General features: G+C 36.0%; 31 protein-coding genes across 98 annotated transcripts; 14 read left to right on the plus strand and 17 right to left on the minus strand.

Annotated features, from left to right (window-relative positions):
* Positions 1-2,614: 2,614 nt before the first annotated feature.
* LOC114877562 (repressed by EFG1 protein 1-like) lies at positions 2,615-10,280 on the minus strand. 6 transcript variants are annotated; one of them, XM_046288331.1, is made up of 9 exons: positions 10,184-10,280; positions 7,774-8,004; positions 7,486-7,635; positions 7,095-7,314; positions 3,971-6,983; positions 3,547-3,645; positions 3,298-3,388; positions 2,723-2,808; positions 2,615-2,645 (listed from the first exon to the last, which is right to left on the minus strand). In XM_046288331.1, the coding sequence occupies exons 1-5, from the start codon at positions 10,187-10,189 to the stop codon at positions 6,664-6,666; spliced, it is 927 nt and encodes a 308-aa protein (XP_046144287.1). In that variant the 5' UTR covers positions 10,190-10,280; the 3' UTR covers positions 2,615-2,645; positions 2,723-2,808; positions 3,298-3,388; positions 3,547-3,645; positions 3,971-6,663. The 6 variants fall into 6 exon arrangements, with proteins under 6 accessions (XP_046144287.1, XP_046144285.1, XP_046144283.1 ...); XM_046288329.1 differs by lacking the exon at positions 10,184-10,280 and adding an exon at positions 9,204-9,840; XM_046288327.1 differs by lacking the exon at positions 10,184-10,280 and adding an exon at positions 8,404-9,157 and having other exon boundaries at positions 5,442-6,983.
* A 353-nt stretch (positions 10,281-10,633) lies between these two features.
* LOC114877561 (myotubularin-related protein 2) lies at positions 10,634-14,434 on the plus strand. Of its 6 annotated transcripts, none has more exons than XM_046288325.1 (10): positions 10,634-10,956; positions 11,347-11,514; positions 11,595-11,702; positions 11,959-12,411; positions 12,501-12,948; positions 13,046-13,221; positions 13,308-13,415; positions 13,524-13,708; positions 13,791-13,995; positions 14,076-14,230. In XM_046288325.1, the coding sequence occupies exons 2-10, from the start codon at positions 11,389-11,391 to the stop codon at positions 14,127-14,129; spliced, it is 1,863 nt and encodes a 620-aa protein (XP_046144281.1). In that variant the 5' UTR covers positions 10,634-10,956; positions 11,347-11,388; the 3' UTR covers positions 14,130-14,230. The 6 variants fall into 6 exon arrangements, with proteins under 6 accessions (XP_046144281.1, XP_029046107.1, XP_029046113.1 ...); XM_029190274.2 differs by having other exon boundaries at positions 10,641-10,956; positions 14,096-14,434; XM_029190275.2 differs by lacking the exon at positions 10,634-10,956 and adding an exon at positions 10,992-11,090 and having other exon boundaries at positions 14,096-14,434.
* On the minus strand, positions 14,367-22,720 carry LOC114877565. Its single transcript, XM_029190288.2, has 27 exons — positions 22,480-22,720; positions 22,188-22,407; positions 21,855-22,099; positions 21,589-21,782; positions 21,356-21,510; positions 21,012-21,260; positions 20,722-20,929; positions 20,470-20,635; positions 20,308-20,390; positions 20,128-20,223; positions 19,941-20,070; positions 19,658-19,832; positions 19,381-19,523; positions 19,172-19,291; positions 17,851-18,139; positions 17,543-17,787; positions 17,289-17,482; positions 17,060-17,163; positions 16,714-16,962; positions 16,426-16,633; positions 16,177-16,342; positions 16,006-16,085; positions 15,820-15,915; positions 15,602-15,731; positions 15,343-15,517; positions 15,052-15,194; positions 14,367-14,962 (listed from the first exon to the last, which is right to left on the minus strand). The coding sequence occupies exons 2-27, from the start codon at positions 22,396-22,398 to the stop codon at positions 14,831-14,833; spliced, it is 4,386 nt and encodes a 1,461-aa protein (XP_029046121.2). The 5' UTR covers positions 22,399-22,407; positions 22,480-22,720; the 3' UTR covers positions 14,367-14,830.
* A 933-nt stretch (positions 22,721-23,653) lies between these two features.
* LOC114877602 (nose resistant to fluoxetine protein 6-like) lies at positions 23,654-28,770 on the minus strand. 2 transcript variants are annotated; one of them, XM_029190387.2, is made up of 15 exons: positions 28,350-28,770; positions 27,901-28,213; positions 27,229-27,473; positions 26,869-27,062; positions 26,638-26,759; positions 26,126-26,368; positions 25,837-26,047; positions 25,585-25,750; positions 25,430-25,509; positions 25,268-25,363; positions 25,069-25,198; positions 24,804-24,978; positions 24,587-24,729; positions 24,376-24,508; positions 23,654-24,234 (listed from the first exon to the last, which is right to left on the minus strand). In XM_029190387.2, exons 2-14 carry the CDS (start codon positions 28,106-28,108, stop codon positions 24,383-24,385), a joined length of 2,139 nt encoding a protein of 712 aa, XP_029046220.1. In that variant the 5' UTR covers positions 28,109-28,213; positions 28,350-28,770; the 3' UTR covers positions 23,654-24,234; positions 24,376-24,382. The 2 variants fall into 2 exon arrangements, with proteins under 2 accessions (XP_029046220.1, XP_029046219.1); XM_029190386.2 differs by having other exon boundaries at positions 27,901-28,770.
* Positions 28,771-34,195: 5,425 nt separating this feature from the next.
* Positions 34,196-62,659, minus strand: LOC114877601 (serine-rich adhesin for platelets). 4 transcript variants are annotated; one of them, XM_046288271.1, is made up of 10 exons: positions 62,420-62,658; positions 59,636-60,330; positions 46,723-46,843; positions 46,451-46,641; positions 46,182-46,387; positions 45,863-46,082; positions 43,415-44,206; positions 41,593-41,745; positions 39,526-39,731; positions 34,196-39,433 (listed from the first exon to the last, which is right to left on the minus strand). In XM_046288271.1, exons 2-10 carry the CDS (start codon positions 59,779-59,781, stop codon positions 39,312-39,314), a joined length of 2,157 nt encoding a protein of 718 aa, XP_046144227.1. In that variant the 5' UTR covers positions 59,782-60,330; positions 62,420-62,658; the 3' UTR covers positions 34,196-39,311. The 4 variants fall into 4 exon arrangements, with proteins under 4 accessions (XP_046144227.1, XP_046144228.1, XP_046144230.1 ...); XM_046288272.1 differs by lacking the exon at positions 62,420-62,658 and adding an exon at positions 61,595-61,820; XM_046288274.1 differs by lacking the exon at positions 59,636-60,330 and having other exon boundaries at positions 62,420-62,659.
* A 1,264-nt stretch (positions 62,660-63,923) lies between these two features.
* LOC114877614 lies at positions 63,924-78,670 on the minus strand. Of its 7 annotated transcripts, XR_003789602.2 has the most exons (8): positions 78,228-78,670; positions 77,765-78,012; positions 77,485-77,667; positions 74,664-77,383; positions 74,318-74,597; positions 64,553-64,770; positions 64,174-64,335; positions 63,924-64,115 (listed from the first exon to the last, which is right to left on the minus strand). XR_003789602.2 is itself a non-coding variant. In XM_029190412.2 (5 exons), the coding sequence occupies exons 1-5, from the start codon at positions 78,498-78,500 to the stop codon at positions 74,410-74,412; spliced, it is 3,612 nt and encodes a 1,203-aa protein (XP_029046245.2). In that variant the 5' UTR covers positions 78,501-78,670; the 3' UTR covers positions 74,311-74,409. The 7 variants fall into 7 exon arrangements, 1 of the variants encoding a protein (XP_029046245.2); XR_003789600.2 differs by having other exon boundaries at positions 63,924-64,335; positions 64,635-64,770; XR_003789599.2 differs by having other exon boundaries at positions 63,924-64,335.
* LOC114877615 (rab GTPase-activating protein 1-like) lies at positions 64,006-74,214 on the plus strand. Of its 9 annotated transcripts, XR_003789605.2 has the most exons (19): positions 64,329-64,498; positions 65,181-65,359; positions 65,470-65,644; positions 65,724-65,922; positions 66,007-66,190; positions 66,275-66,640; positions 66,741-67,016; positions 67,092-67,260; positions 67,342-67,583; positions 67,680-67,868; positions 67,981-68,106; positions 68,174-68,359; positions 68,451-68,625; positions 70,800-70,990; positions 71,060-71,119; positions 71,244-71,435; positions 71,513-71,750; positions 73,806-73,864; positions 73,939-74,214. XR_003789605.2 is itself a non-coding variant. In XM_029190414.2 (18 exons), exons 1-17 carry the CDS (start codon positions 64,489-64,491, stop codon positions 71,744-71,746), a joined length of 3,153 nt encoding a protein of 1,050 aa, XP_029046247.1. In that variant the 5' UTR covers positions 64,329-64,488; the 3' UTR covers positions 71,747-71,750; positions 73,806-74,214. The 9 variants fall into 9 exon arrangements, 8 of the variants coding, with proteins under 8 accessions (XP_029046250.1, XP_029046247.1, XP_029046246.1 ...); XM_029190414.2 differs by having other exon boundaries at positions 73,806-74,214; XM_029190413.2 differs by lacking the exons at positions 73,806-73,864; positions 73,939-74,214 and adding an exon at positions 71,916-73,556.
* An 83-nt stretch (positions 78,671-78,753) lies between the features above and the next one.
* On the plus strand, positions 78,754-84,527 carry LOC114877611 (nuclear pore complex protein Nup214). 2 transcript variants are annotated; one of them, XM_029190405.2, is made up of 6 exons: positions 78,754-78,953; positions 79,171-79,464; positions 79,554-82,652; positions 83,034-83,829; positions 83,911-84,118; positions 84,217-84,527. In XM_029190405.2, the coding sequence occupies exons 1-6, from the start codon at positions 78,921-78,923 to the stop codon at positions 84,242-84,244; spliced, it is 4,458 nt and encodes a 1,485-aa protein (XP_029046238.2). In that variant the 5' UTR covers positions 78,754-78,920; the 3' UTR covers positions 84,245-84,527. The 2 variants fall into 2 exon arrangements, with proteins under 2 accessions (XP_029046238.2, XP_029046237.2); XM_029190404.2 differs by having other exon boundaries at positions 79,554-83,829.
* Positions 84,279-88,171, minus strand: LOC114877617 (integrator complex subunit 4). Of its 3 annotated transcripts, XM_029190420.2 has the most exons (8): positions 88,080-88,171; positions 87,810-87,975; positions 87,311-87,732; positions 86,882-87,208; positions 86,533-86,797; positions 86,000-86,462; positions 85,395-85,881; positions 84,279-85,323 (listed from the first exon to the last, which is right to left on the minus strand). In XM_029190420.2, exons 2-8 carry the CDS (start codon positions 87,858-87,860, stop codon positions 84,579-84,581), a joined length of 2,760 nt encoding a protein of 919 aa, XP_029046253.1. In that variant the 5' UTR covers positions 87,861-87,975; positions 88,080-88,171; the 3' UTR covers positions 84,279-84,578. The 3 variants fall into 3 exon arrangements, with proteins under 3 accessions (XP_029046253.1, XP_029046254.1, XP_029046255.1); XM_029190421.2 differs by lacking the exon at positions 88,080-88,171 and having other exon boundaries at positions 85,422-85,881; positions 87,810-88,048; XM_029190422.2 differs by lacking the exons at positions 87,810-87,975; positions 88,080-88,171 and having other exon boundaries at positions 87,311-87,449; positions 87,529-87,621.
* Positions 88,172-88,201: 30 nt separating this feature from the next.
* On the plus strand, positions 88,202-90,994 carry LOC114877620 (protein will die slowly). The gene is made up of 8 exons (XM_029190428.2): positions 88,202-88,655; positions 88,746-88,842; positions 88,931-89,094; positions 89,189-89,278; positions 89,640-89,779; positions 89,879-90,110; positions 90,193-90,280; positions 90,352-90,994. The coding sequence occupies exons 1-8, from the start codon at positions 88,563-88,565 to the stop codon at positions 90,450-90,452; spliced, it is 1,005 nt and encodes a 334-aa protein (XP_029046261.1). The 5' UTR covers positions 88,202-88,562; the 3' UTR covers positions 90,453-90,994.
* Positions 90,995-91,413: 419 nt separating this feature from the next.
* LOC114877610 (protein purity of essence) lies at positions 91,414-113,056 on the minus strand. Of its 2 annotated transcripts, XM_029190402.2 has the most exons (41): positions 112,700-113,056; positions 112,435-112,532; positions 111,913-112,358; positions 111,320-111,844; positions 111,059-111,222; positions 110,718-110,952; positions 110,509-110,626; positions 110,167-110,321; positions 109,908-110,076; positions 109,605-109,834; positions 109,393-109,516; positions 109,104-109,330; positions 108,428-108,637; positions 108,153-108,340; positions 107,901-108,042; positions 107,544-107,821; positions 107,054-107,462; positions 106,822-106,979; positions 106,434-106,667; positions 106,142-106,353; positions 105,875-106,052; positions 102,744-105,747; positions 102,495-102,652; positions 102,245-102,391; positions 102,094-102,126; positions 101,755-101,956; positions 101,114-101,693; positions 100,429-101,018; positions 100,204-100,320; positions 99,864-100,076; positions 99,391-99,567; positions 99,123-99,297; positions 98,896-99,046; positions 98,453-98,831; positions 98,075-98,377; positions 97,774-98,003; positions 93,188-97,691; positions 92,620-93,074; positions 92,227-92,551; positions 91,989-92,148; positions 91,414-91,903 (listed from the first exon to the last, which is right to left on the minus strand). In XM_029190402.2, the coding sequence occupies exons 1-41, from the start codon at positions 112,819-112,821 to the stop codon at positions 91,839-91,841; spliced, it is 16,590 nt and encodes a 5,529-aa protein (XP_029046235.2). In that variant the 5' UTR covers positions 112,822-113,056; the 3' UTR covers positions 91,414-91,838. The 2 variants fall into 2 exon arrangements, with proteins under 2 accessions (XP_029046235.2, XP_029046236.2); XM_029190403.2 differs by lacking the exon at positions 102,094-102,126.
* A 210-nt stretch (positions 113,057-113,266) lies between these two features.
* Positions 113,267-115,880, plus strand: LOC114877619 (folylpolyglutamate synthase, mitochondrial-like). 3 transcript variants are annotated; one of them, XM_029190427.2, is made up of 4 exons: positions 113,267-113,497; positions 113,586-113,874; positions 113,993-114,108; positions 114,189-115,880. In XM_029190427.2, the coding sequence occupies exons 2-4, from the start codon at positions 113,827-113,829 to the stop codon at positions 115,537-115,539; spliced, it is 1,515 nt and encodes a 504-aa protein (XP_029046260.1). In that variant the 5' UTR covers positions 113,267-113,497; positions 113,586-113,826; the 3' UTR covers positions 115,540-115,880. The 3 variants fall into 3 exon arrangements, with proteins under 3 accessions (XP_029046260.1, XP_029046258.1, XP_046144000.1); XM_029190425.2 differs by having other exon boundaries at positions 113,586-113,737; XM_046288044.1 differs by having other exon boundaries at positions 113,267-113,493; positions 113,586-113,737.
* A 1-nt stretch (position 115,881) lies between these two features.
* Positions 115,882-122,500, minus strand: LOC114877612 (neuropathy target esterase sws). 6 transcript variants are annotated; one of them, XM_029190407.2, is made up of 16 exons: positions 122,284-122,499; positions 121,723-122,124; positions 121,217-121,636; positions 120,818-121,146; positions 120,332-120,683; positions 119,935-120,228; positions 119,454-119,833; positions 119,196-119,364; positions 118,731-119,108; positions 118,350-118,625; positions 118,070-118,256; positions 117,426-117,542; positions 116,962-117,078; positions 116,543-116,863; positions 116,155-116,450; positions 115,882-115,997 (listed from the first exon to the last, which is right to left on the minus strand). In XM_029190407.2, exons 1-16 carry the CDS (start codon positions 122,287-122,289, stop codon positions 115,896-115,898), a joined length of 4,146 nt encoding a protein of 1,381 aa, XP_029046240.2. In that variant the 5' UTR covers positions 122,290-122,499; the 3' UTR covers positions 115,882-115,895. The 6 variants fall into 6 exon arrangements, with proteins under 6 accessions (XP_029046240.2, XP_029046239.2, XP_029046242.2 ...); XM_029190406.2 differs by having other exon boundaries at positions 120,332-120,722; XM_029190409.2 differs by lacking the exon at positions 117,426-117,542 and having other exon boundaries at positions 120,332-120,722.
* A 63-nt stretch (positions 122,501-122,563) lies between these two features.
* Positions 122,564-125,888, plus strand: LOC114877618 (WD repeat-containing protein 46). Of its 2 annotated transcripts, XM_046288043.1 has the most exons (7): positions 122,564-122,741; positions 122,830-123,518; positions 123,594-123,910; positions 124,021-124,345; positions 124,421-124,534; positions 124,600-124,729; positions 125,841-125,888. In XM_046288043.1, the coding sequence occupies exons 1-6, from the start codon at positions 122,729-122,731 to the stop codon at positions 124,723-124,725; spliced, it is 1,584 nt and encodes a 527-aa protein (XP_046143999.1). In that variant the 5' UTR covers positions 122,564-122,728; the 3' UTR covers positions 124,726-124,729; positions 125,841-125,888. The 2 variants fall into 2 exon arrangements, with proteins under 2 accessions (XP_046143999.1, XP_029046257.2); XM_029190424.2 differs by lacking the exon at positions 125,841-125,888 and having other exon boundaries at positions 122,566-122,741; positions 124,600-124,999.
* On the minus strand, positions 124,776-133,184 carry LOC114877566 (spectrin alpha chain). The gene is made up of 8 exons (XM_029190289.2): positions 133,077-133,184; positions 132,689-132,924; positions 132,372-132,603; positions 128,696-132,312; positions 126,011-128,538; positions 125,879-125,933; positions 125,247-125,792; positions 124,776-125,142 (listed from the first exon to the last, which is right to left on the minus strand). Exons 2-8 carry the CDS (start codon positions 132,836-132,838, stop codon positions 125,014-125,016), a joined length of 7,257 nt encoding a protein of 2,418 aa, XP_029046122.1. The 5' UTR covers positions 132,839-132,924; positions 133,077-133,184; the 3' UTR covers positions 124,776-125,013.
* A 395-nt stretch (positions 133,185-133,579) lies between these two features.
* On the plus strand, positions 133,580-137,026 carry LOC114877573 (uridine-cytidine kinase). Of its 3 annotated transcripts, none has more exons than XM_029190309.2 (5): positions 133,580-133,928; positions 134,119-134,375; positions 134,461-134,606; positions 134,700-134,846; positions 136,371-137,026. In XM_029190309.2, exons 1-5 carry the CDS (start codon positions 133,629-133,631, stop codon positions 136,487-136,489), a joined length of 969 nt encoding a protein of 322 aa, XP_029046142.2. In that variant the 5' UTR covers positions 133,580-133,628; the 3' UTR covers positions 136,490-137,026. The 3 variants fall into 3 exon arrangements, with proteins under 3 accessions (XP_029046142.2, XP_029046143.2, XP_029046141.2); XM_029190310.2 differs by lacking the exon at positions 136,371-137,026 and adding an exon at positions 135,952-136,320 and having other exon boundaries at positions 133,582-133,928; XM_029190308.2 differs by lacking the exon at positions 136,371-137,026 and adding an exon at positions 135,337-136,320 and having other exon boundaries at positions 133,583-133,928.
* Positions 136,912-138,420, minus strand: LOC114877578 (ubiquitin-like protein 5). 4 transcript variants are annotated; one of them, XM_029190328.1, is made up of 4 exons: positions 138,328-138,420; positions 138,045-138,162; positions 137,196-137,380; positions 136,912-137,117 (listed from the first exon to the last, which is right to left on the minus strand). In XM_029190328.1, exons 3-4 carry the CDS (start codon positions 137,371-137,373, stop codon positions 137,074-137,076), a joined length of 222 nt encoding a protein of 73 aa, XP_029046161.1. In that variant the 5' UTR covers positions 137,374-137,380; positions 138,045-138,162; positions 138,328-138,420; the 3' UTR covers positions 136,912-137,073. The 4 variants fall into 4 exon arrangements, with proteins under 4 accessions (XP_029046161.1, XP_029046159.1, XP_029046160.1 ...); XM_029190326.1 differs by lacking the exons at positions 138,045-138,162; positions 138,328-138,420 and adding an exon at positions 137,886-137,976; XM_029190327.1 differs by lacking the exons at positions 138,045-138,162; positions 138,328-138,420 and adding an exon at positions 137,845-137,930.
* LOC114877570 (nucleolar complex protein 4 homolog B) lies at positions 138,058-140,632 on the plus strand. 3 transcript variants are annotated; one of them, XM_029190296.2, is made up of 6 exons: positions 138,058-138,209; positions 138,302-138,404; positions 138,631-139,044; positions 139,128-139,175; positions 139,292-139,655; positions 139,735-140,632. In XM_029190296.2, exons 1-6 carry the CDS (start codon positions 138,072-138,074, stop codon positions 140,237-140,239), a joined length of 1,572 nt encoding a protein of 523 aa, XP_029046129.1. In that variant the 5' UTR covers positions 138,058-138,071; the 3' UTR covers positions 140,240-140,632. The 3 variants fall into 3 exon arrangements, with proteins under 3 accessions (XP_029046129.1, XP_029046130.1, XP_029046131.1); XM_029190297.2 differs by having other exon boundaries at positions 139,319-139,655; XM_029190298.1 differs by having other exon boundaries at positions 138,117-138,209; positions 138,264-138,404.
* A 61-nt stretch (positions 140,633-140,693) lies between these two features.
* LOC114877567 (serine/threonine-protein kinase mph1) lies at positions 140,694-144,460 on the minus strand. Its single transcript, XM_029190292.2, has 6 exons — positions 142,869-144,460; positions 142,079-142,813; positions 141,838-141,998; positions 141,542-141,753; positions 141,078-141,461; positions 140,694-140,881 (listed from the first exon to the last, which is right to left on the minus strand). The coding sequence occupies exons 1-6, from the start codon at positions 143,624-143,626 to the stop codon at positions 140,873-140,875; spliced, it is 2,259 nt and encodes a 752-aa protein (XP_029046125.1). The 5' UTR covers positions 143,627-144,460; the 3' UTR covers positions 140,694-140,872.
* A 106-nt stretch (positions 144,461-144,566) lies between these two features.
* Positions 144,567-147,249, minus strand: LOC114877575 (casein kinase II subunit beta). Of its 7 annotated transcripts, none has more exons than XM_029190314.2 (5): positions 147,163-147,249; positions 146,614-146,689; positions 146,197-146,299; positions 145,751-146,147; positions 144,567-145,630 (listed from the first exon to the last, which is right to left on the minus strand). In XM_029190314.2, exons 2-5 carry the CDS (start codon positions 146,683-146,685, stop codon positions 145,522-145,524), a joined length of 681 nt encoding a protein of 226 aa, XP_029046147.1. In that variant the 5' UTR covers positions 146,686-146,689; positions 147,163-147,249; the 3' UTR covers positions 144,567-145,521. The 7 variants fall into 7 exon arrangements, with proteins under 7 accessions (XP_029046147.1, XP_029046151.1, XP_046144003.1 ...); XM_029190318.2 differs by having other exon boundaries at positions 145,751-146,132; positions 147,163-147,185; XM_046288047.1 differs by lacking the exon at positions 147,163-147,249 and adding an exon at positions 147,004-147,156 and having other exon boundaries at positions 145,751-146,132.
* A 96-nt stretch (positions 147,250-147,345) lies between these two features.
* On the plus strand, positions 147,346-149,374 carry LOC114877576 (probable low affinity copper uptake protein 2). 4 transcript variants are annotated; one of them, XM_029190321.2, is made up of 5 exons: positions 147,724-148,157; positions 148,269-148,302; positions 148,366-148,534; positions 148,622-148,848; positions 148,916-149,374. In XM_029190321.2, exons 1-5 carry the CDS (start codon positions 148,155-148,157, stop codon positions 149,017-149,019), a joined length of 537 nt encoding a protein of 178 aa, XP_029046154.1. In that variant the 5' UTR covers positions 147,724-148,154; the 3' UTR covers positions 149,020-149,374. The 4 variants fall into 4 exon arrangements, with proteins under 4 accessions (XP_029046153.2, XP_029046155.1, XP_029046154.1 ...); XM_029190320.2 differs by lacking the exons at positions 147,724-148,157; positions 148,269-148,302 and adding an exon at positions 147,346-147,632; XM_029190322.2 differs by lacking the exons at positions 147,724-148,157; positions 148,269-148,302 and adding an exon at positions 147,668-147,716.
* On the minus strand, positions 149,033-151,428 carry LOC114877571 (E3 ubiquitin-protein ligase RNF14-like). Of its 4 annotated transcripts, none has more exons than XM_029190299.2 (4): positions 151,215-151,428; positions 150,127-151,138; positions 149,889-150,056; positions 149,033-149,814 (listed from the first exon to the last, which is right to left on the minus strand). In XM_029190299.2, exons 2-4 carry the CDS (start codon positions 151,081-151,083, stop codon positions 149,605-149,607), a joined length of 1,335 nt encoding a protein of 444 aa, XP_029046132.2. In that variant the 5' UTR covers positions 151,084-151,138; positions 151,215-151,428; the 3' UTR covers positions 149,033-149,604. The 4 variants fall into 4 exon arrangements, with proteins under 4 accessions (XP_029046132.2, XP_046144001.1, XP_029046134.2 ...); XM_046288045.1 differs by having other exon boundaries at positions 150,127-151,128; positions 151,215-151,263; XM_029190301.2 differs by having other exon boundaries at positions 151,200-151,215.
* A 367-nt stretch (positions 151,429-151,795) lies between these two features.
* Positions 151,796-157,882, plus strand: LOC114877568 (endoplasmic reticulum chaperone BiP). 2 transcript variants are annotated; one of them, XM_046288042.1, is made up of 10 exons: positions 151,796-152,120; positions 152,370-152,517; positions 152,582-152,801; positions 152,879-153,111; positions 153,191-153,416; positions 154,890-154,983; positions 155,061-155,481; positions 155,556-155,921; positions 156,136-156,539; positions 156,642-157,882. In XM_046288042.1, exons 1-10 carry the CDS (start codon positions 151,999-152,001, stop codon positions 157,294-157,296), a joined length of 2,889 nt encoding a protein of 962 aa, XP_046143998.1. In that variant the 5' UTR covers positions 151,796-151,998; the 3' UTR covers positions 157,297-157,882. The 2 variants fall into 2 exon arrangements, with proteins under 2 accessions (XP_046143998.1, XP_029046126.1); XM_029190293.2 differs by lacking the exons at positions 151,796-152,120; positions 152,370-152,517; positions 152,582-152,801; positions 152,879-153,111; positions 153,191-153,416 and adding an exon at positions 154,193-154,320 and having other exon boundaries at positions 154,837-154,983.
* An 81-nt stretch (positions 157,883-157,963) lies between these two features.
* On the minus strand, positions 157,964-164,682 carry LOC114877569 (60 kDa SS-A/Ro ribonucleoprotein-like). 2 transcript variants are annotated; one of them, XM_029190295.2, is made up of 8 exons: positions 164,329-164,682; positions 163,668-163,880; positions 163,210-163,576; positions 162,924-163,135; positions 162,636-162,841; positions 162,443-162,563; positions 161,969-162,375; positions 157,964-161,892 (listed from the first exon to the last, which is right to left on the minus strand). In XM_029190295.2, exons 2-8 carry the CDS (start codon positions 163,860-163,862, stop codon positions 161,760-161,762), a joined length of 1,641 nt encoding a protein of 546 aa, XP_029046128.2. In that variant the 5' UTR covers positions 163,863-163,880; positions 164,329-164,682; the 3' UTR covers positions 157,964-161,759. The 2 variants fall into 2 exon arrangements, with proteins under 2 accessions (XP_029046128.2, XP_029046127.2); XM_029190294.2 differs by having other exon boundaries at positions 164,240-164,331.
* Positions 164,683-165,564: 882 nt separating this feature from the next.
* LOC114877596 (26S proteasome non-ATPase regulatory subunit 5) lies at positions 165,565-167,766 on the plus strand. The gene is made up of 2 exons (XM_029190371.2): positions 165,565-165,806; positions 166,012-167,766. The coding sequence occupies exons 1-2, from the start codon at positions 165,595-165,597 to the stop codon at positions 167,342-167,344; spliced, it is 1,545 nt and encodes a 514-aa protein (XP_029046204.1). The 5' UTR covers positions 165,565-165,594; the 3' UTR covers positions 167,345-167,766.
* Positions 167,547-175,145, minus strand: LOC114877592 (O-acyltransferase like protein). 2 transcript variants are annotated; one of them, XM_046288190.1, is made up of 10 exons: positions 174,765-175,145; positions 170,464-170,711; positions 170,226-170,401; positions 169,967-170,127; positions 169,642-169,746; positions 168,912-169,471; positions 168,514-168,819; positions 168,255-168,429; positions 168,011-168,153; positions 167,547-167,917 (listed from the first exon to the last, which is right to left on the minus strand). In XM_046288190.1, exons 1-10 carry the CDS (start codon positions 175,075-175,077, stop codon positions 167,789-167,791), a joined length of 2,316 nt encoding a protein of 771 aa, XP_046144146.1. In that variant the 5' UTR covers positions 175,078-175,145; the 3' UTR covers positions 167,547-167,788. The 2 variants fall into 2 exon arrangements, with proteins under 2 accessions (XP_046144146.1, XP_029046197.1); XM_029190364.2 differs by having other exon boundaries at positions 169,642-169,779.
* A 1,201-nt stretch (positions 175,146-176,346) lies between these two features.
* LOC114877594 (nose resistant to fluoxetine protein 6-like) lies at positions 176,347-183,676 on the minus strand. The gene is made up of 13 exons (XM_029190366.2): positions 182,727-183,676; positions 181,845-182,056; positions 181,243-181,427; positions 180,955-181,166; positions 180,654-180,848; positions 180,495-180,588; positions 180,120-180,414; positions 179,976-180,055; positions 179,702-179,797; positions 179,498-179,627; positions 179,259-179,433; positions 179,042-179,184; positions 176,347-178,733 (listed from the first exon to the last, which is right to left on the minus strand). The coding sequence occupies exons 1-13, from the start codon at positions 183,049-183,051 to the stop codon at positions 178,602-178,604; spliced, it is 2,274 nt and encodes a 757-aa protein (XP_029046199.1). The 5' UTR covers positions 183,052-183,676; the 3' UTR covers positions 176,347-178,601.
* A 167-nt stretch (positions 183,677-183,843) lies between these two features.
* Positions 183,844-185,172, plus strand: LOC114877598 (deoxynucleotidyltransferase terminal-interacting protein 2). The gene is made up of 3 exons (XM_029190377.2): positions 183,844-184,185; positions 184,290-184,977; positions 185,080-185,172. Exons 1-2 carry the CDS (start codon positions 184,089-184,091, stop codon positions 184,970-184,972), a joined length of 780 nt encoding a protein of 259 aa, XP_029046210.1. The 5' UTR covers positions 183,844-184,088; the 3' UTR covers positions 184,973-184,977; positions 185,080-185,172.
* Positions 184,982-186,078, minus strand: LOC114877599 (estradiol 17-beta-dehydrogenase 8). Of its 2 annotated transcripts, none has more exons than XM_029190378.2 (4): positions 186,013-186,078; positions 185,823-185,939; positions 185,368-185,743; positions 184,982-185,292 (listed from the first exon to the last, which is right to left on the minus strand). In XM_029190378.2, exons 1-4 carry the CDS (start codon positions 186,041-186,043, stop codon positions 185,076-185,078), a joined length of 741 nt encoding a protein of 246 aa, XP_029046211.1. In that variant the 5' UTR covers positions 186,044-186,078; the 3' UTR covers positions 184,982-185,075. The 2 variants fall into 2 exon arrangements, with proteins under 2 accessions (XP_029046211.1, XP_029046213.1); XM_029190380.1 differs by having other exon boundaries at positions 186,034-186,058.
* Positions 186,079-187,619: 1,541 nt separating this feature from the next.
* Positions 187,620-191,404, plus strand: LOC114877595 (raf homolog serine/threonine-protein kinase Raf). 2 transcript variants are annotated; one of them, XM_029190368.2, is made up of 2 exons: positions 187,620-187,712; positions 187,822-191,404. In XM_029190368.2, exon 2 carries the CDS (start codon positions 187,972-187,974, stop codon positions 190,117-190,119), a length of 2,148 nt encoding a protein of 715 aa, XP_029046201.2. In that variant the 5' UTR covers positions 187,620-187,712; positions 187,822-187,971; the 3' UTR covers positions 190,120-191,404. The 2 variants fall into 2 exon arrangements, with proteins under 2 accessions (XP_029046201.2, XP_029046202.2); XM_029190369.2 differs by lacking the exon at positions 187,620-187,712 and having other exon boundaries at positions 187,962-188,054; positions 188,201-191,404.
* A 3,701-nt stretch (positions 191,405-195,105) lies between these two features.
* On the plus strand, positions 195,106-211,010 carry LOC114877597 (GATA zinc finger domain-containing protein 3-like). Of its 4 annotated transcripts, XM_046288191.1 has the most exons (7): positions 195,106-195,376; positions 196,129-196,294; positions 196,389-196,478; positions 196,670-197,841; positions 207,613-207,784; positions 207,871-207,928; positions 208,753-211,010. In XM_046288191.1, the coding sequence occupies exons 4-7, from the start codon at positions 197,751-197,753 to the stop codon at positions 209,452-209,454; spliced, it is 1,023 nt and encodes a 340-aa protein (XP_046144147.1). In that variant the 5' UTR covers positions 195,106-195,376; positions 196,129-196,294; positions 196,389-196,478; positions 196,670-197,750; the 3' UTR covers positions 209,455-211,010. The 4 variants fall into 4 exon arrangements, with proteins under 4 accessions (XP_046144147.1, XP_029046207.1, XP_029046205.1 ...); XM_029190374.2 differs by lacking the exon at positions 196,389-196,478; XM_029190372.2 differs by lacking the exons at positions 196,129-196,294; positions 196,389-196,478.
* Positions 211,011-215,268: the final 4,258 nt, after the last annotated feature.

Below are 215,268 nucleotides of genomic sequence, written 5' to 3' on the forward strand. Positions count from 1 at the left end.
CTAACCTAACCTAACCTAACCTAACCTAACCTAACCTAACCTAACCTAACCTAACCTAACCTAACCTAACCTAACCTAACCTAACCTAACCTAACCTAACCTAACCTAACCTAACCTAACCTAACCTAACCTAACCTAACCTAACCTAACCTAACCTAACCTAACCTAACCTAACCTAACCTAACCTAACCTAACCTAACCTAACCTAACCTAACCTAACCTAACCTAACCTAACCTAACCTAACCTAACCTAACCTAACCTAACCTAACCTAACCTAACCTAACCTAACCTAACCTAACCTAACCTAACCTAACCTAACCTAACCTAACCTAACCTAACCTAACCTAACCTAACCTAACCTAACCTAACCTAACCTAACCTAACCTAACCTAACCTAACCTAACCTAACCTAACCTAACCTAACCTAACCTAACCTAACCTAACCTAACCTAACCTAACCTAACCTAACCTAACCTAACCTAACCTAACCTAACCTAACCTAACCTAACCTAACCTAACCTAACCTAACCTAACCTAACCTAACCTAACCTAACCTAACCTAACCTAACCTAACCTAACCTAACCTAACCTAACCTAACCTAACCTAACCTAACCTAACCTAACCTAACCTAACCTAACCTAACCTAACCTAACCCCCCACTCTCGGGCCTTCATCCTAACATCCCAGGGACATCCCCTGTATGCTAGGATGCCGCCCTAACCTAGCATCTCGGGGTATCTTCTCCTAACATTCCCCCACTCCTCCCGCTGGCCTGGCCTCCGGTCCTCAATCTTCTAAGTTCCATCCCGGTCCTTGGCGGTTTCCAACGCATCTTCTCCATAGTCTTCCTCCAGCTCTGCGCCGCTTCCTGCTTCGCCTCCTATGTTAATCCATTGAAACGGGTCTGTTCTTAGGTGGTTTGACTCCGGATGCTCGATGATCTTGGAAGCCCATTGCCTTGCCTTTCCGCCGATGTTGGGACTTAGAAATTTTTCTTCTGCCGCACCAGGAACCAATGTTAGGAAACAAATTGCATTCAACCTAGCATGGTTAGGATTAATCCTTTACCATGTTAGAAGGAATTCTTCTGTCCCCTACCACCGTTGCGATTATGTGCGTGAGCTACATAGCCAAGTGCCAGCATCGTAACGTGTTAAAATCCAGTATAAAATTTTTCACCTCTCCGGGAATCGAACCCTGCATCGACACGTTACGAGCACAGCGCTCAGCCATCTAGACCACTCACTCGCCATACAAAACTATGTACAAAACCGCTTCTTATATTACCATTGCCTACTACTAACTTAACGTTATGTCCTGCCATTTCAATAAATACATTTTTCATTTAATAACTATTGCATCGGAATATTATACACATACATAACAGATGTACAATTCATGGAAACGACATATAAACTGCGTGTTCCTAAAATATTAAATAGATATTTCTAAAATATTACACGAATACTTCAACAATATAAATTCAACATTTTTATAATATTAAATACATATTTCTAAAATATTACACGAATACTTCAACAATATAAATTCAACATTTTAATAATATTAAATACATATTTCTAAAATATTACACGGATACTTGAACAATATAAATTCAACATTTTAATAATATTAAATACATATTTCGAAAATATTACACGAATACTTCGACAATATAAATTCAACATTTTAATAATATTAAATACATATTTATAAAATATTACACGAATACTTCAACAATATAAATTCAACATTTTTATAATATTAAATACATATTTATAAAATATTACACGAATACTTCGAGAATATAAATTCAACATTTTAATAATATTAAATACATATTTCTAAAATATTACACGAATACTTCAACAATATAAATTCAACATTTTAATAATATTAAATACATATTTCTAAAATATTACACGAATACTTCAACAATATAAATTCAACATTTTAATAATATTAAATACATATTTCTAAAATATTACACGAATACTTCAACAATATAAATTCAACATTTTAATAATATTAAATACATATTTCAAATGCAAATAAACAGATGTTAAAATAAAATTAAAACGTTTTAAACTGCACACAGAACAGTGTCATCTCAGACAACGCGTGTGCAATTTCCAACGTTTCAATTTTATTTTCAATTTCTTCTTTATTTACATTCAACATATCTATTTCATATTATTTCAATATTGAATTTACATTTTTCAAATATCTATTTTATATCCTAGCGATATTTGCTTTATATTTTAGAAACATTTATTTTACATTACTAATCTATCTCAAACAATTATTCTACCTCACACATTTTTATTAGTATTCACCGGACTATAAATAAACCAACAGTTAACATAACTCTCACGTATTTGGACCTCACACTTATATACAATTCATATACATTAGTTGTTCTGAAAATTACTTTCTAAGCTTGTAAAGTATTCAAATCGTATCAAACATGATATCATTCCTTTCAACAGATACAATTTTATTACAAACATTATATTTTAACTGTAAATGAAAATCCTTTTTTCTAATCAACCATAGAAAAGCACATTACATTTTATTGTATACATTGGAAACATTTTTTGTATACATTATTCTTATCTTCAGCTTGCCTTCTTCTTCTTGCCACTACAAAGTAACAAATTAAATCACTTATATATTATATATATATATTATAACCAAACGTAATAATAATAAGTACTTACCAGTTACACCTTTCACTCGCAGAATCGGAATCGGACAAAATTGCACCTTGCTCTTGTATAATGCGATATGCTCTTTTCAATAACATCTAAAAAAAAAATTTTACAATTAATCCTATACCAATAACAGTCTTTTAGAACAGAACAAGTGTATATATGTGTATGTGTACTTAACGTTCCACAATAAAAAGTAATCAATAATAATCACTGATAAATCAATCAATAATAATAAAATACTAACTAATTACTTACATAAATGGAGCAATTCATATGCTACAAATTACCAATGATATTTCCCTATACATGCTTTCTACAAGTTATTTATTAATATATATATATGTATATACATTTATAATAAATATATCAATTATTATTTATTTCTATCATTTTATATATTATTCAATCCTTGTAAGTACATTTATAAATAATTAGAATTTAACAATGAATAACACCACCCACAACCGATAAAGGAACCCAATAACAAATTGTGCGACAACAAGGGGTGGTTGAAACACGATGGTACTTACAAGCGTACAAGTAAATGATACAAATAAACTAAATAATGTAAACATGCTTACCCTTGGGGAGCGTAACTAGATGATTTATCCCATGGTCCGGTGCAAATTTACAGTTAATAGTATACCGTCGTCCATATTAGATGATAGCATGCTACAAACGAAACACAATAAATTAATAAATGAAAACCATTCAAAAATACAACACATACCTGTTACGTACAAGGAAGTCTGCCTCATTTCTGGACGAGCGCTTAATAAGCCTACAGCATGCAAAGGGAAAAAATCATGTATACAAACTAATTAGCTTACCTTAGGAAAATAGCTATTTATAATGTAACGGGCGAGATACATTTCTTCTCTCATCGGGAGTGTGATCGTTCAACCAAATAAAATCCAAATATACTTTACCTGAAATGAATACAAAATTAGTACATAGTACAAGGTGACGGACCGTTCAATAAATGTTAAACAATGCAATCACTAATATTAAAAATCTATAATGTAAACAACAAGAATAGACAACTTAAATATCGAAGCACAAATAGAATTAAGTAAACGACAGGTCAACTACAACATGGGAAGACGCCATGACACCTAACTGAACATAGACTGCACGGCGTATAGAGGGGCACACGCAAGTAACCAATGGCTACAACGAACAAGCCATAGGTGAAAAGATACGAGATGGTCAAATATACTAATTAATGTAACATGTACATCACTGATTACTAACGGCCAAAATTGATTTAATAAAGCGATCCTTTTATTGTTTTGATGCTGGTTCATGTCGCGGAAGTTTTCAAAATCAGAATGTGTCCGAACACTAGCATTATGGTTTTCATAGATAATTCGTTTTTTATAACATGTACCCGCTTCTGTACATCTTTCACAGCTATTGCGACCCTTATGTCCCTTCAGATTTTTTCAACATGCTCTTGCAGGTGCATCACACGTAACGCATATTACATCTACTTTAAAATAAGTATTATTGTAAAATAATCCCTCATCTAAAATATCATTTGATTCACGTATAAAATCATTCAAGTTCGGTTTTGCATTACCATAATATATTGCTATCGGAAAAGGAGACACCGTACAATTGTTTCATACTAATTTCCATAAAATGGGCCAAAACTGTTTGTTCCAACTTTTTGAAATCGGAATGCCATCGATATTCTAAATTCGTCGAAATATTAGTGTTTCTTTTGGGTTCCCAGCATCTTAGGATAATTTTCTACCATGTAACGGTTAGGGTTACGGTTGGGTTCCTAGCATGTTACGATAATTTTCTACCTTGTAACGGTTAGGGTTAAGGTTGGGTTCTTACCATGTTACGGTTAGGGTTAAGGTTGGATTCTTACCATGTTAGGGTTAGGGTTAACGTCGGGTTCTTACCATGTTAGGGTTAGGGTTAGGGTTAAGGTTGGGTTCCTACCATGTTAGGATCATTTCCTACCATGTAACGGTTAGGGTTACGATTGGGTTCCTACCATGTTAGGATAATTTTCTACGATGTAACGGTTAGGGTTACAATTGGGTTCCTAGCATGTTAGGATTATTTCCTAACGTCTTACGACTAATTCCTAACATGTTAGGATATAATCCTGTCATGCTATGACATAATCCTATCATGCTAGGATATAATGCTGTCATGCTAGGATATAATCCTGTTATCCACATAAAAAGTGAAGAAACGTTTCAGACAAATGCCATAATTAGTGGTAAATCTCAAACTTCCGTGTAATGATTGATCTTTAACAGAATTCTTCTTCCGTTTACAAAGAATAAATTAGGCGATTCAACTTTTTCTATGCTATCGAGTCCCTTATTAGTAGCAAAATCACAAACATGTCTATAATAATTGTAGGTATTTTCTTTAAGCCGTGTGACATCGATATTATTATTCTCTTATTTTTCGCTATTATTTTTAACAATAAATTATAATTCTCTTCTTTGATGAATGGAAAAGACTGGATCGAAAAGTGATCCTATGTCGTAGGAAAATGTCAGTTAGGCAAATTCTTTCCTTCATCCATTCTGTTAGTTACCTAACGAGCGTATCGTAATTGTGTCAAAAGTAAAAATATCGTTTAACATTTCTTATCGAAACAACAACGCGCGTGTATCAAATACGCACAACCGAAGCAATGTAACGCGTAACCTTACAAGTTACTTCTTATCGTATAGAGAAGATAAATACATACAGTAGGCGTTGTTAACGGGTTGCAATTTCAAGAACGTCGCTTCAACGACGATAACGTAAAACTACAAGCACAAAGGTGCTAAGAATTGACGCATACGTACATGTATCTATATGTGTATACGTACTAACGCACTAAGGTATTAATGTACAAACGTAGGTAAGTACTATAGTATGTATAGTATAGAATATCATCTATACTTGAGGATACTTCAGATTTTTAACAATACTAACTTTACGAGAACAGTAATATAATAGAAGGATGGCTGAACTACTTTCAGTAATTCGTCTATTCGATAGACAACCATTCAAACGTAACTTGATTGTTTCGAACGGTATGGTACATCATAATACATACATAACGTATATGGAATAGTTAACGATCGCATCCAGTTCGTAATACGCTATATGTATGTATATTTAAGTATGTATATATACGTATAACAAATAGGCTTCTCGCAATCTATCACACAATTTGCAAAAGCTCTCAGATTATTCAAAGTTTGTAAAGCACTTGTAAAATTGAAACGCAACTGTATAGTAGCACCTAACGTTTTTAAGAGTCAACATTATCGACGTGACAATCGCCGATTTAAAATATAATAATATCATTGATCGTTAATCATTTCTATTTTTGTTGTATGCCTGTTCTACGAAGTATGCACGCGATTATTTAAACCAATAATAATTCTTCTTCTCTTCTCTTCTCTTCTCTTCTCTTCTCTTCTCTCTTCTCCCCTATCTGTAATCTATCTTATTTTGTTCTTTCAACGCGCGAATAGAGGCTCGATCGAACGTCAATTCAATACCACCGTACATTAATTTCATTTATTTTATCTACACTTGCATACATATATTGTATAGTATGTTGCATGAATTTATTTTTAATTTAGATTTTAGATGCACCGTGTAAGCGTATTTCGTCCTTTCGGTGTTATTATATTTTACAATCCGTATTAAAACAGTTGGCAGACACATCGTGTGCGTTCGTATTGATAATACTAGCCTAGATAATAAAAAAAATAAAAGTCTAGACAATATATGTATTATTGAAACTTACGTATAATAAAAAGGTGAGAAAGAATAAATGAAGAAAACGAGAGATGATCGAGTGTACATAATAAATGAGCAAGAGAGAAAGAGAGCGAGAGCGGGGAAGTGAAAATCGATCAACGTCTGTCCCATCGACGCGTGCAAACGCAGAAAAGGCAATTCGGTCGTCTGTATTATTGCGTGGAACTGACGGAAGAGCGATCGCTATCGGTCGATGCTGTGTCCGAGAACGGTACGGAAGACGAAACGGGTGGCGGTGAATCCGATGTTACGTAATCTTCGCGAAATATTTTCGCAGACGGTTGCGGAGGTAGCGAAGACAAAGCGACATTAACGTTATCTGGTAAAGGAGGTAGTACGTTGTTTTGAAATTGTCCTGATATATTACCAACGGGCTGATAGTTGGCTACCACGATGACTTTACCGCTTCTGCTACGAGCTTTCCCAACACCAAAATAACGACTACTCGCCCAAATCAATTGGGTGAAATGACCTTTAACAAAGAACAGGATTCGTTTTATATACCTATTTTAATGGACGCGATTCGATTCAATATAAAAACTTACATTTCATCGTATTACAATACAGCACACTACGGAAATACCTGCGTTTACGTTGGCATGAAGAACATCCGGTTCTTTTAAAAAATCGTACTGTTTCACCGCCGAGTACCAATACGACGCAACGTCTTGTCCAGTTACATCGGTAGGAACAGCACCTCCGGGCCGACAATAAAGATTCTGTCCCACTTCTCGATCGTTTCTATAGTAAAATGTGTTTGTATGCGCCAAGTGATTTGCCCAGGTTTGAGCGTATTCGCATAACTGAAAAGAAAACAAACGTGATATCTTCTTTTATATAATATAATAATTATCATTATTCTTCTCACTCATCTCGATCAGTCTAATTAAAACAACATACGCATACTACTCTATACACCTGGTACGTATGTATACACTCTTAGAGTGCAATGTAGAGTTACCATTGTTCCTTACCTGCGGCGACATAGTTAGGGGAGACGCGTTGTGTCTTTGTCGATAAACATTGTGCCAGCATAAACATTCGGTAATAAATTCGCTATCCCGCCAGTCGGTCTCCAGATCGTTAGCATCTTGTGCGATACTCATTGGCCTGTTACTCAGGATCTACATAGTGGTATCGAGAGAAAAATTTCGCGTTTCGATAAGCTAATCATCAGCTAGGCTTGATTCGTCGTCGTTCGATCTCGATCAGTGTCCTACCTAGATGAGCGACCTAGATCGTCGAACGTTTCTTACTCTCACCTTTTTTAACAGTTTCGGTCGATTATCGAGCTGCCGTACGTGATCGTTACTCGTCAAAGAAGCGGAAGTTGACTCGCAAGTGTCTGTGATTCGATTCGCTTTATATAATTTCGATTGTTCTACTCGTTTCCTAAGATTCTCCAATGCTTTTGCCTCTTCTCTTTTTCTTGAAGGAGGCCAGTTTGCGTTCGACGTGTGAATCATACTGATGCCAACGCATGATGGTGTGTCCTAGAGAACAAACGAAATAAATAAATAAATAAATTAATTAATCAATTAATTGATATCCTTCCCGTTCTCCTCTGTCCTCTTCGTATCATCTAATTTCCTATGCGTGCACGTTTTTTTCTCTCTTGTAAATAGGAATGCGCACTAATTCTATAATATTATATGTATGTAATAGATGAAGAATCATTCAACAAAGTACATATTCGGTCAGCCGACCTACAGGTAGAAATTTCAACGAAACGAAATATGTATCTTTATAGTATATACATAAGTACATACATATATGTATGTAACATCGTATTTACAACGTCCTTGACGCGTTCGTCAATTGATTGGTAACACGTATCTATCTATACAGAATTTCGATTGAAAGGAATCTAAAGAATGAGTGAGATACATCACCTTTTGATGATTACCATTGGCAAGATTAAAGTCTGCCAAATGAGCAGTCTGACTGAGCAAACGACGACTAGCGGTACATCGATTGCGATTTATCATTTCTTTTTGAATAGCGTATTGAATAAAATAACTCTCGATTTCCACGTTATCTCGATGAGACGGTGACAAAAGTTCGGTCGTTTCTTCCACGCCATCGAACATTTCATTCACTTCGCGCAGCTCCATTATAAAAACTAGTTCTCGTCTAGATTTTCTACGTACGATTGCTTACGATTACACTTTATTTATTCGACATAACATTATACCCTGTGACGTCGCTATCGCGATTACCACCGGCTAACAACCGACTACTTGCTGTTAACCCACCACCTTTGATCGCTTCGATTCACCCTTCACCATTCACCCCCTACCACTTTTAACGTCTCCCCTTCTGCGTCGACGCGTTTCCCTGTTCATCTGATCGTGCGCATCTCGAATACACCTACGCTTGCATCGCTTTTACATTCATTTCTACCTACATATCCATATTGGTATATATCAATATGTATATTGCATATAATTGCATAGAAAAGTCAAAGCGTTAATTCAGTAATTATTTTACCAGTCAATCTTTGCAAAAGTATCCATTATCGTATCTCAATTATTATAATTAGTACAAAGAAAAATATACCCGAACAAATGAATAAAATGAAAATAATTACAATCGAATGATTACTAAACTTCAGATTTTTACTACATATAATAACACATGCATCTAATAAGTATTTACAACGTAGTTCCATTGTGTGCATCTACTTACATACTTTGTTAGTATATGTATGGCCGCGCGCGCTGCAGCACCAAACACTGCAGTTTACTGCATCCGAGATTAGCTTACGCATCAAATTGACTACTCGCTATAACTGTATTCGCATGTTTTATCATTTACAACGTGTTTTCTTCCCTTTCCGGCATTCGCGATCAGTTGGAAAAACAATTGAATAAACGAAAATAAATATATCAAAAGAATAACGAATTTTTCACTGACGATTTGTTTATAGATTTTTTTACTTTTTCTCACTTTTCTATATTTACATTTACCTATTTAACGAGACGATCATTTTAAATTTTCAGATGCGTACGCATGCGCGGATGTAGTACATATTATATATATGTATAAAAAACCTACATGTATGCCATATTTTTCTATACCTATTTGTCAAAAAAAATCTCGTATACCTTTAGTTATACCTTTGCTATGACATTGTATCAAAACTCCCTTATTATCACAGATACACACATATATTATCTACATCTGTATAGAGTCGAAGCCTTGTGGAAAACGAAAATGAGATAAGAGAGGAAAAATCATTTCATTTCTTTTATACTTCTTATTGTTAGTAAAAGTATCTAACAGATTCGTGTCGTATGATTAGACAAAGGTTAGATAGAGCGAGGTCAAAGGATATAATATATCTGTGTTACATGCATTTATGTATGTATGTATGAGTGTAAGTAAGTACATACCTTTATAAAAATCGATAGTTTAGGGAGGACTTGGACAGAGTGTCGATGTAAGTAAGTACTTACTTACTTCTGGCGGCAAGTGCAGGCAAGTGCAGTCTATGTAAGTAAGTACATAACTAACAATAAGTAAGTACATATATAAGTAAGTACATCTGGTAGAAGAAAGCGCAACTATACATACAAAGATGAAAACAGAATGCACAGTAGATAATACTTGAATAAAATACATAGAATAAAAGTAGTAGAAATTATTGTTTAGTAATTACATAGTACTTACATACATATGTATAAGTTAGATAGTACGTATACTCCATTTTAAAACTTGAGAAATTATGAAAACAATAATTGTACAAAACATTTTAATTGTAATAATAATTAAAAAAAGAAATTTCCAACATATCCACCTGCAGCAGTGGCTACAGATGCCTCTGTTTTCAAAGGGTTTTGAATTTGTGCCTTGAAAACCAACGCCATCTGCTCTATCATGTATGTATGGAGAGTACATACACAAAATATATATCACATTTGTAACAATTTTATACTACCACATCACTTCTACTTGCCATAGTTGCAACGTTTATGTATTGTTTATACATCATTTATACAAAATAGTGTATATTGATACTACAGCTTTTAATTAAATAAGACGTTAATTACAATACCGAGCACAGGACTCTGTTTTTGAAAATAGGACTCCCGATTGTCACGTGAGCGGTGTTGCCACGTTGTTCAGCATGGCTAGTACTACAGTCGGCTGTATCTATAGTCACTGTAGCAGATTGCTTCGATATCATAGATTACGTATGCATATATGCATATATATATGTATATATGTATGAATGCATATACACCCATATGCATTGCTTCTTTAGTATTCCTATTCGAATTTTCAAACCTAAACGATATCTGTCAACCGCAATTTTCATTGACAGGATCGAATGCAATAGAAAATGAGATGTTTGTGAATATTTTGGTATAAAAAAAAAATTATATATACCTGTAATGGTTCTGGGCGTGGCTTGAAACATTATATGAGAACTTTGTTTATTAGTACGTATTGCTAGTATACAACTTTTACTTATTGTTTCCAATATAAACCTTTTGTATTTTTATGATACTTTTCCAATTTAATAATGAAACTTGCAGTGGTTTGATTGGGTGTGTAACGTTAGGACAGCTTTGAGGTTAAACGCTTTCAATTTTCTTTTTCTTTTTCTTTTCAATTTATCGTCATAGTACAATTTACTCATACATATGTGATAAGAGAATTCTTTCAATTCAGCTTGTTATAATTATTCTGTATAATGTTGATAACCTGTCACAGTATGTCGATGAATATAAACAATGTTAATAAACGTGAAAATTAATATGTTACACACATGTATAAATAATTATCTGGTTATTTAATACTTTGTTATTCTGAAAAAACTTTAATTATAGGTATGAAATATAAAAGTTGAAGAAAATATTGGAGATATCAGGATGGAGAAAAAGAGCAGCGCTGAACTTTTGAATATAGAGCAAAATAATTCTAAAAATGCCAGTTCAGATTCTCTCAACTCTGACAGCAAGAGCAGTTCTCTTAATTCCAAGATGGGTCAAGAATCGGTAACGTAATTTAATTGATTTTGTTTAATTTAGATTCATTTATATCTAACTGTATGCAAGCAAGCGTTGGACTTCTTTAGGAAAGCTGGGATAAAGCTTCGCGTTCAAAAAGTTTTTCCTCAAGCTCTACTTCTACGGATAATAACGTTGTCTCTGCTTTAGAAGCTAAAAAAGACAATCAAGTAAAAGTGAGTTCTATTTAGAAGGTTAATCGATGTAGTTTCTTATCGTTTGAAACATTTTTGGATCGTTGGAATTTTCATTTTATTAATTTCATATATTTTCTTTGTTTTCTCAAAGATTCTGTATGGTATCACTTTTACTTTCTTCGAATTTGGTTTTAAGTGAACACACGCATGTATTACATATGTAAATATATACGAGTATACGGACACACGCATATATGTATCTATATATGTATAAATATATTCTTTTTCTTTACAGAACTTATCCAGCGGAGAAACAGGTCCACCTCTTTTAAATGGTGAACGTGTGCAAGGCATTGCTCACGAAGTAACATACGTTTGTCCTTACTCGGGACCAGTTCGAGGAATTCTTAGCGTTACAAATTACAAACTTCATTTTCGGAGCGTAGATCGTGATACGCCTTACGTAGTCCAAGTACCTTTAGGTGTAGTTAGCAGAATCGAAAAAGTGGGCGGTGCGTCCAGCAGGGGAGAGAATTCTTATGGGATCGAAGTGTTCTGTAAGGACATGAGGAATCTCAGATTTGCTCATAAACAGGAAAATCATTCGAGGAGGGACGTTTTCGAAAAATTGCAACAATATTCGTTTCCGTTGTCCCATAAATTACCTCTTTTTGCGTTCGAATACTCCGATACGTTTCCTGAAAATGGCTGGAACGTTTATGAACCTATAGCCGAATTAAAACGAATGGTAACGAATAAATTATTATAGATCAGATACGCGTTAATCGATTAAACGAGATGCAATGTAAAGAATATTGGTTTTGCCATTTGTTTTAGGGAGTAAACAATGATATGTGGAAGATATCAAAAATCAATGACACATACTCTATATGCGATAGTTATCCAGCGGTATGGGCAGTGCCTGCTGCAGCAACCGACGAAGATTTACAAGCGTCCGCAGCTTTCCGGAGTAGAGGAAGACTTCCGGTACTATCGTGGATCCATCCAGAGAGTCAAGCAACGATAACTCGTTGTGCTCAACCACTGGTCGGAGTTGGTGGTAAACGTAGTCGCGAAGACGAGAGATATGTTCAGCTTATTATGGATGCTAATGCGCAAAGTCACAAATTATTTATTATGGATGCTCGACCAATGACAAACGCGGTAGCAAACAAAGCGAAGGGTGGCGGCTATGAAAGCGAGGATGCTTATCAGAACGCAGAGCTCGTGTTTCTTGATATTCATAACATACACGTTATGAGGGAGAGCCTTAGAAAATTAAAGGGTAAGGTTTCTTTTTTCTCCGTTTGCTGAAGAATGAGACTGGTTTTACCTGAATGAAAAAGAAAATCAAATTGATATTATGAAAATTTATTTTTCAGAATTGTGTTTTCCAACAATTGACGAGGTCAGATGGCTGTCGGGAATAGAATCTACCGTCTGGTTGAAACATATTAAATACGTGCTCGCTGGAGCGGTACGAATTGTTGATAAAGTAGAAAACCATAAAACTTCGGTTTTAGTACATTGTTCCGATGGTTGGGATAGAACGGCCCAGGTACATACATATATGTATTATCAAATAATACTGAAATATTTTGTTACGAGATATGCTTTTAATTTTTTGAAATTACCTTATCGCAGCTGACAGCACTTGCCATGTTGATGCTAGATCCCTATTATAGAACAATCAAAGGTTTTCAAGTACTTGTAGAGAAAGAATGGCTTAGTTTTGGTCACAAATTTCAGCAGGTGTGTAAAACATCTGATGAACAGACAGACAGATTGGATGTATTGATTAATAATAACAAAATAGGTACATAATAATACATATATAATTTCGTTCTTAATTTCTACTAGAGGATTGGACATGGTGATGAACATCACAGTGATGCAGACAGGTCGCCAGTATTTTTGCAGTTCATGGATTGCGTGTGGCAAATAGGTCGTCAGTTTCCAAATGCGTTCGAATTTAACGAACACTTCCTAATCACTATTCTCGACCATCTGTATTCGTGTAGATTTGGCACATTTCTATTCAGCAGGTATTTATAATATCTTACACCGGTCATTGGGCGCGCGATCGATGTCATCGATCATTATTTACAAATAATCACACTTTTGCAGCGAACGCGAAAGAGTTCAAGAACAAGTTAAACAAAAAACTGTTTCACTTTGGTCATATACGAACAGCCAGTTGTCGCTTTATCAGAATCCGTTATACTGGGCCGCTCCGAATTATCAGATAGTTTTAATTCCGATCGCCAGTATGAGATACATTAAGCCATGGAAAAGTTTGTATTGCAGATGGAATCCAAGTATGCGGCAGCAGGTTTGTGAAGCTAGTAGACTATTTAATGATTTGATTTTTTTTTTTTTTTTTTTAATAAGATGATTAATTTTTTAATTAAGGTTATCAATTACTTGTGTAGGATCCCGTTTACCAACGAACAAGAGAGCTTCTAGTATTAAAGGAACAACTTGAGAAACAGCTCGAGGAAGGCCGCCGTGAACAGGCTAGTCGAGCAAACCGATCAGTGACCTCGACAGCACCGCCTCGAATACATTCCCCGGTTCATTCATAGCGCGCGGCAACGATTCATTCTCATCTTTTAATGATCATCTCTAGTTAGTTGTAAATGATATTTTTCTTTGCTTGTTTTCATGTGATATGTGTGAGAATGAAATCAGAAAGAAGCCAAGTTTTGCGTACTACAAAATGTATTCACATTACCGTTATAATATTCTAATAAATAACTACTTTAAGTACACATACGTACAAGAAGTGCATTATTACCTAAGTGACAACCTAAATATAAGAGGAAAATCTAAATATACTCATTTTATACTTTTTTTTGGGATAATGATTGACCGAAAGTGTAAAAACGGTAATTCAACGGTCACCGTGGGTAAACTACGTCTCAGGGGCCCAAACTACAGATGGTAGTTCCCCTCGTAAGTAGGGGTCAAAGAGGTCACTACTAACTTTTCAGACTCGAGAGTACACGACGATCCACTGCATCACGGTATTCCTCCATTTCCTTTCGGCATCGGGTAGAATTTAGTAGTTGTATACCGGTGGAAATCGCATAACCAGGCAACTTTCCCATCAACGCTTCCGGCTCTGGTTTGAATGCATACATAAGTACATATGTATATGTATATGTTTATATTCGTTGAATCTTCCTGTTAGAAGTACTGACTGTTCGTAAGAATATTATCGTAGGTACTTCAATGATCGCCGACAATCCAAATGACGCAAGGTAGGTAACTATACATATTCCGACACTACAAATACTCTGAAATGAAATAAATAGTATTTTTATCAAGAATTCACATGTCTGTGAATTCAGAGGATATGAATAATAAATTAATATTAAAAACTTACGGTCGTTAAAAAGTCAACGTTTAATGGGTAATTGCTAAACATACCCATAAATTGTATCAAGAATGGATTTAGAAGGTAAGCGCAGAACGTTACTCTACTGAAGGGAATCCAGTACTTTAATGACAAAAATTGATTTATGATATCTGCAATTGCAAGAAAAACAAAGAAAACACTTTTATCAGCATTCGTATTGTACTTATTAGGTATGTTCTATTAAAAAAAAAAAAAAAAAAAAAAAAGAAAAAAAAATGTAAAATAGTGATAAATTTGTAAGATATTGTTAGGTTTTACCGGCATTGTTTGTGGCACAGGCAATTACGAGCCACGCTATTCCAAGGCTCCAAGCTAATCTGCTAAACGTCTCGTAAAGTACTGATACAGTAAGCGACACGTTTCTATTTGAGATACCAAACAGAATCGTGCAATTACAAAAAACGCTGAGGAACCAGCCGGCAGCTAACTGTTTCTGAAATAATTGAAAGCTTTAAAGGTATTGTAATATTGATAAGAAAAAAAGAAAAAAAGAAAAAGGATCAGTAATTAGTGGTACCCTTGACAGATGTAATTTATAATTGATTTTTTCAAGAAACGCCGATGTGCCCATCCCTACTATGTACGGTTGTATTCTCATCCATGGATGCACGTACATGGAAGCAATCATTTCAAATTGCATATCGAATCTATTATACAAAGTGTACCACCTCTAGATTCTCCATATTCAACTAATATAGGTACAGAATAAATAAAGAAATATTTTTTCTTACTCACGTAGGAATGTATCCTGCGTTGTATGTTAAATAAGCGTGCACCAACGTGGATAAAAATATAGTAGCAATGGTTAAGCTTAGGGCAATGTAGTAGTAGCTGAAGGTAATTAAATTATGTACAATGAAAAGAGTTTCTACGAATTACTAGATTGACGGGAAAGCAAAAGGGGTTGGTTGACACAGTTACCTTCTGGATAATATCAATATAAAGATACCGAAAATAAAGAACTGCATGTTAACGGCGATATACCAGCTCCATGTCAGGCACTAAAAAAAAAAAACAATTAGTATTTTTGCTGAAAAGTGTACATTTACTAATAATAATATTATATTGGCAATAAATTTAGATTTACCATACCATATCATCCCATTCGAGGAAATTATTGATGTAGAGTATATTTCTCCACCAGTATTTTGAGCATACTTGGTGCACCGGTTCATGGAAATACATCAATGAAAATTTTTCAAGCCAAGCGAAGTTTATGATGACGAGCAATATTATAATCAAGTACGTCGGTGTAATCCTTTTTAATTTTAGTTCGAATTTTTTATACAATTTTTGAAACAAGTCGAGATGATAACATAAAGAAAGCCTGAGAGAGTGTACCTGACGTATTTTTTGATGATTGCACTAATGAATATCATTACATTCCTGCTAAATGAAACGTTATTATTTTCGTTCCTTTGTAATTTCAGATATCCAAACACCACGAGGAAACCACTCATAAAGAAAAACGTATCCACGGCCAGTGTACCATTGGCTAAGATTTGCGATTCAATATTACTGGTTATTATATAGATCTCTGCCTTGTTACCTAAACTTAGCGGAACAGCTGAAGATTAGAGATTGTATGATTAAATGAATTATTTCAAGCAACTTGAAGATTTACTTTACCTGTAACGTTCAGTGTGTATAATAAAACGTGGATAAACATGATCCATATCATTCCAAACACCCTGATGCCATGAAACGCACTCAAATCTTTTGAACTATTGTCTAATTTGAATATTTCTTTCATGTTCGAATAAACTGAGAAACATATAAGGATTTTTACAATTCGATTCTCTGTTTTCAGTTCTGATGGTACAGCATCGTCCTCTTCATTATATTCCGATTTCTCCTCCACCGTGTGGTTCTTCAATTCTATTATTGAACAACAACAATTTTCTATTGTTAAACAAGACCAGGATCGCAAAACTATCGCAAAACTATTGTAATTCTAACGATAAGTATCGTTTACCGATAATGCCGTCGTCTGTTTTTTTCTGTAGACGTTTCTGGTAGATGAGAATATCGTATAACGTGGCTACTATCGTTGCACCGAATAATACTATCAAAATAAATCTACAAACAGGGAAAATTTAATATTGGAATTACATTCTCGATCGGATTTTTTTCTATTCTACACGTATTTAACCATTTAAATTTCGGAATCGTTCGATCTGCTGTACACGATCCCGTTTACGTACAAAATCGTAATAATGTTTCCACTGAGAAGCCATTTATGGTCATTTTTCAGATTCGACACTCTGATCAACTTAAAGTCTGTCGAATAGAGTTGTCCAAATAGAAGAAGCCTATCCTCGAATACCTTCTTTAGCATTGTGCCCACTTCGTTTTCGCTGCAAGATGCTGGTAGACAAAGTCCGAGCACTATTGTCTCCTAAAAAGATGTCATTTTAGTCTATTCTCTGAGCTTGAGAAAAACAGGAATCATTCGTACTTCGATAGGAACCCTCATATGATACTGCACAGTGCCATTCTGACTGAGATGAGCACCAAAGAAGTTGAGCTCGAAAGGTGGAAACTCTTCAGCTGGATTCCGATAGATTGAATTATTTCGAATCTTCTTCTCTGACAATGGAAATTGTCTCTTCTGGCTAAGGAACTCGCATTCTCGTTTGTTTCCCATCCAATAGTTGTTTCCTGAAATGTATCCTGATGTTGGTTGTCCGCTCGCGTCCAACACTAGAAAATCGTCCATTTGCAGTGAAGATTTACAGAAGAAAACGAGGAAAACACACTACTGACTTCTGATACTCCAAAGTACACCATGGTTTACCGCGTCCTGGAATACCTGCATTTCTCTTCGGCATCTGGTCGAATTTAATTGGTGGATACCGCTGGTGACCGCATAACCAGGCAAATTTTCCATCAACGCTGCTGGATTTCTTACGATCCCTTCGGTTAACGTACATATACAGAGGAGAAAAACGATTCTGTTCCTCTTCTTTTCCATCGTCACCTCGTTTTTTATGTCTTCTCGCTTCCTAAAACCTGAGACAGGGAAGACTCTGGATTCCAAGACGACGGTATATGTCTTTTAAACGAGGATCGTTTACAGGATGGCAAGATTTCGATGAACAAGTACAGAATATATATCTTGATACGCACCGACCACCAGGTAATAACTACCGTATGGAAGGAGTGATTACAGAATCACTGAAAATGAAAAGGACCGTTATCTTCAAAGTCATACCGACAATATCCCACCACCACCATCACCAGGTATAGTTCAAGAGGATTACCATTAAAATATATATTTATGTTTTACGTAATATATCATGGTTAATCTGATCGTGAACCGATTTAAATATGGTTTTTTTATCCTCTTTTTCTTTCACCCGAGTTCTTTTAGATGAATTTACCTATACGACGAAATCTGAAAAATCAAAACAGCTTATGATGCCAACCAAAGTTGTTGTATCATTTCACATTATGTTTAGGATATTGGAAGAACGTTCGATGATAGATTTTTCAATCTGTCGATTGATGAAGATCTAGATTTTGCTACAATTCTCTCGTTTCATTTTATTTGTAATTCTGCTTATAAAATTATATAAATAAATAAATAAATAAATAAATAAATAAATAAATAAATAAATAAAACAAATATGTAGATAAATAAAATTGTTAGAATTCAGAGTTCCCTGAGTCAAGCTTTTTTTCTTTTCTTTTCTTTTCTTTTCTTTTCTTTTCTTTTCTTTTCTTTTCTTTTCTTTTCTTTTCTTTTCTTACTGGTCGTAGAAGGAAAAAAAAAGCTTTCGTCACGAAAACGAAAAAAAAAGAACAAAGTAAAAAGAAGAATATAAATATTTTTTTTTGTCGCCTTACATAACGTATTCAAATGAAACGCTATTTTCTTAATTTTGGTAACATGACTTAGAAAATATTGCACAAGGAATCAATCCAATCAATTTTTGAACGAAATACGTTCGTATTTTGGAAATAGCAGTAGAAAGTTTAAAAAACGGAAATAAATGGATAAATTTTCACAGATGCAGTAGTCAACAGTCTCTGTTAGTTAAAGATCATGCTGCTCCTCTGTATGGTATGTATTCTATACTCATTCCTTTCTTCTAGACGAAGAACTGACTGTTCGTAAGAATATTATCGTAGGTACTTCAATGATCGCCGACAATCCAAAAGACGCAACGTAAGTAACCGTACATATTCCGATGGTAAAAACAGCCTGGAATGAAAGAAATGGTTATTTTCACAACTGACATGACTATAATACGCTGTAGGTATACAGGACATCGATATCATTAGAAAACTTACACTGGTTAAATATTCAACGTTAAATGGATTATTGCTGAACGTACAAATAGTTATTATGATAAATGGATTGAGAAGATAAGCAGTGTATGTTACTCGACTGGGAGGAATCCAGTATGGTAAACGCAAAAATTCATTTACGATTCCTGAAAGTATAAGAAAAATATTTCGGCACTGCATACCATATATGTATATGTATATTGTAATATGCACATAATATGTAAGTAATTATAACGCATTGTTCTGCGAAAGGAAGATGGTGCTGAAAAAATTGATTTACCGCCATTGTTTGTCAGACACGCAATTATGAGCCACGCTATTCCAAGGCTCCAAACTATTCTGCTAAAAGTTTCGTAGACGACCGATAAGCCAAGCGTCATATTTGGATTCGCGCAACCAAACATAATAGCTAAAGTAGAAAATATGCTGAGAATCCAACATGTAGCTGATGCTTTCTGAAACACGAATAATATAATATAATATGAATTAATAAAAATGAAATAAAAAAAAGAAAGAAAGAAAGAAAGAGAAAAAAAATAATATGTAATAATCTTATTAGGTACTTTTGACAAATCCAACTTATAATTCCATTTATTAAGAAGCAAAGCCGTTCCCATCCCTATCATGTACGGCTGAATCCTCATCCACGGTTTTATGTACATGGAAGTCAATGTGTCAAGTCTTGTGTCCACCCTACGGACCATACCGCGTTTAGATATTTCTTATTTAATTAATAGCTCAAATACTCACGTAGGAATGTATCCTGTATCGTACGTTATGTAAGCGTGCACCAACGTGGTTACAAGTAATATTGCAATGCCTAAGCTGAGGACAGTATAGCGATAACTGAAATTATTAACTATATGATACAATCAGAAATTAGAAATTGATCGTAAATAAAAAAGAATAAGAGATCGTGGTGGGACTTACGTGGTGGTCGATACAATTAACAAAAGGAGACCAACAATGTAGAATTGCATATCAGTAGAAACGTACCAACTCCAGCTCATGCACTGAAACAATTATTATTACACATTTGTATAGGTATGTAACCTACAACTTAATATTTTTTTCGAATAAAGTTACGCATACTATATCTTTCCATTCCGAGAAGTTATTGATGTAGAATAAATTTTTCCACCAATATTTCGAGCAAAGTTCGTGCATCGGCTCGCTGAAGAATGATACTGAATAGTTTTCCAGCCAAGAGAACGTTACAATTACGAGCAATATCGTAAAGACGTATACAGATGTAAGCCTTTCAAGTTTTAATCAAAAAGTTTTATATAAAATTAAGTAAATAAAGCAAATAGGTATGCAAATAGGTATATCAAGGCAGACTACCTGATATATCTGTTGATGATTCCATTGAAAAAATCAATCATTTTTTTGCGAACCGGTTGACGTTTCTTTTCTTCCGTTTGCACTCTCAGGAATCCGTGGACTTGCAGGAAAGCGCTTATAAATAAAAAAGTATCCACGGACAGTGTCGTATTTGAGAAGATTTGGTTTTGAATAAGGCTGGCCATCACATACGTTTCCATCTTATTACCTACATATTACAACGCTTTAGTTAGATTAAAAATTAGGTACATATTATAGAATAAGAAAATAAGAAAACTTGACTGACTCACCTGTGTTATTTATTGCATATAAGATGCCGTGACCGCAAATGATCAATATCATTGCAAAAAATTTGATGCCATGAATTACTGCTATATCTGCTGAATTGTTGCCCATTTGAAATATCTGTTTGATATTTGAATAAACTGAGAAACATATAAGGATCTTTTCGATTCGATCGCGTCGATCGCGTCGCTTCACCTCTGATGGAATATCCTTTTGCTCGCCTTCAGCTTTCGCCTCCGCATCCTTGCTGAATTCTAATGTTTTAATTAATCCAGCGCAATGATAATGAATTTATTGGATAAATGAAACATGAATAAATTAAAATGCAAGAATCGAAAAATGTTATTACCGGTAGTGTTCTTTAGACTTCCGTTAATAGAAAATTCTTCTTTCGTCTTCTTCTTCTTCTTCTTCTTCTTCTTCTTCTGTAGACGTTTTTGAAATATAAGAAAATCATATAACGTGGCCACTGTCACGATACCAAAGTATGCCACCAAAATAAGGCTATGAACAGAAAATTAAGTTGAAGAAACTTGCGACAACGACGACGGCGACGACGAATATCTTGTCTTTACTACGTACAGGATTACGATGATCTTTCCATTATGAAGCCACATAAAATCATCTTTTAAACTAGAGACCTTGATCAAAGTGAAATCCATCGAATAGAGCTGTCCAAGTAGAAGAAGTCTATCATCGAATACCTTCTTCATCATTGTAGCTACTTCCTGTTCGGTGCAGGACGCTGGTAGGCAAAGGCCAAGCGCTATAACGTCCTAAAAATGTGTTTAACGGTTAGCTAATTGTTGTTAGTGAAACGTCAACTTCTCATATCGTGAATTACATACATCCTTAGGTATCGGAATATGATACTGCACAGTGCTGTTATGATGAGCTTGAACACTGAAAAAGTTTAGCTGGAAAGGCGGAAATTCTTTGTTCGGGTTACGATAGACTGAATTGTTCTTAATTTTCTTCTCCGACAACGCGTAGGGCATCTTTTCGCTAAGATACTTGCACTGTTGTCTGCTGCCCATCCAAAAGTTGTTCCCCGAGATGAATCCCGATGTTGGTTGTCCGCTCGCGTCCAACACTGGAAAATAACAACGTTCATCATAACAACGTCTGAGATGAAGGGATATTAATTGATATTGACCGAATTTATAAAATACGCTACTAACTTCTCAAACTCCATAGTACGCGATCGTCCACCGCAACACGGTACTCATCCATCTCTTTTCGACATTTCGTCAAATTTAACTGCTCAATACCATTGGTGATCGTATAACCGGGAAAGTTTTCTACCAGTCCCGTTGAGTTTCGTACCTTCGCTTCGGTAGACACGCACACACATGCCACCAGTACGATACTTATCATCATCTTGTACTTCATCGTATTTACCTAATAAATAATAAATAATAAATAATAAATATCTATAGCACAATCTAGACGAGTAGTACAATATGTACTTACAAGGTACAGGATCAGAGTTTAAATGAGAAGCAAGCACCGTCTTCGAGGACTACATCCCCATCCTCGTTTTCATTAATGTCACTGCTGCGGGCATGAATCGACGTCATTATTTCATAAGCAATCATGTTTTCATGAATGTAATATAAGGAGTAAGCATTTAACTAACGATAAGCGAGTACGTAAAGAACATTTCTTCGAGTGACGATATCATAGCCGAACAAAGGGCTGAACGAGTCCATTTGCCGAGTCCAAACAGTACTGTTATGGTACTGTATTAGACTTTTACCCATAGACAATTTCAAATGACGAAAAAATTTCCTGTAATTCAAACTTGGGTATGCATAATTACGCTATACCTGTTTCTACTATTTCTTACACCTACCTACGAACGTCACGTTTTCTCTATTGCAAAACAAAACTCTTGATGAACGTCATTATCGAACATTTTTTGCCCGTTTTATTGACATTCGCTCGAAAACATCATTTGCTCGAAGCAACTTTGTAGCATTTACGTATTCAGATTTTAAGAAACACCCTCAAGGTTAATACTTTTTCGCTTCCTTTTTTGCGACAAATGCATTTTCTTCCATCATTGGACAAAAACATTAACTCGTTAAATCCAGACGCAAGATGACTAGAATAGAATTAATAAGAGTATCATTTGAAAATTATGAAAAATTATCAAGAGCTGCTTTTGCGGCATTGAAAGATACCATTTTCTTCAAAAGTGCTGAAAGCTAATTTTACTTGATAGTCGATAACGTGTATGTAACTATTCGAAATAAATTATACAAATGTCGATGTCGTTATTAAAAATATGTTATCGGTGTAAAAAATAAGTATTTATGTATCTTACGAGGTTTAACAAGATGAAAAATTGCTTAAATTGCTAAAATATTTGTTACATTTTTTTCGCTTATCGTCAGATACAGACGCTTACAGCATCAATAATTTTAAAGCCGAGTAATAATTTTATTTCTTTTATAAATGGCGAAATTACTACTGGCGCGATGGCGCGATGGGGCAAAGGCTACGAATGAATTATAGGTACCTAATACTGTAATAAAATTTTACACCTGAAATCTACACTATCTACAGGGATATCTACACTAACAGGATCAATGATAACGAATTATTATTTTACTTTTAAACACGTGTATTTTTGTAGATTTGGCACATTTTCATTTAACAGGTTAGATATCGGGGTCGCACTGGACGGACGCATCCTATCATTATTTACAGAATCATTACCTTTACAGAATATGGGAAAAAATTTAACAACTTTTCTTCTGATCTTTATATCAGATTTTAATCTTAAATTAATTTAATTTAATTTATATCTTAATTTTCAAAGAAAAAATTCGTATTGGACAAAATAAGTGGAATCCAATACGCAATACGCAATACGCAATATGCAACGGTATTGCGTTTGTGATTTCAACAAATTCTTTAATAATTCTTATCAATTAATTAATTAATTTCTAGTTTTAAAGGAACCATCACCTAGAATATGTGCATTATACATACTTCCAGGTTTATTCATTGCACGCGGATAACGATTCTTTCCCATCTTTTAATAATCTGTAGTTATTTATATGTGAATTTCTATTTTTTCTTTCGGATTAACATGCCATTTACAATTAAATTTACATCGCTATGTACAAAACGCTAGTTGCATTGTTAAAAAAAAAAAAAAAATATCTTCACAAGGTTGTTTCTCTTTTTACGTATTAAGTTATACAAAAATGTGCAATCCTAAAACAAAAAATTAATCACGTTAATTATTACAAATCAGTTTCTCGTGTTCGATAATAAAAAAAAGAAAAAAAAGAAAAAAAAGAAAAAAAAGAAAAAAAAATAGAAAAATAAAAAAATAATTAACGTTTATATGTATACATTAAATTCATTTAATTCTCCTGCTGGAAGTACTGATTGATCGTAAAAATAATATCGCCGGTACTTCAGCCATTATCGACAATGCGAAAGCACAAACGAAAGTTATTATCGATATTCCGAGGGCTATAACACCCTGAAATAAAACCAAGTGATTATTTTTACAGGCAACGACGTGACTATCTATGAGATCCGAATACCATTAGAAACTTACAGTGGTTAAGAAATCAATGTTGTATGAATAATTGCTAAACATACTAATCGACAGTATTAAAAATGGATTTATTAGATAAGCGCAGTACGTTACTCTACTGAAGGGAATCCAATACCTTAACGACAAAAATTTACCTACGATACCTGTAAGTAGAAACAGAAAAGCGTATTTATTTTCATAAAGAAAGCTGTAACGGATATGAAAAGAATCGTTTTACCGGCATTGTTCGTTACACAGGCGATCACGAGCCACCCTATTCCAACGCTCCAACCTAGTCTGCTAAACATCTGATAAAGCATTGATAAACCAAGCGAGATGTTTCCATCCACGACGGTAAACAGAATCGTGCAGTTACACGAAATACTGAAGCACCAGCAGGCAGCTAATGCTTTCTGAAATACAGATTAAAAAATATAGATTTTTTTTTTCTTCTTTTTTTTCTGACGCAGTAACGGCGTTAACAAATGAAAAGAATTAATTACTTTGGATAGATTCAATTGATAGTTGAATTTTCTAAGAAGCAGAGCCGTGCCCATCCCAACTATGTACGGTTGAATTCTCATCCATGGTCGTATATACATGTAAGTCATCGTGTCAAGTTGTGCGTCCAGCCTACGAAATGTACCGCGTTTTAAGATATTTCATAATTAATGATGGATAATAAATATTTCTGATACTCACGTAGGAATGTATCCAGTAGCGTATGTTACATATGCGCGCATGAACGTGGAGAAAAGTAACGTAGCCAGGCTTATACCGAGAGCAGCATAGTAGTAACTGTGAAAAATAGGATACATAAATAAATGAAATGAACAGAAAGGAAAAGATTGTAGATCGCCTTACCTAGTCGATAATATCAATACAAAAATGCCATAGATATAAAATTGCATATCATTGGAGAGGTACCAACTCCAGGAGAGGCACTGAAACAATTGTTGTTTCTTTTAGTTGTTTCTCTATGATAATACATATATGTATGTCAGTAAAATTACACATACTAAATCTTCCCATTCGAAGAAATTATTAATGTAGAGTATATTTCTCCACCAGTATTTCGAGCATAGTTGGGGCATCGGCTCGTTCAAGTACCACAACGTAAACTGTTCGTGCCAGGAGAAGTTAACAATCGCAAGCAATATCGTAGTCAGATATGCAGGTGTAAGCCTTTTCAATTTGATTTCATATAAATTTCATATAAATTAAGTATAATGATACATACTTGAAAGGATTTAAAATTTCACAAGACATACCTGATGTATCTTTTCACGATTGCGCTGATAAAATTCGTCGCATTTCTGCGCAACGATACGACTTTTTTCTCTTTTTTTACTTGCATCCTTAGATAGGCGAATGTCAGTAAAAAACCGCTAATGAAAAGAAAGGTATCGACAGATAAAGTGGCGTTTGACAAGATTTGATTCTCCACATTAATGCTCATCATATAGCCTTCCGCTTTGTTACCTTTTAAGTGTAAACATGAAACGTTTAGAAAATTGAAGGGGAAATAATTTATTTTGCTCAACCACTCATTTCTCTCACCTATAATATGCAACGTATAAAAAATCGTATGCGCCATAATAATCCATATCATTCCAAAAAACTTGAATCCATGAAATACTGCTATATCTTCTACACCATTATCTATTCTAAATATCTGTTTAATGTTCGAATAGGCTGAGAAACTTATAAGGATTTGCACGATCCGATTGTCTGGTTTTATTTCGGACGGTATATCATCCTCCTGATCGTGTTCCCGTTTCTCTTCCATATCGTTTTTCAATTCTGTTTTTCAAATTTATTTTATTATTGTCTGGTTTCGCTATTCCTAATTATCTCACTATTAGGTAATTTCTGATGGTGAAAATTTTGAAATTCCAAGGAGTAGAAGAATTTTTATAAACTAATCTAACTATAATAAATTAGAAATTATGTAATTTCTTTCATTTTCCAAAGTAAAATAGTATTATGAAAGCATTAATTCGAGATAAGATGAATCGATTATACACGTAAAATAAGTGAATGATAAAAATGTGAATTATTTGAAGCTTTACCAGAGGTATTGTTGTTCTCGTAAGCAACAGATTCTTTCTTCTTCCGTAAACATTTCTGGTATACAAGGCTATCGTATAACGTGCCGATTATCACTATACCAAATAATGCAGTCAAAATAAAGCTGCGAGCAGAAAATTGACCATCCCATCAGTAATTGATAAAAATTGAATAATTTCATTAATTATATTATACATAGATTATAGAATATTACTCGTTTACGGTTTACGTACAAGATTGTAATTATCTTTCCACTGAGAAGCCATTTATAGTCATTTTTCAGATTCGACACTCTGATCAACTTAAAGTCTGTCGAATAGAGTTGTCCAATTAAAAGAAGTCTATCGTCGAACACCTTGGTCAGCATTGTAGCCACTTCGTGTTCGCTACAAGACGCTGGTAGGCAAAGTCCCAACACTATCACCTCCTAAAAAAAAAGGTGTTAAATATTTGAATATGATACATGTTACAAAAAAAAAAAAAGAAAAGATCTAATTTTCTAAATTCTTCATTTTCCCTTGGTCGTTTCTAAAAAAGCAAGAAAAAACACATAAATGTTATGTAGAAAAGAAATTCAACATCCACGTGCTTACTTCCATGGGTACCGAGATGTGATACTGCACAGTGCCATTTTGACTGAGATGAGCGCTAAAGAAGTTGAGCTGAAACGGTGGAAACTCTTCAACGGGGTTACGATAAATGGAATTGTTCCGAATCCTCTTCTCTGACAAGGGCAACGGTCGTTTCTGGCTAAGGAACTCGCACTGCTGTCTACTTCCCATCCAATAATTGTTCCCCGAGACGAAACCAGAGGTTGGCTCTCCGCTAGCGTCTAACACTTGAACAAACAGAATGGATGCGATTTGATAATCGTGCATAGAGAGAGGTGAAACTCGCCGGAGCGCGCACAGCTGATTGAGAGAAAAAAAAAAGAAAAAACAAAAAAAAAGGAATCAATCTCGGCCAGTATTATTACGACCATAGCCGCTTTTCCGCGCACCAAAGAAACTAGTTTCTTGTGTAACGCAAAGAAAGTCGATGGCCTGGGGTGGCACGACGAAAAATCTCCACGCAATCAGGACACAATATATATGGTCTCTGCTCGCGTAATATCAACGCGATATGTAAGTACGTTCGTAGAATTCGTGTTGCACAAGGTTTTGTACTAAACCGACAGGACGCGAAGAACGAATTAATCCGATTCGACGCCAACGAGAACCGGGAAACAGGAAGGGATTACGAAACCATTTACGTTCTGTACTAACTTCTCAGACTCCACAGTACGCCACGATCCACCGAGTCACGAAATTCCTTTACTTCCGTTCGACATCTGGTTGAATTCAATTGATCGATGTTGGCGGTGATCGCATAGCCTGGTAACGCTTCCCTCAACGTCTCTGGATCTCGTACGTTCCCATGGATCGATGCGCATATACACGCCAACAGTATGATCCTCGTCAACGTGTATTTCATCGTGTTTAATTAATAATTTCTCGGTTAACTAACTATTTTGATTCACTACTGATGATTTTGGTATCACAACCGTTTATTTATAAATACGTTTGTTTTAGCTCCTAACTGAAAGTGAAAAGTAAATGCTGATAGGGTTGAAGGAGAGAGTGGTAAAAAAAGGAGAAGATATGTGGCCCGATCTCGGTGTGATAAACGTTGTATCGATGAAGGAACAGAAAATTTATTTGCATCAGCACCGCACCGAAGAGATACGACGACGACGACGACGACGACGACGACGACCGGGAAAGGACTGCCGTGCAGGAAAAGTAATCACAGAATCCAAATGGAAAGCAAGCCCCGTCGCGTCGTCCTCGTGGCCTGCGTCATCATCGTTGTTATCTTTCAAATGACACCGCGACACCCCACCACGTACGCGCGCTCCAACACGATTATTATTCCTACGGTTCTGCGATCGACTATTATTTCAAGAAGCTTTACAAGAAGCTGACAAGAACTGTATTAACCCTTTTGCTACCATCTGCTTTCTGTGAGAATTGCTGAAAATTTTCAACTTATTAATTAATTTAATCATTTTAATCCAGAACAACTAGTACATTGTGTCTTTTCGTTTGTGTCAAAAGAGTTGAAGAAAACAGTTGCAATAGTATATGAAATTCTATAAATCTTTTTGATTGCTTCAACAATATACCATAGAATAAAAGGACATCGCGTTGAGTAACGTTCATTCTCTCTTTTTTCTTCCCTGGTGCATCTTAAAGTACCTAGAACAAAAGTTGAAAACTTGGAATGACCATGTCACGAGATACGACCGATAAACCTTTAGACGAGTAGGAGTCAAGGTCTAAAATTTGACTGGTTTTCTAACGCCACGTGTCGTGTCGTCTCAAGTGTTGTGGAAGTAAACGATTACAAAATATGTAACCGTTCTTCTTTTCACTCTTCCTGAGCATCCTCAGCGTCCTCAGCATCCTCAGCGTCCTCAGCATCCTCAGCATCCTCAGCACTTTTGGAGCAGGCGGATTAATATAATATATCTAAAGTCTAATACAATAGTATACAGTGAAGGTACATTATTATCGATCATTTCTGCAAAAAAAAGAAGCTTAACTTACCTATTTGTCTTTGACATTCTTCGTTTTCTTGAAAAACTTTCACCTCTATTTAATAGAGTCTTTCGAGGCAACTTTACGTTCGCGTCCAATTAACATTCTTATTTTATTAGTGCGATTAGGTAATCGAATTTCGCCAACGTATAATATTTCGATATAATATCGACGATAATAAACGAGTGATCGCCGCTTGTTTGTCCAAATTTCTTCGTCCAAGATCAAGTTTTTATAATGGTCGAATTGCTTTGTTAGAAAAAGCTTGTCTCCTCCTTGCGGACCGGCTCTCTCGCGATTTACATTTCTTGGGCCTGGATGTTGAAATTAGTCATGCTTTTAAAAACTGACCAGCTACTCTGACGAACCTTCTAGCGCGCCTTCACGATCCTGTACAGTTGATATTCTCTTCCACGTTTCTTGTCTAATTGCTAAAGGAAACGAACTCGATAATCAAACGACTTCCTTCCAATTTCAGAAACAATATTTTCGTTTCAACTTTACTAAGTGAGAGTAGAGTTTATTGTCGCCAAGGCACCACTGGGCGCCAGTATATTTCCCTTTTACAAGAACGTACCTGATGAGAACGACAAGATGACTACTTACACGATGACTTTTGTGATGTCACAATAATCAGCATATCAGCTTAACCCCTCGTTATTCTTCATTCCAGTTCCGATGCCAGTCGAATGTGAATAATTTCAACGAAGGATTAAATATAGTAGAACAGGTGAAAATTATCGCGAGGAATGAAAAACGATCGATGGTGTCCTTGCGACAGGCAAAGGTTTCTTCGTAACTCATCATTATCATTGACGTTAATGGTACGCTGTTTTTATACCCGATATACTCGATAAACCCGATTTGTGTCGTCAAATTTATATAATTCCCACAGTGATTTTGCATGTTTCTATACAATAAGTACTGTGCTACAGGGTATATTGTCAACAGGGTACATACACGGACGAACGATCTTAGATCATTAGGTATGTAAGATCGTTGTGACCTTTTTAGGCAAATGAGAAACAGGGTTCAAACTTTATACCTTATTTCTAACATTTCGATTCGGTTTTCGATTCTTTTAGTGGGGAATACAAGAAATGGAAAAATTGTAGGAAAAAATAACTCTTGTAATAAGTCGTTGCGAATGATCCTAGATTCACTTTTTCTATATGGTAACACTGTATGCATACACCTGATCATATTCATATCCATATCCTGAGCATACTTGAAACGAATATATGAAAACTTAGCACTGATTAGTTTTCTTTTACTACCTGTAACTTTTGGTAGAAGCGAAACGAGCCGGATATGAATTCTTTTTTTACATCCCCCTCCCTCTTTTTCTTCACTTTTTTCTTGACACCTGTGGAGTGTGCCGCACATTTGCGAATTTTAACGATTCGCAATAAACAAAATAGTTTTATAAATAGTTGGTTCGATCGTGTAGCGGTTATAGGAGTACCACATTTTTTTCTACAACTACCTCCGTCGGCCTCTGGAATATACAGTGAATAAAAAAAGTATTAGCGCATCTAATTTCATTCTGATAATTAATGCAACGTATCTGTATATGTAGCATTTCGATATAATCAATAAATAGAATGCGCTAGTCAGAAATGTAATGCAATATAATAAACTCCAAGAAAGCAAGGTGTGCCAACTTGCTGCCATCTTTTCTTTATCTCCAGTGTACTTATGTATTTAATTATTCGATGTGCTTTTGTTAAATTTTACAGTTAGTCTCTAATCTCTAGTCTGTAGTAAAACGTAATACATATACATATTTGTGTATATTCCTTTTTCTTTGAAACAAAACAAGAAGAAGAAGAAGAAGAAGAAGAAGAAGAAGAAGAAAAAAGTTTGGTCGCTGTTTAGTCATTGTAGAAATATGTTTACAAAAACTACACCTGCAGTGCACAATGATTTTCGAGGAAACGTAAACAACAAGCGAATTGCGTAAAGCTTTTTTACCGAATGATATCTTGTATCTAATTAATTAGTATACAATTCGTGTTGGTAATTGTGACAAAGTGTCAAGTAGACAGGGTGACGGATAAAAAATATGCAAATTTTCAGAACTTTTACACACGTTTACGTTAGTATTGTAGAATCAGACAGGAAAATCATTGCAAGATCAAAGACGATAATATACAATACGTTTCCACGTGTCATCGAGTCATCAATACAGGTATCGAATTGTTTCATCATGTAATTATCAGTTTCAGTAATAAATAATTACTATATTATTATATATAGCAAATTATAGTTGCGACTGTATAGTCGCCCAACTGAAGTATTCATGAAGATCAGTTATTACTATGATTAATTTTCAATCGAATTATTGGAATATATGGATTTTTCGCAATCGCGAAGACTTGGTAAGATAAACGCATCAACATGTTATAAATGATTGATGAGTATCCAAAGATGAGAAAAAGATTTAAAAATGAACACATCTAGGAAAGTATTTATATTGAAGCAAAGCAAAAAGGAAGATAAAGGAAATTGTTACAACCGCAATATGTAGACTTTCATGAGAGTAACAACCCGTTTTCTCGTGAAGCCCCACGTTACTATACTACATATACACGTATGTACGTTCTATTACGTTCGAGGGCAGGATTATCGTTCGTTTCCATTCACGATCAGACGTAACAACACATAAGCGAATTTTTCGCGTTGTGAAAGCGTTTCGCGTAATATCGCATAACTACCCAAGTATCTACGGTATGTAGAGGTACACAGGTGGAGGTATAAACGTATGTTAAGTCAGCGTGAATCCGTTTCAAGCAGAGAAAGCGAATCATTTTTTCTTCCTGGTTCATGGATATTTTTCAATCAACTTCTTCCTCGATACAACACCGTTCGATACATTACCTTCGTGAAACGAATCAATCTTTTATTTCAGATCAACTGTTTTCGTTCTTCTTATTAAATGTAAACCCTCCAAGTTAAACGTTACCGTCCAAGTCCTCCTAAAGATTTTAGTGTCTGATCTCTGGTCTCTTGCTATTTACATACATAGATACATATACATATACACACCCACACACCTCACCTTGAACAACGTTCACGAAACTGACGAGGAAGGTTTTTTATTTTTTAGGTATCTGCCTCTGATTGTTTTCATTTTTCGATATGTTTTTAATGACCGAAACATAAATAAGTTATACGTGTCTTTTTATTTTCACCCGTTTTCATATTTTCGGGGTGAAAAGGGGATGAGCCCCTACATTTTTGGGCTGGCCATAAATTTTGTAGAAAATAATTTCTTTATAACATTATTTTAAAAGTAATCACAATTTAAATATGTAATAACAAAAAAGAACATAAATTTTTTTCTCAATCCATAGGTATATTATGGTATATATGTACTATGTTTTTGCATATTATAATATCATACATATGCTTTGCACTAAATTAGGTTAATATTGTTTTTATCACACTAGAATCTACAATATGTATCAGATGACCAAGGAAGTTCTGTCAGTCAAGCATGAGTCATATCATATGACTTACAATTAAAGTTTTCTGTAGTCAATTAATCATTCATTTTGCACTTTCTTAAAAGTGAAAAATTCTGCCACTCATACACGCACGAGTCACTTGATATTTTTGTACGCTTAACAATAGCAGTTTATCAACTCATGCGTTATATTTTGCGAAGCTTTGCTATATTAATAATTTATAATACAATACCTCGACAGTTGGTTAATCACAGCTTTGATTTTGTAAAACAGTGATTAAAAAATTATTATCAATCCGATGAACGTGTAAGAAAGCATTTTGTTTCAAACATTTTTTTCATAAATATCACTTTTGCGACAAATATGAATATTAAGTGAATCATTTTGTAAACTGCATGCATCTTATAAAAGATTCTAAATGCAGATTATAAATTTATACCACATACACATACCTAACATACAGTTGAAATATATAATTGCACAAATCATGTTACTAATACCGGGAATTAATTGATATTTATTATATTCCTTATCATCTTTATCGCATATTAATACGTAATTACTAAAGTAACCTTTATTAATATTCTAAGCTATAAATAACTTTACTAATGGTAATGGTATACATGGTAAACGCTAGATATCGTAATGTCGTAATGGATATTAACCGTGCATCCATATCTGGTATGACCGCGACCCGGTCTCGTATGTATACATGTACCTATAATATTAAAACATGCAAACATAGTATATGTATAATACACCAATGAATTCAGAAAAAAATCTATGTTCTTTTTTGTTATTACATATTTAAATTGTGATTACTTTTAAAATAATGTTATAAACAAATTATTTTTTACAAAATTTATGGCCAGCTCTATCTATGATCATTTTCGAGATAGCCTATTGTAGCTGAAAATTTAGGGGGTCGTTTCACCCCGTAAATATGAAAACGGTCCAAAATAAAAAAACACGTATATCTTATTCCTTTCGGTTCCGTTAAAACATATCCAAAGATCAAAACAATCGGAGGTGGACACTTAAAAAACCTTAGTTGTGAGTAAGGCCCAATTCATTCTCTCGATGCGTTGTGCCGAATAACTTATTTTATAATTTCGTGACACGAAGAAAAATGTACTAAGAGGTGCATCAAATATAAACAAGACCTTTTCTTTTCGTGTCTAGCAGGATCATACACGTATACCACCAACACTCTTCCAATATGGAGAACAATTAACTTTCTACCTATCCTACAAGATGAAAATCAACTTGAAGTAAATCATGTTAATTTATCAATTTATATGAAAAGCCTAGTTTATATTTAATACGGATTATTGTAATTTGAAAAAACGTACAGCAGAGTTTTCTGATTTTTAGAAGTGTTATTATCAGCACATGATAGTATTCCTTCGCATCCATTTCACAAACGTAGGGATCAGAATCAGAATCAGAATCAGAATCAGAATCAGAATCAGAATCAGAATCAGAATCAGAAAGGAAAAAAATAACACAAATCATCTTACACGCCGTTATAAATAAAGTAAGAATCATTCGTTAGACAAATCGTTACATTATTGTAAAATATCACAACATGTTAATATCTACCGGTTAGGGTCGAGGACCATGCGGTAGAGCCGTGCAGAGAGAACACCTATTACACTCATCGCATAAGGCTTATTGTGTCTAACAATAAGAAACAGAATATCATAGAAATGGGCTTAATTTTCAAGATTTCTCAACAAATCATACGTTTATTTCTTTCAGCCGTGCGTACACGTATGTATATTGTAACATTTGTATCGTATCTACGCGGACGATAATTTATACAAAGAAAGAAGAGGAAAATTTCAACACTGTTTCATCTTAACTCTGTCCTCAGTCTTAACGAATCGAATATATATATATATGTGAAATCGGAATAACCATGGAAAAAAAAGAATCGATCACGCGCAAGGTTCGAACGTCTCACCTTGAAGACTGGCTATTCCAAAATCTGTCAAAAGTTATTTAAAATGTTTTAGAAATTCATAACGAACACGTGAAATTACAAAATCCGAATCGACTTAATGAAAAATATCATCTTGGACACAAATTTGTTTCAATTTTGCAAAGGACCTAAACAACACACTCGGTATAGGACATAAAAATTGACGACAAGCAAAATCAGTCAATATCTCGAGGCTATTCTGTTCTATTCCATCTCTGTATTTCTCTCTCACGACTCGGTTAGACCTCGGCACAGAAACGTACGCTATACACGTGCACCTTGGCCAACGAAACGCGTCGTTGCACGAGAAAGCGAAACAGACACGACGCACCAAAGGTTCAACGAAGCTTCTGATCGAGGTGAGCGACATCGGTTCACCGAATAAATTAACCCTTTGACTTACAACATGCGTTAATCCTGTGAACTCGACGATGTCGGTGTAAGTTTATTATAAAAAACTCAAATGTATTTCTTTTTTCCTTTTTTCCTTTTATCCACTGTAACCAAGTGAACCAAAAAATTGATAATATCTTGAGAATAATAACAATTTTTCTATAATCTATATAAAAACGTTCACTGTTTTAGTAAGTAATAAGTACATGTTAACCCTAGGAAGATTGAAGGAAGTTTGTCGAGCAGCAGCAACGAAAAAATATTGAAATCCTATTATTATTTTAACGTCGAATACCGAACAAGTGAAGATACTAGGTAGGATAATAAGTTCCATCTTTCTAAGGTTAATAGACATATACTGTTCGCAGTCAAAGGGTTAACGTTATCATTTTCTAAATGCTCATTTATTGAACAATCTCGTTTTTCTTTTCTAGGCTAACGGTTTCAAATGTTTTCATTTGGTAACATTGAAAAGATATCAAATAAGATGCAGGCTGATCGACAGCTTCTGTAAATCTAAGAAGAAGAAGAAGAAGAAGAAGAAGAAGAAAATGAAAATTAGAGTAAGAATGGAGAAATTCGTGTGCGAGCTGCTCGATGCTCGATGCTCGATGCTCGATGCTCGATGCTGGATGCAATAATTGTATGAAAGTCGGACAAGAGTAGAAAAATACTGTATACGTAACACGAAAAATAGATAGAAAAAGAAGAAACGGGTGGTAAAGGAGGGCGAACGGAGAGTAACGAAGGAGTTCCAACCTCTCGGTTGCAAATTCCATCCGGTGATGTTTAAACGGCGACATTTTACTGGTGTTGCGTAACTTGTTTCTTACCACTAATACTGTTCGAGACTATTCAACAGTGAATTCCTTATTAAAACTTTCAGTGCCACCGTAATCTTCAAAGATATTCCAGATATCTATTCTAGAAATTCTAGAAATTTGCATTTAAATAACGTTGTTTGAATTTTCAAATTGCCTCGACGAACCTGAGCATCTGACAAGTACAGTGCAAATGAAATCTAATTATGTACAAAGAGAATTTAGGGAAAGATCAATAGTTTCAAACTTTTCACCTATCAACTTGTTCCTCTCCAAACAATTTGTAAAACTGTAACAGGATAAGAATAACTAATTAAAAAAAAGTCGCCATTTAAACGGGTATCTTAATTATCTTTCCTGAAGGAAAAGAATCGTCTGATCCAATTACCTGATAGAAATCGATTCAACGTCAAGCTGTGTCGATCAAAAATTTCTAGGCCAATGACAGATTTCTTTTCTCTCATGCTTAAAATTCATCAAGTAATTGCTTAATCCAAGATAGTTGGAAATCTCTTCGAAAAGAATTAAACAAGAATCAGTCATTCAAACTCCCAGATCTGGAAGGCTCGTGGAATCGTAAAGGTAAAGTTACATAGCACTTTCTTGGAACAAAAGCGAATATATTTGTACACACGATCACTAGTTTCACACTTTTCTTATCTTTCTTTCAATTTTTTTGGTTTTTCTGTTTTCGTTAATCTACGTGGAATCGAGGACCTAAGGATCAAGAGTAAGGCCACGAGGAATGTTAAAATTATTTCTAACAAATGCACTTCTGTTAGCAAATTAATTCTAGTTTATACAAACAGATATACGTCTGAGATAAAAAAATCGTGATAATAGTAATAATTTTTTTCAGTGTACAGTCGCAAGCGATAACGACTTTTCTTGACAAGGGGAAAATGATCACCAACCTTTTAGTTTGACTAGCCTCTTTCACGAGGTTCTAAATAGGCGAGAAACTTGAGTAAGATAAATTTTCTCCTTACCAAAGTAAAGCATCTCTGCACGCAGCCGTACACGCGAAAATTATTCCCCAATATACATGCTTCGTGACCTAACGCATTATCCTCTTTTTCTTTACTGATTCATTATTGCGCCGTTGAAAGTAATCGTCGTTCTCACGAAAATTACCACTCACACCTATACTATATACATATACATATACATATACATATATACACACGCAACAATGAATCACTACTGCAGTCGCCTGATTGCACCAGAAACTGAATAATCAAAGACGAATTTTTATTCCTATCTTTCTCTCTGTTGTTTAGATTCAATGGGATATTGTAAAAGGAGAGTAGGTACACAGATGCGAGATCAGCCTCGAGAATTAAATGAAATATTGTGGCACTTGTTGATGGATCTTGGTTACACCGTCTCCAAGTGTTTAACAATAAGTGAAACGGATTATCATTCGAACAACGGTTTCGATCCTTTGCTCTTCTTCCGAACGAAAACTGGATAAATGGATAAAAATAGAAATTATCACGAAACTTGTGATCGCGATCGATATACAAAGATGTACCAGAATATATTGGCCACGCGGTGTGCCACTATATTCTACGAAAGATCAAAAATATTTACAGAGATGAAAACATTAACGTTAATAACAGTTTCAAAGCATCCTACTCTCGTAGAATATATTGCCACAGGGTAACCAGAAATTCCCGAGACATCATGTATATGATATGTGTACAATATATGTGTATGTGTATATATAATATATACACGGAATACTATAAAATGGAGTGAATCTGAGAATAAAAATAAATACGTCATCGAAACACCGACGAAAACATCGACGATATCCGCTTAATTCGGGAGCGGACAGAAGAACCGAATTATAATAATGATTCTATTAACACGCTGACTACTATGAAGGTGTGACCACCAACAACAAATTTAATTCACTACCTTACGATTTGAACCTTACCTTAATTGAACCATTTCATTCTGCTTGTGTTAGAAGAGGAAAATTTCAATTTGATACTCAATATTTCGAAACGTATTACTTTCTAATATACATATAAAAACTTTAATATCTGATTTAATATTTTTGTCAATATAAATATTATTAATACCATCAGAGGCAATAATCTTTATAAATAATTAGGTTTCATTACTTGAACGATGAGATAATTGCTTCTTTCCCTGTTAACAACTACTGTGCTGCTATTATATACTGTTTTTTCACCGCGTCAGTCAACGTGTTAATGAACATTGTACCTTAAAACGATAATAATAATAAGACACGACGAAAGGAAATCCGGTTATGTATGTAACACGCGAAGCGATTCCTTGCTAGAAACACACTCGTTTATCTTGATCGTTCTCCGAGGATCGAAACGAAAAGAAAGAAAGAAAGAAAGAAAGAAAGAAAGAAAGAAAGAAAAGAAAAGAAAAGAAAAGAAAAGAAAAGAAAAGTTGTTTTGAAACGATCACTAGCGATGGGCATTTTTGTAAATTCCTGAATTTTTACCTGTTCAGTCTTGAAAGTATTCAATCAGAATTGATTCTTGAACCAAAAGGAACACAAACATAATCGTATTCGGAATTCAAATTCGAATCAACAATATCTTATGTATAATTTCATCGTATTTCAACCTATTACAACTTATTACCATTTTCATTTTATTTCACTTCATTCCTTTTTTCAATCAAATGTTTCTTATTGAAACAAGAATTACAATCGTATCGATTACTCTTACTCTATACTCTATATGTAACAATGGAATCGAATTGATTTGTAGCCCATCGCTAGCTGTTATCATAGATCCTCAGGAATATCTGAAAATAAATTCAATCATCCTTTACTTAACGCAATGATCAATGTTTTAATTTTCAGTCTTTTCAGGACACGTTCAAACCTAGAGTCTTGTTCTACAAACAACCGATGAAAAATAAAGAAAAAAAAAAAAAAAACGTGTCTGCCATACATTTGAATTCCAATGAGAGTAATCAATTTTCAATGTTAACATTCGTTTCCATGTTGACATCAAGAAATCTGTTATGTTTCAGGATTAGTAAATGTGATAACAAGATTTCGATCAACAATTTGGTTGAGGGTTTAAGAAGGAATGAACGTCGGAAAGACGGATGCTCAAAACGATAATTTTGGATAATTTTGAATAATTTTGAATAATTTTGAATAAATCTGGAATAATTTTCAACAATTTTGAATAAGATGGTTGAGAAGTTTTCCGCGTTTTGTTTCGTTTTGTTTCGTTTCGTTTCGTTTCGTTTCGTTTCGTTTCGTCGTTCACCTTTATTTTATCAACGGTATGCTCCCTTTCTTTTTCTAGTCTCGTTCAACTACCGTGGCTCGTAGGCCTCGTAGACGAGTTCTGGCACCAGAGCCAATGAAAACGTGGCGGCACTGGCCTGCCTTGCGTACTGCCTTCTCGTCCCGATAGCTTCGTGTTACCTATTATTCTCCTCCATAACCACCTGCTTGAACACTCCAGCGGGCATCTGACTTTTCACCTCGTGGCTACCGAGTGCTGTTGTTCCGTCTTTCGCGATGAACAACTGCAATCCAGTCGCTAGAAGAACAAGAGAATTTCCACGATTGATACCTAACTTGCTTACTATGTTGCAACTATTTTACTTAAGAATGTAATAGTAATAAACCTACTCTCGGAACTTTCGAGATCCGTTTGCTCTAAATTCGTTGCTTTCAGCAACTCATCAATCAGAGAATCCGGATTCGGCCTGGTCACCTCGACCCTGCACAAAATTGAATTTCCCGTCCCATCCTCAGCCTTTCTCCTTCGTTCCAAAGCGGCCTTTGCTCGGTCCAAAGATCCTGTTTCGCTCAGCCCAGAACCGCCAGAAGGATTTCTGTAAAACAAACGTACGAACAATGAAATTCCTTTCCCCTCCTTCTTTTTTCCTACTTTGCTAAATAATCTTTATATGTATGTGTATAACGTCTATTTATACAGAACACCAGCATGGAAACAAAGACACATATTACACATCTACGTAAATACATATATGTATATTCTTCGCTTGAACATCACTCGAGTATAGAGTATTACGCGTGATGGTTAATACCTGTCCCAATTCATCCCCAATTTATCCAGCCGACAAAATAATTACTACGACCCTCCTGATTTTCAAACAAAAAAAGCCAACAATTCCATTCTGGTGCTCGTATTATTATAGTTTGAACGCAGAACAATGAAAAATTAAAAGATCAATCAATTCTGATACACGACACGACACGACACGACACGACACGACACACCGCGTGCAATAAACAGCTACGCTCGATACAAAACAAAGGAACACGAGGATCGTTGTTGTTGTTGTTCTTATTGTTATTGTTGTTGTTGCATTTTGTTCGTTGCAATATAAATGAAAAAGGTGGATGAAAGCGGTGAGACTGATAACGATCATGGGTAGCAATGAAGGCTCTAAAAATGCTTTAAAAAACTGACCCCAACTAATTATTCAGGAAGCTCATGATGCATGATTGAGAATAAATAAATAAATGCAAAAAAAAAAGGGGAAAAAGACAAGACGCTACAATTGTTATAATTACAATGAGTGTTGAATTAAAAAGGGATCAATCTTCATAAATGTCATAGCAATTAAACGGAAAATCTTTGATCAAAGCGAAGCAAACAGACGAAGCAGTTGAGAAAGACTCATTTGTTGTATTTAATATTTAATTAGATTAATTTATAATGTTTTCCTGTTACCTCGAACTAAAATTGAACTTACTTACAATTAGTATTATATCGTTATATCATAATTTCTTTTCTCATACCCATACATTTCATCTTGGGTGAAGATGACAAAGGAAAACACTCGATAATACATCAGTTAAGTTTTTTCAAACTTCTCTAACGAACGAGTCTTTATACAATAAGAAGAGGCAGGAAAGACATTGAAAGAGAATGATAAATAGCTTATAATTAGCCATGAATTAGTAGTTTTCTTCATATCATTTTTTCATGCTGTAAATTAGTACCGGCTGTGAAAATTTATTAGTTAACACTTTACATGTTATCCTTAGGTAAAACCAATCTTTTTTTTTCTTTTCTTTTTTCTTTTTAATCACGCATATATTTTCTGCTGACGTACATGGTATGTTGTGTACATCAATGAAACTGTAAACGTTTATTCTTCAACATTTATAACGTCAGAGACACTATGTAGTATATTTCGAATAAATTGAATTATTCATATCAGCGCAGCGTTTTATTTAATGGTGTAATCGTGATTATCTCGAGCCAATTTGTATATTATAATCAAAAATATGAATTTATAGAATCTATCATAAAATTGACCAACTGACGAATTACAATTAGTAAGCTAACGATAAATACAATAGCTAAGAAGGCTCCTTTGCTCTTCAACACAGTGATCTCCTTGCTGTTTTTCTTAATCGATGAAACCAGTTTTGAAAGAAACAAGCAATTCTGGAAATCAATTATTCAGAATCATATTCAATGAAAGAACCATTAAAGTTCTTTGGATCTGTAAGGTGTTAACTGTAAGGTAAGTAGGTGTACATACATACATACATACGTACATACATTGTATGCATAAGGTCAGGATGTAGAATGATAAAGCAAAAGAAAAGAGAGAGGGGAATGGTGGGAATGGGAGGGGAGAAGACGAGACGAGTAGTGAAATATTGAAAAAGAACACAATATTGAAAAGATTTAAAGACGAAAGCATGGGGACTGACGGTGGGGTTATGCTGTTTCGGTGTTGGGAGCTCGGTGGAACGACTTCCGGTACCCCTAAAGAGGACTCCTCAGAGTCCGCTGGGCTGGTGGCGACCGTAGCCAGCTTGCCACCCGCCCCGTCCAGCAACTTCCGATGACCTCCGCCGATACCCCTGCAAGGATACACAAAGCCATCGAAACTGGAAGCAAAGCTACATCTCATTTCTTTTTTTCTCTTTCTCTAACATTCACCCGTTTTCTTCTCGGATGTGTTTCGTTAACGTCTTAAACTTTTCTACCCGCGATTTAATTATACAACATTTGCACGCGTCGACAAGTTGATTGAAATTTATAGATTCTTTCAATCTATAATGTATCTAATGTCTGTATACGCCGTGGAAATTGCAAATTTTTCGTGATAATTTTTTTTTTCTTCTTTTTAACGAGAGTAGAGAATGCACAGACTCTCTTTTAAAAATCCATTCGTTCTTTAATACCTTCTGACGTACAGCTATTTGCATCTTGCTTTGACTTTTCTAAATATTACATTTAACTGGCTTTGCAAGAAATACCTGAAAAGCTGTTTTAAAATTCCAGAAAAATGGACATGTATACCCATTCGTCGAGTTCCAAGTTATTCAACGTTACATAATTTCTAGACGAAAGACGATGAAGAATAAAATAAACTGTATTTACATTCTTTTACATAATTAAACTGAATAGAAAGAGGTATAAACTAGTATAAACTGATCCTTTTGTCACTGCTGAATTGAATAGCATTTAAAATAACAAATTTACACGTTCAGAAAATGAATACGTACCCAGTATCCAGATTGTACTTATCATCCGGTTAGCTAGTACCTATGTAGTACCTAAATACAATACATGTACGATCTAGGCACCTAAACAGGGGGATATCTTCATTTTGAACACATATAACGAAACACATCCTCTTTCAGCACCTTTGTTACGTGTTAAATACAGTTGCCCTGTATTGGATTTATATACGTTATTTTACACATTATTTTGTAGTTTTTACAAAATTAGCCAACATTTATGATTGACGCGACTTTCATCGTTGCAAAAAACAAAGCGTTAAGAGGCAGAGCATTTAGGAATTGTTTTATCTGTAAATTATGCTTTCTCGTCAACGATTCTAATAAGAGATTTATTAGCATTAACACGTTCGGTGCCATTTAGAATAACTAAATGGTGCCATTTAGGTAACTGGACACGTGGCACAGAACGTGTTAATAAAGCAAAGCGGAAGCTCGTCTCGCTATGAATGTGTACGTGTATGCGTGTGTCTATCGTGTTTGTTAAGCATTGGACTATATATATTATATCGACGCGTATCAAGTTGTCCGTGATAGTTAATTGTCTCGTTTCAAGCATCAAGGGAAATGCATACCTGACCTAGTAAGTATAGAATATAAGCGAGAAAAAAAAAAGTCAACGCATTGATTGTTGTTGCTGATTTCATGATTCATCAAAAGAACTTGTCAAAGAAACAGCAGTTAACAGATCAAGGAATGAACAAAGGGGGTAGTTGAACGCAGAAAAATATCTAGACCAGAGAAACCGAAAGTTCAACCCCTCCCTTGCGCTCAATGGTGTCTAATCGTAAGATGATTTCACGATAGAAAACTAGCGTGAAATAGCATTTTTCTTCCACTTCAACATCAACTTCAAGACTACGCGTTTAAATACCGAATTGTCCTGATTTCATTGTTAAAGAATGAAATAAAGAAACACGGACGACAAGAACGCAAGGGAGCCAAGTGAAAAAATGAAAATGACAAAAGGCAAAAAAGAGAAAACTCGTCGATGAATGAAACCTACCTGAGGTTCTGAGCGGTCGTCGCGGAACGTAGCGAGGCTCTGGGGTTATCGGGCCTATGAAGAGGATCTGGGGAGGATACGGCTCTGGCTTGGTCAGCCAATCGCAAAACAGGGCTTGTTTTACCCTTCTCGATACAATCACAGGTTTTCGATATGCTTCTCCAACCTGGTTGACCGATTCTTGGTTTTGCGACCGGTACAACCGAGTTGCTGCTGCTGCTACTGCTGCGGCTGCGGCTGCGGCTGTTGTTGCTGTTGCTGTTGCTGTTGTTGTTGCTGCTGCTGCTGCTGCTGCTGCTGCTGCTGCTGCTGCTGCTGCTACTGCTGCTGCTATTCTCTTGTTCGCTTCGATCTTTCGCCATCGACGTATTCGAGGCATTATAATTATTTCGCAAATCAAAGCTATTCCCTTCGTAATTCTTTCGCGAGTGTCGTGGCACGTTTTGCGATCTAGGCACCCTGAACACGCCAATCTGTTGCTCCTTGTTGTTGCTTTCGTTCGAAATCGTTGCTACACCGTTTTTTATCAATCTACCAGTCTGGTTTCGTTCGTTCGCAGAAACTGCCGTGACACTCGTCCTGCTGCTACCCTGCTGTCTGTTCACCTTTCCATCGCGAGAAGAAAGAGGACTGGATATCGACCAGAACCGATTTCGTGGGTCCAATAGCATCAAGGAAGACGAGGATTGAGAATCCGAGTCGAGAGACGACTCGGGTCTGGTGGGTAGTTGGCTCGAAGGGTTTTGGGAGACATGTGGGATACGTGGAGCCCATACCGGCCAGGAGGGTGACCTATAAAGATCACAACACAAATATTGAAGCATGCAAAAATAATAATCAACTGAATAATACATAAAGGAATAGTGCCGGTTCAAAGGTTGTCTGTCATCGATGTTACGTATCAAATTGACGATTTCGATGCAAAGAAAGTCTGACACGATTTCATCGCATCAAGGTACATGATTAGCCCTCAAATTACATAAACCTTAATCATTATAGAAAATTAATATAAAACGACTATTTAAATCGATGTACGATTTAATCATTTTTGTCATAATTAATCAGTGCTGTTTCGCGATATTTTTACGTCATCAAATCACGTCAAATTTTCCATGCTCCACAATCGACTGTCTAATATACAGCAACAACAATAACAACAACGACGACGACGACGACAACGACAACAACAACAACAACAACCCAATAGATAAAAACAGAAACGTGAGTATGAAATAAATCCAGAGTCTCTAATTAACAAAAAAGAAAAAAGAAAAAAGAAAAAAGAAAAAAGAAAAAAGAAAATGGAGAAAAAGATGGATGTTTTCGTCGGTACATCTTTCTTGATAGCACTTTGTCGATTTCAACAGTCATTCAAGTTCAAGTTCAAGTTCAATAGCACAGAGAAGAAAGTTAGTGTGCATGGTTCGTGTAAGTACTTTTGTTAAATGACAAGCGTCAAGAAGATTGTCCCGAGAATAAACCGACAACAAAGATCGGAGAACGTATTGTAGGTAAAAGATTGATCGAAATAAAGAGAAGCATACAGTTCGAAAAGCGAAATCAAATAAGCGCGAACGCGTTCAAAATTGCTATATAATCGCGTGGTTCGAAAAAGATTGTCTTAGCGAGTGTGTTACAACGATTATTTGCCGCGTTTTTTTTTTTTTTTTTTTTTTTTTTACTGAACGATTTTACAAGCAACTGTATTCCTGTCACAGTATTTTCCTTAATCCCATATCCACCTAACCATTCTAGCTTACAATCTATGTAAAAGAGTTGAAAATATTAGAGAGAGAGAGAGAGAGAGAGAGAGAGAGAGAGAGAGAGAGAGAAGAAAAGATCTTCAGCTGCTATCGTTCTCAGAAATGCTCTGGAAACGGTAAAATAAATAACAAAGCGATTAATGAAACGCGAAAGTAGTCGAACCGTGGTTCTTGTTATCGTACAAAAAGAATCGAGAAGAGAACTCTGGATCGGTTTTAAAACTGTAATTGACCGTAATTCATTCAGTCCTTCGATCGATCTGGATTAATTTTGAGCCCCTTGATAGCATTTCAAGTAAACAATTAACGCGATGCTACATTTCGAAAATATCTTGAATTAATTTCATTACGATACATGCGGTCGACTCCGAGTCAGGTTCAACTTAGCTTTTCCATAGTAAAGAGGTAACGTAGGGAAAGGAACGTTCCACCATTTCCTTAAATGTAAGTACTATGTGGGAAAGAAGTGAACCAACCTAACGTCAGTAGTAATGTCAGAATTAAGCCAGATCCATTGGACGCTAAGTGATCGAACCTTCTAGCAAAAGATAAACGATTCTCTGCTCTATTTAATTCGACTAAAGGTAGTTTTCAATCCGTCCAACAACTTTCTCGCTCATTCGCCAAGGAAAGAGTTTCGCTTGTTTCTTTCCGTTTTGTCTGCCAATTGGCCAAATGGCCTTACCTAATGTGGCCACTATCACCACTACTGCTCTGTCTACTGTGTTGACTGTGCGAATTCAAAGATCCGTAGCCTGAGCCTTTGCTCAGCTGGCTGGTGTTACTGCTATTACGGGAATGGCCCGATTCTGTGTGCGCTTCAGCTAAAGTTTCCACTGGAAGAGCCGATGGTACGATTTCACTGACGGTTATCGGATCGTACGACTCTGCCCCGCTAAGGAGCTCTGAAAAGTAAATATCACAATGTTATCATTACAGGAAGATGTAGAAATTCGGAGACATAGGAGACATAGGAAATAAAAAGAGAAACATGGGAGTAGTACCCGAGGAAAAGAGGGCAGGCCTCTTTTTAGGAAGACTGCCGAAACCGCTGCTGGCACTTGCTACACTTCCGGCTAACGAACCACTAGAAACATAGTCTTCACGATTGGTACATCTTTCGGATGCACTTGCCTCGTCCGCAGTTACACCGGAAACACCTGGGACACCAGGTACAGCGAGTTGAGTTTGCTTCAACGACGGAGAAGGTCTAAAAGATGATAAATTCGAATCAATTGAAGAAAAATTACACTGGTTACTAGTATAAGCTTACACTTTGAATAGAATATCTCCGGAGAGCATGTTCATTTTAATGGCAACTCGCAACATGGAGTTGTCTTGCCGATGCCTCGCGTCGTAACCTTCCAGAAGGCACCTCGTTCTGCAGAGACCAGCTCCTGCGAATTCGGCGAGGTTCAGGTCGGTGAAGCCGAGCTTCTGAAAGGACCTGCCTCCCTTTAATTCCTGCAAAAGCCACCAACAAGAAAATTCATTCAACGGAAGTTGGCTAGTTAAAATTTGAAGAAACAGAATTCAAGAAATTACCTTTCTGACGGATATCCTCAAAATGCAAGGATCGAGGACACCGGTGGACGCGTTGGCACTCATTTTGCATAAAAACTCAAATTTAGCGTTCCACCTGACTGTGTGCTCCTGGACTTCCTCCCTGAAACCAAGATGAACAATACAAGTATCAAGTAAAAAGAAATAGATAAGAAAAATCTGCATTCACGCAGTCAGTTTTTGAATTTTTTTCAAATGGCTCGATTATCAAAAACATATTACATATAAATCGGTCGGAACAAATCGTTGACGGATGAAAAGAAGAAATCGATGAAAAATATTCTCCTTCCGGTAAGAGAAAGCTTATCGCGTCGCCAACCAAATGTATCGAAATGTAAGAAGGGATTGAATTAGCTACTCGTTCTGTCATTCTTCTCTATATCTAGCAAACTGAATTACTTGCAAAAGTTTAACAACCCTTATTGTTAAGTGAAGGATATTGTTAAGCAAACTACATGTATGTTGCAAATGGTTGCTTGTGTTCCGAAGAAAATGATCATTGTATTTACCGAAACGGAACAGGTAGAAACGTTTTTATATCTTGCGATCAGTTAGTTGCGGAAGAAACTGGGACATCAGAGGGATAGAAGGGACAAAAAGAAGAAACAGAGAAAAAACTGGATTCTTGATTTTTCATTTATGATTCAACTTTCTCTCTCTCTTTTTTTTTTCATCCATCGCCATCCATCGTCTCCATTTCCGGTCGTTGGATAAAAAAAAGAAGACTTTAACGAGGATGAAACGTGATGAGGCATCGAGTCGTTGAATTATATCCAACACGAAACGGAAGTATGTACCCGCTAGACTCTGAATATCGATATAACAAGAGCAATCTTCTACGTCCAAACGTCCTTCTTACGACATTTAAGAATCGTTTGTTTGGCTGGAGGATAACGCGAATATCTGAGCACCGTTACACCGGCAAATTATTATCTAGCCAACGAATTTGATTATCCGAAGGTAACACGGGGATACTGTGGCAGCTCGTCGCGAAAACAGGGCGGAGGCGTTTCATGAAAAACCACGGTCAACAGTTTCCCTGTCAGACATTCGACGATCCAAAAGAATCGAGTGGGATACGAGTGGCTACAAGGGCAAACTGTTGTCCAATCAACGGGACGAGCCAATTACCGTGGAAATTGGGCCAACAACCTATGATCCAACGTGTCGAAAAATTTTGATCTCTGCGGTCGTGAGAAACCAGTCAATTTTCTCAAGTATTGACACTTGAGTGCTCGGAATATGTGAATTTCGATTAATTGATTAGTTGAAATTTCGAGCTCTACAAACACGAACAATCGGAATCTAATTGTTCGAGTCTGGACTTGTCTCGTGTCTGGTGGCAACGGTTTCACAACAGAAAGGTACTACTCGCCGCTACAAAATTTATTGATTACCTACTCAATAAAAGTAGATACACACTGACACGCGTGTGTATTCAGGGAATCGAAACAATCCGGAAACACGATTAACGTGTTTGGCTCGCGTGCCAGACGATGATAGTCTGCCGTGTGTAGTGTATACGTATACAGCCTCTTGCAATGATACCACCGCACATGCTACGTATTATAAAATATTATTTTTCAACTTTACAACAATGGTTCTTGGTTTCATTTTTCATTTTTTTTCGACTTGGTCGAATTGTCCATGGAGCCAGGATTGCAGTGGCTATCTTTCACTGCTGCCCCGGGTACCGTTTCGTCCCCCAGTCCAGGCTCTCCAGGCTTTTCTTCTTTTCTCCGTCACGTTGTTCTCGTTATCGATCCAATGTCGTTCTGGGACGACAGCCGAATAGAATGATTGAAGTAGTGAAAAAATCAAGTTTCGTTATTTTAATAAAGACAGAGTTGGAAAGTTGTGTAGAATAGAGTTATCCGAGTTTCAGCTGCATCAGCCGGTATAATTCACGGATCCACACGAACGATTGCGAGAGTTGCATTAGCCGTGGGCAAGGCTGCTCCAAGGCTGTCCAGATTGTGTGTCATTCGCGGTTTCGTAATCGAGCTCGGTCTCGTGCTTGCACCTTCCTTTTCGTAATGAAATCGGTGCACGCTTCTTCTCGACGTACCTATTATGTATCTATTATGTTATATTGTACTAGTACTTTCACGCTTAGCTTGGCTAGATCGCTACTGAATTACCGATAATAATCAGATTACAGATCTCGCTCGTAACTGTACGAATTCGGTCACAAACAAGTTGCATAGCCTTGAAATACATATTAGAATACTTATTAACCGTAGATAGGATAACGCGTCTTGCTCCGTCTTCTGTGTATGTAGTGGGGAAAAAGCAACCTCCTATAATCGAAATCGAACTATGTACATAAGTACATATGTACATAGGTATTCTGATTCACCTTGCGACCGAACAATGTCTTCACCGTCACGATACGTATTTCAAATTATCTCGCCCCTAATCTCTTCTAATAAATTAACCCACCTTCCAACGACCGTTTTATCGAACGATAAATCTAATTCCACTCGAGCTCCGTGGAAATTAAAAATCATTTTTCCCTGTCAAACCCATCCTCGACATAGTAAATTGAATTTTTTCATTTTCTCATCCTCGAGAAAACTTTCATCACTTTGGTTAGGAAACTTTGGCGAAAGAACTCTTATATCTTCTCATCCACGTAATTACCAATCACCAGTAGCAAGCAGATTTAAGCCAGTTTCGATCTAAGCAGATTTAGCTAATCTCGATAGCCCACATGATGCAAAAGCGTGTTGCGTCAAGTTCACTTTTCCACTGATTGCACAGACTAGACGATCCAAGTTTGTTGTTCGATAAAAAATGACGGGAAGATCGAGAACGTCGAAGAAATACAAAGATTTAGGTACGCTGCGCTTCTAGGTACATACATAGCTTGTACGAGTATATTGAGAAAGAAAGAAATAAATACATATTTGTCTCTTCTTTGTAGAAGAAGCCCGATTTCAACTTTCCAAGGAAGTTGGACGAACCATCAAGATTCGGAAATAACCACCGCCTACAATTGCATTGACGTAACAAACGACCAGGCAAAATTCGATCTTCAATTCCATGTCTCGCTTTTCCGTTAATTCAATTGTTCGATTCATTGACACGTTTGTACACCTCTCGGAATAGATTGTTAAAATTTTCTTTCTTACACGTTTCATTTTTCATTTTCGGAAGAAGAGTGTCGTAAGCTGATTGTCAGAGGAATTCGAAATCGAACGATTAAAGGGTAAATATCGACGACGAAGGGTAAGTGGTGCACGCGATTCCGGGTCGACCAGTTTCAACAAGCGGACTCGATCTTGGTATGAATTTTGAGCGGTTCGAGCCCACTTGGGCAGAAAGAAGGAAAATGAATAATGAATAATTCGATGAAAATTCAAAAGTCTACAACTCCGTGTTCGTAATAGATTAGAACAAGTTACTTGAGAGAGAAAAATATTTTTTTCATGAAAATTTAATCATGTCGAGCAAGTTGCATGAATATGCAAATAAACTTAACTTATTCGAAATCGAACATTTTTTTTCTTTTGTCGGTTACATGCAAAACTTGGTACGGTCGTGTTTTTAAATTAAATTACTGAACTGTTAACAGTTACAATTTCATATGATACTTGTTAAACTCAGAAGAAAAGAAGAAAAAGATAATTTTGCTTCCTCGAAGATGAATCGCGATACCGAGATCGACACGAGCCGGAAGAATTCGAGTCGGCTCGTCGAGGGGGACGATTATCGAATTGACTTGAATCGAAATGCACGCGTCTGAATTGTCCAAGGGAAATGGATAGTGGAAGAGAGCCGTTACGTAGGCGTAGGCTATATGTACAAGAAGCGGAACAGAGCAGGAAAAGAAACGCGGCTTTGGAGTTCGTTTCCGGCGCGGAGAACACGTGTACAAAATACTAATAATAAGACCAGGCTAATTATAAGCTGACAATTAACCGAGACCTTCCGTTCGAGAAATCAACACGATGGCCTCTCAAACATGATTTCGTTCTGACCAAAGAAATGATACAATTTTGAAAGCTAAATCGAAATATTAGATTTAATTAGACGATAATTGACGCGGTTTCAAGCGGCGCGTTATCAATCGTTATCAAGCATTTTATCAGCCGTTATCGCGAGTACCACGAGCCACGTTAATTAGCGATAAAGGTAATTAGCGACGGTGTCGCGTACCGTATTGTTCGATCATCACCTACCAGCTACATACTAGGAAACATCTAACAAGTAATCACAATAAGTAACCAACAATAATTATCATTTAAGGTGTTGAACAGAGTTTTCTGCCAAGCCACGCGTCTATCCGTTATTAACGCAACAATTGATTGTGTGAGACATTGTTGTTCCCTAGGTTCGCACGATCGCGATCGATACAATTCCGAGGATCTTTCTCACGACACTTACGCTAAACGCCCCATCCTCCCTTAAAGTTTAAACGACGCAACGCGGCCTACTGCGAACACATTATCGCCAACGGATCAATTATGGTAATCGTAGAAGTAGAAAGCGAAAGTAAAACTTTTATTTCCCTAAAATCGATACGGTAATCAACAAACTTTGGTGAATCGAGAAACTCGCAAGATGTGTCTTTTTCTAGTTTCTTCTATAAACGCTCTTCCTTAACATCATCTTCACTTTGCATTGTTATTACGATATTTAGATACATAATCGAGATTATCTAATCGTAAGTCGAGAGAATTTCGCTCCTGATGCAACATTCGGATACGTAAAACCCCAACAATTTAACATTTTACCCAACGAAAACTGGGAAAACTGGGAAAACTGGGAAAACTGTATGAATAATTTTTTAATAAAATGGCTTACTATGTAGAAAATTTGCTTCCGATTGTTGACAATGATTCATCGTGCCTTTTGATCAAACTACATATGTAGGTACATATCTACATTATCACTAATGAAAACTGATACGCTCGTAATCGATTCACGATTTAATATCTATCAAACATTGCTTCTCGGAAAAGTTATTTTGCAATAGGAACATACTAGGAGGAGGAGGAGGAGAGGAAGGGAAGGGAAGGGAAGGGAAGGTTTGGCAGCTAAAGAATCGATCAGGAGCGTACATATGTATAAATTAAGAGGGGAACGGCTGCAATGTGAAAGCAATACAAATCACAGCCTGACTTTGGGACCAATGCCAAAGCGCCTCCTAAACATTCTAATCAAGGCTAAAAAAGAGCGGTTCACGCGCGATCCGTTTCTATCTACGCGACCCGATTTCGTTCAACACAATCGACTAGGCTCCTTCCATTCTACAATATCAAAAGCGTTTCGCATTATTTGGATTTTTTGGATTTTTTGGATTTTTCAAATTTACAATTAGTGCTACAATTTACATTAGTGCACAACGACATTAGACGACAACAGCAGTCAGCAATAACAATGAGAAAAACGTTGGCGAGGTACGAAACTTTGAATTATTATCGGTGGCCTCTGGAATGCGATATTGGAGACGACCCTGTCTGCGGAAAGGTTTCCACGCGAGTTCATTTACGATAACGTTCGCCCACGTGACCGGGGCATGAACATAATTAGACTCGAATCAATAACTTTTTCTGAATCAGAAACAACCACCACCTCAACCGATGCGATTCGCCTAGAACCACTCCGATACCATCACTGTATATCTATGTATAAGAACAAGAAAAGAAAAATAATGCCAAAACTTAGCATTCAACATTCTTTGTCCTCGTTACATCAAGAATTGCACCAATTTAGTTTTATTCAGGTAAATACTAGACGTACAACAATTAACGTACGCGTCCGGCAGAGACGTAACTTAAATATAAAAAGATCAGAGATATACGAAATAATAATAGAATCGATTTAAAAGCGGACACGCAGCTTTCTTCTATCTATCAAAGATATCAATGATAAAATCTAACGAGTATCTAAAATAGAGCATCTAACCGATGATAGCAATAGCACGTAGGAGGTAATCGTTTCTCTATCGATCGATGGATTTAAGGTCACGAAATAACCCCAGCTTCGTTCCAAAGCCATATGCATAGAAAGAATTCGAGAAGAGAAGAGAAGAGAAGAGAAGAGAAGAGAAGAGAAGAGAAGAAAAGAGAAACGAGAAAATTCGATGACGCAATTGAGAATAATGCGGTAATCGTCGCGTCGCGTGGTAGAATTGAAATTATTTATCGGCTTAGCAACCTTGCAAAGATGGAGATTATTTTACCAATCGATACAGAGAAATAGCTCTTGCGGATTCAATGGCAATTGTCGCACGATAAATGAACCAAGCCGTGATTTAATCATTCGAATTAGCTCGTCTCTCTTTTTTACCTAGCAACCGGATTTATTGTCGCAATCGGTGTAAAATGATCCAAAACTGTACGTAAACATTATTTCTTCTTCAAACATCCTTCTTTACCACCGAATTCTATCGAATGAAATTAATTATAATTTCGAAGCCCAAGTAACTTTGGTATATCTATACGAAAACATAGTATTCATTATTTCAAAATGAATTATTTGAAAAACTATTATTTCACTAGAATAGGTATGTATGTATCAACGATACAAGATCTAAAGGGTTCAAATCGACCGTTTTACCTTACCTGCTTGTAACTAGAACACGACATTGACCTTAAGAACCTCAAGAGGATGCACGCGCAGCACTTGCTGCACGCCACGCATAAAATTATACACGCGTCGGAGTAACATTTAGGTATCAGGCTAGTCATTAGATGAAGTTGTAAAACGATCGAAAGACTCGATATTCTAATCGTAAGAGTGTAGATATCTTACCAAATTCGTGTGTATATTTCATTATATTATACGTATACATACCTATATGATATTTCAATCTATTAAACATCTTTCGTACAGGTTTTTACATATGTGGGGAAGAGGGGGACGACGACGACACCCTATAGAAAATTGCCTAAAGAGTTTTCAATTTCAAGCATTGCTTGAACACGCTAGCCCGATTTAACCGGAGTTGACCACGATGAGCATAATTAATGAGAGCCAGCTTGAGCAAAGCAATCGACTGAAACTCGTTGATTCGAGTAAAATGTCCCCTAATGATCAAGGTTTCATTATATTGTTATACACAGGCGAAAGAGAGCTTTCGTTACGTTTATTCGCTTTGAATCGGGGCTGCTTTAATCGGGACAAAATGGTTAAAGATGAACACCATCAACGTTTAATCGACCTACTTTCCATTTGCTAATTAACTCTCGAAAACTAGCTGAACTAGCTGAACTAGCTGAACTAGCTGAACTAGCTGCCTTACAACATTCTTTTTTATTCATCGATGGCGTCTCCAAGTTGGTAGCTTAAATTAAAAGGTTTATTATTCGTATTCCTGATATAATTAGAGTTTTCACCAACGAAAGAGATATGAATCCAATCCGGTCATGCATGCGTTACACCAAAGAGCTTTTGCGTCGCATACGAACTTACGAACACTTGTTCAGAGAAAATTCCAACACGATTGTGTCAAGTCCGCAAACAAAAGCGCGCATCAGTCGGACAGTAGGAGAGCCCGGCCTACGCGTAAAGTCCGTCCACGTTTCTCGTCATCCCGGTGATGAACCAACCGCTATATGTACCTCCTTAAACGCGATTCAAAGCCGAATTGACAGCTTCACCTGGGATTTCTCGAGCTACTTCCTTCAATTAATAACGTTTCTCAATTCGAACAAGGATTAGAAACGAACCTGTCGTCTCCTTTAAAAGCCCAAAGCCCGAAGCCCGAACAGTTCATTTCTTTCACCCGCGTCTTGGAAAGAATCAACCCTCTCTGGCTGAGCCATCGATTAATAAAAAAGAAAAAGGAGATGATAAACCGTTCCAGTTTCGTTTGCCGAGTCACCGAAACGAATGTTGGAAAACTCCTTTCCGCGGAAGGAAACTCGTTACATATCCAGCGTTCTCTGCTACAGCGGCACAGACATGACAATTCTGGTTCGACAGAAATACAATTCTGGGGCGTCGAGTGCGTGTTCGTGTTCAAGTTCGACTAATCGATAAGTTTCTTCACTGTAAACTGTAGGCTAAACAATGTCTGGCACGTGGCTTACCGTGCCTCTTAACGGTCGAAAAGGGATTTTTGAGACGAGTAGACTTTGCAAGGGTATCTTCTAACTTGCGATCAATTTGAAATTTCAACGAAAAGAAAAAATGAAAAATGAAAAGGTACATACATCTTTGGAATTTCATTGAATATCGAAAACTCGAATTGGTCAAGCTGACGAAGCTGAATGGTCGAAAAACTGACCAATTGAGCGATAATCGATAAAGAGAGGAAACGGAGCGATCGACAGACTCGCTTTTTCTTCTTCGTTAACTGTTCGAACATTTTAAACAATAGGTAAATAAAGGTTTGATGGAGACCCAGATGGCCTATATGTATCATAATTTTCACGTTTTTCCATTGATTTATTCTTTCAAAGAATACCAAGCAAACAAACTACACCGTTTGACCTTTCTGACAGGATGCTTTTTATCTGGTCTCGAATTTTCAATATCGAAGGTCGACCATGGATGCAAGTACTGGTCAAGGTTAAGCAATCAATGCTGGGGAAAACTGTGGCTTGGCATCGGGCCCTAGCTATCTACATCCCTGCTACGAAGACACTGAGAAAAAAACAAACTACCCTTTTTATACTTGCTCGTTTTAACGACACTGATACTCGCCTCAATTCGCCACAAAAAGCAAATTAGAATTGCTTTTGATGGAAATTTCAGGCTGGCAAGGAGAAAATACGCCTCGTGGATGAGACACGAGGGAGCTCGCGAATATATGTATGTATCCAGGAACAAAGGCAAAACGCAGCCTTGGCCAAGGTCGACATTGCACTATGCCACTATGCCACTATGCCACTACCGATAGTGTTCAAGCACATTAAAAATAGGTTCGAACAAAGGTTTCCTATAAAAGGAACTTGAGATATAAACGTGTCCATTTTCTGAGTACATATTACGTTACGGAAGCATCGTAAATACATGATATTCCATTCTGTGCAGTTGCGCAAAGTACAGTTGGATTTGACGGGCTGGTTCCGAAGCACAGAACGAGTAACTGTTGGATTATGTATAGGTATACGTACTTGAAATATATTTAATTATTTTCAAATTACTTTTATCTCATTCTGACTCGATACCGAGTATCCAGATGGAGGGATTTTCAAAAGAAAAGAGACGCGAGCTCTCCGTTGGTAAAGTCGTTATTCAGGGTGAAGGGGGATCATATATCGGACTGAGAACTTGGCTAATATGTACAAAGTTCTTACAAAGTTACTATGTACATACCAGGAAATTCGAGTGATTCTCGTGTTTCGTGGAACAGCAGGAAATCTAGGCTAACGCATTGTCCCACCCACTCACCCAACCACCCTCTTCTGACCTGAGGATGGATACTCCTCGATAGAAAAGCTGAATGAAGACGAACCATGGAGAGAGATACATAGATATCTGTTGGCGCAGCCGCGAAACGATCGAACAACGGTCCACCCACGCGACACGAGCAACCTCTTCTTCTACCGATTCTAGATTCCAGATTCCAGATTCCAGATTCCAGCTTGTAGATTGTAGATTGTAGATTAGCAACGTTCCTAAATACTTTGTACGCGACCAAACACGTCATTTCCTTCTTAGGACACTAGTTTCATCGATTAGTTACCACCGTGTTGATCGTTACGACCATCATGATTAATGTTTCTGCCCTCGTGTCGCGGACGTTATGAATAATTTCAAGATGGAACATAACCAGATTCGGTAAATAAAGGGTTATCAATGCGAGAACCATTGCAGCTACCGGCAATGCCAATTTTTCCAGATTCAAATTTGAAAAATCTGCAGAAGAAAGAAGAGAGAAGCAAAAACAGTGTTAAAATATGGTATTACATAGGTATAAACAACATCTCGAACGTGAACACGGTTAAAACATGACCCTTCGTGTCCCTACGAAGTTCTCCCTACGAGACTTCAATCCTCTATATGTACTCTATTCTGCAAATACATATGATATATGTATGCACGGTTATAACCAACCGTCTCAACACATAGTAGGTATCCATACATAATCGTTCCTGTGGATACACGCAGAAATATTCAGCGCTTTGCTTCGGGCCGAGCGTTATAATCGGGTGTTTCCTCATCACTGCATATTGAAGCAGTGTCAGGTCCTCCACGATGGCCATTCGCTTCCACACAGCACACACGAAACACGAAACACGAAACACGAAACACGGGACATCGGACGACAGGACATTGTCCATTATCATTCTCCTCTCTTCTCGTCTACTCCTAATGTAGACGGTGTCCCTAAAGGTTGCGGGCAAATTGATACGATCCGTTAATAAGCGATTATTAACAAGATTTCTCCAAATTTCCTAGTAAATTTATGCGTGAAATAATACATTATTAATCTTCTAATTAATCTTCTTCGTTAACAAAACAAGTTTTTTCTAAACGATTCACTCCGATTTCTTCTCTACTCTTGTCTAATAGTATTTTCACTAAACGAGTATGTAGTTGAAACTTTCCTCTTTCAATTTTCGCGGCTTATAAATCAGAACAAGAACGAATCACCGTACACTACACTTTCTATAGCGGTATCGAAGCTGAGAGAATCGCGCCCCGGTTTCTCTTTCCTCCGTTTCCCACCGTTTCCCACCGTTTCCCGCCGTCTCCCACTGTCGCTTTTCTTTTCATCGATGCTGACTTTCGAAACCTAACGATAAGTACAGGATTCTTCACTGTAAAATCACTATTGTTACTGATTTCTAACGATCAGCAGAACGTAATTTGGTAAGAATCATTAATCTTTCTCGCGTTGAAAAGACCGTGTACATATGACAATATACATATTGTAGGTACCTACATTCTAAATGATATACAACCGGGGACTACATACATATGTATACATAGCTAATCCAATTCATTTTCCAACGACTTTCCTCCCGTAATTTCCATACCAATCTTTTTTACCATCTTCGCGAATCTGCTTCTTCAAACTTTTCGTCACGAGACACGGTCTATTTCCAGCCCCTACCCTAGTTGATCCGATTCCACGGAAGGTCATGGTTCAAGGTAAAGGACTACATACATACCTGACGACTAACGATCAATCCAACTTTTTCTCCATCCCTGTAAGCCTTTCCACCACTCGTCGTCTATTTCTAATTATTCAATTTTAATCATTCATCTATCACAACTTATTATTAGAGAAGCGCGCGTGAACGAGAGAAAACTCGGTCGAAACTTGCATCGTTCTCGCTGACATAGATTCTTTCTGCTGCTTTCTTATGCTATTTTCAAAGAGCTAATCGGAACAAAGAGAAGACGGATTGAATTTCTTAATTCAATCACAAACTACCAATTCTGTGAAAATCCTGTGAAAATTCTTGACTGTAATAAAATTTCAGGAGAGATCAAGAGGTGCTTATTTCGGAAAACTCGTTTGAAAGATGCAAGAAGGGAAACTTTGACGATTGCAGTTATTCGAGAAAAAAATCTATCTACAATTCTACCAAAACTCTCTTAACTCTTAACAACAATAGCTAATAATCATTCCTTCTTTTCCTGGCAATGAGTTTTTTCGGTTTACTCGCGGCAAAACGTGTTCGGTAAACTCTATGCGAGGCCTCGATCGATTCGATTCGATTCGATTCGATTCCGACCTTCCTCCGTTCGATCTCTCCCGTTGAATCCGCTTCGAGGAAAAGCTGTGTTGTATCCTTGACTCGAGAAGATCTTGGACTCGGGAAATCGAGGGAATACGAAAAATTTCCATCTCCATTCAACGATTACAAGCTAACGGACTTGATAATTTCGATAATCGAAAGAACTGCTAACGATAACAGATAGAATTCGTAGAAAATTCTGTAGAATGTATCTTTCTCTCTCTCTCTGTCAAATGATTATGAACAAACCGAGACTGTGCTAAATTTTCCTTATACAGTCAATCGCGATTAACGAGTCAAAGTGTCCGTCGAGATAAACTTTAAGAAATCTTTTCCTCTGTTTAGATAGATAGCTTTAAAGTAGACCAAATCGCCCGTTTGGTGTCACGGTGAGCAAAAATAAAAAATCGATCCTATCATTTCCTTTCTTCCTTGCTATCCACTTTAATCGGACCACCTCCACTCGGCTATTTTTTTACCCATCAAATACTACATTCTATGTATACTTAACGCTTACTAAACCTTTTTTATTCGCCCTGATATTTCAACCTTCCCCCTCTGAATATCCAGAAGTAAAAAAATATATATACATACACACATCGAATTGAGTATCCTCCTCCTTTTCGAAGTCGGAAAAATGAATTCTCCTACTATCTTGTACTATCTTGTAAACCGGAACATAAAATCGAAAAGAATCGAAAGTTAGAAGATGGAAACCTTGTTACCGAGTTGACGATGCAACGATTAATTAGCGTCGAGAGCACATGTTTCATTCACAATTCACAGCCAATACACGGCGAAACGCGCTTCCGGAGCTGTACTTTCAACAGGAACTTAATCATATCCTACTAAAAAAAGAGACTATGTAGTCTAATTCGAGCAGTCGTAAAACGTTGTTCACCAAACAGAAGCAACGCGTGTTTAGGAAATTCTAATTGCTGAAAAATCTGACAAGTTTATCTTGTCTTTAAACATAACGAGATGCCAAAAAAGCTTACACATACGTAGGTAATTTTACAAACTTTCGACTTTATTCCTAAATATAACTTTTTCTTTTTCTTTTTTATTCTCAGCGATACTCGATACACCTTCACCTAGAGTCTATGAACAACCTGAATAAATCAACGCGTATCGTCGGTATTCTACTTTCTTCGTCGGAAAAAAAAAAAAAAACAATATCTATATAGATACAAATTTCCAAATGAAAAAGAAAAGATTAAACAAGATAATAAATCAGTTAAGCTTACCTTGTCGAATGATCGACGAAAGAACCACCGTCTAAAAGTCGAAGTTTGGCGAACAGTACTGCGTTCACGAACGGTACCGCGGTCAACTCTTCCAGGTCCACCTCAACCGAGAATTTATACTTCTTCTTCTTCATCATGAAGGCCATATCTCAGAGCGGAGCCAATATATATACACACACACACACACAATTCTCTTTTAATCAGAATCGAGCCAGTGGACTCGCGACGATGATTTTCCACTAAATACAAGCATCAACGCGAAAATATTTCGATTCGAAATTTTTATTCTCACAGAGAACGATCGTCCCCACTAACTCGTCTTATATTTAATAGAAAAAGAAAAAAAAATATATATATATATATACACACACGTGTGTGTGAGGGGTATGTATATATAGGTATCTCTTGGCGTGTTTCTGTTTTGATAATAAGGCAGTTCCAACTTCCCTTTCCGTCTTTTTCCCTTTTCGAATGCACAAAAGTTGCCTTGCTTTCTTCTTTTATTACAAGTAGATTGGTTATTTGATTTATAACAATCTCCAGCGACGAAATTGAACGTTTGAAATCGACCGAATAGATCTCGTTCGAAGCCTCTTCAACGACATGTTGGATTATTATTATTATTATTATTTTTCTTGACGCTCCCGATGCTCAGAAACAGCGATCGTTCTTGTACGCCATCCTCGTTGTCGAGCCTGAAAAATTCAGGGAATCATGTCAGTAAAAAAAAAAGTATCATCTCCTAACAACGTCATCTGACAAAAGGTTAGATAAAAATAAAAAAATAAAAGAAGGAAAGAAGGAAAGAAAAAGGAAAAAAAGGACCATTCAGTTCTGAAAAGAATCGTTGGTAAATAAACAGTGCGGTGTCGTTGTTCGTGGGTGAACGTTCTCGCAGGCGAATGTCAGTGAACCTTTATCGACATTTCCAATAGGCATGTTCGCACGACTTCGTATGCTACTACGCTACTACTCTACTACTCTACATGTATGTACATACATACATACATATGTATAATAGCTAGTTACTACCCTTCCGCTCGGCAAAGATGTATCCTCGACGGGTACGATGCGACAGACAACTCGAAAGCAATCGTCTTTTGAAAATGTTAATTACTCGAGTAGAAACGTGCGAGTAAGCGAAAATGAACGTGCACTTCCTCGACTCGGCTTTCAAGCCGCAAACTAAATGACCAACAGTTGTTGTCTACTACAAACTAATTACAAGATACCCTTTTCTTATGGACCACGTGCATAACCTATCAAACATCACAGATCACGTGGAATAAAACAAACACGAGATAAACAAATTCGCAAGTATATTGTTATCTCGAACAAAGTTTCAATTGTTACAATCAACGGTACATACCAAGTAATTTTCAACATATCAACTTATCAAATTATATATCGATTAGATGGAAGAAGAATTGATACTTATATATGTATGTAGATATAAGGAAACTTTTCACCTACATATTATTATTGTATATTATCGTGTCGGATATGGGGGGAGAAAGCATCCCCTTCTAACGGACATTCTCGAACGAACCGAGTACATAATACAAAAGTAAAAATTGTACAGCGTTTTATCGTGATGGCAAAAGTAGTACGTAATCGTCGTGTGCGGTTTGCAATTACGATAATGCAATGCGATAAAAAAAATAAATAAATAAATAAAAATAATTTTCAATTACGCACACACATTCGCGTTGCTGTTCGTCAAAAACTCAAGGCGAGAATATTATGATTTGTATAAAGAAAAGAAATAAAAAACACTACTTATTCGTCGCATTTCCGTCACTGTAGTTTACATATTTAAACAAACCAACTAAGTATCTGTCACGTGTTCACAAAGTACGCTCCGTTTATATGTATGTATAACATACGAAATTTACTTATACAAACGACGAGAGAGCATCCTAAGGAAATAACCTAAAAACGGATTTTAAAATTACGTACCTTTAAAAGTACATAATTCGACTATTTTCAGCTTAATGGATGGTAGAAACGACGCCCGAATACAAATCCCGATGACATTTTCCAACTGACATTGGGCTTTTCTAAAGATAACATTATACACGAGAATAAACAAGCGACAGATACATGTGTATGTATATGTATATCGTTGTCATTCGGCTCGTCCATTGCAATGACAGACCCGTGGATATTAATTTCCCAACAATTCCGAGAGGAATTCTGCACCGATATTTTATTCCTCCCTCTGTCAAACGACCTTATTATCACTGACAAATGAAACGTTAACGATCGTGTATCGCGTCGTTACAATATACATATGTATGTAGGTACTTATGTATGTATGTATGTATGTATGTATACCTCGTTTTTTTCTTCTTCTTTTACTTTTTGTATCTTCTTTTCCAAATCGAATGCAAACAATACTCGATGAGAGACAATCTACCGTATTGTCTCAACGTATTGTGCAATTCGAAAACAGCAATTGCAATGAGATAAGGAATCGTTCAGCGCGGCGGATTCGATGCTTCACAGAAATACAAAAAACCATCATCTCATGATGGCAGGTGCAGGACAATATCCGTCTTAACTTTATAACCTCTGCTTTTCGTTCCTGTCTTACGTTAACGTAACGAAAAGTTATACGCCTTTTAACTCGCGTATCTGTCAAATCATACGCAAACGGAAATAATATCGGTATCTCTAGATGCCAATGAAATTTTCATAAAACATCAATTGCAAACGATATGCGACGCCCGTTTCGAAAAAGAAGCAAATCCTATTCTCAACCTCTGAATTCTGTATACTCACTCGTTTTCGACTGCTTCCTCCTTCCTCCGATGCTAGCCAATCTCGCACAATCTCACACTTTTCATGATTACAAACTTATTCCACGGAAACCACGATATTATAACGAGCCTCGGTGCGGAAACCCGACGACAATTTTACGTCGAAAATACTTTATTTCACTTTATTCACACAACACACGAATCGGAGATCGGCTATCAACTACTATAAACTGACGCGTCGCGACTCTGGCTGCTGGCTAGCTCTTCAACGACACTGCGCCACCTATCGACAACCCTTCGTACCTTATCCACAAGCGAGAATCCTACTGGCTAGAAGACAGCCGCGCGACAAACAAGACGCGCTTTCTGATTGGTCCTCGTGGAAACGCACGCTACATCTTCTGACCTGTAACGTTCCTCCTTTAATGTTTAAGGTGATACAAGCATCGAGGCTGAACTTGGAATTCCGCATCGGTAAAACAGACCATGATTGATCGAAAACTCAGCTGAACAGAAACTGATTTAAGCGCCACCTGAATTATTGCATCCAACTAACGGCATGCTATACTACGTTACCTTTCGCAAATACGTCAAATAAATGCAAAAAAGTAAAAAATTTAATAACAATCGCGAATTCATTGATTACACACAGATCGTCACACATATTCACATATACGAGCTGCGAATGAGCACAGATAACGAACAAACTGCGCCCTACAGAAAAAACGAGCAACTAAATTTGTGGTCTGTTTTACCTTATTGACGTCTTTCACGAGTAAAAAATCAACCTATATCGTAGTTCTCACTATTTTTCTATACGAAAGCTTGTATATCATCCCCTGAGTCTCTATTTGGACATACGATTCGCAAAAATGTTTATATTACGAATAAATTAATGCAAGTGAGTCTGATCCGCCATTTTCTTGATCGTTGACAGACATAAATTTCAATATTTTATAACTTTTTGACGATTTCGATAATATAAGAACCATTCTTTAGGGCCTCCTGAACACGTTTCTCAAAATTTTTTTCAATTCTGTTTAGTAATGACGACGTAATTTGAAAACTCGTTTCTAGGGATTTTTCTATAGACTGTCGGTAAAGTTTTCAACGCTAGCTAGCATCGAACAACTTCCGTTTGTTCGATAACAACGAAAGGTAACTGCTGAAATCGAATACATAGAATATTGCGATAACTAAAATAAAATCAATTCCAATGTTACATATATCTTATTAGACTTGCGTATACAGATTTATACTTTCATCAAAAAATAAAAGTAAAAAAAAAAAGATAGAAAATGTATCTTCTATACATATTTTAAAACTCTCAACCGATATGTATAGGTATATATGTATATTATTTAATGTTTAAATATTGCTTAAAAAAGCTGCTACCATTTATTTCTAATTTGTAGGAAGTAGGAAACGTAGATGTAAAACCTTATACTCTTTATATTAGATATAACTACATGTATGTACTATTTAGAAACACAGATGAGAAGATCTGAAATAGATGAAAACAGATATACCTTTCTACAATTTTTTACTTTAAAAACAATTACAGTATTATCTGTTAAGATTGAAACGATGAAAATTACTCGAATCAATTCAAAGTTGTTGCGCGCTCTCAGCCAGTTGTTCGGTAATTCGTCGTAGTCGTAACAAACAAGACTTCCGGTACCTTAGTGCTCGAATGGCTGACTCCAAGGTTGTCCTTTCTGTCAAACCAACTTGATATTACCGATGCGAATAAAATCATGTAAAACGTTTACAGACCGTTTAAAAAGATGTTGTAAACGCGGGTAGATCGATGCGTGAATCGAGAAATCAGGGTGTGTCCGTGGCTTTAATGAACGCCAATGCATCCAGAGACACCGGTGTCCTCTCGAGTTTACGAGTAAACCAGAGGGTAATCCCTATTCTTTGCTGGGGGTGCAACTGCAAATAACAAGCGAGCAAATAAAGCATACCGCCGCGCCGCGCGCCGAGTCGATCAAATTCAGACTGATTCAGACTGATTCAGACTCGATCAGACTCGTTTGACAGATGCGTTTCAGATGATCCGAAACATTCAACAACCAAATCGACATAATGAATTCGAGTTAGTGTGTTTTTAGTGATGTCGCATGTCGTGTCGAACTTTGTATGTACATACACACATACGCCCAATGCTTCTTTTCCTTTACACTTGGAACCGAGTGAATTATTTTCTTTCTATTCAGATCTAACATACATACTGATAAACTATCAGGTTGATGCTCGTCAGTTAGAAACAGTTAGAAAATATCTCGTCACAGAGTGAAAATAATTCCTCTTCGCTTCAATTGTTTTCATCGAATTCATTACTCGTTGTGAAATGGTATTCCTAGACCACTGAAAATAAACATTATATTGTATTTGAAAGATATAGTGAGTAAAATATAATCAATTACGTGAGAAGCGTATTCCGCTTATGATTCATTATTATTCCATAAATAGAACATGAATGTTATGTATCTTTTCTTGCGTACAGTGAGCATGCAATTCAATTTATCTATCGATTTAATATGTGTAATTTAATATTTAATATTTAATATTAATTAAACACTTGTATCATTTTTATTTACCTTTTAATGTTATTCTTTCTTTTATTCCAAATTATACATAAATTTTTTCATCTACAAGTATTCCACTGTTAAAAACTAAATTAAAATCATATGTCGTTTGTGTCATACGTATGTATGTTGTTGAGAGAAATTGTGTATTAAATAAAAAATAGAAGATTTTTCTATGCTATGTTGTAGACATAGTTATGGAGGATAGTATGAGCGTTAAGTCAATGGAATCAGTGGCAACAAGCGATGAATATGAATTTGTAAACGATAGAGGCAACGGGAAACAGCAGCAAACATTGATTGAACTACCAATGTTAAAAATTGCCAACAACGGCAATTTGGAAGATCTTCAGAATAATCTCCGCGAGGTTTGTACATGTACATTTTTCTGATATTTTCACGATAAATGCTTTAATCTATGTTATCTTAATTATTGTATTGCAACAATATTTATCCGAATCACTGATAAAACTCATAGGTGTTAACAGAAGACTCAAAAATGGAAAGTAACGAGTACAAAATTGTAAGCAGCGGACAGCAAAATCAAGCAAAAGCGAAAAAAGTAGGGCATAGTAAATTTTACGATGTAACTTGTTGCATTGTTACTTCAGAGAAACAAGATATCATGAAACCAGAAGATTTTCATGACCAAGGTATAAATTTATTACTTTTTTTAAAATTTTATAAATATTATGTACTAATGTATATTGTACAATCATTATTATATTGCAGAAGTAAATTCTCTGGCCCATGTACAACAAGAATGTACTATTTTCAATGGTGTAACTTATTTGGGCTCGACAGCAATAAACGTACCAAAATCTGAATCTGAAATACAACGCAATATGAATATCTTAAATGCAGAGCAGACCCTTAATTTAGGAATAAAGGTTTCTGTTTCTGTGCCTAGTAGTTCTCAAGGTTCTGTTGTGTATGTATGATTTATACTATAGTTGAAGAAAATCTTATTTTTTTGTACATAATTATATGTATGTCATTTTCATTAATACGATAGTTTATACGATGCTGCTACACAACATCCAATTGCACATTACGAGGTACAACGAATTTTGTTTTACGCACGTGGTGAAAGCACCGGTCCATGTGCAGCATGTTTTGCTTTTACGTGGTCTCACGGGGATACATTGGAATCTGCTATATACCAGTGCCATGTTTTTCGATGCGATATACCCGAAGCGGTATGTTTAAATTTCATAAAATCATGAATTGAAATCAACATTGAAATAATAATAATAAAAATATATTGTATTATTTGGTTACAGGTAGGACAAGTGTCTGCTTGTTTCTCTAAAGCTTTTCATAGAATACCGCGATCAATGACCAGTTCTTTAACAGGAAGCGATTTCAATGGTTTCAATATTGGAAGTGAGAAAACCAATTCACGAGTATTTATTTTTGAAGTGATAATGGAGATAAAAGAAGAGGATGGAAAGGGTGGTTTTAGTACAGTTCCTAAAGATAGAAATTGCTTCAAGCTGAGGAGTAATGTAGCTAAACAAGTATGTTTAAGCATTCAGCAAGTATCGAGCAAAGAAGGAGGAATTACGCTTGAAGTTGAAAGGTGCTTTGGAGTTCTTGTTAGCCCTGGTCGTAACGTAAAGCACAGTGACATGCGATTACTTGAAATGGTAATAGAAAATTCTTTAAAATCTTTATCGCCAACTTCAGAAGCATTAATATTTTTTTTTCTTTGATTTTCTTTTTCATTAATAAACTACTGTTTTCTAGCAAGTGAATGCTGGTCCAATAGTCCAGGATAAACAATGTTATAACATATGCGGCCACTGGGATCCTGCAGATCCAGCTCTAGAAGCTCTTAATGTAGAAATTCCTAGAGAAGGGAAAATTTACATGACAGTTGCCGTTGACTTAGTGATACGCGGTATTCGAGAACCTGTTAGATTTATAATAGAAACTTCGGTCAAAGTATTTCCACAGAACGAAAGATTTTGGTATTTTAATAAACGAAATCTTGTACAACAGTTTTATCTTAATTCAAAAGAGGTACGATCGATATCATTATGAATGCAATAATTATTTATTTGACGTTATTTTTATTATGTTATATATTATTCCCAGGTAATATCCGGGGATGGAACGGAAGTTCACTATGAAGTACAAAGTATTGAAACTTCAGGGGAATTAGACAGGAACAGATTAAACCTTGCTCTTAATTTAGCTTCGATGATTCGGTCACCATCTTTGACTAGCATTGACACACTAACGCCAAAGGAAGAAATCGATTCAGGTATACATGTTTCAGATTACTACTTGGTTCGTTATGAAATATTGACAAGCATAGTAACGATATGTTTGTATCATTGTACAGATGGTGACGAACCAATGTTAAGTGGTACAGGCGAGGTATCAAAAGATTGTTCCAGAGCTGAACTAGACAGTTGGGCGGAAGTTTTGGAAAGCTGGCAAGTTAACGAACAACGCCCAAAACTTCTCATAAAACTTACGAAACAGGGTATTCCCGAAGCTCTGCGTGGGGAAGTATGGCAACGTTTGAGTAATTGTGATAATTCACAAGAAATGATGGACAAATATAGAACTTTAATTACCAAGGTACGGAAAATCGGAACGATTTATGATATACGAGATATATATGTATGTATATCTTTCCGTTATCATTACAATATGTATATCATATTAAATTTACAGGAGAGCAGTTGTGAAAGTGTTATCTTAAGAGATATTAATAGAACATTTCCTGCCCATGACTATTTTAAAGAAACAGGTGGTTTGGGACAAGATTCTTTGTATAGAATAAGCAAAGCATACGCAGTCTATGACGAAGAAGTTGGATATTGTCAAGGACTTAGTTTTCTAGTTGCTAGTTTATTACTTCACGTAAGTAATAGTCAGACCGTGTTTATACTTTGGGAAATTTTTATTCCTGCATCTGTAATGGTCGTTCATTAGGGTATTTAATGAAAAGAAAAATATTAGGTATTTCTTATAGATGCCGGAGGAACAGGCTTTCTGTGTTCTGGTTAAATTGATGTACGACTACGGTTTGAGAGATTTGTACAAGGATAGATTCGACAATCTCCATATGCGATTTTATCAGCTGAATAGATTGATCGAGGTTAGTCACACGTACATTTTACTTTTTATTACACAATAACGGCAGATACATTATATATGTATTTTAGGATCAGTTGCCAGAACTTTATAAACATTTCTGTGATCGTGGCGTAGAAACACACATGTTTGCTGCACAATGGTTTTTAACGTTATTTACCGCCAGGTTTCCACTTTATCTCGTTTTCCATATACTCGACGTGTTCCTTTTGCAAGGGCTCGACACATTATTTCAGGTCGCTCTTGCATTATTAATGGTAAGATATCAAATGTGTATATACAATACATATTTAATTATCGATCATTGTTAAGTCACGAAACAACAATATGTATAATGTGTTCCCTTAGTTATGTAAAAAGGAACTGCTCCAATTGGACTTTGAAAGTATATTAAAATACTTCCGGGTACACTTGCCTAAACGTTGCCGAAACGAAGAAGTATCACGCTACGTAATGAAGTTAGCTTGCTCGGTTACTTTAAAGAAGTTGAAGAAGTACGAAGCAGAGTTTATGACGCTAAAAGGTAATTTCATATTTTATGTTTGAATACACACACACACACACACACAAACTCCTACAGTACCATTGTGTATATTTGACAAATCACCTAATTGTTATATGACGAGAATATGACGGTATTTTTTGTGCATGCGGAATCAGCATAAAATTGAGAAAAACATTGATGAAAGGTTGTAAATTTACAACAATCGTTTCATTGTATCAGACCTTTTCACGTGCGTGTTTTATCGCGATATTTTGTAGTAGTAGTAGTAGTAGTAGTAGTAGTAGTAGTAGTATTAGTATTAGTATTAGTAGTAGTTGTTGTTGTTGTTGTTGTTGTTGTAGTTTGGCTAATTCGATTGTAACTTGGATTTTCAACTAGTCTTGTTTGCTAAGAAAATTGGCAACCATCTACCGACTATCAAATGACAATGGTACATATCACAGTGATGTTAGTCACATTAATATGGAGTTATAATAACTTTTTAATGGGATTGTTTAAGTTTGCATAAAGCACAAAATGTGTTCATCTAGTCTTGCAAAATGTTTATTTAATAATGTTTCTTTGTAAGTTGCTCTCTGTTATTCGAAATTAACTTATTGTACAAAACGTGAGGGTGTTGGTCGAAATGCTATAACATTCTTAACGTTGTGCAAAGGGTAAGAATTTTATAATAAAATACCGATCGTACGTCTAAGTACACTCGCGGTAATATTTCATATGAATGAAACACTCTATTAAATTCAGCGGGACAGCAAGCTGTATAAATGTGCTGATAAAACATGAATTCAATGATAATTAAGCGTAAGCGTGAGATTTCAACCAGTTGATGAATCAGAAAATATATGTACATACATATGTAATATTATTGTTATTGCCATCTAGGTTTACCGTTTACCGCTATTTAATATCGTATCGCTTCAAATAAGAAGCATTATCAAAAATATTGTACTTGAATTTTTCTTTAAATTCAGTAAACTTGCAGGAATCTCATAGCTGTTGTATGTGATTGATTGTGTTACGCTTAACTCAGGTATCTTTTTTTTTTTTTTTCACAACTGCTAATGAAGCAAAAAATTATTAGCATCTTTTTTTATCACGATCAACACGCATTTCCTACACTTATATTCAGATTTTCTTTGGTTTTTTCTTTCTTTCTTTCTTTCTTTCTTTCTTTCTTTCTTTCTAATCAAATTATTTATGTTGTAACATTTGTACATTTCTACAATTGTGTTGTTTATAATAAAAATATTTTCATGCTTATTCAGTCATGTTGCTTTGTATACTGTCTTATATTTATTTTTATACGAAAATTATTTATTAATTCTTATTGAAAATAAATCGTCCATTTAGAATATTGTTTTTAGTTTTGTCAATTTACCTATATACATCCTCCTGTTCCTGAAACATTCTTGGTTTGATTTCTCTGCTTCGGTTGGAATTGCATGTATATCGTGGTGGTACTTGGAGAATACAAACGCTTTCAGCTTTTATTTGACCACTAACTGTTAAATAGAATAAACTGTCTTGATGAACAATCTTAAAATTATTCTCAAAGTCAATACTGTATAAAATACATAACAATGATCTGTATACAAAGTTGTCCAGGCACTGATAAATCTTAAAAGTGATCATAAAAAAATATTCTAAACCACATGTCACGAGATACATTACCCCTTAACAAATAGATATTGAATTGGTATACGGTGTTACACAAACAGCTAAAGTATAATAATTATATGCAAATTGTGTTTGATTACGTTTTTAAACGCGTTGAAATTTCATTTACCAATATAATTATCTACACATTTATAATTTATAGTAGGTAATGTATCTAGTTAACAGCTGCTGTGCCAGCAGTTTAAAATTGGTCATGGTATGCTCAGCAGCAAACAACGAGTAGCGGGACATTGGTATCTGTTTTTGCAAGATATCGCGTGTCCGTCAGTAACATTGAAGCCATCTGGTTTCAATGTTTCACCGTCAGAATCATGAGCTATAAAGTAAAGTCATTGATAAAACGTAAGATTGTTTTTAATAAGCTTTTTGCATAACGACAAACTTGGAACATTGTTAAGTATTCCTCTAGATAATACATCGTATATAGAAATGTTTCTACATCTCACTTTTGATATACCTATTGTGTTATTTGAGACAAGATTCACACTGACGCGTAACGTTTGTTCGTTATATAGAAGCACAAGAAAATGCGGATGAATACAGTAACGAGGTAGAACAGCTACGTGGTACAGTGGCGAGGAACGAGGAAGAGAAACAAAGATTAGAAGCTGAATTGATTCAGATTAAAGAGATGTTGCAACGGGAAGTGGCTAGAGCAGATTCGGAAAGTCGACGAAGTAATATTATCATTGCTGAATACAAACAGGTAGACGTATATAATTTTCCTTCTTAGGTAAATTCAAAAATATACTAATGAATGTAATATTTTTTTTAGATTTGCCAACGTTTAGAGGATGATTATAATGCTGCCAAAACAACACTGAGCGAGTTACGGGTAAGTATTCTACTCTGTTTCATGTTTTTTTTTTTTTTTTCCTAATGGAGAGGGATAATGCGAGGTAGAGAGAAAAAGAGAAAGAGAGAGTGAAACAGAGAAAAATAACACCTGTATTTTATAGTCTAAAGTTTCCAAGTGCGAAAAATGTAGGAGTTGCATAATGGATTCGTCCAACATATTGGCAGACATTGCACATCCTTTGGAAAACAGGATAGATCCTATGTTGCACAGAGTGCAGGAAAGGGTACGAGAATTGGAATTGGAATTGGCCCAAACTAAGCTCGCTCACGTTGAGGCCGAATGTAGAAATCAGGTAAAACGAGGATACCATATATTATTCGCGTGTTTTGTCTAGAGTTTGAAGGATCACAAGGCTAGTTTGCTTCATAGGACTTGACGCATCAGTTGCACGCCACTGCCTCTGAACTTCAAGCGGCAAGAAATAGCTGGCCATGGCTTAGCAAAACGCTATCGAGTATAAAAGAAGCGGCTAATAAGAGGGAAGTAATCGGTCCATCCTTGATGAAAGATTTGAGACGAGACAGCGCACCTGGAGGTGAAATGCATCACCTGATACATTCCCGTAATCGCGATACTCGCGATAATCTCAAAGAAATTGTGTGATGCAGTAAGTATTTTGATTCGAGTGCACACGTGCGTTCAAAGCAGAATGGCTATGTTAAATCAGAAACACATACTTAATCATTGATATGTATAATTACGCGTATACGTATATATATATATATATATATATATATATACTTGAATATTAAAATACAGTTACTTTAACTAGGGAAAGCGTTGGAAGAAGAACTTGTACGTTACAAGAAAGAGACTTATGTCAGACACAATTTTGAATACACAATGTACGTCCATGATTACATGTAGTATTCTATTCATTGTCAGTCTGTACTATTCGTCGCGTGCTTTTAGCGAGGGCAGCTTTATCCTACGACACTGATATTGATCTTGAGATATTACTTGTTCAAGTTTGTTATTTTTTTTTTTACTATACTCATTTTCTCCTCTCTATTTTTTTAAACTCAAATTCGGTACGTATCTTATTGTTAGTGATATTATTTGACAGCTAAGTTTCGTGCTTTACACAGTGGTTCTATTTCAAACGATTGATTCAGAGATAATGCGTATAGAAAAAAGAAATCGAAAAAACGTTTGCGATAACAATTAGCGATAAGTTCACTACGTTTTGTATGAAACTAGTCTAAGATGTGGAAAACTAGAAGTGCTATAAGATCTACTGTACATAAATGGTACTCTCAGGCAACTAACAAACGTAACATACTGCAGATATTGAAAATTTCATGTTCAGCGAACCGTGACAAGTGTGGATCGTGTGTATCCGCAATTTCATTTTACTTTTTCTACCAATTTATTACAACGACATTCCAAAAGCACACGAGCGCGTACCTTTTTTTATTCGAATAACGTGTTATTTTAATTAAAGATATCGAGGATTTATCAAGCTAAATGACGTACACGTTTTCATAACTAATTTTATCACCGCGATTAACGCTAAATTAGTGAAGAAAATTAGTAAAGAAAAAGAAACATCACATTGTACAACTTTTATGTTCGACTATTTCGTAATGATCTTAATAATCATTTGAAATGTTTTTTATAAAGCATAACAGCTTTAATGATATAACGATATAGGTAGTGTAATATAAGACTAGTTGTAATCTTTTCCCGATAGTTTGATTTTCTATGTTTGAAAATTCATAAATGACACGTACAAAACGTCCGGCTCAAAAAGCATATTTAATTGCCGTTTGTGTTGTGTTTTGATCAAATCTATATACATACAAGTGTGTATGTAGGAAGTTAGACGTAAAGCCATAAATTATGTTAAGGCACACCACCACTTAAGGTCAGAATTGAATCAGACGTTTCATAAACAATTCACTCGCGCGAACAATGAAATGAACGCTTTGAAAGTATATTTTAGATAGCTAAACGTAGCTTCGTAATTAGTGCCATTCATTCGACAAAACAAAAAAACCGATACCGTAGAGTTATCAACGATTAATAAATATCGTGCCATTATTTTGCATCTTTCCTCTTTTCTATCATTTCTTCTCTGAAGATGATAATTATTTAATTTAGAATCGGTTTTATAATTAACACAGACACACATACACACGTGTGCGCGCGCGATGAAAGGCAAAGTTTCACCTTAGAGACTCGTACAGTAGTTAATAATAAAGAATAATAATAATAATTATATGAAATAAAGAATAATATACTTTTTTCTGTAAATACTAAAGAAACCAATATCTTATCAGAGGCAAACTTACTAACAAGTCATGTAAAGATTTAGAATTATTACATATGTATCACTGTACACCTTGTAATGTCATTCCACTATTAATGAAATAAAGAAGGATATCATATCTGTCTATTTCATAAGGGTTTAGTAATGTTAAAACAGTATACGAGAGCCTACCAATCCTTTGAAGCGAGTAAGTCAAGGAAAATTATTTACTGAGAAGATATACATTCATTTTATTTGTCCAAAATTGACATCATGATGAAAACGGAATGATATGCTATTTCAGTCTTTGATTTTAACGCGTAATGGAAAACGTTATTATAAATTAATGAAACATTTTATTAAATAGATGCAAGTAAACAAAAAACTTAACGTATTAATAAATTTTTGCAGACCATACATAAATGAAATAGCCCATCAGAAATTCTGCTTAAAAAACAACACCAAGAGGAGTAAGTCTTGAAAATTGTAAGAAAATATATATATTTTTTATTACTGCCCCCTCTCTCTTTCTCTCTTTGTTTAGTTTAAATTCGACGTCTTAATACTTGAAGGGACAACAAGTAAATCTTATCAATAGCATAGAATCACATACAGATACCGAAACACTGTTCTCTACGTTTGCTAATGATACTAATTTGTCGTTACAAAAAAGGAGATGCAAAGACAAATTATAAAATTGTTTTTGCGCGATTATACAGTGTCAACTAAAAAATTATTTACTCTTTGTATAAAATAAAAATCCGTCTTTTTCCCAACAAATCTATTGATTGTTTCTTTCTTTTTTCTTTTAAGAATTTTATATTTCAAAATATATTTATGATATTAATGGAAAAACTAATTACACAAGTTATTCAAGAAATATAGGGAACGCGAAAGAAAATATGTACAAAGTAAGTAATTACCTTTGAATTTGTCTTTAAATTTTGCAAACGTAGCAAAGAATGATATATATGTGACACCATTGGTAGAATGATCAAGTATCGTTTCAATAGCATCACGAATTACTTGCAGCGATCCACTCTTCACTTCCACTATCACTATTTTCGTTATCATTTTCAATATTATCACTGGCATCACTGTTGTTGTCATTTCTCATCTCATTGTTTTCCAAGTTGCTATTCTCTTCAGAACTACTGTTGAAACCCTCGTCGTGTTCCATATTTATATATCTTGCATCGTCACCTATTTTTCAAATAAAAAGAAAAATCATAATCGTTATTTCAACTTTCACTAAAAATAGACAATTACCTGCTGCTGCATTTGGGAATCTTACTTCTCCATGATCTCTCAAATGTATTTCAACATCAATAGGATTGGCCATGTTAAGTATTCTCAACAGCCAGAAGGGAAAACCATTCTCCAAGACGTAAATATCATTCTCATTTTCCATATCATTTTCAAGTACATTAATCAATGGTTGCAAATCTTCAAGATCATTTAATTCTGCAGCTATCATATTATTACCCTCGTTATCTCTATTGTTGTTTACAAGATCACCGTTTACAACTTCAATTACCTCAGGAAGTTCAAGCCTCGGTGCTTCCGCTATACTTGGTGGCTCTGAATCTGATATATGATCTTGTGCTATACTTGATAAGTCGTACTCCGGTGTCATGTCTTGAGCCGAGGTTGAATTTCGATAACCAGAATCCATTATTTCAGGTGACCAACTGTTTGGAGGAGTTTCCACAGTTTCTGAAGGAGAGTTGTTCGATATTTCGATATTTTCTACTGTTTCTAGACCATTTGATGAATTTACAGCTTTACACGTGGATTCGTTAAATTCAGCTCGTTTTTCATCATTTTTTAATACTGATGTGGATTGAACATTCTGTGTGTTTTCTACGTAAACACTAGATACAAGAGGTACGCATTCTATACTACTAATTTCTTTGGCATAATAATTATACGTCGACTTACTAGTATCTATATCTGTATTGCTTCTCAAGTTAGAAATATCGCGTGATTCAGATTTTCTTTCAGTCTTTTTTTCATCATTTTTCACAAAATGAACAAAATCCATACAAGATGCTGACTTAACGATTAACTGTTGATCAGTTAATGGAACTTTTTTATCATAATTTGTTGATTCTATAGTACTTGAATGCACTGCTGTTGCTGTTGCTTGAGCAATGTAACCATTTGGCTGTTCTCCTTCTTCGATCTCAATGAAATTATTAGCACGATCTAGGGGTAGCAGTTTGTGTTTCTTTAAATTATCATCGTTGCTTAAAGTACTTGTTAACGACAAATCATCTGTAACTTGTTCAAGATGAACATCATTTAACGTTAAAGCAGCAACTGTGGATACATCGGTACTTGTAGTAAACGTATCGTCTTTTCCATCTGTTGATATTTCAATTTCACTCTCACACAATTTTTCACTTTCTTTTTCATTACAACTAATCTTGCTATCGCTTTCTAATGATACTTTATTCGTACTTTCTAACGAATTGTTGCCATTGTGACTCGTTAAGCAGAATGGCTGTAGTCTTTTTAACGAACTGTTACTATATTTTTGCTTGGTAGGATCTAAAGATCTTCTTTGTTTATCTGTAGTATTTATCTTTCCAGCAACTTTTGGTGAACTTGTAAACTGTGGTTGATTTTCGGTCAAAACAGAACTGGTCAAAGATGATACGCTACTGTTTGAATGTAATTGATCATGCGATTGAGAATTATCTTTCGAGTCGTCAGGATGTTGCTCAACACTTTGCATTTGTTTTAAACTAAAATAGTTTGAACTAATGCTTTCGCTATTGGTTGAAAGTTCGAAATTAGAATGTTCATTTTCTATGTACGAGGTATTTACATGTATATTACGTAGACAACTATCGTTAATATTACTCTGTGGCGATAACTTCTTGTCTTCGATATCACTTGCGTTTCCGCTAACATTTAGAGAATTATCCAACATCCAATGATTACTCATACTACTATCGTGCGTGAAATGCTGCTCGATTCGAACAGTTTGCAAGAGATATGGTTCAGGTGAAGTTGACGCACGTGAAGCAGACAAGTATGGGAAAAAATCTAACGTTTCATTGAGTTTCGGTCCGGTATCTGATAATAATGTACATTGCGATACATCCGGTGGTGGTAAATTAAGAAACGGATCATCATCCTTTAAGTTTTTTACTTCAGTATTTAAAGAAGCATCTACGAAAAGCGTCGTAGATTGTTGTAAATCTAATGATAAATTATACTGAAAAGCATGATCAGTATCGGTTGTTTCGGGGTGTAAATTTCCTTCGCTTAGAGCAGTTTCGCTATCCTTTATCGCCTCTGATATGTTATTTGATAAAACATTTTCTTCGTCAAAAAGATAGGTATTGTCTTCGATGATGGAATTATTTTCTGGGATGATAATACTTGGCTCCTCGTTCCAATTCTCCTCGTCCCAAGCGTCTGAAGTGTTGTTTTGCTGTAAAAATCTCGAAGAATTGATAGGTGGTCCAGGATCTCTGTTCCAATCATCCTCATCCGTAGAATAGTCATTGGACCAGAAAGCTTCTCCGACGGTACTGTAGTCAGAAAATGTTGAACGCGGGGGAACTTGTACAACCGGACCGAATTCACCGTTCGTAACTGTCCAACCGGCTTCTTCTAAAATCGACTGCAATATGTCTATAGAAATTTGAAAGGATTTTAACATTTCCAATAGTTTTTTCAATGGTACTTCCTCTTCCATAGCGATATCTTGGAAGGATAAGTGTCTAATGTAATACTCGGCCTCGTCGAGAATCTTTTGCTCGTCGGAACGATTGTCTACCCGAAATGGGTATTCGTGTCTAGCTACAGTTATAAATAAACCCTCTGTACCGGTATTAAAAGCGTCTTTTTCGCAAAGTCGATGAAATATTGCCATCTGCGTACAACATCCTAAATGTTCCGAACCTTCGGGTCCTTTACAAATACCATCAAAAGTTACTATATAATCTGGGTATCTTAAAATTATATTTTCGGCCCTATTAATAATAAAAATCATATACATACATACATACATACATACATACATATTAGTACTAATACAGGATGTGTTAATTTAAAAAAAATCTAGCTTATTTACCAATCTTGGAACTGTTGTCTAGTCCATTCAAATTTATGATCAGCGTGTCTAAATCCAGAAAAATTTGGGAAGAGCACATTGAAATCTGCGTTTGGTGTCGTTATCACTGCTAATTTTGGTTTAACGAATCCAAAAATATTATAAGGAAGATTCATCAGAGTATCTGGATACAAATGCTCGATCCTGAGGGCATCAAAATATTTATTCTTTAATTTACTGATTAAAAGTAAAAAGTTAAAAAAATTATTTTCTATCTTATCATTGGACGATGATGACCCACAATTCAATGCAAATCACAGCATCCGTCTTTTCTAGTTTCTTGTCGTTATGGGTAACACTACCCTCGAATATTTCAACCACAAGAGGTGTTGTCCTTCTGTGTAAATACTCAGAAATCAAAGGAGCACCCTTCTCTTTATAACTTTCTAATAGTACTCGATCGATATCGACGCATAATATTTCTTCAACACCAGTTGTGTGTTTTAGATAAACTAAAAAATCAAGTTCTGCGCATCCAAAATCAACAACCTATGGAAAAGAAGCCATTTTTATTATATGTTAACAAGGACAATAATAGATAACGTGAAATCGAATGATTCGATCAGCATGTTCTATAAATCAATTGCTGAAAACGTATAATTTTATTATTTAAACGGTAAGTAAAACATATGCAATATCGTAAAACGTGTTATCGAGAACAAAGAAATATCTATATATGTATATATATAACACATATTAAATACCTTGCGTAACTTTCCTTGATACTTGAAACTATTAAGAACCTCGCTAACAGCAACGTATCTTTGTACGTATGCCGGTGGAAAGAATCTTAAAGATTTTTCTTTGAAATCCTGAGCTGCTTCAGGATCTATCATTCTATAATCCTTTTCGGAAATCTCTAATGGTTTCTGCGTGTTGGTCACCTCATTGTCTATGGCTTTTTCTTTCCTAATTCGGTAATTCTGGTATACAAACTTTCCAAAGAGGTAAAGCACGTGAAACAGTACAATGATCATGACAATGACGAAAATCAGTTACCACTTTTGTAAGAATGAAATTTTAACAACGCATCCCGATTCAGTTCCCGTTGTGCGTAGGATACATACTAGCGACCATATTGTTTTGTTTTGACGGCGGTCATAGAATCAAATTTCATTGGTCGAAGCAGTTTAAAATGGACCAATTAACAAAATGACGTTTTACATACAGTCTTTGGCAATAGTATGTGACATTGCTTCCCTAGGGAAAACTGGGGAAAACGGCGTTACTTAGTTAGAGTTAGTTAGAGGAGAATCCATCGTCAGTTTCAAGTTATACATACATACATATATTCAAAGGTTATGCGGTTATGCAACTCGGCGGTGACACGAATCCGGCTAATTTATGTTCCGTATTAATTGTTTATTTATATGAGGATTAACGTAAAATAATTAAACATGAAAACTGCGCCTGATCCAAAAGACGTTCAGGTATTACATTACGGTTACTCTTTAAAAAATGATTCTCTAACCTTTTATTTCATTTTTAAAGTCATTTACGACGCTAATGCAGAACATAACGAATCTTTTACTACGATTATATGTATATATATACACACACACACACACACACAAGTGTTTTTCTGATTCGTATGGATTTATTGTTTAATATTTGTACGTTTATCGTAATGGAAAACCTCTGTTTCAGGAATTTTTATTCAAACAATCGCATACTTCCCAAATTTTAGATGCATTTACATCTGTACCAATTGCTTGCAGTTTATTGACTGCAGATAAAAAGAGAGGATTATTATACGTAGGTCAAAGCAATAAGATAATCGTTTTAAAACCCGGCGAAGATAATGAACCGGAATGGAAGCTGGAGTTGAATATAGCGGTAGCTGTGTCCAAATTAATGGTTAATTGTGATTGCTCTTATTTAGCAGTGGCACCGCACGGACCATTAATTTTAATTTACGATGTACAGGCGCTTGTTGCAAATGTATGAACATTGAAATTTAAACCTTAAGTTAGTTGGATTTCGTACAGTCACGTTAAACGATTAAAGAAACTGTAAATTTCCTTTTCCAGAGCATACAATTATTATACGAAATTAGGATTTCTACGTCAAACACCGACGTCTTTGTGAACGATCTACGATGGAATCCCGCTATACCAGGAATGCTGTGTACAGTAGCTAGCGATTACACAGTTGGTAGTTTTAAAATAAAAGAAAAGAAGGAAAAAAGTATAGAGTTGAAAGCTTTAGAAAAATTTAACGACTTGGATGTTTTGTGCGCAGCATGGAGTCCTAAAGGAAAGCAAATAGTAGTAGGTTGCAAAAATGGAAGTATCGTGCAATTTAAACCCGATCTGAAAGTTGCAAGAACAATTCCTGGTCCTGATCCGTACATCGGAGAGGTTATTGGTATTTTATGGATCAGCAATTATCAGTTTTGCGCTGCTTATTTAGGTAGCGAACAGAAACTTAATGTTTTAATAATCGATGCTCCTAAAGGTGAAACAAATGCAATTTTTACCAGCTACGAAGATATCACTTATGGAATAACAGATACAACGGAGGAAGGAATAATCCCACGTTATTATTTTGATCATGTACCAGAATGGGGTTTAATCATTGCTGCTAGTAGTAACAGTAGCGAAGTGGCGGTTTTGGGATCTACAGACGGAGGAGTTAGTTGGAATCAGTGGCAATTGGTTGACAGTGGCAGGGCTGAATTACCATTGATCCGTACTACGGAAAGTTATCCAGTTGGTTTAGCTATCGACAAATCTTCTGTTCGAAAATTACCATGGGGCGCAGAGTCCACCTTACCTTATCCAGTTCCTATGCTTCATATCCTTTCAACATCCGGACAATTATGTACCTTCCATATGGTAAATCTGATTCCTAATTGTCCTGAGATTAATTCCCCGCCTACAGAAATAGTTGCACCTCCCTTGCATTTACTACAGTCGAATGTTAATTTATCCGAAACGTCTATCGTTATGAATGGTTTAATAACTAGTACCCCACGCCCTAAACAAGGAGATAATATTACTGAACGTCCGAAACCAATTCCTACGAGAAATATTTTTGACAAATCTATCCAAGGGAATAGTTTTTTTCCACAATCCGCAGCTGAGAAGCCTAAACAATTGGAAGAGAAATCCGAAAGTGCTAGCAGAGAAATGATGAAAATGGAGCCGGTGAATGAAACTCGGGTAAAGTCAGATATGAAATTGGCGGTGGTACCGATGAAAGAAGGAGTTTCGCAAGAATCCGTGAAACGGAAAGCGTCCGCAGACGAGGATGGTAGAGATATTCGTGCTTATATAGAGGAGCATAATTTATTTGAAAAAGAATTGCGTAACAAATTGGAACGACAGACATGGGAATGTGGTACCGAAGAAGAACGTCGAAAACTAGTCGAGACTAGTGTTGTAATAGATCAGTTTCTTCGAGAATTGCGAGAAACAACAAACAGTTTATCCAGTGACATTTCATATTTAAAGGCATTACTGTTACAGTCATTTGCTTGGGTCGAAGAAACCAAGTCAAAAAATGCAGCTACTAACGAGGTTACAACTCGAAATTGTGGAGATACTAATAAGATATCTGATTTACAAAAACTTTATTATTATACTCGCACACAAGTTAGTCAAGCTAGTAAAATTTTGGATTTAGAATGGTCGAATCATAAGTCTGAAGAGATGTCGCGAATGAAAATTCCACATCTCGAGTTTGTTTATCAAAATCTGATATTGCATAATAAGATAATACAAGAAGAGAAGAGCAAATTGGAACATCTTAAGAAACGATGGAAATTAATAACTCGTAACAATAACATATTTGGATTAAATCGTTCGTTATCTAATTTAAGCATCACGTCGTCTAAATCATCGACTTCGCTTCCAAGAAATGCAGGAGTAATAGAGGCGCGTTGCAAGGCTATCGCTTCCAAGACTTTAACTTTTACTCAAGAGAAAGAAATTAAATTAAGGGAACATTTGTCTGTTTCTTCTCCAAGGATTATAAAACCCGTCAATCCTTCGCCAATTCAACACCGTTTGGAAGCAACTTTATCCTCTTTAGCTTCTCTTGATACGACAGTTGCCGATACCAAGAATAAAACGGAACATTCTGTTTTAAAGCAGATCACGCCTACTAAACTAGTAGCAGCTGCCGAGAAACCGAAACAACAAAGTCCGTTAGCTTCTTTAAATAGCATCGTAGCAAGAATTGGTACAAGTGAAACTTGTAATAATGTATCAACGCAAAGCAAGCAACTTAACTTTAGTATTAATTTTCCGACACCATCTGGAAATAAACATTCACAGGTAGAGAAAAAATCAACTGTTCCACCAATAACATCATCTACGGTGTCTCAAAATGCTAAGCCAAAGCAAGATACTGTACTACCATTCGGTCAAGTTAGTTCTTCTGCTCAGCAGTATTTACCTAATTTGACGAAATCTTTCGCCAAAGTGAACACAATTACGTTTGGTACACCGGCGAAAAAATCTGAAGATAATACTGCAGAAAAATCATCTGCACTCGAAGAGTCTGGTACAAAATCTGGAAAAGAAAATGTACCAAGCGATTCCTTTAAGGTGGAAAACAATTTATTCGGCACTGGCAAATTAAAAGATGTATTATCAGAAACCACATCGGATCGGGTACAGGGAATTTATGCAAGTAATTCGGTAAAATTTAAAACGGCAGTATTTACAACGACAACAACAACAACAGCAGCAACAGCAACATCGATGATACCGACCACGACAAAGATTGAAGCAGCTACCACATTTAGTTTTGCTACTGCAAATACTACTGCTTCTGCTGTTGTCAAAAGTATGTCGCAAAATGCACTTACTACGCCACAAACAAGTGCACAGACATTTTCTTTTGCTTTAAAACCTTCAAACGTTACTACTGCGTTCAATTTAAAGATGCCACCGGCAGCGGCAGTAAAAACAACAACGGCATCTCAAACGCAAGACTCATTAAACGTAACAAATTTAATTGTAGGACTTGAAACATCTAATCAAACAGCTACTACTGTGTCTACCAGTAACGTTAGTGCCGAAGGAAAATATAACTATAAACCTACGTTTGGAGCACATAGTTTTCAAATGTTATTGGGACAAAATAATACATCTAGCAACAATCAGATTTCAATAAGTCTTGTAAGTGGAACTACTTCAAAAGAAACTATTACTACTACCACTACTACTACTACTGCATCATCGGTTACAATTGAGAATATACTCTCTACGAAATCAAAAGCACTCAGCCTTGCAACAAGTTCTGTACAAGCTTCACTTGCATCTTCTACTAGATCCTTTTTTAACAGTCAGATTAATACTCCTAATATTTCTGTATTTGGAGGAATGCCAAGTTCGACACCAAGTACATCTACATTCGCTGTTGCTACTACTTTGCCTGGCATTCAGATTACAACCACTTCATCTATTCCAATATTTGGTGGTTTTACAACCGCATCGTCAATAACAAGCACAGCAACTGCAGTGGTAACAACTTCCAACACAGTATCATCTCCATTTCAGAGTTCTTTAACGAAACCTACTTTTGGCGAAACTGCAACGAATTTATCAACAGTATCAGCCCCTGCTACTACTATTACTACTACTACTACTACTACTGCTACTTCTGTTACTACCGCTACTACTGCTACTACCACCGCCACCACCACGTCTACACTTAATTTTGGTAGTATTACAACTGCTTCAGTTGCTTCGGTTTTTGGTAAACCCGCTTCGACAATGAATACACAATTTTCTACCACTTCAGTCGTTTCATCGACTGCCAGTACTTTTGGAAAGTCAATTATTAGTCCTACTTCAATGCCATTTGGAAGTTCTACAAATGCATCCATATTCGGTCAGATTCCAACAACTTCAACGAATGCTTCAGTCTTTAGCGGAACCGGTGCTACCTCGATCTTTGGTGGAAATACTCAGGCATCGCCATCTGCTTCGATCTTTGGAGGGGATTCGTCGTCAGTAAATACATTTGGAACATCCCAGAAATCGATTTTTGATAATAATGCTCAAAATTCAATATTCGGCTCAGCGTCAAACAGTGGATCTACATCTTTCTTTGGCGGAACCATGAATAATACGACTCCAGGGCCATCATCGCCTGGCTCACCATCTGTATTTGGCGGTGGTACAGCTAATAATGCATCACAAATGGGTTTAGAACAACCTGCTTTCGGGCAAGCTCCTGCATTTGGTGCTAAACCAGTTTTTGGATCACCGCCTACGTTTGGAGCATCAAAACTGGCTGGTTTTAGCAGTGGATTCGGAGCAACAGCATTTGGAGCTAGTGCATCGCCTCCAGGTAACATATTTCACTATAAATTTCTTATCTGCTACAATAAAATCGATTATACATATATGAAAAAGAAATTCTATAAAATAGCGTTTGGAAGTTTACCTGCAATGGGTGGGACAACGACGACGACGACGACGACTCCTGCACCAGTTGATAGCAGCACCATGCCGAAAGTTTTTGGAAACGTTGATGGTAGCAACACGTTTGAATCCTTAGCGAGTCAATCGGGTGGTCTTAGTTTTAGTAGTCTAGCGCAAAAAAATGTAGAAGCACCAAAATCTCCAGTATTTACCAGGTATGTAGACGATTTTTAAAACGTGGTGTTCTCTTCGTACCTAAACAAGTCGAATCATATGAAAAAAGATTCTAATAATTAATTGTTCTTTATTACAGTGGAAGTTCGTTTTCCACCTGGCGGTAGTGTACGAATGTTCGTTTAAATCAAATCGACTAAATCATCTCATTATTTTTATATACCTATAGATAATGTAAAAAAGAAGAAAATGTAATACACACTTTCACTATCCCTTCTTACACCACTTACAGAGCTTTGATCATGTATTTATAATTGCTTTTTATCGGAGACATTACAAAACATCGTTCATTTTAAAAGAATTCTTGTTATCCGTACTACTGTAGAAAAATCAAAGCGATTTAGTATGTTTTGAATTTTTATTTACAATAAAGACATTTTATGAAATTAATGGTTGTATTTAATTGAATAATCTAATAAAAATTATCTACTACTATAATATTTAGATGCCCCTTTTGATTGGTTTTGGTGCAATTGATACTTTAGTCGGCTTACAAAGATCAATGACACACGGATCCTCGAGGGGAGAATGTGTGCAGACGGCCGACGAAGATGGGACAAAAAGTGCAAGAGAAATTTCTACGTTGCAAGCTTCCATCCATACTTGATGCGAAAGTAATACGGTCGTTTTCAATCTATAATCGTTCTGTTCTGTATTTTGTAGTCGTAAATCTGACTGACGCGGTAGCAATAATTGTACTTGTTGGTCGGGATGTCTCAGTTTTATACGTAATATACTAGGATCTCGCAAGTTGTATATTTTTGCCGTTAACGGGATCCCTAATAAAAGACCTCCTGTAAATTTCAATGCTGCGTCCGCATCGCCTCTAGGTTCTTCAATGATTGCTCTAGAAAATCTAGTGGACACCGATGGTCTTGGGAGTCGTTCTTCTCCCTGCGATGCCGGTGTCAAAAGTAACGGTAACAACAGCCTCGTTAAAGATCCCGGCTTGACGTCGGCTAACGTAGGAATCTGAAGTACAAGAGCTCTAGAAAATGATGGCAATTTCGACGTATCTTGGGGCAAGGTGTCAGCTTCGGAGAGAAAATGACGCGCTAGTGGAAGAGCGCTTCTTCCTGTTACGCTTCTCGTTACCCGAATTAATTCTATCGCCAATGCTTTTAACCAGACGTCGTTGGCTAGTATGATTTCATTTTCACTTAATCCACTAAAAAGTCGCTGTAACCTAGAAATTTATTTAAATTTATTTAAAATTATTTATTTGACGCGTAGAAAGGAAAAGATAAAAATTTATACTTTTGTGTATTTTGTAACAAAACTGACACGTTGGTGGTTGTGTTCGGTAAAGGACTCGTCGATACCGAATTTGTCGATGATATTGAAAATTCTTTCAATACAGACTTTAAAAGTAACAAACATCGTATGTAGAGGACAGTGAAACGTGCGGCACCCTCCATTCGATGATCCATTTCTGCTAAACGATCGAGATCAATCGCTGCAGCTTCTAAAAGTTGGGTATGAACTCTGCCACCGGGTCTACCATTTTCAACACCTGTCACTACTTTTTCCAAAAATTCTTTTCCGCGTTCGGCTTCGTCGTCGATTTTATCTTCATTTCCAAAGCCTGGTCCGCTAGTTGTTACGGTTGGTCGTAATCGAGGAACGAAATGCGGCATAGTGTCGCGTAAGTAATGATAATGTTTCGATGCGTGCTCTGTAAACAAAGCGTGCATACTTGGACAATGCAATGCGGCATTAAATATCAAAACCAGAACGCTTGCATCTATCATTTATAGTTAAGAATATAATTAAGGAAAGTGGTTACGAGTTTTACTAGTATTTGCTTATTACGAAGCAAAATTAATTTAAAAAAGAAAAAAGAAAAAAGAAAAAAAGGATACAAGACGGTTCGTCAACGTCTGGTTCGGGTGTATCGAAAAAGGGATGTCGTCCAAGAAGTTGCGGTACCAATGGTAACGTTAAATATGGGTGCGAAGCTCCTAGTGCCGCTAAACAGCATCTAATACTTTCTTTGTCTTGTGGATAACGACTCAAATTATCAAGAAGACGATTTACACACATATGGAGACAATTTCTAGTAGCAAGCCGGCTAGCAGCCAAAGTAGCGTGTAACCCTTCTCGTACTTCGCCTGAGAAATCCTCTAGCGCGCCCAATATTGTTTCTAATTGATCTTCCCGAAGCGTTACGCTTGCCGACATTTTTCTCAACGATTCGATAGCACGCAATCGTACATCTTGAATTTCATCGTTGAACATATCAACCATAAAATCTAAGGAAATTCTAGCTATATTTGGTTGCTCCAAAGATAACGTGCATAGAGCCTCAACTGCTGCTGTCCTTACCTGAATATATAATATGTAATTTAGCTGAAAACTTATTTAGCTACATGCATGTAAATAAATATATTATTACCTCTAAAAATTCGTCCTCTAAACCATGAATAAACGCACCGCAAGATCCACTTTTTTCTTCCACTTCTTGTCTATCTGTTTCTACAATTTTTTGTTTTTTATCTAACGCTTGTTCTATATATCGTTGCGATACACCTTTCATTGTTCCAAGAAGAGACATTGCCGAAGCTCTAACTCTTGCTGATAAATCACCCATCAGACCGCATATTTGAGAAAATGCACAATCCACCATACGTATATCTTCTCCGTCTGCTCCCATGATAATGCTATTATAAAATAGGAGGTAAAGTGGTAGAGATAGCCGAAAATGTTAATTTCTGGTTGGTTTAAATAAAAAAAAAAATTAATACTTTTCAGGATATTCTCTTCCTAAAAGCCATATCAATTTGAGAACATTTCGACGAACTATTTCATAATCATCGCGAAGCGCAGCACAAGCTTCTGCAAAGAAACTTGCGGGCAATCTGCAACCTCTATGAGAATGAAGTTCAGCCATTGTTTCAAATGCCTGAGCACGTACTCTTGGATCTTGAGAACGTGCGTAATTACCAACAAAAGTTAATGTATCATCCGCGGTATTCGCAGTCAAATATCTACCGATAATAGAAAGACAACGCGTTTGTACGCCGTGCCAAGTATCTGGCAAATGCTCACGGGCAATTTTCAATACAAGCATCCTAGAAAAATTCATTCGTTTAGTTTTCATTCGTAATGATCGTATCATTAAAGTAAATAAATTTCCAAAGAACGTGCTATGTACAGAAGAAAATGATAATCACCTATGATAATCTCCTAATTTTAATAACGTTGCTAAACCCTGACTTTTCACTCTATGCGATTCTTCGTTTCTTAAAAGTTCTGAAGTTTCGGTAACAATTCGTGTCTTTTCGGTTGCATCGTTTGTAACTTGTCCCAGTTCTGCAAAGATCCAAAGTATTTTCGCACGAACCGCAGCTTCGGTTTCTATAGTAAATCTTTCTGATAATTTTTTTACTACCGATGGAACATCTTCCGGAGAGATGTAGGCAATAGTATCAGATATGCGAACAAGAAGCTGTAAAGCATCATTGCCACATTTACTTTTCTCAAGACATTCGATATAAGCCAATGCTGAACTTCCTTCTGTTCCATTTTTACTACTACCTGGAGTAGCTGCTAGGCGTAATGTTTTTAGCCTCTTTAACGGTGGTTCATTTATAACCTGTATATGTAATATAAAAACACAATTGGATATAGAAAATCAAATAAAAATGTTTCAAAGTCGAAGAGTATTTTTACCTGGCTCTGGTTAAATTCTGCTAAAACTCTCTTCTTCATTAAAGCTGCCATACTCTAATATATTAGTACTGTCTTACTTGGTCTTACTACTATATATACATATATGCAGTATACATATAGTATTTGATGTATCATATGAAAGTTGAAGCTATACCTTCAGGTGTTACTGGTTCAGCATGATAAATACGAATAATAATATAATAGAATAATGTTTATATTTTTCGCATTACCTATAAACTTGGAATTATTAACATAGATATTTATACATACACACATATAATATGTATAAATATGTAGCCACTGTTGCTGGCTTTCTTCTAGTATTTCCTTGGCTTATCAGAAGATGGCGGTAATTGTTGGATATCGAATGTTAGGGTTAGGAAGGTAGCGGTTTTATTGTTTTCCGTTTTTGTCGCGTGCATATTTAGGTGCTTAAATAAATACTTGACTTGTATGTAACGAATATGAGCATATGTAATGAGAATATGTAAGAGCACCTGCGAATATACGAATTGATAAATATAACACACATGTTTAAGAAATAAAACCGAAACTGTTATTCAAAGTGATTAACACAAAGAACTGTATATATAACATACATACATACATACATATATATATATAAGAGAAGAAATGTGCTAAAAATTGTTGTTGTTTGTTCCTTGTGATTGATCGTAACCTTTGTTTATATATGCGCTTTTAGTTTCTATTTCGTAAGTTTCTATTGTTACATTCCTCGGAATTCGTTTAAAAATGGTACCACTTGGACCGTCACCGGGGCATCAAACGTCTGTTAATAATACTGCAAGTACTCCAACGTCTGGAACGAAGAGCAGTTCAACATTGGTCGGCAAAACATGTTCTTTTTTCTTTTTTAATTAAACACATATTTCCACTTTGTTCTTAAAATCTCTAATTCTTTTTCTGTTTTTACAGAAACCAAATTACACTTTGAAATACACTTTGGCAGGTCACACCAAAGCAGTTTCTTCAGTGAAATTTAGCCCTAACGGAGAATGGCTTGCTAGTTCCTGTAAATAGAAATTTCACGTTATTTGCGTTAACGTTAACTTATTTTGCGTAAAAGTTAACCAAATTCATAATTACTTTTATGCCCGCAGCTGCGGATAAGTTAATCAAAATATGGGGATCGTACGATGGAAAATTTGAAAAAACCATATCCGGTCACAAGCTTGGTATTTCAGATGTGGCATGGTCTAGCGATAGCAGATTGTTGGTGTCTGCCTCTGATGATAAAACCTTGAAAATATGGGAATTAAGTTCTGTAAGTTTAAATTTGGGCAGAGAAACGCGATAGAAGAAAATGAATAGAAAGAACCTTCTTTTACCTTCTTTTACCTTCTTTTGTCTGTTTCTAGGGGAAATGCTTAAAGACATTAAAGGGTCATAGCAATTATGTGTTTTGTTGCAACTTTAACCCACAGTCGAACCTTATAGTTTCTGGTTCTGTAAGTATTATTTTAACATTTCTATTTGTTTGCACTTAGGATAGGATTTATCGTATACGCTATGGTGTGCAAGCTTCTAAATTATTGTACACATAATTGTACTTTATACGGTAACAGTCGGTAATATTAAACATGCTAGAATGTAAGAAGAATGTAAAAACAGAAAAGGAAAAAAAAAATGAGAAAAGATGAACTTCAGTTTAATCATCCATCGGTGAGAGATGTTAATGGTATATTTTTAAAGATACTTTTAAACTTTTTCAACGTTATTACGTGCTTTCATAAAAGGGTTTGCACACACGAATCACATAATTATTCCATACGTACATGTGTCTGTTGATTTAATAAATATTGCTACCAGTTCGACGAAAGTGTTCGAATATGGGATGTTAGAACTGGAAAATGCCTGAAAACGTTACCCGCTCACTCCGACCCCGTAAGTGCTGTTCATTTTAACAGGGATGGATCGTTGATCGTGTCTAGTAGTTACGACGGGTTATGGTAAGCTAGCATGTTTAGTTTAGTTCATGTACATACGTGTGCGTGCTTAAATGCGAATAAATAAATGAGAATTATAGTAAAAGATACATGATTGTATAGTCGGATCTGGGACACAGCATCCGGTCAGTGTTTGAAGACTTTAATAGACGACGACAATCCACCGGTATCTTTCGTTAAGTTTTCGCCAAATGGAAAATATATTTTAGCAGCGACGTTAGACAACACGTTGAAACTATGGGATTATAGCAAAGGAAAATGCTTAAAAACTTACACAGGTCATAAGAACGAAAAATATTGCATATTTGCAAATTTTTCAGTTACAGGCGGGAAGGTATGTTATACATATGTAATCAGTAATGAATCGAAATAATCGAAATAATAAATTAACTAAACATTGTTCTGCTATTCAACAGTGGATCGTTTCGGGTTCAGAAGACAATATGGTATATATTTGGAATTTACAGACTAAAGAAATTGTACAGAAACTACAAGGACACACAGGTATAGCTAAAGAAAAAGTTATTAACATTATTGTACTGATAATGTACTGATGACAGTTTATCGATTCGTAGATGTTGTCCTTTGTACGACGTGTCATCCCACGGATAACATTATAGCATCAGCTGCACTTGAAAATGATAAAACGATTAAACTATGGAAGAGTGATACATAGAATGGGCACAGGTTCTTTACGATATTTCATCGTAGGTACTATAAAAAAAAAAAAAGAAAAAAAAAGAAAGAAAACAGAAAAAAAAGAGGTGTTCGCACCTGTTGTAGACGGCCGTCTTCACTCTTTTTCTCTCATTCTCTGTAATTTTTCAGTTTTCCATCTTTGCATAAAAATATGTAGCAATTTTAGCAATTTTTATTAGCAAACAATTGTATAGAGAGACAGTAGAATACGCGCACTCGAATGTTTAGATTTTATCGAATATAATTAGTACCAGATAGGCAGGGAAGAAGAAAAAACTTTTAACGCAGCATTGATCTATGCAAACTCAAAATTAAGAATTCAGTAAGAGTCGAATATAGGTGTGTAAGTTATTAACAGTTACGGTTGTAGTAAAGAGTAATAAGAGAAAAAAAAACTGAAGGATACAAATACGAGAATGTAATTTTTAAAATTATACTTAGGCGAGTGATTGTTTTTTTTATCGTTTTGATATTTATTGTATAGTTGATTGATTATAATTACGTCAAATGTTAAACTAATATACCGTTTTTTATCTATAACTAAAAATAAAATAACTGTATGTGTGTAGTCCGTCCAACGAAACGAGTCGGTAAATAGTATTATTAGAGAACAACTGTGCAGCGACCCTGCGCTATGCACGTGAATTTCTATACATTTAATGACTCGTCTCGTTGGACGGACTATCAAAGGACATATTTTGTATATATCTACACACAGCCACACACACACACACACACGCACACATGCACACAAAATGTATATGTAACAAATGAAGAAATGAAGATGAAGTAAACGAATAAAAATGAATTCTTGTAAACTTAAAAATTTATGTAAACAAAGCGAAAAGAAATATATTTTCGTACCTGAGATATGTGAAGTGTTTTGTTAATTTTATTCTCTTCCGTTATCAGGCTGAAATATGTAGAAAAACTATAAATCAAAGTTTCGTATTTTTATTAAAGCACATATTTGTTTTCATTTTTTAAACGTACAATCATAGAATCGAGTAATAACACCACGCGATATACTGAACGTTTTTTTTTTTTTTTTTATCCTACCGAAAGCAAAAAGGATCACCCGCAATGTACACAGCGGTGCGAGTATATTAATCGGAACAATTGAGGTCAAAGCAATCGGTGATTTAGCAAAAGACCTAAGAAGATATACACGAGCGACATTTTTTTCTTTTCTTTTCTTTTCTTTTTTCTTTAATATTATTTTATATACTGATGAAAAGCAACGAAAGTAAAAGAAACGTGGAATTCGGAAGTTTAACGCATTAAATCGTGATATTTCTGTTAAAAGTTAAAAGAGAAATGGAGGAGGAGGGAGGACTCATTTTAATAGGATTCGTATTATTGCTTAACCAAGTCTTCGCAAAAGGTCGCTTATGTACGTAGAAGGATTTGTTATATCTTCCAACAAGCCTGAAACAAAAGTGTGAAAAGTAATGAAAAATTAGAAAAGCCCCGTCGTCGTCGTCGGCGTCGTCGTCGGCGTCGTCATTCTTACCGAGAACATCAGAAAATTCTTCGAAAGATGTACAAGGTAAGAGTTCGTCGCGATAAGTAGCAAGTACGCGTTCCGATGCCTTTAGCATGGCTTCATCGTTATGTCTGATGTATTCGGCCAAAACCGATGGCCATTGATCGTCTGTCGATACGTTGACTTTCTGAAATAGAAATATGTAAGAAAGGAAATGATGGTATCTTGTATTGTAGAGATAGATGGTTTGAACGTTTTAACGTACCTTGAAGAAATTGGCATAAATAGAATCGATTAGCCCAAAAAAGATGAAAGCGCTTTTGTATACCGCGTAATGCTTCACGGTTACATCGGTAATGGTCTTGGTCGCAGCTGACGGTGAAATGTATCGTTGATGAGCAAGAACAATCAATCTATTGAAATGAGCAAGTCTATGGGTATTCCAGCGGGCTGGTGTAAGAAGCAAAAGTGACATGGTGCATTGGTAAAATGGTCCTTCGGCTTCGTAACAACTCTCGAGCCAGCTGGGTCCAGGAGGTGTTTCCAAGTATCCCATTAATGTTTTGTCTGCTCGAGCTGCTGCTCTTGTGCTGCAACCAAGATTTCAATAGAAAGTGTACAATATATCTATGTATAATTATAGGTACAATTTACGTACGTGTTAATCACGTAAAGAGCCGTGTGAACGAGATACGGAAGCAAATGCATATTCGACTGAGGTCCTCCTCCTCCGCTATCCTCGTGGAAGCTTTTCTCTTGAGCGAATCGTAGCAATAGCAATTTCAGGTCATGAACGGTGGATGGGTAGGATATGTCTCGATGGCTGGTACACTCCTGTAGATAGGTATTGTGTCTGGCTAAGCAACCAGCGAAAGCTGATTCCAAAACTTGAGGTCCCCATAACGGCAACAGTCCGTTACACTTGGTGTTGGCATTTTGTAAAGCCGCGCTTTCCCATTCGTCTCTGGCGCGCGCTAATCTTACCGCCGACATATGGCAGTCAACGTGAACGACGTTAAAGTGGGTAACAGTTGTGTAGCCTACCGTCTTTCTCTGTTTCGTTTCAAACTCTTCCACGTTGCAACGTTTCGAGAAGGTGTATATGCCCAAAACCTGTAAGAGAATCAGAGGAATACACGATTGATGGATGGATGAATGAATGGATCGATGGATGGAATGAGTTGTAAAGAAAGTTGTAAAGCAAGGAAAAAAAGTAGCAAACGTACCATGTTCGGTTTAAATTTGTACCCTTCCCGGCAGATAACGCAAACTAACCCTGTTTCGTCTCCTAGATCTTCCATTTGTTGTAGAATCGTTCCGCTGGCCATTACTTGACCCTTATCGTTTGTTTGCATTCCCAACGCGCCCAACTGTCTCTCTCGCATGGCCATTGCCAAGCGTTTCTTCTCGCTACGAGTATGTTGTCGAGCTTCCTCGATCAATTCAGCGACGCGTTTGTTGGTGCACAATGCTTCCAATAGATTCTCCGCCAACGAGCCAACGTGCTCGTCCGAGGATACCTGTTCGAGTCGGTGAATGATGCTGATCGTCACCTGGGAGACAGCGAGTTGCGTCGGCTCGTGATCGGTTGCTAGGCCGGTAAGAAAGCGTAGAATGTATTTTAAGGCCGGCTTCGATATGAAATCCTTCAGCTCGTCGCTGTCCGTTCTCAAGAGTGTCGGTTTTACGCAAGGCGCGTGTACGGTTATATATTCGAACGCGTGTTCCACGATTCCCATCCCGATCATGTAATCCTTCAGTGTATTACCGATAGCGTTGCGCTCGATAGCTTGGGTTAGAATACAGAAGAGTTCGAGCTTTTGCTCGTCTTCCGGCGTGTGTTCAAAGTCGAATTTATAAAAGTTTAGGACAGGCTTGAAGTAATCGTAAAGCAGGGCCATTTTCTCGGTATTCCCGTAAGTAAGCGCTGCCAATACGCGGGCAACGTGCGCCAATACGTTGCTACTTTGTCTGACAGCGGTCGACTGGGTGCAAGAGAGTAGGGCCTTTACGTGTTCCGGTCCGCCCAATGTACGGGAGAATATCTCAAACGTTGAGAGCGGTTGCGAAGCGGCGTGCGTTAAAATCGTTTCCATTATGTCCAACAGCTGTTCTGTAACCTTTGCCTGGGAATTGTCTGATTCGGCGGAGGTGCTGGCAAGGCAACGTTGCAGCACGTCGAGCAACACCGTAACCGCTCCGAGTTCTGGCTTACTCAGCACCTCTTGGTTCCTCTTCACCTTCACCGAAAGACGAAACAGCTTGAGGAGTACTTGAAGTAGCGGACGGGCTCGATTCACATCCTGGATGGCCGCTAAACGATTCAGCATCACCTCGAGGCCACCGCAGTCGGCAAGAACGTTCGCCATTTTATAAACTTCCTCGTTGTTCACTTCCTGTTCGCTACTAGCGTTCAGGCTCTCAACGAACTCCTCGGTAGCGTCACCGAGCAATCCTCGCATTCGATAGACGACACGCATCGCGTCGCATTCGCCACCCTCCATTACCCAAATCTTTTTGTACACTTCCTTCACCGGTAAATCGAGACTGACGATCTTGTTGTTGACCAACAGTTCCATTCCATTGTCGTCCTCCAACAGAGCGACTAGCTCGCAATCCTGACAGATTTTATTCTTCACGTCCCTCATCAACGGCCCTAATCCAGGTTCGAGGCTGCTGTAAGGATTTCCCAACATTCTGCCTTGAAGAAAGTCTTCTTGTTGCGAATCCTTCTCGAGGGTTAAGAAGAATTCACCGACGTCGTTCTCCTCTGGATAAATGATCGAGCATAGCCGTTCGAAGATAAACACCGGTGTACGTACATCCTCGACGCTGTACTTTTGCACCGTTTCCACGCAGATCGCCATGAACGCTTTCGTTTCCTCCTCGGTACCGGTAGTCATCTCCTCGAGAAGCTCGAGCAGTTTCTCTTGCGTGTCGTCGATCAGTCTCGTTCGCTGAACGACCAGCCTCCTCAGGGATAAATAACCATTGAGAACAGCGGCTACCAGCCGACCCTTGTACTGTTGTTTTATGTTCTCCTGTTCGAGGAACGTAGCCATCAATTCTGTAAGCATCTTTAGGGAATAACCTTGAGCCAGATCACTGGTCAGAGTCGTTTCTTCCAACCGGTGGAGTTCCTCGATTTCCCTGGTCAAAAGATCCGCTAGCAACGTCATCACCCCTCGTACTGCCAGGAACTGTTTCCACGGTGGTTGCCGTATCAAACTTTGGTACAACGCGAGAAATTCGGTACTGCTTTCGCCGGCTGTACGCAACTCTTCCAAGTAACAGGTCAACAGTACCAACACCTCCTTCTTCCGTTCTGTTCCTTGACAGAGACTCTCGATCATGTTGCAGGCGACTTGTCGAGCGAGTCGAGAACTCGGATTGAATAGGACTTCCTTCAGCCAAGCGCCATCGGCCAATTTCAATGGCTGAACTCCTTGCTGTTGTTGCCTTCTATTGCATCTATTACGCCATCTGTGTCCATATTTTTCCATTAAATAGAGTACTCGTGTTTCCTCCTTCTTCAACGGCTTCGTCGTCGTCGTCGTCGTCGCCGTCGCCGTCGTCGTCGTCGTCGTCGTCGTCGTCGTCGTCGTCGTCGTCGTCGATTCCGTCGGCTTCTTGCTTGGCATCCGACGAATCCATTCGGAATAGGAATGCTTTGGGTCCCCGTTTAACCATTTCCCTACATCGATGGTCACGCATTCGGGTACCTGTACGGTTGCCAATGATTCTATACTCTTGTCTTTGTTCTTTTTCGAGACCGGTTGCTCCGGTTTCACCAGACCCTGGAGTATCTTTAAGCAGGGTAAAATGATACTCTCCATAACAACGGGGCTCTTTGATTCCTTGCAAGCCATTAGGAACAATTGCATGATGCAGCGAAGTTTCTGCTCCCAGCATGCATCTTCCTTTTGAATAAGGGCAGCCAATAAAGCCATTTCGTGACGTACCGCCAGTGCCAGGTCCGAAGTAGAGACTCGGCCACGAAGCATCAACGTGATACGACCGGTCAACAGAGAGCACAGTTCTTTAGTGGATTGAGCGTTATCCGTAGTTACCAGACAAAGCAACTGTCTCACCTCTTCCTGCATCTGAACCGTACCCTTGCGTAAATTATGTTCGACCAGTTCTTGAATCAAGCCCTGTTTGCACAACACGTCTTTAGCGACTTGATTGGTAGCCAGAGCCCGTAACAAGGTGAGACAGTGTTCCGTGGCTGCAGTAGCGCAGCCGTAACAACGACCTATACTCTGAGGATTATTCACAGTTGCGATCGCGGCTGGTGTACTCGCTGAGCTACTGCTTATCGACGTTGTGGTTGTATTTGTTGTTGTCACCGTCGTTGACGTCGCTGCCGCTGTCGAAGTTGACGTCGATGTCGATGTCGATGTCGATGTTCTCAAACATTCTTCCTTGGGATTTGATGAATCGCCGATGATGATGGTGGTGGTGGTGGTAGTGGTGGTGGTGATGGTGTTAGAGGAACTACCACCACTGCCAGTTACCATCTGACCTCGTTGCTGTCGGTCGTATGCTACCAATTCTCGTCGGCAAGCCAACACCCTTTGTATGATTTTGCTTAATTCTTCAAACGAAGTTTTGCATTCGCCACAATATCTTTGAGCGAGCAGTTGTATAGCTCTGTTTACTTGTGTACTTCCGCTAGACACCTGAATAGCGCTGCTACTGCCACCATCTTCGAGGGTGCGATCCAACCGATGTTCCGATATTTTAACCAACAACATTTCCAAAGTCGGTTTATTCGATATTAAATTCTTGTACACCCTGTCAGCTTTCTCGAGCAAAGCATTGATCGTTGCTACAGTTTTCTTCCGATCGTCGTCGCTTTCGATCGGATCGACGGCGCAACAGGGTCTTCCGGTTAGCGTGTAGTCAAATTTCGCGTATTTACAGAAACCACAGGCGTGACACAAGAACGGATCCTTCTCATCGTAGTTGATTGCACGACACTTGTGGCATTGAAACACGTTCTCTCCGCAATTTGCGCAGACACCTGGATTTGCTGGTACGTTCGCTGAACAACGTGGACACTGAAGCGTTTCGGAAGAAGCTTGAATGTCCTCGTAAAAATCCGCGTATTCGATCATTAGATTACAAGCAACGATCGGTAAAGGGAACTCCATTTTGATCTCTGTTTGTCCTTGAGCTAACGTTATCTTCTTCGCTTTGTGCCACATGGCAGGTTTATTTTTCAACTCGACCACAGCTTGAACCGAGCGATTATTGTAATATATATTGATCGTGCGCACCATCTTTGTTCTCTTTAAATCACCGATACGAAGAGTGATTCGACTGATTGTGTGACTACCAATTAATTTCACAATCTGCGTCGTTGTCGTGAATTTCGAATCGACTTTGATCGAAGAAAGTTTGATCGTCGTCATTGGAACTTCGGGATTGTTGCACACCAAACAGGGCTCGCTCTCCAAATAATAGCCATCCAATTCGACGAACTGAGCCAAATTTGCATAGAGATTCGCATTCGGGTGACGCGCAAGCAATTGATTTTGTGCTCTTAAAACCGCAACCGCTTGCTCCATGTAACAGTGCATCTTCTTGTTCGCCTGAGGTGTCTTTAGAGAAAAGTATCCCAACAAGTCCACGAACTGAGCTGCTTTTCTGCCGTATGCAGGCAACAGGGGCCACAGACGCCACAACAAATCTAGCAGAATCTCTTGATCAGCTGGATTGCAATTTCTATAGAGGAAAAAAGATTATTTCTTTTTCACTTTGTTCATTTTTTCGCGAATCCCCTCCAGACAAATGAAATAAGACTTACTTGTAAATAGCCAGTATCAGAGAATGAGCCTGCCAGCGTACATTGGTATTGTTCGTTTCGAGTAAAAAAGTCTGAATGAATCTAGTTAGCAGGCTCGGAGATACTTGCTTCTGAATCTGTTCAACTAAAGCTAAGCACTGAGTTTCCTCGAATTTAGCTTCCGTATCAGAATCTTCAGACTTTTCGCGCTCTCGTCTCTCTTTGCTTCCTGCATTTGCTGCTTTCGACTCCTGTGTACATTATTAAATAATTAACTAAATATATATGGTATACACGTGAATTTGTATGTACATATTGTTACCTTCGTTTTACTATCCTTCGTCTCCTTCGACTTGTTACTCGAACATATAGCGCACTGCAATAGCTGCAACACCGTAGGGCTGACACCCTCGTCTAACAGCGTTGATATAGTAAACAGATAAGACAGCACTGTGTTCTGTTTCAAACAGAATCGTTGCCAATTTCCGGTACGGCTTGTAGCAATCTCGACGCAGCACTTGAGGTGTTCGATTAATTCCACCAAAGAATCGTATGGCAAATTGATGGAATGTGGACGCGTTTGAAGAGGGTCAAATCCGCCGGCGGTACAACACTGCTGTACCGACTACACTCGACAGATGGACAATTTTATTTTCTCACTACAGTTAATTATATGTAATTGATTTGAAAATAGACTTACCTGAACGTGGGAAATTAGAGCGTGCAAATCCCGTAACTGTCTGTACTTTTCTTTGTTACCACAGATGAAAAGAAGTAACTTGCGTACTTGACGTCTAACCAGAGGCGTTTGATACGACATCATGTATTCGCAGAGATAAAAGTACCATGGCTGTTCAAACGCTGCTTGTGACGAATTATTTTCTGCATATTTGTGCACTTGATAAGGTAATCTCAATACTATTTCAGTTAATAACTGAGGGTACGGTTCGAATATGTCACCGGCATGACCTTTCACGTGTTGCCGCAAAAAGAATGGTGACATATCTGGTAGCGAAGTCGTAAGATGTTCTTTAAGTAATTGGCCACCGAGTATAGTTCCTGTTTCCTCGGTCGATGTCCTGTACAAGAACAATAAATAATACGTATAATAATACATGACACGAGTCAGTATGTTCTACTTACGTTTTCCAATATTCCAACAATGCTTTCAATAACGTCAAACAATAGTCAATTACTCCTGCTTTGCTGAGTATTCCAGCTGCCATTTGAGAAACGAAATTTGAATTTTCGCTCTGTGTTTTAGCAGTATACTTTGAACGAGACATTAAAACACCTGAAAGAGTAAAGAATTATACATATAAGAATATAAGAAATTGAAAGCAACGATTAAATTTTTTTTTTATACTCACTTAACAGTCGCATAATAACCAAATGAACTTCTCTTTTATTACTGCGCTGACATATATTTGTTGTATCCGGTTTATCCATTTCTAATTCTTTCACTAATATTCGAAGCAGTCGTTCGACGCAACCTCTGTCTTTTTCGTCTTGTCCATCCAAGTCGGCCGTTAACATTAATAAAACCTAAAGCAGATATTTCGTTAACTCGATTAAAAGAAAGAAACCAATTGGAGGAAGTGAATCGAATCGAATCGAATCGAATCGAATCAAACAAACCTGCATAAATGGGATTGCCAAGACACCGGGTACGTTTGTCAAATTTGGTATAAATTGCATAAGTTTGTCGAGTAACAGTAAGCGAACGGTATGGAGTTTTGCTGTATTTTCGCAACTAGTATCATTTTCCTGTTCGGTAACGTGCTCCTGTTCCGTACCTTCTTCTTGTTCGATAACCTAATAAAATGATTTGCGACCCTTATGATATGTCGAAACATTTTCGCTTATTGTTATACGATAGGACGAGAGGAAAGAAGAAGAAAAAGGGAGAATGCGCGTTGGAAGTATGTACATATGTAAGTACACAGGGTACTCGTAAACCGGTTGATACGAGATGAGATGCGATGCGATGCGCGAGCATAAAGGTATGAGAATATCGATAGAGTAAGAAGAACGTGAACGAATGAATGCACGAAGAATGAAATAAATGATCGGCAGAGAGTGAAACGCGGCGGAATGACGGAAGCACTTACGGTGAAAGCCGTGGGAACACCCACGGAATTAATTTCAGTACGTGGTGCTTGGTTGACTGTAATTCCTCCGATCGGAGGTATAGAGTCGGGACCATTGTCTCCGTAAGCGGAACTCCTTCCCGATACATTATGTTCCCCCGTCATACTGTCTACAGCACTTGCTCCGCTTTCGCTTCCACCGCTCTCGCTACCCTTGCTACCACCACTACCGCCCTGACATAAAATATATTCCAAACGTTACTATCCTTCTCCCTCTTCCCCCTTCTACTACAATATTTTGCTCTCATTTCAATTACGCGCAATTAAGAGGAAAACAGAGACAGCCGAACGGCCAACTCACTTGTTCTGCGGGAGATGTCCTTAACGTGCTACCATCGGTAGCGGCAGTTGATCCCTCGTCGTCAGAACCACCAGCAGATGCTGTCGTATCTGAATAATGTCCTCCACCTTCCTGACTCTGGATATGGATATGAATATGGATAAGGATACGGATATGGATATAGACAAAATAATGATCAAAGATAAAAAAGTTTGATAATAACTCAATATGTATACGTGTACTTACTTGACTGGTGGTTTGAACTTGAACCAAACCCTGTGCTGCTAACGTTTGTAGACTCTGCAATGCTGGTCCACTCAAGTTCTGAAGGTTCTCCAGGCCTTGTAAGTTGGATATGTTTTGTTGAAATCCTTGTCGTAGTACTTGCAAATCGGCACTTCCTCCCTCATCTTGTAAGCTAAGCGCGATCGCTAGTTCCATCATTGCCTCGTCATCGGTGTCTGGTGGTACGTCTAATATTTGTGAAAAACTTCCGGAGCTTAGTAACGTTTCAAAAGAATTTACAGCCCCTCTTGTAGTCGCTGATCCGCTGCTGCTGCTAGCAGCAGCGCTACTGCTACCAGTCGCGTTTCTAATCGTAGCAGTGGATGTCGTCGCAGCACCGCTTGCAGATGAACTAGATCCTTGATTGCTCTCCGCAGCTAGCACCACCGCTAGAGGATCCACCGATCCTACAGAATCAACCTCCAAATGTTGTTCAGTATCAGCCGATGATGTTGTCGGTGCCGGAATAGGGGCTGACATTACTGCTATCGCCTCTCGATGCGATTGTCCGGAGGAGGATGATGGCTTTTCTTCAGCATCTACCGCTGTTCCTGTTTAGTTTGCACAAATGTATGTATGTATGTATGTAATGTATGGAGATACAATCACGAAACGAATAAAGAAAATACATGGCAATATTGTATACCTGGAGTACTAGAATTGGGTGGACTTGGTATGTAAACTCTTCTTTTCTTATATCTTGGTCTTAGAACGCGAATTATCGCCTGTTTAGCAGTAAAACTGATCGTGGTATCGGATGAGAGTAACAACTGGAGATATAATTTAGCAGCCAATGGAACATTTTTCTCAACGTCACACGTGGTAAATGCATGGATTATTTCAACTATCGCGTGAATCGTTCCTTCGGCATGAGTCAGTCCTGGGACTACAACAGGCGCCAGAGCCATATTCTTTGGATACGCCATATGCAAAGCCCACAAAATCTCCATAAGCTGAACGATCAAGTGCTGTTGGTTTCCATCGACGGTTTTGCAGGATTGGCTAACATTTTGTCGATCCTTTTCAAAAATTGCTATGTTTGTCTCATCTATCGACTTATTTGTATACTGATCAGTAAATTTAGCAAGGTTTTGTGGTCGTGAAACGGAAATACTTCGAACAATCAATACAAGCCTGTAATAATTTTCCGCGTCAATGTCCCGCGCGTCATTCAGTTCTCGCATCGATTTTAACGAATCTAGTACATGAGAGAGTAGCACATGATCCTGAAAAAGAAAAAAAAAATTTCATCTTTAAAATAACTTGTTCGTTAACAGCTCTATTTACCTTATGGAGATGATATGCCTGTTTGGATGAATGCAATGCCGCAAGAAGAGCAGTTGTATGAATTTGCACCAAAGGCGGAGTTGGCAATATTAACAACTTTGACGCCACGTCGACAGCCGTAGACTTTAACGATAATTTGTTCTCATCGTTGGTAGGAATATTGAAGGACAATTCGAGTACTTCCAACATGCCCGCAACCATTCTACAACAAGACAATTATTAACCCAAGTTTGATCATAAGATTCTTTTATTTATTGTCAACATAATACGGGATACATAATTAGACATATTTTATACTATTAACTAATAAAATTCGTTACATTTCAATCAACTTCTTACCTTTCGATATTAAGGGAATTGGCCTTCCTCGAGCTAACGCATTATGCAACGATAAAAAAAAAGATTTCGTTGTAACACGGTTAAGAAAGATTTACTATATTTCAAATGACAAGACGCAACTTGTATGTACTTGATATTATTTTTCACCTACCTATCAACAGACGATAAAGGAGCAGGTGCAACCAGAGCACTGTCCGTATCATTGTTTATAGCGGTTACTGGTGCAGATGTAGACTGACCAGATGGAACATCCTCTATCTCTTCCGGCCAACCGAACGCGTCTTTCGTTTTACCGTATCTAAAAATGTAACATAGACAGATAATAAATGCAATTGCAACTATTTGAGAAGAAGAAGAAGAAGAAGAAGAAGAAGAAGAAGAAGAAGAAGAATACCACTTACATTTTAATGGAATCCACCATAATAACACCTTCAGGATCTTGAGACGGTCCAAACGTGATGGTTAACTTTTTATCAGCTTGAAGACTCTCTTCTCGCATTAAGGGAATATCAAACCATCGGCTTCTATTCAGGGTTGTGTATATGCTTCTACCAAATACCTTAAGAGACACACAGAAACAACAGTATTATCACAACGTGTACAGTGTACGTACACACGTGAAACGTTAACGTTCAAGACTTTATATAAACCTCTATATAAACTGGGGCCCTCTGAATATCTTGATTTCCAAGGAGTATCCTAATTCCAGTCATTACCAAAACAGGATCGTTATTGGTAACTTCAACGTTGAATCCCATTGCTTTTGTAGAAACAACGTACATGCCGGTGGTGTTTAATCTATGCTTGATTTGCGCTACATTGTAAATTTGCAGCAAGTCGTTGCCGCCAAATTCAACGTCGTTCATCACTTGACAATGTTCGAAGAAATCAATGGGAAAACTGATGGAATTCGAAGGTTTTCCAGCCTTGGTTGTTTTCTTTTTTCTCGCTGGTTTTACGTTTGATAACGTACCGATTGGTTGAACCATGGATGACATCCAGTATCCGGTTTGTTCCATTCCGGCCATATGGATCTTTAGACTTCCATCTTCGCATAATAATATCAAGGTTGTACGGTGTTCACCGTTCGAACTCGGATGTCTTATAGCAACCATATCCATTATTTTAGCCTTTGCTGGGATCACTTTAATCTCTTGAATCATTATCGTGTCCGGTTTGATCATCAATATAACAGGATTGTTTGTTGTTTGTATAACAGAGCAAATCAGTCCAGGATGATTTGCTACCTCGCTCCATTGACATAGTGGTTGTGGTTGATTGATATTCGATTTGTTACCGTTCGAACTTTTATTACCAGCGAGATTGATTTGGAAAACGGTCGTTAGTTCGGTATCCATGTACTTGAGAGGCGCGATGAAACTTTTACCACCCGTGTAACTGAAGAAAAGCAATTGCAAAGCATGGGAATAATAAATTGATACACCACCACCGCCAACTTGACCAGTATCCTTTATTTCCGGATGATAGATATCAAGGGTATTGGTCACGTAGAACGGGCCATGTTTCGCTAAACTTTCTTCGTCCATTACTTGACTGTAAATGTATCCAGCCGACGACATTATTAACAAGTAAAATACACCGTCTTCGGAGTACATGAACGTACAGTCCCGTATTTTTCCAGTGGGTACTAAAAAGTAATACTGAGGGCAAAGCGCGTCCTTAGCAAGATCATAAATTTTGACAAAGTCCGCGGTGACCAATGCCAGCTGAGTTTGTGAGCCAGGCAGCCAAATCGCTTTTATAATGAAATTACCAGTTTCCAATTGAGGATGCAAAACTAAATGATCAGAAACCGTTCCAGATGTATTGAAGGTTAATACATGACAGTCTTTGAAACCGCAAACGGCCAGGAAATCTTCGTTCCATTGATTACCAGTTATCGAGAGTACGGTAAAAGGTACAGGCGCCGAAGCGAGCCTAGTTAAGGTCAGTTTTCTTTTCGAAGAATCAGGTTGTTTTAACAGAGCGCTCAACTGTAACACCGTTATCTTCCCTTTTTCATGCGAGACCGCTAGATGCTGCCTTTTACCGTTTGGCGACGACAGACAACACATTGCGACTCGACGTATCATATGCGCGGACAATAATTGTCTGATAGTTTGTCCCTGATCTCCAGAATAATTCATTCGAACATTTTCAAATGCACCCTCTTGGGATCCCAATGTCGGAAGCGTCAATTGATCGGTGTATTCAAACTTTTTATCCATCGTATGTAATTGTTTCAGTGCCGTTTGAGCACGCGCGTGACAACCAACAGCCGAGTTCTTTTTGCATGACGCATCCACGACTGGTAGCAACGTACCGGTCAAATCTACCAACGATGAAACTAAACCAGCCTTCCAGAGATGAGTTTGTATCCACTCTTTCGATGATTCCAGCTGCCTCGCTAAATACGCGTGCCTTTGTTTATCGCGCCCTTGTTTTTCCTGTTTTTCAGAGAAGTAAAAAGGGCTAGAAGTTCTTCGTCGTAAACTGTTATTCGTGAGGAACAGATCGCCGCGATTATCTTGGGAGGAATGTTTGTGCGCATTGCTATAACTGCTGGGGCCGGCGGTGACACCCCCGCCGGTTGAACCACTGGTGGAAACAGCTGTACTACTTCCACTGCCAACAGCAACCGCGGCGTTACCACCACCACCACAACCACCACCTTGATGCTCGGACGTTTGAGGACTTCTTTTCGTCAAAGCTTGGCAGAAACCGTCGTCTTTCGCTCCGCAATCGCAAAAGAAATTTCCATATTTCGCGTAAGTTACATCGTGCCCACGATGACAGACGCGAGCACAGACTGTGCAAACACCGACCCCGTCTACCATGTTGCAAGTATGGCAATGATACCAATGTTGATTCATAAATTCCTTTTGCGTGATCGTGAATGTACAGAGTTTGTTACAAAGGCTATCCTCGTCGGAATCCTCGGCAGCGCTATCCTCGTCTTCGTGTGGAATTTCATCCACCCAGTCGCTGTCATTTACGTCGTTTACCGGCGTACCACCCTCCCAGGGTGGACTTGTTGCTCGATCTTGAGAATATATCGATTGAGGAGAAATCGCGCTTACTATATCTGCTATATAATTCAATATACAGCAACCAGCCTCGACGAACGGCAATGGTTTATCCAAACTCTCAAGATCTTTATTCATCAATTGTTCTTTGCATAATTCGATCCACTCGATCGCAGCTTTAAACAATAAAGTATGACCCTTTTCGGAACCGGCATCTGCTAACGTCGACATGACGTTCATCAGTTCTGAAAAGCCATTGCCCTCGATCGTTGGGGAAAGAATATGATAAGCCAATGGTATAAGAGCTCGAAGAATTGTCACTGGTACACCTTCGTCCACGCTACTTTTTTCTTTTACTATGTAATTCGTAAGTGCTCGCAGAAGTCGACTGTTTTCATGCATCGAATGTTGTTGCTGTTGTTGTTGTAATTGCTGTTGTTGCTGTTGCTGTTGCTGCTGCTGTTGCTGTTGCTGTTGATCATCAGTGATGCTTGCCGATTGATTATTACTTACAGAATCATCTGGCAACAAGATCAACCACTGATCCTGTTCGTTATTCGGCGCGTTACTGACTTCGTCCGCTTTTTCTGCATCATCTGTTGTTCCTGTTCCACTAACGGCAACCAACCTATGTGATTTTCAATAATAACAATAATAATAATAATAATAATTATTATTATTATTATTATCGTTGATAAACATCATGCTGATTAATGAAATCAATGATTATTCATTCGTTGTAAAGTAATACTCACGCATTTGAGGTTACTACCGTAGGTGTTTGGACATTGGTCGATGATGCGCTTGGGGAAATACTTGTTGCTCCTAAGATGACTTGTTTTAACCATGTTTGTAATTTCTCTGTTTCTACGTGAGCTAGGTTCGATACAGATCCGCAAAGACGTTCCAATGATCCGTAATTTCCTTTTTCAGCTATCGACATATATGTATACAATATACGCGTAGAAAATTTCAAGTAATAATAATAAAAACGCATAGAAATTCTTTATCACCATAGTTACCTGTTCTGAATAGCGTGTTGAAGAAACGTAAAACGTATGTAGCGAATTGCTGAGACGACTGTGAAGACGTTATACAGAGTAATACAGAAACAAGAGACCGATTGGTATTGGGAGCAAAGAATAAATCCAAAGCTTTACATCCAACTGGCTTTTCCAACAACTGTTCCCAATATTTGATACACCGTTTCAAAATTTTCTCATCTATCGTGATACTGAAATGAAAGAATCGAGCAATCGTTAAATCAAGTACTCATCCACGATAATATCAAACGCTGAAGCAGATACTACATACTTTACAGGATCCTGGGAATCATTGGTATATTCGATTATCAAATTATACGTGTCACGCAATATAAACAAATGTTCCCGTAGCTGTCGCGCTTCGTTGTCGGTATCGCCTAACATTTTTGTCAAAGCCTTGTTGGTCATATCTTGAAGGTAATCCGTACGAGCGTCCATAGATAATGCGACAAGAATATTCAGCGCCTGAGAACGTATCTCCGAGTTTTCCGGTGCAGTACTAGGACTACAGCAACAAAAAACAAGTTTCATAACCCAAATTAAAGAGAAGAGAAGAGAAGAGAAGAGAAGAGAAGAGAAGAGAAGAGAAGAGAAGAGAAGAGAAGAGAAGAGAAGAGAAGAGAAGAGAAGAGAAGAAAAGAAAAGGTATGAAAACTTACGTAATATATTCTACTATAAAAGCAACCAAGCTATGCAACAAATTCTTCAGAGACGGATTAATAGAAAATGTTGGATATTCGGAAAGCGAGCTCACATGATGATTCACAGTTATCAGAATGTAACTTTCAGCCGGTATAATATCATTCGCGTAGGTATTCTGTAATTAATGTAATGTAATGTAATGTAAACAAAAGTGCATAGTATGTATGTTTAAACGCGTATACCGCTTACCCATGGTATGTAAGTAACGTTGATGGCTTTCCATTTATCGAGAATTAATTTTACAGAGTTTGGTAGAAAAGTGATCAAGGATGCTTCGGTAGCCCAATTTGCACCCGCCATCGCAATTATATCATCGAGTACCAAATAGTCTCGTTGACCATATTTACCATCTTCTTCTAACGACTCGATCATTTGATGAAGTATACTTGATCGACACGAGGCCAAAATAGCCTCGGTTAGAGAAAGAACGTGAGGAAGAATACTAACCATCATTTTGTTTGTATTTGTATTTATATTTGTATTTATATTCGTATTTGTATTCGTATTTGTATTTGTATTTGTATTCGGATTCGGATTCGGATTCGTATTCGTATTCGTATTCGTATTTGTACTTGCAGGTTCCGAACTTTGTGTATTTCTGTATATAAAAGAATAATTAGAATTTAAATTTAAATTTTAAACACGTATCGAAAGATGATACAAGATACGAATAACTTACTTTGAACTTTCCACATTCTCGTTTTGATTTTTTGATATACTTTCGTCGAAAAGAACTTGTAATTTACCGATGACGGCAGCCAAAATACATAACGAGCTAAGCTTCGGTAATGCGCTTTTTGGCATTATCTGATCATTGAAATTAGTTTCTGGTTTCAGCGCCGTGATACAATTCTTTGCCACCGTAATATCGTACTTGAGAGCGTTGACAGTAGACGATACAGTTTTTAAAAGATTCTCCGCGTACTGAGTATACATTCCTTGCCTAACCAGGTAATCCTACAGAGGGAGAGACAACGATAACGCGTTGTTTTTTTAATATGGCACCTTTTTAGGCTAAAGAGAATCGGCGATTTACCTTCATCCAACTGGTAAAAGTTTTATAAGCAGCTCTGGGCCCCCAAATCAAAGAGTAAAGCAGCATAGGTCCAGCAGGAATTTCCTCGCCGAGAGCCAGTTTATCCATGTACGGAGTAGAGGGTGGTAACATCAGTAACAAACTATCGATGATTTAAAAGATTCAATAAGATTCGAACAAGTACTATACATATACGTATATATACATATGTATGTGTAACACAGTAGCGTGTAATAAAGAAGCATTATTTACCGCCAACATATGGAAAAGCAATAACGAATAGCGCATAGACCTAAAAATGTTGACATTTTTTCTTTATCGTCGTTATTAATTTTCTTCTGCATATCTGTCTGATTCAGAACATTCAGGATATCTATTAACGCATCGACTAAAAGTGGATACTTCATTTTATCCGGTGCGCCCAAAATGAAGTTGCATGCCTGTAAAATTCAATTAATTTCTTGTAATTATATATAGAATTTTTAAAAAATTATATCAACTTTAACAATTATCCATTTAATAGTAACCAATCCATCCAACTTTGGCGTGTCTTGATTATTGAAATCCGTAGTAGAAAGGTTGTAAAATCGTGGCTTCATTGAGAATTCGTCTTGGGTACCGTATTTACGATAATTATCTTCAATTTCGGTCCACGAGGTAAAAATTCGGGCCGTTTGTTTATTACCATCTTTTGCATCAGAAACCAGACTTGTCGCCGAAAACAGATTCCACTGAACCTATAATACACAATTGTTTAATCGTTCAGGACGTTGCTTTTATAATAAACACGCTCAAGAAAGAATTTATATTACAACATAAGTGTACAAGATTCTTACTACCACTCAAACGTATCTTTCGATTTGGTGGCCCTGGTATCTTATTGCCTTTCGTTCACAATATGAACAGAGCACATTATTACTTTCGCATTTGATATTAATTAACGTTATTCAAGCTAGGATCGATAACGTGTAAGGTTACATCCCCGTAAAAAAAAGAAAAATTGAAATGAAGAACAGAGAAAAAGGAAGAAAAAAAGATTGAATGGTATCTGAAAATTTTATGCGAGAATATAGTGTCGAGGAAATGAATGAGATTTTTAACGAAGGGGAACTAACGTCAAATGCTTTTCCGAGATGATCCCAATCTCAATAAATAAATAAATAAATAAATAAATAAATAAATAAATAAATATCGTCTACTTACTTGTTCGAGTAACGCAGGAGGCGCGTCATAAAGGTGTTTCATCATGTATTCGAGTAATAATAATAATCGTGACAAATGTAGTAACTGAGAATCTTTCATAGGAGTTTTAACTGCTTCGCTGCAACGTACAGCGCCGCTGCCAGTTACAAGCAATACAGATTTCTTTTGCATTAAATTAAGGGAATGAAATAGAATTAAAACCAGCTGAGCGTGTTCCACGTTTAAATCTGAAATAAATATATATTAAGCAAGCTGTGCGATTCTCACGGATAAAGAAATCTTAGATTACCTTCATTTTCCGCTTCGAATGTAGAAGGTGGATTGCACACGTTCTCCACCATTGTTGTCACCAATCGATGCCATATACTTATGCATGCCGCTTCTTTTTCTGACTGAGGTTTCAGCAAAAGAACCTGTTCGATTTTGTTGTTAATATTTAGAATTAGTCAAAGTTTAAAGATATATAAAACGGATCTGTTCCGAAAAAGGGATACAACACACCTGTGCTAGTACGCTTAACGTTCTCGGATAAACTTGAAGTGGCCAGGTGTACGGAGTTGTACTTTCCGTTCCAGCCCAAGGATTTACGCCTAAATGTTGCAGAAGAGTGCTTTGTAAACTCTCGCTCAATGTATTGCGAGCAAGTAAATTGTGGGTGTAGCGGCTCAAAGCTTGAGAGAATTCAGAGTACATGGTGCCTAAAGTTGCACCATAGAATACCGAGATTGTACCTAAGAACAATACACATAAGTAAATTATTAGAGGTAGGAAAGAAATGGAAAAGAAAAAGTAATGGATAATCACCTGTTTCCGTTCTAGCAGTTTCATGATCCAAATCTCTGATTATTGCTGCTAATATAACCATCTGTTGTTCAACCAAGCCGTTTACTACGTATTCACGCACGTAACAGCTTCTACTACCGATTAAATGTTGATTCATAAATTGAAAAATTTTAGTGGCCAGGGATATGTACTGCAATAAAAAATGTAATTGGTTATCAAGTACCCGTTATTATTGAAAAAAAGAAAGAAAGGAAAATGGATAAAAATGAAATTTACTTACACCGTGAGGTTCACGATTGTCAGGAACAATAGTGGTTACTGTTCGTTCGGCGCTTGTTTCGTTACTGGGTTCCTTTGTACCAGTCGCAGGTGATTCGTCGGACGGTGCGATGGTTTCCTCAAACCATAAACCCAAAATCGGTTCGCTGTCCTCCTCTACCGAAATAACAGTATTTTCTGTATAGCGAGAAAACGCATTCACTCTTATGGAATTGATAAAATAATAAAATAATCTCATGAATTTTACAAAGGGAACTATGCATTTGCAGACAGACAAATTTTACACATACAGACATTTTTTTTTTTTTTTCCATTTATTTCTGAATCTCTCCTTCCTTCTTACCTTCATCGGTAGAATTATCTGAACAACTTAACAGATCCTCGTAATAAGTCGTCGAATCGGACTGACTTAAGGCATCGCCTTCGAAAGGATGCTTCTGTACCCTTTTCAAGGTACAAGCCTGTAAACGATACACATTTATATAGAAAACGTTGTTAGTATGTTTCATCAGGAATTGAATATGAATAACGATGAAAGCAGCAACTACTAACCTTTCTGTAACTAATAGTGGCTAAATAAAACAATAAATGATTAAGCGGTACTGCTTGAAGGAAAGTGACTGCTCTCTGAAGCGCAGTTGCGGTGGACAAAATATCTAACGGTGCTGGCTCAGGTGGAACCGAAGAATCGGCAATCGCTTCGACCGATACATCTTCCAATAGAGCGCTCATTAAGGTGAGCGCATGAGAAGCCAAGGCTACTGAAAGCACTCCAAAACCTTGCTGGCTGAAATCCAATAGTTTTTACGATTCTTTATTAATTTTGATCTGTTGCCGAAACAGCAAAAGATATGTCTATATATCTATATGTATGTATACGTATAATATCTTACACTTTCATCAGATTGACACGAGCAGTTCCATCGCGTGCTTTACTAGGTGATTTTCCCTTTTCTTCCTTACCCTTGTCTGCCGCGCTAAAACTGCTTACTGAAAGTTGAGCTTGCAAACCAGTCACCAACAGCCACACACCAATTAATAAATGATTCTGTAATATCTGTAACGGAAACGAGAAAAAAGAATTTCTTAGAACGTTTGATCGGAATAATTAAGAGTTAAGAATAAATGAATAATTTAAGAAAATAATCCCTTACATGGCCACCTGCTCGCGTACTGTTTTTTATCACATTCGAGACTAGTCCAAATATTTCGAGACTCTTTTCGACAACCGTAATTGCCAAACTATCGTATTCCTCTTCCATATTTTTCCCACTTTGATTCATTTGTGTTCCAGCAGAGGTATTTGTACTACATTTTGGCGATACCGCATTCGTTATTCCAACGATGCTGGACGCGGTCGCGTTCGCGATCGAACAATACAGACAAGACATGGTCAGGACCGATAGCTTTTCTAGCTTGACCGTAGTCAGCGGTTCCAATAATGGCAAAGATATTACATTATGCACGATATTAATGTCATTTGCTACGGAATGCAGACTATGGCGTATAGCGTGTGCTTCCGAAGCATTAGCAGGTAAACTGAAACCTTTTTTGTTTAAATACGCTTGATATTTACGAATGTACCGCGACAAGTGTGGAAGATTCAGACACATGTCCAGAAGGATGTCACCTGCACCCATACTTTGGAGAATATTTATATTATTTACAACAAATGTTGTCTGTAAGCAAAGAAAAGAAAAGAAAATTACATTCTTTAAGCAGCTTAAAATCCTACGCGATACCGTACCTTTGTGTCGGAGTGAGGTTCGTTTGCTGTATTGTCATTGGTAATTTTATTGCTGCCATCGCTGGAGCTTTCGATAACACGAGGCACAGACAGCGTAAAGTCTTGTAGAGGCATAGTCAATTGTTCTAGAATGCTATTGGAGAGATCGCATCGTACTCTCGCAGAGTCTTTCGAGGACTGAGAAGAATCTTTTTCAACTCCAGGTGATTGGGACTTGACGCAGGGAGGTATCTTGGAATTTTTTATAGCAGCTATTAAAGCTACTTCATCAGCGGATGAAAGCAACGACTGTCCCATACAAAGAGCACGAATTGGAAGCAACAACTGCTTTGTGCTCAAAATAGTAGGAGTTCCATCTCCCAGTTGAATTTCAGACAATTTGTCTACCAAGCGGCCAAGTAATATTCTACACGCTTGACAAACTATCGATATTTGACTTTTGGAAACTGTAAAATAAAATAAAAAAAAGAGAAAATAATAAAATGAGGTAAATAATAAAATGAGGAAGAATCATAAACTTACATGTACTGGCGCAACCGCTGAGATGATCAGCCGTAAGGGCTGCGACAGACGTGTAGAAGGTGTCATATTGTTCTTCGTGAAAGACAAATTTATTTTCGCTAAAAATCATGAAAAAAATAATAATAAGAATCGATCTCTTATAGAAACGGTACGAAGTGATATCAATTCGTTTCTGAATTGTCATTCCGAATAGGAAAGAATCCTGAACGATTGATAGATATATTCTTTACACAAGGAGCGCTTTTATTTCTAAGAGGATCCTTACCATTTAACGATACTCTTTGCCAATTCAATGACATCGTTTTTATCAAACGATCCATGCGATACTGCTAGTATTGGTTTCATTACTGATGACCACTCATCACTGCCACCGCTCTTGGCCGCCATTTTCGCAACTGTTCGACTTTGTTCGAACTTATCCTCTTCTCTCGACTCTCGAGTCTCGACGGCAGCTTTTTACATACACAGTTTCACAAAAAGTGCCCGTAAACGTATCTTTTACGTGTCGCGTATCTTCTTCTGTCTCAGCTGCTTGCTCTTCCTTCTCGAAATATCAAACACTTTATTTAACACGTAAACGTCGTCTACAAAGGTACAACTTACGCCATCTGTCTCGATCTATACATCGCAATAGAATAACGGCGCGCGTAAGAAAGCGTGATGCAAGCGTCGAGGCTGAACTCCGAATTCCGCATCGGTAAAACAGACCATGTTTGATCGAAAACTGATTTAAGCACCACCTAAATTATTGCATCCAACTAACGGTATGCTACACTACGTTACCTTTCGCAAATACCTAAATGACACATGTATGCGATATGTATAAGCACCGACGAGGTACTGGGTATATCTCCCAGAGATGGTGTTCACGGTTGCATTTGCAACAAAGAATTAAGCACGCGCATTTGATGCGCATTGTGTCCACGTGCGTATTATAAATGTTAACAATAATAAAAAAATGATGATTAATTTATTATATTAATTAGAAAACGAAAGTAAAATGTAGAATAAAAATACGTGTATATACTTAATTAATATGAGAAAATGTTTATTATTATCGTATGTATGTACAGAAAAATCTATATATAAATATATATTTATAAGTGTCGGAAAAAAATACAAATTAAATAACCTATTTTCGTATTTTGCAGTTGAATGTTTGTTATGACGATTTTTACTCTTTTCCTTGTCATCTTGTAAATGATTACATAATAAATGATACCAGATGTTTAACTTATTACATAAAGTAATGCAAATGTATACATTTAATAGTCACTATGTTTGTACGCTAGCAAATTATGAGGTAACTTTTGTATGTATAACATTTACTTTAGTTATCTAAAATTATTGGAAAGTTAGCTTAGTAAGTAGCATATATACATACATATAATCATGGAACACAAATTCAATAATATCCTTCACGATGATAATTCATACAAGGTATATTATTCTCACCTGATTTGTTTTAATCAAGAAACAATATCTAAGAATTTGTTATCATTCATGTACCGATTATTGTAAGAAGTTGTTATCATTCATGTACCGATTATATTTGCAGGCTGCTTTGAAAGCATTATGTAATTTACAAAGCAATGCTCACTATTTAAAATCAGCAGTAAAAAACAATCCGAATGATTCTAATAAATTATCTGAAATGGAAAAATATTTACTCCGGTAATGATTCTTTCTTTTTGTTATCTTAGATAATAATCTAATACATTTACAATACTTTCATTAAAATATAATTTTTATAGATGCGATATTACATCTGAAAAGTTGGATACTTTATCTGTTATACACGTAACAGGTACAAAAGGAAAGGGTTCCACTTGTGCATATACCGAAGCTATCTTGCGCGAACAAGGCTTTAGCACAGGATTCTTCAGTTCTCCACATTTGGTTACCATAAGGGAACGTATAAGAATAAATGGAGAACCAATAAGTCAAACGCATTTCAGCCGACAATTTTGGAAAGTTTATAAGAAACTAGAAGATATGAAAGAACATGAATTTGATATGCCTATGTATTTTAAATTTTTAACAGTTTTAATGTTTAACATATTTTTAGATGCTAACGTGGATGTTGCTATAATTGAAGTTGGAATTGGGGGGGAACAGGATTGTACAAATATTGTAAGAAATCCAGTCTGTGTGGGTATAACTAGTTTAGCATTAGAGCATACATCTTTGTTAGGTGATACTATTGAGGAGATAGCTTATCAAAAGTCTGGAATTTTTAAGCCAAAAACCTCTGCTTTCACCGTTCCACAGCTACCTCGAGCAATGCGCGTATTAGAAAATAGAGCTGTAGAAAAGAATTGTACGTTACATCTTGTTCCTCCCTTTGAAGTATATAGATGGGAAAATCTTTCACCTATTCTGGAGATATCAAGTAATATCCAACAACAGAATGCATCCTTGGCTATACAAATGGCTACTACATGGATGACTAAAACAGATAAATATTCAGATATTCTGTATAATGCTGAAAATGGTAATAAATTTTACAACAAGTATAAAGAAAATACTCGGCTAAATGCAGTCATAAAGCCAAACATAACATTCATGGATAAAATTGCAGTAGGTATATCTTGTTGTAAATGGCCAGGTAGAATGCAAATTTTAGAAAGTAGTATTGCTAATTTTTTCTTAGACGGTGCACACACGATTGAAAGTATCGAATGTTGTGTTTCTTGGTTTAACGATGAAACTAGTAAAAGTAGGGGAAAAAGGTTTCTAATTTTTAATACATCTGGGACTCGGGATTCGGAAAAATTATTAACACCGTTAAAATCTTTACATTTTTGCAAAGCATATTTTGTACCAAATTTTGCGGGGATCCAAAGTATAGACGATGAAACGAACTGTTCGTCGATGGATGAACAAAGACACAAGTGTGAAATTAATGCCAATATATGGGGAACGGATTCATTAGTTAAAAATAGCGTTAATGAAGTTTTGCAGGATATAAAAAAGAACTTTGAAAAAGAAGTTAATCGCAATAACGACGAAAAATATCAAATACTTATTACGGGATCGTTACATTTAGTAGGTGCAGCTCTTACTATTTTAGATCGAAATTTAACGATGAGTTCGCAGTTTTAACGGAATGTACATAATAGTAATATTTTTCTTCTTTCTTTGTTTTTTTACAAACAGTAGAATTATATATTAAATAACTATAATAACAGTTGTATGAATTCATGATTTAGTAATGAGATATTGTATCATTACTTCGATGACAATCATTAAGTACTCGTTGATATTTTTTCTTAACAATTTTTATCTTTTTTTTTTTTGTACTTTCGTATAAATATGTTTTTCATAAAACTACGTAAACGTAATGTAATAATAATAATAATAATAATAATAATAATTTGTACATGTGAGAAGCAAGTGTTATATACGTTCACGTATGACATACAAAATACGTGATGTTAAAATAAGAATTGAGAAAGTGTTTAAAACATTTTTGTATGGTAATCTAATTCTGATTCTGCTTCTGTGTCAGATAAACTTAAAGAAACACCAGCTCTTCCTCGCATACGGCTATCGTCAGGACTCTGAAATATATATATATATATAAAATATTATACAATGTTTCAAGAGCATACAAAGATATTTTTTATACTGCGTGTTGTTTTTCAATCAGTTTTTAGTTGAATATTAAAGATTATTTGAAAAAGATTGTAGACTAATTGTAAGAATAGAGATGAATACCTGGTCTAAAATACCGGCAGTGGGTTCAGAGGCATAACCTACTTCTTGTGCATCTTCCTCTAAATCCGCCTCATATTCTTCTAATTCATCTGTATCAGTATCAATATCCAAATCAACGTATCGATTCCCTCTGGAGACTTTGCAAACCATTTGAGCCAAATCTGTAAAAGTATACGAAGACAGGGACTGCTGATTCGCCGCTTGATGTTTTGCACGTAAAGCCCGTGCATTTTCTCTATCGGCATTAAATCTAGGAAGAACTCCAGCTTTCGATTGTCCCTCGAAATATGTTTTCCCTGTAAATATATTAATAAGAAGCTTCACAGATATTGCGCCTCACATTAATCTTCATTTGTACAGATGGACGACACAAGTAATTAATATTTACCGTGTTGATACCCGACATCTTTAATTTCATCAAAATTAGTAAACTGAAGAGTTTTATATTTGTCAATTGGAGGCCTGATATATTCACAATAATCGGAGTTTTTAACTTCTTCTAGTTGTCGTACACAACTCACGTATGCCAATCTGGACTGTATATCAGGTAAATTTGGAACTTTAACAGGCGTGGCGAAGGGATTCCATCGTTTCCATAATAACCACCAACCGGATAAAGAGTCTCCGTAATTTGTTAAGTCTGTATCGTCTTGTGAGCCAACATCAATCGCCAGAATGTGATGCGCTCCCTGCCTCAACATTTCGTCAGCTTGAACAAACAGATTATAAAACTGTACGTTGAAAATTGATTGCGCTACCGATACCATTAATATCTACGATAAAATAAACAATACACGTTTAAGATACCTGGCACGTTATTAACATAACACCCATCGACCAAAAGATGCCCGTCAAGAGGGTCGCAAATAGGAGGAAAAACCCCCGCAATCGTCATACTGGCTCGAATGTATCTCCATAGTAAACCTGAGTTGACTTAGCTATTCAGAATTTGACAAATGCATCTTTTATCAACGGGAGTGAGCTTTTTTTATTATTTTCAAATTTACATTATTCTTTTATCGAATCGTTATAAATTAAAGAAAAAGAAAACTGGGTAACAAATACACCGTTATCTATTCGTTGATGTATAACTACTTATAATGTCCAGGTAATTGTATGGAATGAAAAGAAAAAAGAAAAGAAAAGAAAAGAAAAGAAAAGAAAAGAAAAGAAAAAGGAGGATAATGATAAATTTAAACATAACATGACATGATATAATATGTATGTATAACAAACTTAGACACGCTTTGTTAACGTATCGTTGAAATTACCTGGAAGGTTATTGACGTACCCGCCGTCGAGCAGGAGATGGCCATCAACTGGGTCACACATGGGGGGCATGTAACCAGACAAAGACATCGAAGCCCGAATATACCGCCACAGCGATCCTAAACACGACGAATTAAGTTCTTTAATTTATGATGTTCGCGTATTTCATTTCGATACTTCCTACGCTCGTTTACGCTACAATAAGTATCGGTAGCTTCAAGCTCTTTGTTACCATAATTCAATTAAGCATATACAGGAAAATTGTTCTTTATACATTTATGTTTCGATACTTTTTTCTTTGTTTTTTTTTTCCTGTTCTTTTTAACAAACGATACAGAACGGAGAGTACGTCAACAACGATTTATTCAGAAAGCTCACTCCCGCTGTTCAAGCTTATTTCTATGCGATGCTCTCTACAGTAGCACATATTTAAAGATAACAAATTTTTTTGGGTTTAAAAATAAAAACTTTGGATTAGCATAACTGCGAGCGCTACAAATTGCACGAAAACAGCGAGAGAGTTTCCAGTTGTTTAAAGTGCAAGGAACTTAAGTTTCGTGTGTTAAATATATACTTAATCAAAGAGAACTGGAAACTATCAATGCTTTTTAAAATAATGCGTTGAACATTTTGTTTCTATACAGACCGTGCGTGTGCGTACGCATACAGGAATCAGTGATGTCAGTGGTTATTATAAAGTACGGTAACCAGAGATCTTCTATATACGTATCTCCGAATGTTGTTTGAATCGTTTTATTAAAATCCTTTCCTGAAAACATGGATGTTACTGGATATGTCAGATCCATTATTTGTCTCCACCACTGTGTCATTTTCTGTAAGAAACAATGGTAAGAACTGGATCTATGTACGAATCACATATTTAAATGTGTATGTTTATGTTTATTTAAAATTTGAAATTTGAATACCTTGGACCATTCACGTGCTTTCTGAGTGGTTGTTGTAATATTCTTTTCCATGCACCACAGTGCACCCATAAATGCTCCAATACTAACTCCACCAACCATATCAATAGGTATACCAGCTTCGAGAACTGCTTTGAGCATTCCTACGTGCGCCGCACCTCTAGCACCACCACCACCGAGCACAAGCCCTACCGAAGTTCCGGTTAACCAACGAGCAAGTCTACTAAAATCGCTATGCACGTTTGGTTCAGACATAAGAACTTTCGAATACAGCTCGTTCTAAAAGAAAAATAATATTAATAATAATAATAATAATAATAATAATAATAATAATAAGAAGAAGAAGTTAAATTATTTTATAAACCGCGATGCGTTATATCTTACAATTCTATACTGAGATCTTCTTGTAAACATTCGTTTGGGACACTGAATATGATGATGACTAGAAACCCAAGATCTCATATTTAACCATTGTACTGTATTTGAAGGCCGTTGCCCACCTTCTCTGTGCAAAAGTACCAATTCTTTCTGCGTTCTCATCACTAAACGTTCAACTTCTCGTTCAGTTCTACCTATAGATGGAGGTCGGTCCCCTAGTCCTACGATAAGGATGCAATCAGCTTGTCGGACACACCGTTGAGTCCACAGTGTATATGTCGAATCACATTGGTATAACGAAATTCTGTGCTGATCTTCTTGCTGTGCAAGCCACGAAGTTAATCGATATTCATTTACAGGTTCCATGATAGTACTACCTAATGTCTATCGATAAGAAGAGGAAAAAGAATAACTCATCATCTCTATCTGTGTAGGAATCGAAGAAATTTCTGATCGATATTAATTACTTACTTTGCGAACGACTTCTGAGGTGAGACGTAAACACGGCCCAATAGCGCATAATGAATGATAAAGTTCATATGTAAATGCAGTTAATGGTACATCATCGGATACTGGAACTATCGCGACAGTTGAAAAATTCACTTGGGCTGGTCTTGCATCGACTGTCGCAGCAGCACGTCTATCGATCAATGTAAATATATTTAGGTGATTTTTGACGAAAACAAGAAATATGTACGATCATAAGAAAAGTAGCATTCAGGTACGTACTGTGTATCACTACTACCGTTCTTTGCGTGTGCTTGTTGCCAAGTGCCAAGAATACGATGTCCAAGTAAATTTATCAGTCGTGTAACTACTATCGGGAAACGTAGTTTAATAACATTAAATAATCCTTCAGGGAGTTTTGCTAGCTCAGAGTCTCGTACTGCCATTACTGTTGTTGATCGTGGAGTCTGAGTGACCATTTCTACGATACCAACTAGATCTCCTTTACCATACTCGGCAACAAGTTCTTTTTTCCCGTTTGTATACGTGATTACTGATCGTAATCGACCACTTAGAACGATGAAAGTCGAATCAGATTCATCTCCTTGTCTATATACTGCTCTACCACTTTCTAGGAACAGCCAATCGAGAGCAAAATCGACCTTTGAAAGAATAATAAAAATAAAAATAAAACTAAAAATTAAAATTAAAATTAAAATTAAAATTAAAATTAAAAGAATAAATAAAGTGTATTTTTTTTTACCTGCCGTACGAAGGGACTAAGTCTTCGAACAACCGAGTGAGCTACATGTAATACAACAGTAGGTTGTTCTCGCATAATAGCGAAAAATGTTGGTTTACTAAGAAGAGCTATGCGACTAGGATGTTTCGCTCTAATAGTATAAAAAGAAGGTTCTCCAGTCAATACAGCTAGTCCTCCGACTATTTCACCTTGATGAGCACTAAACATGTGGACTTCTTGACCTATGTCTCTTCCCTCTGAAACGCGTTGACTAACTAATAACGCACCAGATACAACATAGACAAGTGCAACATCCTAAAGAGAAGATAAGAAAACAATACAATACGACATGAGAAATATCATCATTAATACATACGTATTTACGTAGTATAAACTTTCACAAGTATGGAATTACAACCTTATGAGATTCTTCCTTCATTAAGTAAGTTCCAGCTGGTACTTCTCTGATTTGAACCTTGCCATCTTTCAGTATAGAGTCATCTTCTAAGCCAAGTTCTCTAACAAATGCTTCTGTAGCTATCTGCACAAGATGTGCATCATCGAGTTGTTGCTGAATTGGTTCGATCGTAGTAGACCGTTTTTTGTTCTGATGAGAATTTCCACTGTGTACAACGTCCGGTTGTGATCCATGTTGCGATTGTTGCGATTGTTGCGATTGTTGCGATTGTTGCGGTGTCATGGTCGAAGAATTCGGCCAGTGAGAATCGCATTCTGGCACCATGTCTGCTGTGTTCTGACCTGATTGTGCACTTAAATTTTCATTTTTCCAATCAAGATTAGTTTTCGACCTTTTATGGAAGAAATGTTAAATACAAATGTAATACTTTCTTTTTTACTTTTCTCTTCTTCTTTCGATTACTACTGTAAATTTCGTTCAACTTACCGTCGACTTATAACAATAGGTACAGATTGATGACTATTTAACGAACAAGTTTCACGATGAGGTATTTCACTCGAAGCATGTTGTTCCGATGAAGTGGTTGCAGGCGCGCTGAACTGATTTTCTGCACTTTGGCTAGTAAAACTTTCTTTTGTTCTCGATCTAACCGGAGATCCAGAAAACGGACTCTGTTTCTTTTTATGCGTTCCTTGATTAACTAATTCCGCAGATAGTCCAAGATACTGATGTAAAGCAGTAAAAGTGACTCTCTGAAGGCGAACCATAATGACCTGGATAACTCGAACAAATGCATCAGGATGATCTTGAAAAACCTAGAACAGAGAACTCGGAACGTATAAAAGATGAATTATTAATTGTAATATGTATACAAATGGTTTCTACCTCTTGAAATGCACTCATTGGTAACTTAACTACGATAGAATCCTCGACAGCTCTAGCGGATACTGTTTTATAGGTACTTGTATGCCCAGTAAGTACGTCGGTGAAACTAAGGAGGCTAGTGACCGATTCTCCTGTTTTTACCAGCTTTAACGATATCTGAGAACCATCAGGTCCTGTGATATATACATTAACCAAGCCTTGCTGTACAATAAATAAATTTTCATCAGGATCTCCAATTTTAAATAAAGTACTTCCAGCTGGTAAATTCATAATTTCCGTATGTTTGCATAATTTTAAGAAAACAGGTTTTTCAAAATGACCAAATACTCTAATACTTTGTAACATATACAAAGCATCGGGTGGTACTCTATCACCAGGGCCTAAGTCTTCTTCTAAATATTCAGCAGGCGGTTCCAGTACCTATTTAAATAAACAAAGGTAACAGAAAATATAAATAGAATAGATTAAAAATGAAGAGAAAAATGAAGGGAATGAAATGGAAATACTTTTAGTTGCAGGGGCACCGTATCTTTCTTGAGCTGTAAAAGTCTTCGCGCGAATCGCATTACAGCCTTTCTTTTTTTCCCTTGTCCAGTTGCGTGTACTTGTCCACTGATCGATTTTGCTTTGCGTAACATCTTTCTTCCATAGAAAAGTAATTTGTCTCTTTTTCTGAATCTCGGTTTGCCTGTACCTACTCCGACAAATTCTTTTACTTCCGGTAGAAATTCTTTGTTTTTCCATTTTCGAAGAATGATTATCGATATAATTAATACAATTAACAGAACAGATATTATGATTATAAATAAGGTCTTTGATGTTTGATATTCTGTGATTAATTTGCCAATCCATCTTGATAAAATAAAAGATCCTAGTTTCTCGTTGTATTTATTAAATAATTCCACCACCTGAAAGATTAATAATAATTAAGTAAATTGGTAACGATCAACTTGTTGGTGAAAAGAGCAAAACGTTTTGTATACGCTTAGCGTTTTTTAACTGAATAACAGACAAAAGATAAAAGAAACATTATAAAGGTAATATGTAGGTATATACATATATACAACCTCCATAGTGGGTATTCATTTCTTCCGTCAAACTGTAGTAGAATTTTCGAGGAAAAACACGTCACGAACTCATAAGTAAAGAGACAGAAGCAAATGTAAAATAGACGAATGAAACAATGTTTATTGCTTCTATGCAAGAGATCACTTGTCTAAATAATCTGAATTAATGACCTTCGATACTTTGCTCGAGTCATCCAGCGCCATTTTAGTCTTTTTTACGTTCAGACGATGCTCGAGCGCCCTCAAGAAGCAATAATTTTGAAACTGCAATCTGCAACCTATTTCATCTCATTTCATCTATGGATATTGCTTTCGATAAACATGGCGTTGTGCTCGTTCTATTTAATACATACACGTGTTTGATCAGAATTGTGACAAGTATATTTAATCTTTAGCGAAACGTTAGTTTGATCGTTGATATCAGAATAATTTTATTGAACGCAAAATGAGTTCAAAAGGTATAGTTTTTTATTTTTTCATTGTACAAGTATATATATATATATGTATAGTTTAAAATTGATTTACTAAAGATGCAATTACTTACAGAAAGCAGATACCATGGTCAAGCACCTATTAGTAAAGAAAAATTAGAGAAATATGGTAAAGGTACAGGAGTTGACGTACAACGAAGAACATTTACAATAAAGAACAAAATCTTAAGACAAAAATTAAGAAGAAAAGAAAGGATTATTGACGATACGATTAAGGACACTGCTTGTACTGAATTACTTTTAACAGAAGAGTATGGTTGTTTAGAGGCTGATTCGGGAGAAACAACGTTACAATATAAACAAAGAGAAATTGCAAACAACGTAGATATAACCAGTGCATCCAAACAATTTACACTGGACTTGGAATTTGGGCCATATTATATTAAATATACAAGAAACGGCAGACATTTAGTTTTAGCTGGAAGAAAAGGACACGTAGCTGCTTTTGATTGGGTGACAAAAAAATTGGCGTGCGAAATAAATGTTATGGAATCTGTGCACGACGCGTCATGGTTACACGTAGAAACAATGTTTGCGGTAGCACAGAAGGATTGGGTGTATATATACGACAATGTCGGAATCGAACTTCATTGTCTGAAAGCGATGCATAGAGTTAATAAATTGGAATTTTTACCTTATCATTTTTTACTCGCTAGTGCGTCTAAAGAAGGTTTCCTCGTATGGTTAGACGTTTCTATAGGCAAATTTATATCCAGTTTCAATTCTAAAGTGGGAAACGTAGCAGTAAGTATAAATATACATATGTAATGATATTTATGTACGTAGAACGTTTAAAAAGGTAACGACATCGTTTTATAGGTAATGACACAAAATCCGAGTAACGCGGTACTTTGCGTGGGTGACACGAAAGGAATAGTTTCTATGTGGTCCCCGAATAGTTCGAAACCGTTAGCAAAAATGTTATGTCACACTCAAGCGGTAAATAGTTGTACCGTTCATCCATATGGAACTTATATGGCGACCAGTTGTGCAGCTGGATACGTGAAGGTGTGGGATATCAGACAGTTGGCTGGTCCAGTAAATAATTATCGTGCACGTACCGCCGTTAATCATTTATCTTACAGCCAACGAGGTCACTTGGCAATGGCAATGGGAAATGTAGTGGAAGTTTATCGGTGAATTTTCAATGATAATCTAAATCTAAATCTAAATTTAAATTTATGTAATATTAAAAATTGTATGTACAGTACATGTATAAAGTGATAAATTTTTTTTTCTTTTCTAGACCTTTTGCAGAAGAAACAAAACCGTATTTGCGTCATAGAGATAAGCGAGGTGTAACTAGTATGCAGTTTTGTCCATACGAAGATATCTTGGGTATCGGTACAACCGGAGGAATTTCTTCCCTCTTGATACCCGGAAGCGGAGAAGCAAACTTTGATGCTCTTGAGAACAATCCTTTCCAGACTAAGAGTCAGAGACGCGAAACCGAAGTGAAGGCATTACTGGATAAAATTCAACCAGAGTTAATTTCCTTAGATCCGATCACAATAACAGAAGTAGATGTGCCTAGTTTGAAAGATAAGATAGAGGCAAAGAAGAAACTTTTGGTAAATTAGAAAAATTAAAATTAAGTTACTGTTACTGTTACTGTTATTAAGAAGTTTGTTTAAATCTCTTTGTAGCATCTTAAACCGAAAAATATAGACTTTAAGCCTCGCAGAACAAAAGCTAAGGGAAAAGGAGGAACGGCTAAAGTAATCAAAACTAAGAAAATTTTGAAGGATTTAAGCAAACGGGTAAGTAACGTGTATTTATTAGACGGTAAGCAATAATAAAATACTAAGAAAAAGAATCGTTTCAGGAAAGCATTGATAGACTTGGTCGTGCAGATGTTGTTCGATCAGAAACGAATAAGATTGAAGAACCTAAGAAGGATTATGGAGTACTGAATAGGTTTTTATCAAAATCTAGTAAGAACCAGAACTGATAATGTAAGTCGGTATACGTATTTCTTTATATTGTCGTACAGAAAGTATGTATATTTATTATATATTTTATTATATTATATTTCTCACTATTTTCATTTTCATAAACAGTTTATAATATGTTAATAGAAAACAAATTAATGGTATGTATTATTGATGAAAATTTTACGTATGTATGTACCGCGTTAAAGTAACAAAGGTAATTTAATAAAGGTAAGCATTTTATATTTGACTTGCTATAATTTAATAACTGTTACGTTCGGGGGGGGGGGGGGGAATAAATTATTTGATTAATTCTGGAAAAGGGTGCGAGTAAATTCAATGTAATCCAATGCCCCTGTAATTGGTCGTTCTGTTTTTGGATCAACGTAAGGTTTCATGCGAGCTACGCAGTAATCGGCCATTTCCTTGGTAAGATTCTAAAAAATATATATAATGCATCGTTAATAAACGTAAGATAGATAAATAAATAACTACTACTGATACACAATATGTACTAGAAAATTGTAGATTTTCTACTTACAGCATATAATTCCTCTTTCGTAACGTATGGTCGATCTGCAGCGGTAATCGCACGGAATGCATTTTCTATTTCTTCAGAACTCTGTACGTTTTCTGTTTCCTTACTAATCATGAAAGCCATGTATTCTTGCAACGATACGTAACCGTCTCTATTAGGATCGACGATATCAAGAATATTTTCAAATTCCGGATCAGGCTGACCTTCTTCCACCATTGGTAAATCGTAGCCCAACGCTCTCAAGCATGACTTGAATTCTTGATGATTAAGACGACCACTCTTGTCTTTGTCGAAATGTTTAAACATCATAGAAAATTCTTTCAGAGCATCTTCGGAAACACCCGACTGATTACGCGCTTGTATCTGCTGCTCCAAGTTGTGTTGCATACGCATTCCCAATTGATCTAATTGATCCCATTGTTGCGCCAATCCTACGGTACTGTGTTCCGTGTAACGATTGTCCAAAATTAAATGTTCCTCCAAAATTGCACCTAGGTCTTCAATCTTTTTTAGATCTTGTCGACGCGCACGAACTTCTTGAGTCTTTCTCTGTGATGAATATAATAAATGAATGTATAAAATTTGATTATTTTACAGGAATCAATGAAACTAGAACGTGAGACGAACGTGCGTACCTTTGTTGCTTCCAATTGTTGTTCCAGTGATCCTGAGCCTTCCATCATGGATGTTCTGTCGAAATGAAATAAGATTAGTTTAACCAAAATAAAAATATGGATAGGATTGTAGTATAAAAATAAATGAAATACCTTGTCTCTGCTAGCCATTGATGGAACGCGTTAGCGTGTTTAGCAAATTCTTTACGTAATTTGTCGTTTTCTTCTTGCCGTTGAGCTTCTTTCGCAAGCTCGACGTCGCGTTCTTTGATGATCTTTTGCAAGTTGCGCCATGTGTCTTCCAACGCTTCCATGGTGAACCAGGTGTACGGATTGGGACCAACGTTGAAATTTTTAATTTGTCTGTCAAGCCCTGCGAGCGCCTCGAAATCAGCTTCAGCGGAAGATAAGCTTGCCTGGAACTGTGCGTGCGCTTCTCGAAGAGCGCGAATCTCCTCGATGCTATTGCACCGGACAGGATCGGTTAGATCTTCTTCAGCATTTTCGAACCATGAATTGAAAGCGGACGCTTTTTTCGCGAACGTAAGATACAACTCTTCGATTTGTCTGAATTGATCCTGCATTCTTAGCAAACGTTGCTTGCGTGCATCAGAATCAGCCAAAAGTTTCTGCCAGCGTGCAATCACGTCTGCGTGACGTTTCTGAATACTCGGTGTCTGATCGTGTCCAGAATCTACCAACATCTCCTTCAAGGAAGTGATGTTTTGTATTCCTTCGTGTTCAAAGGCATGGAGTCCCGCGTCGAAGGTCTCCTGCTTGGTTAATAAGGTTTGAACGGTGGACAAGTCTCGGCCAAATTCTTCGGAACGAACATGGGTCTCTTTGTCTGCTATCCAAGACTCGACAACGTCAGCCTTCCACATAAACTGTAGATAAGCTGAATTATCGTTAAGTCGGGCTTTTCTTCTGGCTGCAAGGGCACCAAGCTGTTCCAGTTTATTCCGAAGCTGGCCGCATCTTTGACCTATCGCATCTGCACGGTGATTTCCGGCTTGGATCAACGCTTCGCCAGCTTTACAAATATCCTTGCACCGTTCACCGTGAGCGGCAAAATCGGTTTCAAAGGCATCGTGTTTCTTGAGCAAACCCTGAACAGCAGCCATCGTGTCGCCGTAATCCTCGACCGAAAGCAACTGTTGTTTCTCAGTGATCCAAGCTTCTTCCTCTTCGACTTTGGCGAGAAACTGTTGGTACGTCAGCGATTCGTCTAATTTTTGTCCTCTGTTAGCAGCCAACTGCTTTAATTCGGCCCATGCCTGGTTCAACAGCTTGAGACGTTGCTCGATCTCTGGTACACCCAAGTTGGAAACGTCCATCAATTTCTCTCCCGCTTCTTGAACAGCTTGTATAGCAGGTTCGTGACTTCCTAATTCCGCCTCTAATCTCTTGTGTTTCTTTTTAAGGTTCTGCACGCCGGTAAGATCACGACCATAATCGTCGGAGCCAACCAGAAGCTTCTTCTCTTTGATCCAAGACTCTTCGTCGGCGATGTCTCTGAAGAATTGATGCAACGTATTTGCTTCGTTAAGCCTGGCTTGTCTGTGAGCCGCAAGGTTACGAATCCTTTCGTAACGTTCGTTTATACTTTGTCGTTTCTCCTGAATACCCGCCGCATCGAATTGTCCGCTCTCGATCAGAGAATCAGCCTGACCGTTCATGTCTTTGATCCTTTCTTCGTGCGCTTGAATATCAGCCTCGACCAACTGGTGTTTCTTCATCAAATTCTGCACAGAGGCTAGATCTTTGCCCGCGTCCTCGGACGTGAGCAAACTTTCAACTTCTCCGAGCCAAAAATCAAGATCCTTAACCGCAGCTATGTAGGTGCGTTGTTTGTTAGCCTCTTTAAGTTTCATCGATTTTTCGGTCGTCTTTTGAGTCAGATATTCCCATTGATCGGCAATGGAGGCTAATCTTTTCTGTACCGCGTCCTCCGAACCGGCACACTGATGTTTATCGATCAAGTTACCACCCATAGCGAGGACCGATTGAATTCTGTCCGCGTTCGCTGCCAGCTCGGCCTCGAACGCTTGGTGTTTCTGATGTTTCGACTGAATGTTTGCCGGATCTTTGTAGTTCTCCTCGGTAGCCAATTGCAGCTTCTCGGCGATCCAATTTTCCATTTCATCAGCGTCCCGCGAGAATTGCTGGAGAGTTTGAGATTCTCCAAGCTTGGATCGTTTCTCGATAAGAGCATCCTTAAGATGTTTCCAACGATCGAGAACTTGACAACGCCTTTCATCGATCGGTTTCGCCGCATAATGTTCCGCAGCGATCAATTGGTCCGCCAGGGTCTGTAAAGTACCAATCTTCTCCTCGTGCGCGTTGATCGCTTTATCAAAATCCTCGTGTTTCTTGATCAAAGCCTCCACGTTGTCGGTACTGTCCACGGTGTCCGCGCTGCTCAAGAACGCTTCTCTCGCGCTCATCCAGTTTTCAGCTTGTTCGCAGTCTCTACAAAACAATTGCAACTCGAGATTCTGATCGAGCTGCATGCGTCGTTGTATCCAAGCTTTCTCCAGTTCTTGACGCGCCTCGGCCATTGATTCTAGTTTCTCTTGAATCTCGACGCTGGCATAATGACTGGACTGTAATAATTGTTGGCCAAACAGCTCGAACGCTTGGAACGTGCCTGCTCTGGCATCGATTTCCGTTCGATGTTCCTACAAATTTTAACTGATATAAACGTTTTATATCGACAATTATATTAACCGAATAAGGCAGCGAACTAACACAATGGCATTATTACGTAGTAAGTAGTTAGTTAGTTAGTTAGTTAGTTAGTTAGTTAGTTAGTTAATTATTTTATCAGTAACTCACCTGATGACGTTCCAAAAGAGCTTCCGCTCCGGTTACATCGGAGGCCAATTCTTCGGAAGCGACCAGACCCATCATCGAATTTATCCAAGCCATTAGATCTCGATAATCGCTGAGGAATCGCTGCAAGTCGTAAGAATCCAACAATTTCTCTTTTCTGCTGTTAGCCTTTGCCGTTAATTGGGTCCATTCCTCGTTGATCTCTTTCTGTTTCGCGTACGTTTGTTCGGCTGTTTCAGGATGCGATTGCATCAAACGATTTGCCGTTTCGTCCAGTTGCTTTATTTTGTCTCCCAACGCGGCCAAGTCTCTCTCGAGACCCTCGTGTTTACGTTGCAGGGCCTGCACGCTACGGAGATCCTTTCCAAGATCGTCGTTGTTCAACGCGGCATCCTTTTCACGGATCCAATCCTTCGTCTCGTCAACGTCGCGATGGAAACGCTGGACCTCGTGAGCCGAACCCAGCTGATTGGCGCGTTCAGCGGTGAGAGTTTGCAAGCTGGTCCATTTCTCGTTCAAGTCCTGTATCTGGGTCTGAATCTTGAGCGCTGCTTCCGTCTGGCCAAGACTCATCAATTGTACGGCAATCTCGTTCATTTCTGCCAGTCGCACTTCGTTCGCCTTCAGATCGGCTTGGAAATCGTCGAATTTTTTCTGCATCACCTCCACCTGCTCCAGGTCCTCGCCAACGTCCTGAACTTGCGCGTGGTTCTCCTTGTCCTTGATCCAAGTGGCCAATTCCGCGGCTTCTCTCACCAATACGTAAGCCTTGGCGGTTTCGTTAAGCTTGTTCTGTCGTTCGCGTGCCAATCGGAGAAGATCGTCGTACTGGGCCTCGATCTGGGACTGTCTGGCAGCGATCGAGCTCTGTTCTCGTGCCAGATTCTGTTGCGACGCGGTCAAACCGGCCTCGGGTTCGACCCGTTTCACGTAAGCGGCCGGAACGAATCCTTGACGGTCGTTCACCTCGACCTTCCACCAATCCTTGTTGTTAGAGTTCAACAGAGTCAAGGTATCCCCTTTCTTCATCGACACCTCGCGCGGCGACTTTTCCGTGTAATCGTAGAGAGCGACGACGCATTCCTTACCGGTAATGTCGATGGTCGGTGTTTCCTGTTGACGACAGGACGCTGCCTGTTCCCTCAACGCTGCTATGGTGCTAGCGAACGCTTCCAAATCGCTGACCAGCGCCTCGTGTTTCTTCAAAAGAGCCTCCGAACTATCCTCGTCCTTTCCGTAGTCAGCGTTCATCACGATCGGTCGTTTCTCCTTCATCCATGACTCGGCCTCGTTCGCGTCGGCAAAATACTGATGAGCTTGAAGAGAATCGTCCAGATCGTTCTTCCTCTGCCTCGCTTTCTCTTTCAACTGACCCCAATGTTCGTCCAACGCGGCCAATCGTTGGCTAATCTCTTCCGCGGCAAAGTGGCTCTCTTGCAGCATCGATGCACCTGCTTGACAGACAGCAGCGACCCGTGGCTCGTGATTGTTTATTTCCGCCAGTACGGCCTGATGTTTCTTCTGTAGATTCTGCACGCCGATCAGATCACGGCCACGGTTGGTGGACGCGGCGACCGGTTCCTTCTCCCGTATCCAGGCCTCCTCGTCCTCGATGTCTCGAAACAATTGCTGCACCTGCAGGGAGTCGAGTAATCGCTGTTTACGGATACTCATCGGCCGTTGCAAAGCACCGTAACGTCCTTGCAACTGTTCCTGTTTCGCTCTGATGTTGTCCGCGTCAAAGTGACCGGAATTTACAAACTGTTCCGCGGCTTGAGCGATGCTCTCGATCCTATCCGAATGAGACGCGACGTCCGCTTCGAGGAGGGCATGCTTCTTCTGAAGATTTTGCACGCTGGTCAAGTCTTTCCCGTAGTCTTCCGACATCAGTTGCCCCTCCACTTCGGACAGCCACAATTCGATGTCCTCTACTGTACGATTGAATTGTTGTTGCTGAGAGGCTTCTTGCAGTTTCGCGCCTTTCTTCTCGGTAGCGTGGGTAAGACTTTCCCATAGGGACATAATCTCGTCGGTACGAGTCCGAATTCGATCGCTCGCATAATGACCGCTCTTTATCAATTCCTGTCCGGTTGCTACCATCTCTTCCATACGGGTCTTGTTCGCGTTTAATTCTTGCTCAAAGTTCTGATGCTTCTGCACCTTGCCGTTCAAATTCGTAGGATCCAGGTAGCTGTCGTCGGTGGCAAATTTTAATTTCTCGTTAACCCATCCCTTCGTCTCGTCGCAGTCGCGTTCGAATTGTTGCAACTTGTACGCGTCCTCGAGTAGACGCCTTCTTTCGGCCGATTTCTCTAATAGAACACCCCGTCTCTCCAACAGAAGCTGACGTCTCTGTGCAACGTCGTCGGCCGCGTAATGCTCTCCCTCTATTAATTTACCGGCGAAATCGTCCAACACCTTGATCTTCTCTTCTTGGGCTGCCAGAGACTTGTCAAAGTCTTCGTGTTTCTTTATCAGAGCCTCGACGCTATCCAAAGAGTCTCCTAGATCCTCGTTGGCCAAGAACGCTTCTTGTTTTGCCATCCATGCATCGGCTTGTTCCGTGTCTCTGTAGAACAGCTGCAAGTCCATACATTGCTCGTACAAAATCTTTCTATTCTCCCAGAGACTCAACAGGCTCTGTTTATCCTCCGCGAGAGAATTTAACTTTCTAGCTACTTCCTCGGCGGCGTAATGTTTCTTCTCTAGAAGTTTGTTACCAGCCAAGGTGGTCGCGTCGAAACTGTCAGCCCTCGCGTCGATTTCTCCCTTGTGTTCTTGATGTCTCTCTACCAGAGCTTCCGCGCCGGCTACGTCTTTCGCTAGCTCGTCCGCCGATATAATTGCACGCATGTTGTTCATCCAAGAGACGAGATCTCTATAGTCGGCTAAAAATCTGTGCAAATAGTATGACTCGTCGAGCTTCAAACGTCGCTCTTTCGCTTTTCCGGTTAGACTTTCCCACGATTGCAAGATCTCCGCGCGTTTACCTTGAATCTGCTTCGAATGATCCGCTTGATGAATAGCCGCCAGCCGATCCGCTTCGGCTCCCAGTGTATAAACTTTATCCTCTAAAGCTGCCAAATCGCGTTCTATGCCTTCGTGTTTTCTTTGCAGAGTTTGTACGCTCGCTAGATCTCGTCCAAAGTCATCCGAAGACAGTACAACGTCTTTCTCCGCGATCCAAGCCATCGTTTCGTCCGCGTCACGATTGAATCGTTGAATCTCGTGGGCGCCGAAAAGCTTCTCTTGTCTCAATACGGCAAGTTGTTTCAATCTTTGCCAAGATTCGTTCAACTCCTCTTTTCTCCGTAGAATGGTGTCTCGTTCGGGATGTCCATCCAACAAAAGTTTATCCGCCAGCTCGTTTACCTCTGTCACTCTATATTCCTGGCTAGCCATATCCTTTTGGAATTCGTCGAATTTCCTTTGCAACACTTCCACGTGTTCCAAGTCGTGTCCAAACTCGTCGGTCGTTACAAATGCTTCTTTATCGTGGATCCAGAACATTACCTCGTCACAGTGGCGAATAAATTGTACAAGAACCAAGGCCTGTTGTAACTTCAGACCCTTGTCCGCCAATCTAGAGAGCAATAACTCCCATAAACGATGAAGATCCTCTGGAACGTAAATTTACTTATAAATTAAATCGACTCGATTTCTACTCGAATCTATTTACCTAATCTTTTACGAATCACGTCGCTCGCAAAGTGATGTTGAAGTATCATTTCGGAACCGGTATTGTCCAACGAAACTATCGCATTCGAATGGGCTGCAACTTCAGCCTCGAACGCTTGATGTTTCTGTATCTTTGCCTGAAGATTAGTTGGATCTTTGTAACTCTCGTCCGAAGCAGCTTGCAGCTTTTCGTAAATCCATCCTTCGAGTTCGTCCGCATCTCGCTTAAAATACTACGGATTTCAAAGAAAACGGATCGTGTCAAAAAGAGAACAATAGCACAGTGACAGAAAAACAAAAACAATCGATTTTCGGTACCTGAAAGCGACGGGAGTCCTCGAGCTTGTCTCTCTTGTTACGAGCTTCCGCTTTGAAATTTGCATATCTACCGAGGACTTGTTCGCGTCTTTCTTGAATGTCCTCAGGATTCTCCAAGATTTTTACTTCCTTCGGCGTAATCTGATCCATTTTCTACACCACTTATCTCACGCGCTGTACGTCCAAACGGAACAACGTCCAAAATGGCCACAGGGTGTGGCTACACACACAGTCCACTGTCGCAGTAAAAATCAATAATTAAACCTTGACGATGCGTTTCTTTCTTCACGTTTCTCAATGTTAATCAGAGATTTTTCGAATCGTTTTTTTTTTTTTTCTTTTTTTCTCAAATTATTTTAATGCTAAACGATGCAAAAACGTCACGTACCTCGCACAATTTCTTCACCTTTGATCGCTCACTAGAACGGACAGCGCTCTTCTTATATCGTCTAACGACGAATGCAATTCGTTCCTGCCCACTACTTGGAGCGCTAGTGTCGCATACGCATAACCTAATCTAACCCAACCTAACCTAACCTAGTTATCGACTTATCGATCGGCTCTTCGACAGTCGGTAAGTTGTCGCGTAGCTTCTGCTACTTGTCGATAGGTGGCGCCGGTGGTCCTTAGTTTCAGAAAACCGATCGGTAAGTTGTCGAGTAGTTTGCGCCACTTTTGTATAGATGGCGTCACGGTCGATAAAAATCCAGCGCTTTGTGTTCAAATTTGCTGAAATAAAATTATGTGTATACCAAATTCAAGACACTAGAAATTTATAACGATACGTAATTTTGTATTTATATGTATATACACACACACACACACACACACACAGAAATGTTCTCGTTAATTGTTAAAATTTAAAATTAACAACAATTTATTTGGTATGGATGTAACAGTACATACTAACATATGTAACGTATAAGTCATCAAATACCGCATGCGGATGCGCGCGCGTATGAGCTTAATGATTTACACCAGATTGTTTGCCTGCATTGACATTCTTGCCGTCCGAAAAAGTTGTATCTCAGATAAAACTGCTTTTTCGGTATTGTCTTTAAAAGCGATTCGTTATTCAGTTTTAAAAGATCTAATATATAAATTTTCAACGATGGCAGACATGTCCATGAATATTGTTACCCCGCGAAAAATGTCCTTTGGTATTAATGGAAAATTAAATGGGTTGGAAAGTAAAACACCATTTTTAATCGGAGTTTCAGGTGGTACTGCCAGTGGAAAAGTAAGTATGATATCTTTCCCATTTTAGTCAGTCTTAATTTTACTTATCATTCTGTAAATAATATATTTTCGAAAGAACTTAACCTTTGTTCAGAAACGTGGTGCCTGAAGTTATAAATCTTTTTAATCAAGTACTTTACTATGTAGCTAGTATTTATTAATGTTTTTTTTTTCTTTTTTTATCATTTCAGTCAACTGTATGTAAACGTATAATGGAAAAACTAGGGCAAGTAGATATGGATCACATGCAGCGACAAGTAGTTTGTATTTCACAAGATAGCTTTTATCGAGATTTATCACCTACCGAAAAACTTAAAGCTGAAAAAGGTCAATATAATTTCGATCATCCCGATGCATTTGATAATGATTTGATACTTCAAACTTTACAAGATATACTGGCTGGGGTGAAATGTGAAATACCAGCTTATGATTACAGAACAAACAGTCTGTATGTATTAATAGAATCTAACTACGTTTAAAGTTATGCCAAATACTTTGATATAATATTGTTAATGATTTTTCGGGGAATTTAGAATGAAGGATCAGATTACAACAATCTATCCTGCGGATGTAGTGTTATTTGAAGGAATTTTAATATTCTATTTTCCTAAAATACGAGAATTATTTCACATGAAACTGTTTGTTGATACCGATTCAGATACCAGATTGGCTAGGAGAGGTAATAATATAACATAAACGCTACTTTTAATTATTAATACCATTTGTTATTAATATATTATTATTAAATGAATATTTTTTATTATTTTTGCAGTGCCAAGAGATATAAAAGAGAGAGGACGAGATTTAGATTATGTATTAAATCAATATATGAATTTTGTGAAGCCTGCGTTCGAAGAGTTCTGTCTTCCTACCAAAAAATTTGCCGATGTCATTATACCAAGAGGTGCAGACAATACAGGTAAATTATATAATATTGTTATTACATTGTGTTACAAAATTACATGTAATACTCTAACATAAAAATTGGATTACTTAATTTTAGAAATTTTTCTTGCCTTTATTTAATACTAAATGTATGTATATTGAATGTTATTAAGTTTATCATAAAAATAAATTTACCTTATATTATAATCTTGATTCATTTTTAACAAGTCTGCAGCTAATCAAGCACATATATGTATAATTCAATGGTAACTTGTTTTTTCTTTTAATTTGAAAACTTATCATTTATTTGTATTATTGATAGATCATACTATTTGAGAATATTTAGGTGCAGACTTGAGATAGTAAGACAGCTTAAATTTTTATTGTTTGTATTTGTATACATATCTATAGCATTCATGGGTGCTGCCTGGTATATAAGGGCTAACAAAACAAGCTGTCTTAAGTTAGTGCAGAAATAAAGGTCATATAAAAACGTACATGGTTTGGTTGTTGTATGTTTCCAGTGGCAATAGACCTTATAGTGCACCACATCTGGGACATTTTGCGTTTGAAAAAGGCTGAAAACTCATCCGGGCAGCATCCATACTTCTACCAACATAAGCGTTCCTCGACTTCATCCGATACACTCACCAGATGATTTAAGCATAATATGCTCACTTATAAAAACTATGTCTTTATATATCATACATTTATGTAGAATCAAATTTTCAATAATCTTTTAATTTTTTTCTTTTCCTCTCTTTCTCTCTCTTTTTTCTTTCTTTCTTTCTTTCTTTCTTTCTTTCTTTCATTTTTTATTTTAACAACTTAATACAATCCCCCTTCTATACTCTCATACAAATGTATTACATTTACACTGAGCAACCAAAAATATTGCTTCTAGTGTGTATGCATTCATCCAACTCTGTGGATGAAATTAATTTTACGCTGTTCCTAAAGCATGAACAAAATACATAATTATATGAAGTACCTTGTTCAACCATTGTAATTCTAGTGTTGCATAATTATTCAAATTTATACATAAGGTTAAAAGGATTTTAGTATTATTTACACATATAAGAATCTTTATAAATATGTATGTGCAGTTTTACATTTTCAAAAGTTTGAATTTTTTATAGAATATTATCCTTCAATCGCCGCAGTGATATAAACCAAAATGTTTTATACAAAACAATTTAAGTGAGCATAAAATACATTAGCATAATAATTCTTTGTAATGTGATATTTTGAATTTAAGCTAATTCATTATTCTCATACTGCCATATTCAAAAAAGATTAATTATACAATTCAGGGTGATACTAATCTCCTTGTTTGGTACTATTTTTTTTTTTTCTTCCTTTTTTAAAAGCTCAAATCATTTTAATCCTAATAATAGGATACGACGTTATTATACAACATAATAACCATTTTGATTATGTAATTGAATATATTGTTTGTTTAGACTGTAAAATGAAATAATAATAAAGAAATCGAATTTTCATCGTCATAACTTAACTAATTTTTAACCATTCATTTATATTTTATATTTTGTTGCAGTGGCAATAGATTTGATAGTGCAACATATAAGAGACTTCTTAAGCAACAGGGGTAGGGTTACAACCCAACCAGAAAGTTCAGTGTACAAAATTGAAAAATTATCCAAGAGGCCACATTAACGTTTTAAAGATTAAAAAAAGAAAAGAAAAAAAAATGGATAAATATAAGTTAAATTATTATATATTTGTTATTTTTAATACTCATATTTTTTAATGTAGAAATTCTACATTAAATTAGTGATATATTTAAAGCAATGAGCATTAAAAGAATAAATTAAAAAACATACACTGTAAACTATATGTATTTTGTTTTAATTACTTACAAATGTATAAATTTTAAACTACTTAAAAACCATTTTCAAGTGATCTAAAACGTTGAATATGAAGTATTTATGAAAAACGTTATAACGTGAAGATTATATTTGTGAAAAGTGAATTTGTAAAAATAATGTAGCAATACTTAGATGATAGGCAATAATATTGAACGCAAAGCTTTTATGATGCAAATGTTGATTAATAGTAATGTTATAACATAAGACCACTTTGTGGTTACTACTTATGTTTATTGTATAGTTATTATGTACACTGTACGCTTAAACATTATGTAAGATAGAAAATCATGAATTCATTTAAATATACAAATTACTATTGTTGTTATATTATTGTTTACGTCTAACGTTAATTTATATAACATTATTAATAAATTATTGGTAATAAAGTTCCAAATTCATACCATCATGAATTTCATCTAAATCGTTAAATTAAGGAAAAAATGATTGAAACCTACCTCGTATTGTATAATAATATAATTAATTTAAAAGGATACAATCTTGAAGTTTTATGTGATCTTTAAAGATAGTATACCATTTTTTCAAGACAATCTTTTCCCAATGAGTACCAGTTTGAGCTGCTATTAATTTTTTCAAGTCACCTATTGTATCATCTGGATTACACTTCACTCTAACTTTTTTCCCAAGACGATCGTTACATGTTATTTCTAGCATCTTTTGCCTTGTTTAAATGTGAAAAAAGAATAATTATATTAAAACGTACTATATTTAAATAATGCCCGTATGTGTGTGTACACATAGAATAAATTAATAATACATCATTTTAATGGACAATGTTGTTGAGATATACAAAGTATTATTGACTTTGCAGGTTATGACAATAAATGCTGAACAATTTATTAGTTTGTGTCTTGCACCTACACTACTGTATCATGTAATAATGTAATAATTTACTTAAATAAGTGCTTTTGAATAAGCATGATGTATTTATATAAAAATAACATGTAATATTTACTTACAAGATAAATATATCAATATTGTTCAAGAATTAATATTCGTTTAAAAAACACTTTGATTTTATTTATTCATAAAAGAACATCAAAACTGTTTGTTTAAACGTTTCAATGATCAGTGTTATAAAATTAAAAACGTTAATCGAACGAAAAGGAAGTTCATACCACATACCAGTGATGCTACCTGACAGTGTATTATATATATGTAGATACCTTATGAAATTCTCTTCTATTTAGAACCGATATAGTAGAAACATGAATTTTACTCTTATTATTATAATATATCGTAGATATAAAGAACGCGGTGATTATAAAATAGAATAAAAGTAGAAAAGAATACGTTCACGTATTTTTAATATCTTCTGCCATTACCGAATCCTGCCGAATCTGTACACGACGATGGCGGACGCAGCAGATCTTCCCGGCGCTTCATCCAGTCAAAAGATGTCGTCGAAACTTTTAAGACAAAAAGCACAGGAATTTCTGACTTCTAGAAAATATGCAAACAATTTAGTAGACGTAATTGCTCAATGGGATGTAAGTACGAATTTTAAAATCATTTCAAATTGACGAATATATAAACTTTTTAAGGTTATGTCATTTACTAAAATTCCTGATCACTCCATCAGGAATCCACCTCGTCCTGTCTACTTACCATAGAAACAATATTTGTTGAAGTTTTGAAGAGAGGCGACATGTATTTGGAGCGTACGATAACGCTTACAATTTCAGGTATACTTAAAGATTTTAACATCTTTTACAATGTTACTTGACAGTGTTTGACTCTGTATAGTTTTTAATCTTATGATCAAAATATTACGTTAAAAACATTGTACGAGTTTATATTTTGTGAAAATATGTTTTTGGACACAAAGTGTAAACGTGAAGATAAAATGCTTTAATTTACTAAATATACTTAGAAACATGAAATAGCTTTTCCATAAGATTTATGCAACAGAGCCAAGTCCTGAAGCAAGATACATCAACTGGTTGAGAAACTGTTACGAAGAAGTATGGGAGAAAATACTTGTATCAATAGAAAAATACCGGCCTGCCATTCAGTTACAAGCTCTCACAACTGCTATAAAACTTATGGCAGAAGAGGGTAAAAATCCATTGGAACCAATTGGTAATTTAGGATATTATTTTCCGCTTCATCGATTAAAACCCATCTTGATGAGCTTACTTTCACCGGAGAAGGACAATGCTAGCTTAATATCTAGATTCCAAGAGATCATAGAATACCCAGATGCTCTTTACTACACATGGAAATGTCTTCCCTCTCTTACTCCAAAAAGACAACCGCATGAAATCTACATAAAAAATTTGCTCGAGCTTATACACAAATTACCACTGCCAAAAGAAACAGAAGGTACAAGTTTAAAGATATTTAAGTACATACTATAGTTTCCTTTGCATTTCGATTTAATAACCATAAATTGTAAATTTTTTTAGAAAACGAAATATCTGAAAATAAGAGTCTATTGTGTAGACCTCAACAAGGTAAAGAACAGTCTGTTTTCTTTCTTTTTTTTTTTCTCATTATCTCTTGATATTTGTCGTGTCAATTATAATTTGTAATTTGTATATACATATGTATATTGTATAATTTTGAACAGCCATTAAAAATTTTACATGGGATCAAGCTGGAGCCAGACGCGCCCTTAATAAAGTCTGGGCCTGTGTCATGCATTGGGTGTTGACGCCACAGTTACACAAACAGTTATTAGTAGTTCTTCTAGAAAGAGTCATGCCACATTTGGAAAAGCCTGTTCTATTAACGGATTTTCTAATGGATTCCTTAGATGCAGATGGGCCTATCGGCTTACTTGCATTACAGGGTGTATTTTTACTGGTCACTAAACATAACTTAGAATATCCAAATATTTTTACCAAACTCTATTCCATGTTTGAACCAGAAATTTTTCATACCAAGTATAAAGCTCGGTTGTTTTACTTATCAGATCTTTTCCTTAGTTCAACGTAAGTGTATTTGCAATATCTTATTTCATAATAAATAAAAAACTGCTAACTAACTACAATGGTATTTTGTTGTTCTCAGACACTTACCAGAAGCACTGGTTGCTGCTTTTGCAAAAAGACTCGCACGTTTAACCCTGGTAGCGCCGCCCGAAGATATTCTAATTATTTTACTTTTTGTTGGAAATCTTTTACTGAGGCATCCTGGTTTAAAACGTCTCATCGATCATCCGCAAGGAGGAGAAATATCATCGGAAGAAAATAATGGTGCTGGTGATCCGTTCTTAATGGAAGAACGAGATCCGTTGTTAAGTAACGCCCTTCTTAGTAGTCTCTGGGAAATTAAAGCATTACAATGGCATATTGTACCAAGCATTGCTAGCGCTGCACGTTTTATTCGTGAACCACTCCCTTCTGTTGAATACGACATGGCATCGGCTTTAGAACGTACCGGCGGACATTTGTTTGATAGTGAATTAAAAAATAAGATCAAAGATATTATGTTAACGTTTGAAAGACCAAATTCTATGGCTTTACCAAAAGGTGAAAGATTATTGCAATTTTGGCAATTGACAACAATGCACTGATCGATCGGCGGTAACATCGAAGTTATGCATTACATACGCATATTGTGCAATATGCATTGTTATATAAAAGAAAATGAACTGTTTTTTTCAATGAAAAACGCAAACGAAATGATCAAGGACTTTCTGCGTTTCTTTTTTTATACAGTAAAACAGTAATAGGAAAAATACTGCAACTTTTTTTATTATTTAAAATCTAAAACAATTGCAAAGGAATTGATTCAGAGTATATTGTTTCACGAGCAACATGTAGATATGTATTTTTAGATCTTTAATCATGCAGCTATATAGCATATTAACAATTACTCGTGAATGCTACCAATTCTGTTAAATAAAGTCATTTGTATGCATGAATGTGTGATAATAATAAAATGAAAGATATTTTAATTTAATAAATCACCCGTGTTTCATTTGCATTTTGTAATGCATTGATCGACGAATAAAAATATCATACAGGTAAGCATAAATGGATTTATGGATTGAATATCATAATACAATTTTATATTTTAAATTAGTATTCAAATAATCCCATACGTTGCTATAATACATTTATATAAGCGCCTCACATATGTATAAAAATTTTATGTACATAACTGGAAGTACTTAATCTGAATAGTATTATGTATACCGTTTATTCTACAAAATCTGTAACAAAAAAAAAATAATGTTGATTATTATTTTGAATAATGTTAATTGTATATATTACGAAAGGTAAACGAAACTTGTACAAAAAGCCATTGTTTTATAATGATACAATTTATTGTAAAAAATAATAAAGAAAAAAAAAAGAAAAAAGAAAAAACCATTGGAGAGACTTGAAATTTAATTGAAAGTTACAAACCGATATTAATTGTCGCCATTCGTCTTCGCTCAATGCATGCTTTATTTTCACTAAAATATTTGTTGGAATTTCAGGAACCGCTGTCAATGTACGTTCTTGTTTAGTAGGCACATATTCTATTTGTAAAAGCTCGGCTACCGTTGGCCGTGCTTTAGGGTCATGCCGAAGACATTTACGCATAACTTCGATTAAAATTGGTGGCGACGGTATAACTTTATTACCTTCCCCTGACGACAAAGTTGCAGGAAAAGGAATGTTCAGTTTCGGATTAGTTATAGCGTTTACTTTGGCCCATTGTGAACGAATATGATGAAAAGGTGTATGACCATAAACTAAACTATACAAAATACATCCTAACGACCATACGTCCGACTTAAAACTGATCTGTAACATAAATATAATTGTAGTATGATTTTATAACTCTTAACGGTTATCACGTGATTACAGACAGAATCCACGTTTACTTTATATTTAACATTCTGGCTAGGAGAATCTGAATTTCCACCAGTGTCCATCAAAGCTTCTGGGCTGATGTAATTTAAAGTACCAATCGGACAGTTTTTTACAACCGATGTCATATCTGCATTCATACTAGAAGCAATTCCAAAATCTATAAGTTTCAATCTTCCCCGCACCAGTAAAAAATTTGCTGGTTTCAAGTCCGAATGAATCACTCCTAATGGAAATTTATGCACATAAGAAAATCTTGGTGGCAATAAATGATTCTTTTTTTTTCCTTATTTTGCATTAAAATCTTTACCATTATCGTGTATATGTTTAACGGCTGTTAACATTTCTGTCCAATAGTACAGAATCATTGTAAGAGGAATCTGTTTTTCTTGCAACATTGATTTTATAAGACGACTGAGATCAGTATCACCCATTTCCATCACCACGTAAACCATGGGATACTTAATTTCACTGAAGCAGAAAACAATTTGAATGTAAACGTCACTGGTACGTGTGCGCATAAAATACATATCTGTAAAATAAATTCTTACTAATCAAACATCTTAACGACACATGGTGCCTGTAACTTATGCAACATTGAAATTTCTTCTAAACAACCCTGTGCCGAGTCCTTGTCCATACAAGTAAGATTAACACATTTAATGGCACATAATTCAAGCGAAGATAAATCTTGTGCTCTCAAAACTTTTCCACTCATACCATGACCAAGTGTACCCAAAATTAAATATTCTTTTCCTTTTATTAAAAGCGCTCTACCTTGTTTCGATTTAGGTATATTAGATGGAATTGAAAATTGTACGTTTGACGCATTATCTACAAATTTTTTTAACTCTTGCTGCCGATTTTGATTATTACACGTTAAATTCTTATTTTGAAAATCATCGCATACCGATTTCAAGTTTTCTTCACTACTATCTTTGATACAATGAGTGTATCCATTATTTTGTGTTACCGACATCTTATTCAGTGTTCCTGTTCCTTTAACTGCTACATTTTTTGCATTTGGATATTCATTTTCTTTTGATTCTTCGTTAAAATCTGATTTCAAATGTACAACTTCTTTCGATGTTTCAAATATCGATTTTTGCATACTTAGTTTATCGCACAAAGTTTTGTTACATAATTTATTTTGAACCCTGGGTGTTATTTCATTTACTTTTAGCGGTTGAGATTCTTGCAGCAAGCGTCTACTTGAAGTATCATTTTGTGTGAAACCTCCTGTATCTGCTACAGGTTCTCTTACTTTACTTCCTGTATTAAAATACCTACAATGAAAAATAAATTAATAGTAGATATAGAGATAACACGCACTTTGCATACCTTGGAGTATCGTGATTGGCCATATTTGGTGTAAAATAAACAGAATTTTTTGGAGTATGCATTAAGTCTCTCAAATTGTTACTTTTATTTTGTAACGGTGTTTGTTTTACATTATTATGAGAGCGATGACATGAAATTGTAGCTGGAGTTAATCCCTGATTGTTAGATGGTTTGGATAATTTATTTTGCGGTGTTTGAGTAATATTTCGTCTGGAAAAACATGGTTCTGGATGTACAGCACCAATTAGTGCATGTTTCAAAGGAGTTTGTAATGCCCAATGATCAACAGAACCTACTAACGTTCCTGTATCTAAGCACTTTGATTTATCATTAGAACATACATTCTCATGATGTACATTTTCTTCGTTTATCAATGCCTTTGATTCTAATCTTTCCACTTTAATGTTTGTATTGTGTAAATTATGAGATCCAGATTGTGGTACATTTTCAATAGTATTAATTAACATAAGTTCTTCAGGCTTTGAAGAAATAATTGTATGCAAAACTCCACTAATTTTTAAGTCATTCTTCTCTTCTATATTATGTAAAGGTAACGATTTATCCGATTCATTTTCAGGGCAATCATCTTGCGGTAAAGGCTGTGGCTCATCAGAATCTGAATCGGTATTAGAATCCTGCGTCTTATCCTCACTTTCATCGTCATCACTCTCACAAAAATGTTCTAATTCTTTCACACGTATCGGTTGAAACTTTGGACGTGAATTTGAATGATTTTGAAAATCCATGTTATTCAACATGAACCTATCATCTGTTGAAAAATCTAAGAAATTCTTTGAAGAATACTATAATTAATTCACATTAATTACAAAAGTAAAGAGAACTTAATCAATGTAAACATATGCAATGAGACATCAATTGAGGATATGAAACTATGTTGTGTGTACAAAAACTGTTGAACTTCCAAACAATTCGGTATATTCAGAAATTATTAATTACTCTCAAGAGATACACAAAATAGATTGATTCCAACTATTTCGTATCTGTTGATTTGTAAGCATTGTTACTACTATTGTATATGTAAGTTTGGTTTCCGTTTATGTCATCAAATTCAAATACTAAGGATGTGCAATGATTGGTTAAGGTTAACAGTGTTGCACTATGTACATAATTCATAAAACTAGGGATATTTCATGAAATTTTATTAAGTTTGTAGCAGATCGATCAATTCATCTCAAACATCATTTTTATTGAATTACTTGCTATTGTAAAGTTAACATAAAATACTTTTAATATTTTACATAAAAACATATTATACAATATGTTATGTACATTATAATGACATATCTCACAGTATATTTATGTATGTATATATTATATAGAACAAATGATTGAAAAATTAATACTATGTATTTCTATTATATGAAACACAGCTTACACTTGCATTGCACTACAAATTTTTGCTAAAACAATAAATACAATCTGTACAATTAAATTTCATTCCGTACAAATTGTGAAAAGGTTTTTCTTTCTTTTCTTTTTTGTTAAAGATTTTATTTTATAACTTTCAATTGATTTTAAATGTTTATGTAAGTAGTCGTTCAAAAATGAATGAGAATACTATATTTAAAAAGTACGAAAACTTTACATATATGTATCATGTAGCTATGAAATTTAATATTGAATAATTTGAAGCTTAATTTTGTTTTAATGCGATACTTGTAAGAAAAAGCTGACGAGTTCAAAGCATGTAAATTATATTTAATACAGTTTTAAATAATTATAATGATGATAATACAAACACAATTGTATCACTAATTTTTTCTGTATGAGCTGTTTATTCACATGTATGTACCTATATTAGATTAAAAAAAAGAAAATGCATGGAATTTTGTATCTGATTATTAAACATTGCACATTTGTCTCCTACGAATGGCAATAGAAAACAAGAATGTAAAATAGCAACAGTCTTTACTTTGAAATTTATTCCATACTTAGTTTATCTGAACTTGGTAATTTATTAAGATAAATCATGTATAAATAAATTGCAGTTTTTCGCAACTTAATTCGTATTTTGTTGGTACATTAAATTATATTTAACAAATTATCAAATTATATATATTGTTTTTCATATTCGAAAAACCAGAAACCAATGCTACCTACTCCTCTATCTCACGGTCGGTCTTCACTTATGATTTTTCTTACCCGTAGGAACTAGTTGGTAGCAATCATGGAAACGTAAAACATCTAAACAAGTATATTCTATTAATAATCTTCATCTGCATCCTTATACCCTAGCAATTATCTTAAGTATGCATTTCATTTATTTATTTATTTTTTGTTAATCGTCCAGATTTGATGCAACAATACAAACACGATTTGCAACATAAAAGAACATTGTTACTAAAACTGAAATAAAAACGAGCTCGGCGCTTAACGAATATTAAAAATTTGCTATATTACTCTTCAATCTTTTCGGTATGCTACAAATACCGTGGAAATGTACGAAAAGTATCGAGTGTCACGTTCAATCTTGTAGTCGATGAATGATTAATTAAAGTGATTGGTTTTTTAGCGCCTTGCTAAAATGTGTAAAGAGCAATATAAAAAATAATATTTTATTTAATCTTTAGGGACGAAATTAGGAATTATTATGAGTAATGAAAAAAATGTTCTAGACTATGCTGCAATATTCTTAACGTTTTCCATTGTTATAATTAACCGCTCGCAATGGTGTTTTAAATGTTGATGCAGATTGTTGTTGAAACTGATATGCTAAAGGGTGAATTTTAAAGCCATATAACCTGCAAAAATATTATTTTTCTATTTATATAATTTTATCAAAAATGTAAATTTGTGTTTACATTATCATTCAACAAGGTCTTTATAGGAACAGTAAGAAAATGGTTTCTCTTTCATCTTACCTAGGTACAAATTGATTTGTTGGACGTTTAGGTCGATACTCTGGATGAACCATAAAAAGCATATGTGGGAATCCTGTTCCAAAAAATGCTCCATCTGTGTGATGGTACCGAGAGCTTTTTGGTGTATAAACATCCATACATTTGGGGCAGTAACTTTTTACCATCGCTTCTCCAGGGACATCGCTGAGACCCAAAGGTAACATTGGCTGGGATTCACAATAAACACGTGGACAGTGGCCAAAATCACCAGCTTGATACTTTTCAATCATCTGAGCGATACCTCGATTGGTAAGAATGTAACGTGCATGAATAAGTCCATAGAGTAATTCTGCTGCTTGTTCAATTAATTCAGACTGATTCGGATGCCCATCCAATTCATCATCTGCATACAAACGCGCTTAAAAGTACTTTTATATTTTCTAATAGAATGTTAATATTATATTTACCAGGTTCGAGATCAAGAATCATATCTAATGCTTGCCTATAATGTGGTACTTGCTCGTTTAGTCCAGTCAAATTAAACTTATCTTGAATGTAATCCTCGTCAACCTGATGTAAATAACGATACATTAATATCGGTAAATATATACATATATATACATAATATATCAAATACAATATTTTTATTCTAGGTTCTGGATTGTATCAATTTATAATATATAGATCTCTTATTATAAAATCAACATAATTTTGAAGCTGCATTACATTGTAAGAATAAAATTTCAAATAAAAATCTAACATCGATACTGATATTATTCACTATAATCAACAGCAAAATTTTTAACCTCAAAAAATGATATAGGTTAAGAAAGTAAAATATCCAAAATGTAATACATGATATCACAATCTCAAACCGTGCTCACCTCACAAAAGAATTCATTACCCCTGAGGTTGCAAAACCATGAAATCCAGGATACCTCCTCAGAACTGCTCATCTTCCTGTGAATAAGAAAATGGTAGAAGTATTCTTTTGACACTATGTAGTGCAGAAAGATGGATCACCGCGTCAAAGGCGCGCAGGATTTGTGTGGAATGCGTAAAGATACGTGCGCAAAAAAAATTCTCGAATCTTCGGATATTATGCACACGTACATACGCGACGTCGATGCTTAGTGTGTACGCCTAGCAATTGGTTAGAAAGGCGCCAACGAAAAGCTAGATATGGGGAATTCAGAAGTGAGGGGCGCAAATGGAGTTTTCACTTTACTAGGCAAGATGCTCGACGTTACAGCCTGTCCTGCCAGTTCACCTACGTTTTGGTAGTCATTGCTGCTTCCTCAACACAACATTTTCAACATTTTCAACATTTTTAAACACAATATACAATTCGACACGGTCGGGAAGCACATTATTTAAGAAAAAATCTTGTAGAACGAATGAAAACCCAAAAATAAACAGCCCTTACGGCTTACCTTTTGGTGCTTTGATTAGCCACGCTTGCTCTTCCCAACAATGTAGATAGCGCTGTCGTGCTTTATTCAGTTCGCCACCTTCCGGACCTTTTTTTCATAAATTATTATTATTATTATTATTATTATTATTTATTTATTTTTTTTTTTTAATTGAAATATTCCTATAATCCAATATTTTTCTTCTATGCGAAATGACAAATTTGAAAACTTATTCAATGTAGCTAAACCTAATAATGGTTACGATCAAAACCCATCAAACAAAATTTTGATAGCCTTCACTTTGAGATTTCTGTCATTTTTATCATTGACCAATGAACGGTCAATGAATTTTCGATAACTATTTCAGTTATAAATTTTCTTATTAAAAATATAATTGAACGTCGAACGTTCTCTTTCTTCAAACCTGATGTTTGTAAAAGCTCATTCAGTACTGGATAGCAATGAACAGAATTTAAATTATATATATATATGTGTGTATATACTATACCTTACACGATATGATATAACGTGCCTTTGTATTCTAATGCTGCAATGCAACTTGAAAAACACTATATGTATTTATATTGTATAGAAATAATTTTTCTTATGCGTGTATGTGCAAATGGACATTTAATGCTTGATTTGTGATTATTGGCAATTTATACATATGGTTTAATATTAAAGTTTAGTGGAAACCTATTGTATATTCTATTTACGCCTATTACTTCTGAAGAAATGTCTAATTTTACTTGACCTTATTACTATGCATAATAAACTCTCAAAGCAAAATGGAGCATACAGTAGTAATCTGATAAAAGTGTAAACTTTTATAAATATTACATTGTTTTTTGGTATGCTATCAATAAACTCTAAATAATGTGCAGTTGAGTCATTAATAAACAATTGGGTAAAGCTAGGTAGAGTTCAGAATGTGAGACAATCATATCCATAATCCTTATCAGTTTGAGTAATTAGCTTAAATTTCAGTTAATTAAAAAAGATTAAAATTGATTATGGTACGTACAATTTTGTGCAATTGTATAATTTTTTTTTCTTCTTTTTAAATACCAGATTAAATAGCAAATTTATGTATTTATTTATTTATTTATTTATTTATTTATTTATAGATGCATATGTGGTTTTGGTTTGGAAGCAATTTAGGTGATTTTCTTTTACCAGGATACAATGTTGTCACAACTTCAAGTTTCTTTTGCACTTGTTTAGGTTTAATTGCACTTGCAATATTATATGAAGGTATGAAAATCTTACAAATTAAACTACTGCAAAATGCTACGATGCTTATACGAAAACAAACACCCAGAACATCAGAGAATTCTTCCTTACTGTCTAAAATGTCTTCAAAGTCTATTGGGACACAACTTTCTTTGCACTGGTACAATGCCTTACAAATTACTTTTATGTAAAGAACAAATGAGTGTATAATAATGGATTAATATTATTGTTAATAATCCTCTGTCAGCATATATTGGTCTACATGGAGTTTTCAAGTGTTACATTGGTCTGTACATACATTTCTTGGCTATCTTTTAATGTTGGCAGTTATGACATACAACGTGTATATTAATATTGCTCTTGTGTTGGGAGGATGTCTTGGATATTGGATATTTGGCCCTAAGCTTATAGAACTCAATTTGAAAGAATTTTATAAAAGGCAAAATATATTAGACTGTGATAAAGAATGTGCAGGTATGAATTTAAATAAACTCTATAATTTGCTTTATAGAAACTTGATAGTACCTGTAATAATTTATAGATAATGCAATAAACTATGAGGGACAAGGATCAACAGTTTCTGTTGTTACAGAACAATTAATAACAGAGGCTACTATTGAGGTCCACATGCCAGTTGATGTTTAAATTAAACAAAAAATTATTAAAATAACATTTTATTGGTTTATATACATATCTATAAACTATTTTATACAATATATATGTATATTGTATATAACTAAATTAATACCTCTCACAAAAAACAAGGCAACTATACTCTATCAAAGATAATATATATATATATATATATATATATATATATATATATATATATATATATTATTTAAAAACATAATACAGTTTTACAAATTAGAATCACAAAAACAAAATGTACCAGTTCATAGTATCTGTTAACGAATTTTTAGCTATGTATAAAGAATGTAATGTCACAGTCTTCTTGTATTCTCCAGATCTCCAGGAATAAAAATCATCTTAAAGCTTATCATTTTCACACGAATGAACGAAAAGAATAGGAAATGTGTCTCATTGGTGTATCACTCGGCAAGAAACTATTTTGAAGATCACTGTAATTCTTAAAAGTGTAATACAAAGGAGCTTTCATAATTATTGGGTTGTAACATAAATTCTTTCGATCGCCGCAAGTATATGTATTAAGAAGTTCAACCGAATGAATTTATGTTACAACCCAATATAATCTCGCTATTGTGTATATTACATATCTTCGTGAAAATTATAATCAAACAACTTATGGAAACATGGTGAAGTGAAGTCAGTCGTAAAATGGAAATATGGTTGTTTTCCAGTAAGATGTTGTCCACAAAGCCAGCAAAAATGAGCTTTGCAGTAAGTACATGTTATTTTATTACATCCATCTATTTTTGAAATTGGAGTCTGACAGTTTGGACATGATTTTGTATTTTCCTAAAAGTTTTATTATTACATTGTGGAATTATTAATACAAACCATTTTATTGCCAAGTTTATTAATTAAAATACCTTTATATACTTTTTGGATAAATGTTTTTCAACTTCTTGTATTTGTCTTTGACCATACTTTTTTAGTAATAATTGTTTTTGACGTATGTTACCTTTCTCATAATTTTCCATAAGGTTTACCAATTCACTTGATGATATAGTAGTGCATGGTATATTTCCATGGTATGCCTGACATATATTTCATTAAAAAAAGTCAATGGGAACTTGTTAAAACATGAAACATAAAGTTAAAATATACCTTACGACAGTCTCTACAAAAGGCATGATCACATTTGCTACAAGTAATCCAGATGTTATCATTATCATTTACAACTGGACATTGGCATGAAATTCGTGGACAATAAACTATGTCTTTCATAGAATTTAATGTTATTTGTAATAATAAATTTTCGTATTTTGAAAATAGATTTGGACAAAGCTTTTTGATTTCATTATGCGTAATATTAAACTTGCAATTTGAATCAGGGCACATTATATCTTTTACCATATTCTCATTAATCTTTGCACCGAGGTATTTTTGCATGCAATTTCTACAGAATGTATGACCACAACTTTGAAGTTGTATACATTTCTTTCCAGAATATACTTCAAAGCATACTACACACGAGTAGTAACTGCGTTCAAAGTTAAATTGCATTTGATATTCGTTGTAATCCATAAAAAGTTTTATTGGATTCAAAACTAGCACGTTGCATATAGCTCTAACATCATATGAAAACGTAACATTTAATTTAAAGTAATCTGTTAGATTATAATATCTCAGAAATAGAAGTGAAATATCTAACGTCTCATTGATTTGAAGAAAATTAAGAAGATCGTGCCTTAAAAATTCAAACCATAAAAATAATACTTCTTGTTCCTGGTGACTTGACCATATTTCATCTAACTGTTGACAAATAAAAGATATTTGCCAAGGAGTAAGCCATGAGGAAGTTATATAAAAATTTGGTGAATTGTTTGTAGGATAATCCATTGGAAGTTGCACATATATTCGAACAGGTGGTAGATATTTGATTAAACATTTTAAATACATTTTACGAAGATTTTTGAGCATTAATACCTTATTATTGGTAGCAGGATAAACATTGAAATAGATTTGTATCATATCATCATCCTTAATGCAAGAAAATTCATTCTGATTATAAATACATGAAAGTGCTAAGATTTCGTTTTCCTGTCGGTCTCGATTATTCATTGTTTTTTTAGAATAATTTCTCTTCTTGTTATGTATGTATTGTATCTACGACACGCTACTTTTTCTTTATATAATATTAACACTAATAATATACTTTTAAAATATATAATATTTACTTATTTAATACCAACCAGTAGCTGCATTTAATAAATAGCCGATTTCAAGGCGTTAAATACGCGCACTTTTCTAGGAACGATCACTTATCTGTACTGTATAGTGTGTTTATACCATTATACACAATGGCGCGTAATTAGAAAATGATACCTAATACTTATACGACTTATTTATATACAAATTCTATAAGTAGGAATATTATGCGAAACAAATTTATATAAAATCAAACAGGTAAGTATCATAAGAGAATTCCTTTTTAAAGCTATTTATCATTATTTAGTATAGAAAATAACAATTGATGGATTTTTTTACCTTATCATGCTGACGTTTGATTTAATTTTGCAATTCAAAATACTTACATATGTACCTACATACGTACAATTAAGATTTTGAGAAATTAGTTGCATTTACGCCAATAATAAAGGAACCGTGAGTTCAATCATTTATCAAATAATATTAATAATTAAATTGTAAGTAACAAAAGTATATTAATACAATATTAATGTTTTTTATCCTTCTCTTTTCAAATACAGAAAGAAGTGTATGTATATAATATATATATATATCATCAATTATATATATATATAGAGAGAGAGAGAGTAAATTATAATATTTATTAAAATTATCTTGTGTGTGTTTAAAATACATAATTATAAATACATTATACACATTTCTGAAAGATATAACGATAAAGAATTGAAAAATAGGATAGTCTAAATACTTGTAAAGATAAAAAAAAAAAATTGAGGCTAAGTTCTACAGGCAAGTAGAGGCTAAGTTTCAAAACGTACATGTTATAAAATGGTAGAAGTAAAAGCGAAACATACACTTCATAGTGGCATTTTTCATCCTGTTTTACGACAATGGCAATCACCAAATGTAGAAATTACAGTTAACAATCTTATGTATCCAATTTTTGTCTTGTAAGTAAAATTCATAATTAACGCTTATGACACTAACTTATGTACATACACTTACATACGTATATACATTTATAGATGTACACATATATATATATGTATATATAATGAAATATGTTTGCATTTTTATTTCCAAATAGTAATAAATAGTATTAAAGTAAAAATAATTCGATTTTATTTAAGAATTTTTTTTACACGTTACATAACGATGCAGAATGTTACATTCACTCATTACTGTTTAATTTTTTTTAGAGACGAACAAAATGCTAAGGAGGCAATTGCTAGTATGCCAGGTGTTTATCGATATGGTATCAATGAATTACGAAAAGCATTGTTGCCATTGGTTTCAAAGGGTCTACAATCAATATTATTGTTCGGAGTATCGAAACACTTGAAGAAGGTAAAGTACATGTAACAAGTATTTAGTAACGAATGATTGAAAAGTTGTTTTCTATTTTTGATAGGATCACATTGGAAGTAATGCAGACAGTTCACAGAATCCTATTATTCAAGCTGTACCTTTAATAAGACACTGGTTCCCAAATTTATTAATAGCATGCGATGTTTGTTTGTGTCCTTATACTATTCATGGACATTGTGGAATTTTAAATGAAGATGGAAGCATAAATAACAAAGCTAGCATTGCACGTATTTCTGAAATTGCTCTTGCATATGCAAAAGCTGGTAAGCATACTTTTTCCTTTAGGTGTACATATGAAATGATGTTCAATACTTATCAATAATAAAATTGCATCCTAAAGGAGTACAGATTGTGGCACCATCCGATATGATGGATGGAAGGATCGGTGCAATTAAAAACATATTAGCAGCAGCTGGATTAATTAATAAAGTTGCAGTTTTATCATATTCAGTGAAATTTGCATCAGGATTTTATGGACCTTTTAGAGATGCTTCTGATTCTGCTCCAAAGTTTGGAGATAGAAAATGTTATCAATTACCTCCAGGAAGTAATGGATTAGCCGCAAGAGCAGCTGTTAGCAATATTTTCATTTATTTCTAAACTGTTGCATTTTTGAATAAATATAAAAGACATATGTACACATTTTTTTAAGGCTAGAGATGTGTCCGAAGGAGCTGATATGCTTATGGTAAAACCAGGTCTAGCTTACTTGGATATTGTTAGACATACGAAGGATGCGCATCCAGAATATCCAATGTTTGTATATCAAGTATCAGGAGAATATGCCATGTTGTATCATGGTGCTCAAAATGGTGCAATTAACTTGGAAAATGTTTTAAACGAAGTTCTTCTATCAATGAGAAGAGCTGGAGCTGATTGCATCATAACATATTTTACACCTTTAATTTTAGATATGTTGCAACCAAAAAGCAAGTATTAATTAAAAATGTTGCTACCCAGGGTGTACATAGTTATTTACACTGATATTACTTAATATAAATAAACATATCAGTAAATTCATTTTGTTTAGTTTTTAACAAAAATTACATGTATGCACAGTTCTGGTATCGAATAGTAAGTATTTATTTATACATATATGTAAATAAATAAATCATGAAATAAAAGAATTTACCTTGTTAATTAAAGTACTTATATATACATATATGTATATGTACCGATCTAGTCCCGTTAGATTCCAAAAATTACATTAAAAAATAAGAAGTTCGCGATTTTAGCAAATGTTGGTGCTTTTAATATACAGATGATGACTAGCTAACTCATAGAGTTATTGATGTAACAACTATTTAATCGTTTTATAATAAAAATAAATGTATACTAGGGTATGTTAGATAGGGGGTTTTATTATTAGGTCAGGTATATGTGAATTAATAATAAAAAGTATCAGAAATATCTTTTGACACACGATAAAATATTGACTGAAAATATTGGTCACACATTAACGTAATCTTTTGACAATGATTCCTCCAATTGTAAGAGTATTCGAAATTTCCAGAATACGGTATCATTGTGACGTGGGCCTATCGATAGCAGCCAACTGTATGCGGCTCAACCAACTGGTGTTCGCTTTTCCATTGGTACGGACTTTCTAAGACCAATCAACATAGGCCACGACGAAATCGCCCCGTTAATATCTCGGTCCTGAGATCGTTCCGTAGTCAGTCATTCCGAGTTGTTCTTGTTGTTCGTCGAGCTTGTGACAAATTAAAAATAATTTCTACTTATAATAAAAAGAGATTGTATATAAAGATTTTCGATCTGGTGGTGAGTATTGCATATAATAAAATATAATAGTATTATTAAATTTCGAAAAGTATTGGACTTGGTAGTAAATAGTTGATTGAACGTTAAGAATATTTTAATTATTTGCCACGTCTTGCTACGAATAGATCAATTAATTTTTTTTTTCATCTAGTTTAAATTTACTTACCTATTTATATAGTTAGATGCTTCTAAAATATGTTTTATACGATTCTTACGCTATTTGCACTTTCTGTAATAATTTATATGAAAATTTTTAAATTGTTCACGCGCTACTATACGTGTCAGAGTATATGTATAATATAATATATTCGCCGGAATGAAACGTTGTATGAGTAAACAGTAATTTATTTTTAGTTCATTGCTCCTTACTAATTAAATACATTTTAATATGTATTATGCTACTATTTTTTGTTCCTGTTAATAAAGTTTTTGTGTACGTGTCGGTACTAATTTATAAATGTTTATGAAACTTTGAAAATAGAAAGATTTATTTACCATATGTATGTTTTGTTTTAGAGCTGTTTTTGTATCAAGAAAAATGAAGGGAGCTAAAGCTCTACTTTTAATAGGCTTGTTAGTAGCCTATGCTTCTGCGAAAGAAGAGAAGGCAAAGGAGGATATTGGAACTGTGATTGGAATTGATTTGGGAACTACATATTCTTGGTAAATAGGCTAAACTGATCTTCGAGAAAAACACACGTGTAACGAGAAAATATTTTAACTGTGATTTATCATTTTAGCGTTGGAGTGTACAAAAATGGAAGGGCAGAAATAATAGCCAATGATCAAGGAAATAGAATTACTCCTTCGTACGTGGCTTTTACTTCTGACGGTGAACGTTTGATCGGAGATGCTGCCAAAAATCAGTTAACAACAAATCCAGAAAATACAGTTTTTGATGCCAAAAGATTGATTGGTAGAGAATGGTCAGATCCTACAGTACAACACGATATCAAGTTCTTTCCATTCAAAGTTATAGAAAAGAACAACAAACCGCACATAAGGGTAGCGGTCAATGGGGAGGAAAAAATATTTGCACCCGAAGAAATCTCGGCTATGGTTCTTGGTAAAATGAAGGAAACCGCAGAGGCATATTTGGGCAAAAAAGTTACTCATGCTGTTGTTACTGTGCCAGCCTACTTTAATGATGCACAGAGACAAGTAATTGTATATTTTTTATTTAACAAGTCAGATTTAATTTTGAAAAAATTAATAAATTATATTTTTGGACTTAGGCTACCAAAGATGCAGGTACTATTTCTGGACTTGTTGTTATGAGAATTATTAATGAGCCAACAGCTGCAGCAATTGCTTATGGTTTGGATAAGAAAGACGGAGAAAAGAATGTATTGGTCTTTGATCTGGGTGGTGGTACTTTTGACGTCAGTTTGCTTACCATCGATAATGGGGTGTTTGAAGTTGTGGCAACAAATGGTGACACACACTTGGGTGGCGAAGACTTTGATCAGCGTGTGATGGACCACTTCATTAAGCTTTATAAGAAGAAAAAAGGCAAGGATATTCGCAAAGATAGCAGAGCTTTACAGAAATTGCGACGTGAAGTTGAAAAAGCCAAGAGGGCACTCAGTGTTAGCCATCAAGTACGTTTTATGAATATATTTTTCTTTTTCATAAGAATTTTATTTTATTTTATTTTATTTTATTTTATTTTATTTCATTTCATTTCATTTCATTTCATTTCATTTCATTTCATTTCATTTCATTTCATTTCATTTCATTTCATTTCATTTCATTTCATTTCATTTCATTTCATTTCTTTTAAACTGATTATTTCACGTTTGTATTTTTTCGTAGGTGAGGATTGAAATCGAATCCTTCTTCGAAGGCGAAGATTTTTCGGAGACCTTGACGCGTGCGAAATTCGAAGAATTGAATATGGATCTTTTCCGTAGTACCTTGAAACCAGTACAGAAAGTTTTAGAGGATTCCGATATGAACAAAAAAGATGTAGACGAGATAGTACTTGTTGGAGGATCGACTAGGATTCCAAAAGTTCAACAACTTGTTAAAGAATTTTTCGGTGGTAAAGAACCATCCCGAGGTATTAATCCCGATGAAGCTGTCGCATATGGTGCTGCAGTACAAGCAGGTGTTCTTTCTGGTGAGCAAGACACGGATGCCATTGTACTTCTTGATGTCAACCCACTTACCATGGGTATCGAAACTGTTGGAGGTGTAATGACTAAACTTATTCCTAGGTAAGGAAAAAATATTATGTATAGATATCTACTTATATGTATACAATTCACCTTTTGCGTTTATGAAAATCATTCATTTTGTTTTTGATTTTGTTTTTACAGAAATACTGTCATTCCGACGAAGAAGTCGCAAATCTTCTCTACCGCGTCAGATAACCAACATACCGTTACGATCCAAGTATACGAAGGTGAACGTCCGATGACAAAAGATAACCATCTTCTTGGTAAATTTGATCTTACCGGCATTCCACCGGCACCCCGAGGAATCCCGCAGATTGAGGTCACCTTTGAAATTGATGCCAACGGTATTCTACAAGTGTCCGCTGAAGACAAAGGAACTGGAAACCGCGAGAAAATTGTTATTACCAATGATCAAAATCGGCTTACTCCTGACGATATCGAAAGGATGATCAAGGATGCTGAGAAATTCGCGGACGACGACAAGAAATTGAAAGAACGAGTAGAAGCACGTAACGAACTCGAATCGTATGCTTATTCTCTGAAGAATCAATTAGCTGATAAAGAGAAACTTGGATCAAAAGTCACCGATGCAGATAAAACAAAGATGGAAGAAGCTATCGAAGAAAAGATAAAATGGCTCGAAGATAATCCGGATACGGACCCAGAAGAATATAAAAAGCAAAAGAAAGAGCTTACCGATATTGTTCAGCCCATTATTGCCAAATTATATCAAGGTGCTGGTGGTGGAGTTCCACCTCCTAGTGGGGACGATGACGATTTAAAGGACGAACTTTAACTATAAGAAAAAAGCAGTACTTGTATTCGTCCTAATATAGACTGAATTAACAACAGGCTCATGCAATTGCTGCAGAGATTAATACGTCGTTGATACGTCGACTATACAAGACTGATCGACGAACGTTCGTTTATTCATTAAGTTACATACATCAGAACTAAACAATACAACACGGCTGTAAAGGTCGCCCTGTGTATTGTTCCGTAGTGTGTATTTGTCGCATAAGGTAACAGTCATCTTGATCTTGAAATGAATTTTATGAAATGGAAAGAATTTTACTACTGGAAGTAGCTTTTCCAATTTCCAGAGAAGATTCTGCGCGTTAATTTATTTTAATTAATTGTTTTCTATGTTCCATTACAAGTAATCGAATAAGCAGTTGTATAATTCGCGTTACAGATTTTCAGGCGTGGGTGCGAATCAGAATGATTGTTTGTGCAAGTGTGCTTGACTTGCGCCTATTATTATATCTGTAGAAAAACTATATCGTACTGTGTACAATATAGCTGTTCTGTGTGAATGAACGTCATATGTATCAGCATCACGGAAATAAACATTTTTTCAATAAATTATACATACCGTTGAACGTCTTGTATTAGAATAAAATATTTCTGCTAATTGCAAGTTGTGATAAATGTTCAGTTGATGAAAAGAGACACATGTAAAATGAATTTCGAACAAATTTTATTTGAAGATGCAGTTTGATCTTGTAACAGAAACAGTTGAAACTTTACAGGCAGGATTCATTCTTTATAACTTTTTGTATCGAAATATAATATCGACAGACATAATAATAATAATAATAATAATAATAATAATAATAATGATAATGATAATGATGATGATGAACGATAACATACTCTTTTGTATTTATAACTTGCTTTTTGATATTTTATCGTTAGTTCATATCGTAGCGTTTCAATTATTAAATATATATTTCTAAAGTGTACATACAGATCATTTTGGGTACAAAAATACCATTGGAATTCCATGACAATCATTTTCCATTATAGCGAAGAAATCTTTTGTCATTTAATTTCATATGATTGCCTTTTTTTTCTGTTTCCATAGAATAGATTTTGATTTTATAATTTACAAAAGTAACGATGTTAGAAAAAAAAAAATTAAAAAATAGTAATACTTTTTTTAAGCATAAAAACATACTATATCATTATACCATTCATGGATAATAAATAACCGACAACTACATATAACATCTTTAAAGGTTGTCGAATGAATGTCTACTTTGCAGAAAGTTTCCAACTTTTTCTCTTTCTCTTTTTATTTTATACAAAAGTAAGGCCGAAAAGTAGGCATTCCATGTGAATCATGATTTAAATACTTGAATTTTTGTGAACATTATTAGTGCATACCCATTTCGAATACATACATACATACATACATACATACATACGTATTTACAATATTCAGAATAAGGATTAAAATTTAATTTTTCTTTTCTTTTTTTTGGCATTATTTCAAAAGATTTATACAAAACGATAGCCGGTGAGCGTTTTTCTATTGGATTCGTTGATGAGTAATGTACTAAAAATGCGAGTACAACAACTTTTCTCATTTTTTGTTGGATTTCATTAATCCTAAGGAACATTTTTTGTCATCGTATTCACCTCCGTTCTGAGACTTTATCTGAGAATATATTATTTGTAGACAAACGATTTGTAAAAGTTCATTTTTATCAAGGAAGCTGATTTCTTTCTCGCTTGTGTTTGAACAAAATGCAACCACAATCAAGATTACCCGATACTTTGTGTAAACGATATATTTTGAATTCTATTATAATACAACGTATTGTTTTTCAGGTTTCAATCGGACAGAACGGCACGGATTGAAACCAGTATCTTCGAAAGAGAAGCATGAATGTAAAAGGTATCGTTCAAGCTTTTTACCTTTCTTTTTTTTCCCCACTATGTTTTCGTTCCTTTTGCAATAGACAATAAACATGTCTATTTTACGATCGAGAAGAAATTTCATTACGATTTCAAGGGCGACTGAATGTTTCTAATTAAATTTTAACAAATACGTAAGATTGTTGAACTAGATATTATTCGGTGAATTAATTAAACCTTGATGTAATTGCATCGATTACTTTTCGTATCAATGCTAAAGTTAGTTCACGATTACAATGTTTAGTACATAAAAAATGGCAGTTAAAAAATGACAGTGACCAAACGTAAGATTATGTTCTCTTCGATCGTTAGGTATAATAGCACGTATAATACATTAAGCTAGTTTTACGTGATATTATCGAATATAATAAGCTACAAATACAAATGTAGCATACGGTTTGTTACCTTTACGCAATGAATAAATAGTAATTAGATGCGCGACTTTTAAAAATATTTAAAATATTTAATCATCTATTAGCGTAATGATTTTATGAAGAGAAAAAAAAAAATTTCATTTTCTTTTCCTCCACGTTTCAATGGGACGACGGGAGAGACTTCGCTATACATATATGTATAAATAATCTTTCGAGCGCATTGTAGATCCATGAACTTCGATTAGGAAAACTTGTCTAAAAAATACTATCATTTCTTGATAACTTATGAGTTATAAAAAGTTCCATGGTGTCGCGCAACTAACAATAAGATTAAAGATTACAAGGTGAACTTCAATTCGAAGAAATATTAACGCTAATGCATATACCTTTTTATCCGATTCAATTTCGTTTCTTCCATATAGGGGAAACTATAATATCGCTATGCATCTCTCTATAATTTATGTACGTGTAATTCAAATTAATCATACACGATTGACATCGATCCATGAATTACCGAGAGGGCTGCAAAGAACACGTGAACATTTAGGCACTTAATTTAAATGTTTGTCAAACCTGAGAATTCATCCACGCTGTACTTTTTAGCGACATACTTTAAGAAAAAATCTTGCTTTTCACTTTGAAAACTAAAAGTCTTTTTTTTTTCTTTTTTTTTCTTCATAATGGTAATTCAAGGATCGATTTACACAAGATCAGAGGTATCTCTGGAAATTATCTCGTATTTTTAACAATAAAGGAAAAAAGAAAATTGGTGTACTAATAGATGTACTAATCAACAAATAAAGCAGGCATATGGTGCGCTTCTGGTTTTACTTTTCACTTATCTTTTCTCCTAGTTTGAACAATAACAATGTACTTTGTATCACAGTATTATATTAGTATTGTATTTAGTATTTGTCGTATTTACTTTGGATATGGCAAATATGAAATATAACAGTAAAATTATACTAATGTAAGTCTATATTCTTTGGGGCTAAATGCATATCACAGTGGGAAAATTTTCAACATTCTATCTTTTTTTCTTTTTTTTTTCTCTTTTTAAATTCTAATTCAGACTTCCAGAAGCGCACCAGCCCTAAATGTGTAATATCTTAAACATTACGTTACATCTATATGTATATATATATATATATATATATATGTTTCGATAGAGATTTTACAGACACCTTTACCGTTAACCAGTTGAAATAAGCAGATATGATTAAAGTAAAAGTATCTTTTAACATTAATTGAAAAATGCCCCATAGGCTGTTTTAGATACTTGCCTCGTATCTAATATGCAGTCTTATCCTAATTATTTTTTTTTTTTTAGCTGCGCAACGGATTTTATAAAATGGAAAACGACACATTAATAAATCTATACCTGTTTCTAAATGACATAAAGTGGTCCATGTCGTTTGAAATATCTTCCTTTATCTAATCAAGTGGTCGATCACAGATGTATCACATTCATTTACTTGTCAATTATCGATTCATTTGTCATTGTGTTATCCGTTGTGTAAAGAAATATTTACAGAGTTCATTGGACCACCCTTTAAACGCAAATAAAATTATATCAAAAATTACACAGCTCACTCTAAATGCTAAAAACATGCAGTAAATATTTAGTAATGTTGAGATATTAATATTGATATTGGATAATTATAATGTTAGGAATTAGAAACGAATTAACGTTAAGTGCCGAACAGTTCTTTCTCTCTAATCGTACCAAACATATATGTATGTATGTATTAAATTAAATATATAATGTCAACTGGTAATTTTTAGAATTAATTCGAAATCGTCGAGAGAGATTGTTTTAAATTAAATAATTTTTTCGGCATTATTTTAAAACAAATTTTTTTTTTTTCTTTCTTTCTTTAATATCCTATTGAAATGTTCGCGTTGTTTCTGTTTGAATACTTGGGAACAACAAGTTAACAACAAGCTCTCTACTTTTCTTTTAACAGTAGAAAATAGTAATTTTCTATGCTTTGACTACTAGTAGCATCAGCATCAGACTAGTAGAATTGATAGATTATTGGAAATTACTTTTGACGGGTCTAATCGTAACAGTGTACGTGTTTGAATGTATTCCTTAATTGACAATGCCATAATCGTATAGCGTAGTAATTGGTCAGCTAGTACTTGCTTGCCAAAGAAAGAACTGCTATGCATGCAGTAATTAGAAGAGAGATTTTGCAAAAGCCTGTATAATTACAGGTACAGTAGCGTCAAACCCGTTAATTGTTAAAATATTTCCATCAACTTTTTTCTTACGGTACGTCGACGATGAACATACAGCACAATTTATTAACCTGAAAATTAATAAATAAATAAATTATTATGTTATTTACCCCTAACCCCGGTGTAATTATTTCGAGACATACTTACTTTGTATTTGGAAGTTTAACTTTAGCTTTGTATGCTTGAAGAGCCTCTTCAGAAGTATCAGTTTTTTCGAATATTTGATCTACGACGTTAATAAATACGTCGTATTTATTATTTTGATAAGCGGCCCACGACATCGGTTTACCCAAATTTACATTTCCAACAGGCATCTGTTGCAATCTTCTCATAGCCTGACCAAAGGAAGCAGTTTTGTCAATGTTTACAGTATGAATACCAACATTTTTAAACGTCGCTATGGTGACATTCTTCTCACTGCGAAGAAGCGCAAGTGCTATCATGCACCCTGCTTCGGCACCATTTACATTTCCGCTACGCCAAGCATGCGTTTCCAACATCACTTTGTTCATATTAATTGTTACCATGTAACGTAAACCAGTTGGTTGAATATGCTATACAGAAGATAGATTAAGTAGAATATATGGATAAAAGAGCTACTATATGTATATGTATACTTACAGCAAATGAAAGATTTAACAGTTTATAGAGAGCATCAATGATTTTAGAATTCGGTTTAGGTGGAGCTGGTAAAGGTTTATCAAACTGTTCTCTAATTTTTCTTTTTTCATACGTTAATGGTCTTTGAAAAGAATATATTATATAATTATTTTTCAAAGAAAAGTTTTTTTAATTGCTGATTAGCGATACCTACTTTCCAGAATTTTCATAATCCCTTATTGTAACTAATACTAGAGCTGGATGAACCTTACTTCGGGATATATTTTCGTCATTAATAAGTTGCTCTGTTACTTTAGAAACTGTTGGCGAGTTTGGTCTTAATAATTCAAGATTATGTATTCTCTGCAGATTAGTTAAGAGCATGTGCAAATCCATTGACGGTATTAATGCATTCCAAATCTACAAATGATGAATAATTATTTAGCATCTATACAAAATACACAATATCGTAATAACAATTTTTGTTATTTATGATATATACTTCTTTAGACTTTAACAAATGTCCAGGTACATGATCCAATGTCAGTTTATAGGTTTCTAAAAGAGCAGCAGCCCGAACTTGGTCGCTGCAGTGTTTAAAGTCTTCAACATTTTTAATGTATTCTATTATTTCCGTGAATTCAGAATTCTCATCAAACGATTTATTAATTTCTTCCAAACCTCGTATTATATATTTAAAAACAATTTCTCCACCTATTTAATGACGCATTATTTAATCCATTAAAACGGTTATTTATCCAATAAGTGCATTTTAATAAAATAAATACCAGGATTCTTGGATACAGGATGTGATAGTTTTATGATATCTTTATGCTTCCAACCGTATCTGCCTCTATACCTTGTTACACACTTTGCCAACTCCATTGGAGTTTTTGACAAATACCAATGATTTACAGCCTTTCTTAAGCCTTGACCCCATCCGTGCTTTGAGCTACTATTTGCATCGAGTTCTTTTTGTTTACTTATTTGGGAGGCAAATTTGATAAACAAGATAAAATGTTGCGGGGATGAACAAATTTTATTCAGGGCTGCGTAAGCTGCATGACGTAAAGTCTCACTTTTCATTTGTCTACAGCAAACAGCAAGTGCAAATACTAATGTCTCTGGATTTGGAACAAGGTTACTTTCAAATGCCTATGATAGAAATTAATTATTAAAATTAATTAAAAATCTGTAGATAATTACTTGTAGATAATTGTTTTTTCTATGCAAAATACAACTGTACCTTTGTAATAATTTCCACTGGTAACAGTTGCTTCTCTATATTCTCTGCGAGTTCTTCTATAGATGGAACATTTTTAGCTAAGAAGTAATTATGGACAAACCAATTTCCTGGTTGATAATCGGGATATTCTTTTCCAACATAAAGAAATTGTGATAAACGTATTTGAGGATCATTCGGATCCAAGTCTACTGCCATTTCTTTTAATACACAGTGCTGAAAGTATTATTTAAAGGTTTATATATGCATATATGTACATATGTATATATATATATATATATATGCCTACACATGAAATGTTTAAACATTTATATTCCTTTTACAACAAGATTGAGTATTTATTTGACTCTTTATAAAAATAATTTATAGAATCTAAGCTTGATGCAATGCATAACTAACGCAATAACAGGTATCACTGGATGACCTGATAAGGTAATACGAAAATACGATATATGCTATTATAATAAACACGCTCGACTTTGTGCATCGTACAACTAGGAAAATGTTCCCTGATTATAACAAACTTTATTGTCGAATAATAGAAACGTCATTATGCATATTTTGATTATTGTTACCTTGTGTTAACTGAAAAAGAAACAATTTGAAACACAACCATACAGAAAGACGTTTTGTGACGTATAGAAATGTTCTACCATGTACTTACTACTGTGACTACTGGCCAGTACAGACGGAACAAGTTATAAGATCTGTAGATCTTGCGTCAAGTATAAAACATGAAAGCTCATTGACCCCTAGAATTATTATAAATGTTTGAACAATGTCCAACTTTCTGTTCGATTAAAAGTACAGTTTTTTAACTTTTTGAAGTCTTTACTTAATCTTGTTCTTTCTCTTTCTATTAGAAATTAATAGATTTTCAAATATTTTCAAATGATTTTTTACCGGACAGTGTCACCTTGCACAGAATTTACATTTATTGGTGTATGTAAATTTGTGTATTTCTAAAATTTTATAGGATTATGATTGCAAATATCTGTGGATTGTAATGTTTTTTTATTTCTTGTAATAATTGAAGTATGAACGGTTTATATATATATATATATATATATATATACATTATATTTTTATAAAAAAGTAAATTATTGTTTTATAAGTTGGTATTTAATTTTGATGGTGTCACGAGATCTTTACTAGCAGTGATCTTTGTTCACCTTCGATCATGCTCGGCCACGCTCGGCTCGGCGTCCTTCTAGGGAAAATGGCGGTCTAAGCCAGTGGAGGGAAAGCCTCGATGAGCCTCGAGCGCCTCGAGCCAGCTTATTACTCCTTGAAATGCCGGAATGAATACAAGTTTGTCAAGCAATGATAATAATAATTGTTCACTCTTGTGCTGCTTTTGACTGATTTCTAAGAAAAAGAAAATAATATCAAAGGGAGTAAAAATTTGGTCTTTTCGGTTTTCAAACGTCAGTCTTTGGTGCGGTAAAAGAGGGACTGGTAAAACAGGTACGATTATCATACCGGGGAATGCTAGCACTATCTATTAGGTACTCGCGGAAACTACACGTCACTTAGTTTCCCACGTATTTCCGATAGATGGCGCTCACCGTCCCCTGTTTAGGAATATCGATCGGTTAGTTGTCGAGTAGTTTGATTCGCTTGTGTATAGATGGCGCTGAGATTGAATTTTGAAAAAAATACTTGGTTTATGGAGGTCTTTTTAAAATACAGGTTTGCGAACCCAAGTTTGTGATAGAATTATTTTAATTATTTTTTGTTCTTGCGCTATTTGTAACTGATTTCTAAAAAGAAGAAAAAATCAAAGAGAATCAAAACTATGTCCTTGCGGTTGTTAGTTGGGGTGTCTGGGACCCCGTATTATCATGACTTCCTCAAAAACAAAGGCATGTCCAGTTTTATTGTAATTACCTGCCTGTATTCGTAGACTGGTGAAACTTTCAAAAAAGTAATGTCAGTATATGGCGCATATATGGCGGCCATGGCGGAGTGGGTGCAAATGAAAATTTGTCGTCTTAGCGAACTAAGTGACGTTGAAGAGAAGAAAAATGTTCTGTCAGAAATAAAGATTAAATTGGGAAATCAGAATAACAGAGAAGCTGAACAAATCTCTCGTAATGTGGATTTTCGTCAATTATTTACACAATTAACCTCGAATGACAGGTATAATAAGAGGGATATTTTTTGTTTTAATATAATTAAAAAGAAATATGAAAGAAATTTGCTATAAATGACAAGGAACACCTTTCGTTTCTTCTTTACTGTTTATTTAGTTTATTACCGTATCAATGAGTATATTGTTGGAAGTATATTATTATATAATGAAATGTCTGAAATTATACATTTACCAGCCGTTTTTCCATTGCAGAGAAGTTATACAGGAGGTGTGTGAAATTTTGAAGATATTGTTTACTATCACAGAAGCTGGGGAAGTATACGAAAGATATTCAGCAGAATTATTGGAATTATTAAATCATCCAGATGGCATAGTTAGATCGGTTGTTTTGCATGAAATTTTATGCATTGCTTCTAATCCCGAAAAGATATCTTTGTTGTTGACAGATATCAATGTGCTGGTGACTGTTATAAATAAAATTGCAGATGATAATTTAATGGTAGCCAAATGTGCAATGTGTATAATGAAAGAAATTGGTAAAAATTCAAATGGATTACAGATTTTATACACAGGTGAATCGTTAAGAAGTTTTGCTAGGCTATTGGTAAAAAATGATATCATCAGTTTTCGTGTATACGAAGTGGTTGTGGATATTGCAAAATCTTCAAAGGAAGGCTTAGAAGCAACTGCTCGATCAGGATTTTTGAATAGTTTGTTCCACATCCTGGAAAGCAATGATATATTAATTGAAGTAAATGCATTAGAAATTTTGACACAGTTGGCATTAACGGAAGAAGGGTTGCGTTATTTAGAAGAGCAAGATGTGTTGAGAAAATTGATTGAGAAAATAGCACAAGCTAATGAAAGTCCATTGTCAAATTTATTGGTTCCTGGTTTGATGAAATTTTTTGGTAACGTTGCACGTTATTGGCCGAATGAAATTTTTTCAAAATATCCAATTGTTGTTTCTTCGCTGTTCGAAGTAATAGAAAGCGGAGATGAAAGTATACTTGGTGTTGCATTAGATACATTGGGACACGTATCGGCGAGTGTAGAAGGTAAATATACTTTGCAAAGTTTAGGGGATGCAATGCCATGTGCATTAAAAAAAATCGGCGAGGTAATACAGAGAATGCCTACAGAATTAAGAATTCGTGGGTTGAATAATTTGGCTCTTATACTCGATGTACCAAAAGTAGAACAGGACAATAGAATTTTGTCATTAACGAAATCATGGTTCGATGGTTTATGCGATGATTCATTGGGCATGATTGTAACGATATGCAGACAACCATTTGCAGACATTAGGCAAGCTGGGTTAGAAGTGCTAGCGGTTATAGCATCTCAAATATGGGGTCAAGAATACATATCGTCTTATCCAGGCCTTGTAGAATTCTTATTGGATAGAAACATTGAAAGCTTCAAGGAATGTAAGGAAGCGAAATACGAAGTTGTAAAACAATTAGTCCAGGCTGAAGAAAATATATTTGATGCAAATACAATAGAAAAGTTGAGGGAATTTGTAAGTCAAGGAGCCCACTATGTAGACGTCGGTACAGAAGTCGCAATAGATGGTGGCCTGTGAAACGTTATTTCTATTTTTGTTACTGTATTATTATATTAAGAGACTTGAGATATTAATAAACGACAGTTATTTAAAGCATGGTATGATATAAAACAGTAAGTTTTAAGGTAAACTTTAATAATGAAAGAGAAAATGAATACATAAAAATGGATAAAAAAAAGAAAGGTAGAAATTCTTTCCCGTAGGATGAAAAAGTCAGACATACAAAGACAAATAATTTATTTTATAAGTAACAATATTTTAGTAAAATTAAGACTAAGTATTTGCATTAATGCAAAGGAATGTGTGTTGGACTTGCACCATATTTGTAACATGTCAACGTTTTCTCACTGGTTTATGCTTTCTTTTCTTTTTTTTTCTTCTTTTTTTTGCATCACATTAATTACATTAAAACATAAAATAAAGACGTGTAAATAGTTTTACGAGACATGTTTTACCACTGCCTCATTGTATGCACTTTCGTTTTTTGGGAGAAAGTATTTTCAACATGCTCACAATAGGAGCCTCGAAGGAGACCGAGATGATGAAGGACAACAAGTACGAGAGCACCAGTTGGCCGAAGAAAGTAATCATCTGAAAATCGTATAATATGATTGGGTGAATCTATGAATCTACGAATCTAGGAGAAAAAAAGGATCAAATTAAGGATGAATACTATGTAATTACCATAGTATAGTTTCCTAAATGAAACGGTGAGTCCAAATTCATAGCTGTTAATCGAATGACGAGCGGATGCACCAAGTAAGCACAGTATGTTATCCTGCTGACCGGATAGAGAATCGGTGCCGACAGAATGCTGTTGACATATCCTGTATTGAAAGTAAAGATTTTTAAATGAAAAATGAAAAATGAAGAATGAAAAATGAATTACCAAGACGCTGTTGGATAATTAGCGGGGATAAATGTTTACCTCCATAGCCTGTGCTGCAGGCGACAACGATCCATGATAAACCAAGCGCCCAGATGCTATGACTTAACGAGGAATAAGCTGCTGACATTATAGGAGTAAGTTCTGTCTCGTACAAACCGTACAACAAGCTCAAAAGACATGCCGAAGAGAGTAGCCAGCCAATGAAGACGGTCGTCTAAAAAATGGCCAGCATATTAGATTAAATTTATCTATGTAGTAGAGTTTTCATACGGAACAGAGAAATGTAACCTTGATTTACCTTTGACATGTTCACTTTGCAATCAGTCTTAAAAAGAAAGTATCCTATCGACATGCCTATGAGATAGGGACCTAGTCTGGTCCACGGTTTGTCGTAGATTTTATCGAATAATGCCAACGGGTCGTCCGAGCTTGGCATATGATTGTTCACCAAAGCGATGTAACCCGTGGTTAACCAGGAACTAAGTAACAGAGTGGTCAATGCGAAAGTAGCAATCTTGAAATGGTTAGTAGCCAAGATTAGTATTACGGCACCGACTGTGTAGAATTGCGTGTCATCCGCAACGTACCAGCTCCAAATCATACACTAGAATAAAAAATGGAGTGGATGTGCGTTTTGGGAGAGAAGATATTATAAATACATGAAATATCTACATATTAATATATGAAAACACTCACCATTTGATCGACTGGGAAGAGTGTATTAATATAAAGGAAATTTCTCCACCAATAATTAGGACAATTGTAATGATCAGCTGTTGGTGGTTCAAAGACAGAATTGGAATGAAACCATTTCATCGCGACTTGTACCATTCCAAGAACATACATGTACGGAGCTGTCAGTCTACAGAATCTGTACATAATAAGTCCGACGAACTTGAGACCCCCAGCTATGAAACCCCTGGTACCGTGGGTTAATTTATTCAAGTCTCCTTTCGCGTTCGTTCGAAAGTACAAGAAGCTGACGAGTAAACCACCCATAAAGAAAAACGTATCGACACTGAATGCTCCATTGGTAATAGTTTGGAAGAGAAATTTCCTTTCTACGACTTTGCGATACTCCATGTTGTCGGAGTATTTGAAGGCAGTGATGCAGGTATGACCAAGGATAACCCAGGCCATGGATATCGCCTTCAAACCGTGGATAGTGCTTATAGTGTCACCGCCAACCTTGTCATCGCAGATGATTTTGACGTTGGCGCGTACCGAGAACGAAAGCATCAGTTCTTCGATGACCGCTGCAAACGTTATCCGAGGTAAACATGAAATGTTATTTTACCAATTTTTCAATGCTTGGAAATGCGTTAATAATGAAATAAAAAGGGCCGCGATTTCCAACTTTTCAAAATTCTGATTACATAATATATCTACATACATATATTAGATGTAGTTTAGGATAATAACTTACTGAATTGATGTACTTGCGGACTATCCGATCGTAGGCTACCACCCTCGTGATCATTGTTGTTATTAACCGGCAATGACTGTGATCCGTTGATGATAGTTTCAGTTGCTGGAACAGGAAGGTAGACCTTACCTTGAAAAGCTACGGAATATAATAGTTAAGTGTGTCACTGTTCTTAGCGTGTATTGTCCTTGTACCGTGCTAGCCCCCCTCCCCCGCAAACGTTAGTTTACCCTCTTGTTCGTTCTCCATGTATGTATGTACCTACTTATGTAAGTACATACATTGTATGTAAAGCGTATTAAACGGAAATCATTCGCGTCCTTACCACTTAATGGCTTTTCATTTCCAACAGCCAGTTGTTCTAGTTTAGCGTGTCTTTCTAAATCGTACATCATCACGTTTCTACCACGTGTGTATTTTCTTGTTATATAAAGGTCGTAGCCGGTACCAATTGCCATTAGAGTGATAACCATGGCGCTTACACCGCTGAAATAAATTTGTAATATTCACTCGAAATGAAAGGATGATAGGTAGTTACTTACGATTAGGCGAGATTCGAAGGTTGATGGTACAATAGAACGTACAATAAGATCCAGAAGACTGGGTCCGCGTACACGTTGTACATGTCGCGTTGATCTCGAATCTTCTCGATGGACGAGTGTTTGGTTGCTAATTGACTCGCGGCGAGTTTTGCTATTACGGAAACATCGGAAGCGCTGCATGAAAATGGTAGACAGACTCCAAGATAGATGGTTCTTGTCTGTGAAGAAGAATTAAATATATTTTTTTTCCATCTAGCCCCGCGTCAAGATTATTATTTACCATAGAGGAGAGTGATACGTTTACTGAAATGGTCATCATATAAAATCCCAATTTGAAAGGTGCTTTGTCCGATCTAGTTTCACTCCAGAGATTATTTCCACTAAAACCGTCGTTCCGTTCTTCAATCTCTTCCATTTTCATTTTTCTGCTATAGTCTTCGTTAATATAAGTGCACTCGGTTGACGAACCAACGTAATAAGAGTTTCCCCAGAAGAAACCATTGGTGTATCTGCCCGAGGCATCGTCCACTGTAATAGAAAATCAGTAAAATCGCTTTAAAATTTAAAACATATTATAAATATATAACATATTACAAAATGCCCATAACATAGCACCAACGCCCTTGAACGTCAGGTCAGCAGGGGTCGGTACAGTCATAACCAAGAATCGAAGCCGACCCCTGCTGACCTGACGTTCAGTCGGTGACGTCGGTGACGTCGGTGCCGGGCGGATTGCAGGTTTCAGGCGCTTTTTACTCCAATTTTTAAACGTTAATTACTGGAAAACAAAGCCGCAAACGCTATTTCGTTATTCTTGATTTTCGTCTTATTTTCATCCGTAGAATCACCCCTTAAAATATTGCCCACCTGTTATCGAAGATGATACCCTGTATAACTGACCACCAGTTGCAGTAGAGATAAATTCGGTTCGGTTTCACGTGAGCCAGCTTGTTTTACGATTAGATCGAGTTAATTTCCTATTTATAGGAAGTTGTAAGTTAAAGTTTCGTGTTTTTATTATGTTTCTCTTGGCTCTTTAGGAAGAAGGAAGAAAGTTGAAAAAGTGCTTTCAAAGACGCTAGTATGGCATTGAACAAGATATGTATGTACATACGTTATTACGAGTAAAAAGAGTTTTACAAAAGTAACGAATGGCATAGGTTCTGTGCAAGGAGTATGACCGGTTTGCAGGAAAGTCTGTTCCTCGAAGCATTACCTCGACCGTTCATGGTCGAGGTTTGCTCGTCACAGTTCAAGGGCTGTTGTAATAAGCGTTAGTGAAAAGAAAAAAAAACCTTGGTCTTAATTCGCTGCATGCATTCTTTGTTCGTTGCAACATTGTGCACTCGAGTTCAGAATTGTATCGTAATCTTAATCGTAATCGTAATCGTAATCGTAATCGTAATCGTAATCGTAATTGTTGTATCGGCGCGTACACCTTCTTTGAAATTCTTCTTTAACATTTCCAAGATTTAAACTTTAAAGAGTAGAAAGAGTTTACGATCAGTTTCGAACGACCAATTTCCTTCGGCCAGCAAAATTAGAAATATTATTGGATCATTGACCATGACAATATGATCAACAACCACTACTTTTAGCACCATGAAAACGTGCCAGATATCACGTTCCGGTCAGGGAAAGTAATTTGAAAAGAGAAAGGCTCTTCTTTACATAGCTGATCGTGTTGCAATATTAATGTCCCTCTGAACAGATGTGTTTGAGTTTAAAAAAGAAAAATGAAAGAGAATAACGTGGACGTGGACGTGGACGTGGACGTGGACGTGGACGTGGACGTGGACGATACAGACGATGAGAAAAAGGATGCACTTTGGTTGCATCGGAATAAAATTATAATTGTACATTTTATAGCGGATCTAGTGTTTAATCAAGTAGAAAGATGCATCAGATTCATCTTGGAATCATTTACCATTCATTTTTCTTTGTTAATCCAGTGGCTTAGCTTGTATTGTATTATTTCGCCCGTTGCGTTGCTTTCTACTTTTCGTATATTTTTAATGAGCGATCACGTGTCGGTAAATAATCACTTTTTATTAATCTTCTTAACCATATTTCAAAGGACTTTTATTGATTTTCAAAGATTCAGATACGACAATAATAGAGTATAATAGAGTAGAGAATATAGTGAGACGCGTTACTCGCAAGCGTTTTACAATTTATTTTTCAGAAGAAACTTGTTTAGGCGGTGGGTGCAGGTAGAAAGTACATAAAGGAACATATCTGTCTTATATAATCGAAACATTAATCTCTAATACAAGTTGCAAGTCTGCTATCAGGTTGCTGTATAACTTGTATCTATTATGAAACAATGTAGAAAGATTTCACTTTTTTCTGACATGAGTGAAATATGGAGTAATAATGCTGTTTTGTATGAAAATACTTTCAACAATTTTTTCATATTAATTACCTCTGCCAAGATAAACGAGAGTTAGTTACGTATACTATATTACGTACTGGTACGATTTAAACGCGAATATTACATACATAATATTGCTAATAGGAAGCTGTTCAGCTAGACGTGCAGCTTTTAATCGTTATGTTACGTTTCTGATAACGTAAGAAAGATAGAAAGAAAGAGGATAAAGTGAAATGAAATAAGAAGAAATATAATATTCAAGAAAAGTTTGCTTACGTGAAAGTTACGCGTTTGCAAACCCGGCTTCCACGCAATCCTTTCAATCCAAACCCAGAGTGACGTAATTTCGATAATTGTCGCGGTTTCTACTTCGACTTGTACTCTTTAGCATGAGTCTTCCTTAAACTTTCTAATCTTACTATTCATCTTACTACTAATCTATCTATTTATAATATTTATAAATTTTATAGAAATTGCTAGCATAAAAAATCGGAATTGTTGGCGTTTTGGGTGTTGTAGGAGTACATAAATTTACTAATACGAGTACATACTTTTACGAATCTTTTTATTACCGGCTTTTTATTATACGCCATACGAAATCTCACAAGGATTGAGAATAATTGGAAGCTTCTGATGATTGGCCTGTAAACCATGGACAGATTTGTCGATTTCAAAGAATTTTCAACAAGTAAACTGATCGTGAGTATTGTGAACGTTCAGAAAGTGAAGTATAAACCGGAAGTTTGAATGTAGGTTAAGCAGGATCGAAAGTTAAACATTAATGGTCGTCGCTATGAAAGTCATTTGTAATGTCATAACGGCAATGCTCCTAATCTTTCGCGACGCGACTCGACGCGACGATCTTCTTCCTTTCACCTTTTCCTTTTGCAATTGTACAAATTTAATCTTCTCTACGATGATAACAAAGCACGCTCCTCCCTCAGAGGAGAAAGCGAAGAAATTTCCTTCCATTCCGTTTCGTTCCGTTCCGTTCCGTTCGAATTTTTCTCTTGGAAAATTAACAACGAATTCTAACCGGAAACAATGAATGTCATAGAATAACAGTAATATACGACAAACTTTCTATCTGATAGCATAGGTATATTTTTTATTTATGATTTCTTTTCTTTTTCTTCAAATTATTCTTAAATCTTTCATCTAAAACCTAAAGTATGGAAATACGTTTAAACATTCTAAAATGATAGAAAGTTTGAAAATTTCACTGGTTTCCTCGAGTTGTTTATTACCGTTCGATATTTCATGTTTGATACTTCTTCTTCGTAACGTCGAAAGTAACGTCGAAAGTAACGGCGAAACAATTCGTACCGTTTATTTATCTGTATAATTTCGAATTGAAAGATATTTCGAAGATATGTTTAGAAGATCGTAAGAAATAAGGAAGCAACGATGTAGTACCTGTTCTTCGACTAAGGGATAACCTTGGCACACTTAACCCTTTCACCTGTATCGTACAAGATTTTTCAAAATGAGACAAAGGAAATATATTCTATTCTTAGGCGTTGCATGACTCTGGTATATCGGGTGACATTCTTTTATCGACATGTTGCAATTGTCGCAATCGATAATTGTGGGTAAATTTATATTTACGATAGCTTGGGTTATCCCGGGCGTAGTTGTAGTTGCAATTAAAATAAAAAATGAACCGAAGTGATCAGTTAAATATGACCGTTGTCGAGGCGACCGTGGAAGTCGCTGGTGTGTTTGCTCTTTGTGTCGCGAAAAGTGAAATTTCACGATGAAAGTAGACAAACCGGGAGGAGGAACTACCTGCTGGATGGCAGATGTCTAATCGAGGACATTTCTGGCAAAACCACTCGATTGACCTATCAAACTCTCCATTTTCTTCCTCATGAAAGTGAATTAGCTGATTTTTCTTTTTAATTGATCTATAAAAGAAAGAGAGAAAGATAGAGCGAGAAGAATACTGATTATACGAATGAATTAGGTAAATACTATAGACCTTTAAAGTGTTAAAATATTCCAAATTTTCAACTAAATGCTATGTGTATAGGTATATCTCGGTTTAACTCGGTTTAACTCGGAAGGATAGTTATTTAAGATCAAGTATAAGTAACAAGTTTGACTTGCACTTTCTATTGGTAGAATAAATTGTTGCCCGCACGACAAGATGTAGTACCGTTGCTCCGTTTCTCATCCATTTATTATGATTTAAATTTTCACTCTACCTTTCATTGCCCATCCTTCGTTTCTTCTCAATCCTTCGATATATCTTGTCACATCTTTGTCGCATTGTCCTTCGACCGGATACTTCCCTTCGGTCCAGTTACTGGCAAGGTGGTGCACGTTAAAAATCTCCAATACCTCTGACAAGGTAGTCCAGTTTTTCTTTGGAATTCCTTCGATAATGCCTGCTGTCCAACTTTGTGTTCGTTGGCTTGGCAAAAGATCTTGTATAGGATTCTCTGAAACGTTCGAGGACGATTTTGCCCGGTGTACTGCGAGCCACACCAAAACGGCCCAACACCACGATCGGTTCATTGTATTTATATGAAAAACCGAAACACTGCTCTGTATTACAGATGATATTGTTCGAAAATTTAATTAATTCCGAGCGATCATGTTCAAAATACAACGTTTTTTTTTTTTTTTTTTTTTTTTTTTCGTACACTGCTGCAAACTCTTCACTGCTCTCAAGTCCTCTAGAAACGTTCTTCTCCTTGGAACGAATCTTGTTAAATATCACAGCAACAAGAAAAAATACTACGTTCACTGGTCGAGGTTGATCAAAGAAAAAATGAAGGAAAAGAGAAAATGAAGAAGAATAAAAAGAAGAAGGAGAATTTCGATCAGCTTCTTCTACTGTAGAGTCACGTGAATATTTGCACTCGCATCTTCGAGTTCCTCCAGGATATTTCTTCAAGAACCTCCGCTTTCGTTCTCGTTCTCATAATTCCCGAGAAGAACAGTCGCGATTCACCTCGAGCAGCCAGAAACGACCCGAATGTCTCCCTCTGTCTAAGTATCTGCTGCTGGTGGTTCCTCCTCGTTCGGTGGTCAACAATCAGCTAGAACGACGAGGCTGGCTATGGTGGAAAAATGGCTCCTCCGGATGAATATCTTGGTAGTAATGAAAGTACCAAGATACATGGTGGGGAGCAAACCTCCCTGTACTGAAAAGTGAGTGCCAGTGGCCGGATACTTTAGTCGGCCGACACACGCACCATGCCTCTCGTATTTAGCATAATTTCGTGTCCGTTCGCGTACGAAATTTTTTCTTTTCAACACGTACCAATTGCTAAACATGCCTAAAACCTTTCGGTAGTGGTGTAGGCCCTGGGCTCTATATGTATAGATCCGCCTGGAACCTGGCTACACCGCTATACAACTTCCTTGTAAATGATAAATATTTACGAAACTAAACTCTGCTACATATGTATATCGTTAAGTTGATCAATTGAATTCGAACGTGCGTTCGAAACCCTTTCGAGACTAAAGATATTTATCGTTAGTATCGAATAAGTAGTATAAGACACGCTACAGGTGATCGGTTTGGAACACGTTAAATATAGTCAAACATTGTTCTTCGGTGGGTAGGATGTAAAAAAGAGGAAAGAGGCCAGATTTAGCTCGTTAAAATTAGAAAGCTTACATGAAACCAAAGATTTATAATACTGACTCGAACCGAACCGAACCGAACCGAACCGAACCGACAAGAATGTTTGAACAGCGACCGACCTTTGTAACTAGTCTCTTCTCTGGTAGATATTTTTTTCTTTTTTTCCATAAAATATTTTGGAATTTCGTATGAAAATAATTTTCACCTTTTTCTCTTTTATTCTCTTTTATTCTCTTTTATTCTCTTTCTTTTGGATATTATAGAAAACAAACGTTGATTTTACATACACGTATATTTAATGGATACAATAATAATGAGCTTCTTATTTAGATGTTGCTTAATTCTAAGATACAGACATTGCTAGAAAAAGCGAATTAATAACTAGTAACCAGCAATGATGTTACGTAGCTTTTGACAATGTTTCGCATGAGTTAGTAGGATATTTTCCATATCTATCGTATAATAAAAGTTTCACCGTGAAACCATCTACCTGCAATTAGAGGAGGATGGTTTCTCTTTCTACATTCTACAGAGTAGAACAGTGTTTTGTCGAACGCTGTCATTTACTGCTCGCTCGTGCTGAAATTCAATTTCATTTTCCTCATTTTTCCTCTTTTCCTACCCATTATTACACCGATCTATCCCCGGTGTCGAAACACCACGAAATTTCTCGTAATCGTAATTGTAAGTAGTTAATTAAAGTGAACCGTAACAGAAGCATCGGTAAATCGTATTCGAAGCGCATGTCCAAATGGCAAACTGAATACGATGCACTTACAAAACGTAATACTTTTTTTTTTTTTTTTTTTTTTTTCACCGTAGTAAATATTCTGGTAAATATTTATCGACACGTTGTTGCCTAGCAAAGGAATGAGCAATTAGAAATAGTAAGCTGGAAATGGTAGATCTGGCTCTTCGCTAGTTGAAAATAGATTTGTGATCATTACCCAACAGACAGCATAGACTAGAATAAATTTCGGTATAAAAATGTCCTTTTAACAATTCGTCGTGTTTAATTCTACTAAACATGATCGACATATTTAATTAGATCAATCGAATCGATCGATTATAAAAGCGAAATCTTTATTTAAAATTAGAACACAACCAATGAATTCAACAGTGAAAGTATTAGAAAGAAATCGATAACTATTTTCGGTATTGCCACGCACCACGTGTTATGAAGTTCAAACCAAGATGAATATCTTTCGTCATGGTAATTAGTTCACCGTTCAGGTTTGAATAATAATAAGAATAAGAATAAGAAAAGATTGTCGTATTCAAAGTCTACATCATATTCTTCCTTTTCTTCTTGAGTTCTTGCATTCTTAATGTTTCTTCTACCTTTTCTTTTCCTTTTTCTTCTGTGCAACTTATGTTGCGAATACGTGACAGCCACTATCAAATTGTTAATAAGAAGAAATAAAAGAAAGCTGCAAATCATCGTTACTTTGAAGTTTCATCATGTAACGATTACCTTTTATCGAACGCGTTCATTTAGAAATCTGCCAAATCATTCTGAAGAATCTTTCATCCTGAAATCATTGTTGATATGGTATTTTATAATAATTCAATATCTGGTCAAAGTAAATTAAATTTCGTATCTTCTTCTTCTTCTTCTTCTCCGAAAAAACAACTTTTCTATCAGTAGGATGTTTGAAAGTAACAAATACATAGGTTTATCGTTCAAATTAAACGAAACGAAACGAAACGAAGCGAAGGTCCAAAATTGGCTTTGGCCGATGGTTGACCTTTCTTGTAGAATGATTTCCATGTTTCATCAATCATCAATTTTTTGTTACAAAATTTTTCACCTTCGGATACCGTATCTCTTCTTGTTTATCTGTCTCTCTGCTTGCACATTTTCCTGAAATATCGTTTATGGTAAGGATAATTCAAGGTGACGATGCCACCGGCTCTCATATAGATTTAAATCTGTTCATAGCAAATGACAACGACTCTCAACAGAATATTTTAAACAGTATCTTGGGATGGTAATGTTGGTATTTTAAGTAATTCGTGTCTGGAAACGAACCGAGAAGTTTAAATAATCCACTTATACAAGTATGTATACTGTATACACAAACAGATATGTATACGTTGATACGTATAGGCTGCTTTTTAATTGCTCGACTAGTCTTCCTTGAAATTCTTCCTCCGGTTTGTAAATTTCCTGGATATTGCTTTCGAAATTTTTAATACAATTCGCTTTTTTTAATAATCTGGTGAAAACATGTATGTATGTACATAGTTGTTGTGAGCTCAGGAAGTGCTTGTTATTTTTCTACGTTTTGAGCATAAGTAAATCTTACTTTTTACTTATTTGCCAAGTTTCTTATATAATGTGTGCCGTTTCGCAATCAGTTATTTCGTGTATGTTGTTAATCAGAAAGTAGACCAGTGAGAAGTTGATTGTTTCTGTCGAACATACATACATAATGTTGTTGAATTACTTGGTTGTCTTCCATTGTCTCAAAGGATGAACTATTCTTAGTAAAGACACCATGGGAGCTTCGAAGAACAAGCTGAGGAATAATGAAACTGCGTACGTTGAGATTACGAATCCAAAAAATAGTATTGCCTGTAATAAAATATAACGATATTATCTACCAGATTTACGTTATACATGTATTATACATGTATTATACATGTATGTAGATAAAATATTTCTACAGACTAAATTTTGTCTCTGTTTCGAGCGGTATTCCTGAACACTTTCTCCGGTAGAAAGGAGGAAGAAGGTGAAAGAAAAGAGTGGGGGATGAAATAAAAACCAGAAGAGAAGTTGTAGGAGTCGAAATCTAACGGAGTCTATCTACAAAAATGGAATTGGATAGGTTTGCCAAATCGATAATTGCCAATTATTCAACTGTCGTGAAAATCTCATACCATAAGCCCTTGCGTTAAGTGCATTGAAGCTTCTCCCCGTAACACAACTGCTCGCATGATGGCAGGATGTATCAAATAGGCGCAATAAGTCAACCTAGAGAGAGGATATAAACCTTTCCAGGATAATACTTTATTAACTATACCTGAAAATATCTATCATAAATATCATAAATATCATAAATATCATAAATATCATAAAATGTGTAAAACTACAAACCTCCGTGTCCAGTGACGCAAGCTATTAAAATCCATGCTATGGAAATCGCCCACCCAGAATGTGATAACGCGGTATATACAGCAGCCGTAAATGGTCCAAACATGGTTCCGTATAATCCATACACTATACTCATCATGATGATGAAAGAGAGAATCCAATATACTAAGGCCATAGTCTGTAATATTAGGGAGAGACACTTGATAGTTGAGAATATCCTCGCGTAATTATATTGTACTTACTTTACTGACTGACAATTTGCAGTCAGATTTATAAAGGTACCATCCTGTTAGCATTCCAAACAGATACGGTCCGATTCTGGACCAGGGTTTGTCGTACAGGCTCTCGTAATGCGCGAATGGATCCTGAATACTATAATCAGTCTTGATTTATTTGAAATTCTTCTTTCAAATATTAATCGTTATATGTAATTTCAGAAAAATTACCTTGGTACATGGTTCATGTTTAAGGAGATAATCGTTGTGGTAATCCAAGATATAATTAGAATGGATATTGTCATGATGCTGGCAGTACGAAAGTGTCTGGAAAAGTATTGCTTTTAACATTTTAAATAGTATTGCTTTGATACAGATTTAAAATTGAAATCAGTTTGCTGGCTTTTAGGATAATTCGGATAATACTACCAGCACCATCTACCGATCAACAATAAGTACCTTTTTTTCTTTGAGAAAAAGAAATGATAAAGCATTCTTCATTTACCTTACAGTAATTATAAGAATAATTATCCCAATGGTATAAAATAGCGTATCATTTGCTAAATACCAGCTCCACACGATACACTATTAAAACAGAAAATTACGAAATAAAATGCTTTTTACTATAACGAGGATCGTCTCTACTCACTCGCTCATCCATATCGAAATAAGTGTTAATGTATAAAACATTTCGCCACCAGAATTTTCTGCAATTTTTATAATCGAGTGTGTATATGTCGAGCATCGTGTGATTATAATACCAGCTCATAAACACCTCGATCAAACCAATTACTAAAAGGTAAATCGGAGTCAACCGAAAGTATCTATACCATATCATTCCTAAGAACTGGAAGAGTTGACCAATGTTACCCTTCACCACCTTCTTCTTTTTTATAACATCTTTCGTAATCGTACGAAAATAAAGAAACGATACTAAACATCCACTAGAAGAAACAACGTTTCATTTATTTTTAGTTTTATAGTAAACATAATATATACTGCAAAAGTGCAGTTTTCTTAATACCTTATAAAGAAAAACGTGTCCACAGCGTACGTGCCATTACTGATGGTTTGATAAAAGAAATCATTTTCCGCGTTTGATTTGAACGTTTTACCCTCTGCGATAGAAAAGAAATATGCTTTATTTATCTTTATATTACTATGTAATTAAGTTTTTATTTACCAGAAAGTACGTTCACGGTTAAACAAGTGTGAACAAGAATGACCCATATTATAGATAAAAATCTTAATCCGTGAATAGGTGCCAAAGTATCAGTTCCGACATCGAAACTAAAAAGTTTTGAAAGATTCAACAGCAAGCTGAAAGATAGCAGTGCTTCCGAGAGTGGTTTCGGTACGCTATCTGAATCATATATATCTGAAAAATCATTAAATTCCATTGAATCCATCATCGTCATCATCGTCGTCGTCGTCGTCGTCGTCGCTTATGATGATTTATGGAATTGAAGAGAAAAGAAAGGTACCCAACGTTCCATTATGTTTCTTGACCGACCATAATTTCGCGATCGTAATTTCTTCGACTGTAGTAGTTTCATTAATGTTCATACTTTTCATTTCCGTCATAATGTTTCTCATGTTTTGGTTTGTTTTTTCGGCGTATAATACTTGATATCTCAGATAAATGTCGTAGAAAGTAGCCAGGATCACCAACACGCCCACTATGATGAATGTCACTCTGTAAATCGTGTCTTTATTCAGTTATCAAACTATGCTAATTATGATGATTTTATGAAAGAATTGAGCATAAGTACAATAAAGCATAGAATACGCTGTCGTCCCAAACCGTGTATCCTTTCGAGAGGTTCCTAACATTTTCAATCACAATTTTCATGGATGAATTACTTCTCGATGGATCTTGAGCAAAGTATAACAGCTTTTCAGTGTCCTTTGTGTCACAAATATCGGGTAAGCATAGTCCAAAAATGATTTTGTAAGTCTAGAACAGATTGATCAAGTTTAAATATATAATTTATACATATGTATACATATGTATGTACATACTGAACTACATATATTGAAAAACGACTGATATAAATCGTAGATGGTTACGAGTTGTGCTCTCGAGAAAGTGAATGTAATCGTGTTGCTTTTACCCCTTTCTATAAAAGTTTTCTTTCACCTCTATTTAGAATCAAAGTTACGCCAGAAACAAGTTACTTACGTTGTAGATATAATTTTTTCCGTATATCGCTTGAAATTACTTGAATCGTTTTTAAACGGTACCGGTGGTTGATTCAGATGATGAAACTGAAATCTGTATGTATATACTCGCTGCGCGTTAGTTATGTTGATCAAAACTTTACCGAAAACTAACAACTTTAACGCTACACCGAGAGAAATCGTTTAAACATACCTCGTTAAGCTTAGAACTTAGTACGTGTAGGTTGAAGGTAACGGATGACATGCTGACTAAAAATGGTGGTAGATTACTTTCGCGTTCAATCGTTTTGCTCTTTTGCCATTCGATGAATTTCATCTCCATTTCACGACATTGGTCCACAGCTCCTAACCAGTACACATTGCCGGATAACAAACCCCACGTGTATCTTCCGGTTGCATCGATCACTACGGACAAGAATGTTAATCGTATTACACCTATGTACCTATTAGGTACGTACTTATTTCGAAAGATTCATTCAATTTCAATATAACGCCTCCTTCCTTTGTCTGTCCTATTAGATTAGGTATTTCTTTCGTAAAAAAATGATTAAACCTTTTAACTTATTTCGTGAATGTTACGCGATTGAGAGTTGTAAGAATTAACTTTCCGAAGAAAGTCTCATCCATCACGGTTAAACCAGTCTTCTAAGGTGTTCTAACGACTTCCGTACATAGTACATAGTACATACGTTACCAATTGCGCATTTCCTCATACCATGAAAACTTCAAACTACTTTCCTTATAATTGCATTCGAATATCGTGATTTACAGATAAGGAATAATCTTTTATGCAATAGGTATTTCATTATTACCATAATACGTATATACATATATATGTATATACACATGTGTATTTATAAACGTTAACGTAAGTATACTGCCATTTTCTCGTGTCTAAAAATTTAAAATATCACTAAAAATTACATTGATATAATTATAGCAGACGGTAATTTTCAATGTTAAATAATTCTACTGTGTATGAATCTGTGAATGTGTTGCGTATGTGTATAATATGAAATTCGTTTTTCTAATATTATACATATATGTATGTATGTATTTTATTAATTTTACTTGCTTTTTAATGCCCATTCTTCTTTTGCCAGTAGAGCTGTCAAGTATTCTGTCATGTCCTTTTCACAATTCGCTGAAACGTTTAAGAATTTTCGAGCCTCGATATCCCAAAATTTTGCCATTGTGTAGGGGTTCCAAACATTTAAGTCATATAGGAATGACATCGATCGATTATCAGGATCCTCGGTAATATTCGATAAGCTCAAAATGTTAGTATTCACCTTTAACCGATCTACGTTTTCAAATTTCCCCGGTTTTTCATTCAATTTTAATCCTGCCACCAATCCACTTAGAAGTAACACAAATGGTAAACGTTCACAAATCATCATTTAATAATAATAATAATCACTGACAACTGCAAGTACCTATGTATTTTTTATGTATGTATTTTATTATTTGCAAACTTTATAAAACGATCAAAGGCGTTGTACTCATAGTAGTTACTGTAACAATTTGATTAAGTGCATGGTCAGATATACCCAGTTTACCGTCTCCCACCGTTCCAACCTTTCATTCTATGTATTCCACTGGAACCAACGATTACAATTTCACATTCGTTTTTAGACAATTTTTCCTTGGCAATGTATTATTGCTTTCTTTCCGTTGTTTCGATTGCCAATTCGTAACAAGTATTAATGTCTTTTATGGAAAACTTGTATGTATGTAAATAGGGGAAGGGCGGGTAGCCCCGGACACTTGAATAAAATGCAAAAAAAACATAGAATCAATCAATTTTAATCAAATTTCTCTTTCAACTAATAAATATAGGGTCTATCTGATTCATTATATCACAAAAAAAAACATATTTCTTAAATAACTTTAAGACAACAAGCAATAAACTGGATCCTCTGCTTTTACTCATTCGAAAAAAGGCGAGTAGCCCCGGATACCTTCAGGGAAACTAAAATTTGTACATAATATAATGACCTAATTTGCTTGGTGTGCATACAATTACTGGTTTGCAATTGTTTTTTAAGCACAGAAGCCACGTTGTCATATGTCATTTGTATTTCTATATGACGTAACAATAAAGATATAGTAAAAATGTCCGGGGCTACCCGCGGTAGTTTCGCGTGGTGACGCGCAATCGTTATGAAAAACTTACTTTTAACATCCTCGTTTCTTCTGACAATTTTTCTTGTCCATTGTTTGCAATATTAAAATCGTTACACTTTAATATACTTGTGCGTTCAAAATTTTTAAGGATTACTCGATCAAGTACTCGATTTTTCTGTGCATTTCTATCGAAAAAAGCGCCTTTTTCTTTTCGGTCTGAACTTGTTGCGAAAGATACCCATCAATATAACATTTCAAAGTTACGGAGTAAAGGGATTTGCCTGTTTCTTTTTTGTTTTATTTTGCAGTAATGGATATTATTGTAGACACCACAGGTCAGACAGATTTATTAACAAGAGATCGTTTAGTATACAGTGACGATGATGATTTCGACTTTGAAGATACAGGTAATGAAACGTAGTTCCTGATATAGTTGTAATTTAGGTTAAAATCCTGAGACAGGTTAACAATAATGTTCTGTTGTATTCACCTTGTATTATTAATTTAACAGGTACTCAGCGGAGAAAGTTTTTTGATATTGAGGAAAATTTACTAGAAAATGACGTTCGAAAGAAAAAGATGACATTCAATGTGTCAAAAGACATTAATCTCGATGAATTCGAAAGTGAAATGGGATGGTCAAATACTGCTCGACGAGATAAAAATAATAAAACGGCCCCAAATGTGATAGCTTTAAAACAAGAAGTAATGGCAATAGATGCCATTGTGAAAAATAGTGTTATCAAACCTGGGTCGGAGCAATTAAAATATGTACATAACGTACACGTAAGCAAAAGAAAACTGCAAGCTAGAAAACATAGAGAACGGGCTAAAACCAAGGGTACAGGCTGGTTTAATATGCCTGCTCCTGAAATAACTCCAGAAATTAAACACGATCTTCAAGTTCTTCAAATGAGATCGGTATTAGATCCAAAACATTTTTACAAAAAGAACGATCTGAAAGTTTTGCCAAAATACTTTCAAATTGGTAAAGTTGTCGATACACCTTTGGATTATTATTCCGGACGTCTTACGAAGAAAGAACGTAAAAAGACAATTGTGGACGAACTGATGGCTGATGCTGAATTTTCCAAATATAATAAACGTAAATATAAGGAGATCATTGATGAAAAGAAGAAGTCGCATCATAAAGCTCATAAGCGTGCAAAGAAACTTAAAGGAAAGAAAAAATGATGCTTGTAATTATTTTTAAATATATATTTTAGACAAATAAATCACGCTTATAATCAAATTCATGTATATAAAAACATACGTATATATTAAAATACTATCTAATTCAGGTCATTCCCCCTGTGACCTCGATGGAAGCACCATTGATATAGGAACTTTTACTAGATGCTAAAAATACAATAACTTCTGCTACTTCTTCCGGCTTTCCCATTCTACGAAGAGGTATTTTTTTTATAAACATTCCTTTTACGTTATCGGGTACCGTTTCTGTCATGGGGGTTTGTATGAAACCAGGCAGCACTGTATTGACACGGACTCCAAATCTATAATCCAAATATACATCTAACAGCGTGTTATAACCTGACAACATTGTAAAGTTATTACTTTCCGATACTTACTGTCCAAATTCTAAACAAGCGGTTCTTGTAAGGGCTATCACACCAGCTTTTGATGCAGCATAATTAGCTTGACCCATGTTTCCTACTTTGCCAATAATTGAACTTAAATTAACAATCGAGCTATCTTTGCTTACATTTCCATCAATCATTTCTTTCACTGCTGTCTGGATCATAAAAAATGTTCCCCTTAAATTTACATCCAACACTTGATCAAAATCATCCTGTGTAAGTTTTAAAATGAACTGATCACGCGTAATGCCTGCAGAATTGATGATAATAGTTGGCGGTACTGAATATTTACTTATTATACTTTGAAATGCCCCCTTAACGCTTTGTTCATTTGCAACATCTATATTCAATGCTAAATGATTGGAATCTAAGACAATAGTAAAACGTAAGTACATTATGGTATTATAAAAAGAAAACGTTAACAATTGCTCTGAATGTGTACAAACCATTTAAAGATGCAACAGTTTCTTGAGCATTGTTTAGGTTTCGATCGGCAGCAATAACTTTGGCTCCTTGCCCTGCCAAGGTACGGCATACTTCTCTGCCTATACCGCTACCTGCGCCTATACTTTCAATATTTCATATTAATCTTTGCTTTAAACGTAATCTTCTTTTCAAGATCAATTTTTTACTCACCTGTTACAAACGCTAGCTTACCGATTACCATTCTTGTTTCTTACATTAGCGGAAAATAACTGGTTACTGGTAATAAGTATATATGTAAGTGAGTACAAAGTCTAACGAGTTAATTGTTGGTAATATCACGATATGTGGTACTAATGCAGTGAATTCTATTGGAATTTTATTTATTCTTACATTTTATGATTGGTTTACAGATTGAAATGTTAATTACAATTTAATTGCAAAATTAAATCGCCAATAAAAATTAGTCTCATCAGATTGCGTCACTTATACAAAAACGGTGGAAACTACTCGATAACTTACCGACTGAGTTTACGAGAAAAATTTGGTGGAATTTTCAACATCGATTTATGTACCTATTTCGAAACGAATACGATTGTTCTACCAGGTTAGTATATATATATATACACACAACATACACACACACATATGCACTTGCAATTAGGACCTTTGTTGCCTAGGTAACCGTACCATATGCTGCTGACGTCAAACTACGTCTGCAGTGACGTCAAAACGCAACACGAGTAGTACTAGGTACGTTTACGGAAAAATTGAACTTGAATTATAGTTTTATACTTGAACCGGTCGTTCCTCAACAATGATGGAAACAGTTTCTGACGTTACATTTTACGTATTAAAAGACAGAATACAGTGTGTTAATTAAATACCGTTTTTAAGTAATAGGTTGTAAAATCTAAATCAATAGTAACAACGTCCAGTACGTTGCTTACAAAACGGAGATAAATGTCCAATTATTTTATTTTATTTTATTGTTAGAATTATTTGTAATTTATCTTTCCAATGAATATTTAAGATTTTTTAAGTTTTTTAAAGTAAACTTTATAATGGTATCACATTGAATGCAATTTGAAAAATGTGTAAAATTGGACAAAGGTAATAATATTATTTATATCGAAAAAGTTGTAAAGGAAACTTTTTAAAATAAAAAGATGGAATTTAAACAGTGGGAAGGGGCGAAAGAGGTTATACGTAAAAGGCTGGCAGCACCGGCGTTTCAAGAAAATAACCATGCGCCTCTGTTCTTGATCACGCAAAACTCGTGCCAATTTCTTTACGCAAAGTGTTCCAGTGAAGAAGCAAGCAAGCAAGCAGGGCAAGGCGATCAAGGGATTGGAGAGTGAAATGAAAAATTTCGTTTAAACAGAAGAAAAAGAAAGAGATAGAAAAGAAGAAAGAGGTGTGTGAGAAGAAAATTGTACTGACGAAGAGAAACGACGCGATGACGCGATGACGCGGTGAACGCAGGAACTAGAGAAAAATTCAACGCGGCAGTAACTGGTAGTATCTTAATTATCAAGCAAAAGAATCGTTTGAAAAATAAAATCGTTTACAAAAACAGCATATTATTAGAATGTTGTTGGACGAAAGACAATAATGAGATGGTTATAAAGTTTTCGTGCTCTAGGTTCGAGGTAGAGAAAATTATTACTGTATTATCATTGCCGCTGTTTTTCTCCATCGTTCCAGCTTATTTTCCTGTGATCGTTAGCGAAAAAGAAAAGTTGCCAAGTTTATTCGCAAAGATTATCTAGCGGTGGTTAAATCCCATAGCGACAAATGCAGAGGACATGAGAAAATAAGGGAAAAAAGAAAAGAATTCGTGTTTTATTTTGATGTCTGTCTGCCAGTTAATCTTGTAGCAGAGTCCTGCTTTTGGAACTGGAACGTCAAAGGTAAAGTTAATGTTTACGTACGTACGTACGTATGTATGTATGTATGTATGTATGTATGTATGTGTAAGATGAATATTAGCAGAAGGACTTTCGAGAACTGGAATTCCAGATGATCCCCCTGGTGGCAAGAGCGGAAAGTACCGCCACATCACCCCCCTGCCAGTGGTTAACGATATTCTGGTTGACTGTCCGGCGTCTCTTCCTTGGTGCGTGGTTAGGCGTTGTTGCGACGGTGGATGTTCGCTGAACCGCCGTTGCTATGTCCTCTTCTCGAGGCAGTGGCCCGGAATCGGGAGAGCTCAGCGATTCCGAAGATGGTTATACAGATACAGATCCATTAAGGTACGAACTGAGAAATATCCAAAATGTGATACACGTTACTCGACAAAACATTGATGCACTGAACAACCGCTTTGCTGGATTTCAACATCCACCCTCTATATATTTGAACGAATATCAAGAGCTAACTAGTAAGTTGCATGATTTAGAATCCAAGGAACAGAAGCTCAATGAATTGTTGAATGCCAGTCGAATATCTGGTAGTGCTTCCACGTCAGAAAATGAATCTCGCGAAGCAAAGGAGTCCATAAGGGGTCAGAGAACGCCGATGAGATCTCTACTGAGGGCGTATTTACCTAATCAACAGCGTACCAGTGTACAGGTTCGCGAAGGACTTCCGTTGAGGGACGCGTTGGCCAAAGCGATGAAACTAAGGAATTTGACTACAGAAATGTGCGTGGTATACATTTTGGGTGTAGACAATACCAAATATTACACGTCATGGGACACTGACATCTCTTTACTGGACTGCGATGAAATATCTGTGGAAATTTTGGATAAGTTTCCTATAACTACTTCCATTTCGCATAACTTTGTGCGCAAGACTTTCTTTTCGCTAGCGTTTTGTGAATGTTGCAGAAAACTCCTATTTCAGGGATTTTATTGTAGAACATGCAATTATCGGTTTCATCAAAGGTGTGCAGCAGGCGTACCGGCTTTATGTCATCAAGTACGTATGCAAGACGCTTATTACCAAGCGTTATTGGCGCATAATCTTGAGAGTACCGCTGGGATTCTGCAACTTCCGTCTGGTTATGGTTTAAGCAGAAGTATGTCTCCGTCTCTAGCACCTTCGAGGAATCAGAGGCATCCGCGTTCTTTGGGACAACAAGATCGCTCGAGCTCAGCGCCTAATGTTTGTTTTAATATGGTCAAACCAAGCGGCGAATCCGGTAATTTAGACGAATACAGTAGGTCTCAAAGTTTAGGTCGGCCAATTGGTATTATGCAAAGTGCAGTATCACCTGGTAGTAGTCCAACGAAACATAGTCAGTCAACGCAGGCTAGTCCAACTAGTACTTTGAGGCCGAAAAGACAAAGAGCAAGATCAGCCGACGAATCGTCTAAAAATCTGTTAGCACCTAGAGAATCCATAGAGGATTGGGAAATTCCAGCGGATGAGATTTTAGTTGGAGCTCGTATCGGATCTGGTTCATTTGGAACGGTGTATAAAGCTCATTGGCATGGACCGGTAGCTGTGAAAACATTAAACGTTAAGATACCTACTGCTGCTCAGTTACAAGCATTTAAAAACGAAGTAGCGGTATTGCGTAAAACACGACATGTAAATATTCTTTTGTTTATGGGATGTGTGAGCAAACCGCAGCTTGCAATTGTTACTCAATGGTGCGAAGGTTCTTCGTTGTATAAACATTTACATGTATTTGAAACGAAATTTGATTTATTCACGTTGATAGAAATTGGAAGACAAACTGCGCAAGGTATGGATTACCTACACGCAAAGAACATAATCCATAGAGATTTGAAAAGTAACAATATATTCTTGCACGATGACCTTACCGTCAAGATTGGCGATTTTGGCCTGGCTACAGCAAAGACTAGGTGGTCTGGTTCTCAACAATTCCATCAACCAACCGGATCTATCCTTTGGATGGCACCAGAAGTTATAAGAATGCAAGAGGAAAATCCATACAGTTTTCAATCGGACGTTTACGCGTTCGGCGTTGTTTTGTTTGAATTGTTAGCTGGCCAATTACCGTATTCACATGTTAATAATAAGGATCAAATACTATTTATGGTCGGACGTGGAAATTTACGTCCCGATTTAAATAAATTACGTTCAGATACTCCAAAAGCATTAAAGAGATTGACGGAAGATTGCATCAAATTTTCCAGAGAAGAAAGACCAATATTTCGCCAAATTTTGGCTAGTTTAGAGGGTCTTTCACGAGGATTGCCGAAAATCACAAGATCAGCATCTGAACCAAATTTGAACAGGACACAACTGCAATCGGATGATTTCGTATACACCTGTGCTTCACCAAAAACTCCAGTGAACTTTCAGTTTGGGGCATTCTCTTTTTATCCTACTGGTGGGAACATATAAAAAGTATATCACTCGAAGCAATGAGTTTGATGGAATTTGAATAAATAAAATATTTGAAGAAGGAACGGAAGAAAGTGAAAAAAGGAAAAAGGAAAAAGGAAAAAGGAAAAAGGAAAAAGAAATTTCAAAGGAATCATAATAAACTTAGCTACGAACAATCTATGCAATTCTTTTCAACTACACTTTGACTGTGTTGCAAGACTGTTCGCTCGATGTAGAATGTGATTTAAAAAATACTTAATGCAACTAAGATAAAAAAAAGAAAAGAGACAAAAAATTCAACTTATTAATCATCGTATCTGATTGTATTCGGCAAGAACGCATGTGTAGCTTTTACCTTTACATACTTACTATCTATGAGAAGGACGTTATTTGATGAGTCGTCACTCGTGTGTAAATGCATATTTCTAATGCGTATACATCTTCTTGTGTATACAAAACGACGATGGTGTGTGTAGAGGTCTGTTACTTTTGTGGAAATCCTTATGAAGGATGTAAAAATAAAGTAAGTAATAGAATTAAACGGCATTTAATTCGCGTCGGTCGTTGTTTGTCTGTGAAGTATTTTTGCAATCACCGAAGTGATTTTTGTACCTACTTCCTTCGTAATGTCTTGAATATGCTCACATAAGAATTGTTCCTTTTTTTCATAACTTGTAGTTTATTGTTAGAATGTGTATTAGGTTTCGTTTAAGATGACCGTCAAACTTGTGTATATCGTTTTTAAAAACACATCATAAACACCCGGCGACTAACTAAGTTGATACTCTAGTAATGGGTTAACACAAATTTCACATTAATAACTTGATTTTTTCTTCTCTCTCTCTCTCTCTCTCTCTCTCTCTCTCTTTCTTTCTCTCTCTGTTTTTTATTTTTTATTAAATTGTCATTTTTAGTATCAATCTTATTCGACTGATGATTTTTTACTTACACGTTTTTATTATTATTATTATTATTATTATTTTCATTTTAATAAATTAAAATGTTTTGGTTAAAACGAAACTGGAAGAAAAAAAAAGAAAGATTATGCGATATCGAAATGACAAATCAAATTAAAAGTCAAATAAAAATGAAAGTGATATGTACACTTGACCTATTGACTTTAAGACTTCATTAATAAAATATTCGACTCTATGAATTGTGCGAGTCACTTATTCTAGCTTAAAAGTTTATCGAGAAGCATAGATAGGAATTTAGGGCCTAAGCCAATATAAATTTTATCAACCGACAATTAAGGGAATGCGTACGCAATTGCGACTTACCTCATTCAGAAGAAGAAGAAAAAGAAGAAAAAGAAGAAGAAGAAGAAGAAGAAGGGAACGTTATCGATTAACTTTCATTTTCCTATCTTTATAGTCGACTCGTTGTTCCTCGTATTTTAATATTTATTCGCTTATATTGCAACTACTTTTTTCTTTCTTTTTTTTCTTTGTAAGTCGTTCATTGTTCGAGACGGACAATGCAGGAAGGGGCGCGAATTTCACTTCGAGCCTATAAATCGGAAAATAAAAAGATAAGAAAAGTATTTGTTACATAGCATCGAAGGTTCGAGTTGAATATGTATGGCAATTAAAGAAACTTTTGTTACAACTAAACGTGTTTCAGATAACGGCTCCGACGAGTAGTAAATAAGTTAACAAATAAAACTTGTATGAACTACGAGTATAACTACAAGTGTATATACAGGGTGTCTCGTGCAATTACGTAGAATAGTATTTTTCCATTTTCTTTTTTAAATTTTCTTTTCAAGTGAAATGAAAAGTTAAATAATCGTGTATTTTATTTTGAGGGATAATAAATTGATATTTATTTTCTTCATTAACGAGAATGATACGATACCCTGTATATATAATAGTAGGGAAGTACTTGAACATCGACAAAGTTCGTGTATCAAAATTTATTTATTCCTCTCGAGTAACTAGAGAAAAGTTAAGGAGGGGGTGAAAAATTAGATAAACTTGTTCGGTATCAGCCCGAAGCGATCGATAGTATGTACACTTTACAATCGCGTTAACTTTGCGTTATATTTTGCATAATTTTGCGCTTAAATTCAACAGTCGACCCGGAACACGTTTCCGGAACAAGTATATATATATATAAAAATGGCCTAAGAGGAAATCTTCGAAATTGATTATATTAGTTGTATAATATTATAGACTATTATAGTGGTCTTGTTTCGAAAAGAAAAGCACGCGGCATCCCAATTTTTATTATTTATTTATTTATGTATAATCCAGTGTGATATAGACTGCGATTAAAAAATATATAAAAGAGGAAAAATATTTGTTGGAGTGTAGAATCTCGTCGTAAATGTATGAAAAATAAACTGAGGTGTTCAGTGATATAAAGAAAACGAAAGAATAACATTGAAACGCGTTCACTGGACAGAAAGAGTCGAGTCGAAACGAAAAGAAACAAGAATATTGCGAAAAATGAAGAAAGGGAGGAGAATGAAGCAAATGTAATTGCTTTGCGAAATTCTTTTACGTTGTATACATATTGACACTTTGACGCCTTAACATTTCATTGAACCTATGACTTTTACAATTTTATATTTCCTCTCATACCTGTTATTTATTTACACAACTATAGTAAGGTATCGTGTTAGAGTCAAAGTAGACCCCGTCAAAGTTAAATCCAAGTTTTTCTATGAAAAATGAATAGCTTTGTTTATTAAATTTCATTTAATAATTAATTGGAATTAAGGTTTTGTGATCCCGTGCTTTGCTTTCCTCCTTGATCGATCTTCCTGTGCGTCATTATCAGATTTTCCAATGTTATTATTACTTACTATTATTTTTCTTAGGAAACATTCCTCTGTACATTGCTTCGATATTTATATCGTATGTCGTATGGTATAGAAAGATTTGATATACGATTACAAGTGATCGAGGAGAATGTGTTTTTGCGTTGATTCGAACACTGAGTAACTTAGGAGGTACGTTGTACAGGATGTTTCAAAAGTTAAACGAACAAACTTTGTCGTTTTATTTTATTAGTAGAAACGAGATAAGATATAAGAATGAATAAAAAAGGAACTCATCGACAGTCTGACACGATTTCACGAGGAAAAAGTATCGCAAAATATCATATACGATACGTTTATTTTAATTCTTTGCTAACATAAAATGACTACGTGTCAATTTTAATTTTAATTTTAACTCGATAAAAGGTAGCGTTTAATTTTCAAACATCCTGTAGATCTAACAATAAGAGTTATCTTTTCGAGACGTATGTAGAGTGAAATGTCGGCTCAATTTCAATAATTTTTAGTCGTTTAAGAAAGCAAAAAATAAATAAAATGACTCGATGGATCGATCTGCGAGTCTCGAAGAGTTAACTTGAGTTTATGGATGAAAACTGATCTCCGATGTTTCATAGATCAGATGTTATCGAAGCAAAGTGTGATTACTCTAGAGAATATAAGGCTAAACAGCATCGACATTGGTTAATCGTGTACGAGTTTAAAACGAATCGTTTCCTTCGAATTCTGCCAGATAACGTAGGTTTGACAGGAAAGGAAAGAAAAAAGACTGGATCAAGCGAGATTTTTAGTTTGATCGTAACAAGATTTTGGGCCATCGTTTTTGTCAAATCACACTGACGATGAAACTGTTGTCAACCCGAAACCGCGTGACCGAGATTGACGATACTTAATTAAATCAATCATACCGATCGATTGATCATTGTATTCAACCAAGGAAAAAAAAATAATAATAAAACAAAAAAATTGACTCTTCATGTAAACAAGTCTCGTTCTCTTTAAGTTATCTTTTAGTTATTTAGTTTGATCGAATATTTTTTTTTGGTAATGCTCCCAAGAGTAATAAACGTTTGATCGTTGGAATTTTAAATAAAATTGAAATATTATTGATTGAACCGTAATACGATTTTAATTGAAGGATCACTTGAAAGAAACCGATGAGTACTACTGGCCTAGATACAACGTTCTTGTACATACAATGTATGTGTACAGTCAAGTGCACCGTAGAAGGTTCTACAAGGGTAGAATACCTACGTGGAAGAGCAAAGGCAAACGGTAACAGGCTCTTCTTTCTTTCGCCTTAGCCCTTAACCAAGGGAGAGCTACGTTACACGCGACCGTACAGCATAACGTGTACGATAATATCTTGGCTTGAACTGCAATACGTAAGTACCGCATGTAATTGCATCTGAATGAAATTAAATATCCATAAAGTCCATTAGCATTCGATGCAAAGGGGTGAAGAAACGTTAAAACTATTTGCAAAATGTTTCCCAGTAATTTTAAATTTTAGATTTCAGATGATTACATATTGGATTATGCATGCGAGTAATTTCAAGTTATCGATCTTCGTAGTATAGTAATTTGCATTTCGAATACGCATATAATAGATACATACAATCTAATTATGTGGGTACACGTGTACCTACTTACTAGTATGTAACGACAGCAATATGTATTAAACAAGTATGATGACGAAAATGAAGAATTCATATTTTTACGAATGCTGGATTAATTCCGCCCCGATATTAGAACAAGTGAAAAGTAACAGGTCCATACAATCCATAAGAAATCGAATTGAAATAGCCCATTGATACAATATAGACTGTGATATATGTACTTGTGTATATTTTCCTTTTTTTATTCTGTATCGCGTTAGATTAGCTTCGAATTAATTCATAACGATCAACTATTTACGTAGTTTAAATAGAACTTGGAACCACTTGATTTCCATAAAAATGCTTCTTGTATCACCTGCTTGTACATTTGAGGCTACGATTTGTCGTGGGTAGTGTTCGTATGCGAGTAAGTACACGTGTATAATAAAATACATAGTTTAGTGTTTGCATAGGAAGGAAGGAAGGAAGGAAGGAAGGAAGGAAGGAAGGAAGGAAGGAAAGGCTCGCATACATACATGTATCTAGATGTTTGTCAGAAGAATCAAGTTTGCTTTGCAGTGCGCGAGTTTCGTGCATTTATATTGCGCCGTAAGTAGTGGGATGTAGGCAAAGGGAGCGCGCAGGCGCAGATCTAGCTGGCGCTTTGGCCGGCCGAATAATAGTCGATGCTGGAACTTGGAAGTGAGAGTGTCTGTGTTTCGTCGTCGTTTACAGCTCGTAGTTGTAAATTCGTACGCGAATTTATATCCACGTACTTACATAGACGTATCTATATACCGAGATATAGAATAGGAAAAGAGGGCCGTTCGTTTATGTGCGATTGTCGTAAACAGGTGGACGTGTCGAGGTCGCTCGCCTTGTTGCACGAAACGAGGTTAGTTGACTTCGAATCGAATTTCGGCTAACGTCGCTTCCAAAGGGGAACGACATTGCGTGTAATATACGCGACGAAGAACGATCCTTGTGTGTCTTTCTTTTTTACTTATTTACGTTACAGTTACTTACATAGATGAATACATATGTGAATGGTTGCGACTTCCCAGTTTGCGAATTATCGAATTATTGAATTATCGAGTGACAGTGCTGGTGGGAAAGATTTAACTTACGAAATTCCGTTCGAATCTAATTCTTTTTTCGTTTCTTTTTTCGTTTCGTTAATATTTCAGAGCGTAGTGTATCGGACGAAAATAGTATCAGAGATTCAGGAGTTTATTTGAATTTCTCGAGATTTCTTTTCACCGATATCCAAGAGTACGTGGTAGGTACGTGGTGGCGTGGTACATATGTACAATTTGCGAACCGTAGGGTATTTGTACGGATAACAAAGCCCGGATATCGGTATGCGAACCATTAGAGAACATTGACAGATCGTTCAAGCTAACGTTTCAATAAACGGTGAATAAGTATCTTGACGTCAAACTATCCTTTTCTTTTCTAACAAGCACCGAGCGTAACTTAATCGAACGAAAAAACGGTTATCATGAGAGAATCGATATATGTGTGTAGTTACAACATAACAGACAGAGAATTCGATTAATCGTGAATCGTGTGAACGTATTGTGTGGCTGCAATTAATGTTTCAGCACGTTAGTGTAACGTAATATGGTACTAATTAATCTTGTTCAGTGGAGAATCAAAGGAAACGACATTGACCGAGAAACTGGAAAGCAAGTGTCCCGTGTAAAATTGACACATTACGCTTCTCGTTTATTCGATATCGACACGTTTTTACACGCGTCATCTATGTACATACATATACCTAATTATGTACTGCAAAGTGTAGTAGACTGTAGTAAGTTATCGAATATAATTACTTGAACTTATGTACATAGTACAAACTTTTCTTCGAGACTTTTGTTCAGTTTATGTACTTGAATTTTCGTCAGGTCGGCGGCGACTATTCTGTTGGTAAGAGGCGATGATAAGAGTCCCGATAACGCGGAACTATCGACAGAGATTGATTTTCACGGAAAATTGTGAGCATACCGCGAACATTTATATGTACGACTTACAATTAAATTTTAAACGTGTAACTCGTTCCATTCTTACGTTAGACACGCGTGTATGGCGGGCGCGTTAAAATCTGGATCGCGTTAGACATCGTGCCAAAATGAACAAGAGATGGGAGGAAAGTTTCATTCTGTATTTTTTTATTTTTACTTTGCAGAATCCGACCAGAAAGCGAATTCGGTAGAGTGGATCACGTAACCGAAAAAACATGTGTCAGCCACTTTTTTAACCACGTTCAAGCGTGGTCACTGCCTGAAACCGGAAGTCGATTCTACGATGGAACAGTGTTGTACGTTCCACGGTTGTTCAGACTCGATAAGTCGGTAAGGTGGATCGTATAGAGAGATCCGGGTTCAGATACGTTCGTCCTTTTGAGAGAAGAACCAGTGACGAGCGAACGAATGTACAGGACGACGATAGATTGGGAGGATGCACGATTGGCTCCTTTGGACATGGGATAGATGATAGATAACGAATGATGGGGTGGTAGAAGAAAGTTGAGACGCAACATGGATTGGGTGACTCGGCTCAGGTAGCCAGAGACGAGAAAGTCCACGGCGACCGGGGCGAAACGAGCCCCGATAGCCAAGTTCTTTGGTCAGAAGAAAACAGAGAAAGTTATGTTAAGATACGCTCTTTCTGTATATACAAATGTCTATACATATATACCTATACACATAATACATACACAAATGTAGCTGCCCTTTTGAAATCGGTTCCAAAGACTGATGAACGTGTTAAAAATCAGTTGGTTTAAACTGGTGATAGCGTTAGTCGAATGTAAGAGGAAAGTCTGTGGTTGATGAAAAGACTGAATTCGTTAAATCTTTTAGACTTTGTCTTTCGCGTTTACTGTTTTGCATCTACATACAATACATATCTTTTGGGATCTCGTGTGATTAACAATCTGCCTGCTTTCTTAATACATACATAACGGATGCGTAATAAAAGAAATATACGTACATGTATGTATCTCTATGTAGGTAGACATGAAAAAGTTGTTTCGCTGCCTAATATGTAGAAGAAAATTGTATCTTTGAACGACCACGCAAATGTTAATGATAGACAATGAGGGCAATGAGAACAATTCTTTCGAGTTAATTTTTTTTTTTTTTTTTTTTTTTTTTTTGAGCCAAACGATTGTTTACGAAAAGTTGTAAAAGAAAATTGAAAAGTATTGGAAGTTGGTGAAAAGTGAAGTTCAGTGTGAGCAGCGTACGAGCACGCAACAAATCAGGATGGGTTGTGGACAGAGCAAAATTGGTAACATCTATCCGAAGAATAAGAAGAACAAGAACAACAATGGCAAGAAGAACGGTGATTCTGTGGGTAAGCGAACAATTACTTACCTATTATTTTCTAACGTAAGCTTTGAATAGATGATTCACATGAATATTCTCAAGAATAATCGTATAGTACATATAACGTTTAATTAGACGTACGTAGATATGTAAGTAGATACATACGTCGAATTAGGTTCCAGAACAGGTGGAACGTTACGGAATATTGATATCCATATTTAGATTTCGCGTATCCATCTCGAGGCTAAGTCGTAATTCTCTTTGTATAATTACTATATTAGTAGTTTCTCGTCCCGAACGTAATGTAATGTGCTGTATGTAGCGTCTTGACCAACTGCTTATCTTCACTTCTGCGTATATCGAATATACACCAATTAACGAGTTTATTTTTTTTCTTTGGGAGAAGAAAATGGGTGCGTGGTGACACGCACGCGTGTGAGAACGATCGATTTTCTTCTTAACGTATATCACTCGAGGTAGATTAGGTTGTGCAAAAGGGGAACGTAAGCTTTCAGAACGGTAAATCGAGGTTCAGCAACCCTCTGTCGTGTTGTTTGCTTCTTCTTTATTCGATAAAATTATTCAAATAATTTTCAAATTGTGATTATTGATTAGTAATTAGTGATTAGTGATTAGTGATTAGTGATTAGTGATTAGTATTTGATAGAGCGAATAATAATAGCTAATGGTGTGTCGATACATTTTTTTGTTTCTATAGATCGATAATCATGTACTTAGATACGTTCAAATAACGCAATGTCTATTCCGAGAACAGTGTTTGTCGCCCCAATTTCACTGCTAATAAATTATCAACGATTTAATCGTCGTTGATAGAATAGATTTTTTAATTCGTCAAGTCACGTGCATCACTTATGTGCATACATTCGAATAAATTTAGTCACGAATCTCTACCGACTGGACTTGATTTTTTTACTGCTCACTTAAATTTTTCACCATTCGTAATAAGCAATGCTATGTATTCGTGAGCAATTATAAAAGAGAATAGAAGAGAAAAGAAGAAGAAACCAATCTGCATGATGGCCGTTTTGAAATCGTATGACGGATCGTGGTTTGTTGTTTACCGACTTCGACGTCTGTGAGCTAAATATACCATGCGATAATTCTGATATTTATATCATTACGATGGCTTCGCTTATTACGGTACTTTGAAACATCTTGCGTTGAAATGTCCTATTCTCACATACTCTTCCACCTTTTCTTATTGTTAGGTAGCAATCGTTTAAATAATACTTGAACAACATCTGGTGTACCTATTGTTTATCGTTGTCCGTTGGTAACGCTGAGAAATATTCATGCATCGTCTTACCGATGAACGTGAAACTATGTAAGTACGTATGTACGTTAGGAATTTATTCGTTACGTCACGAAAAAGGCCGTTCTAAAAATAACACTACGTTTCATTCAAGATCTTTTTTTCATTTTTTCATTTTTTCATTTTTTCATTTTTTCATGTTTTTTTCCTTTATGAAAAGTATGAAAAAACGAAGATAAACTTAAATAGATAAAAGGCGAGGGTTGTACACAAAAGAATAAGCATACATACATGTACTTGTTGTTGTTGTTGTTTGGAAAATCATAAATATGTTTATTTCTAACCCGATTATTAGTGATTATGAATGAAAATTGGCGCAAATAACAGTATCATATTTAATTAATATCATTTAAACTTTGATTAAGGGCATTAATTTGGTACTTTTGATTTAAAACTGACGTCAGCCCTGTTGATTTTGTTTATACTCTTCTTGTTTAGGCAGTCTAGTTGAGACATTTTACCCGTGTTTATAAGCCACTCGATGCGTGCTGTCAGAAAATACAAAAAAGTTACTAATTTTTGTCGGCGCGGCGGCGTAAAAACAAAGTTCAACCTTAATATCGATCGCGTGACTCGTTCGATTGTTTACGAATGTAAATCGATCGATTTTTTGTCGATGCGTTGTTTACAGCGTTCTAAGATTGGCTCGATCGTAACTCTGAAATTTATCGAATAATGTATTGTTCTAATCTTGGTTATAAATATAAATCGACGCAAATAATGTGTTGCATTGAATTAACGTTGATCGTATGACCGCCGCGCCTAAGCACTTAAGTACATACGTTACATATTACATATTGCAGTTTCCAATTTTTCGCTAACTTGAAAATGGTGCGCGCGCATCTTGCTTGTCAGTTTACACTGTTCACAGTGTTGCCATGGTTCGAGCGGGAGAACGCGTTGCTTTAACGTAAACGCGGGACATTATTGTGTTTGTTTGTATGTATGTACATATTTTTTAGCAAGTCGCGTATATGTATATACATACATATATAGTTTCGACCGAGTTCGAAAGCAATTGCATTTGGCCGGTACTTGGTCAAAATACATTGCAGTTGTCGGTACGACGTCGCGGCGCGGCACGACGATTCGCGGCCAGTCGCGTCTCTTTTCTTGGTAAACAAGACAAGTTCCAAGGCCCGAGGCCGATATTATCGTGTTCGGTAGTAGAGCAGCGAACGACTTGCCTACGTGATCGTTGTCCCGTCTATAAAAGGGTCGTGCCTCTCTAGCGTCGGTGACTGTCTGTCGTAGGAATTTCATGTGCGAGCATCGTTAACTTTTCAATTATTTTTGAAAAACACACTTTTGTTCGTTCGTTTACTTATACAAGTATCCGTCGTTGATCGTTATTCGTCGTGTGACCGTATACATATATATAAGTACATATAATACGTGGAAAAAGTGAGGTTAAGTAACCGGCGGCAGCGGCGGCGTTCGGAAGGAAGACACTTGTACGTTCCCGGTGACAGTGAACGACGATCTGATCTTATTTAAACGACTGGAGGATCCTTGTCCTACCAGGACGTCGGATTGTGAGAATAAAGAAAAGGGAGCAAAGATGTGGCTGAAAGTGCTCAGACAAAACATATCGCACTTAGCCCGTAGAACGAAGGGTAAGTGTTTGTTGCATTTCTTCTTTGAAATCAGAGCAGTTTACATACTTACAATTAGAATCCGAGAGGAAGAGATATAAGAAATTATTTATAGTTGTATAGTGGTTCGAGTCAGTTTACGCGCTGTGATCAATGATAAATCTAATTATACATATATGTATGTATGTAGTTGAAACGAAGGTCTTTCTCTGTCTCTGTACTAGTACTGTAGTACGGGTAATTCTACACTCGAATTGGGCTGCATCTAAATTTAAGCTGGTCTCGCATTTCGGGTTCTTTCGGAGCAGGGAATCGTGGAATGCCGTTGATGACGATGATGCGTTGCAGCTATGAGTGACTCACAGCTGCTGCTGCTTCAGCATGTAACGTACATGTCCATACATATGTATATCCTGGCGCTTGCATTGTTCGACGTTTGTTAACCTCGTAAAAAAATGGTGTAAACTTGGTGTATATTTTCTACTTATTTAGGTTAGTATCTGATTGTAAGTGAGGATACCGCGTGACTCGAATAATTACAGTAAGCGTGATAATAGCCACGTACATACATACTACGTGTCATTTCTAACCACCTACATATCGCGCTTTGCGGAAAGAAAATGAAGAACGAAATTATAAATCTCCTAGTTATTATCGTAAAAAAGGAACATTTTGTTTTTCATTTGAACGCTCTAACTAGCGAGGTAGACACAACTTCCGTGTGAACCTTCTCCGACAGTACAACCTTGGGAACACCAGATACGTAAGACGGACGCTTATTTCGGGCATTCGTTTTTTCTTTGTTATCGATCAGTTGTTAATTCTGACATTAGCAATCATCACCTGTATCCTTTTTAGGCTTCTTGTGTATACTTGTAGGTACTTACATATATATATCGTGTCGGGGTTTCTTGTTTGTCAACATCAGATATAGCTGACAATGATATACGTATATGATTTCTCGTTTATCGGAAAAGTTTCCCTATTTCTAATTCCGAATCAAGTTCCCACTTGGCATTTTGCATCTCATATACATACATACATACATACATAGGAAGCATCATCGATCGAAAGGTGTTCGATGTAACCTGACAACACATACATATTATGTATAGTACATAGACGTCACTTTCCACTCTGTCGTTCGGCGAGAGAAAAATAGGGGAGAAATAATCAGTCGCCTTCAATTCGAGCAAGATTAGGAAAAGAATAAGCTTTATCTTTTACGTGACATCGATCATGAAAGCAAATATCCAAATGTACCATGAAAGTAAGAATAGAAGTAGAGGAAAATATAATTGGCTACGGTTTTGCGCGCTTTTACGGTACCAGCTGACCGACTGGGTCATTAGAGTTAATGGAATACAAATGAGCAATTTATTTCTAGGATCGTTTATAGTTTTGTTTTTCCATACTTGGATATACTTATTTCCGCATTTACAAGTAATTTTCCACGGTTTCGTTGGTTCTAGCGATTAGTTGATTTTACTAATTAACGATGACTCATTAAATCAATACGGTCATTTATATCGATAACTAGCGGAATTCGCGGAATGTGCAAAAGTAGGTAACGCAGAATTACAGGTCGACGATAATGTATATTTTGAGAAAGATACGTTAGCTTTTATGCGCATCGGTTTTTATTAGAATAATTATTCGCGTTATTTGAAAAGCATGCATCGAAGATAACGGTAAGATATTCGGTGATATCTTGTTCTTATCTGGTAATTAAAAAATTAACCTTACCTCTTCCTGTCGTCTACTCGAGTGACTTTGTGCCAGTGCTTCTCGCGCCTTGTACTATACTGTATATTTTATATTGTATATTGTATATTGCTACATATCACAATCGTCGTCAAAGTATTGATTTCCACGGAAACCAGTTATACCGCGGTAATTTGAACTCGTAACCCATATCCGGTATGATACAATTCGACGCGACGACGGATCGTGACGTACCTTAAGGTATCTTTCGTTTCGTTCTCGTAAATATCATTGTCCGTAAACGGAAAATTTCCTTCCGTTATACTAGATAACTTTTTGATAAATTCTTGGCCTGGAAAAAAAAAAGTTTCCATCGTGTGCACCTTTTTTTTGTGATTCCCTTTGCGATTATGCAACTGTCGACATTGAAATATGTATCTATTAACTGCTAGGAGCATCGTTAATGATACGATATCAGTTTGGATAATCGAGGTTAACGATTGACCTCAATTTAATGGATCTCGTGTAAACGCGCGTTCATTGTCGTTCACTCGATATCGCGTGTTTCATCAAACGACCAGGCTTCGCGAATGCTCCTTTTCTTTTTCTTTTTCTTTTTCTTTTTCTTTTTTCTATGTTAATAGGAAACATGGGTCACCTTTGAAGCATTTAAATATGAACAGACATCGGTGAATGCACACTGTTTGAAATTTTTTATTATTTTTATACTTGTATCCTAGCTACAAGTATAGGAGATTCGGTGAGAACATCGATAGAACGGTTCGTTTTCATTTTCACGACAACTTGAGATCGCATCGCTGTCGAACGCTTGTTGCCTGAAAATGAATAATTCATCGTTTCGTCTAGGTCTTCTTTCGAACCTGAAAACATGTGTGTTGGCACGATAGCACAATCAACTGGTTGGTTTCGAGCATACGACAAGAAATTGAGCTTATCAAGTTCGGCCTAGAAAGAAAAGAAGAAAGAAAAAAAATAACAAAAGAGTTTGGTTTGCAACCGGAACAGATAGGCGACGCGTCGGTATCGAGGTCAATTTTAGCACGAGATAAAGCTACATTCTCGATCGAGCTGGCATTCTTTCTCACTGAAATATCGATCCTACGTAGAATTTGCTGTTTCCTTTTTCTCTCGTAACTCGAGACTCGTGACTCGTTGTGACTCGTGACTCGTGACACAAAGTAGAACAGAAAGCTACTCCGCTCCGTGTTGCAGATCGATGGATTTCTTGGCGGTTCTGCTTCGCGGATCATTCACCTCGAGATATGTAGTCACTCTCAACTCCTAAAGAAATTCAATTCGAACGAATTGAGGGGACAGCTGAAGAAGAATGCCGTACTTCTTCGATCTTGATTAGATCAGGAAAGTTTTATTTTATGGAATTTAACTACTTACTACATATTTGTAAAAATAATAAGAATATAAATATGTAGTAATTCTGTTGATTCCGCGAAAAATTGATAGGTGAGAAGGTTGGCGGGAAAAGTAGGTCGGCGTCAGACGACCCTATTCAATCGGTGGCTTGCTAAAATTAACGCACGTTGTTTTCTTTTCGTTTCACATAGGCAAATCTAATTGTAGACGACGTTGTTGGATAAGCCTCTGAAGCAGGATTTTATTGAATTAGATTATCAAAATTCCGTTTTCTGCTTTCCGCTTTACGCTTGTTTTAATCACCCATTTCATTGCATCTATGTACATATGTAATTGGAGTTTTCTTTTAGAAACTTGGTGACAAAATTGGTGACAAAAAATCTTGAGATACTCTATAAATCAAGTTAGTTAACCTGTAGTTCAGTCCGGGTAAAATATTCAACGCGAGACAGACAGATCGAGAACATTAGCCGAACGGGCGGGCGTATAAAGAATTAGTATTCGTCTCTCATTGTCAGTCTGGTATAGGATGGTAGATCGATGGGTTACGGAGTTACGAGTTACGAATTACGAGCTCAAGTGTTACGGATGTCCGGCGAATAAAAGGCGCCGCCTATTGTGCTGGCCAAGTAACGAGCCAACGGAAATCTGCGGTTCGACTGGCTGAATGATTATTAACCCTTTCACTCGTGAGATTGCGAATGCTCTTTTACACCTGTGCACGATCCAAATTTTATATTCTTGCCGAACGTTGTTCGCTGTAACGTTGACTCAACGCTATGTGCCTACGGCCTATGGGATGTGAATTTTTCCCTAATGCACCTAATAGGCCCCGCGGGATAAAAAATTTTTTACGTCTTAGGAGCTCGTCGCGTGTATCAGTCCCGCGAGCACGTGGAACGTGTTAATGAATCACGACGCTTGCTTGTCACGATTGCGATTTCAATACTGCCAGCTAAAGATAGGCTATACAACTATATATAGACCATCCGCGAAACACCACCAGTGACAGCATGACAACGTGACAGGGTGTATTTATGGAATACGGATCTTGGTTCGTTCGTTTTATTCGAAACGAGGGTAGATAGATAGAAAGTAAATCACGAAATTTTCTTCACGAAATTGCTATGTTGCACGAAAATCGTGGTGTGTTAATGGAGTTAGGTCCACCGAATTGCTGTAGAATTCAATTTACCGAGTGCACACGCACAATGTGAATCTATTAAGTGCAGGTCGAAGCTATCGAATTATAGCACGCGACACCCACGTATCCATGAATAATGCATGGGGCCAATAACGCGACATACTCGACCGGAAGCTTTTACCTCGACGGAAATATACATATATCTATCGAGACTGGCCATCGTCAACTATCATATGTAATATCGGAAAAAGATCGACACCGACTTAAAATTTCATTCATCCGTTTTATCGGTTCAATCAATAATGGTAATTGTTTGCTTGATTCGAGTGCCGAACAGAAAAGTTATCTATGATTGTAATTACCGATGGACTCGATCGATCAGACGATCAGTGTTATGTACCTTGAAAAGTGACACTGATAATCGCAAATATGTATCTTGTTTCAAATTTGCCTTGTTTCAATTACACTAAAAATGTTGCTGTTGATGAAATTGAACCGACGCGACGCGATAAATTTCTAACGAATCCATTGAGTTTTATTTATTATTTCTAGAGTGGAAAGAACGTTGATAAAGAGTGAATATTCGTAACGAAAATTGATCGATTTCAGGGACAATCCTTCGGTATCGGATAAACATAAGTATTCGCGTAAAGAAAAATGAAGCAACGATAACTCGTGATGAAAAGAACCGATAAATAATGTTTTGCGAAACGAATATCGCAACATGTGGATTACTCTGTAAAATTTTGTGTGGGCCAAATAAAAAAGTTGGGTTCTTAATAGGAACAAAGAGAGAAACAGAGTTGTTGAAGTAAACGGCGGTGGCTCCTCTCGATGTGGAAAACCATTAACAAGGTTTAATAATATAACGTCGATGAAAGGCCGTCGCTTTGAGCGACTCCAGGTCGGAGCTGGCTCGCTGATGCACGATAAACGTGCGCGTAAAACACGTACCAGATGCGTAATTAACTGCGACGTAATTAGCTCACCTTCCAGACCGTCGTGTGCTTTTGCTGCACTGTAACGGCCATGATATTGCTTCTCTATCTTTCTCTCTCTGTGTATCTCTATGTGGTGAGATTTCTAATGGCTGCGCTCCAAGCGAGGGTAAACGCGTCTGTAACGCGTATGCGCGGTCCAAGTATGTATGTACATACATACTTACAATTAGTGGGAGCAAGGGAAGAAGAGATGCTTACCCTCGTCGAGTCTTAACAAGTAAGACCCTAAGGGTATGGAAGCAACGAGTTGCTTTAAAAGCAAAATTTATGCTTTCAATTGCACGGTTGGGCTTCTGTTTCAAGAAAAGTACATATAGCTACATACATACCTATTACCGAACGTTGTAAAGTTAGCTATACATATTCGAAACCACTCTATGAAATTTCAGAATTTTACTCTGTTCGTGGACGTACCATGCGTCGCACGTCGTCGGCTTTGACGAGTGACAACCGACACGACAATGAGAAGAACGAAATAAAGTTTGAGCAGTGACAGCCGCGTAATTGCCGATTCGTCCTATCTTGTTTCGCACAACCGTCGCGCGTCGCCTCGTTGATCCAATCTTCCATTTGATGCATCAGAATTTCAATCATTTCAAACGACTTTTACTTATTATACTTCTAGTCGCCTAGAGTACTTGAGTAATTATAACGAAGCGGACGTAACGTTACGATCGTTAAGATTCACCTACTGACCTACACACGTCTACAATGAGCCAGAGCAACCGTGTCTCTTTGCGCATGTTTCTCGGTGTCTCGGGTTTATTTGCGTTTCATTGTAATACGACGAGTTCATTCTCCTTTTCCTTCCCTCTTCTTCTCTTCGTTTCGCGCCTCACCTTTGCCAATGAATGGACCACCTATATGTATGTACATGACGTGTTATGTGTCTTTCAGCTCCTCCATTTATTCTTCACCCCCTCGCGAATTATATTTGCAACCTTTCATTGCGATCACATTTCACGTACTGATTTATTATTGGATAAAGCATTTATTTTAATTTATTACCTGATTTTATCGTTATTTTTCTTTTCTTTTCCTTTCTTTTCTTTTTAGCACTTACATATGCGCGCGCGCGCGTCGTGAAAAGCGTGACGAAAAGCGTGACGAAAAGCGTGACGAAAAGCTCTTCTCTCGTCGCTGAGCGTTGAACGGGTCATTTATAGACGACGGTCGGTCTATTTTAATCGAATATTCTGTTTGGACTCGGGCCTGAGTGTATAATGGCCCTTAAAAATGTCGAGCTACTCGTGATAAGATTATAAACGTGTTTACGAGTTAAATATCGCGAACCTTGCACTCGCTGCCTCGCGTTTTTACGATTTGAAAAATCGTTGTACCCCTTCTGCGTGTGGCCGTCATCGTTTCTCTTCCTTTGTTCGACTAATTATGCACGATAATATCCGAGTTCGCGACCTTTCCTCGAGAAAGGGTTCCCCCCGCGTCTCTGACGCTTTTCGCTTTTCGCTTTTCGCTTTTCGCTTTTTTCCACGCGAAAAACCGTCTTATTCTCCTATCCGTTAACCACTCGCGTTTTACTTCGCGTATTTCGTGTTCAATAAACACTAATTGTAAGTGAATTTTATTATCGTTTAACTAATATGTCATTCGTTTCTCTGATGTGTTTCAGGCTCTGCGTCCGTGGAACAGAAGAATGGAAACGGTAACGCGAAAAATAATAAAACAAACAATAACGGGGTCGAGGTGAATCGAAACGAAGAGCAGAACGGTTCTGGCGAGATAAAGGGTCAAGCCAAGAAAAAGTCGAACGCACCTGGAAGCGGTCCTCTGTTGCAACAGGCGTAAGTGTCGAGAACCTTTGAAATGAAAGAAAAGAGAAAAAAAAGGAGAAATTTCAATTGATCGTTATTTGTTTTCAATGTTGCAGAGAGATATCCACCAGTCAGCTTGACTTCTTCAAGATGTTAGACGAGAAAATCGAGAATGTAAGCGTTGCATCTTTCAGAAAATACCTTTCAACCCTTTCAACAGCAACCGAACAAGTCTTTTTCCAGTTAACCCAGTTTTTTTATTTCTGCGACCGTCAAATTATTAAATATCTACCATTTTACGTATCGTAGGAAAAATTGTTGGTCTCGTTGCACATACCTTGTGCCTTCTATGATGCAACATTGTCACGGTAATCCACTACGCGACGAAGCTTTTAGCTTGGCCTATGTAACGAGAATCGGGATCAGCCTCGAATTACGCGGTGTATTCTCTATACTCTATCGCGTCGGCAAAATACATTGGAATCAGGCCATGTAAAATAGATTGTGTCCCCTTAAGGCTTCGCCGACCTTGCCTGGCAGCCTTGTCGCAGTAATAATAATAATAATAATAATAATATTAATTCGTGCACCACCAATTGGTCAACCAGTTGCAACTTTTAACTACTATGGGATATGAGTTTGCTCGGTATTTCATCGGTTAAACGATCTTGCCTTCGTATCGAAGATGCCGCCGCTCGTTCCTCATCTTTTTTTCTTTTCTTTTCTTTTCTTTTCTTTTCTTTTCCTTTTCCTTTTCCTTTTCCTTTTCCTTTCCTTTCCTTTCCTTTCCTTTCCTTTCCTTCTCCTCCTTGCGTGCCGGTTGTTCTTGACCTCTCTAAGCCGTTCTCGATTTCTTGTATTCCTTATTCGTTCTATAATAAAGGATACAAGTGTAATTTTGCTCCGTAGATTACTAAATGAACCTAATCTTTTCTTTTTTAATTTTATTTTTTCAAACAGATAAGAGATAACAGATATGGTAACTTTCGTATTCGCAGGGTCCTGATTACGACGAAAGTTTGGACACGACTGCGAGAGCCGAACGAGTATCTAGCCTTCTTCGTCAATGGGAGCTTGCCAGCGTAACCTGGTCCAGCGTGTCCGATCTAAACAGCACCTCTCCCTCTTGCACAACAAAGAATCGTAATTCTGGATTGAACTTGTCCCGTCAGAGTTTGACTGCTAAAGATAGAGAAGGTATGAGAAATATAGTCGGTGGCAGACCGGAGAGTGCTCCGATCTACGTGAGAAACGCGAATCGCGTAGACGGCCTCCAAGAGACTCACTGCCCCTCGCCGAACATGCCGAGGCACGTGTTGGAGTCCATCACCCAAAGTCCCACTCAAAGTTTGAAGAACGTCACTCCACCAGGCTCCTCTCCTACCAGTTTGATGCGTTATCATCAAGATACCTACAAGGACAGCTGCAACGCCAATCATCCATCCGCAAAGACCGTCAATGTTCACTATGCTGCTACTCAGAATCCCGTTAACGGAGAATACGTGAGCCAGCAGGCCCTCTATCGCGAACAGTATTTACAACAAACCGGAATCATTAACGTACCCTCGCAATATTCGACTAGCTCGCCCGGTGGCAACGTTCTCAGGAACAATCCGTATATGCAACAGTATCAGATCACAAACCCTCAACATTTTACCACCTCTAGGAAACGAGGCTTCAACGCCGCTCAAATGACGTGACCGGACTGACCCTGTACCATCAGATAAAAAGACTGACAAATTATATCCTGCGAGAGAGCAAGAGAAAACGAACGCGCGAGCTGGACTCGAACTCTTCGTCGAGACGATTCAAGAAGGAAGGAGAGAGAGCCTCTACAAGGCTGCAGACTGATCAACACACGGAGAAGAAGATACGGATGTTTCTCTCTATGTTCCTAATGATTCCGTACATTTTTCGTTCCGATCAAAACAGATTACGAACATATACAACAAAGGTATACATACATATTATTATGTGGATTACTGTCGTGGAAACATCATGGGGCGATGCACAGCAATGATGAAGCGCGTCGTAACGATGGCCTAAAAAGATATCGCGATTGGGAACGATAGACACAGCATCGTCTGTTTCCTGGAAATTCTTCTTAACTCTGCTAACAGAATTCTTCGCTACAAGTGCCAAAATGCTTTTCTAAGCAATTCACTAATTGTCACGGGAAAAAAGGAAGAGACATTAAGGTTCATTTATATCCAACCCTATACTGTGGTGTCTGTTTTGGGTCTGAGGCTTCCCCCTTTTACTTATTCCTTTCACTTTCATAGGTTCTACTCTTGATGTTTTATTCTACTTTGGTAAATTATATAATTTTCCTCAGGAAATTATAGTAATCAAAATTCATTTTGAAATGAACGTAAAAGAGCAAAAGTCCCAGACGTGGAACGAATGCGATGTGATTCATTATAAATGGATCTGTAGCCGTTGAACCAATACTCCGTTCTTTGTAATTCGTGTAAATGAAACTTTTTCCACGTGTATATCATATACATACATATGCATATATATATATATTTTTTTTTTCTTTTCGTTCATTCTTGTATATTCGTCCTTTTTTTTTTTTTTCAATCGGTAGAATCTTTACATACCATTCATACCATTGATAAATGTATATTTCTGTAAGAGAAAAAAAAAGAACCACACGCTGTAGCGTTTTGTATAATTGTATAACTAGACAGAGGATATTTCCAAGATATATATATATGTACTTGGCATATACGCGTGTATGCATTTATGTATGTATCTAAAAGCGTCGATGAAAAACGAAGAGATGAAACGTGTTTAGGAGTCTTACTTATATACCGTGTATAGATTCAATTGTATGTATTGTATGGATACATTTAACTTAACGTGATGACTGTATATTTATATGTTGACCATGTTCAAAGTTAACGATATATATAGTTGATGATGAGAGTTTTATATTTCATGTTACGAATATGCTCTATATTATGGAATACACTTGATCGAATTCGCTGCATCATTGTCAAATTTAAGACTACTGTGCAAATTCTTTTCTCATTTTTTCTCTCTCTTCGGTTCAATAACCTGTGCTATTTTTTCTTTTCTTTTTTTTTCTTTTTTAAATAAATTTATCGTTTTTTTCCCCCCAACGAATGAAATGTATACTGTCGATTGTCGGATACCACGGATTTTTAAAATCCGCCACAAAAAGATTACCGTATGTAAATTGAATAAACATTAAAGAAGTCAGTATACTTAAAAGTGTCAAACTAATGAATCATTCGTGTTTCATTTTCAACTGAATTTCATGACTTGTTTATTTCAAAGTATTTCGGTGTTTCAAATATTTGCTTCATCTAACAATGGAATTACAGTAGGTTGGCAATTTCTATATTAACAAATAACATTAGAGTCGTCGATAATATAGAATTCTAGTTGATATCGTTAATCCATATACCCACAGCAACTTTCTAATATAGGTTTTGTGAGGATCCAGCCAGTAATTAATTAATTATAATAAGGAAAAGTTGGAGAGAAGTCTAGATACATAAGTATATACATCATTCCTGACATCAATTCAACATTGTCTTTGGAAATGCGTAGGCAAAACTTTTTTACTTTTGCTCCGAATTTAGATACAAAACACGGTGTTCTCTTAATTATTTCTTCTCTATATCGATAATATCTTACTTTATTTTCATAATTTATCGTTTTAAACTCTGAACAATTATTTGGCCTTTTCAACTTAATTAAGGTTATCTATTCGTGAGTTAAAATCCCCACCCATCATTATGGGTACATTGAACCGTTTTTTGTGATTTTGACCAGGTGCCCAGCCTTGTTTCCTTTTTTGTCTTTTTTTCTATCTACATATTCACCTTTCATTTATTCATACATTAGCATATAATATAATTTTGTCTAATAGAATCATCACATACGATACTGTAAGTAAGGTATATTTCTCTTTTTCATTTGTTAGATAATTACAAATAAATCAAAGTTAAATCAAGATAGGTGTTGCTGAAAAAAAAAACATAGTATTCGATTTTTTCTTTGTTATTAATTACGTGAACGTTTCCATTAGTATTAAAGTCTCGAAGTAAACAATTTTCAATTTCTATCGATGACAGTGATTGGTCGACCCATCATGGCGTCCTCTCATTTCGACCAATCAGATTCATTGTTAAAGGGTATGATTCGCGGAGTGTGGTGGAGTGCAACAGTCCTCTTCGAAGCTTCGTCCGTTTGGCACGTGTAAGCAACGGGTAAGATTAAATTATCTTCAAATATTAAATTAAATTGTCGATCGGGTGTTAACAGTACAAAAAACAGAAAGAAACATCGAAGAGAAGTCTGAATTCTTGATCTTTAACGTTAATTCAGCGTCGTTTTCAAAAGTACGCGAGTTGAAAATTTTTGCTCTCGCCGCGAATGCACAGTAACAGTGGAACAGCAGAATCTGAATTATTTTTTTTCTCTCTTATATCGTTAAGTTCCTAAATATTATTGAATGTTTTTAGTACTGTTTTACACAATTTGCTGTTTTTAATTTAATAACGTTCTTTTTTGAGCATCGTAATATTTGTCCTGTTTGGACCTGTTCGTTGGTTAGGTATCGGCCATCGGCCGATAACAGAATATACCGGACAATCCCGAGCAAATGCCGACCGGTCTTCGTCGGAAAGGAAGGTCTCGCCATTTCTCTCGCGAACGTCGAAGTGACAAGACGTGTTGAGAGTATTGTAAGTATTTATTAAAATATTTTGCATAAATTATAGTTCGGTCGTTTATTAATGATAACTTTATTATTGATGATTAAATTTTATTTATATAAATTCGTATTTCTTTTTTATTACAGATATTTGATGGATATTGAAAGGACGCCATGACACCTGACATGGGTTTGAAATAGAATTTTGTAAGAATTTATTGTAATCAATCATTAACGTTTATTATTACTTTTCTTTCATTGAGTCATTGTTAATTGTAAGCATTTTTGATAATTAGAGATTTAATTTTAAAGATTAGAAGAATGTTATTTTCTTTGATTAATTCATAGAAAAAGGATAATTAATTTTCCATTTTATTGAATAATTTTAACTAGTAGTTTCATGCATCTGTTGTAAATTAGAATAAAATTGAAACAATTTATATTCTACTGCAGATAATTCCTTCTCTTCTGCAATTATTTAATTATGTTTTGATTATTTTAAACAATCTATTAATTCTTTTTTCTTTTGTTACAGATAAATCTTTTGATTTTGCCGAGTTCCTGGATATCCTGATGGCCTTTTTCACGGCTTCCGTTTTGGGCGTTGCTCCGCAAGGAAAGAGCGTAAGTATCTTATTACTTTATTGCTTAATTGCTATTTATTAAAATAGAATAATTTGAGATTTCTTTTTAATTGCTAATATTTTATAAAATCCAACTTTATATACATAATTTTATTACAATAAGAATTGATAATTTTCAAAATTAACCGTAATTCCTCTTTTTCTGTTACAGATGAATTTTTGAACTTTGGCGAGTTCCTGGACATTCCTGATGGCTTCTCCTGTAAGGCAACCTCCTACTCGGTGTGCATCCTCCTACCTGGTGTGCATCCTTCTACCTGGTGTGCATCCTCCTACCTAGTTGTTGACTGTCGGGAGAAGAGTATATCTGCGAACGGTGAGTCGCATGGTTTATGGTTCCTCCGGTGCCCAATCATGTCGTAGGACGAATGGTCCGAATCGACACGGGTTACCGGTTGTATACGTAGTTAGCGAGCATGGTGACCATGAGTATGATTATACTCATGAGTAGTAATATATTTATTGTGTTTCATTTCATTTAGTTCAGGCTAGGTTTTCTTGTACTCCGCGTTTTAATATCATTTCAATTCCACATATTCCAATAGATATTTTTGAAATATAAGACGAATGCTCTTAAATGTTTTTAAATGTGAAATATGAAATATTTTAATACCGAAACAATTTTATTTAGTTTGTCTGACTTGGTTATTGCGAAGGTTCAAAGCAATATAATATTGATAGTATTATATGTATAATATGTATACTGGATATACATATTAATGATGCTATTACATTGATTTAATTACATTTTATACATTGTATATTCAAATATAATTTGAGAATTTCTTACGCGTAGTAAAGTTCAATTACACGTTCATGAAAAATTGAACAATTTATGTGCAAGAAGACAATTCGTGACGGGTAGATTTTCAAGTCAGAGTGATCTATTTCAACACATTTTGCGTATTCTTGAAAATTCACTCTGAGGAGGGAGTCGCCCGAGGATGTTTTATTAATTTTCAGAATAAATTCTTTTTTCACTTCATTTTTCAACAAAGAATTTTTAATTAGAGACATTAAATTCTTTTTTATTAGAATTTTGCATTTCTTAAATTAGTGTTGCGAAAAATTTCCAGCGCGGGAGTAAATGTGACGATGCACTGACTAGTATTCGGTGGGAATCCTTTTGGTTTTTAATCTCAATCCTATGTATTATTTAATTAATCAAATTAGTTGGAAGGATTCCGCGGCATAAGACCGTGAACACCATCTCTGGGAGATATACCCATGCATTACTAGGCCTTTGCAGGCGCAGCTTTAGAATACGGAACATATAAAAATATGTAACCATATTCTAAATTGTAGTCCTTTTGTCTATACTATGGGCGTCCGTCAATCTGACACCGTTGGATGCAACGTGTTGGACGGGCGGGTAGCGCTCTTAGCGAAGGGGTGCACTCTGTCCTGGCGTTACGACGTCCAGGCGGGGTGGGTGGTATGTAGCGTCTGGCGTAAGACTAGGGGGCGTGAGACCCTTCGTTGCCAGCTGATATTAGCAGTGCACCATGTTTGCGTCATAGTTGCTCTATTTTGTTTTTCAGTTCTTATTTGTTCTTAAAGCATTATACGTATTTACAAAGTCGAGTCACTTTTATTAAATTAAAATAGTGGAATATTAGCCCGTTAGATGTTTATGTACTAATCAATCATGTTTGTAGATCAGGATTTTCAGGTTTAACCCCTTCCGTGTTTATTGCCAAAGCCCATTCACGTGCCCAGGTGCTACTTGGATGGGTAGAGGCAATGGGCACGATGACCTAGTTCATAAGAATAATAATTAATAATAAGCGGCTGGCATTGTGTTAGTATATCGTGCACGACGTAATTTCCACATATGGTGTGTGTGTTTTTAGGCTGTGGGATTGCGTCGGTTTAATAACTTTTTCATTTAACTTTTAATCAGAAATAATATTTTATTCAATAAGATGTACATATGTACAATGAACGTACAAACCAAATAGTATTATTACCATTACTATTACCATGATTATTACCATTATTATGAAATATATTCTATATCAAAGTAGTTAATTAAATTTTGTAATTATCATTATATACGCAATGATTGCTAGCCTTGCCAGACGATTTCAGTGAAAAATGGTACGTACCGTAGAGTGTGATGTGAGATGAAACTCGGGTGACGGAGGCGTCCCGGGACGTTCTCCCTAGTGTAGGCTCTT

Source organism: Osmia bicornis, chromosome 12 (genome assembly GCF_907164935.1).
Source record: "Osmia bicornis bicornis chromosome 12, iOsmBic2.1, whole genome shotgun sequence".
NCBI classification, from domain to species: Eukaryota; Metazoa; Arthropoda; class Insecta; order Hymenoptera; family Megachilidae; genus Osmia; species Osmia bicornis.

Excerpts from the sequence above, each read along its gene's own strand:
- LOC114877601 (XM_046288271.1), bottom strand. The coding sequence starts at position 59,781 with ATGGCCTTCATGATGAAGAAGAAGAAGTATAAATTCTCGGTTGAGGTG. Across the intron at positions 46,388-46,450 it reads GGAGATATTCTATTCAAAGT|ACCTTCTCCGTCGTTGAAGC; the intron begins GTAAGCTTATAC and ends ATCATCTTTTAG. Across the intron at positions 44,207-45,862 it reads GGTGATAGTGGCCACATTAG|GTCACCCTCCTGGCCGGTAT; the intron begins GTAAGGCCATTT and ends TGATCTTTATAG.
- LOC114877620 (XM_029190428.2), top strand. The coding sequence starts at position 88,563 with ATGGTACCACTTGGACCGTCACCGGGGCATCAAACGTCTGTTAATAAT. Across the intron at positions 88,843-88,930 it reads AGAATGGCTTGCTAGTTCCT|CTGCGGATAAGTTAATCAAA; the intron begins GTAAATAGAAAT and ends TTATGCCCGCAG. Across the intron at positions 90,281-90,351 it reads GAAACTACAAGGACACACAG|ATGTTGTCCTTTGTACGACG; the intron begins GTATAGCTAAAG and ends ATCGATTCGTAG.
- LOC114877576 (XM_029190319.2), top strand. Across the intron at positions 148,535-148,621 it reads ACACAACTTTCTTTGCACTG|CATATATTGGTCTACATGGA; the intron begins GTACAATGCCTT and ends ATCCTCTGTCAG. Across the intron at positions 148,849-148,915 it reads CTGTGATAAAGAATGTGCAG|ATAATGCAATAAACTATGAG; the intron begins GTATGAATTTAA and ends AATAATTTATAG.
- LOC114877565 (XM_029190288.2), bottom strand. The coding sequence starts at position 22,398 with ATGAAGTACAAGATGATGATAAGTATCGTACTGGTGGCATGTGTGTGC. Across the intron at positions 19,524-19,657 it reads GTGTCTGACAAACAATGGCG|GAATCGTAAATGAATTTTTG; the intron begins GTAAATCAATTT and ends TTATACTTTCAG. Across the intron at positions 15,195-15,342 it reads CTGTGCCACAAACAATGCCG|ATATCATAAATCAATTTTTG; the intron begins GTAAAACCTAAC and ends TTGCAATTGCAG.
- LOC114877612 (XM_029190406.2), bottom strand. Across the intron at positions 121,637-121,722 it reads CGGTGCCCCTGCAACTAAAA|GTACTGGAACCGCCTGCTGA; the intron begins GTATTTCCATTT and ends TTATTTAAATAG. Across the intron at positions 121,147-121,216 it reads CAATGAGTGCATTTCAAGAG|GTTTTTCAAGATCATCCTGA; the intron begins GTAGAAACCATT and ends TCTCTGTTCTAG.
- LOC114877602 (XM_029190387.2), bottom strand. The coding sequence starts at position 28,108 with ATGAAATACACGTTGACGAGGATCATACTGTTGGCGTGTATATGCGCA. Across the intron at positions 26,760-26,868 it reads GGAAAGATAATTACAATCTT|CTTTATTTTGACTGCATTAT; the intron begins GTACGTAAACCG and ends TTCTGCTCGCAG. Across the intron at positions 25,510-25,584 it reads TCTTCGAATGGGAAGATTTA|TGCCTCTCCTGGAGTTGGTA; the intron begins GTATGTGTAATT and ends CAATTGTTTCAG.
- LOC114877610 (XM_029190402.2), bottom strand. The coding sequence starts at position 112,821 with ATGGCGGCCAAGAGCGGTGGCAGTGATGAGTGGTCATCAGTAATGAAA. Across the intron at positions 109,331-109,392 it reads ATTCGAAGCGGAAAATGAAG|ATTTAAACGTGGAACACGCT; the intron begins GTAATCTAAGAT and ends TATTTATTTCAG. Across the intron at positions 98,832-98,895 it reads TTGTTGGAATATTGGAAAAC|GACATCGACCGAGGAAACAG; the intron begins GTAAGTAGAACA and ends GTTCTTGTACAG.
- LOC114877594 (XM_029190366.2), bottom strand. The coding sequence starts at position 183,051 with ATGATGATTTGTGAACGTTTACCATTTGTGTTACTTCTAAGTGGATTG. Across the intron at positions 179,434-179,497 it reads GCAAATTGTCAGTCAGTAAA|ACTATGGCCTTAGTATATTG; the intron begins GTAAGTACAATA and ends CTAATATTACAG. Across the intron at positions 178,734-179,041 it reads ACTTAACGCAAGGGCTTATG|GCAATACTATTTTTTGGATT; the intron begins GTATGAGATTTT and ends ATTTTATTACAG.
- LOC114877567 (XM_029190292.2), bottom strand. The coding sequence starts at position 143,626 with ATGTTGAATAACATGGATTTTCAAAATCATTCAAATTCACGTCCAAAG. Across the intron at positions 141,999-142,078 it reads GTCGTTAAGATGTTTGATTA|TGAAATTAAGTATCCCATGG; the intron begins GTAAGAATTTAT and ends TTTCTGCTTCAG. Across the intron at positions 141,754-141,837 it reads TAAACATATACACGATAATG|GAGTGATTCATTCGGACTTG; the intron begins GTAAAGATTTTA and ends AATTTCCATTAG.
- LOC114877592 (XM_029190364.2), bottom strand. The coding sequence starts at position 175,077 with ATGAACCGATCGTGGTGTTGGGCCGTTTTGGTGTGGCTCGCAGTACAC. Across the intron at positions 170,402-170,463 it reads ACGTATCACTCTCCTCTATG|ACAAGAACCATCTATCTTGG; the intron begins GTAAATAATAAT and ends TCTTCTTCACAG. Across the intron at positions 168,820-168,911 it reads TCTTCCCAGTCGATCAAATG|TGTATGATTTGGAGCTGGTA; the intron begins GTGAGTGTTTTC and ends TTTTTATTCTAG.
- LOC114877570 (XM_029190296.2), top strand. The coding sequence starts at position 138,072 with ATGGCGGACGCAGCAGATCTTCCCGGCGCTTCATCCAGTCAAAAGATG. Across the intron at positions 139,045-139,127 it reads ACTGCCAAAAGAAACAGAAG|AAAACGAAATATCTGAAAAT; the intron begins GTACAAGTTTAA and ends AAATTTTTTTAG. Across the intron at positions 139,656-139,734 it reads GATCTTTTCCTTAGTTCAAC|ACACTTACCAGAAGCACTGG; the intron begins GTAAGTGTATTT and ends TGTTGTTCTCAG.
- LOC114877561 (XM_029190274.2), top strand. The coding sequence starts at position 11,389 with ATGGAGAAAAAGAGCAGCGCTGAACTTTTGAATATAGAGCAAAATAAT. Across the intron at positions 11,515-11,594 it reads CCAAGATGGGTCAAGAATCG|GAAAGCTGGGATAAAGCTTC; the intron begins GTAACGTAATTT and ends GGACTTCTTTAG. Across the intron at positions 13,996-14,095 it reads ATCCAAGTATGCGGCAGCAG|GATCCCGTTTACCAACGAAC; the intron begins GTTTGTGAAGCT and ends TTACTTGTGTAG.
- LOC114877566 (XM_029190289.2), bottom strand. The coding sequence starts at position 132,838 with ATGGATCAGATTACGCCGAAGGAAGTAAAAATCTTGGAGAATCCTGAG. Across the intron at positions 132,604-132,688 it reads AGGACTCCCGTCGCTTTCAG|TATTTTAAGCGAGATGCGGA; the intron begins GTACCGAAAATC and ends TGAAATCCGTAG. Across the intron at positions 125,793-125,878 it reads AACAATTGGAAGCAACAAAG|AGAAAGACTCAAGAAGTTCG; the intron begins GTACGCACGTTC and ends TATTCATCACAG.
- LOC114877596 (XM_029190371.2), top strand. The coding sequence starts at position 165,595 with ATGTCAGTATATGGCGCATATATGGCGGCCATGGCGGAGTGGGTGCAA. Across the intron at positions 165,807-166,011 it reads CAATTAACCTCGAATGACAG|AGAAGTTATACAGGAGGTGT; the intron begins GTATAATAAGAG and ends TTTCCATTGCAG.
- LOC114877614 (XM_029190412.2), bottom strand. The coding sequence starts at position 78,500 with ATGATCATTGTACTGTTTCACGTGCTTTACCTCTTTGGAAAGTTTGTA. Across the intron at positions 77,668-77,764 it reads GCTGTGATTTGCATTGAATT|GATCGAGCATTTGTATCCAG; the intron begins GTGGGTCATCAT and ends TGATGCCCTCAG. Across the intron at positions 77,384-77,484 it reads AGACAACAGTTCCAAGATTG|GGCCGAAAATATAATTTTAA; the intron begins GTAAATAAGCTA and ends TATTATTAATAG.
- LOC114877569 (XM_029190295.2), bottom strand. The coding sequence starts at position 163,862 with ATGGCAGTAGACTTGGATCCGAATGATCCTCAAATACGTTTATCACAA. Across the intron at positions 163,136-163,209 it reads TCCTGTATCCAAGAATCCTG|GTGGAGAAATTGTTTTTAAA; the intron begins GTATTTATTTTA and ends GTCATTAAATAG. Across the intron at positions 162,564-162,635 it reads GATTATGAAAATTCTGGAAA|ACCATTAACGTATGAAAAAA; the intron begins GTAGGTATCGCT and ends TTCTTTTCAAAG.
- LOC114877611 (XM_029190404.2), top strand. The coding sequence starts at position 78,921 with ATGAAAACTGCGCCTGATCCAAAAGACGTTCAG. Across the intron at positions 83,830-83,910 it reads AGCTAGTGCATCGCCTCCAG|CGTTTGGAAGTTTACCTGCA; the intron begins GTAACATATTTC and ends TCTATAAAATAG. Across the intron at positions 84,119-84,216 it reads AAATCTCCAGTATTTACCAG|TGGAAGTTCGTTTTCCACCT; the intron begins GTATGTAGACGA and ends TCTTTATTACAG.
- LOC114877573 (XM_029190308.2), top strand. The coding sequence starts at position 133,629 with ATGCGGATGCGCGCGCGTATGAGCTTAATGATTTACACCAGATTGTTT. Across the intron at positions 133,929-134,118 it reads GTGGTACTGCCAGTGGAAAA|TCAACTGTATGTAAACGTAT; the intron begins GTAAGTATGATA and ends TTATCATTTCAG. Across the intron at positions 134,607-134,699 it reads TACCAGATTGGCTAGGAGAG|TGCCAAGAGATATAAAAGAG; the intron begins GTAATAATATAA and ends TTATTTTTGCAG.
- LOC114877578 (XM_029190328.1), bottom strand. The coding sequence starts at position 137,373 with ATGCTAGAAATAACATGTAACGATCGTCTTGGGAAAAAAGTTAGAGTG. Across the intron at positions 137,118-137,195 it reads TCACATAAAACTTCAAGATT|ATGAAATTCATGATGGTATG; the intron begins GTATCCTTTTAA and ends TTAACGATTTAG.
- LOC114877599 (XM_029190378.2), bottom strand. The coding sequence starts at position 186,043 with ATGGTAATCGGTAAGCTAGCGTTTGTAACAG. Across the intron at positions 185,744-185,822 it reads AACTGTTGCATCTTTAAATG|ATTCCAATCATTTAGCATTG; the intron begins GTTTGTACACAT and ends CTATTGTCTTAG. Across the intron at positions 185,293-185,367 it reads GCTTGTTTAGAATTTGGACA|ATTTGGAGTCCGTGTCAATA; the intron begins GTAAGTATCGGA and ends TTTGGATTATAG.
- LOC114877615 (XM_029190414.2), top strand. Across the intron at positions 66,191-66,274 it reads GATGCGATATACCCGAAGCG|GTAGGACAAGTGTCTGCTTG; the intron begins GTATGTTTAAAT and ends ATTTGGTTACAG. Across the intron at positions 70,991-71,059 it reads TCATTGCTGAATACAAACAG|ATTTGCCAACGTTTAGAGGA; the intron begins GTAGACGTATAT and ends TATTTTTTTTAG.
- LOC114877595 (XM_029190368.2), top strand. The coding sequence starts at position 187,972 with ATGTCCTCTTCTCGAGGCAGTGGCCCGGAATCGGGAGAGCTCAGCGAT.
- LOC114877575 (XM_029190312.2), bottom strand. Across the intron at positions 146,300-146,613 it reads GTAATGAATTCTTTTGTGAG|GTTGACGAGGATTACATTCA; the intron begins GTGAGCACGGTT and ends TATTTACATCAG. Across the intron at positions 146,148-146,196 it reads GATTCTTGATCTCGAACCTG|CGCGTTTGTATGCAGATGAT; the intron begins GTAAATATAATA and ends AGTACTTTTAAG.
- LOC114877571 (XM_046288045.1), bottom strand. Across the intron at positions 150,057-150,126 it reads TTTGTAGAGACTGTCGTAAG|GCATACCATGGAAATATACC; the intron begins GTATATTTTAAC and ends AATATATGTCAG. Across the intron at positions 149,815-149,888 it reads TATCCAAAAAGTATATAAAG|GAAAATACAAAATCATGTCC; the intron begins GTATTTTAATTA and ends TAAAACTTTTAG.
- LOC114877598 (XM_029190377.2), top strand. The coding sequence starts at position 184,089 with ATGGATATTATTGTAGACACCACAGGTCAGACAGATTTATTAACAAGA. Across the intron at positions 184,186-184,289 it reads TTTCGACTTTGAAGATACAG|GTACTCAGCGGAGAAAGTTT; the intron begins GTAATGAAACGT and ends TTAATTTAACAG.
- LOC114877618 (XM_046288043.1), top strand. Across the intron at positions 123,911-124,020 it reads AATGTAGTGGAAGTTTATCG|ACCTTTTGCAGAAGAAACAA; the intron begins GTGAATTTTCAA and ends TTTCTTTTCTAG. Across the intron at positions 124,346-124,420 it reads AGGCAAAGAAGAAACTTTTG|CATCTTAAACCGAAAAATAT; the intron begins GTAAATTAGAAA and ends ATCTCTTTGTAG.
- LOC114877617 (XM_029190420.2), bottom strand. The coding sequence starts at position 87,860 with ATGGCAGCTTTAATGAAGAAGAGAGTTTTAGCAGAATTTAACCAGAGC. Across the intron at positions 86,463-86,532 it reads TAGAGGACGAATTTTTAGAG|GTAAGGACAGCAGCAGTTGA; the intron begins GTAATAATATAT and ends TTATATATTCAG. Across the intron at positions 85,882-85,999 it reads AGACGTTGACGAACCGTCTT|ATGCAAGCGTTCTGGTTTTG; the intron begins GTATCCTTTTTT and ends TATAAATGATAG.
- LOC114877568 (XM_046288042.1), top strand. The coding sequence starts at position 151,999 with ATGGTAGAAGTAAAAGCGAAACATACACTTCATAGTGGCATTTTTCAT. Across the intron at positions 152,121-152,369 it reads ATGTATCCAATTTTTGTCTT|AGACGAACAAAATGCTAAGG; the intron begins GTAAGTAAAATT and ends AATTTTTTTTAG. Across the intron at positions 155,482-155,555 it reads TTAATGATGCACAGAGACAA|GCTACCAAAGATGCAGGTAC; the intron begins GTAATTGTATAT and ends TTTTGGACTTAG.
- LOC114877597 (XM_046288191.1), top strand. The coding sequence starts at position 197,751 with ATGGGTTGTGGACAGAGCAAAATTGGTAACATCTATCCGAAGAATAAG. Across the intron at positions 197,842-207,612 it reads GAAGAACGGTGATTCTGTGG|GCTCTGCGTCCGTGGAACAG; the intron begins GTAAGCGAACAA and ends GATGTGTTTCAG. Across the intron at positions 207,929-208,752 it reads TAGACGAGAAAATCGAGAAT|GGTCCTGATTACGACGAAAG; the intron begins GTAAGCGTTGCA and ends TCGTATTCGCAG.
- LOC114877562 (XM_046288327.1), bottom strand. The coding sequence starts at position 8,625 with ATGGAGCTGCGCGAAGTGAATGAAATGTTCGATGGCGTGGAAGAAACG. Across the intron at positions 8,005-8,403 it reads CCAATGGTAATCATCAAAAG|GACACACCATCATGCGTTGG; the intron begins GTGATGTATCTC and ends TTTGTTCTCTAG. Across the intron at positions 7,636-7,773 it reads GACCGAAACTGTTAAAAAAG|ATCCTGAGTAACAGGCCAAT; the intron begins GTGAGAGTAAGA and ends ACCACTATGTAG.
- LOC114877619 (XM_029190425.2), top strand. The coding sequence starts at position 113,660 with ATGTTTAACTTATTACATAAAGTAATGCAAATGTATACATTTAATAGT. Across the intron at positions 113,738-113,992 it reads GTACGCTAGCAAATTATGAG|GCTGCTTTGAAAGCATTATG; the intron begins GTAACTTTTGTA and ends TTATATTTGCAG. Across the intron at positions 114,109-114,188 it reads ATGGAAAAATATTTACTCCG|ATGCGATATTACATCTGAAA; the intron begins GTAATGATTCTT and ends TAATTTTTATAG.